A 211,414-nucleotide genomic window follows, 5' to 3' on the forward strand; every position below is an offset into this window, starting at 1 on the left:
CAGTTCCCCAAAATGTTTAACATTCATTTAAGTCACAGGATATAGTGTTGAATTAGCATTATCCTTTGTCATGTTTATTAGGTAGATTAACTGATGCAAAAAGGTGATCATGGCCCATGTAACTGTTTCCTGAAAACAACTGGCCCACTCTCTAACCTACTACAAATGAGCACCGACAGACGAATACACATAAGAAACCGGGGAAATCCTCCTTTGCATCTTTAATCAATTGTTCAACGGGAAGACATGCTAGGGCTTCACTTTTGTTTGCATGGGGGTGGAAGGAGGAGAGGAGGGATGGAAGGAGGGGGTGTTTCTCCTTGACCCCTCCTACTCACCCACTTGCAAGCGTATAGTGAAGAAGAAAAAAAAAAACACTTGACCAGCCCCCTTCTCATTCCCATGGATCGTATTACGGGAGACTCCAGCTCCGAGACATCTGCTCCGCTACTAACAACGGAGCGCGTCCCCGAGACCTGCTGCTGCGACCGATGATCCAGTCTCCCATGGTGCCCGGTGCCTACTCCTCCTCCTCCTCCTTGCCCTCTTCACCACAATTGTGTTAACGCTGCGATCATGAGGAGCCACAGTGCGTGCCCCGTCCACGTTTCCCGGCTGTAGTTCACCACGACAAGGCGCTTTCCCAGCTCCTGTGTATAGCCTACGTCCGTGGGGCGAGCGAGCTCCCGGCAGCTCCCGGTGCCTTCGAGGCAGCACATTTCTTTTTGTCCGTGCGCTCCGCAGGCTGCTGTCCGTGGGCTTTCTGCGGCTTCGCATCCTCTCCGCTGCTGGCTACGTTGCTGTAGGAGAGGACAACGAAGGGCAGAGGAACAAAACAAAGATCCCCCATGTCTGATGTTTGAACGCGGATATTTATTCTGATTTGTTGTCTTTCTACGAGCTTTTTTTTTTTTTTTTTTTGACACCATGGAGTCGGTGGAGAAGGAGTGTGGAGCGCTGGGTGGATTATTCCAGGCCATCGTGAACGACATGAAGGTAACACACACACATATATACACATTAAAGTAGACCGGGATCATATCTGACCTTTGTGGTTGCACGGTGGCTGATCAGACGCATATTTTTACTGCCTTTGTCTCTTATACCGGGGTCCTCCCCCCACTGGAAACACCGCTGCAGGACAAATTGAGAGATGAAACATGTTTCCCTTTGTGTTATTTGCATAATGTGCAGCAGGTCCGCCGGGCACTGGTTATATTCAACAATACTTGAGCCATGACATTCTGGCTGAAGTGTGTGTGTGTGTGTAACTAAATGTTTATTTTGTTAAAAAACTAGAATTGGTGGTGGCTTTATGTCTTTGGTTCAGGGGTCAAAACCTAACCTCATCATGACTAAATGACTAAATGGTTAAATCAGATCAGTCATTTTTTGAATGGCAGAACTCAGGCAAAAGAAGGGGAAAGATCGAGCTATCAAATTTGAGAGATAATTTCAATGTTGTGTAGCTATATCTCAATACAAATGTTCTGGGGTGACATTTGACCCCAGCCCCCAAAAAAAAACAAACAACAACTGTTCCTTCTTCATCCCACCCTCCAAGGATTATTAGATTAAATGTCAGACTCAGAAGGATGCTCTGAAAGAAAATAACCTGCTCCATCACCTGAACCTCCCGGACAGAAACGGGCTTGAAAGGTTATTGATTGTGCTTCCTGATGTTTGGTTTCCTTGTGTCAGGAAATCCATAGCCTACTTGAGCAATATTTAGTTCAATACACATTGGGTCCAGGCCTTAGTAAATGAACTGACTCACGTTGCATGTTATTTGTATATAAAATGACTTATCCACCTCTCAACATAAATGATTTTCTTAAGCAGGAACTGGATGTCTCCCATTATGTATTACACGTGTGTGTGTGCGTGTGTGTTGGGGGAGGGTCAAGTCAAGGAAGTTGAACCAGGGTGGTCTGTTGTTGTTCAGACAACAGATGGAAAGTGTGAACGTATTCGTCGTCAGGCCTGGTGGCAGCTCCCAGTCTTCCCATTGTGGAGGCAGTCATGCTAAAAAAAGTGTCAATAAGAGCGAACAAGTCGAGCATCAGGCAGCACTTTCCACCTAACAGATTTCTTATCGATCACTAGCTCACGGGGCCGTTGTGCCTTCAGACGGACTATTTATGGGCCCTCATTTGTCAGGCTCCAATGACAACAGCTCTCGGCTATTGGCAGCGCTGGTTAGGTTTCATATATTTCCCTTTTGTGGTGCTCATGCCAGGGCCGGAGAGAGACAGGGGCTCTTAGAAAGAGGCAGTCTGTGTATTGATAAGCAGCGCAGATGAATGAGGCCGAAGCCCTTAGTCAGCACAGTGTCCATGTCCACTGTCCTGAGACAGACATCTGACCTCATTCCTGCCGCCTGGCTGGGCCACGCCAGCCTTTCAGACTAGCTCCCCCCCCCCCCCGGGAGCAACGCAGCAGCACAGCTTTTCTGTGCTGATCTCGCTGATTGGGAACAATGTTACAGTATAGTGTACAATTACCTACATGCTACCCATACAGTGCAATTGGAGAACTGTCTGTACAGACAAAATGTCTTGCTATAGGCAGCACCTGTTGGTTATGTAACTGTCTGATGAAGCTACAGGAAAGGAAATAAAAGTGTAGGAGGTGATGGAAGAGGAGGCAGGGTGAAAATGAATACAGTGATTCAGCTGGATTACATCAGAAATCAAGAAATAGGTCAGCAATGGATGCGAATGGGATGCGACTTTAAGCCTGTGTGTGTGTATGTGTGGGAAAGCAACCACTTTTTAAAAAAATGTTGCGCGAACCACCTCCGAGGATGATAGTTCTGACCTCGCCCTCCAGCGAATGACGAGGCATGGGAGGAAGAGCCTGTCTCTCCTTCCATTCCTCCTTCCCCATCCCACTGTTTGTCTCCCCTGGCCTCCCAGGGAGTGGCTTGGTGTAGATGAAGAGAGAGAAATGCGTGTGCCACCCTCCCCTGCTGCTCTGCATGTAGCCCTCTTTGCCCGTTTCTTCACCCTCCTCCCTCAGCTGTCTTGGCAGCGCATCCCTCCCGCTCCTGGGAGTCACAGGCCTCACAAGCTAATTAGACACCTGTTGGAGTCAAGCGCAGACAGCGAGGCTGGGGAGGATCACGATAAACATTTTTGTTAGCGACGACGGCTCCTAAATCACTTCTTCTTTTTTTTTTTTAAGGCAGAGAGAAGCTGGGAGTTGAACGCTGTCATTTCCAGAATGTACGTTAAACCAGGAGTGATGAAGAGCAAGACTGTTTCCAGATTGCAAACTGACTATATATAGTCAGGACGTGCAGCCTCTTTTGGCTGCTCTCCATCAAAAGGGGGACATGGGGGGGGGGGTTATGCCTTTCCTCTCCGTTCTCCTGGGCTCAAGCCCTTGCTCTAATGGGATCTAGCCTTGAATGTGTTTTATGTTTGGTTTCTGCTATTACAGCTCAAGGCTGCATATGATGATCCTGGGGGAAATCTAATCCAGAAATTTCAAAGACCAGCCACACTACCTGCCCGGTGCACATAAACAGTCATGATATGAGAGCTTATTCAGATCATGCATGTATGAAAGACATCTAAACACATGAACACGCATAACAGCCCATAGCAAAGAACGAGGGAAGAGGGCGTCTAGGCTGATCGAGGACAATAATAACCTAAATGTGCGTGTGCACTGAGGAATCACGTTGACCTTTTTAAAGACAAGTCAGAGCACCGAGCATTTACACCACACTGTTTCTAACCCTGGGGTAAGATGTAGAGATGTACCGATACCAGTATCGGTATCGCCTCCGATACTGCCTAAAACGCTGGTATTGGTATCGGGAAGTACTGGAGTTTATGCACCGATCCGATACCACTTAATAAAGCCCTAAAGAAAATCTACGTTAAAGTAGTTTATTTATGTTCTTTTTTCCGTTCTAACTGACTGTCAAACTGGATAATAAAAGAAAGTTCTGTGGTGTTCATAGTTTGTGTTTGTTCGTGTTTCACAAAGAGTTTAACCTGAGCCAGACCGACAACAAAGATAGAAATAATATCACATCCATACAGGGATAGTAGTATACAGTTGTTAAAACATAATAAAATGTATAACACACTGGTATCGGATCAGAACTTGGTATCGGCCGATACGCAAGTTCAGGTATCGGAATCGGTATCGGGAAGCAAAAAAAATTGTATCGCACCATCTCTAGTAAGATGCCAAGCTCCCTTTGAGTACAACCTGAGTGGAACCTTATTTCAACTCGGTACAATCAGTGTAAATTAAAGAGAAAATACAGATTCTGTCATGTTGAAGAGAACATGTACTCTCAAATATGTATGCATACTGTGTGTGTGTGTTTGAGAAGGTATGCCTGTGCACTTTTATGTCCTTGGTGAGATATTTGTTTGACTCATTTCTTTTCCCTTTTCTAATCAGAGCTCTTACCCTGTGTGGGAAGACTTCAGTGCCAAGGCCACAAAACTGCACTCTCAACTCAGGTGAGAAGTGGTTCCAATGAATGGTAAAACCTGGAGGGATGAAAAGTTATTGTGCAGTATTTACAGACTCTTTATGTACTCATGGTGCCAATATATTTACAGGACCACGATTTTGGCAGCGGTGGCCTTTTTAGATGCCTTTCAGAAGGTGGCGGACATGGCTACCAACTCTCGAGGTAAGGGGGGGGGTTTACTAATACAATCTCTCACACCGTTCGGGCTGGGTGTCGGTAACCTTTTTTTTAAGGTATCGACTGAAATAACACAGTACTAAGTAGTATTCAAACATCTACTGTCAAATGATACCTGCATTCGATAATTTTTTAACACGGATCTAGAAAAAATTACTATTTGTATGTTTTTTTTTTTCTTGTAACCAATCACTGCAAGTCGATTTAATGCGACCTGTGATTGGCCCACTACTGCAGCAGATACAACCCATAAAGACTGTGGTGTGGTGAATAACGCGCCCAAACAATACTTCGTTGTACAGTTATATAATAGATATTTTAATAATCTGAACACTTTCAAAACATATTTGTGTATAATTAATTAATAAATAATAAATTAATTGTGTTCAGATAAAATGGTGGTGGTATTTTACACTGACTGCTTTGATTTACATGAATAAAAAAAAAATCAAATAAAGTACACTGGTATTGGTATCACTTCATGGGTATTCGTATCGTAGTATAGTATTTTTTTTTTTTTTTATTTTTTTTATTATTTTTGTCATGCTGTTTCACAGTTTTCACCAGCTAGTGTAACTCTGCATTATGATTGGGCTACACTACTGCAATGTTTTGTGTTGTGCAGTTTAACATTCTTACATTCTTAGGAATACAGTATTATCTGCACTTGCACTTTGTGTGGAGCTAGGGGTTGCAACATCCATTGAATGACACATACACATTTTTATTTTTTATTTTTAACATTCACATCACACATCTTGTACGCCTACTAGCAAATTTGCTGCACAATTAGAATCTAAGAAAACTAGTGAGTGGACAGGCAGTGTAGCTCCCCCAAGACGCAATTCTGCCACTGAGATGGCCAAAGTGGGGGCAACTCTGAGGGGGAGGCAGCTCAGAGAAGTCAAAATCTGAGCTTAGGGCTGGATGATTAATCGAAAATGTATCGACATCGAAATTCTGAAGCTGTTATCTACGTATTTTTCCCAATGACGATAATTTAGATAATTTATTCCTGTTGATAGGCCTACTTTCTCCTTAAAGAAATTCTATCGCGTGTGTAGTCACGTGACTTTGCCCGGACCAGTCAGCCACATGGAAAGCATAATTGAGGATAACTCAAAACAGCGAGTCCGAGTCAACTGAGCAATTTCTGCCCAAAAAACGCTGTGTCCGTCGTCTGGAAACATTTTGGCTTCAGAAAAGATGATTTAGAACAGCGTGTAAAATGTGCAATTAATCAGGATTTTGATTTTAGGCCCTATCTGAGCTTATTGTTTCTTCGGTCTTAATGAGGTCCGCTGATCTGCTTTGTCACTCTGCTAGTGGCAGCGGACAGGCTGGCCACAGATGCAGCTGATTAACACAGATTTTTTTGGAGTTGATCATCGAGAGCATTATGTAGGTCAAAAAAAAGCCTTCAAACCCGGACGAGCGTGCAAAGGCTCCTTAACATACACCCAGATATTTAAAAGAGTGACAGCTGGTAGCCGGCCACCTGACCTCGCAGGTCACATGCCAACGTGCTTTTAAACCGTTTGCACTCGCACAGCCCCCTACTGACCACTTAGTGCTGAAGTGACTAAAGAGGGAATTTCTTTAACAGTGTTCACACATTCTCACCCGTTTTACTCCTATAGCCTGTCCAGTAACAGTAGAGTTTACAGCCATGGCGATACTACATCAACCTTAAATGATTCCTGATGTGAGCGCAAGATGAAGCAAGGTAAACTAGGGTCAACCCGCTAGCAGCTGACAGCCTGCTTCAATAAAACAGAGGTACAGCCCATAGGCAGGGCAGGACTTCAAAAGAAAAGTGTGTCTACTGTAAAAGAAGGTAAAACAGCAGAAAGATAGATGGACCACAAAGAGATGAGAGAGAGATGGGCAGATTGAGTTTTACAGCTATAGATGCATAAAATCCCTCTTAAGTGTGTCACTCATACGCCCACTTACTTTTCTGCTCCTCTCCCAGGGACATTAACTTTAGGATTTAATGTCATCCTTCCCACAGACTGTATGAGTGATGCAGCAGGGAACACTGTGGGATGATGGGAGACTTTGTAACAAGTGATGAGGAACTAAGGAAACATGGTTTAGACTGGTGCTGATGAATTGATGGGCAGAAAATTAAGACATGATATTTTTAGCATGTCAAATATCAAAAATATTGAACATTTGATGAAGGCAGTGTCGGTTTGTTGGTCAGTCAAACTCCACTTGGTCCAGACTGAAATATCTCAACACCTATTTGATGGATTGCCATGAGATTTTGCACAGATATCCAGGGTGCTGCTCTGACAATTAATCCTAAAAACTTTGGTTATACCCGAACTTTTCACCTCACGTCATCTTCAGGTCAGAATGCTATGCTAGTGTTAGCATTTAACTGTCCCAAAGTACAGTCTCACAGTCGCTACCGTGGCTGTACACTCATAGTCTTATTTGACTGTTGGTCATACAAAAAAAGCAATTTAAAGTCACAACTTCGGGCTCTGAGAGTTTGTGATTTGCATTTGATATTGAAAATAACAGTAGATTAAATGATTATGAACTTCTAACTGGACATTGTTTACTATCGACATTATAAAATGGGCCAAGTGCACGGAGAGTTTCTGTGTATTATTTTGCTTGTGGAGTGATGTTTTCAATGTTCAGCCCATATTATTCGACGCAAATTGAATCCATCAGTACAAGCAAAACCCGTTTGCTCTTATCGTTGCTTTTTTTTGAATTCCAACAATTATTCCAATTAATCTAAAAGTGAGTGTGCAGTTTTTATGGGCTCTTAACCAGCGCAACATTTCAATCCCACTTCTCCTGTAGGAGCTGTGTTGGTCTTTGCATGCTCTGAACCCCAGCAATTAATTTGCCAGGAGGAATGTCGATATTTACTGCAGCTAATCCATAGTGGATTGGGATAACCTTTGAACCACAGGCTGCAGGCTCCATGAACATAATTCAGGCAAATGTGCCCTTCTGGCAGCAGCAATGGTAACAGTTATTATCCTAAAATATATTGGCAACCAGATGTTCCACTCTTTCCTCTTGCTTTTACACTGACTAACTCCAGACTGTTCAGGAAACAGTGGTAGATAAATAGAGATTACTTGCTCGCCATTTCGAAAGTCTCTGTTTCTGTGGCTGTTTTTCCCCCTTCGTGTGTGTGTGTGTGGGTCTGTCTGCCTGCAGCGGTCATGTTTATCTCAGCGTCTGCACCGCCATATAGGGCTGATTGCACGGCGGGGGGCAGGCCCTCGGCTATGAACTGTTGGCCGTCATTGCTGTCACCCCGATTCCCCTCTCGTGTTTCGGGGACGAGCTGCAGCTGCTGGCACAGCTGGAGGTTCCATTGCATTCTTTTTCGGCTTCCTTTTTAATCTACCTTTGACACACTAGCCCCGTCACCCCTTTAACTCTCACACACACTCTCCAGACTGGGCACTGTGTTTCCCCTGCCAAGGAAAGCAACATTTGCCCTCATTCAGTGCTTCTTGATTGATCCAGGGAGACAGGACGGTAAATGAAAGAGGATTTTATAAATTTCCTGTCCTGACTTGTTTTGTTGTCTTTTTACTGGGAGGGCAGCTTTTCATACCTACCCCATAATAGCTGCATTATATTTGAGATCACCCCATCCCCCATTTCCACCTCCTACAACTTTCTTCTCTCTGTGTCTGCGTATTCATGTTCAGGCTTCCTCGTGCCCGTGTTGTCGATTTTTAGAGTTTATGGCCACAGCCATGGCGTCGGCGTCAGCCTCTGTGTTTTTATGAAGCTGCTGTAAGAGTCGGCTGCCAGCCGTTTTGGCAATGTGTCTCTCTAGGCTGTGCTGATGGACCTATGTCTAAAGGCATGTCGGTCTCTCGCATCTGGGTGCAATAAAAGTCTATATTAGATCTATGTATTTGGAAAATTCTAGCCTTTTTAAAAATATAAATGTTTCATGTTTCAACACCTGTCTTTTCCTGGGACTTAGTCTGAGGTCAGCCGAATGCCTTGAGGGAGTGTTGTCGTGACCATTTTTGTCGTTCATATTAAATAGTTGGACGATGTATTTCAGAGGACCGGACCTATCTGGAGAATAGCGGGCTCTGTGTTTGGTGTTTTGTTGTTGCTAGGCTGGATGGCATGTGTTTTTAGTGGAAGGTTGACTTCATTTTTTTCCCATTTTTGGACATGGTAGAATAAGATGGAGGTCAGAGAGCCAGTAGTTCAGGGCTAATGGTCCATCAGGGTATGAGATACAGGCTGGGAGAGTGAGGTGACTCTAGTTAGGGGTGGGTTGGCCAGGGGTGGGGGGGGGTTGTGGTTGCAGTGGGATTTCCACAGCTCTGGGTATCCAGGCTAGGCAGAGGCGTTTAGCTAATCCTCTTAGCCCCACTCTGTAACACACAGACACAGACTGCCTTCGCTTCCCTTCCTGATCAGCCACCCCCAGCTTTAAAAATTCACACTCTGGGATCACCGGCCAGACTGCAATGCACTGCAAGTCTGTGCTCAACGCTGTCGAAACCCTTCTCTCTTTCCATCTGTGTGCCAGAGCCTGTAGAGTGTCACACCGTTTCACAGACATAATGTTTCACTGGGTCATTGCAACCTCTCTGTCCGTCTGTCTCTCTTTCTCTGACTTATTCAGTCCATACTCAGTGGAGGAATGGAGCTATGCTAGTAGATCAGTGTCTCAGCGAGGCGGTAATCTTCTTGGCCCCTGTGCTTCTCTGGGTTGGCAGATGGGACGGATATCCCTAACCGCCATCTGGACGGCCTGGCATGGACAAGATGCGGCCGTGGCCTAGTGCGGAGCGAGATCAGGGGATTACTGTCCTCTACGCTGTCCCAGCAGCGCAGCTATTTTTACCAACATGTCAAATAATGAGAGTGTGGCCCATGTGACCAGCACTGACATCCATCAAGCTTGACATTTCATGTTCAAGTCTGATATGAGGCCTGTATTGTACCAGAACAGGGATGTTAGAGCTTATATGTGGATTTGATTTCGTAACAAGAGCTTATGGATCGTGAGTGTTTTGGATTGGACATACATGTACATGCAGTCACTTTAATGAATGATGCATCGTGGTCCGCTGTGCCATTCTGCTGATTGTGAGGGAGGCTCTGCAGGTATTTCGCGACCCTCAGCCATAAAGTTTTGTAAGTATCGACAAGGGCCTCTTATTTCTACCCTCAGCTGTCTACCTTGTTTGTAGGAACAGCTCCCAACACCGCTCTCCATGCTTCTCTCCAATTTATGGGCTTCAACCAACTATGATGTGAGAAACAGATGAAAAAAGGGGGGAATAATAATGTTGTTCTGCATAGCTTTCATTCTGAGGGTGAATACCAAACTAAGAAGACAAACATGAGGCTTGAGGGGAACACTGTGTTCAGCTATATCCTGAACACAAACTTGGTGTGGAAGGGAGCTGGAGAGGGGAGGGAAAATACACATGAGAGAGAGCCTAATGGAGGAATGTAAGGGAGGACATTAAAAGAGGGACTGAAAGGGATACACATAGTTTTAATCTACGGAGGTGGCTGATTGAAAACAGCTGGAGAAATTAGCTGAGAGTAGAGGATCAACGGATCACTTTGCTGATTTCCTGATTTTCCTCTATTGCCACCATGAGGTGGACATTCTTGATTATTAGTGACATGTCTTAAAGGGTAACCGGTATTTTTCAACCTGAACCCTATTTTCAATTTTTACATTTTTGAAATTGGTCCAGTATTAAGCAAGACCGCTGCAGCCGCCAGTGGCGAAACGAGCAACAATGTAACGTTAATCGGCAATTGCGCACCTTCAATTTCCGTCCACTAAAGGGGCCTTTTTACCACCGACATGCTCAAATTATTATTCTAAGTGTCTGACAACAATACGGAAAGGATCCCTACAGAGGTTGACCTTTTTGATAAAAGGGTAAGATTATTTTTGTTTAACATGAAACCAAAACCCAAAATATAGCCATCTTGGATTTGTCTTTCCACTGTTCCAACAATCACCATTCTGGTTTGGTTGAAGTAAACCCTTAATTCACCCTTTTACATGTGAAAACATGTTGGCTCTATACACGCTAAAAGTATTGTTTATTTAAATGGGGTCTGGTGAGTTTGGCGATGGCGATTTCGGGGATGCTTATGTTAAACAAAAAGGATTTTACTAAAAAGGTCTATCTGTGTAGGGATCCTTTCCATAGTGTTGTCAGACACTTATAATAACAATCTGAGTCTGCCAGTAGCAAAAACAGCACTTTTAGTGGATGGAAATTGACAGTTCATATTTGCCGTATAGGATTAGAGGATAGGATAGGATCTAGGTTGAAAGAAATAATAAAGAATTTGCCTTTAACAACTATTGTATGGATTGCCATGACATTTGGTATAGGCATCTATATTCCTTGCAAGATAAATTTAAATAATGTTGTTGATCCCCTGACTTATCATGTTAATCAGTTACAAATGTTATCCCTGCAAAACTAATCGGCGTCAGCTGTACTTGTGTTTGTTGCTTATTAGCATGCTAACACGCGTAACCAAAGTGGTGAACGTGACTGTGAACTTTATATGGGCTAAAAAGCAGCATGTAAGTATGTCATTGTGAGCAAGTTAGCACGCTGACATTAGCAATTAAGCTCTTTTATTTATTTTTTTAGGCAAGCAGGGCTTCCAGTTCCACTACTTCTATTTACAAGCAGTTGAAGGTGATCAGAATCAATCAGCATGAAAAAGAAAAAAATTGGATCGACTTTGGATGGAGTTATGGTGATTTTCATAATTCAGGTGCTGACTCTCATAAAGACTTTATAGGTATATGGTTCCAGGATAATATAATTGTTTTGTAGCAGAGAAGAACATTTCAGTCCAACCACCCACATGAAAAAGTTTTATTATTACTATGTGCATATAAAGTATGCACAGAGGTCATATTTGACATCTAGTCTCCGACTGGCCTCTCTCCCCCCGCAAACGCACGCCAAGCTCAGCACCGAGGAGAATGGGGAGCGACGGTAATAAACTTCCCCTCGGGGTATCTACAACTCAGAGGCTACAGGTGGAGGTGGAGCGGTGTCAGCATCGTTTGGAGGTTTGTTTGCAAATGAGCAACTTAGGCCGAGCAAAAGAGTGGGCAGAACATCGTCAGCTGGGATGAAGACACCCTTATTGCCAAGGTTGTAAAGCCGGCTTTGTTCCATTAAATACTGAGTCATTGCGAATACAATGCCCTGTGGAGTTTCCGTCCTTTCCACTTTATTGATGTTCTTTCCGCTTTATTGCGCGCTACGGTACTTCTCTCCTTTTCTTAGTGTACATTTTTCAGTTTTTTATTTTTCTGTCTCCCCTTTTTCAACTCCAGTGAAAAGCACATCTGGACAAGGGGCGGCATCTATTTTTAGCAGCATTTATGTCCCTGAAAAGGAAGCTCCTCCAACAGAAAAATATCACTTCCTCCTTCTTCTCCTCCTCCTCCTCCTCCTCCTCCTCCTCCTTCAGTCTCGCCCTAATGCACTCCAGAACATGTTTACACCACATCAGAACTGTCCGCTGTCTCTGGTTGTGAGATAAAACTGCCTACGGGCCAGACAACAATGGGATGAGTGTGTGTTTGACTGTATGTGTGTGTGCGTCTGTGTGTGTGACTAAAACAATTGATCCTGAGGCCGTTTCCTCTGCCTTTCATTTGTATTGTTGCTGCTGGCAAGAAGAGACATTCCACATGTAAGGAAGTGACACAAAGGTTTTGAATCCTGCTATATGCACATGTAGCGCATAAGTTCACACTCATATTCACTTAGGGTTAGGGTTATTTCCAGCTTCTCCAATGTGAGGATTTGCTGCTTTTCTTTTTATTATATATTTATTGCAATGTGAATTTAATATCTTTGAGTGTTGGACTGTTGGTCTGACAAAACAAGTCATTTGAAGACGTCACCCTTGAGGCACATTTGTGATATTGGGCGATATAAATAAATTTGACTTGACTTGTCACCCCATATAACATATAAAACATAATATTTCCTTTTCTGCTGTAATAAGAATGCTTTACTTTAATTTCTGTATTTTGTTACTTTCATCAAAAGGCAAAAGGAAGGGTTACCACTTCAATACTGTAATTATAATAATTTCTACATATTAGGTTTTAATCAAAAAATATCTCAAAATAAAATATTATTATTATTATTATTTCTGCACATACAGAAGTGAGGTCTGTGTCTTGGTTGTTAGTCTTATTTTGGACAATGAATACAAACAATCATTTCCCAGTTCTTTCAAACAAAGTAATGGCACCCCTCCCTCAAACACTGTCACCCCACATCAGGCTTTGTTTACAAAGTGAACAAAAAAACTTTTTGCCCCAATCTGTCAGCAGATAAAACATTTACATAAAAAAAAGAAGGTAAAACAGACATTTACTTTGTGTTACAATCATAAACAAAACAATCTTATGAAATGCTTATTTTCACTAGTCTAGCTCTTAAGAACGCGAATATACTCACATTTTAGATCAGAGAGATTCTGGAGAGTTACATTAAAGACTCACACACTGTCTGTGTCTGTCATCCACAATTTATGTAACCTGAGTTAGATCTCCAACTCTCTTGTTACAGGCGTACAGAACTGTACTCTTGTTCTACAATCGATGTCCGCACTTGGTCTTTTATCCGCCTCTTTTCCCACCATCAGAAGCCATTTCTCCCTAACCAGCAGTCGCACGGGATGCGGCTTTATTTTTTTAATACGGACTGCTCCCACCGAGATACGCCAGCTGTGCTTTGAAGCCAACGTTTGATGATGTGAATGTATGATGTTTCGTCAGGTTTTTGAATTCAGAGATCTCAGTTGCGTATTTGCTCAAGTGCTAACTAAACGAGACCAGTGAGGCTGACCGAATCAAAGCAATTCCTTCTCATTCTCTTTTCTTTCTTTTCTTCACTGACAAAAAATGTTTACGTGATGCGCTTCGGTTCTTTAATAAAGGATTTCGATAAACGCACAAACTGCGTGAAGATGTTGATGATGTTGGATATCATTACATAAAGCAATGATCACTTCAATATTTACTGGGCCGAATGTGGGAGACTTTGTCCTGGCAGCGCCTGTTGCACCTGCAGCCAGCTAACACTTCCTCTGCCCCCCATGACTGGCCGAAACCCAGCCGGCACCTCGGCAGCGTGTACCCTCTTTCTCCCCCCCACCCCTTCTCAAACCCATTGGCCCCTTTCATCCATCAGTGGCCTCCGCTGTGTCCCTGCCAGCTCACATTCTGTAGCACTTAAAAGGCGTGAGGGAGGGTAAAAGCGGGAGGCTTAGCTGTCTATGCCAGCCGCAGTCAGGCCAAGGTGCCAGCGTGAGGAATAACTGTTGTCTCACGGATGATGGGATTTCCTTTGCTAAGCAATGACTGTATAAGAACTTCATATTCCTGGAAGTGTAACTGCGAGGATGTTCTGTACTTTTTCACTCTACAGACCATGTAAACATGCTTTATTGACTCAGGAAGCAGAGGAAGAGGGGAGCACCCACTCGATTCAGGAGAACTGGATTCAGCTTAAAAATGCACCGATCTAACTACGGCAGAATCCCACTCCAGCTCGGTAGTCTCGACCGCAAATGAAAACCTGAGCCGAGCGGCAAGGTTTTCAATGCCGAAAGGGAGAGATAGTTAAGCTTAGCTACCATGTTGAAGACATCAGGGAATGAGACCCGTTGTAGTTTAGCTCCTGGCTCCCGGCTCCTGGCAGGAGAGCCCCCTATAAAGAAGACCTATTAAAACGCTCCTCCTACCCCCAGGAATCAGGGGAGTTAATCAGAACCAGAGCTCTGGATGGAACCACTCACTAAACACTGGGACTACACTGAGCCGGTCCTGGGTACTGGAGCTTAAGGTTCCCAATGAAACCCAACAGTTGGGGCTTGACCTTCCCACCAGCAACCCCACGTACTCTTCAACATTGTACAATGTACAGCAGATCTGGTGGCAATTTATAGTTATGTTCGGCATATGTAGTAAACCAGGTACCGTCAGCTTTCGGCGGCACGCACCGCAGTCCCAGTTGTTTGCTCCATGTTTTGAGATACTGTATATGACGTGGATGCATATAACAGCTCTCCTCCACCCTGGTCTGTGTTTTGCTTCATTCATGCATGTGTGGGTGTCTGCTATGAGGTCGGCTCTGCTTTCCCCCGAAGCCACAGGGGTCCAGGTCTGCTAAATAATCACTTTCCCAGCTCGTACGCACTTTTAGCCACGTTTCAAGCTGCTACATAGTCAAGCATCCATAGATATAAATAGAAGATAGTCAAGTCCATTTTATTTAATTAGCCCAAAATCACAAATCACAGAATTTACTCAAAGGGGCTCAGATAAGGATAAACTCCCAAAAAACAAAGAAGAAATAACTTTAGTTGAAAAAAAAAAAGCAGTGGCGGGATCCCTCTTCAGGGATGGATGGATGGATGGATGGATGGATATGCTTTACTTTTTTCAGTTTGAAATCTACAAAATGTCAGTCCAAACCCTCCTCCCAACTTGTATACGTTTGTCACATGCCTGTGTGTGCATGCAGGGTGCTGTGTGTGAGTGAATCTGTCCATCCGGTCGGGGCCAGAGGCCAGCAGGGCTCTTGGACATTGGCAGGAAGCCTCTGGACCTCCCCAGGATGTAGCTGTCAGCTGATCCCCGCCCCTCTGGGAGGGGAAGGAGGCAGGAGGAGACAGGAGAGGAAGAGAAATTGGCAGGTGTGGATGGGACATGAGAGTGGGGGGGGACTCTCACTGGCTGACAGTGACATTGGGAAGGTCTGTTATACAGATAAAGAAGCCCACATTACTCCCTCTCTCTCGCTGCCTCCCTCAGTCTCTCCTTCAGTCTCCCTTCATCCTGCAAGAGCTAATCTGCAGCTGTGGACGCCTCCCCCTAATGCTTTTAAGAGGAGGAGGTCAAAGAGGAGAGATGCATAACCTGCGCACACGTGTCGTGGGCACATTTGCCATATGTCTTTACACTTGGCTTTATGCAGCAAAGAGCCAGTCATTTCATGACAGATACTCAACACCAGTCCTTTTAAAGATGGACACTTCTTTTGCTATTTATAGCAAGAGCTCGACGTACAGGTTCCACATGTTCACTCAATCACTTCCTGCTGTGGTTTTGACGCCTGTGTGTGTGATACAGCTGGATGGTCTTTCACCTCTAACCCTCCCCTCTCCCTCAGTCACCCAGAAAACCAATGCAGGCACAGAACAGCCCTCCCTTCCTCTGCCCCCCCCCCCAACACCCCAACACACTCAAGTTATTCTACATCTGCCTGACAGAAATGTCTCCGTGAGATGGAGTCCATGCTCGGTGACTTTGAACTGAAGTGTTGGAGTGACGTGGTCTTTCAACTGTGACGTGATATCAGCCGGAGACAGTAACCTAGTTTCGTTACTGGACGATAACTAGAAAATGGCACAGATCCCACCGGTGTCTGATTTTGGGCTCGCTATATAAGTAGTGCGTTTCTTTTTGCTTCATTCTGTGTATCACTCTTTCCTTCTGCCTGTTTTTTGCAGTGCAGTGTTAGAGCCAGTTTTTCTTTCTCTCTCTGTCCCCCCTGCATGAATGGTGTTTAGCAAACAGAGAGAACAGGAAAGGCAGAGCAGGCATGGAAGAATAGAGGGATATCCCCTTACAGGGTTCCCTCCTTTTTCCTCCAGGATAGAGGGGGTGAGAACTTCGGGAAGGGTGTGTGTGTGTGTGTGTGTGTGGGGGGTGGTAAATCACACCACCTGTCCACACACACATGCCGAACCTGTGCAAATGCGCTCCAAAAATCATTCAGGAACACAAATGCAACCGTGCATGCCTCCACTCTGGGAGGCATGTCTGATTCTGAGAGATGTCTCTCTCTCTGTGTGTGTGTGTGTGTGTGTGTGTGTGTGTGTGTGTGTGTGTGTGTGTGTGTGTGTGTGTGTGTGTGTGTGTGTGTGTGTGTGTGTGTGTGTGTGTGTGTGTGTGTGTGTGTGTGTGGCGAGAGACCCTCAGATTAGCCCTTGGTGGCCCAGATTACAACCGGATCAGTGCTGCCACATATTACACCGACCTGTGAACCATTCGGGAGACAGTGGGCCAGCCTGGGCTTTAGAGGCTGAAAACCCCATTTAATTACACTTCAGCAGAGAGGAAAAGTACAGTAACCAATTCACACAAGCTGTTGTTTACAGTGTGGTAAGAATCACGCACGCCATCTTGAAGTGTCAAATGGAAAAATGCACTGTTTTTTTGTGAAAAGGGAGGGAGCGAAGGGTTTTATTTTTCTGTGGCACATTTGCTTTCCCAAAACAAATGTGACATTTATGGGCTCTCCTTTTACAATCTGCACTCGTCCACCTGGTGGCTGCAGCTGGAAACGCATCACCAGCAAGGAAAAAAAAAACGCACCCTGATAAATCCATCTGATAGGAGAGAATTAGACCTTTCGAAACACTCTCGTGATGTGTTATGTCTCTTCATAGAAAAACATATTGTTTCTAGGCCAAGAGGCATATCTGTGATTTGTAATGCCAATCTCTTATATCATGGGTGACCATTTGTTTTGGTTTTTCCTATCCAAGGTGCCACCAGGGACGTCGGCTCAGCTCTGACAAGGATGTGTATGCGACACCGCAGCATTGAGACAAAATTACGCCACTTCACCAAGTAAGTGGCACTGGTTTATTTTTTTCCCCTCCACTGTCATATTCTCTCTTCTCTTGCCTTGAGGGGATTATTGTGTTCCCAGGTTTCATCCTATCTCTGTTGACCTCCCTCTCTGCCACTCTTCACTGAGTGTTTTGTGCCATGACAATACAGCATTATGATATGCCTCTCACGCTCTCTTCTCATGTTGTGTCTCCCCTGTCGCTGTAGTGCTCTTATGGAAGGCCTGGTTACACCACTCCAGGACAGGATAGAGGAATGGAAGAAGACCGCTAATCAGCTGGACAAAGACCATGCCAAAGGTGAACAACCTGGAAACACAAACTATAAATAACTCATTTGTGAGCACAGAATATATTGTACAGAAATTGATGCATCTTTTTTGAATCGCTCCTCACAGAATACAAGAGGTCTCGTCAGGAAATCAAAAGGAAGTCGCTAGATACCATAAAGCTCCAGAAAAAAGCAAGAAAAGGTGAGAACATTTCCACAACGACAATAACCTATTCCTTCTAATAACGACTCGCACAACTTTATTGAGATTTTAGGGCTGATATTATTGCTGGTGCTGCCGCCGCTGGTCCCTAGTCTGTACAAATGGTTCAGATTGAACTGGCGCCATCTAGAGTGTAGAATTAGAAATGACAATTTAGTCAAATCCAAATGCCTGGCACAATTTCAAAGGCTCCTTTTCAGCTTTTGGATGATTTGTCAGCTTCTACCTGTAAATCAAAGAAATGATCTTCTTTCCTGGCTGTGCTTGTATTAGCCCCTACTGCTGGTTGTAATTACACTTCAGGCAGGATTGACTGTACACCAGTGGTACGGGCTAGTCATAAACATGCAATGTGCACTGATTTGATACAGCTAACACTGCCTGTTCTTCTGTTTCTCTTCCCCGTGCTTGTCCCTGCAACCCCTCTATTTCTTTCTGGCTATTTCCCCTGGCTGTAGAGCTTCTAGGTATGTCTGCTGTGCTTCGTGACATAGTTTTCAAATGCTTCGTAAACATATTTAGATAAAACTGCCAGTCAAAGAATACCTTGTGCTGTCGTAGCATTTTTGGTTAAAAAGAAGGAACTGTTTAACATTTTGAAAAATACGCTTATTTGCTTTATGCAGAGAGTTAGATGAGATTGATGCCACGTTCCTGTACGCTAGATATGAAGCTACCAACAGTAGCCGTTTAGCTTAGCTTAGCACAAAGGCTGGAAACCGATGGAAACAGCTAGCCTGGCTAGGTAATAAAATCTGCCTACCAGCTTCTCTAAAATTCACTAATAACATAATAAATCTCTTTTGTTTAAAACATACAAAAACGTAAGTGTTAAAACAACACATTGCTATGTTCATTTTTAGCTAGCCAGCTCGCTCTTTTCCCGTGTTTCCAGTCTTTATGCTAAGATAAGCTAACCGGCTACAGGTTGTAGCTTTATGCGTGGCAGAAAGGTATGAGAGGGGTGTCTTCTCATCTAACTCTCAGCAAGAAAGTGAATTTCCCAAAATGTTGAACTATTCCTCAACCCATACTTGAAGCGATGCACTCATTGTAAATAGCCGAACATAAAAGAGTGTAAGTAATACATGGGTGTAGGTGAAACGGCCTAGGTCATAGAAGGAGTAGCACGGGTGTTACAACTGACATGGTCTTGCTTTGCCAGACCTTCCTCCACAGCGCTGCGGAGGAGGGTCTGGTTAGTCCACACAGCATTCCGGGATGGGAGAAAAACGTGCTCTGGTTTATTGGCATTTCTTTAAACCAATCACAATCGTGTTGGTTGGCGCTAAGCACAGGACAGAGCCACGGTGCCGCTGCAAAATAGCCTCAGGAAGGAACTTGTTTCGGTGGGACATGTGTACGTTCAAAAGTTGTAGTTAGTCGTGCAACAGAAAACTCAGATTGGACAGATAGTCTAGCTAGCTGTCTGGATTTACCCTGCAGAGATCTGAGGAGCAGTTAACCATAGTCCTCATAAATCCACCAGCGTTTAAAATTCCAACACAAAGAAATCGAAAGGTAACGGACATCCGTTCGAAAAGAGTGAAATCCGGCGGAGCAATCCTGGAAGTGGAAGGTCGTGGATATAGACTACTACTGACATCACCGACGATTCCGTTCTATTCAAGTGTCCCAGTAAGGCGTGACAGTGAGCCAGCATGCACAATAGCAGGACCGTGAAACCGTGTAGACCGTGAAGCAGCAAAATGGAATTCAGCCATCATTCATTTTATTATTTACACTTGTGCTTTTCTTACTGTGACATGCCAAAATGTTTTCCATGAAAAATGCCTTTTGAGAAATGGCCCATGCCGTGTATTTTTTATTCTTACATTGGTTAGCTCCTTGTAATTTGTTTTTGTTTTTGTCTTTTGCATAAAGATAGTTTGCCAGACCTGTTTCAAATGTAGCACTTCCGCTTTGTAAATGCCTCTTAATAGAGTAAGAAACTGCCCATTTTTTTGGCAACATATCTGATAGACAATCTTTCAGTCCTCTGAGTAATTATAGCTTTTTTTGTCATGAGCTGACACTTGGCTCCGTGATGAGCTAAGTATACTACCGAAGACCTGAACTTCTGTTTTTAAGGAACTTTTAATTGACAAGCTGTTAGATCTGTATGGGACTCTTAATTTTATCACTGTCATATTAACTGCTGGTGCGCTGAAAGATTAGCCAATTAAGCCAATATGTCCTAAACATAAAGACAGTGGAAAATAAAATATACGGGGTGCTGCCTGCCAAAGACAATTAGAGCACTGTTCGAGTGATCCCGATCTAGGTAGTTGCTAACAACATAGCAAGACACAAATCTGAATTCACTCTAAACTATATTACTTACTTATATTTTCAAGTTGTAAGATAGTTCTAGTGAGCGTATTGTTTGAGATTGAACCAAATATGCTAAGATACACTGTAGGGTGTTTTCATCTGGCAGTATATGTCTGTGTAAATCACGCAATCAAAGTGACGGAAAATGGGGATGGTCATCTTCATTGCATCATTTTTATTCTTTTGCCATCCATCATCTAGTGTCATTGCGGTTTCTAGTCTTTCTTGACTCTTTTAGACATTCTGTTTACTGTCGTGTGTCTAATCATCACATCCATTTCAGGACCTACAAGTCACCGCCAGCTGCTTTGCATCGACTCATGATAGATGACATGTTTCAGCGTCCTCTCATTCCATTCCCATGTACATGAACCATTTGAGTGTAATGCTTGTCAGTGCGTTGACCTCCAGCAGTTCATCATTATGTGTTCTAATCATCTCTCATGTTTTACTCTTTCCCTCCTCCCTGAACTGTGTGCACTTTTCTTCCTTCATGTCACTTCCATAATTTTCACCCGCCCCTCATATTCCAAATCTCTCCTCCTCCTCCTATCGTCTATCTTTACTCAACCCCTCTCACCTCTTTCCTCCTTCCATCCATCCACCCTCCCTCCCTCCCCTGCTCTGTGTCCCTGCGCCCTTTGCCTTGCACAGGCCGGGGTAACCTGCGCCCCCAGCTGGACAGTGCCATGCAGGATGTCAGTGACCTGTACCTGCTGATGGAGGAGACGGAGAAGCAGGCGGTGCGCCGAGCCCTCCTGGAAGAGAGAGGGCGTTACTGTACATTCATTAACCTTCTGCAGCCTGTGGTGGTGAGGAACATTTAGCCTTTTATTCACCCTGAAGTTGTAGGTGTAAATAGGTGTAAATAGATGTTTTACTTGCGTTTGATGTGGTAGCTGTTTAATTCGATCCACTGTGTTCTCCCCCTCCAGAATGTAGAGATTGCCATGCTGGGAGAGATAACGCATTTACAGCCCATTGTTGATGACCTCACTATGCTGACCGAAGACCCACACAAGCTGCCACCAGCCAGTGAGCAGGTAACAGAGGTGTAATGCTACTGACTCTACTAATGACATTCGGCCAGAGATGGTCAGGTTATTTGGATCACAACCAAATCTGTTAAATGATGAGTCTGGTCATTCTGTATTTTGTTCTTATCAACAATAAGATAGGGCCGTGCAATTAATTAAATTTTGATCGCGATTTGATTTCGGTTCCCGACGATCACAAAAAAAATGTAATTTGAGAAAAATGATTATTTTGCACATTCCATTTAGCAAGAAACTCTTATTTGATGATCCAACATTCTTCCCGTCTGCTGTAAATACTCCTCAGAGCATTTGTGTATCAATCCGCTAGTGAAACTAGTCCCCAACACATGCACTACTACTCCTGTTTGAGTAACGTTTGTTTAAAATGACAGTGCCCAGCTGTTTAAGGAAAGTATATAGCCCATTTGAAAATGAAACCACATACCTTCCTATTACAATTACACCACAACGTGACTAAACAGATTCATTCAAAACTAATTTATCCCTTCATATGTTCCTCAGCACAGCTTGAGTCATAATTAGCAGTAATTGGTCAGAAACCATTATCTAAACCATTATGTTTGTTTTTTCCTATTTGTGTATAAGCAATTGTTGCCACTGCATCATCACCATATGATTATGTGTCGCCACAGGTGATCCGGGATCTGAAAGGCTCCGACTATAGCTGGTCTTACCAGACCCCTCCTTCCTCCCCCAGCAGCACCGGCTCCAGGAAGAGCAGCATGTGCAGGTATATATAAAATACACACACACACACACACACACACACACACACACACACACACACACACACACACACACACACACACACACACACACACACACACACACACAACCACACACACTTTGTTTGGTTTGTCATTTTATCCTTTCTGCATCTGAGCTGTCATGCTGTTTTGAGTCAACAAACATGCACATTCTTGATTTCAACTCACTTATTAACACACTAGCAAAGGAATGAAATATTAAAGGTTGTCATGAATACACAAGCAGGTGAATCCCCCCCCCCCCCCCCACCACCACACAGCCAGACTATCAGTGACAGTCGACATGCAGTACATGGCGTATCTTGCCAGCTCCTCAGCTTTTGCTCCTGGCAGATTTGCAGTTCTCAAGCTTCTTACAGCCAGATTAGCTCCAAGCTGTGAAACATTACAGCCTGACAGCCATGAGCCTACATGAGAACCAAATTCCACATATTTGTAAGTCTAATGGTGATAGTTTATCTATTAATGTGGGTCAAATGTGCTTTTTTAGGTCAAGAAAGGAGCTTTTCTTTTGATATAAAACCATGTAATGTTAGAGTTAAAGGAACAGCAAGCCTTGCTTTAGTGTTGCAGTTCCTAACAGAACCTACCTGATATTTCTACCAAATTAACACCGTTGCCTATTTGTAGCGTTCTTACATTATTCACATTGCAGCCACTGACTAAATGTTTGACTGGCTACTTTTAACGCAGATTTAGGTTTTAAATCACAGTTAGTGTTAGGTTTTCTAGGGTAGACTAAGACTAGTCTATGAAAAACTTGGAAACAACCTTGGTCTCAATGATACGTACATTTAAAAATAAACTTGTGATCAAGAGACCAAGGTCTTGGTAGCAGGATAGAAGATAAACAAACTCAGCTAGTACTTCCCAAAGGCATGGATTAGAGAGAAAGAGGGCATAGGGATAGTGTCTAGTAACGAATCGTTTAAGGTCATTTTATTTGTGATATTTAATTTGGCATTACTCCTTAAGCCTTATCCTAGAGGATGAAGATTAAAGATAAGTGATAACTTCATATATCTTCCAGAGGGAGAGGAGAGGGGGAGGTGTGGGAGAGCAGTACAGAGGGAAGGTGAGAAGCACAAGTTGCACATTTCCAAATGCGTGGGTGACAAAGAGAAGCAAAGCTGAGTGAGAATGACAGAGCAGGAGACAAAAAGCAGGAAGACAGCTGTTAATGTTCAGAGGGAAAGAAATATCAAAGATAGGATTGCTTTTAAATGCTCTTTGATGCGCCAGTATTAGAAGAATGGCATCATTTAGAATTTCGACATAACACTGCCTTCATGTTCTCAGCTTTTGTAATACATTTTTTATTTAGCTTTATCCTCTCTCTTTTTTGCCATGGTCTACACATAACTCTTCCCATTACAAGTTTCAGAACAAAATTAGGGGGATAGAAATGCTAGAATATTGATTACAATCCCGTTTAACATGCATACTGTATGTTTTTATGGAAGATTTATGATGCCCAAATGAACACAAATCAAGCAAAAAATTGAATATGTATTTCCTTTCATGTATGCATGGGGGGGTCTGTGAGGTAGGAGCAGCATAGACCTGCGTATACTAAATGCAAAGCACTGTCATTAGTTTTCATAAGGAGGAGCGAGGGAGCTTTTTCATTTAAAAAAAGGATGCATGCATCATCCTCAATGCCTAAATGAAATGCAAACAACTGACCAATCACAGCTTGGGAGCCTGACCATGGTTGGACCTTATCATTGCCGACACTAAGTGATGGCAGCCATGACAGACGGCCTTTCACATTGAAAGAGTTCTCTGTGGGACACTACTATTAACTGCACATCTAGTTACATTTCTGAGAATTTTTAAAGCAAATGTGCTGCTATCAAGGACACTAAGCCCCGCCTATGGCCAGGCACCAATGTGTTTGGACAGTTGATTGTATTTTAATTTTGACATGGATGATGCATCTCCTTTTATTTATTTATTTATTTATTTTATTTTTTTTATAAAAAGGAAAAGCTCCCTTGCGCCTCATCATGCATTCAGTATTGGCACGCCTATGCTGCTCCCTGCTGGACAACACGGAAACGCAAATACAGCTCTTCACTTGTTTTCCGTGTTGTCAATTATTTTGAATGTGGCACGGAAAAATCGTGTTTCAATGATTTTAAAAAGAATCATTTAGTTTAAAATAAAAAGGCTAAATAATTGTCATTTAACATATGTTTCATTTAATTGTGACACAGTAAATGCATACATAAAAATTAAATGCAAATGACTTTTTTTCCTTGTCTTGTTCATTTTGGTCAAATCCTCCCATATATGTCGAGGTATATACTGATGTGATATCCTGTCAACAGCATCCTCCAGATGCCCTCTGCAGGAGCGCACCGGCTCAGCAGCGTCTCCTCCCACGACTCGGGCTTTGTGTCCCAGGACGCCAACACCCACTCCAAGCCTCCGTCGCCCATGCCCTCTGACATCACCAGCCAGGTAGCATAACGCCTCAGCCTTGAACACTAAAGTTTATTCTTTGATCAGGAGGAACTTAGGGATTACGTGGCAGGAAACACCAGTCACAAAGCAGACTTGTTGTTGAGATTCCTCAGGCAGTAACACTGCAGGGCAGGAGGAAACAACACCACTTTCTGGCCACAGTAGGTGACAACGATGCTTTTCCATGTGGCACCTTCAATTCTTTTTTTAAAGATTATTTTTTGGGCATTTTTAGGCCTTTATTGACAGGACAGCTGAAGACATGAAAGGGGGGAGAGAGAGGGGGAATGACATTGCAGCAAAGGGCCGCAGGTCTGAGTCGTACCCGGGCCTGCTGCGTCGAGGAATAAACCTCTACACAGTATAGGGGCGCCCGCTCTATCAACTGAGCTGAGCGTGGCACCTTCAATCATGGCGTGTTTGCATGTCAGACAAATCCCCATATGTCTCGATAACCGCTCAATAGCTCGACCACCGTACCCCCACAGAGCTCTGTGTTTTTGCTGAGAAAGATCTGTTGCAAATGTTGAATTTGTATCCTACCGGACTGATAAAGTAGTCAGACTCTCACGGTGTGAAAAGAGTGTAGTGTACAGAACACACTCAACAGCACACCAGCACACCAACTGATGCAATGTTCTTTTCTGAATAAATGATCTTGCAGGCTACTTTATTTTCGATCTAGGCTATGGTCTATATACATCCCCTCAGAGACCGAAATACCTCCCTCCTCCTATAGCTCATCAGTTACTCTTCTCCATCTCACACCCTCTTCCTGTGCATCTCTTATCTCTCACACCTGCCTTTCTTTCTCCATTTCCTCCTCCTCTCCACTGTTCTTTACTTCATCTTCCCTTTCCCAGAAATCAACAAGCTCAGCCTCCTCTGAGGCTTCAGAAACCTGCCAGTCTGTCAGTGAGTGCAACTCCCCTACAGCGGTTAGTACTGCATGCATCACACCAATCAACTTGTATCATTGGACACACACACACACACACACACACACACACACACACACACACACACACACACACACACACACACACACACACACACACACACACACACAATGTGCTGTGCATTTCACTGATTATCTATAGCTTAAAGAGGCCCGTGGGCTCCTCTTGACAGCCGCAGTGCGGTTTGACGTGGACTATTCATGGATGTTGAGCACTCTGACTCAGACTTGTCTGTCCGTTCCGCAGTTTGGCTCATGCTCATCCTTCGGTACCTTCCGCCCTGCTTTCTCTCACACTGGCACCATCAGGCCTCTCTCTGTCATACTTCCTGCGTCCCCCACATTTAACCACTCCACGGTACCCAACACCCCCTCACCCACATCAAAGGTTCCTAGCTGGAAGGTTTGTTTTCATTTGCAATTACTTTATTTACTTTTCTCTTTTTTTTTTTTTTAAACTTTGTTGCTTCTTTGCTTCTTGTGTTTTATTGCCTTCATGCACATGAATGAGCGTAAAGATTAACCTCGCAGTCACCATTTTGCTGTTGCTCATCAAGCTCAGTTTTTGCAATCTTTCCTCAGAAAGATGTGCTAAACTTACATTGACACTTACACTTACATAGCTTAATGTAGTCTGTCCATTCCTACATTGGCATCTAACCAGTTCATGAGCCAAATCGGCAGCGTCCTCGTTTAACTGACTTGCACGACTGTTGGGTGGCAAACACTGGAGACGCACAGTTGTAGGGCAGTCTCATTGTTCCGTCTGCTGATGCAGGACTGGGCTAAATCCTGTGAGCCATCATTGGCCAGCACTCTGCAGCGTAGGAGGGAGTCTGTGGATAAGATGAGAGAACTGGAAGCGCCACCCAGTCCACTCGGGTATTCTGGGATGCAACCAGATGATCCACACCGAGCGAGAATTGTCCCAGGAACCATTGCAGCCAAGGTAAGAAGTCCTCACGGAGTACAAATATAAATGTCAGTGCATACATTTGTATGCCTCGAGAATTGGAGAGTGGTGCATTGCAAAGTGTGCCAATCTTTATGTACTGTGTGTGTGTGTGTGTGTGTGTGTGTGTGTGTGTGTGTGTGTGTGTGTGTGTGTGTGTGTGTGTGTGTGTGTGTGTGTGTGTGTGTGTGTGTGTGTGTGTGTGTGTGTGTGTGTGTGTGTGTCAGCATGGCGAGCCAATCTCTCCGGCAGCCAGTACTCTAGCTATGGTTCTGACCAGAGGCTTGAGTATGGAGCAGCAGAAGAGCAGCAGGGACTCTCTGCAGTACTCCAGCGGCTACAGCACCCAGACCAACACTCCCTCCTGCTCCGAGGACACCATACCCTCACAAGGTAATACTCACCCTTAACAGCCACACACTCCCTCAGGGTAAAGCACACATTACATATATACAGCACAGAATTTCTCTGTTTTTTTTTTCCATGTAACTTTGATGGGAATCTTTGCACTTCTGTAATTTGGAAAGTGCTGTACTGTTTCTCTCCAATTCTAATGTGGTTACTGTAGATTGGTATGCAGTAAAGCTCAACAGCTGCAAAATAACACATCAGTGCATTGTCATTTTCGGTATTCTTTATTATTCAGTGTAACAATAGATGCTCATGACTCACTGTCACTTCCAGGGTCTGATTATGAGTGCTACTCTCTCAATGGGGATGCTGACAGCGAGGGACAGGCAGACTTTGACAAGTCCTCCACCATCCCACGCCACAGTAACATCGCTCAGAGCTACCGCCGCATGATCCAAACCAAGCGGCCTGCCAGCACAGCAGGTCTGCCCGCAGGTAAGACCCTGCAGGGCACTCCAAACGGTGCAGGGGGGAGCAGCTCTGGAGCTATCACGTCAGGGACGGCCACCATTCGCCGGACACCATCCTCCAAAACTGGAGTGAGACGCACGCCGTCCACATCTGGCCCAATTCCCATCCGGCCCCCCATCGTGCCAGTTAAGACCCCCACAGTGCCAGATTCACCGGGGTATGCTAGCCCATCCCAGCATCTTGTGGGCAGCGAGGAGTTTCTATACGGCGATGACCCAACTGCTAGTGACTACATGAGGGCTTCTCCAAAGCGGATGAGCCTCCCTGACACAGCTTGGGGCTGTGGAGGAGGAGGGGCGGACAGGACCGGTTACGCTCAACAGGCCCCTGGCATGGCCGCCCACAGCACTGAGGAGGACCCTATGCTCGCTGCCAACCGCCACAGCCTGGTGGAGAAGATAGGGGAGCTGGCAGCCAGCGCCCACGCCCTCGGTGAGGGTCACTTCCCTTTCCACAGCCCTCTGCCAGGGGATCCGGCTCAGTGTGTACCCCAGGAGCCGTCCTCCACGACCCAGGAGGACATGGATATGCTGGTGTCTATACGCCGGGGGGTGAGGCTCCGCAAGGCAGTGACTGACGACAGATCGGCTCCGAGGATTCTGCGGTAGCTGAGGGAGAAAAGGGCTGTGAAGAAGCAGCTGTGGTGCCCTTATTTACAAACTGAAGCCTTGTAGTGAAATGCCACAGCACTTATGTGATGCATGAACTGAGGTACAAGTAATAGAAAGAATGTACAGTAATGTGTTGAATGAAGGCCAGTTCGCAGAGTAATGAGTGACCATGGAAAATGTCAAGTCATTTCATGTCATGTATGTATTGCGTACATACAAAGTAATCCATTTTTTTGGGGGGATTTTTATTATCGTTTTGTTTTCATATGTGGGCTTCGTGGCTGTGCGTCTCCGCTCCCTGTGTGACCAGTTGTTTCAGCCCAGTTTGTCCCTTTTTGCCCCAGTGATGAAGACGTCACTACTGTAGGGATCGAATGCTCTGTCTTTCTTCTCGCTCTTATGATGATTATATATATTGTGCATTTCTTAATTAACACAGCCACCTGTGAGTGGAAAGTGATAGGCAAAGTGCTCTGTGAGCCTGTCTGTATGTTGTGTTTCTCATCATTACTGTACAAGTACCGTATTACTGTTTTTGTTTGGTTAAGCTGAACAGCAGCTGTGTAAGTCATGTAAAATAGGAGCAATATGGCAGTGTTTTTATTGCTGTACTGTACTGTCAATATATTCTGCAATTAAACAGGCTTTTTACTGTTAAATGGCTTCAGTTGTCCTTGTCAGAAAATGTCAAGTCCTCATTAATAGAAAGACAAATTGCTGACATTCGGTGTACTTGGCAATAGTTGCAGTAGTTATTATTGTAATTACCAACATTTGATAGTTTACAGGTATATTAACATCTAAAATGGGCTTTGACTATTTTCCCCCAGTTCCCCAAGTTTTATTTCTTCTTCACTTTTTTTTTGTTTTGTTAGAATTGTATTTCCTCCGCAGCTTTATCTACTCAACATTTTATACTGCAGTATTTTATGTCTACCACAGTAATTCATTTTCCAGCGGTCTGTGCGCTGTAGTATTATCTAAAACCTAAATATGTCTATAGTTCCAGGTCATTTTCTGCTTATTTCACTATAACTGCCTTCAGTTAGACCATTTACAACACTGCAGTAGGCTACTTAAAAAAATAAAGACAGATGGGGGCGCCAGAGACCCTTCACTGTGACCGAGCTAACTCTGGCGCCAAAAGGAAACAGTAATGGAGGATATCGAAATGACTACTTCAGGAAATTACATTTGGCAGGCTGGAAAGATGAACGATAAGTGAGGATAAGAAGAGAATAATAAGAAGAATAATAAGAGAAAAAGGTAAGGACGTTTCACAGCTCCCAGGAGGAATTTAGCTACATTCATGCTAACGTTAACTTAACACCAGTGACACACCGTGAGAACCAACATACAAGATGCTAACATACTCCGGTTTGGAAAAGAAAAACATGTTTATGTTTACACGGAAATGGCTAAAACTGTAGCTAGGTCAAATGACCAAAATATATCTCTTACATAAACGGTTGAGAGATTATATTTAGAACACATTATAGGCCACCATTGATTGAGCTAAGTAGAATGTATTCAAAGTGTAGTAGATACATTCATTTTGGCCAGTATTTTGGAGCTTTTATTTTGTAAAACAAATCCTCAGGACATATTCAGAAAGAGGCTATGTGGAATTTCTCTATGTTCCAGGGAGCTGGTCAAAACTCCCTCATTATTCCTTTTTAAACGATTGGTTCTGCTGGAAAACAACTCCTAAACTGACTGTGTAAAGGCCCCTCCCCCTGGGCAACAGTGATGATGAACCATAGGGCCCTTTCCCTGGATAAATAGAGGGCACTATTGTATGATATATGAGCATAAAGTCCATTTAGACTTACACTTATTAAGAAGCCACTTAACAGTGTGCCCTGGGGGGAATGAACAATAGAGTTCATTAAGTTAGAAGAAGTGGAAAAATAAGGCAGGGAAGGTGAGGAATATAGATGATCAATTTTAATCTGACACTGACTCATCACTGACAGTTCTAAGTGATTTACAAAGAAAAATGGTAAGCTATAGGAAAGGGGCCAGATAATAAGGATTAGACGGTTGGTTCTAAGTGGTCTAACCATGGATAATGAGGGGAGGCGGTGTCTTGTTTTGGTCCCATGTGTAAATCCTATAGAAGATGCTGCAGAACCAACCACATCTGAAGAAATCATTAAGACTGCTTGGCTCAGGAAGCCTTCAGTATTTTTCATATACTCACCAAATGGGTCCCATAATCCTCTTAGCCTCATAAATAGCACATTATTGAATTTGCACTGTTAGTTCCTAGCCCTGAACTGGTCGAGTAATGGAAACCTGGTTAATGGTTCGGGGCTTGCTGGGATAATTAACTGAGAAAAGAATTGAGGAGGTTTCATTCTGCATCTGAGGTAATGTTCTCACTCTCTAAACTGTGATTTCAAAGAGAACACCATCACTGCCTCTTTCAACAAAAAAAATAAAAATCTCACCCCTTAAGGTGGGAGAGAGGGACACCGCGCTGTGCTAATTTTCATTTTCAATGACTCCTGTGCCTTTTGATGATGTGAGACATCTTTTAATATGCTGATAGAAAGTCACGATTGTTCGTGGCTAGAACGAAACGCTGTTAAATTAAATATACATTTCTTAGTGTGCTAATGGCTCCACTAATCAGATTTCTTTTCATAATAAAAGCGCTCCTCAGACAGGATGTGGCCCTTAAAGTTTGCATGTTTTGTTTGCATCAATGCCATGCATTAATGATTCAAATATTTTGGGCTTTTTTCCTTTTAGAGTGGCTGCTGCTGTCCTCATTTTGTGTTTGTACCTGCTGAGCCTCTCAAAGAACAAACGTCAGCTCTTACGAGGTGTGGCATTCTAAGTGAAAAGGCTAAAAGAGACGCTCAGTAATTAGATGGTTTGGTTTCGTCGCCGTTTTTCGTACAAACTGACGTTTTTAAAACCAGACGGTACCTCCACTGCATTATCATTGGCGAAGGTAAATTCAGAACCTGGTTGCACATGTTCCTCCAAAATGAATACCTCCTATTATTAAACAGTTTGGGGATTCTACATAAAATACTAAAAGTTAAATACTACAGTAGGTGGTAGGAGCCTTAAGGGGATCACAGATCAAATCTAATTAGCCGTATCCAATACATGAGGGAAATGTCTTTATATTTATCCAGCGCCTCTAAATGCTTTTTTTTTTGCCTTCAGGTCGTGATGAAGGAAAATGTCCTAAGGGGCCCATATACACAGGAACACTACAATGAACAGCACTACAGAGCTGCTGCTTCTGTCATGGTGTTTCCAGAAATGGCTCTTTGCAGCTCTTCCAGGGGGGAACATGTGGGGTAAGGTTTCCATAAATGCTCACTATAAATGTACACAGATGAATAGCCAACCAGAGAGGTGGATGCTTTGTCACCCATTTTAACTGTCCTGTCACTCTTTAATAAACCTGCCAGTTTCAGCCAATTATTTCATTGACTTCTGCTGAACATTCTATTTTGAAGACATTTTAAACACTCTACTTATTCTGGCTATTAACTGATGTTAATGCCAAATCCTCTTAACACTACCTTCCATCATTTCCTGTCATCATTTTTTTTTTTTAACCACGCTTTTCCAGGAAGAATGACAGACAACTTGTAACTTATGGAACACACAAGCTACATTATAGGACCTCCACCCTCCCAATCGCATCACCCCCTGTCTCTAAGGAGCACAGAAGCAAAGGTAGAACGTTTTAAATGCTATGAGGCTGCAACCTTTTGCCTTCAGAAGCTACGTCTGCCTCTGTTTGAGTCAAGGGAATGGATTCGGTCAATTATTCATTAAGTAAGCATGAAGCTTTCTAATGTTCGTCCGCTGCTTTCGTCAGTGAGATTTTTTTCCCCCCTTTAATGCCCTGCAGCTCTCAGTTATCTGTTGGAGGAGAGGGATGATGAGACCGTTTCATGATTTTTTTTAATTCATTACAGCTTTGTTGTTTTTGTGTGGTGTATATTTTGGCGTTTAATCTCAGTGGATGGCTGCTGCAACCCTCAAGTAAACTATCCCTCACACTCTGGCCTGGCCCCCGTGATTGAATTAGCCTTTGCTACAGCTATCTCCCGTGCTGGCAGTCACGGTGAATTTTTACCATGTGAGGCAACATGATAAAAGAGAGGATTTGATTTGCATTTATGCAGCACTCGGGGAGTTCAAAGAGAAGTTACAGAGCAGAACGCAGGGTCCTCTCAGACAGTTCAGTCACAATTTCACCTTAAATGTTACTTGCGGTCATTTCCCATCAATAGGCTCCCTGTCATATTTTGGTTGGAGGCTATTTTGGTGCACATATTTTAAAATGCCCTCCCCTCCTCAGGTCAGAGATTGTAAAAACACCGGTGAGTGTGGGATGGCTAATGCGTCGTGGTGAGAAAGCCCACAGCATACACCACGTAAAAGAATACAGCGATCAACTAATATGAGATTTGTGCTCCAGCTGCAGGCTGTGATTCAAAATTGTCTGGGGGCTCACCGCCATTTACCGGAGTTATTGCATGAAAAGAACAGTTTAGTGCAGAGAATGGATTCTGGGGAAAAATTGCAGTGATGGATTGTGGTTGCAAATTGATAAGGATCTTTCAGCTGGAGCTTTGATGAGTTTCCAAACTGAATACAGATGTAGCCTATGTGTGAGTGGAGGTATGGCACTGAACAACATCACTCCTCAACGCACGTGAATATTGATCCATGCATGTCTAAAGTAAAGGTTGACACAAAATGGGAGACAAACTCAATAGAGCGTACAGCCGTGCTCTCTAGCCCTTTATTTCCTTATCTTTTTGACAATTCAGAGCCTTCCAGTCCATGTAATATTTAGTCTTCTGGCTTGTCAGAGAAGAGAGGGGAATTGGAAGCGTGCAGTCTGGGGGAATTAGCAGCAGACACCTACAGATTAGGTTTATAGTGCTCTGGGTGCTCTGGCAGGATAGCTAAGTGCAAAAGGGAATGGAAGAGCATTCAAGGTGACAATGTTAATATCAACTATGGTGCGCATATAACACTGGCTGCAAAGACGTACGCAGCCCAGGCTGCCTTAAATCATCATGTTCACACAGCTTAACAGCGCAGATCCTAGCAATTGCATTTATATCAATGCGTTTTGGAGTTTCTTCGAGCTATACATGGAACGTGATTGCGTGGACATGTGATTGCAGAAATGCAGTGCAATGAAGGAACTGTAGACTACAGTGTCGAGGAGACTTGTGACCAGAAGGTTGTGGGTTCAGTTCCTCAGTCAGTCAGGGAGAAGATGAGTGCAGTGCAGCAGTTAATTCTCCTTAAACAACAACAACAACAACAACAACAACTGTAGAAGTGTTCTTGAGCAAGACAGTCCTAACTGCTTCACTGGAGCCAGTATTGGTTTCCAGACATAGCTCGAAAGGAGGGATATATGTGATTCCTCGACTTTCTCCGGACATGAAGGATGAGTGATCTTCTCTCGAACAACAGTCTTCACGCTGAGAGCGGATTTGCGGCAGGCGGCGTCATACAGCGGGGAAGTCTCCTGCTGCGTGTGCACAGGCTCAGCCGGCGCGGAGAGATTTGAGGCGAGGTGGGGGGAGACCCTCCTGACCAGCACACAGGGTGGGGTTCGCCGAGGAGCTCCGTCCCGCGCGCCGCCACGCCCCCGCGCTTGGCGCTGTCCCGGTGCTGTGGTGCTGAACGCTGGGTACGAATACAGACCGACTCGCCTGCAGCGCTGTGTGGACTGCCTGCACGCAGCCGTGCTGCGTGGAGCCCAAGACTCGGATCTGTCAGGATGAAAAAGCTCTCAAGTTGAGAGGGGTCTCCCGGAAGGATCATATCGCGGATAACTATGAAGGACACGTTTCTTAGGTGTTTCTTTTTTCTTTTTTAAATGCTTTTCTACCAACCTCCCCCGTCCCCCCACCCCCCCTGAGTCGCTCGGACGTACATAACTTTGCCACCAACATGATTTGGAGTGTTTTGTTATGGTGCCTTCTGACGCCGGCTGCTGGATACCAAACGCGGGAACGACTGCCTTTCTTTCACGGCCATGTTTTTGAGAACTCCCCGACGGCTTCTAAAGTGAACGGACTGAGCGTTCCGGTGAGGCGCATCAACGCGCAAAAATGGTGCCCGGTCTCCGGCATGCACTTCAAACTGTACGGAAACGGCAGCGAAGATTTCCGTGCCTTCGCCCACCACAAGCGGGGAAATATGTTGCTAAAAACTTGCAGGGTTTTAGACCGAGAGGCTCGCTCCGAATACCTGCTGAGCGTCGGTCTGTGTTGCCAGACCTGCGCGTCGGAGTCTGTCGTCTTCGAGGTTGCGTCGGTAAAAGTGGACGTTTTGGACACCAACGATCACGAACCGACTTTTCGCAGCGCAGGCACCGTTCACATAACTTTAGACGACACCACTGCCCTCCGCAGCGTGGTTTACAGGCTGGAGGCTGTCGACGCCGACAGCGGCAACAACGCAGAGTTGACATACATTTCGGTCCCCAAAAATGGCAGTTTCTATGTTATCCCGAAAACAGGGGAAGTTCTGCTGGTTGACTCTATCCTCGGTCTCCCCTCTGAAGTCAAATTCCATGTTTTTGCCAGAGACCACGGATGGCCGCCCCGGACCAGTAAAGGTGTAGTGGTTACTATTGCGCCACAGCGGTGGGCGACGCGTCCTGCCGAATTAGCGGGGTCAGGGAGGGGAGGACGGTCGCCGAGGGCGTTACTCGACCCCGGCGCAAAGGTCTCCCTCAACGTGTCCGAAGACGCCAGCGTCGGCTCAGTCATAACGAGCCTGGGTCCCAGCAGGTTTCAGTCAGCCGCCTACGAGCTGGTTTACCCAGAGTCAGAGAGCTCTCCGGTCACCGTGGGCCGCGACAGTGGAGATATCACCATAAGCAGGAGGCTGGATAGGGAGACCGAGCCTTTCCTGGAGCTCACTGTTAAGATTCAGGATAAACGAGGTGTGTAGAATATTCCTCCATTAATAGGCACTTAAGTTAGTTCATGCCGCCCCCTTCCCCTCCCCCTCCTTTCCCCAGGAATAATTTTGCATTGTGGGGACGATGCCCTATTTTAATGGCATGCTGCACATTACATGCACATGGTAAAAGTGGGCTGCCATCTGGACACATCGCCCTTCATCAGTGGAGCCCCTCAGCAGGCCCGACCTATCCATCACATCCATACAGGGCTGTCTGTGTACACAGTAGCTGCAGCACAGGCTCATTCCACAGGTGGGCCTCATTATCATCCATCCAGCCACACACCTGAAGTATGAGCTCCAACAATGCAATCAGTCAGTGCATTTTGTTATGTATTTCAGTATTTTTATTTCTCCAATGTATTATGATGATGCATTTCAATTACGATCAAACACTACAAGCTAATTTGTACCAGAAATAAAATATATATTTTTTATTTTTTATTTTTTTTTTTCAGTTCTTGAACCATTTGAAGTATGTCTTTGATTGACAGAGTTTGCGACTGTGAAGTTGTTTTCAGAGCTAATCCTTGCAGAGTGGCAAGCCACTGCGACCCTCGCTCCCTCTCATCTCCTGGCATTACCCCTCTAATCCTCCTCTCATTCACTCTCTAGTCCCAGGGATTTGATGTAGCACTGCCACAGTCAGGCAACCTCTCAAATTCTCGGAGGAACGCTGAAACTAAAAATGTGTATCAGTTGTTCAAGTTCTGTTTTGCTCCTCTAAAAGTTCGACAAAAAAAAAACAAGAAAGTAAAAACGAGGAATCAAAATGATTTGCTTTGTAATTGAGCTACACAGTGTGCAGGAAACGGTGTGTGTGCTGTTTTTACTTGAATTGCCTGCTGCTGTTACAATGCACAGCATGTTTTAGATTGTAATTGCATGCCTGATTGGGACACATTCTTGCTATGGGGTGTCTAGAGAGAGAGAGAGAGAGAGAAAGAGAAAGCAAAAATAGTGAGAATTCTGACAGGTTTTTTTGTTGCACATGCATAGCACAAATAAGCCACTAGCCTGACAGGTATTCAGATACCTTCCTCCATTTTACCTCTCTCACCTGCAAAACTCTCATCTCCTGATCAAAGACATGGCATGTCCTTTATCCTGTGACTACAGCTTCCCAGACAGAATCCTGACGGGAGTCTGGGAGGACAGGCCTTTCTTCTGCTTGTCTCATTCCCAATCCCTGCATACACATTTCTCTGAAGGGAAGGAGGAGTCAATTTTAGCAGGTTTTTATTTCTTTTTTATTTTAGAGATTTTACCTAATCTCCCATGTGAACTCGCTTTTTACCGTTGGATGTGGGTTTGCTTGGATGTTGCAATAAATTCGTGGTCTGTCTCATAGATAAAGGAGCTTCTGGACAAGAAAGAGAAAAGAATGAGTGAGATGCTTTGTATGTGTATGTGTGATTGTGCGGTCGTACAAAAATTGACCCCAGGTACGATAACAACAGTTTTAATAAGGCCCCATGTGTTGCAGCGTTTCAACTTATTTTCCCACCGTGAACTCTCCGTAGCACAGAGCTGTCCGTGGTGCTGACAGTCACCTGCTGAATGTCAAACAGAAAGCACTGGCAGGCTGCAGTCTGCCTGCCATTCAAAGAATATTCAAGTGGGCAGCATTCAGCGCAATAACAGTCATAGTATTTACTACATTATTCACAAAAACAAAAAACAAACGCAAAACAATCATAGGCACACTCTAACACAAGAGCCACAGCATGACAAACCGTGGCCTCAAAAACAACGCTGCTCAGTGACAGGTACCACCTGTGCCTTTGTAACAGTGCAGGTAGTTTTTATTGCAGCTTTATTGTTGTTGTCATTCACTTGCTGTGTCTTCCTTTCATTTCACGTCACTTTCATTCCCACACAGATGTGCCAATACTGATGAAAAATCTTGCGTCTGGTCCTCTTCTTCAACACCACTACACTACAATTTCTGGTCCCCATACTTTTAGCACAACACTACTATAAGCACCATCACTATAAAGCCATATGTTCTTGCCTGTGTGCAAACATGTACCTTATTGATTCCCTGCTAACAGGCTTCACTTCCTAATGTTTGCTCTCCTGGATGATTCCAAGGATGTTTGTTACACGCTGTTTGTGGGGGGGAAGACTACATGCGCTTATTAACTGGTGAATGTAGATTTACTAAATGTGAAGTGAATGTCTGCATTAGCTGTTTAATGTGGGCATGAAATGCTAATCACACTGGTGCGAGGCTTTCTTATGTTAATAAGGTTGCAGTGGGTACAGCGTTATGATTAGAGCCATCAGTGGAGCGGTTATTTGTGCTGTTCAAATGGAGATTAAAAAGTCTAGTTTGACACTTAGATATCTCAGGTAAATTATTCTGGCACACTGCGGAGAAGGGGGAGATGGGAACAGCAGTACTGGATTACGCTCAGTATGGGGTCCATCGTCATTGGCATACTTACCTAAAAGAAAATTTGCTTACCAAAAACTCACCCCCCCCCACACACACACACACACACACACACACACACACACACACTCATGGCTCTCAGACGTGACTTGTTTGAACACTGAGCCGTCTCTGTAGTCTATTGTATTAATCAAAAAACAATATTAAAAGGTTTTATTTGAATAAATGTTATATAATACGGTTATAATGGGCTTAATATGCCAACACGTTTTACTATCAAAACAGATAGTGTAGTGCTACAGTAGGTTGCACACATTTTCTCCAGGAGATGCAGTTTGTCATCCATTTATAAAAAGAAAAAAATGGACCTACATGCACCAAAATGTGGTTGATTCTCATAGTCATGAATATAATTAAAGCCATTTGCCATATCTCTCACATCTGCTCGTATCTGATGTCCTCACTCATCGTTGTGATTGCCATTTTCTGCAGAAATCGACCATTTAATGTAATCGTGCAACGTATTAGTGTCACACATGACCGCTCCGCGTGAACAGTGACATCGCTTAACCAGTTTGGGATCGTTCTTGACTCTCGCTCACGTCTAAAGTAATATTCTTATATTAGATATTACCATCACGGCGCTGTGATTCATAATTACACCACTTAGTTTTTAATTACACCCACAAAGTTAGGAATGACTTTGTCTTTCGCCAAAACAAAACAAACATTTTCACTTAATTTCTTTTCTTTGAATTATTACTGCGCTCCAAACTTTCTTTAACCTAATAAGGAAATTAGGTTGTGTAAATTATTATCTGAGTTTCCGTATGGAGCGTTATTTTCAGATAGCTGTACTTATTCAGAGATCATAGTGAGACATTTCTGGCGGGTTGGGATTTAATTAGGGCTTTACTGCATGTACAAAGACAGGATCTCAGGACCCCCTGACAACCTTAACACTGTTTTTCTCACTCTGATGCATCAGATTTAGTATACAGTAGTATCACCTTGTTACCTAAGGAGTCTGTTCTTGCTCAGGGCCCCCGTGGAAGTATGCCTCCCTTTCACCTTGACTAGATCCCCTGCTAATGTTGAAGACATATTTACCGTCTACATTTTATTCAGTTCGCCACAAATCCCCAGAGAAAACAATGAAATGATATTTTTCTGACATAGCCCCTGTTTATCAAACCAGCATATAAAAAGAAAAAAAAAGGTATGGAAGTAGGCCATGACTCATGACTCACAGAAACTGGTTATGTTGTTTTTGAGGAGAGGGAGTGAGGGACCTCTACAGCTCTTCCTGTAAAGGATTTTCGCTGGCCCACAGAGGACGTCAGTTTAGATTTGTAGTGGTGGGGATTGTTTTTGTGCTTTTTGGTTGTCCCATCCGCAGAATTTTTTTTTTTTTTTTTTTCGCACCCGAGTAGGAATCTGTTAATGGTATTTGACGGGTTAGGAGGAGTATTGAACTCGTGCTGCAGTCCTTTGTGAGTTGGAGTGGGGAGGATGTTGGAGTGGTTTCTTCCTCTCCTTTAGGCATCTGTGGGCAGGGTGGCATTCAGCTTGTGGTAATCACCTCTTCCCAGCCTGTTTTGTCAGGGAACCTTATTCTGCTCTCTCTCCGTCCTCCTCTCTCTTCCTGTCTCTGTCTCATAGTCAGCATCTCGCCTCATGCTGTCTTTAATCCAATTTCCCCTTTCATACTCGTTTCTTTTCCACACCATATTTGCATATTCCTCTTGTGATGTGAAATTAATTGAGACCCAATCTCATTTTTGTTTGTAATTTGTGACTGTGGGGCTGTTTGTTTAAGTAGAAAACATTTTCACAAAAAGCTGTGTGCATTTATTCAATTTAGTAAAAATGCCCGTGGTGCTGATGCTTTGTTATGCCTGTGTGTTCTGTGAGCATGTGTGTGGTTGCATGTGCATGTACGTGAGGATTTATTTCCCCCCGCGTACATATCTGTGTACATTTGTTTGTGTATCAGTCTGTGCTTGTGTTCAATGTTATGATTGTCCTTTCAGTATCCAGATTCCCCGCAGCAAAGAATCTGAGATTTGTTGCCTGACAACATACTGTGAAGCTGTAACATGCCTGCAGCATTTGATTTCCGCTCTGTGGTTTCTCAGATATCAAATGGATGTGTCTTTGCAACAACCCTGCAGTTCTCTCTTCTCTATAGTCCTAGCATGTATCTGATGCCATATAGCAGGGAAGAGGAGTGCGTGTGTGCCACAGTTTTTTCTCTTTTTAAAAGATGGGATTAAGCTCAGAGAACAAGCAGGGAGAGGAAGGAAAGTAGCTCTCCTGCACATGTAGAAGAGCTATTTAAAGTGGGTACACTGCACTACTATTAGGGGCACAGAAAGGTCGGGACAAGCTGTAATGCCGGGGGCATGGTCACCGAGCGTGACTTTAAGATCAAGAAGGTTAATAAGTCAGGCAAAGGTGAAAAAAAGTATGAGAGAGATAGGGAAGGAAGGAGGCAGAAAAAAGATGGAAGGAGTGTGTAAATGCATGTCTGTGTGAGATTGTTTTTCCCAGCGTGCCTATAAGCTTTACTGAAGATAAGTAAAGGGCAGCCAGATCAGAGGCAGGGAGTTGTATACTGCCGACGAGAGGTCGGCTTGGTGAAACATAATTGTCAGACGGTTACAGGGCAGAAGTGAGAAACTATTGGGGCGGGCAGGAGGGGAATGAGGTGTGCATGTACTCCAGTCCGTAGTAGAGTGGATGGCTACAGGGCACAGGAGGGTGGCAGAGAAAATACAGAGCTGTACAGCTGTGAAAAGGGCATACGTGTGCTAGTATTTGTCTGAAGATTGTTGGGGGGGGCAAGTGAAGGGAAAATGAGGAAAAAAGTATGACCTGCCCTTTGGAATGGCATGAAGAGAGAAAGCAGAAGATGGAGAGATAGACAGAATATTGTGTGTTCTCACCCGAAACAATACCTCAGTTTAGGGTAGCAGCCGATACAGAGTATTTATCCTAGGGCTGTCCCGAATATCATTATGGGGCTTGGAAGCTTCAGTGAAAAGTATTCAAATATATATTCAAAGCTTCTACGGGGGGGTGGAGGCTCCAGCGGGCACTGGCATCTCTTCTCTCTCTCTCTCTCTCTCTCTCTCTTCTCTCTCTCTCTCTCTCTCTCGTTCACTGTTCTCTCACTTGCCTGTCATTTCCCTTCTTAAAAAAACGGGGAAAAAAAAGAAACCCCAAGACTTTGAATTCTGATTAGGACGTCAATAACCATGGCAACAGGCGAAGCTTCGAAGCCCTAATTGATCCAAATTTAAACCTGGAGCTCACCGAGATCATTTTTTATGTAATTTAACGCTGATGCTGTTCTTTTTCTTTGGAGGACACTTTGCAGGGAGTGCTGTGTCACACTCAAAACTGGCCTGCCGTGACTTAATGAATATAACTGATAGCAGAAGCACCTTGACATCATAATGACACTGATAGAAACTGTGTTTGATGTGAATCAGTCACATCCGATCTGCTTGATACCAGATCAAATTGGCGGATCTACCGAAGCACCTGGAGGAGGAAGAAAGATATTTGTGTGTTTATGCTGCTATCAGAGCAGGATATGTTGACTCGAGTTGTCAAAAACATAATTATAGAGCCGGAGATGTGAAATGAGCAATTGCATATATGTCCGTCATTCTGTTTACATGAGCAATGTATATCTTATTACAGCAGAAACCCCAACACTCAAGTAAAAGTACAAATAACCAGAGACATATTTACTTTAGTAAAAGTAGAAGTACCACAATGACAAGCCTACTTACGTAAAAGTAAAAGGTACCTGATTTTAAATGTAATTTAAGTATTAAAAGTAAAAGTACTTGGCCTGGATGCCAGCCGAATTTAGTCCCGCCCACAACATTTGAGGTCGGGAAGTTCGGTCAGGACTTGATCCGTTGTGGAGCAACTATGCTCGAACCAGAGCTGTTCGGACCAATCAAATAATCAGGGCGGGACTTATACGATGATGGACAGATGATCAACCGTAACGTAAAGCCTGCCTTTGACTCGCAGCTTCTGTGACGTCTGTCTTCATTGCTCTGATTGGTTGTAGGTAGGGCTGCTCCCTCTTAGTCGATTAGTCGACTAATCGGTCGTTTTGGTCTTAGTCAACTTAGATTTCTTTAGTTTATTAGTCATGTATTATGCTTTTTTCATGCTGAATGACTTATTTCCAAGAAACGTATGAGCACATCTCTGGTAAACACAAGAATTAAGAACCTACTTTGATTACTTTCATTAAGGCAGTTATTTGTTGTATTACACGTTTTCTGAAATGTGTTTAAATATGCAAAGGAGGCATTATCTTATTCAATATATGCATCCTTTTGCATGACTCGTTGCAGAGAAACTTAGATTTACAGATCTGTCGATTAAATCAACTAATCGATTAGTCGATACAATTGAATTGTTAGTCGACTAAGAATTTCTTAGTTGTAGGTCTATCCAATTGAGTGCAGAGGCATTTTCTTTCCTGGTTCGGGTGAAACACGCCCCAAGGCACCACACCAGAGTATGCGGCCGTTGGAAAGCTAGAATCTTTGGTTAGAAGGATCATACCTGGGCCCCCGGATAGCTCAGTTGGTAGAGGGGGCGCCCATATATAGAGGTTTACTCCTCGACGCAGCGGGCTGGGGTTCGACTCCGACCTGCGGCCCCTTTCATTTCTTCAGCTGTCCTGTCAAAGCTGTCCTAAAAATGCCCAAAAAATAATCACAAAAAAAAAAAAGAAGGATCGTACCTGATTGGGTCCAGAGCCTTAGTAGGGCTCTGATTGGGTCAAAGATTAGCGTTCTAGGATCTTTGGTAGCAACCCATATATATCTATGGCAACCAAACTTCACTGGTGAGACAAACGTGTGACGGTCAGGAAGACGTTTTGGCAGGGGGGGGGGGGGAACCGATCCGAAAATGTAACGGAACGTTGTAGAAATGTAGTGGAACAGAAAGTATAGATGATTGCCTGCAAAATGTAACAATGTAAAAGTCAAAAATATGCACTATTGATTCTACTTAAGTAAAGTACAGATACATGAAAAATGTACTTAAGTACAGTAACGAAGTTACATTCCACCACTGGGTGGGAGATGTGGGAGATGTGGGAGATGTGGGAGATGTGTGAGTGCTGCAGTGCTGCGAGAACAGTCACGGCGACAGGGAGTTTTTATCTGGCTAAGGGTCTGCATTATTGATGCCCATTACCCCAAACATTGTCAACTCCAGACACTGCACGGAGGCAGGCGCTGTCAGGTAAATGTCTTGCTGACCTCCAACGGCACAAATTCCCAGAATGCCCCCACGCAACCTGGTGTCTACCCGTGTGATAAATGAGGACGACTTGCACATTGTACAAGGAACTTATCGCCAACTGAGACGGTTTAGTTTCATTCAATCTAATTCCTGATGGGCTGACGCCAACTTAGTGGGAGACAAAGGTTCGAGGGGTTTTGCTGACGTGATAGAATCTTCTGTTAAATTTTTGTTTGCCAAATTTGGAATCATTTGTAATGAACACAGTAGCAGTTTATGTCACTGGCGGTCCCCTGCACATCTGCCCTTCTCTCCATCCATTTAAAACGCTAGTTTTATTTATTTTTTTGCTCCACCTTTGCATGCTGGATAGCCTCTCTGTGGTTTTCCCCCAAAGAGCCGAATTGATTGTGTGTTATTGATTACCCAGGAGCTGTTTTGCTCCCAGTCACAAGACATCACTTTAAAACAACAATTTATATGTCGCAGAACAAGCTGTGACAGACCGTTGCTGATAGTTTACAAACTCGCGGAGAGGTAGGTGTGCGATTGAGTCCAAGTGCTGATAGAACTATCCCGAAGCACTCTAATGAATCAGCCTTTCAGACAAGACCGCCAGAATGGGCAAGGGGAAATTGAAGCTAGCGCTGGGTTATGTCATGGGAATTCACTGCTTGTGCTTATTTATCTATTTGGTCTTGAATTTCTCAACCTTTTTGTACCCAAAGGTCCAATTAACTGAGCATAACAATGGTTCCAGCTCCGCTGTCTGTGGCTCAAAGAGGCACTGATAAATACACAGGACGCAGGCAACTTTGAAAGCCACATCGGGTTAACTGTGAACGCAGGAAAAAAGATCACATGGCTGGCCAAGTTGCCTAGCGAGATGTTTTGACATGCCATGAACTTTGGTTCGGAGGGAAGCGCACAAATTGCAGAAATTGGCATAATTGCGCGACACCAATTTGCACAGTGTGAGTGCGGCTTTTGTTGAAAAAGATGAAAATGACTGCCATGCAGAAAGATATGTTCGAATGAAGAACAAGACCTTTTAAGTCTGACATGGCGATCAAAAATGCTATGTAGAGGGCAAGGGGATTGCTGCTCAGATTAGAAAATGTGTTTGAAGATGATGCCCCATCTCACGGTTCAGCTATTTAATCAATTCCAGGAAACAGGGAGGCAGTCGACAACTTCATCACAGCCAGAGGATGGCTGATTACAGTAGCAGGTGTTTTTCATGCAGAGACAATGTAGTGCCTCTCGGGGCTGATGAGCATCCACAACAGAGCATGGGCTACATAGGCTGTTATGAGGATATTTTCAAATGTAACTCTGTGTGTGTGTGAGAGATTTGCAGATTTATAGAGAGATGTGCAAACAGAGGATCTAAACACCACAAAGGAGGACACACAAAAGACCATTTTTGTTCATGCTTGATTTGTGATCTGGCTTGGAATGTTGATTGTATGCCTTTGTGTTATGTTCTTCCCATCTCTGTTTGGACATTTCTGTTATGTCTGTTCCAAACTGTGTGTGCATGTGGAGCATGTGTGTGTGTAAGGGTTTCTTCCTTTTTTTCTTTTTAGTTCCAGCTACCAATTTTGTGCCTGTTCTCAGCAGAAAACCAGTGAACATGCACGGCTTTCTTTTTCAATCTTTCTCTCTGCCTCGACAGTGTAGGGCTTAATTCTGTGGACTAATCAGACCATATGGTCCCTACAGTCTTATGATGTGCTGAGAAGGATGGGATAAGGATGCCGCTGTGTCGTTAGTGGTGCCAGCCTTGCCATGGAAACACATATACATGCGCCACTGCCACACATTAATGATCCAGATCTGGAACTGAGTTCGCAGCAGCTCTTAGAACCCTTTTTACTCAAAATGAAAAAGATTTTTAAAATGACGATGTTTAGACTATGTGCATGTCATTTTTCACAAGTTATCGGCTCATAATTACTGCTGCCCTTTCTGCCCTTCTGCACTACAGCTGATATTTAATCAAGTCATTCCAATAATGAATTGTTTGAATGTTGTTAACTTGGTTTTGATGGCTATATCTGACTGAGAAATAGCTGCGTATGTCAAACACTAAATTGAGGAGCTGTCCCTAAATGTTCGTTTAGCCCCATGAATAATCATGCGCTCAAAGTTCCAAATGAGTCACTCAGCCTGTCTTAATATTTTTGATTGAGTGCGAGATCACCATATATTTACAGTAAATCCTACTGATGAAGCATTACTTAAAAAAAAAATAGCAATATAAACATTATCACAGATTTGGGGCATTGGAGTTGATTAATATTGGTATTTGCTACATATTTTAGACATAATCATAGATTTCCGTTGTTAACATAGCAGATATTGTGATAAATTGTGATGAGGTGGGGGAGTTTAACACTTGCTTTCTCCCCCACACAGTGGGTGATAAACATTGATCTTGTTTAATCTTGCTGGCCTGCTGCTAATGACGGGAGATGATGGTCCATATGGGACAGACTGCTCGCTGGATTAGATATCTAAATGAGGACTTTATCCTCATCCTCATCCTCTCTTCCTTTTCCACCATTACCAATAAGCCAGACCGCAGTCACATGCTGAGTTACAGTTTAATGTATTTGACTAGTGCTGTGTGTGTGTGTGTGTGTGTGTGTGTGTGTGTGTGTGTGTGTGTGTGTGTGTGTTGTGTTGTTTTTTTTTGTGTGTGTGTATGTGTGTGTGTGTGTGTGTGTATGTGTGTAATGCAGACAATGGACAACCCGTATGGTTTTATGGAGGAACACTGTCCGAGTCGGCTGCTCCATACTAATCTGCTGTACTTCTGCAGAAATACATTTTCACTAATGCAACACATTATTGTACCTTTTGCACAATACCAGACAGTGATAGGGTGTTCCCAGAATGCCTCCCTCTCTGGTGTGCAAAACAAACCCAGACCCAGGTTCTGGTTTCAGTGATAGATTAATGCTGTCTCCCCCCATACACTGTGGCTTGTTTTTCCCATTAAACCTGTGCGGCTCCCTCTGTTGCTTCTGCCTGGCCCTGGCTAGCTCTGTGTGTGTGTGTGTGTGTGTGTGTGTGTGTGTGTGTGTGTGTGTGTGTGTGTGTGTGTGTGTGTGTGTGTGTGTGTGTGTGTGTGTGTGCGCGTGTGCGCGTGTGCGCGTGTGCGTGTGCGTGCGTGTTGGCATTTCTGACTGTGCCTGGGCTGTGTCTGTGTGTGTTTGTGTTTCTTTGCCTGTATATGTGCTTCTATGGAAAGATATCGAAAAAGGCTCCGAGGACAACCCCCATCAATCACCAGCTCAGAAGGAAATGGATAGAGGGATGGAGGATGGAAAGAGAGATGGAGGTCGCCACAGGGAGCAGCATTTGGAGAAAAGGAGAGGGGGAGACCGAGGAAAAGTGGATGAAGGGATGGAGCAGTCCGGGGCTGGCTCTGATTGAGCTGGGTAGTGTAGTTTATATCCTTTAGAGATAAGGCCGGGGAGCACTGCTCAGCTGCTTTCCCTCCCCTGTAGCTTGAACTGAACGTGATAATAGGAAAGCGTGAATGGGGCAAATTGAATTAATGCCGCGGCACACCATAAAAGCCCTAACTATAATGCATTTTAAAATCCTATAATGAGCAGGGAGCTAAAATAATTTCACACTCCAGTGAAGAAGATGGCCCTCTAACAGATTTTGGGCCTGGCTGACACCGGCAAGGCTTTTGTCACTTAATGTGACTCTAGGTGCTATGTCGAAATGATACTTACTCTTACTTCCTGGGGTACAGCAGCGTGAGGCAAAGTTAGGGAACAAGCGATTCAAATTCCCGCAACACATGCAAAGCTTAATCAGAGCAGGGAGCGGCCGCTTGCCTGCTGATGTCTCGCTTGGGTCAGCTTTACAGTCTCGGGGTAAAAGAGTTGCAGAGAGGGCACATCTGCCATGAAAGGACTCCCTCATTACTCTCCATTAACAGCCCCTTCAGTGATGGGGACAGCGGTAGGAGTTTGGACCCTATCCTGTTTGTGTATTCACACACAGAGGAAATACACAGATGTGTGCTTTCATATGTACACGCACAGGAACACAAAGTATTTTTCCCTGTTACCCACCCTCAGATGATCTCAGCTCTCCCATCCTCATCATTAGAGTCATACCGTCATAAAGCTGAAATTACCTCTCCATCATCAAACCAGGGAGAGAGAGAGAAAGATAGCTCTCTGACACACACTAACACTAACAGACGGGTGCTGATAGAGACTAATGACAAAATGAAAGCCGCTGGTAAGAACAGTGCACTTTCTGGCTGGAATGGAAGAGAGCAACGTGGTATCAATCGCTATTTCCTCTTCCCTTCTCCTGTTTTCTCTTCTCGAACCTTCACAAACATGAACCCCAACCCTGCTCACCATCATTTCTTGAGGATTTTATTTTTATTTTTTTTCTGGAGCTGCTTTGGGCTTCTTGGAACACCTTACACTTCTCACATAACCTCGGGCAAGTTGGAGCCGAGAGGTGCACACACCTACTGTTACACATCAGTACACAAACATCGCACACACACAACGTACGCTGCGGTGAAATCACATACATACATGCACAGAGAATTATTTACTTGTATGGCCTTTACTGTAATTGACAGGACAGCTTGAAGACAGAAAAGGGGAAATAGAGGGGGGACGACATGCAGCAAAGGACCACGGGTCGGGGCTGGGGACATCCATATAATAGTTTTCGAGCCCTGTAAGCTAGCTTAGCTGGTTGAAGGCTTGCTACCATGACGCTGACGTCTGCCCGTAGAATGAAGAAATTGACACAACAGACACATTGCAACAGATGTGTCTGCGGATATTTTTTGTTAATCGGCCTTGTCAATTATCTCAAAATATCATCAATCGGCCCGAATAATCCGTCTATCACTAAATGGTATATATACAAGTTGGGAAAAAGTGATGTTCACTGCTCCAGGCAGGATAAAGAATGCCCAGTAGGAGTTGCAGACAGAGCATGGCAGGCAGAAGCCAAACAGTAATTTATATCTGTATACCTTTTTATACCTCTTTCTGAGAGATTGCACTGGCATATTCCATCTTGCAATGTCATTTAGATTAACTGTCCTTGCCACCTTACAAATGACTGGTCTCTGCTGGGAACTGTGCGACAGGGCTTGCAAGTCTGCATCTGTTGCACTGCATGAAAAGTGGGATTTTCGTCAGTATGCGGCACTGTAGATTGTCGTGGAACTTCAGGTTTACGACTGCACACGGAAATTTACAGGTAACACCGAAAATGGCCGTGAATTGTCGGAAATTGATGTGGGCCTTGCTTGTCAATTGCCCCCCCATGACTCCTCCTCCCTCTAATTTTAGGGGAGGCTTTAACATGTAAATGAAAATGCTGTGAGCTATACAAATGCAAATCAGGGTAGCAGCAGGGGGAGTTTTACCCCAGGTGACATTTTTCTAAAAATGTATTAACTTAATTTTAAGAAAATCTCTTAAAATAGATCAGACTCAGTATAGCCTAATTGTAGACTCTTCAATTTTAGCTTGAATTGATTTATTTAATGAGTTTTTATTTAATGAGATTTATTTAGTTTTAATCAGGCTTTGCCACAAAGGTAAAATGTGCATTCCATGAGTCATTCCCAGTCTCCTATAGAGCTCAACCACTGTGCATAGTGGCATGACTACAGTGACCTTTCTTTGGTCTTGCTCATCCAAGATAGTCTGGTGGAATGGAGACAGAGGCACCACTTTACAGATTTCTAAGAGAAGTCTTTCTGCTGACACCAGAACACTGTGCTTCACATAAAGCATATCAGCTCTGTCATTGCATGACAAGGTCCCAACCATTTGTCTTCTTAAAATACTGGCAAATTCAGCACCATATTCACATGTCCATGGCATATGAAGCTATTGGCTCTGCTGTAATGCCCTCATAATCCAGACTTCAATTGTCCTATTATTAAACTTTCCCAGTATTCCATTATAACTCACTGTAATTCACCTCCACACCAGTGTTTGTGCTGTTCGCGCCCTGCTGGTTAATCTGCTCCTCTTTGTCTTCTCTATCACTCTGCCCCGCCCCCTACCCCCGCCCTCACTGCTTCCATTTGAAAAATAGCGGCGGGAGATGAGTCCGAGAGTTAGAGCAAAAGCTTCCGAAATATGGGAATATTTAATATTTCAGGCCAACTGGTAAAAGAGTTGTCTGTACACTCTGTCAAACTTCACTTGGAAACACACAGGAGTAGTTCAAGACGTTTGGAGAGTTTTCTTTTCTCTCCTCCATATCACCTCCGGGGCTCCAAAGATGCGCTCACAGAAAAGAAAAAGACAACGTAAGTATATGATTATTAATGAAACGGCGAGCTAGTCTATATTGTTTATTAACTCTTGATCGTACAATGACTGCATTTGGATGTTAAACAGGCTACTTAGACTTGGCAGTAATGTTTTAAAAAGTTTAAACGCGAGCAGCACAGCTGAGTACCTGGCTGCTTTCAGCGCCATTCATTACAGAGCTGAGCGGGTGAGTTGCTTTATAAAAAAATAATTTCTTGTCTCGTAATTTACAGAAAGCAGTAGGCCTACGCCGTCTTCACAACTCGGAGATAAATTGTAGCAGGCGCTACGAACCGGAGCAAAGGTAAGATTTAAAGAATATGCTTTCATTGAATGAATTTCATTAATTCTGCTGTATAAGGACATAGATACGTTAATAGAAATACCGATCTTAACCGTACTTTTTTTTTTTTACGGACTAACCTCGCCTCATAACGAGGCCGTGACCAATATTTGCTCGGAGCTATGTCTGCAAGTCCAGATTAATTTTACTGTGACTGTACTTTTTATTTTTATTTATACCACTTTCATATAATTGTTTTCCAGCTGCCTGTAAGACATATTACGAGACAGCACGCAGGAGCTTCAGGTAGACACAACCAGATGTGGCATCGCGGGAAGAACCTGTGAAGAGTTCAGCTCGGAGTCGGTCGAGAAGAAAAGAGGGTAAAATTTGATCCGTTTGGTTAAGGTGAATATTTTTCAGGTGCATTCATAGATATGTTGTGTCCGTAAGCAGTATATCACGCAGTACTGATTGTCTTTATTGATTGATTTTACAGCTGCTGGAAGCGAGACAGAGTGTGCTGGCTGCGGGTGAGGTGGGCATTTGGAAGTGCGCCACCATAGAAATACAGGACAACGCACCACAGACGTCTGCTAAATGGACCGAATTCAGACCGAATGCTGCCGGTTACCTACAGCTCCAAGACGACGGTGGGTTAGGGGTTGACGGTGCTGCATCTCGTGAGCGGGGATATTTGTTGTGTGTGCTGTGTGTGTCTCCGATGCTGATTGTGTTTGTGTTTTGTGTTAATAAAGCTCTATCTTTGAATAAACAGCACGTTCCTGTCATATCATTTTTCTTAGGATAACCATGACATGAATATACAACATAGCATATATGAAATAAATATATATAATACATAAATAAATATATATATTTATATATAATTTTATTATTATAATAATAATGGCTCAGGTTGACCAATAGCCTCACCCATGACAGACCTGCCAACCAATTAGAGAGATATTTCTTAGTAGTGGTTTCATCCAATCCTGAGTTAGGAAATTCAAGCCAGGCCAGACACTCTCTGGCCAGGCGCGGTGTCGCTGCTATTCATATTCTAATTAGATCCATTAACACCTCCGCGGGGGCTCTCCACATACGTCATGGTTCGTTTCCGACAATATGTGGCACAGACGAACGTGACGTTCAAAGGCTGTAAATTGTCGATAACTGCCGAAAATTAGGGGAATTTCCGGGCGTTTACAGGCATTTACGGGGACAGAAATCTAACTTTTCATGCAGTGTTGGGGATTTCCTCCTCTGTGTCAACCCCTTTTGGGACACTGTGTCTGACTCCAAATAAAAGACCTATATATCCATATATACGCATTTGTTAAATTGGAATTACAATGATTCTAAGCAAGAGCCAAAAAAGACGATAAGATAAAGTCAAATACCTCCATTTAATCAGTCAAGCATCGGAGTTTCAAAACACAGGTCTGTGGGATCACAAGGCACGCAGAGACTAAGTTTCCCTAGCAACAGACAAAAAGCCGGAGCCGGTCCACGTATCTCTAGGCTTGTCAGACCTGCATATTGTAAATCCATGTCATTTGTAGTGTAGTGGGTTGGTGGGTGGAAGGGTGGGTGAGTGCACTGTGCTGTACGTTTGCTTGAGTGCGTATTATTTCCAAACTAAAGTGTCTGTTTGGATAGCAGCGACATTCTTCTGCCACAAATTTGAGAATAGAGAGCATACTTCAAAGCCAGATCTAATTATGAATGATATCACAGATAGTTGTGAAGATACAATACTTGACTACTAATGTAGTGCTTATGTAAATGTGGCATAATACCTGTTATGTGAATACAGTTATTTCCCCCGGTTTCATTTGAAAAGAAGCAAGGAATCCCACACACTGTCAATCAATTGTGCTCACTTAAATTGAATTAAAAAAAAAAGCTCCATTTGTATATTTACCTTCACCTGCCCATCAACAGCTGACAGAAAACAGAGCCATATGTCAATTATAGAACTGAGATTTTGGCTTGGTATGTTGCCTTCCAATCCATTTTTAGCCTTATAAGATAATTTCTTCTTACACATCAAATTGGCTGTCTGCAGGCGCTGTTAGTGAGCTTTTAACTCCTAATCTACAGTACAGAATGCGTACAGTTAAAAAGTCTAGATAAGAGATCAAAGACGATCAAGCATTTTCAATCAGGGCCTCGAAACTTTGAAGCCACTTGCCTTAAGAAGCATTGTGTCTTCTTTTAAAACAACTGAAAACCTAATTATCTTGCATTCAACAGTCAACCTGTAACACTGGCCACATCATGCCGTAGGACTAATATTGATTTGTTGGGAGCACTGGGTCCTGTTGGCTTTGATGGCGTATTTAGCATTTACGGAAATGGTGAGTGGACTATTGAGCCTGTTTTTATGTGTGTTGGTGCCACTCCTCTGCTTTGTGGATCTTGATGGGAAAGTGTAAAGTGCACTGTTGGTGTTGCTGATGGTTTGTCAACAGTTGTATTTTCTAACTTGACACAATTAAATGAACACTGCGACAGTTGGGTGGGAAAATTAGTATGCATTGCTGCCTAGAGGCAGAGGCAGATAAGAATATCAATATCAACATGATCTGTGGGAATCTAGTGCAGACTTGCTGAAGGTCAGGGATGTGTTTAGCACGACATTAGCTTAGTGCAAAGGCTGTGGAAAACAGCCTGGCTAGTAATCGTTAGCCCACAGTGGGAAATCTTAGGACTTACAGGATGTTGTAGCTCTAGCAAGTTACTTTGAAGATCAAGATTTTACAGTACATAAGAAGCATGTGATAATCTTTTAAAATATGATGCATTGTTTTAGGTTAAACCAGTGAGTAGTTACCAACCTTTTTAAGTGTGACCCCTTAAAACAAAGCTCTGGGTGTGTCCAAAATCACTCCCTTTTTACTATATAGTGCAGAGTATTTATCAAAGAGTCACTCAATGCAATTAAAAAGTAGTTTCCATGGCGTGAACTAGGGCTGAAACGATTCCTCAAATAATTCGATTACAAAAAAATCCTCGATGCAAAATGACTTTCCTCGAAGCTTCGTTAAATCAATGTTACCAACGTTGTATCGCTGTTGGACGGTGTTTCCACACGGAGCATTATTACTGTCGCATACCAGACGCGGCTCAGTCTGCTGCTGGCGACCAACGGGGTAAGCTTCGCTTCAGAACTCGAACCTCCTATGGCGCCATTTTGTTGCTACCTGGCCATCACCTCCCGTTAGCATTCCACCGACTAGCATTCATTTTGGCGCCACTTGACAGCGAATAACTTTACATCTGAAGCGTTTAAAGACTCTATTTGTCCATTGTTTAGTTCTAAAGAAACATGACAATGTATAAAAGGCTCCATTACCTTGTACCTCACGTTATGGCTCCGTAGCAAACGTTTTTGTAAAAATATGCTAACGATTGTGTCACATAGTAGAGGAATTACCGTATAGTACAGGATAAGCTTGCAGGCAGTTTCGACTTACATGAGCTGTTTAGGATTAATTACTAATGTTAACTAGCATTTTAGTTAGCAATAATTAGCCTGTGCCTAGGTTATCTCCTTACCTACACTCTCCTTCTCTGTAAGATTGGGAATGATTGAGATTTCTCTTGGCACAGCTACCAGAAGACTTACAACTTTCAGACTCGTTGCTCACGTCACATTTACGTTGTCTCTGTCAGTTGGAGGCTGCGCAGTAAAGCTGGCCATCACCGGAAAAGTGTTTCTAATAGCCTTCACTGGTCTCCGTCCAGAGCAACGGGGTCTGTTGTTCCGTTATATACTGTCTATGCTATAGAGCGTAAATAGCGAGGGGCTAACGGTACAGATCCACTTTTGCGACACGACCAGAGCATACCTGTCAAGTATCCCATTTTGGCCGGGAAAGTCACATATTTTACCCTTCTTTCCCGCCGTCCTCCCGTATTAGGATTTTCCCGTAAATCTCCCGTATTTTAACCTGCGTTATTAAAAAATAATACCCCGGGCCCGAGCGGGGTAAAAAAAATCTGAGCGTGCTCTGTCACTAGCCTCGCGATAACTGCCACCTGCAGTAGCCTACTACAGGTACTGTAGGTGGCAGTTGTCGCGAGGTTAGTGTGTGAGGTCAGATGATGAGTGACAACGCGGGGAAAAAAGAAAAAACAGAGACGGATGATGGACGCTACGACAGAGACGTTGCACTGCCAAAACTTATGAAGGCTTTACTATGCATTCCCCATAGCAATGCAAGTTGAGAAAGGGTGTTTAGCATGGTACGAAAGATTGTTACAGAGAATAGGATGACGTTAGACAACAGAACTGTTTGCGCTCTACTCTCATGTAAACCACTCTGTAAACCGCTCTGGCCCAGCCCACAAATACACTCCTTCCAAAACAGTCTTAAAGAATGCAAAGTCTGCAACAAATTTGTACAATAACTCACTAAAAGAGTAAAGAAAAGTTATGTGAAATGAAAAGAAAAACTGTAAAAGAAAAGCAATATGAAATGAAAAGAATGTGTGGAATGAAAATAAAATGTAAATGTAAAGACAAGCAATGTTATAAATTGTAAATGTTTTCAGCATTCTGCATCAAGTGGTGATTTTAGCTTTCTTGTACACCTGTCTTAAAATGTAAGGGATACTGGAGCTTGGTTGGGGTGGTGGGACTGCTTGCGGTGGGCGCCGGAAAATTTCCCTTATTTTCAAATCCAAAACTTGACAGGTATGGACCAGAGACAGGCTGGAGAAAACGACAGAAAGTGTCCAAAGTTTGGAATCAGTTCAAACGTAATTAAAACTAAAACTCTGTAAAGTGTGTCTACTGCAAAATCAAACTAGCTTAGCACGATAATAGCACGACGTCAGTGCTTTAGCATCTCAACAGAAAACACTGAGTCTAACTTAATCATCCATTCCACGAAGCGGACCCAACGATGAAACTACACCAAACACAACAACTACCAAAATCAAAGACAAGAAAATAGGTAGTGGTGACCACGATCTGATCTAAAGAGCTGACGCGTTGACTATCCCTTCGGAAAAACAGCTGATTGTTGCGCATCTCTCTCTCTCTCCACGGAGAAACAGCTGATCAACGATCTAATAGCATAAGTGTAACAGAGCTGTGTGACATTATAATCAAATATATAAATGAAAATAGGTTGAGTATAACTAATATTTACATAGCTACTGTATATACAGATCAGTATCAGGTTGAAACTTGTAGTTCTGAAAATTAAGTTACACAACTTAATGTAATGTTTGTGTATGTTTAATGTATGCCTTAGTTTGAGGTTGATATCATTTGAAAAAAAATTCTTTACAAACAATGTAATATGACACTTAAATGCACTTAATATGTTTAGTTTTTTGAGAGATGATATTGTAAGCAATGTAGGCAATACAAATGTTGCTTTTTTCCGAAAATGTTGCTTTTTTTCCCTGGTTTTGGTTGTTTAAAAACACAAAAAGAATTGATAGCTGCAGCCCTAGCATGAACACTGTTCTTTCTGCCAACAATCCCACAATGCAGTGCAATGTGCCACATTTACTAGGAGCTAGATTTCAGTTGTGTGACACTACACATCTGTCAGTGATGATGCAAAATGACAATGATCCACAAGTATCTCAAATCTGGATTAAGTGATCACTACAAAGGCTACTGTTTTAGTATCTGTCATATATGAAGGAGTGGACGAGAGATTGATTGTGGAGCTTATGTCTATTAAGTACTTCTTCCACCACTGGCTAAAGCAAGCAACAATATCAGTGTATGTACGACTCTTATGTTACATATCTTACAGCTTTTCCCAATAGTAACAATTTATAATGGTTAAATATAATTAACTAGATGGTCTTGGCAGTATTTTTAGTTAGTGTAAAGCAATAGCAAATATGGAATTCTACAGGGTATTGTTTATATTACCTGTGTAAACTGAATTTATCAGCCATCAAGTAAGTGAATCTGCTTCCATTGCTGGCAGGACCAAGCTTGGTCCCTCCATTCATATTCATCCACATATTCTGATTAGTGTTGTTAGATGTAAAACTCACTATATACGCTCGGCCAATCAATGTTCTTTACATTTCCCCGTTGATGCAAAAAGTCTCATACCAGGAGGGTACAATAACTGTTGGCACATACAGTATGTGTTGAATATTGTAATGTGGCAGGCAATGTCATGGACAACTGTAATATTCTCAGTAGTCTCGCATTGCCAGACCTATCTCCACAGCGCTGTGAAGTGAGAGCTGGTTAAAACGTAATTTTCTCTTACCGGTGTATTGCCGTGTGCATTTTGTCCATAGCAAATCCCCCCCCCTCCCCAATCGGTACCAAAACGTCCCAGTTAGAGACTAAACAGGGCTCTAGAGTGCAATTTGTAAGATTTTTCCTAGGTTGCACCGGTGCACCTAATGTACTCGCATCCGCTGCCTCTCCACGAACGAAGCGATGTCATTTATATCGATATGGTTTAATGTTGCGTTACATGACCCATTCCTTCTGTAAAGCCGTGCCTGTGTTTGGATCTCTCCTCCGCGCAGCCCCGCCCCCATTCACACGGCTCCCCTGCAACATGGAGAGACACAGCGCCGCCGGTCCAAACTACTTACATTTGTCTACAGTTTTAATTGTTATTAACACAGCTGTATATTGTTAAGTATGAGAGGGAAACCTGTATTGGTACCAGTGTTTCCGCTGTTAAGTCTTTGTTGTTGCGGCCGCCACGGCGAAAAACACAAATTAGAAGTTATTAAATGCAACTAATGGTGCGTTCTTTTTGTCCACCGAAGTCGTTTTACGAGTTGTTTTCCGGAGTTACGACCCGGAAGTTGCAAAAAGAACGCCCCCTAGGTCGACTCGTCAAGTCGTCTGAACTCAGAGGACCCCGAGCTCACTTTCAAAGATGGCTACGTCGTTGCATACCGCGTAGTAAACATTGTGGTTATCTACAATTTTAAGCACTTTTGTCTTTGTTGTAACCAAATGAAGAAGTCGTACACATAGCGCTGTATACTGCTACCTATAGGCATGTCGCTACAGTCTTATTAGGAGTTAAATACCGCCTAATTAGTTATTTTGTAGCTTGTGCAGCTGAAATTGGCTAGAGACGCTCGGTTGCTATATGACAACAATGGCTTTAAGCCGAGTCTTGAGCAGAAAGCAGAGCAGTAGCCTAACGTTAACGTTAATCAAAACGTAATTTTCATGTATCCAACTGTGAAATATATGTGTGTAATATGTCAATAGCTGGGTGAATAGAATCCTAAATGTTACTAAAAATGTTACAAAAATCCATCTTTTCTCCGACTCGTAGTATTGTGTGACAAAAAGAATGCAACAACCCGCGGTTATTCGTTTTTCGACACGGATGTGACGTCACGCTCGAGCTACTAGTCGCGATTACAAGACAAAAAGAACGCACCATAACTTCAGTTCGTTGAGTAATAGCGTGTAAGACGGAGCATGCTGGATCATAGTTCATAAAAATGCAGCGCAGTGACGATACAGACATTTCATAGCCTACACAAGACGTGTGCAACGCCGCTAATGAGTCAGCCGTCACTCTCTGAGTAGCATATGCTTCAGTCTATTGCACTCCCCCGGTCTTTTGGTCGTTCTTTTTATTTATTTTTTTTTTTATTAAAGATTTCGGCCTTTATTTTGATAGGAAAGCTGAAGACATGAAAGGGGGGACGGGTGGGGAGGATGACATGTAGGGAAGGCCGCAGGTCAGAGTCAAACCTCTACAACTGAGCTATCCGGGCGTCCTCTTTCTTTTTTGATTGTTGTTGAAAACAAGTGAAGGAGCTTTCTCAGATAATATATATATATATATATATATATATATATATATATATATATATGCTATTTATTTCAGATAACTTTCATTTACGTGTTGCAGCTGTATATTTTTAAACTGGAAAAGGAAACCCTGTCTTTGCATTTTATTTTAATCACAATCTGTTTTAATAAAAGAGCTTGTGAAAAGTGGCTTTGACTTAAAACTGAACATTTGGCCCAGTTTGTAAAAAAATACAGAGCTATATATTGTGTATCGCCATTCAGCGTTAACGGCGATGCGAGGAAAAATTTGGGTGCACCTAAATTTTGTGCTGGTGCACCTAAATAAAAAAAGTTAGGCGCACCAGTGCAACCAAGGCAAAAAGTTAGTCTGGAGCCCTGCTAAATGTCATAGACATATTCTTGTAAGTCTTTAGAATCATTCCCCGAAAGAACCAAGTTCGATCCAAATTCCCTTCAAAACTGGCCATTTTCAGCGTGTAACGTTAGCTTTGCTAGTTCAGAGGTTCCGGTTGCTTTTTCTTGATGCGACTTGAGTTTAACATAACACAAAGAAAGACATCTGGCGGGACATCTGGAGGTACTTCCGACGGTGCCGGAACTATCCGGTAAATGAACCATCGTCGATCCAGACTATATTCTCAGTAATATGACACAAATAAATAATTGGATTCTATTTTTAAACATTTGATTCAATTTCTTTGCGCATCCATGAGTAAAAAAACAAACCAAAAAAACACAGTTGTGACCCTGTGGTGTGGAAAAGGCTTTCAACTCTGCAATTAATCATTTCTCTGTATTGCAACAAACTGTGGCCAAGGTAAATGCGGGGTGCAGCAAAGTAATCTTTGTCAAAAGACAAATGTCAAGAGCGTTAGATGACCAAGCATAAATGAAGCTTAGTGTTTGTACCTTGAGGCCTGTGTGTCACTCTAACTGTGATCACTTGTGTGAAAGCAAGGAATGTTTACAGTGGCTTTGATTAACAGACCTTCTACCGTTTGGTAGTATGTGAAGGTCTGAAGAAGTATGTCTTCTATAGCGGCAGTTCGATGCGTAGTGCTTCAGTATTGTTGGGGACCATGATGCTGGTTAAACAGTGATTTGGCTCAGATTGAGTTGACTGCAGAGACAAAGGGATCTTGGCCTACATGTGAATCCCAAAGCCAGTTTCACCAAACTCCTGGAGATAGGATAAAAGCTGTCGGCACTATGTGTTTCTTCACTCTTTCCACGGTGACTCAGGTTACTACAGGAGGCACTCTAGTCCGGGCTAGCTAGCCATCATCACCTCGCTGGTCGAGTTTGAGCTGGGACAATTTTATATCGGTCTGATATACAAAGGGGATCCGAGGAAATACTGGCCGAGTATTCCCTCTATCTGCAGCGGGTTTAATCAGCCTGGATTCAAGAAAAGGACGGCGTTTCTTGCTTGTCGACCTGGATCACGTATCGTCCTCTGCTCTGGACGAAACGGATCGTTAAACTCTGGCGAGAGATTTAACTGACAAACAACGCACACCGTAAGGCTTTACACAGTTCTGGGCAGATGTTAGAACTAGTGCGTTTTGGTTTGTTATTAATGAGCAAAGGGTTCGCTACCGCTTGTACCATTAATGTGATCTGATTGTAATCATGTATTGGCCATATCTGGTTACTAATCTGTTTCTGTGAATAAATTGATCCCTATACGGTTTGATTTTGTTGTGTTAAGTAGCTGGGTTAAAACCGTAAGCGCTACCTGCTAAACCACTCCTTTGACGGAGTTTAGTTACTGTCTGCGAGACAATCGCGGAAATCAGCTGTTAGCCACTGAGCTGGCCGTTATCGATAACTAAGATCAGAGTGTTTCTTTTCTTTTCCTCCTTTATTCTGTTCCTTTTACTAACCCACACACGGACATATAAGCTAGCCACGTAGCTCCCGAGCTAACGCTGCTAACTTAACCACGTGGGGTTTGTATAGAGCTAATAGGTGATTTAGCATATGGTATAAACGTGCGCGTTGCCTAGCAACCCCACCTCGGCTTCTTCAGCCCTTCTCCGTGCACCCAGCACCACTACCGCCCTCTTGAGGCTAAATGGTTTTGTGCAGCTCACAGGAGTAGCCATTTTTGGAGTTGTTTTTGTATTAGAACTACATTTCGACACCGCCCCTCCTCTTTCACTCACTCTCTCTCACACACACTCACACACACGCACGCACGCACACACACACACACACAGACACAGACGTGTCCACAAGACATGCTGCTTTTGTTTTTGCTTTGTTTGGTTGTGATATTGTAAAATGTATATACGTTTTATTATTGAAGGATTATTGATTGGCTACTGATAATTGTGACGTTAATAAATTCGATTATACTTAATTAGCAGTTGCTGGTGATTATTTGTGTATTTGTTGTGATAATTGCTGGTCGAACGGGTCGCGCTCGAAATCACCCCTTCCTTTAATTCCTTTTAAAGGATTTTTACAGAAATGAGACTGTTCCACAGTTTGATTATTGGTCCCTGACAAGCAGGGTGGTGCCCCGTTTTGATTGTTTGTCGATTTGATAAAGTTATTAATAACATTCATAACTTTATTAATATTGATAAAACATATTTGATAATTTGCCAATGATCAAATCTGTACCCTACGTGAATCCTACAGTATCTAGTAGAGGTGTGAATCTTCACTGATCTCCCGATTCGATTACGATTTTCATATCAGCGATTCGATATCACGATGCGTCAAATACATTTTTCTATTAAAGCCATATACGATATTTAATTCATAGCTTTTCAAGCTTCAAAAACAAAACATTCTCCAGTGCTCTAATACTATTATACTATTATTGGATACATAAAACTACAGCATTGAGCACATGGCACTTCCTGAATGTGCAAAACATAACAGAATATGTAAACAGAAATGTTGTTAGGCCTACATTAAATTGTAAACAGAAATAATCGATTATGAGCCTGCCGATTATCGATGCAGCATCGTCCATGATTCGATGCATCGATTATTTTATTAATTTCAACACCTCTAGTATCTAGAGTCAAATAGAAGAATCAATAAGGTGTTCTTTGTCTATGTAGGACATGAGGCAACATATCCATCCATAACAACACACGTAACCATGAATCTTCTCATGACGCTGGGTCCTTTTGTGTGTTGACGATTATAACAACATGACTCAGTATGTAAAAGATCCACAACAGCATGATTCACATTCCTTTTAAGAGCAAGCCAAAGATTTTAGTGAAAATTGGAACTGGCTCCATTGACAGCTATTGACTTCAAAGTAACCCCCCCCCCCATCCCATCCCTCTTATTTGTGTTCAAATTAAGTAGGTGAAGAGTGTATATCAGAAACGTTTTCAAGAGATGGTATGAAATCTTTTTTGCAAAGGTGCAAAATATATGATTTCTCTATATCTGAAGAGGGGTTAGTTGGGTTCCTGATCAATCCTGAAGTCTGGCTGTTAAAACTCCCTTTCAGCGACCCTCTCTACTAACTGATCAGATATACCAAAGGGCTCAAGTCCTAGACTGACACTGCTAAAAAAAAAATACATTACAGTTACTAAAATGTTGCATATGATACAACGTGGGAAAAATAACGGGTCATCCGTTTTTATACTACTACTGTATGTAGAACAACCAATCAGAATCTAATGTTATGTCATGTAGAACAAACAGGCTTTTTTTTTTTAGGGCTGTCAGCATTAATTTTTTTAATCGCATGCCGCCATTTATTAATTTATTTTACACTTCACTCGGCTTTGCCTAACAGGCTACTATTTTGACCCTTTGCCGCACCTTTACTTATCATCAAGCTGCCACACTTCCTCGTAACACATCCTACTGCTGCAGGCATGATGGAGAAAGACAGCAGAAAACACAATTCTGAATGGCGCTTTTTATTTTCCAAAACTCCTGGACAGCTCATTAGACGAAGTCAAAAGCCACATGCACATTGTGTAAAGCCGAATTAAAATATCACCGAAGCACGTCAAGCTTGAGCTACCACTTACAAGCTAATTAACGTGACTCAGGTTGATACAGTGGGCTCAGGTAAAGCACTGTTTTGGAGAGTTCTACTCGCCAACCTGTTGATGAAAGCCATTCCCAAAAAATTACTACAGCTGAATTGCGAAATGGGTGGCAACTAACTGCAGACCTGTCAGCATCGTAGAAGAACCTCGGGTCTTAAAGAAATACTACAATTGGTATGTTCTGAGCCGTCGAGGGGGACAGTAGTTTCATGCATACACAGCCTGTACGACACGGAACTGCTGCAAAGTGCAAACGTTGTCTCATTAACCCGTGATCACTGGACGTCAGTGAGTAATCAAAATTATTTAGAAGTTACTGCACACTATATTGAGTCTGGTAAGGATAGGGATTTTTAGTTAGGTACTTGGAGGAATTGTGCAATAATGACAGATTCACACATTTTTCTTTTGTTTACAGTAAATAAATAATAAACAAATACAGATCTTAAAGTCAAGTTCATAAAGTAACTTTCCTTGCATTCATGCATTCATTTGATTCCCAATCAAGATACACTGGTAAGAATTGCTTTCCACTGTTAACAGTTCTGAAATGCAAAATAATAGGATTTTAATCATGTAATAAAACATGCGATTAATCGCGATTGACTATAGAAATTCAGCGATTAATCGCAATTTAAAAAAAAGCCCTACTTTTTTGGTTTGTTAAGGACAAGTACAGAGAAAAACTGACAGTTTCAAAAGACAGTGTACAATGTACTGTACACATGTATAGCTAAATCTGATTTCTAACACCAGTCAAATGTTCATACAAAATTAAATTTTAAAGTTTAAAATCTTAAAATGCAGTGCATAGAAGTATATTAAAAACAAGACCAAGCATTGATGACAACATATGAACAAATTAAGTCAAACAGACAGATGAAACAAACAAAACAGAATGCAAAACATTTATAGCATTTACTCATGTAAACAAATAATGAGTTGGTGTCATGATGACAGTTCAGGCCAAGTTTTAACCAGGACATAATTGTAAAAAGTTTTTTAAATCCTGAATCTGCTTTGAGCGGGCAGGTAGGGAATTCCAGAGGATTGCACCTTTAATTGAGAATGCATTTTGTCCATGGAGGTCTTACAGTGTCTAATTCTACTATTTCCTTCTGTTAGTGCGTGCTATTTTCCTTCTGTTAGACTACTTTGGGTGTTAGCAGCAGTATAGGGAAGTCTAGTTGTGAAAGTGTTAAAAAATGGGTGAAGCTAGGAGACATTCAAATGTTGAGGTTGAAGTAATTAACCATAACAGTTCTACCTAAACTTGTTTTTTATGTTTGTCAAACCCGTAGACTGTTAATATTAATGGACAGCACATGTGTGACGTCACCTATTGGTTTGTGGAGATCTTCTATTAGTCGTCGAGTTGGCCTCTACGGGCGCAGCCATCCTGGTTGCAGATGTGGCGATTTTAGACAAGAGGGAGGAGTGAGGGAGGAGCTGGTTACACTCTACGTTACATACTTTCACTGGCAATCACATCATAGCCACGCCCTAAAACACCCCCTGCTTTATGGGCGATTTTAAAATCAATGAGCCCATAATTCAAAAAGTTAACATCATTCTGTGTTGCAGAAGACTTAAAACTAGCGATTGAGACCATAAACTCATTATGAAAATGTTTAATAAATCAAGTGAGAAGTGGGTCACTTTCTCATAGACTTCTACAGAAAACAAACTCCTTTTGCAACCACACATGTCGCCCCCTGCTGGAATTCAGATAGAATGCAGATTTAAGGCACTTCCGCATTTGCAGCACTTCGCCGAACCGGATGCGTTGTCCATTAATATTAACAGTCTATGGTCAAACCTTAGCTGAGAGTACAAAACAATTCCAAGTCCTGTACTGACTCTAGTTCTTTATCTTTTATCTGCGCTTTGAAAGTGACTGTCATTGGGAGCTTTCTGATGGAGAGATTGAGAAACGCATGGAGACAGTTGTTTTAATATTCAGTGTTAGGCAGGAAGTGTCAAGTCAAGCCAGTGTGCAACCATGTGTGTGTGTGGTGTGTTACTGGTAATAATAATTTGATCTAACAGTGATACCAGTGATGCTTTGGGCGCATTTTCAAATCATCATGTGTTTTGATTTTATTCTGTCCCACTTGATCATTTACATACTTTTCTTGCAAAATATACATTTTTAAACTAACTCAACGTTTCACTCCGCAGAAAGTAAATTCATATAGACTTAACACCAAGATGACACAACTCTCAGGGCCTAATTTACTAACACTAGTGCAGTTTGCGCTGCGTCTGTTTATGCGAGTTTGGCTATGCTTCCACATTTTGCGTAGTATTTATCAACCCTGACACCCATCAGGCAATCAGCGTCTTTCTCCGCCCACTATACCGTAAATTGCGCTGTAGCAAAGCGGTACTTGTGCTATGATACGGCTGAGTGCAGACTGGGATATTCCCACTGCTGATGCTATGACTGTTTGAAATAATCCTGATGCCAATATTTAATGTAGCGAGGAGTTTAACAACTGCTGGAATGGGATGTGAACGCTGAGAGAGAGATTCAATTTCATCTTTTATTTCTTCCAGTAACTCTAATATTGCATGGCTGCTTGATCTGTAACGCTAAATGATGTTGTGTTCACTGACAAAGTGTGATTCTTGTGTTAAAAATATTTTCAGCATCGCCTATGTCTTCGTCTTGCTCAAATTACTGTTGCCATTTCACCAGCGGCATAAAGGTCTACGAGGAAACTCCATTGCGGCTGGTTTAGACCTGCTTTTAAGAGGCGGAGAATTTCCCCCGCAGAATAGAGGAGTGCTCTTACTGACAGTCTTTGTAAATACCACGGAATATATAATTAGGTGCACTTTGCGCTTATCCTCCCACCTTTTTGGGTGGAACTCCCACTTTCCCCACGACCTTCCCACGAACGCATATTGAAAGCGCAACTTGTCTCTTCTCGCTCATGTGGCAGACAATCTGCGATTTTACCCAAGTGCGCCCTGTTTGTAAATAGCCCGGTTACGTCCGTCTTTGCGACCAATTAGCGCCTGGAAACAGGCGCAAACGGCTTGATAAATCTAGCCCACTGTCTCTATCACTCACCCTCTTTCTCTCTCTGGCTTTCTCTTTCGCTCTCTCTCTCTTGGGTGCGTGCTGCCCAGAGGCAATTTGCAATCACAACTATCCAAACCGATGATTTGAAAAAGTGACAGCCTGAGTAGCGGTGTTGGAAGAAAATCGATTCATGTAAGAATCGTGATTCCTATATTCTAAGATTTTGAATCGATTTGCAACTTCCAAAAAAAGGAATTTAACACATTTAAATGTTTTTTTTTTCTTCCTACAAAATGACTAGGGCTGCACCATATATTGTTTTGTTATCGTCATCACAATATTAACTGGCGCAATACACATCTCGCCGTAGACACTACGAGATGTTTTATCAGTAGAAAACTGCATTTTGAAATGTAATTTTATATTCAATTCAATGTTCAATTTGTACCGTAAAAGAATGTTGGAAATGATTTCTGTTCATTTGTTTTAAATTCAACGAGCAATTGTATTTGAGCAGAATAGTGAAAGCAGCAGAAACACAGAACTGAGTACACTTTAATATAGTTTGTTTAGCGCAAGTAATATCGTTATCGCGACATTCAACACAATATCGCATATTTTTCTCATATCGTGAAGCCCTTAAACTAACCTAGATATTGCCTAATATTAGACTGAATTTGTTATGGTAAAGTAAGGCCGGTTACACACTGCCTGCATGGCGTTTCTGTTGCGTGTCAGCTGCGTGGCGGCTGCGTGAATTTTTCTATGTCTTTACACAGCAGAAACGTGTCTGACGCGGCGCTGCTGCCTTGTCTGGACACATGTATGTTTCCAATCGATAAAATGAAATACCATGTTAAACATAAATATAAACTGATTTGATTACAGCAAAGACAACGTCGGCAGTATTGACGGCAAAATAGGCTACAGAATATTTCGTTCTGTATTGTCAGGTGCAATATTAGAAAATCGATTTTTTTTTTTATTACATTTATATCTACATTTATATGAAAACCTAGAGACTTTCAAACATCAACATGTCATTTATTAATATTTATTCGTGTCTAAATGAGATATAAACATCTTTTCCTATTCTATTTTGCCACGCTTGTGTGTCGCGTGAAAAATGGGCGTTGGTTCTATTTCTAGCAGGCACGCGTTTTCGAGCCGCGCCTGAGACGTGCGTGTCACGCAGGCAGTGTGTAAGCTCTAACCTGTTAACGTGGGAGCCGAAATATAAACGGATACGCCACGCAGCTGACACGCTCGCACGATGCATCCAGTGTGTAATGCTCTAGTTCCAGAAGGTGGCAGCAATGCAACATTGCAGATGCAGGCTGTCGTAAAAACCCCGATGAATAAGAAGACTCGTTTTGAATGAGAGCGGAGGAGAACGTTAGCATCGCTTTAGCACAAATAGCGATATCAGGAACGCCTCTGTTCTTACCATGTTGTTTCAGTGAAAATCATGACTTCCATAATCCATTTATGAGTGGTCATACGCAGCCACAGTTCATCTAATTTATCTAAATAGTTAGCTTTAGCCTTCCGTCTTTGTTTACAGTGTCAACTTCCAAGCAAGCACTTCCGGTCGGATGAGCCGGCTTGATATCCCCGCCGCCAGTGTTGTAGTACTCAGTCTTGTCTCGGTCTCAGAGGAACAGAATTAAGGATTTATCATTAAACTGTCTGTGCGTTCTGAGATTGATTTGCATATTTACATCAACGCTAGCTGAACCTCTCCCTCCTCCTTGGGTGAGAAAGATAGAGAGGTGACAGCAGAGTGGAGACAGCTTCTATGAAAAGAATACATATACGTAGGCTGCTTTGCCTGGCCATAAGCACATGGCATGTTACCTTGAGTGTGCTCATTTTGAGTTTGAAGACACAGTCGCACATCAGATATAACTTTTTTACCTAGTCGATGCAAGTTTAACATGAATAAATATTCCCTATTGTCTTAGATTTGCCTTTACATGTTTACATTATTGCAGTCAGTTTTTAAAACCTTTTCAAATATAAACTCTATATATGGAATGGTATGGAATGGAATGGAATCGCGAAATACCGAAAATACCGAAAATACCGAAATTCCCAGCCCTAACCCCTAAGAGTGTCCATCCGCAGTTACGGTCGCACAATTAATTTGTGCACTGTTGATAAAAATTGTTATTCTTTTAGGCACGCAATCAGTGCCATTAGCGCCGACGCACACCTGTGCCCCGGTGTTGGTGTGGACGAGGTTGGCGTAACGGCGTCTGTCGTGACACCGTGTTGGCTGTCGGGCCATCGCCGATGTACGATGGAAACCTTATTGGCTTTACAACCTCGAACTAATACATCTTTAGTTGTTTACACCTCTAGTGGCAGGGGGGTTTGAGCTTGAGTGTTTTGTTAGACTTCATCTCTGTCTTAACTAAGAGTGTTAAGAGTCCTCTTCAAAATTCTCCTCATCACCTACAAAGCCCTCCACAACCAAGCCTCCTCCTCCTCCTGCCTCACGAAATCCTCTGATCCGCAGACGCCGACCTCCTCACCCCTCGCACACCTGACCTGGGAGGACAGGGCTTCTCTATTGCTGCCTCCTCCTTCTCTGTCCCAACACCTCAGATATTCTCCCTTACTCCACTCTTTGAAAACCGTACTCAAACCCCCATTTTTAAATCCACTTTTCATACTTTATTGCTTTTACGGTTTCTGTTTTTATTATGTAAAGTGCCTTTGAGCACCTTTTAAGGTTCTATACAAATAAAACGTATTATTATTATTGTTATTATTATTGCCACAAAATCCTGTTTGTATGGTATATTCAATTGGATGAGGTTTCTGGGCTAAAAGCTGAAAGGTTTCCACACAATGGAAGGAAGACGCCCTGTTTTTCAGCTCAGAAATGACATTTTGATTACCTCAGTTTGTATCCTCGTCTTTAATGGCCAGCAGGGGTTTTCGATGAGTCATTTTGAACGTGACTAAGGTTCTTGTCATGGATGTACTATTTTTACTTCTCTCTTCTGTCGGTTCACGTTCAAATGATGTCTGGTCAGCATGTTGCTTCAGCATGTTACATAGCGTACAAGCTTTACATGGCACACTCTCAACGTATGCATATAAAGCGACGCTTGTCCTCATGCAAGTGGCTTTTCAAATGCAAATGCTGCAGAATCTATTATTCGAATTACAATTTTAACACAATAGACCCTTTTCACAGCAGACATTTTGTCTTGTCAAAGCATTAGAAGCACAGCTGGAATGAATAGCATTAATGATAGCTGCATACCATTACAGTAGGCCAGGTACAGGGCTTTGGTTATGTGCATGCTCACTCACTGACATGGCTCAGTGGGGCACCTAATGGAAAGAGCCATTGTTAAACAAATAATCTCGAAGATTTTTCATTTAAGTAAATGTCTGTTAGGTCACTATCCATCGCCGAATAAGTTAACACAACGGTGGTTGTGGCCCACTGATGAAATTGATGCATTTGCAGTATGAAGAACTGGGTGTCTGTGGCGAAAAATCACGTGTGGGTGAAGGAATGTGGGTGTGGAATTGCGTTTTCCATCTCCCAGAAGTGGTTGGCCCTTGCTCGCTCCTGAACTGCCAACTGACTGACGTCTGAAGTTAGATCCAAAACACACCCGCAATTACCGCTTATCGTCATAGATAACGGAGATTCGCCACAGCGGAGTGTAACTCTACTGTTATGGTTATCACCTGTGGTTTTCCTCCTTTGACATGTCAAAATGTCTGCCGTGAAAAGGGTCTACGCAGATACAGGTATATACGTAGCCAGTGGCCCAGGTTGAGGTTCAGGTTCAGAAGGATCCTTCTGTTTTAGAGTTCACAGTTGTTTTACTATAAATACATAAATATACGCATAATTATAAAGAACTCAAACGCCTTATAAAAATCTCCAAAATGTGCTTCATGGCCAACCATCATCATCATGACCATATTTGCTAATGCTAGCTACAAGTGTAAAAGCTCACTGTGCGAGCTACTGTCTACAGCTGCAAGATACAAACATATATATATATATATATATATATATATATATATATATATATATATATATATATATATATATATATATATAGTATAAGGTATTCCTTTGTTTTGGCATTTTGCATTCAGTCAATAGTTGACACTAGCGACAGACACGGAGCACAGGGAGACAGGGAGAGAGATGACATGCACTAAAGTTGGTATCAAATAACGTTGCGATTACACTGGGACACTAGAGTTTTCTTTTTAACACTGAATGCTTTTGTTCTTGCTCTTCTTCTTGTGTGTGTGTGTGTGTGTGTGTGTGTGTGTGTGTGTGTGTGTGTGTGTGTGTGTGTGTGTGTGTGTGTGTGTGTGTGTCTGTGTGTGTAGGCAGCGCCTGCAGTCTTATGTGGGTTTAAGCCTCAGATGGAGGATCCCAAAGAGAGAAGAATATATTATAGGCCCTTTCATTGAGAATTCTATAATGTGCGACTGCTTATCTGTGCTTGTCTGTGGCTCTGGAGGCATTAAGTATCACTAAGCAAATGTGGCACTATTTCTTTCTTTTTCCTCTTCTGGGGGTGGTAGTAGCTCAGTTAGTAGGGAGTTGGGTTGGGGAACCGGAGGGTTGCTGGTTCAAGTCCCCATACGGCCCACAGTATGGTGGTGGACTGGTAGCTGGAGAGGTGCCAGTTCACCTCCTGGGCACTGCCGAGGTGCTCTTGAGCAAGGCACTGAACCCCCAACTGCTCGGGGTTCCTTTCCATGGACAGCCCCCTCACTCTGAGCATGTGTGTGTAATTCAGGCCTCTGTATAATAATAACAACAACAGAGTGAAAACATTGTAATTTCCCTTGTGGGAAATTATTATTATTATTATTATTATCAAAAACAACACCTATGTGGTGGGTCATTGATCAGTCATTGGTCAACGTTTGTGTTTTTTTCTTTGGTTGTTTCTCAATAAACAAGCTATTTTCACTTATTGAATGCATAGCTAGCTCAGGATTTACCACAGAGCAAAGTCAGTGCATTCATTATTTAATGTGTATTGCTGTGTATAATGAATTAGATGAAAACATCTCACAGATAGGAAAAGTGGTTTGCAGAATTGAAAATATTTTAAAAAGTAATTTTTCAACTTAGTAAATATTGTGAAGTTATTTGAGAATGCAAAGCCAAATGCAAAGGCCATGCAAATAAATCATAGGCAATAGTAGTTGAAAAATATTTCAGCTAAAGTATATATGTCCCTTCCCTGAAGGCTATACGCAGTGCCAGTGTATCTCCATTGAACACTTGCTCCGCTCTAAATCCTCCTCTATAATGCAAGTCAATAGGAGTGAATAGGGCACATTTTTCTCAAAGCTCAAAGCAATTAAACAAAAGAGAATGAATAACTTTTGTAATTCTTTTGGCTGAACTACAAACAAAAAAATGAGCCCCCAGAAAAGAGACTATAGCTGCCTGCTTCTGATAGGAGACAGCCATCCGTCTATCGGTACATCCATCCATTTAGCCAAAACCATTTCTCCTGTTCACGGTCACGCAATGTTTGAGCCACCCCAGCATCCATCAGTTTAGATCCAAGTTCATGGGACTCGACCAGTCTTAATCTCTGAGTGCAAGGACAATGGATGAATTAGGCAGAGAATACTTAACGTACACAAACGTGCTTTTTAGTGGAGAAGGGTGGATTCAAATTGAGGAAATAAAATTTGGAATCGAGAAGGCAAAAGCTCCTCTTGCCTCCTCGTGGAGTCAGAGCTCTATAGATTAGTGCTGCAAAATTACAAAACAACACCACAGTATTGTTTATTGTGATGCATTACTTCAACACATATTTCTGATTGAGCGCTTATCACTCTGAAGGCCACTTGCTGGCCAATTCTGTTTAAGTGAATTGGAAATGATCTCGCAAAAGTCACACGTTTTTCTGCCACACAAGTTACAATCTTAGTGTCCAGTAATTTGCTTGTTCTCATGTACTGCATCTTTGTGGCCATTTTGAAAATGATTGTTCCTTAAATATCTATAATTTTATTTAAAATGATTGTGAAAGACATGAAGCTTTGAAGTCTTTTTGGGGAGCCTCTAAATGTCTGCCTTATTAAACTCATTCATATTTGTTACGTGTCTATGTTACATTTATGACTTGTTTTTCCATTAACTCCAAATGTAAGCTGTGCCACATTTGGTTCTGCCAATATTGTTGAAAATTGTTTGCAGATGTAGTGGCTAAAAGACACACAGTGCCAAGATTATTTTTTTTTTTTTTGCAGAGATGCAGATTCGGAGTAAAGAAATGTGCGGAATTTGAAGAGTTCTACCATTTGTATTTGTTCTGGGTTGAAAATGGCTGCATGTGTGTTTACATGGTTATTGTGTCAGCCAAATCTGAGCCGCAGAGTCCGGAGTGTGTGGTGTCGGGATACCTGAGTTAATAGATTTCTGTCCCTGGTTGCTTTTTGCGTGTTGATCTCCTGCTGACGGCTTCACACTCTGCTTTAAGCACAGAGATGGGGTTGGGGAAGGGGGCTGGAGGTTGGGGGGTGTGTGGGCGGCTTAGAATAGAGCCTCCTTAACACTGCAAACATTTGGTTAATGTACCTTATTACCCCCCCCATTGAGCTGATTTTCACTTTCCATTCACTCGCTGCCCAAAAAGCACCTCTGAAATTCCATGTCTCATACGGGCCATTGATATTTATGCTTGCAGACGCAATTTGTTTAATTCCACACAGAAATATTCTCTATCTTAATTTCCTCTGACTCTCATTGGATAAAAAAAAAAATCTTCTCGTGCTCCACTATTGCATGGTTTTCTGCAAACATGGATGCTGCCAGCATCTTTTGTTGTGCTACGCTGTTTGTTTTTTGCTTTCCTTGTGCTCTTGTCTCTATAATGTTGTTTTACGTTCTCTGCTAAGCATCACACAGTACTCCATCCTCCATGCTGCCTGCCTCTTCCTCCTCTCTGTCTCTGTAGATATTTTTGTTTCTGTATCTGTGCCCCTCTACTTCACTCTGTTTCCTCTCATCTCCTTCCCACACACACACACACACACACTCAGTGTCCTTGTACTGTGGGCAGTGTACATGTGCACAGAAGCACTTGAGACAACTTCTTTTATTTTTTATTTTTTTCATACCGGCAAGCCACTTAGCAGCTTTATATAGCAACTACCCAAGGAGAGGATTAACGGCAGGAAACATCAACAGACAGGCTTGCAGTGATATATAGAACACACACACTCACGCGCAACTCACGCTCACACACATGTAAACACAGCGCACTTGTTGTAGTCGGCGAGCCTACGCAAAACAAACAGTGCACCCCTGTTGTCACCCCTTTTTTTTTTTTGCGATACATTGTTATGTTAGTCATTCAAGCATTTTCTCTTATCCTTTTTGGGATTGTAGCGTACAGTACATACCGGCTTTTCATCACACTGAGCGAGCACAAAGCATATTTGACTTTGAAAAATCCAGTGGAGCCTGTGCGCCGTGCGCCTCGCCTGGTTATATGATCACATCTTTTGTCTCGGTCAGGTGGGGCAGGTTGTGTCGATTCGGAGCTCATGGGGCATCGCTCACAGCCGCTCCGTACTTAACTCACCAGATCAGAGAGAAATCGCACACCGCTTGCAGCCTCAGAACATGCGGCGTGCACTCTCGCTCGCCCGTGCACACGTGCCGTCTCTCTCCTCACAAACACGAGCACTCACACACTCGTACATTCTTCATTATCATTCCAGAGCTGATAGGCTCTAATTATCTGCCTTGGCTCTGATTAGTCTCTCAGTAACAAGTTAATTAGATGGAGCCTTGTAAAATCATCACCACCATTACCACAGAGACATGGTTTGGAAAGGCACCAACAAGCACAAGGCAAGGAATGTGTCTTGCACTGCTCGCCCCGCAAAGATTTGATAGTCAACTAAATGTTAAGTGCTGGAGCTCTGATTTCGTTTTGATTAAGTGCCTTTTAAACCCCTCTACTTTGCAAAAGAATCTTTATCCTTTTCCCATTATTCATCACGAAAGGATTGTTCCATCTTACAGGGCAGGATGATCTGGCTTAAATTGCATAAATTGCTGCTGTCGACATTTCAGGAGATAGCATCTGAACATTGATTAGTTTCTCTGCCCCCATGATACAATGGCTATTTATCCAAAACGAACTATCGTCAGATCCGAGTCAGAACTTTTCTCTGCGCAGAGCAACTTTAAAGCCTGAGCAGAAAGCTAGATTAATTCTCTCCTCTAGCTTCTTCCTCCCTCTGTTATTATCCCTGGCCTCTAACAATCCATTTTAGGAGCTGTCACACACTATTTAGCTATTGTGTTTCAGTTGCGAACACTCCAGAGCGAGTCTGGAGTGCACATTGTATTTTCCATCAAAACGCATCTTAACTGTAAGCTAGTTAAAAAAAAAGAACTAGGAATTGTGATCTCAGCATCTCTTTTCTTGCTTTACAACTCATTTGAGCAAACATGACTGTAAGTCCTGGAAGAGATTTATTTCCGCAACTCGTACAGTTTGAAGACTTTATACCATTTGCTGTATGCATGTACTGCTCATTACCAGTGTATAGTTTTCTATTATTGGCTATTATCAACTTTGAAGAGAGATTATGTTCAGTCCTTCCAGAAAAATGCGGAGTTTTTTTGTGATTGTTGCGGGCAAAAATCCTTGATTATGCGGCACGTTTTCTTAAGAAATGCGATGGAATATGCGGGATATTTATCCAATTTCATGCTATCAAATCGTCGCGTAATTACGTCACTACGTAATGTTCCCATGGCAACAGGGGAAAATGGCTGCTCTTGTGAAGTAAACGCAACATTTTTCAACTTTCTGCTAAGATATATTATGTGACTTTTTTGCAACGAAAATGTGGGGATTATGAAATAATACAAGCCCCGCATATTTAGCGCGGAAATCTGCAATTTATGCGGCGAAAGTGCGGCGTATTTGAAAAGAAGTGGCCCCTGCATAAATATGCGGACTTTGGCTGATTATGCATTGAATTATGCGATCGCATAATCACGTTTTTCTGGAAGGACTGTATGTTACAGAATATTAGGGAAACCAGCAGAGTAGGACTGTTTTGCACTGCACATCTGTTGTGTCAGCCTCAGCTAGGAAAAGGATGCACGGCAAACTCCTGCTGCTTTTGTCTTGGATTAAAAAGTACATATATAGCCCGTGGTCACACACAGGAGAGCTTTTACATAATGGGATTTGTAATCCATAGTTACTTTTAGCCCTTAGGTAACTCACCGCTGTGCGCACTGGTGTGTGTTTGTGAAAAAGACAGAGAAACAGGAAGAAGGAAAGAGACATGCTACTGTCAGCTACATCAAGTGTGCAAGCATGTGTCTGGGTTTGAAGAGATGACTTGCCTATATGTCAAATCTTTGTGATTGTGTTCATATCTGTGTGTGTGTGTGTGTGTGTGTGTGTGTGTGTGTGTGTGTGTGTGTGTGTGTGTGTGTGTGTGTGTGTGTGTGTGTGTGTGTGTGTGTGTGTGTGTGTGTTTTTTGGTTTGTCCTGGCAGGGGCTTGTTCTTCTCTGGGGTAAGGCAGATTGCCTCTGTGGATCGCAGCCTACTGAACTGCTTGGCAGCTCTTCTGACATTCCTTCATGCCACGTTGACACAAGATCACAGCCAATATTTGTGGAAATAGTGTCTTAGCTCACAGTTCTGTGGCTTGCTCCACTTTCTACACAAAAAAGTGTGACACTGTCAGGAGCTTTTTGTGCACATTGTTTCCAGATTGTGTCATTGTATTTAATGGGGAAAACGATCCCCCTACTATCAGTTCCAGCTAAAAGCACGCTACGCTCCTGTCACAGAGACTGCAACGCAGTTATACACCGCATCTCCTTGGGCGCTGCTGTGCACTCTTGCTGTCTGCAGGCTCATGTCGAGCGAGTTGGTAATTGGTTTCCTGGAATCTTCGTATTCACCCCAGCGAGGCAGTGTGCAGGCGACAAAATGCCTGCAGCCATGAGGCATCATCCCTAAGCCCCTGTGGGAAGATCAAGGTAGCTTTACGCAGACTTGGTAGATGAGACTGTGGCTGAGTCTCTCTCCCGCGGGAACCTGGGTGTCTGGATGCCTGGATTGGAGCACTGATGGAGAATGGATGGGTGACGTCACATCCCCCCCCCCCCCAACCTCCACCATGGGAACAAACAGCTACCCTGACATCCACTTACAGCAATCTCCCAAACCCGGCAGCTGTGGTGAAGCAAAAGGAGTGGAAAGATAGCGGGTAAATTGCCCCAGTAAAGATAGTGTGGTAATTGACTTTGACCACAACTCTGAGCTGAATCAAGACTGTTTTGGCATCAGTTCCACATTGCAGATACAAGAATGATTGAGATTTATTCCAATCCTGCAGCATGATGTTTTGCCATCTACTGTAGATGATTTATATCTCACATACCTGTGCCCTCAGTTGACTCGCTGCTTGTTGGAGCTTTGGATTCCCCTGGCTGCTCGTCTCCCCTCTACACACGCACTTGCATGACAGCTGTCACTTTCAGTAACCACAGCTTCATCACTATCTCTGCTCTATCCCCCAGGCCCAAACTGGTACCTGAACAAGGTGAAGCTTAAGATCACTGATGTCAACGACAACGTCCCTGAGTGGAATATGAAGCCGTACCCATACCTGGCTGTAGTGTCCCCTGAGGCCCCAGCGGGAATGTTTGTCTACCAGCTCCAGGCTCACGATGGGGATGAAGGCAAAAGCGGAGAGGTCGAATACTTTTTGTCAGATGGTAAGCTTTCTGCTGTTTATACACACACACTCACACACACACACACACACACACAAACACGAGATGTATAGGAGGGGAGTGGTATTAAAACAGGCTGTGTTGTTGACAAAATAGGCCTTGGAAATGAAGTCAAACACAACAAGACAGCCACAGGCGCTACCGCATTCATTCATACATTCATACACTCTTTAGGTGTCCATTAGTTTCTCTGTCTCTCTGTCAATCTGTGTCTCTCTGCCTCTGTATCTCTCTCTCTCTCTCTCCAACACACACACAGCCAGAGGCCTTCAACACATTGTTTATGCACTTATCTTGCACTCACTATCTGTCTGCTTCTCTCTGTTTCAAACACACACAGAATCATGCAAGTACTCACACATACAAAAACACACACACACACACACACACACACACACACACACACACACACACACACACACACACACACACACACACACACACACACACACACACACAGTGGGCTGTTGGAAGGCTGCCAGAGTGGTAGACCCCCTGGTGGTTAAGGGGATAGAGGTTTGTTGGCATGTCAAATATGGGGGGGATGTGCTAATCTTGCCAGTGGGGCTTTACAGAAACACTACTGACTTCCCTTTGACTCACATTAGTCCATCGCACAACTCCCTTATGTGCGTTTAACCACAATTAACGCAAGGTACCCATGGTCAATATGATGCTATCATGCTAAAAACTCTTGAAGCAGTGAGGTTTACCTCCAAAACCCTCAGCATACTGAGTAGTTTCCCTTCAAGTTTTAACCTTTCAATGTATTTATTTAACCCTCTTATTCTGCGCTTAACTTTTAAGACCTCGAGGGGATGAGAGTAGCTAGCCTTTTGATGAGCGAGGTCAGTCTGTCTGATCCCGTTCTTTAGTATTTAACAGTAGTGGGAAAATTATTTAAAGGTGCCCTGTGGAATTGACAAACAAAAGTTATGTTTACATTCAGCGTTTCTCACCAAAACACGCTGTGCGTAATAATATGTTGCAAAGTAGGGCTGGGCGATATGGAGAAAATTAAATATCACGATATTTTTGACCAAATACCTCGATATCGATACCGCAACGATATTGTACTATTGGTGCTTTCACAAACTATTTACACAATGAGATTTTTGATAAATAATCATCAGTAATGTGGATATAATGACTAAGTGGGTAAAGGCAAAAAATAGAACAGCTAGAACAGTCTGGTAAGTTCAGAAAATGACATCACTTTACTGTAATGCAGCCTTTAAAACCAGTAAAGACAGCACTTATTATTATGCCATATTACAATATTACGATATCCAAAATCTAAGACGATATTTAGTCTCATATCACGATATCAATATAATATCGATATATTGCCCAGCTCTATTGCAAAGCTTACTTACTTACTTTTTTTACTTACTTTTTATTTTATAAAGGACAACACACATGAATTAACGTTTCTGTAAATGTGCCAGTGTTAGTCAGCCGGCTAATTTTCAACTGTAGTCCTTTGGCCAGATGTTTTTAGACCAGAGCAACAGGAAACAGCAAGACATTGGTACAGGTTAAACTATACAGGCAGAAGTCAACAAGACACCATACAGACAGCTAGAGCAACAAATAACTTTCTCAGTAAGCCATGCAGAGCTACAGGAAGCAGCAATACATTAGCACAGTTACACATCAACAGTATCCCCATTCAGTATAAGGAGCCATGCAAGCATCAAAACACAGCCTAGTTCAGACTGCTTGCGAGCAGTCTTCTTCTTCGCTGCCTTTAGCGCATTGATACATTTGTTGGTGCGTTACACTGTCCATCTGCAGACTAGTATAAAACCAACAGCAGGATGGGAATTCAAATTCAAATTCAAATTAATTAATTAAAATTCTGTTTCTTCTTAGCAGTACTAACTCCACAGGTTTTTGAGTGTTACAACAAGTAAAGGTTCTACAGTCCTGCAAGTACAGAAGTATTATCAGCAAAATGTACTATGCATCAAAAGCAACAGTATTTACTACTTATTATAATGCATACTTCTACTTTATAGAAAAAGCACCTCTAGATTTAACATGAAGTTGATACTTTCTATTTTTAAATTGCCAACACTCCCATTAAATGAGATCCCACTGACAACTATTGTCTGTGTATTCATAGCCAATGCAGAAACTTGCCACAGCCATCGCTGTTGTGCTACACTCCACGCCTCTTTTGCTTCCGGAATGCCGACATGCTGTCTAAAATCACACACTGCCGGAGTAAGCTGAATGTCTGCGTAAAAGAGGCTTATGCTAATTCAATGAGATAAAGTGGAAGATACTTCCAAGTACAAATGTAAGAAAGTACAAATGTGGGTACCAAAATTGAGAAGTTTCATAAAAAAATGTTCTGTGTATCAGTTTCAAATGTATCAGTTTATGATCAGAATATGTCACTCCATTTTGGTATTACTCTCCACTAGCTCCCAGAGGCCATTTGGGTAACATTTCTGAGTTAGTATTCAAGCCAGCAGTACTGGATTGGTTTGGATCCAGCACTAGAAAATGAGTTAATTTTGTTTCCCTGTAGGTGGTGACGGCTGCTTTGCAGTGGACAAGAAGACAGGCCAGGTGGTGAGCACAGGGCTGGTGCTTCAGAGGGACAGAGAGTACTTGTTAAGCGTGGTGGCCCTTGACGGCCTGGGCAGCCGCAGTGCCCCCGCCATGCTCTCTGTGGTGGCAGGAGCCAGAGCGCCGCAGTTCACCAATAATAGCTACGCCATCTCCATACCAGAAAACACGCCTGAAGGACAGCCGTGAGTACCGCATGTCTTAATAAATATATATATGTAACATTCATTCATTCACTCACACATATACATAAGCAGGGCTGTTTGATACAGGCAAACCATCATGAGATATATATATATATATTTTCTTTTGTTATGAAATTACAGTAATGTAATATCTTTTTGAAGTATTTTCTTGTAGTTAAACAGTTATGCTGGGGCTTTTATTCAAATGTAGCCTATTCCCTTGTGGTTATCACCAAACACTCTTTGTCAGATTCTTTGTTGTTGCCTCAATAGGTATAATTGCCTGTTACTGAAGAATACAATATAAGAAAGTGCAATATTAAAATTGTATAGGCAGTGTAGCTCATATCTTTAAATTGCCAAACACTAGGATGAATGCATACATAAAAGCATACTGATTCACATACACAAGGACAGTTTTACATGTGCCTCACTGTTTAATAACCTACGGTTGTAACAATTAAAACTGAAATGCATGCCATGCATACATGTCTCTGCAAAAACAATCAGGAATGCAGACATGCATAAAGACACACACCTGTCTTGGGTGTTGATTTCCAAACACTACCTGTTAAGACATATGCTGATGAATATTCGATTGGTCACACCGGCGCACTCGAGCATGAATTGACATATCATCATCGCACATCATTAGGGAACGCAAACTCTCTTAACCGTGAAAACCAACATTGATATCTGCATAATAGTATTACATTATTACACAAAACTGACAAGTACTGATTGACTGTGTTTATAGCACATAGTCAATGGGCCGTACAGTAATTGATTTCATTACAGCGCAGTGCTGATGTAGGGAAAGAGGATTTCGATTTTAATCCAACACGTGTGCAACTGAAATCAAATGGTAAAGACCTTTTCTATCACGTTCTCTTTGTTCCGCAGCTTCCTGGTGGTGTTTGCCATTTCCTTTCAGAAGCAGCCAATCAGCTACAGCCTGCTGATCAATCCCAGTAGCCTTTTCAGCATCCGGCAGGAGACGGGGGAGATTAGTCTGACCAGGACGCTAGATTACGAGAGTGACCAGCGACGGTACCTGCTGATGGTGCGAGCCAGCGAAGAGCCCGGCAGCCTCAGCACTGCCACAGAGGTTAGTGTCATTACAGAGTGATACAGGAAACAAGCATGAGTCATATAAGAGTTCATGCACTCAGGTCAACTGAGCCCAAAGCTGAGGTCCACTGTGATGTTTTATTATTACATTTGTCACACAAGCATTTACTCTTACTGCTGAATTAAACTGAAATGAAAAAAAAGCTGCTTTTGTTGCTGAGATTTGCTGCATTGTGCTCTACCACTGGAGGTTTTTACAAAGCTTCCAGACAGACCCGTTTTCACCTAAATGTTATGTGGCGAACAAGTCTGCATTAACGGCAATGATCTGACCTCAGCAGTGACCTTTTGAAATCACACTACTTGGCGATAACCACAGAGGAGAAGCAGCAGAGTTTGTGGCTGTCTGTAGGATTGGCATGGCTGAATGGTTTTGAAATGTTAACAAGATTTTTTTGTCTGCGGTTTGTTTTCACCCTTTTGTTTTTGTCTGGAGATGAACTTTTGTAAAATGTAGCACACACTCTGAGCCACTTGGCATAAGAACTCATCCGAAAACTTCATTCACAAACGAATATTTCGAGATAAACTATTCATGAATTCAGGATCATTTGAATTATTAAGCCTAAGATTTTGTTAGCCAATTATCATGTCACCACAGATTCAGCAGGCAAAATCTCCTTCTGCTCAGCTGCATGTTGGGGAGTAAGAGATGGAAAACCTATCGCAGCTATTTCAGGACTATTACTCAGCTGTCACTTCGCACTTTACACACAGTGGTGACAGGGAGCTTGTAGGGCAGGGGCGGGGGGGGGGGCTCAGGGCCTTTGTCAAAAAAACACACATGCTCAGAACATTTCTATTTTTGACTCAGGAAAATCATGAAGTAGAAGATAAAGGATTTGTTGAACTGGCAACTTGAGAAACTATAAAATGCAATTTAGATAAAGTGTTGGGGTCAGCTTTCTGTACAGAGAATTTTGTATGGTTGTCTCCTGGCTGTGAGGGTTATTAAAGAGAGGCTAATTTTGTATACTTCTACTCTGATTTTGTCTCTCCTCTCCTCTCCTCTCCTCTCCTCTCCTCTCCTCTCCTCTCCTCTCCTCTCTTTTCCTCTCCTCTCCTCTCTCCTCTCCTCTCTTCTCCTCTCTTCCTCTTCTCTCTTCCTCTCCTCTTATCCCATCACACTGGCATTAATCAGGTTCAGGTGTTGATAACGGATGAGAATGATTGTGTCCCAGAGTTCCTCCAATCCATCTACAGTGTGGATGGAGTCCCTGAGACTGTAACCACGGCAACATCCCTGCTGCAGGGTGAGACTCCTCTGACCCCATATTTCACATCCATCTGTTTCTTTTTGAATTGGAGAGAGAAACTATCCATGAAGTCACTTTCTCAGCATGAAAACAACAAATGTGTTCTGCCAAAGCGGCAATTCAGACCTTAAGTCAACGTTGCGGCTCATTGTCCCATAATGCTTCCAGTTTTGCACGCAGAAAGAAACTAATAGATCTTTCAGATCTGTGATCACAATCTCAAGTATACTGCTACAAAGACAACGCACATTTGTTTTGATTTATTATGTACTGTATGAATGATGGCATGTCAATTTATCTGTTACTGCATGAGGCTACCTTATAATTATCAATTATAAGGCTGAAGGAGTATGTGTCGCCATCGCCACTGTTTAACTTGAGTGGAAATGTTTCTGTTTAAATTATGTGAGATAACGTGTGTTCCTAACTAAGATGTTTTGCCACTGTCACTTTCACTTTTTTCCCGCTTGAAAAAACAACACTTCTGATTGCTTTTAGATACTGTACCTTTGAGATAGAAAAGTACCTATACCGGATTTGAGAATTTTCCACAGTCACACTCACAAATTAACATGGGCTCAAGGCAAAAAAAAAACTAAGTTTAGGAAAAGCACATTATTCAGGAGTATTCTTTTTACATTTCACCTTGTTGACTGTCTATTTCTCGTCAAATGTTTCTGCACCTGTGGGACTTCAGTCCCCCATGGACTGCCGTTAGTGATTTGTGAGAATTTCTGGCTTGGCGATTGTTTCTAGTGGATTCTGGGTGAGAATAAGCAAACTAATTTAATCTGAAAACATTCAAATACACAGCCTAGAGCGGTAGAAATTGTTTGCACTGCAGAACCAGCGGAAGGAGAAAATGGCACCCAATACAAACCAATGCATCAACAAAAAATTTAACAACCAGTGCGGTAGGAAGAACTCAGCAGAGAAGAGATCAAAGAGAGAGAGAAAGTGTGTGAAGACATGGAGACTTTTAGAAGATCTACCATAGACTGTGGCTGATATATCATGAACTTGTAGGACTTTATATTTGAATAAAACTGCCTCGCCTTACAGAAGCCCAGAATGCCCTAACCAATCAGATCAACGGGGCAAAAAACCTGAAAAAAAAAGAGAAAACGATTTAATTTCTTAATCTGCTGGGCTGCACCGCCAACTAATGAAATGTCAGTTTTGAGGCACCATGGAGTGTAATCCCCATTACCCCATCAGCTTGGGCAAAGACACAGATGAATACTTTACAATGAGGCTATCACTTCAACTTTACCTACTGAGGTTGATGGTGGAGAAGATATACATAATCTTGTTTTTAAAAGCACGAGTGACAGTGAGGTTTAAGGGAAATGTACTACTTCATTATACACACTATGCAAAGGGTGTATAGTAAATTGAACTATTAGGTGAGAATGAAACATTGAGATGCACAGGCTGCTTGTGCTGATGCCTGACACAGAGGAAATAAACACATCAAAAGAATATGCGATATGCAAGTGCTATAAGCCAGAGGGGCTGTGTACGAAACAGTGAGTTTGATTGAAAGTTCACTAAACAGCAAACTTAGACTTAAATTAGCTCTGCAACCAAGGGTGTCGATATTTGTGGCTGTAGTCTCACTGCACATTAGAAACAAATCAATGTGTTTTTTCTGTGTAATTACCTCCAGAATAAAATAATTTCAAAACGTTCTGGAAAAAATACAACTCGTTAATTTCATTTGGGGCCTTTTTGCTGTCTTTAAGCCCCTTTTTTGCAAATGATGGTAATTATTCCGAATGGGCACAGTGCAGTTTGTGTGCTAGTAATTGTAGCTGTCAGAGCTTATGATCTATTATATGTTTAGCAAGGCCATAAAGAGATAATGATCTACACAGATCAGTCAACATCTTCATCAGCTGATGCCATCTCATCAGCTCATTTCGATTAACTGTAAATTGATGGTCCTTGTGTGATGTCTTCCCTCCCGCTAGTGTTGGCCACGGACTGTGACTCGGGGTTAAACGCCGAGCTCACCTATTACACCCTGAGCTCTGACTTCAGCATTTCACCCCATGGGACCGTTTTCCCCGCGGGCCGGCTGGACTATGAGAGGCCTAACCATCTGTATGAATTTGTGGTGATGGCGACCGACAGCGGGGACGAGCCTCACTCCGGCACCGCCACGGTCCGCGTGAGGATGGCAAACATCAACGACGAGGCCCCTGAATTCTCCCAGCCTGTGTGAGGAGCTTTACCACTTCTGCTCACCTGTCCGTTCTTTCCATAAACCCCCCTCCATCATTTGTCCTGTTCATTTTGGCCAAAGTTATTTGCAGTTTATTCTGCCTTTCTGCCAAACAACATTACAATCATGACCCAGATGTGAACTTCAAGGGAAAGCTGATATTGATGTAGCTATCATACACAGAACGCAACATGCTCAAGGTTCCCTTGCTGTGCTGTATGCTTTGGTACTGAAGCCCAAATCATAAAAGTAAAACATTTGAGTCTTATCTGTTGCCGTGGTTCAGCTGGAGAGATCAAAGTTTGTTACTAAAATGATAAGTTTAAATAATGTCCCTGCTGCCTGCACTGCTTTATGGCTGATCCACCAGCTAATCACACTTCATGCATCATCACAGTTGCATCACCGATATGTAGGTTGTTACATCACACACCTGCCTTCCTTCAGGCTATTTGTCTTAATAATATTTGATGATGTGAGTCATGCAAACTCGCCTCTGCAGCGCTGTAGTAAAACCACCACCAGTAAGACAAACTCACTGTATTTTATTTGGTGTGTTAATCACAGCCAACTGCCATCAAAACAATCTTTTACTCACTTTCTTACACTTCTCACTTAACCACAAGTGTGACTTTGTTACTTCCATAGTATGTTCTGGAGGTTTGCTAAGAAATCTCTCTTGTTCAGGATTTTTAGGAAAATCGAGCCTTCACACAGCATTGGCTGGGCTTTAATTTTGGCCTTCTCCAGACGTATGCTGTAAACTGACATTCGGATGCAATCCATTGTGTCCTCGACCGCCTTTTTGGCAAAGCTGTGTGAGTGGGTGGGCAGCAAGCTGTCACTGGGGCTCCGCTGCATTTATTTCCCCCGAAACGAGTAAGCCGCTTGTCCTGTCAGTCATGTTTCAATGACCTTCACAGAAGACTGTTGCATACCTCTGTTACCCGCTCTTGTTGCATTGTCAGGTGTCAGTCTCGGTGGGTGGCTAGAAACCGAGCCAAACAGGCGGGCAGAGAGGTGGAGATGTAGGCAGACAAACATAAAACCGAGGAGGAAAAACACACTGATACATGGTTGCAGGGCAAGCGAGAAGAGAATACCAAAACACGCACGGCGAGTAGACAGGAGACAGCCAGTCAGATATGCAGATAAACAGAGAAGCCTGTCGGCAGTCAGACAAATACTCTTGCCAGACCAGCATTTCTAGTTAGAAATGCGGGCATTTTGCCAGGTAGTGTGTGTTGGACACTTCGTCATACTGAGAGATAAGCGCTGTGGGGGCAGAAGAGGACAGGGTGGAGAGGTGGTGTGATGGATGCCACGGTGTTTATGAAATGAATCTTCAGGTCAGACTAATTGACGTACTCCGACATGTGGACAGCCTAATATTGACAACCCTCGAGTTGTCATCTGAGCGAGTTGTAGCGAGCCAACGAAAATGCAGATAGCCTGACGTGCGGGCCTGCGGTCGGACAGGCGAGCTTCCTCGGCCCTCTGAGTAAACCTTCACAGTTCAGTGAGATGAAGGGAGATGCTTCAGGAAGAGAAGCCAAGTGAGTTTATACGTCTCATCCCACCAGAGCTACGGAGAGGTGGCCTCTGAGCCGGGTGACAGATTACAGGTCACTCATGTTGCCACGGAGACTGCTGCAGCTGGCGGAGATGAATCACCCATCAGCGTTCTTCTGTAAACCATCAATCACCTCTGACTTCTCACTACAGACACTGACACCCTCCCCACAGACACACATACCTACACACACACACACACACACACACACGTTAGAAGAGGATACAGCACCAAATCTCACAGGGGATGAGTTCTGCTGACGAGTCAACTCAAACTCTGTGCGAACACCGCCCCCTCTTATATTCTGCTCTCCCCCTCTCTGTGTCTGTCAGCCTTCCTATTTCCATCCGCTCCCTTCTCTTCTCTCTCTCACTCTCACATATCACTTTACCTGTCATTTCAGTGCCAGCCGTCTTTTTTTTTGTCACCTGCTCCTCTCTCCCCTCTCTCGCCCATGCTCCTTTTTCCATTTCTCTTCACCTCCGCGTCCTCCCCAAGTCACGCAGTTCATCTCCACCCCATCGTGCTTTGTACCACAGTGGTATATCAGTCTCCTGTGTCTCACTGGGCATCTCGCTGCCCAGCACCACAGAGCAAGCAAATCACTGTTGACATTTTAAAAGGCACTGGATCAAATGGCCCACAGTGGGCTGGGTATGTGGAAGCACCATTTGTCCAATGACTTCACCATCCCAGTAGACATTATCATTTGTCTCTAGTCTGGCCAGCTAAGAGGACAGGTTAAATCATAGTGACAAGCAAAAAGCCACAACAGTAAGTCTAATCAGCCTGCTGACTCTTTGGACTGTGTAGATGGTTTTTATCTCCTGTCAGTGTGTGTTTCTATCATTGACTTGTGACTTCCATGTGTGTGTATTCCCGCACTTTAGATATCGAACGTTTGTTTCCGAGGACGCGGGGCCCAACACCCTCGTCGCCACAGTTCTGGCCAAAGACCCAGATGGTGATGGTATAATCTACTCCATAACCGCAGGAAATGAGGAAGGAAACTTCGTCATTGACAGCCAGAAAGGTGATACTTAATACTTCATTTTCCAGCCGGGCTTCACATTTGCAGGTCTCGCTCTAATTGACAGGCTTTCTGTGAAATCACACATTCAATATTCTCCAATATGTTCCCGTTACAGTGGTGTGCAGTGAACGCCCTTTACTTTCAAAGTCAATGCGGGAAGATATTGAAAGTTGATATCACAAGCTGTAATTTCAATACAAGTGCCCATTATTGGGGACATAAATATAAACGATGACCTTTGAGAAATTTCCACACTTGTTTTATTTATTTATTTTTTTTAGAAAGGAAGTTTCTGAGCTTTGTGGCATTGATGACTACGGAGTTTATCTTTTTTATTTGTCCTTTGATCCGAAACCAGTGGCAATCACTGTGACATTTGTCACCCAACCCTTTCAATTCAATTTCACAACAACTGCTCTATCATAGCTCACCATCTTCAGGCTGCGCTCTGTCAGCTTCTCTTTCTTTTTTTGTCATCTTTTTATATTGCTCCTCTCCACCCTTTCTATGTATCCTCAGAGCAAGAAAATGCTAGGGCTGGTATCCTTCGGGTGCAGGAAAACCACTATACGGCTTCCCACTTACTGTATCTCTGCTGGCTCATTGAATAGCTGCTGGAGCTCATGTCGCATTTGCAAACAAGGTTGACATTTAAAGCGGGAGAATTACCATGTACATCCCACACTTCACTTATTTTAATGTAGTGATGCAGTGCTGTCAACGTCACGCATTGTCGTTAGGAGCTAGAGCCCTTTTTGCTCTGTGGGCAGGCAGGATCACAAGTAAATTGGGAGAGAGGAAAGCAAGGCACTCACATCTGTGTGTATCAGCATGCTGTGTTGTCTTTAATCAAGAGCATTGAAAGAGATGAATAGAAACACAACAAGAGAATAAAAAATCTCCCGACGCTCTCACTTCAATGAGTTTCCCCCACATTACAGGCGGCGCGTTCGTCCTGCAACCTCTGAAGTTTTTGTATTGTGACGAGAAAGATGTTGACTCAGATGCAGCATCTTTTATCCCACCTTTTATCTTGACTGTTACATGAAAGCAGACAAAGGGGGGGGGGGGAGTAACAGCTAATAGGCATCCGCTGAGCCTGGTTAACTTCTAACCCGAGTCACTCACTACTTTATGTTTTCGCTCAAGTGCGTGAGCTAGATGGGCATCTTTAGGCGAGAGCATGCAATTATTAGATTAGAAATATGACAAAATCACCACTGTGAAATTGGTTTCTGGATTTAGTCTGCATATCAGATTTTTACCTTTCTGTGGACTTCTGAGGTGCATTTCCAGCACTCGCTATCTCACCCCCCGATTTCTGGAGCAACAACATGCAGTATGCGTCTTCTGCTGTGTTTTTTATTGATAGCACATCCTTCACCATGCAAGGCCACAGTGGCAATAACATCCCGCTTAATGACTAATGGAATGGTTGTACTTAATGTGTTAGGAGGGACCATGCTTTATAATGTTTCATTTAATAGGCCTGTGGTCTTTGTAGGGTTGATTCGTCTCCGCTCCACTCCCCTGCCCAAGCTTCAAGGCCTGGAGTACGTCCTGAATGTAACGGCCACGGATGACAATGCATCAGGCGGGCCACACCCTCTCTTCTCCACCGCACGAGTCATCGTTGGAGTTGATGATGTAAACAACAACAAACCTGTGTTTGAGGAGGTGAGGATCTTTCTTTTTTTTTAAGTGAAACTCTGGTACTTTTTGACCTGGGTCTTATTCTCATAAATCGTCCACTCAGGTCTGCAAAGTTAGCATGAGCCAGAGTCAGAATGGCAACAATTATGAGAATGAGACAAGGGGCTTAAAAAAAAAATATAGGGGAATAGTTTTTGGAAATTCATGTATTAGCTTTCTTGCATGTCTGTATGATATGAAACTGTCACCAGCAGCCACTTAGCTTAGCTTAGGGTAGTAGTAGCCTTTATTTGTCACATAGTCACAAGTACCAGCAAAATTAGCCATCATCCTGACCATACATATACAAACATACAATATGACAATGGGGTAGACAGGGTATTAAGGAAAAAAAGAATACAGCACGACATGAGGAGAGGGGAGGAGAAAAAGGCAACTCCCAGACTATCCCCCTGATAAGAGTACAGTGTGGGAACAGTAAAAAACACCTCAGCAACATAACCACATAACCAGTACAAGAGCACACAAGACTCGCAATGGGGGAGGGGAGTGTCGGGGTGGAGGTAATCCAACACAGGCGCTGGTCACGGCGCCTGACTGGGGGTACAAAGCGCATACCTGTCAAGTTTTGGATTTGAAAATAAGGGAAATTTTCCGGTGCCCACCTCGAGCAGTCCCACCACCCCAACCAAGCTCCAGTATCCCTTACATTTTAAGACAGGTGTACAAGAAAGCTAAAATCACCACTTGATGCAGAATGCTGAAAACATTTACAATTTATAACATTGCTTGTCTTTACATTTACATTTTATTTTCATTCCACACATTCTTTTCATTTCATATTGCTTTCTTTTACAGTTTTTCTTTTAATTTCACATAACGTTTCTTTAGTGAGTTATTGTACAAATTCGTTGCAGACTTTGCATTCTTTAAGATTGTTTTGGAAGGAGTGTATTTGTGGGCTGGGCCAGAGTGGTTAATTTTACATGAGAGTAGAGCGCAAACAGTTCTGTTGTCTAATGTCATCCTATTCTCTGTAACAATCTTTCGTACCATGCTAAACACCCTTTCTCAACTTGCATTGCTATGGGGAATGCATAGTAAAGCCTTCATAAGTTTTGGCAGCGCACTGTCTCTGTCGTAGCGTCCATCATCCGTCTCTGTTTTTTTTTCCCCGCGTTGTCACTCATCATCTGACCTCACACACTAACCTCGCGACAACTGCCACCTACAGTACCTGTAGTAGGCTACTGCAGGTGGCAGTTATCGCGAGGCTAGTGACAGAGCTCAGATTGGGAATGTTTTTTTTCTTTTTTTTACTCCGCTCGGGTCCGGGGTAGGGCTGCACGATTATGGCCAAAATGATAATCACGATTATTTTGATCAATATTGAGATCACGATTAATTATCACGATTATTTGTTGATTTTAGCCAAAACAAATTTTATTGTCACATAATTATATAATTATAACTGCTTTTACATCCATATTGTGCTACATTCCTACTAATACATCCATATTGTGTTACATTCCTCCTTTATTGAAGGATACTGTGAAGGAGTATGCCATTTCAGCTGTTGTGCAACCGCTTTCCACACATGCATGTTTGCCGTGAAAGGCAAGGCAAGGCAGCTTTATTTGTATAGCACATTTCAGCAACAGGGCAATTCAAAGTGCTTTACATAAAACATTAAAGAGCAGTTAAAAACAATTGAAAACAATTTTAAAACATTAATAAACAAATTAAAAACATTAAAAGACAAGAATAAAATTGATAGTGCAGTATAAGAATAAAAGTTACAGTGCAGTATAAGAAATTAAAGTTAATAGATTATTTAAAGAAAAGCAACATCAAAAAGATAGGTCTTTAGCTTAGATTTAAAAGAACTGAGAGTTGCAGCGGACCTGCAGTTTTCTGGGAGTTTGTTCCAAATATGTGGAGCATAAAAACTGAACGCTGCTTCCCCCTGTTTAGTTCTGACTCTGGGGACAACAAGTTGACCTGTCCCAGACGACCTGAGAGGTCTGGGTGGGTCATAATGTAGTAGCAGATCAGAAATGTATTTTGGCCCTAAACCGTTTAGTGATTTATAAACCAGTAAAAGTATATCCATATACAGGCAAGATACAGGCAACGTAATTTTCTGTTCACGTTAACGGCGCATGTGGTGCCTGGTATGCCTGGTATCTACCAGACGAAATAGCTACGCGGATTTCTGTGGCTCATTACACTGACACTTACATGTCTGCGTTGCGCTCTGATGCTCCGAAACCCACATTAGAGGCAACATAAACATCGCTGAATGTCACGCTAGTAAACACTAATAACACGTTACACAGCAGGTAACGTTAGCCTACCGTTAGCCACAGTAGTAACTGGATTAAAACACAGCTAAAATGCTGACTGCTAAACAGTGTAGTGTGTCTGAATTTCAATGTAGGATTCCAACAGCGGGACGTCCAACAGTCTGCTGCTAAAGCTATGAGCTAAAAGACACAAACTAGCACTGGTCACTGCTGTTGTCTGAAAAACAACACAGACGGGACAAAACGTTGCGTTTACTGGTAAACTGGTAAACATCGTGACCGGCTTATGATGACCGACTGCTACCTGTTGTGGAATTTTCCTCACGTTACTCTGTCCTCTGTGACTGTCTACATCTAGAAACTAAGCTGCGCGGTGCAGGCAGGGAACAGCTCTGATTGGCTCATGGAGACATGTGATCAGACAGTGGTTTATGGAGCGCTAGATTGGCTTTGCAAAAACTGTTCTATGAAGAGAATGACGCATTTTAAATATCGCTCGATCACGCAAATTTGATCGTGGGAAGCCAAAATCGTGATAGTGATTAAAATTCGATTAATTGTGCAGCCCTAGTCCGGAGTATTATTATTTTTTAATAACGCAGGTTAAAATACGGGAGATTTACGGGAAAATACTAATACGGGAGGACGGCGGGAAAGAAGGGTAACATACGGGACTTTCCCGGCCAAAACGGGATACTTGACAGGTATGACAAAGCGGCGAAGGCGAGGGACGGGGTGTGGGGGGTGATTGCATATCTGTATATGGGTTCGTGTCTGTGTAGGCCTGAGTAGTCAAACTACGTCTGGCCCCGTAATCTCGTTGTCTCAGTCCGCAAGATTGTCATAGCGATACACAGCCGGTTGCCATGGAGTCAACCTTGAACAGGACCCAGTCCGAGCCAACAATCAGCAGGTGTCTGTGGGAGTCGGGTAAGGAACGCGAGAGTGTGCCTCGTTGCAGTGCTTCCAGGGGGAGGTGTTGTTCAACACCGGCCTTGGCCAAGGCCAGTGCTGGTTCAGGGGAGCCGAAAGATAAGATTGGATTTGTTTTGTCTTAGGGCGAGTAGCCGCATTTCATTTCACACATGTTCTCTAAAATGTCCTCTCTGGTCTCCGAATCGATCAAATTTCCTTTGCAAAGCCGTGAGTTTCTCCAAGATGTTGTCCAGCCTTTCCAAAGCTGTCAGTTTCTCCAAGATGGTATCCATATTGTGGTTCATGGTGTTCATAGTCCCACTCTCTGCCCACAGCTTCCACCATGCTTAATTTCTCGATAAACCAGGGTAATGCCTAAGCCAATCAGCAAAAGACCTGTTATCATGGTTCCGAATAGGTAGATATCTTCAATGTCCTCCACGGAAAGAGCCGCCAGACACACAACCCGCCACCTCTCCCACGCGTCCATCGTGTAGCCAGCTGCGAACGTTCCGGCAGGGCAGTCAGGTTCCCCCGAACCCAGGCTTCTCGTCGAGAAGATGGTGTCAATTGCGCTGAGAGACCAATTGATCAAATCCATAATTCCTGTTTTTTTGGAGCAGTGCAGAGAGAGACTCTCGAAGTACACAGAGACAAAGACTAGACGAGAGAGAGAGCAAAGCAAGGCAGGCTACGGGAGGAGAGGGTGAAAATGCGACCGCCTTCGTTGAGAGCCAGAAGAAGAAGCTTAGCTTATTTTAGCATAAAACACTGGAAACAGGAGGAAACCGTTAGCTTGGTTCTGTTTAAAGGTGACAAAGTCTGCCCATCAACACCAAGGGGGTAAGCTTTGCTTCAGAACTCGAACCTCCTATGGCGCCATTTTGATGATACAACAATATCACCTGCCGTTAGCATTCCATTGACTGCCATTCATTTTGATGTTACTTTGACAGTGAATAACTTTACATCTGAAGCGTTTAAAGACTCTATTTGTCCATTGTTTATTTCTAAAGAAACACGACGATGTAAAAAATAGGCTAAAAATTGTGTCATAACCAAGCGACTTACTGTCGCACAGTAGAGGAATTACCGTATAGTACAGGAGAAGCTTGCAGGCAGTTTCGACTTACATGAGCTTTTTAGCTTTAATTACTAATGTTAACTAGCATTTTAGTTAGCAATAATTAGCCTGTGCCCATGTTATCTGCTTACATATACCTCCGCTCTCTGTCTCTGCAAGATTGGGAATGATTGAGATTTCTCTTGGCACAGCTACCAGAAGACTTACAACTTTCAGACAGGTTGCTCACGTCACATTTACGTTGTCTCTCTCAGTTGGAGGCTGCGCAGTAACGCTCAGCGCTCACCGGAAAAGTGCTTCTAATATCGTTCACTGGTCTCCGTCCAGAGCAGCGGGATCTGTTTGTCCATTCTTATATACTGTCTATGATCAACACCTCTAAATTTCACTATTTTTTTTTTTTTTACATATCCTTACATTGTAAGTGTTATTGTCTGTACTATTTCTTTGCTGGGACCTGTGCTAGGCAACCATTGGCCTTAGGAAGTGACTGGCGGATTACTTTTGGACAGAGCCAGGCTATCTGTTTTCAGTTTTTATGCTAAGCAAAGCTAACCTGCTGCTGGCTGCATTTACATATTGACAGTACAGATGTGGGAGTAGTATCAATCCTCTTCTAACTCTCAGCAAGAAAGCAAATAAAGTGTATTTTCCAAAATGTTGAACAATTCAATTTTGTGTTGCTTTTGTTGTTGTTGTTGTTGTCGTTGTGGCTGTCAACCTGAACCCTTCTTAATAGCCGACAGTCAGTTGTTTTGCCTCGATTCAAAGAATATGCCTGCACAACATTGTTATATTCTTCTCTCCTCCCTGTCTGTATCATCCTCTCGGTGCACTTAAGTTATTTCTCTGTCTATCACTCCTTCCTCCCTCGCCTCATCATTCCACTCTCCAGCTTTTATTTTTTGCCCTGGCGTTCTCATTTCCCTGGCCTCCGTCTCTCCACTCTGTTTTCCCATGAGTTCTGATTAGCCCGCACACCCTCTCTATCTTCAGGCGCTCCATTGGGATTTCAATTAATTTATGAAAAAAAACCTGCAATATCATCACAATATACTATACCTGTTTAATTAACTTCCTCCGTAATTAGGAATGACTTGAACTTCGGCAGAAGGCAGGGCTGGAGCTCCTGAGGTCTTTCGGGTGGGCTCGAAGTCTTGGCACCTTGTGTCTAAATATCAAGTTACACCCAGGACCATCTGGGCTAGAATGACCTTATGTTTGATATTATGTGATTTTTTTATGAACAGGTACCTACAGGTCTTACTGTCTGTGCCATCACGTCCCATGAACCCGTGCATTATTCTTCTCTCCATCGCTCGCTCACTTCCTTTGATCCATCTCCATCCCTCTGTTTCACTCACGCTCCTCCTTGCCTTTTCTTTTTCTTTCTTTTTTCATGGTCATTCTGTTGAAAGAATAGCTAGCATTTATATGTGATTTCAAAAAAGAAAGACTCCAGAGAGTAGCTCTTTATCTGGGGCATATGTTCATTAGGGGGAATGGACTGAATTCCTGGTTTAGACAAAGCTGTTCACTGCTGGCTTTTTCAAAAGAAATCAGCTCAAGTGTTTTTATTTTCATAGATGTGGGCTACTGTATCTATTACTTCTGTATTGTTTATCATGCACAGTATCTCCCTATGTGTGCGTAGTGGCCTTCCACTTAATGAGTTTGTTTTCTTTGATCCTTGTACTCTCATTAACGTAACATATTATCACTATCTATTCTCATATGTATGTGAATTGTTTTTTTTGTATTTGTGTGTCTCTTCTTATCCCCTCCCTCTCTATTTTAGTGCCAGCACTATCGTGAGCAGGCTTCAGTGCTGGAGAACCAGCCAACGGGGACTTTTGTGTTGCAAGTGCACGCGGTGGATGCAGATGAGGGAGCAAATGGAAAAGTCAAATATGGCTTAATGCACAGAGACAGTGCCATGCCTGCCTTCAGAATTCATCCAGACACAGGTAGAGCAGTCGTGGATTGCAAGTAGGTCTCAATTAGACCTACAGTATTACAGCATAGAGTTTACTGTACATAGACAGTGCTGCATTTTAATGGTAATTGACATCTTAAATTTAACAGTCAAGCTGAACTATGATTTGAGAGGAGAGGAAACGGAGAGAAAAAAACACATGCAGCGCCCCCCCCCCCACACACACACACACACACACACACACACACACACATTATACACAGCCAGCTTATCTAACGACTTGAACCCACACAAATATCATATATTCGTAGCAGTGTAAAATGTGCTATTTTGCTATCTAACTTTACACTGCCACCCGATGCAATAATGGTCCGGGCATTTGCGCTGTACGCCGTTAAGTTCAATTAACAGTCAACGCACGTTGAGTCGGAGGTTTTGTAAACAACTCCCGCAAATAAATAATTTTTCTTATTGAATAAACACATCTCTTTGGTTCTATCAGATGCTGTTTTAATTTAAGTAAGCGGCATATAATCTGCAGCGTAAAACCTAAAAGGCATGAAAGAAACTGTGAAACAAATTTTTATTTTTGGCAAGTAAACTAAATTGTAAATATAATCTCAAATGAAGGTGCATATTTTTACATTATCCCATTTTGAACGAAAGAATAACAATATATCCCCCTCAGCATTTGTATTTGTAAAAATAGCGTTCTTTTCGCTGTTAGTCTCGCTTCCTGTTTACAGGTCATTTATGATCATCAGATGAAACGTTATGCAGTTTCAGAAAAGTAGTCGTTTTAAATGGTGTAGGCTATGGCGGTTCTATTGTTAACCTGGTCGAGCTTGGTGTGATAGAAATTGACTACATAATGAAGGGAAAGACTTGGAGCTGTTGTGGAGTCCTAACACGTGAAGTCAACACGTCATTCTCTTTAAGGCTTCTGCTCTATTTTCTTCATCTCAAGATTTAATTACAAAGTCACTGCACTTGAAAAGGATGCTCGCAATAATGTGTAATTGTTTACTTGTTTTTCTGATTCATGGGTTGATGGTTAGATGGATAGATGGACAGTACGATGAATTGATGGATGGATGCATGCATTGATGGGTGGATTGGAGAATTGCTCAATGGGTGGATTAATATATATATATGTATTAATGTGTTTATGTTTGGGTGGGGGTTGGGGTTTTTGTTCTATATTCACAGGAGTGATTGCGACAGCCAGGCGGTTCGACAGGGAGCGGCAGAGAGAGTATTCAATTACAGTAACGGCCACTGATTGGGCAGAGGAGCCACTCATCGGCATCTGTCAGCTCACCATCCAAATACTGGACCAGAATGATAATAGCCCCAAGTTTGAGAATTTGCGCTATGAGTGTAAGTCATAAAAAATGATACATGCTGGTACATCTAACACAATTGTGTATTGTTAAAGCAGAAGCATAACTATAACCTTAAAAATGCTAAGAGGGTGTTTTTTATGCTCCTTTTTTACTTTCATTTATTAATTTAACTGGGGATATGATGTAGTGTCTTGATGCAGTAAGTAATATGTCTCTATATTGGGTTTTGGAAATAAACATAAAAAAATACCCTGGTAATAACCTAAATCATACGTTTTGCATAATAAGCAATGTCTGTAACCTCTCACGCTTGACCTTTACCATCCCGTAATCAGCCTCATACAGTTCTAATCTTTGACCAGCAAACTGAGTGCACTGCACATGCATTATTTCTGTCCCCTGCAGACTTTCTGAGAGAAGACACTTTGGTCGGTACCAGTTTCCTTCGCGTGGCAGCTCACGATGACGACTTTGGAACTAATGCAGCGATCACTTACTCCATGTCCCTGGAGCAGCCTGAGTACCTGCGGGTTAACCCTGTCACTGGATGGGTCTACGTTAACCAGCCCATATCACAGGTCAGTCAGCAGTTATTAGCAGGCTGGCTGGCTGGCTGTCAGCCAGCGCGCACGCACACACACACACACACACACACACACACACACACACATTCTGTATTAGCCCATGGAATAAGCCACCTCAAAGTGCCTCTGTCACATACTACCAATCTGGGGTATGTGTACTCCCACAGGTGCTGCATGTGGAAAGACCACAGAGAAAAAAGATGGAGGGAGACTCATTCAGGCTAAACAAATTATTAAAAATAGATTTTAACAGCTTGGGATTCCTGTGGTTATATTTGACGACTACAGTTCTGTCTATTGCACTGTTACTAAACAATAACCCGTAGCAGTAGCTGTCAAAAAAAGATATGCTGTTTTTTTTAAGTGTATGGCACAGGTTTTTAAGAAGCTAATTATAACAAACCGAGACTCTTTGTCCAGCTTAAATACTCTGATTTTGATATAAGAGATTCAAGGCTTTTTCATCTCTGTTCATCATCTGAGGCTTTGATAAGGAGACTGACAGCATGTAGCACCTTCAGACGAGCGATGTTTTTGAGGCTATCAACTGAAACACTTTGGAGGCTGAAAGATTATGCATGTGATTTAACTTAAAAAAAGCATGATCACCTCCACAGTTCTTTTTAAAAAGATGAATCATTTTAGTCATGTGAATTCTTGTTTTCAAGATGAAAGCTAGCTATAAAGTTTAGCAAGTTGGCCTTTTACTGGTTTGCCATCTTATTGCTGACCGTGTCAGAGTGTCAGTGATTGTGACAAATGTTTTACATTTTTGATGGTTTTGTAGACTTTCATATTTTCTGTAGCCTATCAGCGCTCTTCTTCCTGTTTTTCCTCTTTCACTTATTCAAATGTAAGAGTTGTTCTTTGGCTCGATACTTGCTATAGCACTAAAGAGCTGTTTATTATTTAACATGCTTTTTAGTGCGGTGGTAGTAGAAGTCTCTGGAAATTGTGCCGCCGACTTCATGCAAAATTGAAAGTGTTAAGCCAAGAACCTCGGTTTAACCAAGCTGCATATTTAAAAAGTGGTTTCAGGAGCTATTTGAATCAACCACCAATGTTTTTCTCCCCCCTGTAACTAAGATTGTAAAAGCATTTCATTAAATGTTAAATGTCTCAGCTGGTTTGAGACATTGTTCTGTTTTGATTTTGTCATCATGGTTTCTGATAAGTGAATTAAGGCCAAATCTTCACACCAAACTTCACAGTAAAGTGTGCAGCACAGTTCCCAATTCACCTCAGTGGAATATGAAGGAGCATTGAACCATAGTGGTTATTCCTGGGTCCTGAGACAGTACTGCCAGAGCCAGCCTCAACGTACTGTACAGTAAAGCTCTGCAGATAATTAAGTGGAATTAAGTGGAGAAGATGGCAAAGGTTGCTGTGACCGTGTCCAGACTATTGTATGGATATTTTCTGGTTCAGATCTGACATTATTACTGCAAATTAAATTATAAACCTTGGTTGGATGTTACCATAAAGTCAGTGATTCATTTATTGTAAAAGCAGCAGCTGCTGGGTCCACATTAACAATCACAGATTACAATCTTTGTTCTCTGGTATCAAGCTTTGGAGAAAAAAAAGTTGTACTTGTTCGCAAATACTAATTGGATTGTCCCCGAAATAGAAAATGGAATTTCTATAGTTAAGTGAAATGTCTTTTTATCTGCAGCACAATAGAGTCACTATGCCACGTTTTGCATTGATAAAAAAATGTTAAATGTTAAAATGTTACATCTTAACAATTGAATTATAATTTGAGCAGTTTTTTATTAACGAAATGGTATAACTATGACTTGCATTATCTTTCTTTGTAAGTGGTTAGGATTAAATTTCCTCTTGTGGGCAAAAAAAAGAGGCCCTTTAGAGAATTAGAGGAGGATTTTTTTTTCTCACACTCTGGTAGAAGTGTATTGTTGATGTTACACATTGTGTAATTTAGATAAACAGAATAAAATACTCTAATGACCTCTTAAGTAAAATGTCAGCTTCCCCTGCTGTGTCCACTCTGATGAAATACTGTTCTTTAGTCAGATTTACCCCTTATTTTCTAGTGGTTCAAATTATAGCTATTTACAAAAGTAGAGGAGCTTTTGTGCTGAATTTTATAGCTTAACACATTTTTTTAAGGCTCATACTGCTGCCTCTGTTGTTCCTAACCTAATCAAGTGATTTCCTCAATGGAGTTCATGCAACAAGTTTAGGTACAGGCAGGAACTTGAAGTCATTACTGCCCATCAGCAGCTATCACGATATCAGCTTGTGCAATAAACACATCGCGAATGGCTGTGATATATCGTGAAAGACACTTAAACACGTGAAAGAGTATCAGTAGATAACTAGACATTGAAATGCAGGCATAACTGTTTTTTTGTTTTTTTTAATGGTGCTTTTTATGTTCAATGTTCAATAAAATATAATTTTTTTTATCCAACAAGCAATTTTCGGACTTCTGAAAGCAGCAGTAAGGCAGAACTGAGTACACTTTATTATTTGTTTGTTTATCGCAAATAATATCGTATTCAGCAATGTTATCGCATATTGCATATTTTCCTCATATCGTGCAGCCCTAATCTTTAGTGGTTATTGCTGCAATCTGCTGTCACTGGCCAGTTTCAATCGGCCCACTGCCGCAGAGCAAGCTGACAACACAGCCATGCTACTCAGATTATAGCAAGACGATTTAAGAGCTATTGGATTGTATTACTTTTATTTATAGTTATTACATTATTTCACTATATACTGTATATTTTACACATGTGGTGTTTGTGTTTTGGCAGGGTCAGTCAGTCGGAGCCGCGTATCATTTGATAGTTCATCAAATAGTTGCTTAGCAATTTTATGTTTACCGATTACTTCTTAATCAGCTAATTGTTAATTGTTTCAGCTCTAAATGCCATGAGGATGATTTTAGTGACTGAACTGTTACAGAGAACCTATATCACGCGGGACATCATAGCTACCGACGGGGGAAACCAAAACACTTCTGTGGAGCTGGCAGTCACCATCACCAACGTGAAGAACCAGCCTCCACAGTGGGAGAAGGACAGCTACAGTGTCGTCATCCCTGAAAACACCGCCAGGGACACACCGATAGTGGTACGTGGAACAACACAATCAGAGAACCTTTGTTGATATTAGCACATAGGTTGTTAAGCTGGTTCCTCTGTCTCTTGCCATTTTGAGTTGCTGTAATTGAATGAGCTGAAAGTTTGTTTGCTTACTGCGCTGGATAAGTGCACAGTCTTTGAAGGCTTGTCAGTGTGCTGAAAATCTATAAACATGTTTTTGTTTGATGCTGTAGGAGAACGCTGACATTGTATCGCATGTGCAAAGCAAGTTTTACGACTTCAGGCTTATTAAATCCATTCAAAACGTCTCCTTTGATGTGAGAAATATATAGCTGTCAATCTGGAGCACACACAAATCCCTTTTCTTTTACCAAGGTCTCACAAGGTGGATCACTTTGACATAAGAGGTTATTTCAGGGCTCAGACCATAGGTTTGACTCTCATCCTACTCTGTTTCCTACTCAGATAACCAATCGTCACAATAATTGTGATTCATATTTGACATAACCTATGCTTCTTTCAGAATACAAACCACAAATGCAGTCTGACCTTGTTCTAAATAATAATTGTCACATGTTAACAAATGTTGCCTAGTCTATATCCTTCGCATTCCACTTCCGGGATTTCTCCGATGATGCAGGAAATTCTGCCGGATGCATGTATTTTCCATTGGAATTTTAAATTCGGTCGGACTATTGCTCCTCAGATCTCTGCAGGATAAATTGGGACAGCTAGCTAGGCTATCCAATCTGAGTTTTCTCTCGCAAGACTATTTTGCAGCGGCCCTGTGCGGAGTTTAGCACCGCCCATAATGATTCTGATTGGTTTAAAGAAATGTCATTAAACCAGAGCACGTTTTCCTCCCATCCCGAATGCTATGTGGAGTAGCCAAACCCTCCTTCAACGCGCTTTGGAGGAGGGTCTGGCAAAGCGAGACTAAATGTAACCTGACCTACCTCAAAGAGAATCCTTGTTAAGTGGATACTTCAACATATTAGGAAATACACTTATTTGCTCTTTTGTCAATACTTGGATGAGAAGATTGATCCCACTCACATGTCTGGGCGTTAGTAATGGAGCTTTAGCCTGCAGCCAGTTAGCTGCTAAAATACGCACCAGCAGCTAGAGCTCTCGCGTTTGTATGTTGTGTCTAGTTTGATTTGCCAGACTAACTATTTTCAGTCTTTATGCTAAGCTAAGCTAATCGCCTCCCAGCTTTCGCTCCATACTTAGCTACACAGACATAAGCGTGGCATCATCAAATTCTCGGCAAGAAAGCGAACAAGCACATTTTCCAAAATGTGAAACAATTCCTTTAAGCCCAGAATAAAACCTTTTTTAGTGGGTTAGCAGCTCAAGGCAGTTGGGAATTAAACAAAGCCAAGCTAAAGCCAAGAGACGATTAGCATGGCTAGCATAAAGACTGGAAGCAGTGGGAAACCGCTAGCCTGGCTGTGTTCCAAATTAAAAACATACATACTACTTGCACCTCTAAAGCTAAGTGAAGCTACTAATTAACACGTTATGTTCCCTTTGCTTCTCTGCTGTAGCGGTAATTATTTCTTCTTTTTTGTTTTTTTCATCAATATTTTTTATAGATTTTTTAACATATCAAAACAATCAATGCACATACATACAAAACACGTTCAACATCCAAGGAAAACACAAATGCAAATCACAGAGACACCAAGAATAAAAAAATAAAAATAAAAGGGTAACAATAACTACAAGCTTCTCATCACATCTTACTATATTTGACACAGCTTCTCAATCAGCCATTGGTACGTCATTTCCACCATGTTCAGAAAGAATAAGAAAGGGTTCCAGATTTCCTTGAACCTCCTATATTTACCTTTCACAATGTAAGTTACCGCGGTATAACTATTTCTTGTTGTAACTGTGAGATTACTAGGCAACAGTTTGAGTCTCCGTAGATGGTAGGCAGATTTTTTTTTATTACATTTGGACAGAGCCAGGCTAGCTGTTTTCCCCATGCTTTCAGTCTTTATGCTAAGCTAAGCCAACTACTGTATCTCCTGCTAGCTCGTGGAGTGGTATCATTCTTCTCATCTCACTTACAGCAAGAAATCAAATAAGCGCATTTTCCCAAAAATTTTGAATTGATCCTTTTAAAGCTGACGTTTAGAGTTGACCGGGGTGTGAATGTCTATCTACGACATCATCTGGGCTGAGTCAGTCAACCACACAGGCTTAATCTAGGGAACACCATTTGCTCAGCTCAGGGTTGTTTTCTGCTTTCTACACAAACTTGAATTAAGATCCAGGCTTTCAGCCGGGCAAAATTATGATCCAACTTCTCTTCCTATTCAGACAATTAAGGCGACCTCTCAGCTGGGTGACCCGAGGGTGACCTATAACCTGGAGGATGGGATGGTCCCCGAAACCAACATGCCAGTTCGTTTCTACCTCTCCCCCAACCGCGAAGACGGCTCTGCGTCCATTCTGGTGTCCGAGCCGCTGGACTACGAGACCACACCCGTCTTCTCTCTCCGGGTTCGAGCACAGAACGTGGCCGCGGTGCCTCTTGCAGCTTTCACTACAGTTTATGTCAATGTTACAGGTGGGATTTCTACTTTTCTCACTTGGTTCTCATTTTGCTCTTTGATATTAAATGGAGATCAGTCAGAATTTGTTGTTTCATTAGCAGGTTTTATTAATATTTTTCACCTGTATGTTTAGATTTAATTGTCTTTTACAACTTTCATTATGTATTTAATTAAGTGTAGCGAGTGATATTTAACTGCTGCGTAGAGATGTCAATACTTAACAAAAAATATATATATAATATGCTGTATATAACTACCGGATATATTTATATTTTTCTGAGGTTTGACAAACATGCAGCCAGAGGATGATTTGATTATGTTTTAGCTGTCAAGTATAATGTGGAGTTTCTCTGCGTGTGAAGAAGTCCAACATCCACAATGGTTAAGTCTGTAGCTGCAATAAGCAGTGTTGCACTCGTGTTTTTTTTTTCTTCAGGGAATCAAACCTCTAAATCTTTTGATTTGTGGGGCCGGTTAACTTACTTGGTAGAACTAGCACACATATATTGAGGTTAATTCCTCGATGCAGAAGGTCCAGGGTTTGAGTCCGACCTGTGACGGTTTCCTGCATGTCTTCCCCCTCTCTCTCCCCTTTCATGTCTGAGCTGTCCTATTATTAAAGGCAGAAATGCCCATAAAAATAATCTTAAAAAAACAAAATCTTTGATGTGTGCAGTTACAGAAGCCACAGCTTTCGTTGCTAGAAAATCTATTACGTAATTACTATCTGTAAACAAACACATTATCAATTTGCTACTAAACCTCTCTTCTCTCCTAAGATGTGAATGACAACGTTCCGTTTTTCACCTCCTCCATCTATGAGGCCTCAGTAACAGAAGGGGCCCAGATAGGGACTTTGGTTCTCCAAGTGTCTGCCCATGACAAAGACCTGGGTCTTAATGGAGAGGTTTGTGGTTATCTATTTGTGTTCATGTTGTGCAATGAAGAGATTTTTTTAACCACCTATAGACTGTTTAACCTTGCTTAACAATCATTGTTATGCTAGAAGGAGTATTCTGTAGCATCGCACCAAAATCCCTCTAGCGCAGAAGCTTTTGTTACACAGTTGTCGTGGTGGTATTGGGAACTGTTCCCTCGCAGGTGAGTGAATGACAGTGACAATATCGGTCGGATAGAGTATTGATCTAATTTAGCCTGAGATGAAAAGACAGACTCTTCTTGGGAATATGCTAGAGACCTCCTTACATTTTCAGCTACAAAGCCTTTAATTTCTGCTATTTCTGCAGGTTATTGCTGGAAAGAATACTGTGGCTTAATTTTCAAATTCCCTGTGCTCTACAGATCACTTACTCTCTGCTGAGTGACAGCAGTGGCGACCATCATCTGTTCCGCATAGACCCAAAACTCGGGATCATCTTCACAGAAGCGGTGTTTGATCGTGAGGCCCGTAGCTCCTATTTGCTGGAAGTTCAGTCAGAAGATGGCCAGGAATCAGCGCGACCTGGCAAGAACAAACAGCCCAACTCAGGTTAGAAATTGTGATGATTTTAATGATGACATTAGACTTTTTCATTAAGCAAAAAAACTGCTCATGAGTTTATATTTTGCTTCGTAAAAGAATAGTTTGACATTTTGGGAAATACACCAGTTTGAAGAAGATTTACATCTCACATTTCTGTATGGTTAGCTTAGCTTAACACCAAGACAGGAATCATGTGAAAACAGCTAGTCTGGCTCTGTCAGAAGGTAGAAAAATCACCTCCAGAGCTCACAAAATTAACATGTTATATTTTGTTTGTTCAATTCGTACACAAACCTGTCACTATGCCTGACCAGAAAATAGTCCAGAACATAACCGTCCCTAGCTTAGCATTAGCTTTGCTACTAGTTTAGCCTAGCATTAGTTAGCCTGCTGGCTGTAGCTTCATATTTACCGTACAGACATAAGAATGGTATCAATCTTTATAAGAAAGTGAATAAACATATTTACAAAAAATGTCTAACTATTCCAGAAAAGGTGATTTATATGAAAATAATGTGTTAGTAGTTACTTCAGTATTAGTGTATCCCAACTCTCATAGTCACACAAGTTGTTGGTTTTCTAAGAAACTATGTGAGTCGGCAGAGTTAACTTTGTGACCTCAGGCCTGGTGCAATGTCCCATTCATAAAAAGTAGTATTGTTCTTTCCCTACAAGCCTACAGGGTAATACTGAAAACTATGAGGAGTCCGTCGTCTGTGCACTGTTTTAAACAGACTGCATTGACATGACAATACATTCATTTACACCTTGGGATTTGAAAACTGAATCTTAATTTGATTTAGTCCATTGCCATGACCTCACTTCCATGTGAAAAAAGTTCAGAGATTTCTTTTTTTTTTTTTACTATTACTTTTTTCCTTCCTGTTTTTAATTTTCTTTGCTCAATATTTAACCAGCGTGGCCGTTTTTATTCAGAAGTGGATCTTTTGCAAATGTTTGCAAAGGGGGTGTTAGGGGTAAAGGGTGATGTTTTGAAGCAGTAAAGCCTTCCCACCAGAGTTGCCAGGGCTGCTTAGCATTTGCAATTAGCCTTAGCTGTGTCTTGGGCTATGAATCTCCGACATCCAGAAGGGCTCATCTCCTTTGCAAACATTACCTGTCTCGCTGCGTCACCTCTGGGATACACCATGGAGAGGAGGGAAATGTAAAAACAAGTTGAGAAAATACAGCTACCTTCAACCACCATCATCTCTTACTGCAGCAGCTGCAAATTAACATGTCACCCATGTGTTCTGTGAGCAGATAATTTACTCTTTCCAACTAAAGAAATAAACAGCGTAATGAGGAGGGCACCGATAAGACTTGTCATCTTATAAATATTTAACCTTCCCAGTAGAGAGGTTCTTTATCTACTCTCTGCAACAAAAGCAGCTTGTTGAAGATGTTTGGCCCCATTACTGTTATTCGTTCTGTTTAAAACTGTTACCCCTGTAAAAACAATAAACTCTTGACAAAATGAATAATTTATGCAATTTACGGCACATATTTAGGAGTAATGTTTTTCTGATTTCCGTGTCAATGAAGCACATTGCGTTCGGTTAAGTGCCTCTTCCCCACTAAACAGTGACAATGAATTGTAGAATCAATAAACAGATGGAGGGAGAATACACATATACCGTGTTTGGAAAGTAAGTGTGTGTGTGTGTGTGTGTGTGTGTGTGTGTGTGTGTGTGTGTGTGTGTGTGTGTGTGTGTGTGTGTGTGTGTGTGTGTTTGTGCTTTTAATCTTCTGTCATTCTTGCAGACACAGCATATGTGAGGGTATTCATCAGCGACGTCAACGACAACAAACCAGTCTTTGCTCAGCGACTGTATGAAGTGGGTGTCGACGAGAATGCAGATGTGGGCCTGGCAGTTGTCACCGTTAGTGCTAATGACGAGGATGAAGGTATGCTTGACGAGGCAGCAGCTGAGGGAGGTCCGAAGGAGATTTTACCGATTCCAATTGCGATAATTAAAGGTTAAAAGAATACGCCACCGTTTGTTGAAATAGGGCTTATCACGGACTACCCTGGCTGTAGATAGGTGGGCCATTGCATTTTTTGTCTCAGTGCAAGTAATTAGGTTGTTTTTTTGTCTTTTGTTGGCTCACTTTTACTCACAACATGCTAACCGGCAACATAGGATTCCATTCACTATGCTAAGCTAACAAGCGGCGGCACTGCCGGTGTTGCACCGGACTAAAACAATGCATGCACAAAAAATGCGTTGGCCCACCTATCTACAGCTAGGGGAGACCTAATTTCAACAAACGGTGGCGTATCCCTTTAAAAAAGCAAGCCAACCACAACTTATACAAAAGTTTTTTTTTTGTGAAACACTACACTTTATTTTTTCTCTCTCTTGAAATCGGTCAGTTTTCCAGTGCTGAGTTATGTGCCAAGTACGCACCATTTTCCAAAAATGGCCTGCATTTGTAGCAGAATGCACAGTGACCCTGTAGGCAGTCTTTCCCAATTTGACCTGAGCTCTGCTGAAATCACGCTGCTGAAATCATGCGGTGTGCTAGATTAAGCTGTAGTCATTTGAGTGCTTGGTAATGCACTGTTACACATATGTTCCAAAAAGTGTGACACGCTCCCACACAGTAGGTGGGCGGGATTTAACCAATAAAGCAGTTGCTTATCCTCCATACAGCAGTAGCCTAAGATCCCCTTATCAGACATGTTTAGGTCCGTTAATCAAGTATTTATGGTGAGCGGGGGTGTAGCTTAGGCTGGGCTGCAGCGCTAATGATGAATAGCTGTGGAATAACACCAACCCCCGACATTAAAGTTGCAATACTGTTGCACGTGCGTCTGAGAGGCTCCGCTCAATCTGTCTTGTTTAAAAACCAACACCCTGGGCTCGACTGCTGTAAGCCTGCCAGATCCCTGTGGGAGGCAGGGAGCACTTTGTCAGCTGGGGTTGTGTTAATAGTGCAGATTAGTGTATTTACATGGGATTGTAGCTACTTTAACCCAACAGGATGATTGAAAACGAAGACTGTTCATTCCAGGAGATTATCTTATCTATTCCAATGTTAAACCTGGCAGACTGGATTGTCTCCATGGAGACACACTAGATACTTTCATATATTGACTTCTTCTTTACTAAACCACATCCCCCCACCCACTGTCGGACCATTCCTTAGAGGGCACTATCAAAGTGCATTACTGTATTCTGCTTTTTACTCTCAGGCTCCCTTTTACTTTTTTCAGCACTGTTTTTTTAATTAGTATCTGATTGAAGCCGAGGAGACGAGGAATAAAGTTTCCATTTAATTAAGTAATCAAAACAAGAAAGGGGTACATGAAAACCTACTAATGCTCAGGTCTTGGAGGAAATGAGGTGTAATACTCTTGTGGTTTCGCCGTTGGGTTATTGCTAGAATGATAGTGCTTCTGCTTAAAGTAAGAAAAGGCACAATGCTAAATTATTTAGCGGCAACCTGCTGTAAAGTCTACTACCTTCTTAAAATGTTGCTACATGTATATTTCACCTTTAGATTACTTTAGCTTATTATGAAGCAGTTTATATGCAGAATCGGGACAGTGATTTCACATTCCCAATCATGCATTTTGTAATTCCCGCCACAGGAGCCAATGCCAAGCTGCGCTACCAGATTACCTCTGGCAACAAAGGTGGTGTTTTTGACATTGAGCCAGAGGTGGGGACCATCTTTATTGCACAGCCACTGGACTATGAACAGCAGAAGAGATACAAGCTACTGGTCCTCGCCTCCGACGGGAAGTGGGAAGACTACGCGGCCGTGGTGGTGACTGTGGTTAATAAGAACGACGAGGCGCCGGTGTTCTCCATGAATGAGTACTATGGATCTGTCACAGAGGAGCTTGATGGGTCACCTGTGTTCGTACTACAGGTGAGAGGCTGAGATGAGGTACTGGTCTTATTTCAGTGTACCTACTGTTAGTCTTTTAGTGTTTATACTCTACTGTAGTGTGAAACATCATTCCAATAAGTTAGAGAATGAAAAGTGTATCTAGGGTGGGCAAATTCAGCAGTAAGCCTGTCAGACCCACTCTGAGGAAATGCCTGATCAAAGCCTTTTGCTTTGATTTAGGTGGTCAGGAAAAAGTGCAAACACTTAAATTAGCTGTCTAAAAAATCCCAAAGCAAAGAAGACCTGGGTGACGGCTGAGAAGAGATAAGAGGAAGCAGTAATTTGGGTTTGACTGGATGAATGAATATCCATTTTCTTAAGAAGTTGTCTTTATCTCTGCAGGTGACAGCTACTGACCCAGACAAAGATGCAGACCAGGGCGCCATACGCTATTCCATTCATGGCCAAGGGGCAGAGTCACACTTCATGATCAACGACATCACAGGGGAGATGTATGCCCAGCGCACCGTAGACCGGGAGGAGCGTGCCGTCTGGCGCTTTGTTGTCATGGCAACGGACGAAGAGGGCGAGGGACTTACCGGCTTTACGGATGTTATTATCAACGTGTGGGACATCAATGACAACGCCCCAGCCTTCACGTGTGCGCCTGATAATTGCCACAGCAGCGTGGCGGAGAACTCCCCTCCCGGAACGTTTGTTGTGGAAATGACAGCGGTAGACCGCGACGATGCCGCCGTAGGCCAGAACGCAATTCTCACGTACCGGATTAGTGAGAATGTGCAAAGCGCAAACAATTCAGACCTTTTTACTATTGATTCCAGCACCGGCACTATATCTGTGGCAGCAGAGGGTCTGGACCGGGAGTTTGCTGACAGCCACCGGCTGGTAGTGGAGGCCCGGGACGGCGGGGGTATGACAGGTACAGCTACAGCCACCATAGTGGTAACCGACATCAACGACCATGCGCCAAAGTTTAAAGAGGACCGGTGTGGCGCTCGTGTCCCTGAGAGCACCAATGAAGATGCTCCTATCCTGGAGCTGAGCGCTGTGGACCCTGACGCTGGCACGTATGGACAGCTGGCGTTCAGTGTCATGGCGGGAGACGCGGAGCAACGATTCTACATGGTCAGCCACAGACTGGAGCAGAAGGGCACTCTGAGACTGAAGAAGAAGCTGGACTTTGAGAAGGCAGGGGAGCAGCGGTTTAACCTTACCATCAAGGTGGAGGACTCTGACTTCTCCAGCCTCATCCACTGTCAGGTTCTAGTGGAGGATGAGAATGACAATGCTCCCATGTTCACTCTGAGCTCCCACCTGCTCTCACCTTTGCCTGAGGACGTAACTGTTGGAACCAGCATCATTCAGGTCGCAGCCACAGACTACGACTCGGGCCAGAATGGGGACATTTTGTACAGCATTCTCCCTCAGTCTGACCCATATGGACATTTTACAGTCAGCCGAGCCGGTGTGGTCACAGTTGCCAGGCCATTGGATAGGGAAACGGTGGCGGGTTATGAGCTGGTTGTCATGGCAACAGACCGGGGTACCCCGGCACTGACTGGCAGTGTCACGGTCCACTTGCCGCTGCTAGACATGAATGACAACGGGCCTGAGCTGGAGACAGCCTACACTCCTGTGCTGTGGGAGAACAGTCCAGCACCTCAAGTGGTCTGGCTCAACAGGAGCTCAACTCTGCTTCACGTTGTGGACAGAGACTCCCCAGAGCACGGGCCTCCTTTCTTTCTCTCCCTGCCCTCACTTTACTCTATCGACTTCCACCTGCAGGATTACGGGAACGGCTCGGCCACGCTCACTGCCCTGCGCAGATTCGACAGGGAAAGGCAGAGCGAGTTCCACTTGCCGGTGATTATGATTGACAGCGGCGATCCACCAATGACAGCCACAAACACGCTCACCATCACCATTGGCGACCAGAATGATAACGCCCATCAGGCAGGAGAGAAAGATGTCTATGTGCACAGCCGCAAGGGTGAGTTGCTCGCGTTCCGTCATTGCATTCTCTTGGCCCTTGCTTTCGCTGCAGAGCTTTTCACTGCAGGCAGAGCTTGAGTAATGAGGGGAAACTGACACTAAAGCTGAAGGGTTTTCAGTCCCATACCTGCTCGGTAGTCTGGAATTCATAATTGCACTCTTACTTTTTCATTTTCACAGTGTTTTCTCATGGTAATATCGTTGTCAAATCCTTTTTTCAAGCCCTTAACACATCCAAATCCTCTGCCTAAAGCTCATCTGAGAATCACATTCTTCTTTTTTTGTGTAGTTTTTTTACCCTACAGTTAAGTTGGTTAGGTATGTTGGCTTGTTAGTGTTTTCATCACACACTCCGCTACATGGCAGTTTTGGTAATTGTGGAAAACAGGAATGCCGTGACTCATCCAGGCTGCCATTGTTTACCCAGCTGCAGTACTCTGGCACTGCAGGTCGATAATAACATAATCCATACTGAGATAGCCCTGCTTCCTTAAGCTCCACGCTCTCTGAAGTGGAGCACACTGAGAGCCTATTCATTCCAGCAGTGGGGCTCCACAGTTATGAGCATAATAAGTAGAACAGAACACAAGAATGCAAGATAAGGAGAAGAGAGGGACGAAAAAGATAAGTGTTGGCATCAGCAGATTCTGTCCAGACGAAATCAATGTGCGTATGCGTGCGCGCATGTGTGTGTGCGTGTGTGTGTGTGTATGTGTGTGTGTTTACCGTGAACAGGAAGGATGGCAAATGCGGCACTGGGGAAGGTGTATGCCCCAGATCCTGATGACTGGGACAACAAGACCTACACTCTGGAGACAAGCGCAGCCAAGTAAGAGCTCTCTGTTAAATGCATAGAATTTTTTCTGAAAACATGCTGATCTCCAAATGTGCAGCACAAGTACAAGTGCTAAAGCAATACAGTACCAGCAGAACTGCCAACAGTGTGGAATCTGAAAAATAAAGAGGATGTGGACTCAGCGTTGAGGCTGTATTCCTCTAACAAGGCCTCTTTCAGTGATATCACTTGGCGTGAAACGTGCCTAACAGGTACTTCTCCTAATCTCGGATCCAATTCCCCGGCTTCTAATATAAGATACACTTTCCAAAAGGACTTTAATAATAGCAGTCAACAGTGATTGCCATTCTGGAAAATCAGATTCAAACAAACTAAGTCCACCTGTACGATGTCTAGATGAAACAGCCTGTACAAGCACCATGACTCCATCAGGGACGTATGTGCGGCTCTTCAGAATTCACACCCTCAACATCAGATTAGAAATACCAATTGCATATTTGTTTTATTCATATAGCAAATTCTGACAGTTACCATGACAACTACGAAGCTCTTTTGGAGCCGAATAATTCCATTTTTTTTCTACTCCTTCTTCTTCTACTTGGCGTTTTCTCTTTTTGTTTCTTTGTTGTTTTTTTTCTCAAAATGAATTAGCATTAACTTCCTGCTAGAGTAAACCCAGGTGTACCACTGACCAATTCTCTACTTCTCTGCCTGCCATATTTTGCCTCTGAACAATAGCTCAGGATCAAAAGAAGCCACTTGTCTTTGTTTTTTTTACCTTCCTCTGAAGCCGTCCTCTCCTACTGAACAGCTCCTCTGCTTTTCTCAGATACTTCAGTCTGAACCAGAGCTCAGGAGTGCTGACCGTCCGACAGAACACTCCAGCAGGCAGCTACTGGTTGAGGGTCGGGGTGTCTGATGGCGTGTGGCCTGACGTGTTCTCAGGGGTCAGAGTTCACGTCAGGCAGCTGGAGGAAAAGGCCATCTTGTCATCCGCCTCGCTGCGTTTGACCGGTAAACATTAGCAGAAACACTGACTCACCTGATGGCATAAACACTGTTCCTTTTGAATCATGACTTGATACGTGACACTCCAAAAAAACAAAACAGTCAAGACAATGTTGAGTAAAATGTTTGTTTTTTTCCATTAGATTCCCTGTCTCAGTCTTCCTGCACAAAAAAAGAAAACTTGCTGTTCAGTTCCTTTCTGAAGCTGGTGTTGAAAGAGACAGCATCTGCCAAAGGCATAAATAAATTGGTACTTTCCATTGACTGATTATCAGGTTGTCAATCCAGTTAACACTGAAATAATAGTCTGTCAGAAGAAATTTTTACACTTGCATAATTTAACATTTCTAAGCATTGTGAAGCAACCTTTCACACTGCTTGGTGGTAATAGTTTCCTTCTTCTTCTTTACTCTTTAACACTGAAGTTTATGTTAGAGTGTTCATTTTTCTGTCAGTCTTTCAGAGGGAATCGGAGTTAGAAAGGTCAATTTGGAAGTGTCAGGTAAAGTCCTTGACATTTAAAAAGCCATTCGGCGAACAGAGTCGAAGGCTATTACGGATGCCTCTGACTCCAAGTCATTATCATTTTTGGAGATTAAAGATGACTGCCCACATACGCCAGATATTATTGGAAGGTGGCACCACAAATGTGATTGATTTTCCGGTCATTAAAATATTTTGTACTAGGCCAGCTCTTCAATACCCGAACTTTATCTCAGTGAAGAAATAAGCGATTTCTACTTGACTGCATCACGACTCGTTCACCTTATGGATGAGTCAGTGAGGAAGTGGATCAATAGGGAGATGTTGGGCTACCTCTTGTGCTAATGGAATCAGGAACTCCGTAGACTTTGATCAACTCTGTAGTTGTCATTGACGAGTTAGTAGCTCTCTCTTTGTCTCCTGAAGGCGTAACAGCGAGAGATTTTATCGACTCTCACGTCGAGGGGAAGAGTCGGCTGGAGACGTTCTGGGACTTCCTGTCTGAAACCCTGTCTGTCAGACCGGGGAGCATCAACATTTTCAGCATAGCAGACAGGGAGGAGAAAACCGTGGACATCCATTTCTATGTGCTAACTGATAATGGTTATCTGCGCCCAGAGAAACTGCACGCTGTCCTCACTGCACATAAAAAGAAGGTATATATACCAACGTGTCTGATAGATAGAGATCAATGCTCATATATCAAGTGATACACTTGGGAGCTTGAGGGGAAGAGATAACAGGGCTTTTTATCTGCCCTTTTATTTTCACACCAACTTTCTGTCTGTTTACTGCCTGGCCCTGTCATGTCTCTTTGTCTCTCCCATTAATTTCGTCTCTATGTCTCCTTTCATTTTTTAATCGCTTTCTTTCTTCCATGTTTTGATTGTGCATCATTTGAATTCCTCTGTCATTCCTAATTATATCTCTTGCTCCTTTAAAAACAACCAGTTATAGAAAATTGAAAGCATTTATGTAGATAAGGCTCTTCTTTCCTCTTTTGCGTTGCTTTTGAAGTCTTTTATCCCTCAGAATGTTTATCACTGCGTACCAAACACCACCCACATTGGAGATTTTCACTGACAATTATTGTAATTCCCGTTTTTTGTCTCCCGCATATCTTCTCTTCTTCCCTTCTCTGACTCCCCACAGCTGCAGTCACTGCTGCGTGTGAATGTGAGCCAGGTGCAGGTAGATGAGTGCGTGCGCACAGACTGCAAGGCGTCCGGCGGCTGCTCCACGCGATTAAGCATCAGTGACTCGCCCACCCTGGTAGACTCGGGTGCTTTATCCCTGGTCTCAGTGAAGGTGATGTCCTCGGCTGTGTGTGGCTGCGCTGCCAGGGAAATGACCCACCAACCCTGCTCCTCCTACCCCAGTAACCCCTGCCTTAATGGGGGAACCTGTGTCGACACCCAGAGTGGATACAGGTGAGAGGCATGTCTGCAGTTGTTCAGGAGGACTGGAGTTGGAAGAAGCTCCTAAAAGATAGGAAACAGAAATAGAATTTTTTTTGCTGCAGTCCTCTCTCTAGTCCTGTTAGACTTACTGTAAGAGTGACATCTTGGAAAATGAGCTCAGAATTACTAACAGTGCCCCTTGTGAGAAAAAACTCCTTCACCTGCAACTTGACCTAACTTGCTTGAGCTGCTCTGCGGTGTTGTCAGCCGAATGTAGAGTAGCAGGATTTTTCAAAAGGCTTTGGGCTATTTGCAATAGAAGCAATGTGCATGTATGTGCATATCATTCTGAATTTAGAGTGTATCTTGCCAAGATTATTAAATTAGGTGTCTAGATGTATAGCCTGATATTGAAATTTTAGAATTCTGGTGCGCTGTGTTTAGCAGAACTGAACAGTAAATAATGAACATAGCCTTTGTATCAAGGTCATTTGCCAGTTCTTTGATTATTAACCCCTAAATATTTATAAATGCCTGTAGTCAATATAAAGGCCTTCAACTTCAAGTGTATATAGGTCTCTGTGGGAGTTTACTGCAGGAGAAACAGCACGCTGTTCATTTCATGCACACACTAATGCCCAGATTAAATAAATATAGGGCAAGGGGATTAGTACAACTCTGGCCCCCCTCTATGCTCACAACGTTTCGAAAATCTCATTTAATGCCATTTACATGAACATGCAAGTTCATGTAACAGTGTACAGAACTCTCTTTTACTTTTATCTTTTTAAATTGTCTCTGCTGCAGTTGATCTGCACACTGCTGAGAGAAGCCCTTATTCTGTAAGAAGAATATCTCCCCCATATGTGCCATATGTGCCCTCATGTGAATGCAGCACAACCATAAAGAATCCAATTTTTGGTTCTCTCCTCTGTCGAAGGGGCTTAACAGGCAACCTCAGACGGCAGCTGATCAGATATTGTCAGTCAGAAGTGAGAAAAACATGCCCTGCACTTCTTGATTTGGATCGGCATTGCTCTCATGAGTCACATGAAAGAGCAGTGAAAGAGTGAGGTGCTGTGCACGGCGTGTGCATATGTATGCATAAGGCTACACTCTGTCTAAGCCGTCCCTTTCGCTGCGTATGGATCAGTATTCCTGACATGTGTTACCCCTCTGCAGGATAAACAGCGATGGGGAGAAACAGCTCCTAACGGCCTCAGTACACACAGCCTTTCTCAGACACTGCATGAAAATGGATGGCTTTGACATTATCAGCAAAGCCAGCTTGTCTCACATGCCTGCATTGGAAGGGATAGGATGAGATCAACTGGTCTCTTCCATCCTTGCCATCGCGGTGATGGAATGGGCTGTTTTTAATCACTGCATGCATCTCTTCCTTTATGGTGTTTTTGTATGATTATTAATGTTTACCATTCTAGTCTCATTCACAAACATGTTGGAAGATAGGCATGGAAAACATTTCACTTCCAGTTTCTGCAAGGGCAGTGATCCCTAACACTCAAGCTCTAATCAAAGTAGATGAGTACAAGAAGAGGCAATTGCACAGATATCAACCAAAGCATGTAATACCTTAAGAATAAGAAGGGGGGTTAAGTGAGAAAAAAAAAGTCCAGCAAATCAACGGTGGTACGGCGCATAGAAAAGTGAGAGAAATAGAATTAATTATCTCCCTAACAAAGGAGATGTGATGTGCCGAGCAGGAACAGTCTCCAGAGGGTTTTGGCTCGGGCAGCTGTGACAGATAAAGAATAGACCGGAGTAATGTTGTGTTCATAGCTAATTGATTTAATGTAGAACTGAATATTCAGGGCTTAGTTGCAAACGCAAACAATTGATTCATAAGACGCTGTCTGTGGACAGCAGGCATATTGGAGCAAAGTCAAAACCTCTTCTTGTGTGAATCAACAAGGCTGTCACGTCCAGCAGAGGAAAAAGTCACCACGCTCAGAGATTGGACAGTGTGAAAATTTCACAGAGCACAAAACATAAATGAGCGACACTGATTGTTTCTTTTCCTGCCCTTCGCCTTGATTTTCCTCACTTTTCCTTTTTTTTCTCTCTTGGTGCTACAGGTGCCACTGCCCCCCACAGCTTGAGGGGCCAGACTGTCAGCAGACCAGACTTAGTTTCCTTGGCAACGGCTATGCCTGGTTCCCCCCCATAAAGCCATGCTTTGATAGCCATCTTTCACTGGAGTTCATGACAGAGGAAGAAGATGGTCTGCTACTGTATGCCGGCCCGTTGGCCACTCTGCTGCCTGGGGACACTGAGGACTACATGGCCATCGGTAAAGAATGAGTCTGGATAATTGGATGCGTGCCAAGGGACCTGCAGGCCTTTATTGCTCTAAAACTTGGAACTTAATTTTGTGTGTTTAATTACTGGGTGGTAGCTAATCAGATATATGAGGCACATTTTGTTCGTTAGTGTACTGCTGAGGGATATGAGCATTCACTCTACCGAGTTATAGAGTAAGTACTTAATGTGCTGCTACGCAGGCAACCCAGTTTTACTGTTTAAAGTCTATACTTTGCAGAGATGGGAAGTAACGAAATACTTCGTTACAGTACTCAAGTAGATTTTTCAGATATTTTTACTTTTACTCCTTACATTTTAACAAGAATATCGGTACTTTCTACTCCTTACATTTTAGAAAATTGGCTCGTTACTTTAGTTTTGTACAAAAGGTCGTCTATCAGGAGTGATTGTGAGTGCATGTCGGAAAATAGCGCGGACACGCGTCTTACACCGCGCCACACAGAGAAAAAAGTGAGAGAAAAGAGGATAAATCAGTTGAGATCGTGTGTGTGCGTCCTTGAGAACTGTAAGTCGTATAACTTATGTTGTCAGTTCATTTAAGCCTGTTGTTGTATTGGTCTATATTTCTTGCAAACTTAAAGTAAGTTAGCTGCTAGTGATTTTGTTGTTTGTGTTCTTCACCTGTTAGCTAGGTTGCACGTTGCTTGATCTTATTAAAGCATCAAAAGAGAGAAGTTGTCTCCGTCCGTGTTTTAGACACACCTGGGGCAAAGTTGGAAACCAGAATCAGCTTTAAATACAGTCCTAATCTAGTCCTAACTAACAAGTTTCAAATAATTTCACTGGAGTTACCGTTATTATTTTTCACGTCATCAATACCGAATTCAATCTAATTGGATGGGAATATACTGTACGTTGCACTTGATGCAACGACTCGACAGATTCGGCGGCATTCATTTGCGGCAAATCATTGTGGCTTGATGGTGGTAACGTTAGCACTAGTTAGTTAGTTAGTTAGTTATGTTTTATTTCTGTGTCATGCCAAACATTTTGGCCCATTCCACATGGGAGACACCACAAATTTACTTATTTAACAAACATCTTCCTGTTGCATGTACAAATCATCAAAATCATAAAAAATACATGAATACAAATATATACATATACACATACACACATGTATATACACGTACACACGTACCACACACAAACAACAAATTCTCATCTAGCCTACACTTCATCTCGATAAAGAGCTTTTTTCCTCTAGTAGCTTTTTTTTTACTAGTAGTATGGATGTTTGTTTGTTTGTTGTCTGTTTAGTAATTCATATTGAATCCTTTATTTTCATTCCAGAAGCCATATTTGAGCACACACACGCACACACACACACATGTAGATTCCTTTAAATGTTAAGGGGAAGATAAAAAAAAGAAACTGGATCTGTGAATTCTATCTTACTACTCAGTCAGAATCTTATTAACCTGGAGTCCCAGTCTCTGTCACAATAATCATATATGTCATGTTTTAGGCCTATTGGCAGACATCCATTTAAAATGTAGGCAATGGCATAAAAAGAGTCCACTGAAGTTTCTCAGCTACCACTCTAGTTAGATTTGTGTGGTCCAGGCAGCTATTCATAACATTTTTTATTCATTCGCAAGGCTACTTTTACTTTTATACTTCAAGTAAATTTCCAAGCCTGTACTTTTGTTGCTTTTACTTGAGTAAAGAAGTTAAATCAGTACTTCTACTTTTACCAGAGTATTTTTTAACAAAAATATCTGTACTTCTACTTGAGTACGGGAAGTGAGTACTTTTGCCATCTCTGATACTTTGTCGCGTGCCTCAAGGAATGGTGTTTTTGCTTACCACTTGCTTCAGTGTGACAGCAGCGGTTCACCTCCTGAACAGACTGAACCGCGTCTCCGTCAAGGACACGTCAGCTGAGTTTATTCTTGTTAACACAAAGGCTCAAACCTGAATCTGTTCGGTGAAGGACAGTAGTAAAAAATCTTATCAAACTGAATGATTATTGCGATGGCTGGGTATTATGCTTCATACTTGCAATATATTTATAAATAGTTTTCCGATTGCATTAGACTAATATTTCAGTGCAACCCATTGGCATTATTTGAATGATTTGTGTTACTTATTGATACTATGGCTGGTCATGTCTTTTTAAATAAAGTTAATGGTAGAAGTAACACATTGCTACATTACATACACACTGCTGCTTGTTTTTGAAGTTAGTGGCAAAGGATACGGATGATGATAATAATAATAATAATTAAGGAATGTTGGAAATATTATGTATTGGGATATTATAAATTATTAATATACATTTATTATTTATAAAATATGATACTGCAGCAACCAGTCTAAATCATGAATTTCGTGTCGTACTATAGCTATTCTCTCACGCAATCACACACTTATGGGGTGGCTATGGCTCAGGAGGTAGAGCGCTCCTCTACAAACCAGAAGGTTGTGAATGTTCATCTGATGAGCAGGTGGTACCTTGTATGGTAGCCTGGCCACCTGTGTGTGTGTGTGTGTGTGTGTGTGTGTGTGTGTGTGTGTGTGTGTGTGTGTGTGTGTGTGAATGGGGTAATGGTGCCTGTAGTGTTTGTTTGAGTAGTCATTAAGACTGGAATAGCGCTAAATGCAGTCCATGTACCATTTCACATTGACTTATATACACACATACATACATACATACATACATACAGTACATACAATCTCTAGTTTTCTGTCTCCATAACTTTTCAAATTATACAAAAAAAACAACATATTTTCTCATTTACCACTGTGCTGTCTAGCCATGCAGAAAGTTTTGGTGTTTTGTTTCGAGATATCTGTCTCTTTGATTTATGCCTCCACCCCAATATAATAAAGGTTAATTAAATTTCATTTTTAATGTGGGCCACATTAAAAATTAGATTTGAAAAAAATCTGCGGCAACATCTCATTCCAGAAACAGTGTCTGAATAATTCACAGAGCTCCCTGTGAACAGTAATTTGGGTGAACTGACCCTTTAATTGATTTTGATTTCTTATTGCACTACTAACTACTATAGCTATTATATAACTGTAACTATTTCCAATCACCTTGTTTCTAGTGAGCAGGGGATTTTGCATTCTCATACATTTTATCAGTTTGTTTGTGACCTTGCCAGTACATGTTGTACTGTTGTTCTACAAATCTCTAAGAGCCTTTTTTGAGTTGAAAACGTTTCATTCAGGTATAATAATGATGATCCTGATTTATTTAGCTTGTTTATTAGTAGCTTGTGTTAATTCTGAACGTTCTTTTCCTCAGAGTTGATTGGTGGAACACCCAGTGTGAAAATGAACCATGGTTCGGGGACCCTGGTCCTGCAGTTAACAAATAACGTTGGGGTGACTGACAGACGCTGGCACCGCCTCGATTTGAGGAGCAACAGTAAAGTAAGAGCCTCTACATGTCGTCTTCTCTTTCTCCCTGTGTGTGTATGATATAATGTCGGATTAAAATGTAATGCTGTAATTTGTAGAGAGCGCCTGGCTGGCGACAATATACTCACACATCCACATGTGCAGCAGCGATGACCTTTCTCCCCTCTCCCCCAATTTAAAGGAAGTGCGCTTCACTCTTGATCGATGTTCCAGTGCGATTATCATGGAGACGGAAGGCGTGGACTCATGGGCAATGACAGAGGACCGCTCATCCTGTGAAATCCGCGGGGTCACACCCAACAGGGACAAGTAAGATCAATGATTAAATGGATCGAGTCTGACTAACACAATATAAACACCAAGTGGCTCTTCTGAATCCTAAAGGCAAGGCCAGTAAGTACCAAATCATGGGATACATACATTTTATAATAGATACATGAAGATATAGGTGAATAAATAAATGTGGCTTCATGTTTTTGTTTATGGTTATAGCCAACAATTAGGGTTTAGAAATTCTGCCTCTCCCGCAGGTCCTTCTGGAGTTCCCTGTGGTTGCAAACTATTAATCTTCTAAGGTTTTGTTCTCCTCACTGTTGTTAAATCTAAAAGGATGTTTGGCCCATAGGGACAGTGTCTTAGTGCCCCATGTCCCCACAGGGGTAAACAATTCTGTATAGAGTGCAGCATTAGCAGTCACAGAGGGAGCATTTTGCAAGGTGGTAAAAGTGAAAAATGAAGAATAAGGTCAATATTTCCATATATATGTGGTAACAAGGTATACTGCATATACTGAACACAAAGGATATGTCTGTTCTACCCTAGAGGAATAGTAGCATTTTAAAGATATAGATATTTAATTTTGTTTATTATGTGCTGGCATGCAGAACTTACTGGGTAACATTTGTAATACTGGCGTAAAGATTATATAAATGTATCACCCACACAGTCGTAGCTGAGTTTTATCCATTTGGGATTGAAAGATTGCATGAAGCAGCAGCAGTACTAACAGTAGAGGTAGAACTATGAAATTGAAAAATAACACTTTAATTAAGTCCTAATTTTGATTAGTCTATTGATTTTTTCTTTTTTTTTTCAAATGAACTGATTAACAGTTCATTTCATAAAATGTTCCTACTAGAGCCCGAGGTGGCGTAAGCAGATGTAAGGAGCTGGAGCCAGAGAATCTTAAATGATAAATCAATTCAACTGATTAACAGAAAATCCAAATAGATGCCGATTAATGTTGTGTTAATTAAGACTAATTGACTCTTTAATTGTCTCATTAATTGTTGCAGCTCTAAAGTTGGCCATAACAAATAGCAAAACCTTGTTGGAGCGTCTTCAGTGTCCTATTTAAAATGGCTCATAATCCCTCAACATAAAAAAAGAGTAATGTCCCTACTACCTCTGGTATATCGTACAAACATAGTCTTATAGTTAATGTTCAGTAAATAGTATCTAAAACGGTATTTATGTTCAAGCTGCATGGAATAATTTATCCAAATCAAATCAGATGGTGAGTCAGACTGTTTGAGGCTCCCTCTGTTCCATTTCTGTCCTGTCTGGAGGGAAGAAACTGATGAAATCCTGAGATATAATTCTTAAAATGCCAATTAATCTTTCTGACTATGTTTCTGTACATAGTCACAGCTGAGTTTGCCCCCCCATCGTGGGCTCGGCACTGTGCTCGTTGTTTTGTTTTGTAATTAAGCTGTGAGTTTATGAAGTTTAGCAATGTACATCAGGGCTTTACCACTGCTATTTCTTTTAATAACTTAAAAAAAAAGAAAAGAAAAGACATAAAAGAACCATTTATCCTGATCACTGTATTTGTGTTTCAACTTATAAGGTAATACAAATACTCATGTCATTAAACAGGGAATGTGCGAGTCAACAAGCTGAAATTTGCATTGAAAAACATTCTGTGTTTTATTCCATTTGTTCAGCCAGTTTTGATACCAATAGTTGCTGTGCTGAACCAGTTTGTGTTTTCATCGTTTTAGGCAAACGTAATTTACCCATCATGCATTTATTTTCACAATAAGGGAAAAAAACAAGAATAAAAAAACAAGATGTCATATTTGTTGTCAGAGAGAAGTAACAACGATGACAGCCTCGGCAGGAAAAGAATGAAGCCATGATTTTTAACCTTGACAGCTTATATGGTGTTTGTGTGTTCCTTTTCTTCTGCTGTTGCTGTTTCTTTATAGCGAGAGCTGTGTTTTGAATTTTAACCTTGAGAACCTACATGATGCAGCTTCCTTTTGTTCTTCTCTGTTTACCCATACATACTGTATACTGAGAGTTGTTTTTTCTTTTGCAGGTATCTGAATGGAAGTCATGTATTGCAGCTCGGAGGGGTGAAGGAGAATGTATCCTACGAATACCCACAGCTGCAGCACAAACACTATACTGGATGCATAAGGAACCTTCTCGTGGACAGCAAGGTACTGTGTGGAGTTTAGTAAATACACATTGCGAAATCTGCTGTAGATGAATAGATTGCTATGTAGTATCCATTTGTGCAGTATATACAATCAGCACAATTGTTTAATAAAATGGACCTCCACCTGAAAAAGTGGAAAACCATTGGCAGGAATGCGTATCGTGTGCACATTCCCATGCATGTGCATCCTCATGCGCGCGCACTAGACAAACAAAACAGGGACGCTCTCATAGAAACACTGCTCCACAGCGCTACTAGTGGTGGTCAGACATTCCACAGGGTAAAGTAAAGCTACAGAACCAATATCACCAAAATATACTTGAGTCTCAAAAGCAAAAGTACTCATTAAGCAGCAGAATGGTATCTGCCAATAGTATCTTATGAATGGATTATCATAAGTGATGCATAAATGCATAAGCAGCATTTGAATATTGTTCTGTAGTTGTTTTTTTGTGTCGCTAAATGTAGCTACTTATATACTGTTAGTTTAATCTATAACATATTCTCCATGGCAACGAGACGCGGGGCGCTCCTCTGTTTGAGTGACTTGTGATTGAAGGCTATAGAAAATATATTTAATTATATTATACGTCATTTACCGACACGTGGCAGTGGGTGTAGGAGATACGGACAATTGCAAATCTGCGTTTGCAGATGCTAAAACCCAATCCGCATCAAGTTATGAGAGTTATGATGGAACCATCTCAATCGAAAAATCACCGAGACGCATCCATGCCAGAGCGGACCTTCTGAAGTTACAAGCTTGCCAGCCAATAACAACAGGCCAACTGGATGTTATACCGAACATCCTGTTGAGGAAAAGGATATGGAGGAAACAAGGGTCAAGAGGAGGAATTAGGAACAAGTTAAGAAGATGAGGAAGTAAGCTACCATTACCTGCTTTCACTCTGTCAAATGTGCAATCCCTGCACAATAAGATGGATGAACTTTCTGCACTGGTTAAGCTTGATTCGAAACACAAGTTTATTTTGTTTCACTGAAACGTGGTTGTCTGTGGACATTGCATTACGCCTTAATGGGTTCACATTCATTCGCTGTGATCAGGACACGGACAGAACGGAGAAATCAGTCTTTGCATGGCTGTTAATGACAGGTGGGCAACGAACTACACCGTTCGTGAGGGGCACTGCTCTCGCCACTATGAAATGATGGTGGTGTCGTTTCATCCCCACTATCTACCCCGTGAATTCCAACAAATAACTGTGATCCTTGTTTATGTACCTGGCCCTGACAATCAACTTGCATCGGAGCGTATTTCAGAATGCTACAACAATGCCGTCTCCAGGGCACCTGGTCAGCCCGTGTTTCTGCTTGGGGATTTCAACAGCTGTGACGTCACCCCATTACTCCCCCAATTAGAGCAGTATGTCACATCAGCAACGCCACTGAATAGGACGCTGGATTTATGTTTTGGAAACATTCCAGGTGCATATGTATCCAAGCCCCGTCCTGCCCTTGGTCTGTCAGGTCATAATGTGATATTACTACTTCCTAAATACAGACAGAAATTAAAAACACAGAAGATTCAGACAAAAACCACCCAAGTCTGGAATGTTGAATTTGTAGAAAGGCTGAGGGGACGCTTCGAGCTCACAGACTGGGAAATGTGCTTTGAGGCCTGCAATGGCAACTTCAACACACTTAATGAGTCCATCTGCTCTTATATATCATTCTGTGCAGACAGTGTCATTCCATCTAAACAAGTCAAGATATTTGGGAATAACAAGCCTTGGGTTACAAAAGAGCTAAAACACTGTCTAAATTTGAAGAAATTAGCTTTTATTCAAGGAAACAAACAACGTGTCCAAGATCTCAGAAAAGGGCTTAATTATAAGAACAAAATGGAGGAGAGGTTCACCAGGGGAGATGTGAGGGATGCCTGGAAGTTTCTTAACACCATGATGGGCAGGACTCAGAATGCTGGCACGATCCAATGCCCAGATCCTGCTGCCTTTGGAGAGGAACTGAATACTTTGTATGCCAGGCTCAACAATACAGATCCTGCTGAGGGTTGGATCCCACACAACATGAGCCATTGCTCTGAATCCATCTGTGTGGAGGAGAAGAGGGTTGACTCCATCTTTACCCGTCTCCATACTACCAAAGCTCCTGGCCCGGATCGACCGAAGGGACGCATCTTAAAATTTTTTCCAGCTGTTCCTTGATGCCAGCTTTGTACCCCAGGGCGTGGAACCATCATACCTGTTCCCGAACGACCCGATGTCAAAGCGATGAATGTTATAAAATTGTAGTCAGCAAATTAGTATTAGCTACAGCTGTTAATGAATAAGACGTGGACTAAAAAGTGCAATATTTCCCTCTGAAATGTGGTGGAGTAGAAGTCTACACAATAGCAATACAACTAGCAACTGCTGTGTTAGAATCTTATCTTCGCACTGAAAGGCTTCACACACTTTTGTTTTGCTACTAAAAGTGCACTAACCTCATTGTCATGCTGCTACACTGCACACTGCTGTCTGCAGACACAAGACAACTTACCCACCGGCCCATTCCATTTCTCAAGAGCATTCATATATTGATTACCACTCAAGTACCTTGGGACATTATTTTGATTATTTGTGTTTATAATACACTGTCATACTATATATGTATGGTGTATAGCACTTTTTTTTATTTTTCATGTTCATAATGTGTACAGTAGTCTAGTTTCTTTTCGGTTACATCTCTTATTCTTTACGTCTTTTTGCTGCTGTGTTCCCCTGCGTGTGATCAATTAGATAAATCTAGATGCAGTGTATCATAAGCGATCGGCAATCAGATATCAGTTCATAGTATCTTACATTTAATCATAATATAGAATTTTCTTTCTCAACCTGCAATCCCGTTCCCATTCACTCAACTACTGTTTATTGCGAGGACAGAGACGGACACCTTTTTCATTCACTTCCCGAGTTTTTCACCTCTTCATATTTTTCTCCTGTTGTTTTCCTTCTTCCATCAGCTATATGACCTTGGTTCCCCAGCTGAGTCCTCCAACACTGTGCCAGGCTGCTCTCTTATTGATGATCACTGCGCCAACGTGGAAGAACTGTCCTCCTGCGGCAGGAGGGGTCGCTGTCACGGCGAGTGGGGCTCCTTCAGCTGCCTGTGCGAACCGGGGTTCACGGGGCCTCAGTGTGATCAAGGTGAGCATATACGTTTGCTTTTAATTGAACCATGAGGTTTTCTGGGAAAGAACAGTGAGATCTTAGTGGAGTTGGGGATTTGAAGCCTCACAAAGTGTGCAATTTAAGTGGGACATGTGGGAGATTCTGCGTTCCAAAACATCACTTTGCTGCAGTGGGAAGATAACCTCGCCTTACATGAAGTGCTCTTGCAGAACAGCACAGTCTCGCTGTGATATCTTGGCATATTTCCCAAATGACAGCTCAAATAATTGAACAAGCTTTGTGTGTTTTTGATTGACAAGTGGCTCCGGAGTTCTCCTTTGACGGGCGGAGCCACATTCAGTTCCAGCTCCTGTGGTCGTTGCCTGCGCGACAGACGAGGGTCCAGGTCGGGGTTCGGACACGTGCTGCCGCCGGTGTTATCCTCAGCCTGCTTTCCCAGGAGCAGAACGAATACCTCCGTTTAGAGGTGAGTCACGGCCGGTCACTCCCCTCCACCTTGACAGCTGATTGTCTTGTCTGTGGGCCTTAAGATGATAATTAGAGCCTGGACGATGATTGTTGCAAATGCTTGTCAGGCTGAGAGTGAGTAATATCAGGGTTTGAGACATATGGGTGGATACCGAGGGGGCTGGGTGATTGACATATGCATGTTCACGACAAGGTCTTTCAGTAAGTCTGAAGAATGCTGCCGTTGAGAGGCTGCTGTTTTAGAAATTAGGATTCTTTTATTCAAGGTTATTTCTGTTTCTGGTTAATGTTTCAAGCAATGTTCAATATGCGATAGAGAGTTCAATATGGCAAGAAAGCAACTGAGTGCTCTGTAATTTAGGGGCATAGTGCTCTCAAAGTGAAGGCCAGATCACCTGCTCTGAACTTGAGGGTTTTGAGAGAGCTCGCTTCAAGTGGTGAGCTCAAAGTCATCTCTGCGTGCATGCTGCTAGCTTTGCCACAACTGGGGGTAGAGTGGTGCTCACGCAAGTGTTTCTTTAGGACACAAGTCTCCCTCGCTTTGCCAAACCTCCATAATCGCATGGCTCTTATGCCCGACATATTCCCGAGTGGATATGAAGCCAGTGTTTCATCTCATTGACTGACAGGCCGGGTGTAAACAGCACCTGGAAGTAAATGGCTCTGTTAGGACTGTCACTTTTGGCTAACTCCACAGGTCAGCTGATCGCAGTGAACCTGTCTCCGTTATGGTATGTTCCGCACCACCGGTCTCTCTTTGAAAACATCTCGTCTTTGCACTTGTCGTTAGTTAGACAGCGTTGTTTAAGGCAGCGACCTCATCTCTTGTTCTTCTTTGGGTCTTTACACTTCACGAGGAAAAACCATGTTGTCGTCTTCCCTTGTTGCAGTCCCACTGTGACAGGAAGAGGAAAAGGCCTTTACTGTATGCTTCGCTGTGAAGCCTCTCAGTGAAACCCTCTCTGGAGCTGAATTGGTGAGCTGTATAAAACATCTGATGTCTGTCTGCGGCGGCACGCTGAAGCATTTTCAGCCTGGTTGTCTCAAAGCTCTTAGAAACACTTGAGCTCAAGCCTGGTGTGTTTGCCGACAACAAGCCCTAATTTAAAGGGCTGTCTCTCTCTCCCCTTTTTTTTTTTTTTTCTTCAGGGTAGATATGGGATAGAGTGCACACTGAATAAATAACCACACTTTCACACAAAGGTTACCAAGGGCTAGCTGGGTATAAACAACATGCAGCTCTCCAAGGAGTATGGTGTCTCTGTAAAGAAAACATTTATCTAATGCATTCTGTGAAGGAGTTTTTTTTGGAGCGACTGGCATGCACTACTTTGTCAAAGACCAGTGACCCTTAAGAATAGTAAAACTGTAAAATCATAGCCTTTTCTGTTTTCCTTTTTTTTTTTTTTTATGTGATTTTGAGTTTGAAAAAGTTCTATAAAAAATGCAGACTTCAGAAACACACTTGAACATTTTCTGCTTAATGGTGATTGCTTAGATCTCTGGGGGCGCTGCAGATATTTTATATAATCAGATTTTTTTCCTGAGTATTGATTGAGTCCTTTGTCCTTTCCTCACTTTTGTTGTGGACTTGAGGGCAGGATGAGGCATTGGAGAGAGCATAGTCAGCTTTTAGTGTGTGTGTGTGTGTGTGTGTGTGTGTGTGTGTGTGTGTGTGTGTGTGTGTGTGTGTGTGTGTGTGTGTGTGTGTGTGTGTGTGTGTGTGTGTGTGTGTGTGTGTGTGTGTGTCCAGTCAGGGAGATGCATTTGAGATGCCCATGCTGAGGGAGCAATAGTTAATGCAGGCTGGGCTGAATGTGAATTATCTTGCCCCACTGTTTCCAATTAAGCTTTGGACATGTACAAGCTGCAGTTATGGGAGCTCCTCATTGGTTTGGTCCATTGTGTTCGCTCATCCTTAACTGCTGAAGATAATTGTTGTTTCTTGTATCCCTTCCCTTCGGGATCACTCCGGCTTCTGCCATGCAGCGATGTGTACGGCAGCTCTGCAAAGCATCATAGCTGCAAAATTGCTGAATTAATTTTAACCACTGAAATTTTCATGCCATTTCTTTATTTTTTTTTTAAATGGCAGGTTCACAATCACCACAGAGTCTGTTCTTGGTAGTTAAATCCTCACATTTCTTGTCTGGCCCAACCTTTGCTGCCTTTTCTTTCACCACGGGAGCTGGCCTACTTCTTATGATGTTGTTATGCACAAGATCTTTTTTATTTTTTTTATTTTTTTTGCCCATCAACACAGCACAATATGGCAGGAGTCCAGGTCTGTCATTTTAGAATTTGTGTCACACTGTTTTACATTTGTATTCACACATCCATTCCAAGCCTTGAAATTCTGACAAACACAGATAGTGTTGGATTGATGACATAACAGTCCAGCTTGTTTTGGTTTTATCAATGCAAAAGTCTTATTTATTGCTTCTTAGGTTCTCTTGTCCTGTTTGAATGCCTGCATTTCAAATCAGCAAAGCTCCACTGTGTATCTCAGGTTATTCAGGGTCTGCTGGCTGTCTTCTACAACCTCGGCGACGGAGACTACAACCTGACCCTGCCCTACCATCGCGTCAGTGACGGAGAGTGGCACGAGGCTGAGCTGGATCGGTATGGCAGAGAGTTCACCCTGCGACTGGACGGAGGTGGGGGGCGACGAGAGGTCACGGCGTCCCCTGGGCGGAGTCAGGAGATCATTATTGACCCCTCTGTGGTGATGATCGGAAACTCTTTTCCCTCGGGACACAACCGGAGCTTCCTCGGTAGGTGGCTGCTTACGGGTTTCAGTTTAATTGGACTGAATGAGGAAACGGAATAATTCATGTTTGATTGGAAAGAAAACATGGGATGAGGTGAATTAATGTAATTTGTAAATAGCTTAATTGGAAAACACATACTCAAAGGATTGGACTTCCCGGTTAACTTGGATACCTGTTAAAATCAATGGACATATAAAGAATCCAGTGTTTTTTTTTACCACTCACCAGTGCTTCTACATTTCTCAACCTGGACCAAAGATTCCTTAGTTTCAAGCAGATGAGAGAAAGTGAGTCACTTAAATGATGTGTTAGACCTCATGCTTCCCACAGTGAGCAAACTAACCAGCAGAGAAAATATTCTGCAAAAAAAAAAATGAAGAAGCCCATGCTGACAGCTTAGCCTTGGGCTATTTGTGTGTTTGCATGTGTGAGAGCTCAAGTGTGCGTTGGTCTGCAGGTGTGTCAGCGAGTCTGTTTATGTGTGTCAATGCGTAGGTGCCTGTGTGTTTGAGTTTACACCGCTGCCACGGCGTAAATGCGTGTCCATAAAAGATTTTGCCCGAGGACTGGTGTCTTAGTGTGTCTTTTGGCATTGTAAACTCTTTTTATTTCTCCCCCTCTTTTTTTTTTTTTCACTCCCCACCAGGCTGTTTGCGAGATGTGAGGTTTAACGGCCGCTCCATCCCTCTGGGTCGGGAGCAGCCTTCAAAGGGGCTTCAGGTGGTCACTTTGCAGGGCGTCTCTGCCGGCTGCTCTTCAGACGCCTGCGGGAAACATCACTGCTCCCCTCCTCTGGTCTGTGTGGACCTATGGAGACACCACGAGTGCAGGTGCTGTAAATAAATACAGAATAAATAACGGTGCCTGACAGTATGCAGGCACGTTCTGTACACACTCAATCACACATTCAGAGACAAGAACTGAATACCACAGCCTTGCTTATAATAAAATTTGTAACGCGAGCACTCAACTTGCAAGTTGTAATAAGAAACAACATTAAGACCCACGCACTTGTACAGTATGGATTTCCTACAGCAGGTAAATAGAATAATATAATATTTTGGAATGTAACTTTGACTTGTCCACTTAGGTGTAATGCTATTTATTATAATTTGCCAGCTATAAACAAGGTCTGGGACTCAGCATGTATATGAGCTTTCAAAGCAACTTATAACCGAAACGATCCAAAGAAGACAAATCAGATTGCAGGTGCATTGGTCCAAAACTACAATATAGCAACAGCCTGGAAAATCATGACAGATAAAAAGGGCTTTACATTACAAGTAATGACCTAAAACAATTCAAAAACAGCCGACAAATAAACAGCAACAAATGATTTCACCGTTAATCTTTTTTTTTATTTTTCAAATAAACTTTGGTACAACTTTCTGAGATACTTTCAAGGGACTTTCAAGAGGTAATCTTTAGAAATGATTTATAAGCTGTAACTAATAACTTTATTAATGTTTGGTAAATTATTTACTAATGCTCTACCACTCCCTTTATTTAAAGGTCCCATGACATGGTGCTCTTTGGATGCTTTTATATAGGCCCTAATGGTCCCCTAATACTGTATCTGAAGTCTCTTTCCCGAAATTCAGCCTTAGTGCAGAATTACAGCCACTAGAGCCAGTCCCACAATGAGCTTTCCTTAGTATGTGCCATTTCTGTGTCTGTAGCTATTGAGGGGAGAGAGGGGGTGGCAAGGTGGAGGGTGGGGGTGTGGCCTTGACCAACTTCCACTTTGCTCGTTTGTAAGCCATGATGTCTCTCTCTCATGGGTGGGCCAAATTCTCTGGGCGGGCAAAGCAGAGAAAGGGGAGGTAAGATTCCAGATTCCAGATCGGCCCGTCTGAGCTTTCCTTTTCTCAAAGGCAGAGCAGGATACCCAGGGCTCGGTTTACACCTATCGCCATTCCTAGCCACTGGAGGACCATAGGCAGGCTGGGGGAACCCATATTAATGTTAAAAAACCTCATAAAGTGAAATTTTCATGCCATGGGACCTTTTAATAAGAGCAATGTTTGGGTTGCTGGGTTGTGAATAATCCTTTGTGCTGGTACTTTATACTCCTCCATCATGACTTTGGCAGAGCGTGCGGACTTAAATCCATATATTGACAGTTTATTAACAACTGCACACTGGATGGATTGTTGTATTATTTATTTATTTATTATTGCATATGACTTAATGACCTTTGCTAGAAGGCTGAAGGCTTGAAAGTTGAATTAATTGAGTATTTCTTAATGATAATTCACCTAAATGTATGCAACTAGCAACCCTAAAGTTAGCTCAACAACGGCATATAATTGATCTATGAAACATTAGTAAACCATTTATTAACAGCAATGAAATCATTGGTTACAGTTCATGAAGCCACATGCACATAGAAAAGATCAAACCTACAGTTATCAATACAGGTGATATACTACTTACAGTACATTCCACAGTTTGTGCTTCGGATCAGTTTCACAACACACTAGAAATCAAAGTGTCCACCAGATGGCAGCTTGGCTGAGTTCAGCCCTGTTAGACTGTGTGTGTGTGTGTGTGTGTGTGTGTGTGTGTGTGTGTGTGTGTGTGTGTGTGTGTGTGTGTGTGTGTGTGTGTGTGTGTGTGTGTGTGTGTGTGTGTGTGTGTGTGTGTGTGTGTGTGTGTGTGTGTGTGTGTGTGTGTGTGTGTGTGTCAGCCTGAGGGAACGGTGTATAACAGCAGCAACTTTCACAGTCTCGGCTGCCCCTTTAAACTCTGCAGGACCACTGAGTCTCCTGGCTGTGATTGCAAGACTCCGAAACAGCGTGGAACTTTTTTTTTTACTGCGGGTGGATATCCATATTATGGGATTGCAGCACAGCCCCAGGTTACAAAGGACTGAGAGAAGCAGGGGGCAGGGGTGAATGGTATTCAGGGGATGTTTTGTACAAATATACCGTGGGACTACTACTGCAAAGCCAATCTTACAATTCAGTTTCTTTTCTCTTTTTCTTTATAACCGCGGTCCACACACCTTCAAAGAGCATATCTTTGAATCTGATACAAGAGGTGTAACTCCTGAGGGATTCTTTTTACACTGTCAGCTTAGGTGTCATAGCTCTGTAGAATTCCGTGCTCCTTTTATCTGACTGCCTCCCAAGTGTCTCTTGTCTTTGCTTCACACTACTGTCTCCTCTCCGCACAGGTGCCCTCCAGGTCACATGACCAAAGAGAGCTCCCTGGGCAAAGTGTGTGTCTACACGCTGTGCGCCAGCCGGCCATGCCGCCACGGCACCTGTGTGCCTCACTCGCCGTCCCGCTACTCGTGCCGCTGCAGCGAGGGCTACCGGGGACGCCACTGCGAGGTGGCGCTCGCCATGATCCACAACGAGGACAGCAACAGCCTCAGTCTCAGCTCCATGTTCGCCATCAGTATCTGTGTCATGGCCTTTCTAGGTAGCTATGGCGAATATGTCCTCTTCTACCTGTGGTAACCCTACACTCATGTCATCATCGCTTCGGATGTACTCTGTATGTTTTTGTCCGCCACGTTCTTCCTTTTTCATCTTCAATTCATCGACTTTCATCTCAGGCTGATCTCATGAAGTGGCGTATGTATGACACAGTCAATTCGTATGCCATTATTGGCGTGTTATCAAGACGCATACTCGCTTTTTAACGTGTTTATGAACGCCGTTTGGCCTCCATTGATTTGCAATAATACGCGTAGGGAGGTAACTTCCTGTTAGCATTCCACTGACCGCCATTTTTTTTTTTACGTCACTTGACTGCGAATAACTTTACATCTGAAGCGTTTAAAGACTCTATTTGTCCATTGTTTAGTTCTAAAGAAACACAACAAAGTATAAAAGGCTCCATTACCTTGTAGCTCACGTTATGGCTCCGTACCAGACGTTTTTGTAAAAATAGGCTAACGATTGTGTCATAACCAAGTGACTTACTGTCGCACAGTAGAGGAATTACCGTATAGTACAGGAGAAGCTCGCAGGCAGTTTCGAGTTACATTAGCTGTTTAGGTTTAATTACTAATGTTAACTAGCATGTTAGTTAGCAATAATTAGCCTGTGCTTATGTTATCTCCTTACATATACCTACGCTCTCCGTCTCTGTAAGATTGGGAATGATTGAGATTTCTCTTGGCACAGCTACCAGAAGACTTACAACTTTCAGACACGTTGCTCACGTCACATTTACGTTGTCTCTCTCAGTTGGAGGCTGCACAGTAAAGTAAGAGATCACCGGAAAAGTGCTTCTAATAGCCTTCAATGGTCTCCGTCCAGAGCAACGGGGTCTATTGGTCCATTATATATATGTCAATGGGTAAGACAGTGCTTGCTAGTCATGAGATGCTTGTCACAAAGCTTCGGTCCGTGCACTCTGTCATACGAGTATGTTACCGGCAACGACCGCTACCGTTAAGACTGCGACTGCGCCTTTACTGACCGACCGTGATACAAACAATACGTGTGTACGTTCATAGCGGAACATGATTTGTAAAAGCTATCTGAAGCCCAAACTACCTTGACAAAGCTGTCTGTTTGGAATCAACATGGCAGGTATTTAAACATAACGACTTTGTCCCAGAGTTTAGACGTCTAGCTATTATGAAAAGATAAACAATGCGACGTTTTTAATAAATAAAGCAGCTAATATCAACATGGACAAAATCTTGAATGTACTAATTCGCTTTTTTTTATGATTACCTGGCCAAAGTCTTACATTTTAGTTGTCACAATGATTCATTGTAGGATTATGATATTATTGCAATATGTAAATTCACATTGACTCTTTATTTAACATATGGTTGGAAGAAGTAAAAATTTTGTCTTTAAAAATTATGACTTTTATTATTGTTTTGCCAGTCAAATTAACTTTAATGAGTGCATATTGAAATATTACACTGTTGGTTGGCAAAAAATCCATCTCAAAATTCATCAGATTGATGCTTTAAAATATGGAATATTTAAAATTTTCTTCCAGGGGAACATGCCCCCAACCTCCCCTAGAGGGGTAATATCCTTCTCACCTTTTTCACCCCTGACCCGTTTTCATGCCTGATGTTTACACGATAACACGCCACTGGCGTGTATGATTACGTCCGCTGTATACAGCGTAGACATACACGCGGATAGCTCAAAATGCATACAGATAACACGCCACTTGGCTTAAGAAAGTGGTTGTGTATGTTTACGCGAAGTCATGATGTCACGTTGTTCATCTTGTATATTTTTTTTTTTTTACTTTGCTTAGTTCTCATCTTTATGGTACACTCCTTGCATTATGTTTGGTTTTTATCTGTAACATCCACTGTTTTATTTGTTTTCCACTCGTTTGGTTCTGTGAAATCTACATACAGTACACATATCTTGTAGCCGTATTGATCTCTTGAGTTGTACCAGAATGTGATTTGTGCATGGGAGGTTGGTGGAAACATGAAACAAAACTGAAAGAGAAGCAGGAAGGAAAACATTGTATGGCTTAATTTGTGATTCACTGGGAAGCTGTAAAAGTCCCCGGAGAATCGGGGAGTTTCTTTATGTGTTTTTCTATATTTCTCATCACCTCTTTGTCCCTTGTCTTTTCCAATGTTACGCTCTGACTTCAGAAGTCAATTTCCCTCTCAGCCTTACTTTTTATCTGTCCGACATATTTTATTTTCCACCATCCACTCATTTTATTGCCTTGATGGGTTTTTTCTTGCCTTTCCTTCCGCATTTCTGTGTACATTTCTGTTTTCCCAAGTCCCCCTAAATGTGCACTTTGGTGCTATGTACACTGTTTGAAGCTTTAATCAGGGATCACTGTACATCAACAAAAACTGCCAAACTAAGGACAGCTTTTGAATGTCTCCTACTTTAATTAAGTTCATTCCAGGGTAACTCTAGGCTAGTATACTGTAGGTTAAGGTCTGCCTCATTGTGATATTACATGGACACTCATGGGGTAAGATTCCTGTGGTCAGAGATTTGTCAGCGAGCGGCCTGCAAGAAAAAAAGAACATTAGCAAACAGGGTAATCTACGAAAACATTTAGTGCCAAAATGCAAAAACATTTTAGCCATTAACAACAGCAAATGGCATATTTGTGTCTCCTCTCAAAACTTTCAATTTGGACAAACAATTTTGTTAAAATGCATGCTAGTTGGAGGATATTGTACCAGCTTGCTCTTTACATCCTATGATTAAAAAACACCCACTACTAGTTGCCCACAGAGGACTTTGTCTTCTAAATTAACTATTGTATGTGGTAATGTAGTTTTGAGCCCTGGTCAGACATTTAAAGGGGTGATAGAATGCAAAACCGATTTTGCCTTGTCATAGTTGAATAATGACAGTTTAGTGGGTAACTAGGACATACATAGAACCTCAAAATCCCATTGACACCTCTTTCCTCTGCAAATCTCACAATTTTGAAACTGCATCAGCCAACAGCAAATCTCAATGAGCCGCCGAGTTGACGTCAACTCGGCGGCTCCTCCTCATTTGGCTCTAGTCTCTCTCTTTGCCACGCCCCAACATTTACATAGGCTACACAACTGACCTGAGGTCAGGTAGTCTTCTGAATCTAGGTCGTGCAGATCTCAGAAATTGTATACATTGTTCATCTGCTATTTTACCATTAAATTCACTTCTGATAGTTTTTTATGCGAGAAATCAACTATGTAGAGGTCAAATATGGGCCGATTTACGAAAATTGATGTCTAATTGCAAATTTTGTCCGACTGTGTGTCGGAGTTCAGCGGCCGGTGCTGCCTGTGTTGCTGCCTCGCCGCCTGGCCTGCCTTCCTTCACAGACCCCGGCCTGCTGTGAGGTAGATTGAGCTCCGTCACGGCTGGCAGCCCACGGCACTCCATACCCGCGCAAAGTCACCGTTTATTGGGTTAATGGACTACCAAACGCCGCTGCCTGGACAGAGCTCCAGGGCCTGCAGCTCCCCTCTTCCTGCTAAATGGCCGGTGTGTGTGAGTGAGAGCGCGGTCAGCGAGCTTGTTACGGCAGCACTTTGTTACCACAGGTTCCAGTTAATCTTATAATGTGTGTAATTATAATATGTTGAGTTATTTAAACAAACGATCGGTGAAATAAATGCCTCTTGTCCGCGAGTCTCATTGATAGAGCCTGCGGCTGGATGGAGCTCTATCAATCAATCAGAGCTAGCTAGCCTCCTCTTAGAATTCCTCTGAAATTCACAAAAATTTATAAAATTGAAATCGGACACCATTGTTAGCTTTATAAGACCTTGGGGTAGAGGTTATATAAGTGGCGTGACGAAATTCAAACTGTAAATATACTATAGTTATGCCGAAAATGTAGCTAGCTAGCCGCGATATTTTCCCATTGTATTGAATGGGACACATAGCTAGCTAGCTGCTCCTCCTAACAAGACCCCTCACATTCATAAAAATTCCTTTAAATTCAAATCAGACTGTTAGCTTTTGTTAGCTTTATAAGACCTTGGGATAGATGTTATATAAGTGCCGTGACGAAATTCTAAATATATTATAGTTATGCCGGCCGCGGAGCCCTGGTAGTGCAGTAATCCACAAAGGGTGACTTTGCCCTGGGTATGGAGCCCAGCAGGCTGCCGCTTTCTCGTCAGACTGTGTGGAGCTTCTAAAGTCCAACATGTCTTACAAAATTTGCAATTAGCCATCAATTTTCGTAAAACGGCCCATATTTCAGCTTTATACAGTTGATTTCTCGCATTAAAAAAGTCTCAGAAGTGAATTTGGTAACGAAACATTGCAGTGTCTGGAATATGAGATTTTGTCACGTCTCTAATGTGTTTGTATGGGGATTCGCTCAACCAATCAGTGCGCCTCTCTAATGTGTGTGTATGGGGATTCACTCAACCAATCAGCGCGCAGCTCATCTAAATATTCATGAGCATACCATATTTGGAAGAAAAGCTCTTGTTACAAATAAGGCCAAAACACAGGGATGCATAAGGGCCAATAAAATATCAACCAGGCCATTTTCAGCCCAACCATTGTTACATACCCCATTAGGAGACCTTAAGGAACAGTGTGAAATACCCTATATAATCATTCTATCACCCCTTTAATGTTTGAGGTTTTTTGAAAGAATTACAACAATAATAATTTATGACATATCTTTTGACTGAATGTAAAACCAACCACAGCACATTCCCAGCTATAATGCAGCGTGTAGTCTGCACAGCACAGAGTCAAGTGGAGGGGTTGTAAGTGTGGCCTTTGATTGACACATTGGCTAGTGCACATTATAAATGATAGATGCTCCCACCAGTGAAAATATTAAATCAAAGCCTCAGTGTGTCTGAATAACAGGTATGGTTATGAAAACAAACTTGATTCTGTTTTGTTTTTTTATCAGATATTGTCTATTTATCAAATCAAAAAAAGAAGGGCAAATTAATTTATTCACTTTATGCAACCATTGTTGGCAACAACAACAAAAAAGCTGGCATTAAACAATTCAAACTGTAAAAAAAATAAGATTAAACAAAAGCACCAGATTAAGGCAGAAATATAAATATAAAGTTCAGTTCATAAGATGTTATGATGTTATGTGCAGTAAAGAATCAAGTGAGAGTGAAAGTTTTTACGAAATATTTCAAAGTAAAATCTGAAATGGCAAGCCATGGGTGTGGGAGTTTGAGAGCCTTCACTGAAAAAGAAACAACCTCCCTTTGAAGACTGACTTATAGGATGATCTAAGGCTGCTTTCTGACATAAAAGTGGTCATAGTTTCAGAAATGTATGCCAGAGCCCGATCACCGACTGCTTTATAGGTAAGGAGTAGAATCTTGAAATCAATAGGTATAAGCTGAGGGTTATGTGGTCTCTTCGTAGTGCCTGTTGAGAGCATAGCTGCTGAATTATGAAGTTTTGAGTTTTAGGACTGATGCCTGAGTAGTGTTTTTTTTAAGCGAGAAGGTATGAATACATGGATGACCTTTTCCAGTTCTGTAGTACTTCAAAAATAATTTCGAAAATATATTTCTGAATAGCTGAATAAAGCATGTCGAACCCGCTTTATATTTCTTTGCATTGTAGCAACTCATAATGTAATAATTCTGCATAATATAATAATTTAAATGTAATGAAAGCTTATAATTTAATATTATAAACCATATAAGATAACAATCTAACGATAACTGTGTCTCACTTTGGCCTCTAGATGGCTGCTGTCAGTAGTGATACATTTCATCTTTCTCAGATTATGGGAGGTATGTTAAAATTTTCACATTTAATGCACAATCAAAGTCCTCAACGACTTCCTCACCTCTGCTGACACCGGTTCCCTCAACATCCTTATCCTCCTCGACCTGAGTGCAGCCTTCGATACCGTGAGCCATAACATCCTGCTCACCAGACTCCAAGACCTTGGTATTGAAAGTACTGCACTCAGCTGGCTCCGCTCCTACCTTTCCAACAGATCCCACTTCATCTCTCTCCATAAACACACCTCTGCCACAGCCACAGTCACTCAAGGTGTTCCCCAAGGCTCTCTACTCGGCCCCCTCCTCTTCATCATCTACATCCTACCCCTTGGTCAGATACTCCGCCACTTCAACCTGGACTTCCACTGCTACGCCGATGACACCCAGATCTACCTCAGCACGAAATCCCCCCACAATCCTCCCCTCTCCAACATGAACTCTTGTCTGTCAGCTATTAAAACCTGGATGTAATACAACTTCCTCAAAATCAACAGCGATAAAACAGAATTTCTCCTCATAGGCTCCAAATCCACACTCGGCAAAATAAATAACCCCACTCTCACCATCAACGGCACCATTATCTCCCCAGGCACGCAACCTTTGATTCCACCCTCTCCCTTGAGCCCCCCGCTGCTGAAAGACTCATTCACGCCTTCATCTCCTCCCGACTGGACTACTGTAACTCACTTCTCCTTTGCATCAGCTCTACCTACATCAAACGACTCCAACTGGTCCAGAATGCAGCCACCAGACTCATCACCCGCGCCAAATCCTGGCACCATATCACTCCAGTCCTAAAACAACTCCACTGGCTTCCTATCTCCCACCGGATCACCTACAAAATCCTGGTCCTCACTTACAAAGCCCTCCACCATCTGGCCCCCTCATACCTCACTGACCTCCTCTCCCCGTACCAACCCTCACGGGCCCTCAGATCCACCTCAGCAGGTCTCCTCTGCATCCACAAGTCCAACCTCCGCAGTTTTGGAGACAGAGCCTTCTCCAGGGCACCTCCCAGGCTCTGGAACTCCCTCCCCCAAGAGAGCCTCACCTCTGAGTCCCTCACTATCCAGTCCTGCCTCAAGACTCATCTCTTCACCTCTGCCTATCCATAGCCCCACGCCCCCCTGTCTTTTCATCTGTGCCTGAAGTTTGTTTTGTTTTGTTTTGCATTGTTTTTATTATCTACCTGCCCTGTAAAGCGACTTTGAGTTCATGAAAAGCGCTATATAAATTCAATTTATTATTATTATTATTATTATTATTATAATTTAGAGAGAGAGAGAGAGAGAGAGAGAGAGAAGTAGTTGTAAAGTGAGCTAGAGAATGAATGAAGAGAGGTAGTGGCATTAGCGAGAACAAAGCAGAGGACTAAAATGTTATTTTCTGATTGTTTCATGGCTGTTACGTTCTAAAGCACAAGTAAACATACTGAAGCACATAAAAACACTATGTAACAACCCGTTCTCATCATCAAACACAGCACCTTGAATCATAAAGAAGGGTTGGGTGCCCTGTGCGTCAGTATTGGATACACGTGGGATCCAGAGGCTCTTTGCTAACACCCCAAATCACCGTACACACTGCAAAATACGAGGAAAATAAAATACAGGCAGAAGGCAGGGTCTCTGCAGATACAGACACCGCCACACACTTCTAGTGGATTATAACTGATGATTGACAGGGACTACTTTTGTATGTATGTATAAAAGTATATACATAATTTTTTAGGAAAATGCTGCATATTATACCTTTGAATGAAATTATCAGTGAATCAGAGGAATACAATGTATTTTTCTGATTGTTTCACAGCAGTTATGTTCCAAAGCACAAATAAACACACACACCTCCGTAGGAAGGTGCATTGTCGGATTATGAGTGAATGCAGAGCTTCATCCTGTCTGTTTCTCTGTGTGTGTCATAAAACTTGTGCGTCGGTATGAGAGACTGTGGGACAAAGCGGCGGTTGGAAATGAGAATGAGCAGCACAACCTGCACGCTAAACCTGTTTGAGTCGTGATTCCCTCGGATCTCTAACCCGACTCTTTAAATGAACTCACAAGTCGCAAGTCTCTAGTATCATTAACTCGGATCAGTTGAGTCCTACTACAGTTCAATCTAAAATGATAACAGCGCCACACACAAACCTCTTGCAGCATTAGCTACTACTAGTCCTAGCCATCTTAGCTGCCAAAAGCTTTATAACTTGCAATTTCGTAAGCAACCACAACTCCACAAGTCAACTCAAGCGACTGAGTGAGCAGAGAGCCAGTCCGGAACACAAATTCCCGACCTGCAGACTCTGAGCCGGAAACATTGGAAGCTCGCAGACCACTCGAGAACTCACGAGTCCTCGATGACCGGTGATCTCCCGCACGAATCAGCCGGCTACGCTGTCATGAGTGGATTATTCTCTAGCAGCGACTGAACTTCACTCGAGCTCAGGGTAAAGCAAATCAACAACAAAAGCCATTCTTTCACTTCTGAAATAACATACAATGTTCTGCATGTAGCCTAGCTAGGCCTACTGTAGGTTTTGGTGTAAAATGTAGTATGTTAAAATGCAATTAGGTCGAGCAGACAGTTGGAAACATTGCAAGCTCGCCTCGGCTCGCCTATAGATCAATACTGACTCAAGTGACTCGCGCAACCCAGATTAGTTTAGTGAATGACTCTGAATAACCCGAATCCTTAAAAGGAATCGAGTTTGCCGGGCCTACTGCCCGCTGTTATTGGCCTGCCTTTGCTAACGGACATAAACGTCCCACATACATCCCGCAAAAAAAAAGAAGAAAAGAGAAACTACGGGCAGAGGGCAGGGTCTGATTGAGAGGGATTATTTGTGTATTATTCTATACATTGATTTTAGGATAGCACTGCACTTCGGTGATACATCCTATATTTATTCTCTTGACCTCTTCGATCTTCCAGAGCCTTAGGCGACATCTTCAAAAAAAAAAATCAAAAGTCCAAAACCCAAAGATATTCAATTCACAATGTTTCAAAAGAAATTGAAAAGAGCTGATCTGAACCAGGGACTGTTCAACGTTTTGCTTGTAAAATGACTGAAATGATTAATCGGTTATCAAAAAAGTTACTTATTCATTTTCTGTTGACTGACTAATCAATGAACTGGCTAATGCCTCAGCGCTAGACTCAAACCAGTTAAGTGCTGATGACCCACTTGTGTAAACAGTCTAATAAAATTGCACGGTTGATGGTGTCATAAGCTGTGGTATGATCTAATAGGATGAAAATTTAATATCTGCCCACATCTGCTGCCAGCAGGGCCTTTTTAAATGTACTGTATATGCATTGATATCTCTACAGGAAAGATGAAGTGTCCCTTTAAGTCATCGTTAAGGCTGAGGACAGAGATGAGCTAATTGTGTTAGTTTTAGGCATTATCACTAAGGACATTTTTGTTGGTTCTTACAAAGATAGAAGGACAAGTGTGTGAGTGGCCTGCATGTTGTGGCACTACCGTCTGTAGGGCCACATTGCTGTTTATGAGTCTTTCTGTCAGAGACAGGCTTATAAAACGCTTGGGCAATTCAATACACTGTCCCTGCCTCTATAACTGACTCAACGTTCCCTCCAGGGCATGTGGCTAGTATTGGGACATCAGTTATTCTGACACTTGAGAGTGAAACGCATAAAGCGGTCTTCAATATTTGATAATTAATTCAAAGACGATAAAGTGTGGCCTTGGCATCGTTCATGAAAATTCATGTGTTGCTTGCATGCTAACTAAAGAAAGGCACAGTCCATTTATAGCAGCTCGCCCGCTGTCGGCTGCTCGCTGACTTTTCACCTCACAAAGAATCACCGTCTGTTCTATAATATACTTGAGATTGGAAAGCGCTGTCTTTGATGACTGTAATTACATTTTCACACCTTGGAAAAAGTGAATTAAATAAGCTAAACAATTCTTTTTCTCAACCTGAAAGCAAAAAGAAGAGCAAGTTTTACCTCATGATCAACGGTCCTGAACGTGGCAATAAGATTAATCCAGTGGTTTATTAAACAGGTTGTTATACAATATGTAGCTGTTTAATGATGACCCTCATCACCACAGGAACCACTACCATAAATACACACTCGCACTCGCTGCACTAAGCGAGGCTGCTAGCTGGGTGCTAAATTAAAGGGGGACTCCTTCTCTGCCTCAACGTGCATTAAAAGTTAAAATGATCATCCATTATTAAGTTTTACATAAGCCATAACAGACTGACCAGAATATGAGTTGAGCGTGTGCTATTGACAGAGCCAGATGAGGTGATGTCTGACCAAGCCACATTAGTCCAGCATTAAATCTGACATTCTGGGTTTTATTTTTTAATTTTTTTCTGCAGAATAGAATAAATTATCTTCCCATATGGGCTCTGGATGCCAAGCGATCATGTAAAGTGCCTGCACAATTTATTCCGTGAAAGACTTATAAATAAATGATTTTCTCAACTCTTTCCCATCTCTCATCTGTCTCATTTCCCCCTGCTCATTCGTCAGTTTTCTTTCCCCCCCTAAACTCCCATTGATGTTCACCCCTCGCAGCTCATTTTTGTCTCATTAACCTCAGACTGGAGCTACAGTGAAAGGGTTAAGTGTTTTTATCAAGCTGCCTTGTAGTTGTTTACTGGTCATTTATTCATAATGCACAGTCCGGGTAATACCCTGCTCATAGTAACGGTTAGAGGGCAGAGAGGTAGAAGCATTATGGAATGATGAATGACTGCGATGTTTGTTCTCCACCCTGAGTGATATTGATCTCACAGAAATGTAGCTGCACACACACACACACAACTCTGGGCAGTACAGTAGTGGCTGCCGGCATAAGGGCAAAGTTTTTCAGAAGGCAACTAGTGTGTGTGTGTTTGTTTACCTGGGCCTAATTGTGTGTGTGTATGTGTTTGTGTGTGTGTGTGCTTCAGCCCCTATGTTGTGTGTATTGAACTCCCTCCCTCTATGTGTAGAATATCAGCCCATGCGGTGTTGAGGGTTTAGGTGAGTGCAGGCCTATAGGCAGCACCTCTGACCCAGTAATTCGGAGGGTGAAACAGACGGCCCGGCGGTCGGCGCCGGGCCTCATCGAGATTCTGGTGTTTTCTGCGAGGGCGCTCCGGCACAGCGGTGAATGAGCCGGATCAGCTGATCAATACAGCTGTGTCCCCCACGCCATACTGAGGATGGCCAGCTGAGGAGCAAGTGGGGACGCTTACAAATCTCTCTTTTTCTATCTAACATTTAAAAAAAAAAAAAAACAGCATAGAAAAGTGCAAGTAGCTGAGGTGTTGGAAGTTGTTCCAGGAGGTGAATAAATAGAGATGATGATTTTTAATTGCGATAGCATTTTTATTTAGCAGAGATTAGCTCCCGGGGATATTTTTTTTTTTTTGTCTTTGTCTTTGTTTATGAATACCTGCCTGTTAGTGTGACTCCAAAGAGCCATTGGTGCATTATATCTTTCAAAGCAATTACTTTAAAAATCCAGACTAATGTGATTACTTTGCATTTCTCAGAAGATTTCCAATTAAACCGATACTTAGCACGCACCATATAAACCATTCTAGTTGAAATGGATCCCGTCTAGTGTGAGAGATAAAAGCTGAGGCAAGACAGAGGCCAGAGAGGGACTGAAAAAAACAGGAACCGTGAGAGACTTAATGAGCGGGGAAGAGAAGAGGGAAGACTGAGGGAAGCTCCTATACAAAGAGACAAATAAAAGAATGACAGAGATAAAAAAGGAAGAGTGAACTAGTAAAAATAGATAGCGAGGAAGGGCAAAAGAGAAAGAGGGATGGGAGAAAAATATTGGTTGAGATTAATGGACTTTAAAGGTCAGTCCAGCATGCTGTATAATTCAGCACACAATAGCTGTGATTGATGCGTATGCTTCAGGACCTTTTCTGCTCGCCTCCCGCAGCATTCCTCTCCACGTTCAGCAGAGCCTCCGAGGCTCTGAGTTTAAACTGGGAGAACAAATCCAGTTAATAGGTTTCCAAGTAACTGTGGTCTTTGATAAGACGGGAAACAGAGATGCACCAACAATGGGAGAAGGTGCAAAGGTGGTGCCTCTCTTTGTATGTTCAATTAGTATGCCTCAACTGTACAGGCAGTGCATCTGATTGTTCTTACAGGACATGGTGGAAAATCCATTTAGTCTGGACTACCTATTCATTAAGAAGGATGGTGTTATTTTACATTTGATGAAAAAAACAACAACAAAAAAAAACATCAAATAGTACAGCCAGTGCCAAGTATTTCAGTGTTGATATCACTTTCCGCTCACGTTGTCAATTTCATTTACACCCATATATGTTTTATCTGCTCAGTATGTCCTTTTAATGATGTGTGAGTGTACTCCTGCTGTGCTAACCTGCTCTCTGGCACCCCTCAGTGTTGATGCTGGGCCTGTTCCTCTACTCCTGCTGGAGGAGACACAAGGGCCTGAAGGAGGGTGTGTACCATGTGTCTGCACACCACGGCGAGTGGGAGGACATCCGGGAAAATGTGCTAAACTACGACGAGGAAGGTGGAGGGGAGCAGGACCAGGTAAACAAACACACATGCACACAATCTCACACACACACACACACACACACACACAAAATGGTATTTAAGAGAAAGGCATGGAGAGTAAATAGAGCACTAAACAAAAAACATTGCACTGCTTTCAGTTCTCATTTGCATTTTTTAAACGTGTTTTAAATGTCATCCTGCTATATTTCAGGACTTTTTAAAAAGTGATAAGAATACACAGAAGCTAAACCAGCAAACAGGGGGCATTTGATAGAGAATGGCAGTTGTTGGTGCTGAAATGAAAACCAAATATCAGCTCCCTGGAGATCTAGGAATGTGAGTCAATTAGCCTGAAACTAAGCAAGTAGACCCAATAGCTGTTAATGCCTCTGTTTTAATAGTGCTGGTAATAGCAGTTTTCAACCCCCCCTCTGCAATCAGATAATGAATTACTTGGCTGATCAATGTGCTGTTGATGCCAACATCTCATCCTACATAGTAGAGCTTAGTCCTAGTCTGAGGAACAGGTTAATTTGCGAGCAGAGGCACTGACTTAGCTACACTGCTATGAGCACAGATTGGTGTCATGTGGCAATGGTGTTGTTCGTTATCTCTTAAAATACCCCAAAAAAGATTACACAGGAGGATGAAACCCATCTCTTTTCTTCTCTTCTGTGCTTCCTTCATTCCCTGCTTTTCTCTCCGTTGGTCTCTCAGAATGCCTTTAATATGGTGGAGTTGCAGCGCTCCCTCCAGCCCAGCCCGGCACAGTCCCTCCGCTACAGCTACCCGCAAAGCATCATCTCCTACCCGCAGACTAAAGTTCCCCAGGACAGCAACAAGAAGGGGGTGTCTAATGGGAGTGGCAGCGCAGCCATAGCCCTGCGTCTGGCCATCCCCCCCTCAGAGACAGAAACCCTGACGTCCCCTCTGACCTTCCGTCGTTCCCAGAAAACCCTCTCCTTCTCCAGCCAGGACTTGGCCCGCTACCTGTGTGAGGTCATCAGGGACATGGAGCAGCCGGGGGAGCTCGGCACCATGACCACACCGCGCCGTCCGTCGGGAAAGGAGCGTGGCCTGGCGGCGGTGCGCTCCCTCAGCTCCCTCAGCGCATCTCAGGGTTCAGAAGTCAGGCTTCAGGCAGCCCAGAGCACCCGGCTGGACAGGTTCAAAACCCTCCGAGCCGTAGTTAGCGATTTGAGAGGAGACTCCAAAACTCCGGAGGGCCAGAAAGACAAACTGAAGGAGAGCAGAGGGCAGCTGAACTGTGAGAAGAGCGGGTGAGGCAGCACTCGGAGAAACAGAACTGAAGGTTGCAGAAAAGCAACACTTAATCAGTAGGCGCGGCTGGTGGAATTCCAAAGGGAGATAATTAAATGTGAAATACTCTGAGACTGGGAGGTTGCCCAGGGTCTATGTGAAGTCTGCTATAAATGTACTGTATTGATGAAACTTTGAACATTTAAGTTCTTCGATAAAAAAAAAAAAAAAAGATGTTTACCAATGAATGATGTGATGTATTGTTAACTTTGCACTGTACATTATTTACTCCGCAGAAAGCACTTCTCGGAAGCGCCCTGTGTCAAAGCTATTCATGTTGTCATAAAACTCATAAGGGTAATGTCTGTGAGTAAGACACAGTAATGAGTTTCCTGGGAGAGGACTGAATTCTTGTTGCCGTTTAATGACTCATGAAATCATTTGTGTTTACAAAAAAAAAAAATGTTTTTCTTTCATTTGTATTATCTATTTCCTTTAAAATAAATAATTATCTTTGATAATATTTCTAGCTTGATCTTGTCCAAACACCAGTTCACATTAGTGAGCGTCAAATCTCTCCTTTTTTGAAGTTCAAGCCAACTTTCATCATCAGATGTTGGCTAGGCTGTTTTTTTTTCTTCTTCTTCTTCTTCTTCTTTTTTCAAACTCAGCAGACACAAAGTAAAGCAAGATGTCTTTCTTATCAGCTGCACATGAATAATCCTATGTATCTCCAGCGTATCTGCCTTTATTCCTGGTGATTAGGATGACTGAGAAATAGGACTGGAACAGATCTTCTTATTTTACACACACACACACACACTATTTGCTCACTGTTACCAGCAACAAGAGTCTCTGGAGAGAAGAGCAAAGTCTATGTTCAGGATGAATAATTTATGTCCAGAGCCTTTAGCTTTCTGACCTGAGCTTCTGGGAGTCTCCATGAACTCAATAGCGTGGGGGCCCCAGCAAGTCGCCCTACACCATAAGCAGATGATGGTCTTGATGACTGTATTCGGTCCATCTACACACCAACATAATGCATCATAAGAGATATGCAGGCAAAGAGGATGCTTTCGACTCCCTGTAGGTTTTTGTTATATTTTTTTTTTATTCATGAGTCTTGCTGTATGAAGTAGCAGACCTCGCTGCGTGAGCTCTAAGACCATCGCTACATTAATGCCGCAGTACATCTTCTTTCTCTATGTGGTTATTCATATTATTACTCAATTATCCATGTGATTCAGTCTTGTTTTATCATTTGCTCTGAGATAAATGTGTGTTGCGTGAATGCACACTGCCACCTATTGGCGAGCTACTGGCACCACATCTGACAGCAGCTCATTACTTCAGTTTTACAGTACACGCACAAGTGTGATTTCCCAAAGCGGGGTCTAAGGATCCTTGGACGAGTTCATTACAATTTATTCAAAGTTGCTCAAGTACCGTACGCATTATGAGTGGTCATTTAAAATGCAGATTCCACTTACTGCAGTATATTACCAGTGTAAGCAGTTACATAATAGAGTCTAAAATTTGAATTCAAAACAAAATTGTAAATGGGGCTTCGGTGCTGCATGCATACCTGTTTCCAGGTCTTTGGCTTCATTAGTTTTGATAAGCTACAGTTTGAAATTCTCAGGCTTCAAGACTGAACCCCCAACTGATCCAGCTCAGTAGCCAACAGATCAGCCTGTGGTTATACTGGGCAGCTTCCAGGTGTGACTGTGAGCAGGATGCTCTTTGAAAAAAGTACCCTAAGTAAATAAGGGGTAACGTGATAACCATTATTTATCAATTAAAATAGATGTTATTGACTGTTCAGCCTTTAGAGGACACTGTGAGTCCATAAGCAGCAGCAGCAGCATCATGGTGGACACCAGCAAACTGCAACGGTACCTGAGGGACAGAGTACAGAGGCCAAACCTGAATGAGTCGAGAGACTTGACATGGTTTGATTAGTACAGAATTGATGTGTTACATAAGCTATAGCTTTCACAGTCACCAGATCTCAACCCAACTGAACACCTATGGCAGATCTTGGACCAACATGTTAAACACCATGATCCAAACACCACTGGAGGAAGTGCTTACATATTTCAACGTACAAATACCACAATGTAGAAAATGTGTTGCATTGACATCCAGTACGCATACAAAAGTGTTATTGCAAAAAAAAAAAAAAATTTAAAAGGGTAACACTTGTTACCTTTTTACATTTTATATTTTAAGGTACACAGCATTGTGAGTAGTTACCAGGGAACAAATGAGGAACTGTTAGTTAACCCTTAGTTAAAGGTGCAATATGTAATACTGACAGCTAGTGTTTAAAATAGTTACTGCAGTACAAATTCAGACTTGAATTTGAAGTTCACGGAGGTTGCCAGGCTGAGACTGCAGCATCCACAACAACGTTGCTAGACGCTTGTCTCACATAGCCAGACATTACTTCACAGCACAGCGGACTAGCTAACGTTAGATGTCGGCTATATTGACAGTCATAGAAGCCCGTGCTCACGCGGAGCTCTGTACCCAACTGACAGACCCACTTTTTCAGCTTAGAATTACAGTAGGAACCGCTAAAAACACAACAGCCTCACCGTCCTCTCCACCCGACTGAACACAATTCATTGGCTTAGAATTACGGCAACAATCGCTAAACACACTGCAAACTCACGGTCCTCTCTTCCCGATTTACAGCCCCCCTCTCTTGGCTTAAAATAACTCACCGTTGTCGGCTCCAGCCGCTGAACAGGCTACACGTTGTGAACAGCCGTGGCCCGCTTGCCTGGTCCTCCGGTAACGTTAGCAGTTAGCAGGGTTAGCAGGGTTAGCATGGCAGCGTTATCCAGGACCAGTCGGGATCACTTTACTGGCTGTTTCTCAATTGTTTTTGCGTGTAACCAAATTGGGTACTCTAGCTATATAATTCAATGGGAGTACACAAATGTTGAAATCACATAAAATGCCCGTCCCTTGTAGTCGTGATAAATAAGCCTGAAGCTAATGCTTACCTGTTCACGAGGAAATTAGCCAACTTGCCGTCCTTTTGGGCTCTAAGCTGTCTCCATCTTTCAAATACATCTCCAATATTTACCTGGGGTTAGAAACATGCCATGTTATTTTAGGTTGTTTAGAATCTATCTCTGTTGATCCTGTTTGTGTGTTTGCTGCTAACATAGCGTGTAGCGTGTAGCTGTAGCATGCTGGGTTCACGTTTTACAGGTATTTCTGGCAACCTGGCCTGGCTGTCAAACTGGGCAGTTGATAACAACACAGAAATTCCGTCACAGAACGTAAATTTCAAAAGGAGAAAATACTGACATTAGCATTGTTGTTAGAAAAGATAGTATTTCAACTTAGCATGTTTCCTTAATATCTGATGACACATTGGGGTACAATAGGAACAAATCAGGAACATTTTGAAAATTGATGAATCGTTAGTAAGTTTTAATAATAGAGGATTTTGTAGTAGATAATGATTAGTTACTAGAGAACAGACTGGGAGATCCTGTACCCATGAATGAAGTAATGATCAGCTCATGAATATCTGTGAATCAATCATACTGACCACGTTCTTCACAAATTGTAACTCAGAACCAGCTGCTGCGCGGCACAAAACTAGCAACTACTTTAATTACTAATTACCTAAACATTAGTTACTGTTTTTGTGTACGTAAAGTAATACATAATACTGAATAGTAACTAAGTAGTCCCTCATTACTTCATCATTATCTTATGATTACTTACACTTTTTGTGTCCCTTCATCATTATCTACTATAAAATCCTCTATTAAGAATTATAAAGTAAAGTGGCCAGGATAGCTCAGTCGGTAGAGTGGGCGCACATATACCTAGGTTCATTCCTTGACGCAGAAGGTCCAGGGTTCAAGTCTGACCTGGGATGATTTCTTGCATGTCTTCCCCCTCTCTCTCCCCTTTTCATTGCTTTCCTATCATTAAAGGCAGAAATGCCCAAAAAGTAAGCTTTAAAAAATATATAATAAAAAGAAGTATTAAGTAAGTGCATATTAATGATAAATTTTCTTCAGGAGATTTATGCTTGTATTAGTTTTTATTCTTGCATGTTTCAGTGATGTTAACATAATTTGGTAACGTATTACAATTTATAATGGCAGTCTATGTGATTAAAAGTCTCAACAAAATCTCTACAACTAAGCTTACAGGTGCTAAAGTAGGCTATTCATAGCTTACTTTATGGACAGCTGCCCCATCTGGAAATGCTTAACATTTTAAAACATCATAATAATAAAAATAACTCATGAACGGTGAGGTGACGTAGCAAAACAGAATTTGCACAATGTGTTCATTGGATGATGTCGATTTGATTAATCGATTTGATTAATGTCACGCACATTTCCACCTATATAATATTACCGACATTTGGGATTTTTTGGTTCACACATTTTTTGCTTCTCTTGGCATATATTTCATGTAATCTTCACCAGACCTGTTACATATCGTATTTAGATGACCCCTAATAGAACTTATGAGTTTGTTTTGGGGTATTTCCTAATATTTGGCCTGATGCACTTAACTGCTGCAGTATGACTCTTCAATGCTAGATTGCAACCAAATTTGGGAAAGTTGCACATACAGCCACATTGCACAAGTGTGCAATATCTCAAACAATTCTACCCACAAGGGGGCACTACACTAACAATAAAACATTATATTCCTGCAATTCTGTTGACTTTAATAAAATAAAACTTGGTAAACAAGTTCTCCATGAGCATGTGCATGACATTTTTAAGCATGGCACCAATAGCCCCACCTTGTGGCTATTAATGAAACCACCTTACAACTTATTTAATGAGGTATCTGTTTACAGTTTTTTACGATCGCTATGACAATTTTTTCAATACTTTTAACAACTTTCCTAAACTCTTAACGCACCAACACACCTACAACACACGATTGGCAAAACAGTTAATTTCATGCTCAAAATCACACATTGTAAACTAAACTCCAAAACTGATTTTCAAAATACAATAATTCACTAACACAATACACTATGTTTACCAAAACAATGCAATCATGTCTCAAAATCAAATACTTCTTCCACAACACTAACACATGTTCTCTCCCAACAGGAACATTTAGTCAATCATAGCACAATGTCATACAAAACACTAACATCCCATGGAATTACAGAAACTGCATTATTTTGTGTGTCAGTCAGGTCTGCCCTTATACAACAGACACAAGTGATTGTATTGATCATATTGCACTGTAGTTTCTGTTGAAGCCTCTCTACATTTTTGTTTTGTTGGGTTTAGTACATTTTTTTTGAAGATTCTTTTTGGGCTTTTCCGCCCTTTATTTGACAGGACAGCTAGTTGAGAAAGGGAGAGAGAGGGGAAGACATGCAGGAAATCGTCACAAGTCAGATTTGAACCCTGGACCTCTGCGCGCGAGGCACAAACCTCCAAGTATATGTCGGCTCGCTCTACCCGGCTCACCAATTTGTTTCTTTTGCTGCAGAGATTCAATACAAAAAATGATTGACCCATCTCAGAGTAGCTTTATAGAATGTACGGTTTATGAAAAAAGGAGACAGAGGCAGAATTGTCCTGGTACTCCTCTTCCTCTCCCTTGTGAAGGCATTTTTCTTATTTTCTGTGTTCATCTACAGTATATTGTTCAAATAGGTCCTCTTTTACTGTACTACCATATGATCATGTGATTGAAAGAACCTCAACTCCTGAGTGTGTTTCCTAGAAGGGAATCAGCTGTGATTGATCTATAACTTCAATCAGCTGTTTCTCAATAAATGCATGTATAAAATGCAGGGGATATATTTGTGTTTCAATTTACAATATGATCAGCTGTTCACTTTGACTTTAGCCTATAAGTTAGGTTTAGAACATGATGTTATCTGTTCTGACATACAGTGTGAAAGCATTTGTAAATTTGGCAGTAAAGATCCATTGTTTTGGTTTTGGTGGAGCTTGTGTGTAAAAGAAGTTCACGCATTTTAAATTTGTGTTAACTGTATGCATTTTGTGTCAAAGCAACAACAAATGTGTTAATTGTATAGCCTACACAGACGGATGTTGTGCTAACTGTGTTAAGAGTTTAGGAAAGTTGTTAAAAGTATTGAAAAAAGTGTCATAGTGATCGTAAAAAACTGTAATGTAATATTCCATGATATTCAAAAAAAATATTCTAATTGTAGAATAATGTTACCTACTTATGCACTGATGCATAAGTAGAATGTTACTGATGGAGCTGGTTGAGCTGTAACTATTTTAGCAACTTTATATACAGTTTGGTAATTTAGTTCAGTGGTTCCCACATAGGGGTCAGGCCCCTCCAAAGAGTCCCAATATAAGTCTGAGGGGTCATGAGATGATTAATGGGGAGGATACAAGGGAAAACAAAGTTGTGCTACAGAACGTTTTATTTATTTTTGTACTATTTTTGTGAAATATAACTTCAACTCTTTGGCTCTGAACAGTTATTTAAATGAAACCATCTAAAAAGTTTAGAGGGGAAATCACTCTTTGGTGGAACTGCTAACAACCCATAGACATCTGAAACATGACAAGGGGCCCCAACATGACAAACGTTTCCGTAAAGGTTTAGTACATAACAATGCATTCTGCTTGATAAGCTCATCATATGTTTTTTTATGGAAGATTTTATAAACTAGTTTTATTATTATTATAGCTTTCCGATTAATATAGTGGAAAGAAAATGTATTTGAAGAGGAGAACTATGACGTAACATGAGCTAGAAACTAAGTAAAGTGCAAGTACTTCACAATTGGACTCAAAAAGAAATACTTCAGTAAATGTACCTATGTAGTTAGCCACATACAGTAGATATAGAACATTGTTTTATATCTCTGGTTAGCCATCACTGCTGAACACTCCATTACAGTGGAGTTCAGAGATTTGGATAATCTATGAAGCTATTGCGGAGGCCCATGGTGACCCAACATCTTACAAAGACACTGTGTTGGTTTTTGTCACCCATCTTTAGGTAAACGTGTAATGGGATACATCGGATTGTATAGGCGTTTACTGCTGTTCCCGCAAACTAAAAACCTTGAAATGAGCAAAGTCTTCCCATGAAGTTCTAAAAGAATGACAAAAGCATGAGGCAATATTTACTCAGGGCCTACAGTATCAGGATGGGCGATACACTGTGCCTGCATCCTCTTGCACTACAGGATACATATCTGAGGAGATCTCAGAAGAAGGGCGAAGGTGGTGGGGCTAAGTCTGGAGGCGGAGCAACATGGGAGCAGAGTGTTTGATGTGACAGCTGGAGATTGTAAGAATGAGGGGTGACACAGTCACTCTCTGAGATTCCAGCTCTGTTTACTCTTGTGTTATTAACGTGTGTGTGTGTGTGTGTGTGTGTGTGTGTGTGTGTGTGTGTGTGTGTGTGTGTGTGTGTGTGTGTGTGTGTGTGTGCGTGTGCGTGTGTGTCCGTGTTTATCCTCAGGCAATAGATCTGGGAGAAGTGACAGTGTGGCGTGGCCCTCTGTCAGTCGCCCAGTAAAGTGGCATGCGTGTCAGCTCTCCTGACAGACGCTCTCATCCTGCTGGCCAACGATGGCGGCTGCAAATGTGGGACATGTCTTGTGACAGAGCGACACAGCCTACACGACAACTCGGCGTGCAGACAGGACACGAGCAGTCAAGTTTGATGTGAGGGGGTCACCGCTGAGGGGCCGGGCTCTCAGAGGGTGAGTGAAAGCTGCAGTGATCCCTGCACAGCTGGAGACGCAGCGACTATGCTGCACCTCACTTACAGTCTTTTGTTCCTAAATGGATGTAAGAGAAACCTGTTTTTGTGTCAGAGATGGGCTGACATTGTTTCCCACATGTAGCATGTGAACATCAATAAATCATTACCAAACTCATTCTGGGGCATTGTTAACAAGCAAGACAATCACAGAGAAGAGTGGCAGCATTGTCATGCCTCCATACTGCATTTAATGCTGTGCAGAATCTTGGATTGCTTTATGGTACAATATTTAATTTATGGCACACAACAGGAGAAGGGCTGCTGTTTTTACGGGCAATGGGAATCCATATCATCAGAGATTCTCACAAGGGCAGATGACAGATGGCAGAGAAATGAAAATCCATTCCAACATTGTCTTTGGAAAAGGAAGCAGATGTTTGTGTGTGGTCATTATTTTTGGATAGACTTGCACTAACTGGTTAGAGATAGAATAGATAGGTAGTCATTCTCTTGAAAAAAATTATAGATATGCTATATGAGATGATATACTAAAAGACGTAGACCAAAGTTTAAATAAAAAATGTCCCCCTCAATGTGGATAACTGGGAGGTTAAAAAAAATCACTATTTAGGGACTGTCCATAAATTATAAAAGGGGGAGGAGAGATTACAAAAGGGGAAGATTATTTTGCATTTTGCTTAAGAGAGGTTAGCCAGATTTTTTCGGAGCGTACAGAAAGTCCTTTTTGTTTTCCATAAAACCAGCCAATCTGCCACTTAATTGACCTTTTTTTTCTAAATTTCTCAATAATGGAATTTGATCTCAGCTTTTAAGCCAACATGGAAAAGTGCTCAGAAAAAAAATGGAAATTTTAACATCTACAATTCAAAGACAACAGGGCTAATCCCATTTACTGACAATGATTGTGTGATATATTGAACTATGATGAAATATAGAAAAGCAACTACATGTACCTCTCAACTACTGTTTCCAAGGTCAATAATGACGTTTGCAACCTCAGAGATAGATGTAGTCTTTGGATGTCCAAACTATCAGGAGTCTGACTTGTTTCACACCATCCCATCATGCAGTTCTTGTCCTCTGCCCCCAGATGGCACTCTTTGCTACACCTGAGCTTTGACTCACACCACTGATCTGTGCTCACATCAAGATCCTCAGGTTTCTTTTCAAACTCTGACAGATAGATACTTCATTCCCTCCCTGTGTGGTTGAGTGCTCGGCACTCTGCTCTGCACGGATGCACCACACCACCTCCCAGAAATGCTCTGGCCGCAGTTTATCATTGACCGTATTGGGAGCATTTAATGGCACATTCCTGATGGATTCTGAGAGCAGTTGATTTATTGATCCCTGTCCTCAGCTAAGCTGTGAATACTCAAATAGTTACCAATCACCTCCAGAAATCACCTCCCCACACATCCTTTCTTTTCTAAAGTTGTAAATGTTTTTTGTTCTGCGCCACAGGTGACTTTGAGACAATAATTGATTGACGATTCGTGGGGGATTACATAACAACAACTGAAACTGTGCGGTGTTCTTGTGTTGAATGTGGCCATTTGTGGCTGTCAAGTTCTTTATGCATTCATCATTGAGGAAGAGGAGGGCTGAGCAGAACGGCAGTGGTGGAGAGGAAGAGGGGAGAAGCAGAGGGCGCCTGACAGATGGGCTTAGTGAGTGAATCATTGACAGGGGCCTGCTAACCGATGCTGGCTCCATCAATAGCTCAAAGCCTGTGTGATGAATTACTGCAGACACATGCTGACTAGGCAAATGTGTTTTAAACAAAGCCAGGTGAAAATATTACTGCTTCTTTTCAGAGCTTCAGACATCAAAATAGAAGCTGTAATCATGTGTGGATCATTTTTGGGGGTACATAGAATGAGAGAACACTGCTAAGCAACGGCAAAGCATAAGGCATACCATTTTTATACTTATATCACATATATTTATATTTTTATTTCATATTATACATATATCTTTTTTTCTAATTTTAATTTTACTCTTATTTGTAATATTTTTTCTTTATTGCACACTACACTTTTCAGCCCCGCTTCAAAGGTATGTCACCTTAAATTTTTAACTGCACATTTTGTATGAGCGTGTGAAAAATAAAACATTTGAATCTTGAGCTTTTTAAAAAAAATGATTTTAGAGGTTTAAGGTTGTAGTTTACCTACTTTTTGTTATCGACGTCGACATTATGTAACTAATTATAGTTATAATACCTACAATTTTAACGAAATTACTAAGACTATAATAAAAAAATTAAATAATAAATACTATTTTCCATCGTTGTGGCCCTGGATTCAAAGTGCCTACTTATGCATACCTACCGTGTGTGTTTGTTTGGTTACACTTTAAGCAGATTCACTACTTAATCTGTTGTATTCCTGATAAAGCCGCTGCTCAATGAGTGTTTGTTGCCCTCAGGATTGTGGGACATGTAGTATTAAAGCAAACTTGCACCACCAGTAACCACAGGTGTTGCCAAACCAGCTATCACAGACTAACAGAAAAAAACATGTATTGGAAATACAACAACAGATAACTAATATCAAAATTCAAACTAAAGTTTTGTTCCAAATTCAGTGCTGCTCAAAAAGAGTAGCCTAGAAAATGTTGACACCTCCCTTTCCAAACTAATCCTCTCCCCTCTCTGTGCGTCTCCTCCTCCCCATTACTGCAGACTGAACTCCACCAGGTGCTGCTGGAAACAATGGCTGGCCCATACAGGGATCAATGCCAGGCCACTGATGGGCTCTCATTCCTTCACCAGCAGACGTGATAAATGACAGGGCACATATGTTTCAGCAGCCTAGACTCTAGCCGCCAGCCTCCTTTGTCTCCACATCTAAAGGGAGTTGTGCTGTGAAAAATGTAATGCTCACACACGCTAAAACAATGCACACTTGGAAACACACACTTTTTTGCTGCATTAACTGTATTGTGTATCTGTGTTTAGACAAGAACTGATGACAAAGACTCACTAATTGGAGGCAAATCCCCATTGTTTATAATAATAGATTTTTTTTTACCAACTTCAGTGTGTGATCCTTTTGAAAGAATTGTGTATGCTCTCCTCCTCCTCCACACTTCTTTCTTCTCCTTGGCAGCAGTAAATCCTGATGTCTATACAGGTAGCAGTGCTCTGGCCCCTGCCTGCCGTGTCCCAGGTGTCTTGTCAGCTGTCAAAGACGTCCGACAGCAGACAGGGATGGCATGACCAGCGGGCCGGGCCATGTTGGACGGGTCAGCTGTCAGCGCTGTGGACAGACAGGCATGTGGCAGTGATCTCCCTGTGACAGGCTGTCAGAGCCACCGGAGAGCCACCAACCAGCACTCGCCCCCCTGTCATCCCACCTGACTACAGACAGAGGGGAAGCTCTGAATTCTCAACTTGGCACCCAGACTCCGCTGCTTGCTTCCTCCCCCTCGCTGCTGTACAGTGCATCCATTGTGGCTTCTGATATTCACTAGACTTCTTTATCTTTGTGAAATGCATTGGTGTTGTGGATGGCTCAAGTAATAGTGTTGCCCTGTATTAGAAATTCCAATTGTATGTTGTGAAAGGGTGACTCAGTTCAAGGGCTTTTACCTGCTTCACCTCTTGAAAATGTATAGCTGCAGGGCAGACATAGTGAAGCAGACAAGTCCTACAAGAGGAGGAGATGCAAACCTGTCAAATGACATAATTGCCATTTCATAACAAGACACGTCTCTTCAGCTGGTGATCCTTTACCCGTGATAGTATTTGCTTTAGTGTGTGTGTGTGTGTGTGTGTGTGTGTTTTTACTCCAAACCACTCTCTGCCCCCCATTCTCTATGTCCCTTTCTGACAGATGACATTTGGAGCAGTTCAGGAGATGTATGTGCCATTTGTATCCATGGCAGGGTCAGAGCACGTTACATGACCTGCAGGACAGAGAGCTGGGGAAAAGATACTAATCTCGCCCAGGGAATCAATACGTGCACAGAGAGGCACTGATAATTGACCACTGTCAATCAATCAGCGCTGTGTTTGTGCAGCCATTAAACTTCTCTTTGTGAGAGGAGAAAGTACTGTAGGCAGACCAAGATAGAGGAAAAAAGAAAAGCTTGGAATGTTTCTCTCACCAGTTTTGTGTTAAAATCTGTAGTGGCAGAATGAGTATTTAGATCCTTTATGTAGGTTAAAGTAGCGGTACTGCAATATAGGAATACTCCATCATGAGAAAAAGTAGAGCAGTGGGGGAAAGTACATTTATCTTTATTTTTTAGGTACTTTTACTTTATTTGAGTAATTCAATTGTATGCTACAGTATTTTATACTTTGATTCACTATATTTGTTGTTAAGCTTTAGTAACTAGTTACATAATCATATTATTAATACAAAATATAATCAACAAATGAAATATGATGTATTATTATAGCAGTATACAACGTAGTTAAAATTAGTCCCACCTTTACCAGATGCAACATTTAAGTGATCATCAGTAGTTGTAATCCAATAATGAGAGTACTTTTACTTTTGGTACTTTAAGTATATTTTGATGCCGATACCTATACTTTAACTCATGTATGCTACTTTGACTTAAATAAAAGATCTGAGTACTTCTTCCACCACTGCACACTAAAAATACGTACGAATTATTAGCTAAATGTACTCAAAGTATCAGAAGTAGTCATAATGTGTATTTATATATTATATAGTATCTATCTATCATTTATTAAATCATCAGATTATTATTACTGATGCATTAATGTGTAAGCAGCATTTTACTGTAGCAGTTGGAGCTAATTTTAACAATGTCCTTTACTGTTGGGTAGTTTCATTTATAACAATGCATCATATCTTAACAGCTGACTACATGTTTTGTTTATCAATATCTTAATCTGTAAACTAACTAGTAACTATAGATATCAAATAAATGTAGTGGAGTAAAAAGAACGATATTTGCCACTAAAATGAAGTGGAGAAGAAGTATAAAGTAGCTTACAGTTTTTTTCGACAGCGGGCACAACTGGAGCTACATGTGCAAAACTCTAACTACAGTCTGCCCAGCAGCAGCTCATGTGGACCAGACTCTAGTTCGTTTTTCATTGCTTGAACACAGTTTTCAAAACTCAACACACTTATCCCATCGCTTTAACCACCAACTGCACACCACTGTGGATCTACAGCGCTTTGTTCAAATGCTAACACACTGCTGTCAAAACTGTTAACCACACATTCAAAAATAGAATGGGTTTCAGCCTAGCGCATTTCAAACCCTGCTGATTGCAATTTTAGCTGAAAGCCTAAGCAGGTGTCTTGTTTTAGACTAGTTAGTGAATATGGTATTTATATAGAGAAAGCTCAGAAAGCCTTTTTTTGTATACAAACACAAAATAAGAATGAAACAATTATACACTATACCATTTGAGAGAAACAGGTAAAAGAGCAAAGATACCTGTTTGATGCTAGTGTTTTTACTCTCAGTGTGTTCTGAGTGACAGTGTGTGTTATCTCAGTGAGGATTGTTCATAGTGTTTGGCTGCACTGAGCCTGTTTTGAGACGTGTGTTAAGAGTTGCGTTGCTTGGAATGAGTTTTGCAGGTTATGTGAACTGTTTAGCTCAGGTTGACTGTTGGTAGTGCAGACTGTAGTTAGAGTTTTGCACATGTGGCTTCAGTTGGGCCCGCTGTCGTTTAGCAATCGAAAAAAAAACTGTAAAACGGAAGAACAATTAGCTCAAAAGTGTACTTAAGTCCAGTACTATGACTAAATGTACATGGTTTCTCACTGTCGGGTTTGTGTAGTACTGAACCTCCGTCGGGGGTTTTCGTCACTAATTATCTGAGGAAAAGATGTGCTACAGTATACATTTGTACTGTTCCAGCTAGAATGTCTGACTGAGTTAATGGGTGGCGTAGCTAGCTATGGCTGCAGTGTTGGTGCACCACAGAGGATACACAAATGTAGACCTGCACAAACAAAAATGCAAACACACTTGAACATGCAAACACACACACACACACACACACACACACAGTACACCAGAGGCGTAGTTAATGCATGTGATGTTTGGAGAAGAGGTGACATCAGAATATGCAAAAAAGACTTTGCCGCAGGCCAGAGATTTTTAATGACGAATCCATTCATTATAGAATAAGGTCATTATGCTTTTGTTGTCATGAAATGTACACATTCATCATCAGTCCACCCAGGACCGAGTCCATTGTCCCTCTTCTACGGACGACCTTGAATGGAAAATTTATAAAGCGAAAAAATAGCAAACACACGCAAATACAAACACAGACGCAGCGCAAACATGAATGCTATCGCACGCATCAACATCCCCAAGGACAACAAACATACACACCACGAAATATTTCACTAAACCACGTTCATTTCATCAGACCGTTTATGCAGCGAGAGAGGAAATGCAACAAAAGGACGCTTTTTTTGTGTGTGTTGTTCAGCTGTTTCATATCCTTACCAGAGACTAAACCAGATCTATGAGCCTGTAATGAAACATTTTATGCTAATTGTATTTGTTTATGAGCAAATTAATGGCAGCCGTGCAAAACGGATGATGATGTGAGCACATACACAACATGATAGGATTCCTGAGGAATTCATTAGCTGTTTGCAGGTAATTAGAGGAAATAATTAAGGTGATTACAGTGCGTCACGTGCACATATATACACACACACACACACACACACACACACACACACACACACACATACATTCACACACACTTGTACAGTATACATCAAAAGATCTCCCCTACCACCCCTCCCTGGTTTTCTGCAACTCTTTGTGGAAAGTGCTGACAGTGCTGTCTAGAATAACCCAATCACTGAATACAGAGAGATTTTGATCCCTCTTTTTCCCTTCATCTCCTCCTTCCTCGTAGGTCTCCTGTTTGCAAGGTTCCCCTCCAGTCACAAATCCCTCATACCGGGCCTGGCCACAATCTGACACATGCAGAGGTGGCATATTGGTGCACCAAAGATACAACTGAGTGGAGAGCTCCGGCAACACAATGCAGGAGTGATAAATCAACAAGCTGGAGCTCCCCAATATAGACAGCACAGCATCACAGACAATAGTCCGCTGTCCATCTGAATAGCAGGGCGGTAATACACACACACACACACACACACACACACACATATATATATATATATATATATATATATATATATATATATATATATATATATATATATATATATATATATAAATGCAGCACTCAGCTATGCACGTCCTGCAAAAATCAAATGTTCATGTGTGTAGCAGGAGCTCTAACATGGAGGCTAAAACCCGCTGATTATCTGAGTGTAATAAGCAAGCAGCCTCTTCTCCAGTGTAATTGGTCTGCAGTGGATCTGCAGCCGAAGCTCGTTAGTGTCACAGCAGAAATAATCACGCAGTAAAAACCCCTCCTGTGACTGATCACCATATATCATACACATACACACTTACAGATGCATGAATGATTCTCTCTCTCTCTCTCTCTCACGCACACACACACGCACACGCACACGCACACACACAGGCTCTTGATAGGTGGAGCTTTAGTGTTATAATGCAGATTGGTGCATTAATGCAGGATCTAGAGAGCGAGCGTAATAGTTGTTGAGTTGGAGGCGAATACATTTATTTGGATACATCTTTGTTCGCTTTTTTGTGTTGCAAAATTGTTTAAAATGCCATTTTCCTTTTGAAGCTCAAGCCTGAAACACAGCAGAAGTGCCCGTGCAAATGCAATTTTAAGTTTAATCTTTTTCCCCACAGAAAAATCTCCTAGTGACGTACAGTGTATATGATTCCCTGAAACTGACACAGTCAAATATCTTCTGTCATTCAAATCCTTCAAGTTCAAGAATATGAGTTGTTTTTTTTTGATGTATGTACTTCTTTCATATTCTTATTCTGAGAGGAAAAAAGTGAATGTCATTTATATCTGTAAGGATGAAATTTGATGTCAGTTCCTGATTGCGTTTGCAGAAATTCATGCCAATAAATTGAGGTAAATTCTTTCTTTTCTTTCTTTTCAAATGTACCCTCCTACATGTTAACGACAAGTCATATGCTCTATCTGGTTTGACTGCTTCAGAAACACCTCTGCATGTATCTGCATGATGTTCTACATATGGGAACAATAACAAAAACCTGCTCCTGATTCCAGCCTTACAAATGCAGAAAATATCACGGAAGCCACTGATGTGCCTTAGAGAGAAATAGCTCTACGCGAGCGCTCCTATGAGAAGAAATACTGAGTAGACGCCACTGGAGCTATTACAGTTAAAAGAGTGTGGACCTTTTCATTGTTTAAGATGAAGGTGAAAGGCAGCATGTGTGTGGGCGGTGACTGATGATCATGATTCAGAAAGGGGACCTACACACCGTCTGAAACAGAATCAAACTCTGACACCCCGGTATACACCACCTGCAACAGAAGTCATTTAAATTTCCTCCTGGGCCATCGTAGCATCAGGAAAATTCAATCACCCTGTCTGCTGTTGGAGGGGGGACAACGTTCTCTGAGATTACTTGCAAAGAAACTTAATAGCTAAGAGCATTAAATGCTGGTTGTTGCTAGCACTGCTGCCAATAGCGAATAAATGATTTTGGCAGTGTGTACAGACAGGGAAATCAATACCAGAGGGTTTTCTGTGGCGTTGGGCTTCTGTATTCATGTAAACATGGGAAGTGGTTTTCTTCACACCTCAGAGCGAGATTACCTCTCACCACTGGAGGCTTGCCCGAGTGCAGAGGAAGATGCAGCTCTCAGCTTGAGTCTGCTACCGGCAGGAATAAGATATTTGAACATCACCTATTCCAATACGATGTATGCAAATATCAGGCAATATTTTTTTTTTTTTCTGGTTGCCCACGCATGTCAATGTTGGGGGAAGGAGTGTTCTGCTTTGATAAGTGAGTTTTCAAGCAGAATAACTGTTGCACGTTAAGTGACAGCTGCCTAGAAGGCTTGAAAATGTGTGATCATCAGTGATAAGCTAAAGCAATATTTCATGAAGTGTCTCTGTTATGTCAATGTTTAGTCTAAGCTGCTGGCTCTTTTGCTCTTTTGCTGTCCCTTCCTCTGTTGTGACCCCTTTCTCCTTATCGCCATCCAGACTTCAGTTAGGGGGCAAATGCAGGAACGGACAAGGGAGGCTGAGAAGAGGAGTAGAAAGAGGAGGAGGAGGAGGAGGAGGAGGAGGAGAAGGAGGAGGAGGAGTAGGTGGTGGTGTGAGGGGGCTACTGCTCAGCCATAGTGACCGGGTGAAAAGGCAGTGCAGATGTAATTTGTCCTCAATGGCTGTTTGGGAAGAGTAATTGTGGTGACATTGGCGGGTCGATAGTATGGATTTTTTGTTTGGAGTGCCCTGTGTGTGTGGTGCTAAGGGGAGGCCAGGAAATATAACACTGCTGCTCAAATACAATAAAAATGGATCGAGGGTGTGGTGGTTGTTTGCAGAGCTGGTAGCCATCGTTTGGCTGTGGATGTCATACTGTAGCTGCTGTGGTTATCGAATACACCCCTGCCGTTCTGCCCTATTAACACCAAATGTTGGAGGCTTCAAACCGGTCTTTCACACAGGTTTAAACGCTGGAACAAAACCATCACTTAAGACGTGTTTTACCGGAGCAAACGTGTGTCCAAATAAACTATACAAAAAGGCAGTTGTGCGCTGAAACAAATACCGATTTGTTAAGCACTTTTAAATGTACATCCCGGGAAATCACGACACATTCATTAAGACACATAGCATTCAAAAAGTCTGTAGCAGAAGTGTCCGGATGTCAACGCTACAGTGTGTTGCTAATGTACAAAATGTGAGGTTTTGGCTTAATCAAGGGGGTTGGTTGGTTGGTTGACCCTTGTTCCAGTAAATGTACAGTAGCAGTGGGGGGTAAGGAAGAAGCCTCAGGGGAGGCCAGTGGATGCCAGCTCTGGTGTCCCAGTCATCTCTAACCTGATCAGGCAATTGTGTGTAAGCACCATGTGTTTTGTCCACCCTAAGAAATGTAATGAGGGAGAAGAAAAGGGGTTATGACACAGTGGAGAGACATACACTGTCTGTCTGGCATTAGGTGAAGCCTCTTGGGGGGTGTAAGGTCAGCATGTACACTATTGTGCATTTAGAAATGCTCCCATAAACATGCACATGAAACAAAACAAAATAAATTGAGGAATGAAACTTCCTTTAACCATATGCATTTATTGACCAGCTTTCTCTTGGAAAACAGATTTTGTTCTTAAAGAGATCTGGCCAAAAAATGCATATGCATGCTAACTCTCACAACAATCTGTGACCCTGACTGTACTTCTGCAGGGTGATTCTGTGTTAGATCTGTTAATATGACTGTACCTCCTTGCTGCCTCCTCAGTGCCCTCTGCTAATCTCGAGGTGTCAGCTACACATACGCACACCTACAAATAGATCATTTCTTTGGCATACATCCTGGTTAATGCGCTCCATCCCTTTGATAATGAACAATGTGTGTCCTGTCTTGATAGGGCACTTCCCACCGAGACAGGGCCACCTCGTCGAACGCAGCCATGCCAGGCCCGTCTGTGTCACCCCTGTCATCTCTCATCAGATCCTGTTTCACTCCATAGCAGTGCTCTTTGGGTAAAACCATTAACGGAGTCAACAGACACAAACAAGACCACATTTTGACACTCAGCCGCCGCCCTGACGTAACCGAGCACGACACCTGACGTGGGGAAAAGGTCACACGACTCACCAAAGAGACAGGGGTGCCTCAGATGGAGGATGCAAGGACTCAAAAACGGACGCCTCCCGACGGTGATGATGGACACATGGCTGAAGCATGGCCTTCTGGGAGCGGTGGGAGGAGTGGACGTCCTGCCAGGAACTGTCCCTTCCGCTTCCTCCGGCCCGCTGACGAGTGGTGTCCTCGCTTATCTCACATGATGAGGCTCATGCTAAGAAGGCAAATCAAATGTGGTTAAGTGTGGACAGTTTCACATGTAATCAGAGCGGCCATGACTGTTGTCAGTGCTTGCAAAAGTTTGGAAGATATTACATGGTTGCTAATCAACCTTACCAAACGGTGCTTTACACTAAAATGTTAGATAATAAACATGAAAAAGTTGCATTTATTGCTGTAATCATTCCATTGTTGCAGCTTGTGTAAAATATATGATATCCCACTGACCTGCAGCAGCTATAGCTAAGCTAAGTTTTTGGATGATTTTTGAAAGTAATACTCACATACCTGAATGTGCATGTATGTAAAATAGATGTTGTTTGTGCAGTTTTCTCAGTTTGTTTATTTTTTTGTCTTCTTGGGCAGATCTCTCTTGAAAATGAGATTTGTATCTTCATGAGACTTTTAACTGGTTAAAAAAAGACAAGAAGAAGAAGATATAAGATTATATGAAAGGGGAAAGTGTGAAAAGTCCTTATCAAATATTTCCAATCATATTTACATTTTGTCGAGAGTTAAATGAGAAGACCGATACCACTGTCTGTTATATGATTCTAGAGTTAAAGCTGGTTAGCTTAGCGTAAATACTGGAAACAGCTAACAGGTAACAAAAGCTGCTATACCAGCACCTCTAAAGATCACTAATTAACACATTATGTCTCGTTTGTTCAATCATTGCAAAACTGAAGGGTAAGAACATCACGTTGCAATGTTACAGGTCATTTTGTTACTGTAATGCTAGTTATTGTTAGCGTTAACTATTAACTCATCGTTATTACATATAAGTACTTTCGGGCTGTGGGTAGAGTAAGAGCATGGAGACAGCTTTGACTGTGTAACTTGGTCCACTTTAATGACACTCTTCAAGCGTAGGAAAACTCAAGACTCAACAAAACGTGATTCATCATCTCAACATCATATCCCTCCACCAACATAACTGTTACTGAATTACAGGCAGTGTATAACATGTTAGATAGCTCCCTTGTTAACTCAAGGAACAGAATACAATAAGCTACAATTAATGGAAATATGTGACTTATTTCAGTAACCCTAAAAAAAATTAATCTGTTAGCTAAATAGTCACAAAATAAATCTTATCTTACATTCTTCCCTTTTTTCAGATGAAATGTCCCCATTTCCATAAATCTCATCTTACATTACTGGAGAGCCAGGCTAGCTGTTTCCCCTTTTATAAGTTTTTGGGCTATAGCTGTCTCCCGACTGGTAGTAGTATGGTAGTGGTAGCAATCTACTCATCTAACTCTAAGCAAGAAAGAAAATAAGGGTATTTTCTATTGCTCTTTAAACATGTGGTGAAAAAAACAGCATTCACTTTATGGCACCTTTGATCGTGGACTTTGCATTGCATAGTAGATTCATCTATAGTTTTGTAATTTACTCATGTAACGGTAGATTCACAAAGTGTAAAAGGAGTGGCGGGGCAGATGACACAGAGAGACTGGCCATAAAGAGCTAGTGAGGCAGGGAGAGAAAGAGAAAGAGGGTGAAAGAGAGACAGAAAGTCCCTGGGGCCCCATTAGAGGCAGTTCTGAGGGCCTGTGACATCTGACTGGATCAGTGTTCTTCAGTCAGAAGCTCTCCTCTTATCCACTCCTCTACTGGAGTCAATAAACACATCACCTACGCACAAACACATACACGCACAACAACTGAGCCTCTAGGGTGAACACCAGATTAGTTCATTTAGAGAGGGTTGGATTCTTTCTCCTTGAAGGTGCACAGCTTACTAAGGACTTAATGAGAATATCAGTGCTATTGCATATATGTGCTGCACCTGGAATTGGATTTTCGTTTAAAGGCTTAGTCATTTTGGAAATTGTTTTTTCTTTTTTGCCTGTAACTAAAAATCGGTTTGTGTGCTGCATAGGATGTAAATGTTTGGGTGAAACTTTTTTGTTTGGGTAAAGAAGAGGCAGTTAGAACGGCTCGGCTAACTTGACAGAAAAACCAACTGACGAGCCGTAAACACTTTTCTCTCCGCGCTGACAGTGCGGTGGCACCAAGCAGGGTGAAACTTTGAAAGTCAAGCGGTCCTTTATCCATCCCTGCTCTGACCTTTCTGCTAGGCTGCCCTGTATTCACTGGCTGTCAGTGTGAGTTTGTCAGGAGCCATCCGTCTCTGTCCACCTCCACCCCCCTCCCTAAATCCCTGCTGACCCATTAGCCGCTAGGATCCGGGGGAGCGGCGGCATGGCCGGCCTATGGGGGCCTCTCCTCTATCCCTCCCTCCTCCCCCTCAGTCCTGGTATCCACGTAGCACACAGCTCATCCAGGTACCCCAGAGAGGCAGAGCTAGCTGGCTATATATATATATATACAGTATGTAACAAAAGCATCAACACAGCACTACTGTCTGACGTGTGGCCCATGGGAGCTGCAGTGAGGCTGATAGCTGCTGGGACAGAGAGAGAGCTGGTGGCATCACTGCAGGGGTAATGCTGCTGCTCCACACTGATCTGTAGTGTCTCAACTTCTAACAGTCCACATCTTTACGGACCAGAAGCCAGTGGCAACAGCTCTTTGTAAGTTCAAACTTAGCCTAGATATAATGGACGTGTTTACAAAGAGGAGATTTACTCACCGCACAAACCTGTTCTTAGGCAGAGTTTAGTTCTCATTAAATATTTAGAGTTAGTAGTAACTGCCAGGTGTAACGTAAACTGCTGTGTAATCTCTATAAACAGATGTCTGCATATGGATGTAGAATCTGTAGGCAACAGGACAAGATTTTAATATCAGAAGTCTTCTGGTTTGTAGTCCATTTGTAGTCCAAGAAGTATTGACCAATCATGTGTGAGCAGGCTTTGGTTGCATGCTGGTAAACAGTCCATGTGGTGTGCAAAAGAGTCGGAACGCATTGGCCAAAATGCAATCTCAGTGTCCTGCTATCGTCTGATGATGATTTAGCTTTTTATTAGCTTTTTTATTTATTTATCTGCATTCATGGGCAGATTTATAAAGTTTAGCCAAAATGTTGTCTCCATGGAAGAGGAAATCTTGGTTCAGATTTCTGCTGGTTACACCGGAACCCCCGAAATATTGTCCGTTGACCCCACAGGCTAAATCGTCGTCAGACCGATAGCCGATGGGTTCTGAGATTGACTGTTGTGTAGCTAACTGAACTAGTTAACTGACAAAGCTAATGTTAGCTAATATTGAGGAGTAAGGCCGGTATTATGAATTATGGTCCAAATATTGACACTTGATCAAAATGCTATTTAATAAGGATGTCACAATTATATATTTTACACTCATTCTAAACTGCATAAATATTACTAACTATGAAACAAATATGTATCCATGCATACAGTAGATATATAAATAAAACAAAGTAATACTTACATTTAGAAATGTAGACATTGGCTGTTACGTAAGTTGAATATATCGCTGGACCTCCTAAAACTAATTTCAGATAGTTGGGTTACAGCTTGTGACTTCCTGTTTATGTAGCTGGATGCTTTTGATTGGACGGTGGTACATATGTTTCTTTTACTAGTAAGACATTCTTTTACTAGTAAGACATTCGTTCAATTGTAATGGTGAAACCCAATTTAATAAAGTTTGAAAGTTGGTAGTAGTCGATAAGAACTCAGGAAAGTAATGAAATCACAAAAAGGTTGTGCAATCCAATCCAGCAGAAGAGTATTTTCTTATTTACGCTGAAATAGAATGTGATATTAAAAGTGAATTCTTCTTACATAATGCCATAGGCCTCAAGATTAGGGAGGAAGCAGCAAACGAGAGACAGTCAGGACTTAATAGGATGATAGAAAAGGGGTGTGAGGAAGAGAGGAAAGTGAGAGTTTGTAAAAAAAAGTGATGCAATTGTGAACGATAGAAGGATAGATGGATAGCTGGAGTGATGGAGGAGGAGTAGAAAGGTGGAGGAAGGAGAAATAGACAGTGAGAGAGGGAGGGAGGAGGCAGTAACATGTGATTAATGGATGGGTGGTAGTGGGGAAGTTGAGGCAGACTGGGAGAGAGCAGAGTGACAGTAATAAAGTGAACCTGCCTCCCATTCATCTCCCTCAACCCATCTCCCCTCTGACTGGTAGGGCTTTACACACTCTGACTAATGCCACGCTACGCATGCGGGCACGGACAGGAGTGCCTCACACTGCTATATGCCGCCACATAAATGAACACATACCTTTTCATGGCCTCCCATCGTCAGCTTCAAGCCCGTCCCGAGCTCAATCATTCATCAGCGGTGATAGCTGTCTGAGAGATCAACACTACCTCATCGCTTTTTATGGCTTCTAAATCATATTGTGTATCAGACTCATCTGGCGTAAAACAATTGCTATCGTCACTTTAACAACAGGTCAAACATGGCGGCCGTGATCGCGGTGGGACACGCGCCCATGACCTTTCCCAAATGGAACGTGAGCTTCGGTGCTTTTTGTATCCGAGTCATACCATGACAGCGTGATGATTTGCTGGTGTTCTGGTACATTTCGCCCTGCTTTTCAAGAATGAGTCTGTTAAGCAGTGGGCTAAGGTAAACAGTGGTGTTTAGTGACCTTCCCTCTGGCTGCGGTAATGAGATGCATATCCCAAATGTAGCCTCATTAACCTGTCCTGAGCTGCTTTCAGGTCCCGTGTTTTACATTGATTCTGCACTGGGGGAACATAACCCCACGGTAATAGGGTTATGTTAGGGTTGTTACCTCTGCTCATAACACACTGCCTTCACTTAGACTTTCTGTAATTATAATGAATTAGACATGGCTCACAGTGGAGAAGATGAACCTAAATATTCTTCCCCCTGGGATTGTGCATTGCATTTAAAGTGAACCTTCCTTGACCTTGCTAGTGAGTCGAGAGCCTGCACCCAAATCCCCCAACCCTCCCTGCCTGCACAAATGAATATAATACTATAGTCGTTCCTGCATATGTGCAGGTGAACGCAATGCTGAAATAACTTGTAGATGAGTAATCATTCATCTTTCAGTCTACTTCCACCACGCAGCAGTAAATCACAATGTTTGAAACCCTGAAGCCTCCAGCGAAAATAAAATGTATGACTAAATTGGCTTAAATTACTTTGGCACTGACTTGATAAAAGACCCTCTATGTTATTTCAATCATTAGTGGTTTTAATTGCTCCAAGGTATAATGAACACATTACTAATTGATAAGGAAACCAGTAACAGTAAAAATCCCTCCAATGGGCCCCACCTGCATGGGGTAAATCTGTCTTCATATCAGCCACATGACTTTTGCCCGGGCAGACAATAGATTAAACAATGAATGAATGATTTATTAGCTGTCGTTGTCATGCTATTTAGATGGATGGGTGTACATGCGGCATGACCTCACTTCCTTGTTCTCTGCCTTGTATTCGAGGGTATGAAGAGAGGAGGGGGGTGGACGGGGAGATGTTGGCAAGGCGGGGCGGGTCAGGCACACCACTGGCCACTGACAGGACCCAGCCACTTGATCAATGATCCCTGGATTCGATATTGTGCCGGGGTGTAAGGCAGCTGCGTCTGAACTTCAAATACATATGGAGGGACAAAGGTGTGTGTCTGTAAACTGCATCTGTCTTTGTGTGTGTGTGTGTGTGTGTGTGTGTGTGTGTGTGTATGCGGTGTGTGTGTGTGTGTGTGTGTGTGTTGATGGGGTGGGGGGGGGGGGGTGGGGGGGGGGGGGGGGGGTGGGGGGGTGGGGGGGGGGGGGGGGGGGGTACATGTGAGTGCAAAGCCAGAAAAGTAACTACCTTTACTCTCTCCAACCTTACCTCCCCTCTCTTCCTCTTTCTCCCTCTCTCAAATGGGTTATTCTGGCGATGGCCCTGACAGGCCATGGTTTGGATTTTGATTTATGTTCCTGTGAAGCTCAAATCAAAGATTCCATCTACTGCTGCTTTATGGCAGCTGGGATGATGAATGGTGCAGTCTCTCGGTCAAACCAAGCCTCTGTGTCTTTGCCCCACATTTTAATTGCTAAAGTAGCCAGTCATCGCTCAGCCCTCCTACCCTCTCCCTGCCTCCCAACCTCATCCTTTCTCTGCTTTTCAGCCCATTGTCTCTCACCCTCTCTCATTCATGCTCAATAATGTACCTTTATTCCTTCAAAATGTCTGGACGGCATAACTTTCCTTAATAAAACTTCACATTTGCCCCTAAAGAGTAACCATGTGAAAAGAATTAAAGTCAACCCAGTTCATTCAGATATTTAAGCAGTCAAGTCTAACAGATATCCCTTAATATTAAGAAACAGTATCTGTCTTTTAATCTCGCCTACATTATTTTACACCGCCAGCGTTAGTACATGATATACAGCAAACAAGTCTGATGAGGGGGAAAATTCATTCCTGCATCAACATAAAAGCCACTTTATTTGGAAGGAAGAATGCGCAGATGTCAAGCTCTGATAGAGTTTATGTTTTCTCACTATTTTTCAAAAGTAAACACATTCTGCGGTACATGACATTACTAAGTAGGTTAAGTATAGCCCCGGGCCATCATCCATCAGTACAGAATGAAGCGAGCATATTCTGCTCGATGAGAGGTGAAAGTTTTCCACTGTGCCACGATGACATTTAATTTTTCACATCTCCTGCGTGTTCCTGGGATGAATTTTGGCAGACCTGGTGCAATTTAACTGCTTGGCAGTTTGAAATTGGGCGATGAATCACAACGTGGATTCAATGGGAGCCAGTCAGCGTACAATATTTTCTCTGTGTCAGAATGGAAAGAGAGAGAGAGTGAGATACAGAGAAAAACAGAGGCAGAGAGAGAGCTGCCGAGGCTTTAGATTGTGTTCTCCAATCATCTTCCGCTCACACAGCCTATCATCCCTTCCTCCCCCTTCAAAAAAACAAAGTGCAGGAGTCGACCATTAGAAGAGGAGCGGCGTGTGGCTGCAGATGTCGAGCAATGGCGGAGGTCTTTAAGGTCTGCAGTTGGATATTTTGACAAAGAGCAGTGAAGAAAGAAATCAATAAAGTCAGGACTTTGCCAGTCACTGAGCAGAGCGGTGGAGAATGCAAAGCTCCACTCCAACCCCGAGACAAACTCAAAATGAGCAACCAATAGACTGACACTGCCTCTGACACAAGCCATTTATTAGCCTGGCAGCAGAATATGGTGGATTGCACAACTGATGGTCTGTATCTGGGAGGACCACACCTGAGGAGGAGACGTGGTGGAGAGGACAGCTTGTGTTCACTGTGTGATAATGGACTAAAAGTGTACACTGTAGTAACCAGTACAAATACCATCCTACAACCTAATCCGTATATCACAATGCGCTGTAGTCTGACCTAAAGGACTGTGTTTAAGCCCCACGTTTGCATCATCTGCTCCACTGAGCACTGAAAAATGATCACCTCCAGTGGTGCTGTTGTGCGTGGGACTGTGCACTTTGACCTGCCTGTGGAAAGGGGAAGAAAAAGCAGCAGACCTTTTCTCCAGTGATCACACACATTTTAATGCTTTTTTTGTCATGTGTGAAAGGATATGGAGAGAGAAATAATTACAAATAGCAATAACCGTGCAAGTAAAATAAAAGTCAGTAATTAAAAAGACGCACTGAACAAGCAAGAAGAGTAACATATGGATTGAATCAGAATGCGTAATTTAGTACAATGAGCATAAACTAGGTGAACGAATTAAAGTTTGAATCAGTTACACTGATTATTTAGTCTAAACTCCACATGTATAGCATCTCGAAAGCCTGAGCAAATGAGTAGAGTAGTCTTAAGTCTATACTGTTTCTTTACTGCCTGCTAAAGAACTTAGGAAGAAATTTGTCCTCATCACATAATATTCATTTACTTTCAATGTATTCATCTAAATCTTTATATTATTCTTCACTTTGTCAAAAATTGAAAATAAGTAAAAATAAATTATATTATTATTATTATTATTATTATATACACATAACATTTGTATACATTGTATATTTGTATGTTGTATATTCAATTTAACTTTATTACAGACACACAAGTCCATATCAATAATAACAATATGTAAAACACAACAACACAGACAAAACAATCGCTTTTTATGTGACGAATATATTACCCGCATATAGGCTACCTTTATTCTCAATCAGCTTCTAACTACAAGCGATGGTCCTATATGAACACAACATTTTTCCATGTGACAACAGTTTTGGTTATTTCATATGAGAGATTTCTGTGTTTGTATTTTTATCTCTGTGTTCTTTTCACTGGTTTAAAGTGGGCTACATTTGACACAGAATCAATTCAGATGCTGGTGGGTTGTTGCTGATCAAAGTCCTGATGTGAAGAGATGGTGTGGAGTTTTTCCAGTGTTTAGCTGTTATTGAATACCTAAGGATGTATTCTACAAAACTTTAACTTTAACTTGTTGCTTATCTGGTCGTGAATATTTAATTTTCTAGAGAAAAACCGAAGAGTTGAAACAAAGTTTTGAGGCCCTTTAATTTAAAAGCTGCAACAGTGTCTTAGACCTCTGTGGAAGGGTACAAGCTGGCGACATAAACCACACAGTCATCATCCTGAATAAATGTTCAGAATTAAATGCCACGTTGACGTAGACAGCAAACATAGCATTCAGATTACTAAAAAAGGAATTTTTGGTCTTCTCACGTTTGAACATTACACAGAGAAACTTTCTCAACTTCTCCTGAGGCTGAACTGTGCATTATGCGGCTCTGAGAACAGGAGCCACCACATCGTCTGTTATTTCTTGTACGCCTCTCAACGTGTTAGCCACATCTGGCCTGTCCACTCAGCTGAGTGGTCCCTGATCCCCCTGATCCCCCGGTCCTGGATGTGCGAGAGCCTCCACTACCACTGTGTAAAATCACATTTACCTAAAGGGGAAGCCAAATGAAAGGATAGTGCTGTGGAATGGCCATAGACCAGTGAGTTGTCAAAGCCATTTATGTTTGGGCTAGAAAGACAGAAAGGGTAAGCGAAGATGGAGAGAGGAGGGAAATAAGAAGTGAGCGATGTTTTCCCGTTCTACAGATCTTTCTAATTCTAACTAAGACTCCAACACCTGCATTTATGTCTCTCCTTTGAGTGCTTGTATATCGATTGACAAACAAGGCGTACCGCCTCCTACAAAGTGACCCTGTGTCTCCTCCCCACCTCTTGTACTTGCATACTTTATATGACATCGGGCTGGAAAATGTGAAGTGAAATCTCTTTGTGCGTGCTTGTGTGTTTGGATGTGTTTGTGCGTGTCATTGTGCGTATACACGTCTGGGACGGGAAGATGATTCAAAGTGCCATTTGGTTGTGTGAGGACAGCCTTCACAAACACACTCGTCATGCAGAAGATGTTGTCATCCTCCGTCTCATTGTTTGTGTAAGTGATGTCTCCAATCACAAGCAAACACGTGCAGGTTTCACCCTCCCTCTGTCACTCTCCTTCTCTGCCTTCTCCTCCGATTGTACAAATTGTCCCATCGTCCTTCTGCTCCTGCAACCTCACATCCCTTCTATCGCTCTCTGCTCAAGAGGTTTGACTTAATGGGACTCATAACCGAAACAATGGTGTACAGTATAAGGAATGAGGTTAAAATAAGACTTCTTTATTGACCACTGTGCATCACTGTACTGAGAGGCCTACTTGGGCCATGATGGCCGGTATGTGCACTATGACAGAAAATCATATTCATACCTGCAGTCCAGTTCACATGTCTTTGGACTACGGGATGAAACCCAGGTGAGCAAATTTCACACAGAAACAAACTCTTTATCCTGAGGAGGAGAAACTGCTAAGCAACATCACCGTCAGACTGCACAATAGCATCCTATGTACGTTCACCTCTTGTGAAAACATGCATATATTTTCATATGTACAATATCAACTGTGTACATGTGTTGCATGTAAGACCACATGGGCTGACATATACAAAACCTATTGCATGTATGCACATATACACACCATATATGGTACTCCTTGCATGCGATATACTGTATATTGCAGTTATACTATACAGTATATTACTCATGACATATGTGAGTAATAATAAAATAAACAGATTACAAATTAACAGAATAAAAATATATATAATATATATAATGTAATTAATGTATAGCCTATATATAGTATATTGTTGCTGTCTAAAGAAAACCATGCATCTCAAGGTATGGTCATTTGGGATTTTTCAGATAAACTGAAGGATTAGGATGTTTCTTTATGATTTGAGAAAATTATCCTATTCCTTAAATAAAGCATTGAAAAACCTAGTGGGTTAGTTGCATTTTTATTGTACTTCATGCTTCTACTCCTCTACAGTTGTACTCATTGAAATATTGTACTTTGTACTCCACTACGTGTCAGATATACAGTATATAGCTACTGTACTTTGCAGTTTAGATTTTACATATACACATGAATGTCATATAAATTCAATAATATGATATATAATAATGTAACACTGAGATCCCTCTCATTCTGCTGCATGGTGAGAATATAAACACACATATATTATGTTGCAGCGTAAGTGGACAATCCTTTCTATGTTAAACTGAAATGAACACATTTCGTCCTTCATGGATTCTATAAAAACCTCAGTCTGGTCCTGTTTTGTGGATGAGAAAACCTAAATGCAATTGAAAAGGCTCATGTATGATTGTCATATGATCTATTGTTGATAGTCTTTCTGGCACAGGCACACTCCTCCCCATGCTTGTTACATGACATTTAAAAAAGGGGGGAAGGCAGAAATTGACTAAAGCTTTTTGTTCAAGTTGCCAGTGTGTGCCCAACAGCAAAGATTCAAACATTGGTCTGATGTGTTGACATTTTCATGTGGATAGCAGAATTCTAGATTGCAATTTGAAAATGCAGGTGGCCACAGACACATGAACCGTGTTTACAAATGCGTCCCGTTATGGGCGGACAGCGCGGCTTTGAATAGGTCTAAGCTTAATTGGTAATTGGTTCGCGGAAACATTTGCAGCAAAAAGGTGAAACATTCCAGCCGTATGCTGTTGATTTCACTGTAGCTGTTTGTATCTCTGTATAGGTGAGTACTCCATTAGCGCTGTCTCTAGTCGTTTTAATGGAGCCAGTGAAGGCTTTTGGCAGGCCCATTACAGCACCAGTCCCCCCCCCCCACTACACACCCACCCACCCACCCAAATATCTCTTTTCATTACCTGATCGACTTGTTAGCATTCGTTACCAAAAGCTGTAGCCGCTCCCCGCAGAGTACTTCAGATAGATTTCCCATTTTAGATCAAAGGAAAGTGGAGTCAGCTTCGATTGGAGCCGACGTCGAAGGAGTTCTTCAGGGCAAACCAGCTGTGACTGGCCTGATGTGTAGCTGTCACTGTGTCCTGACATGATATAATATGAAATTATATTGAACAACGCTGGTTTGGCACTAAATTGTTAGCAGGGCTTCAGGTCTGACAGCAGCCAGTTTATGGCTTTAATCCCAAGGTCCTTTAAACCTTGTTTGACATAAATTGAGTTTGGCTTCTTGACGGAGGGAAAAAAGAGCAATGACAGAAAAAAACACTTTCCGTTCTTCTGTCCTGTTTGGTTCAAATGGAAAGTTTTTCTGTCTGTGAAGTTTCATTTACTCACTGAGCCACAGTGAATGTAGATGTTAACGTCAAAGTAGGGCAGTGGAATTCGTTATTGTCTCTATCTGTGAAACCACAATTTTGACTTTAAACTGACACCGTCTCCCAGACCACACACCTATATCCACATACTGCATCATCCAGAACTTAAATTATAATACTGAAGCTGAACAGCTTTTGACGGTCATCTCATCTCATTGTTAGGACGCTGACATCAGCTAGTGATCTGTGATAAATCTGCTATGTAAAGCTCAATGAAAACCCCGAACACAGTTCTGAGGGACCCGTTACCATGACTAATGCCCCGACTGACAGCGAAAGATAAGACTCATCCTTCACCTTAGCCGAGCCCATTTCTCAGCAATAATGGTCATAATGGAGTGCTCCGGTGTCGTTATTGTGTGAATAATTTAAATGGTGGTTTAGGTTATTGGGCACCGAGGTCGCAGCCACAACACCTACCGAGCCTTATCCAGATGAGATACAGCTTTACTGTACAGTATGTTGAGACACCTCTGAGAGGGACTTTCTCATATACAGAAGCAAAATGGTTGGATATGACCGAGAGGCAATGATTTGGTGTGTCGCTTAATTAGATGTTCCAGCGACATCTGTTTTTAAGGGGAAACTGCAACTCTGGCACATTAATTCACTTTGTAATGAATGACTGAATGTCAATGCAGGCCGTGAAATCACCAAGAGGGAAGTATGTGTGTCTCTGTGTGTGTGTGCAACACAGTAATGCTTTTCCATCTGTTTGGCAAAAACATTCCCCCTCCAACACTGGCACCATCGCTGCGCAGTAGCCAGAACGAGGAGGGATTCAAGATGGCCTAATGCTGATTGGAATGCCTTTTGAATGGGAATAATGAAACAAAGATGGAGTGGACATTATGCCGCTGAATCTTAGTTAAGGACGCTTCACAAGTGTGTGACAGTGTCATTAATCTCGTGAAATTACAGACAGAGAAACCAATACAGAATCAGAGGCTGCTAATAAAAAAATGTACATAGAAAGATTTTTAGAAAGAATGTTGCTGTACTGAAATCCTTTGAAAATGCATACAAAAGGATGCTCATACTCATGCTCACATGAATGATGACAAATTACCATAAAAGTCATTTTTATACCAAAGCAGAACTTTTTTTTTTTGTCATAAAATCTATATAACGTAACTAAATAACGTTTTCTGCGTTCCAGTTGGAACTAACAGAACTAGACATGTTCCTCTCTCCAGCAGGATAAAAATGGGACGCTGTTTCCTCCCTGGGTGACTGACTGCAGTCCAGGGAGACCACTTGGCACCTGGAGTGACAGGCTGCCATCAGCATGTAAAGATGCTAATATGAATTCTGATCACTCACTCATATAGGCAAGGGAATTACTGCCCATCACCAGCGTCTAGTGATTCTCCACACATGGCAAAGTCAAGGGGCACGCTGTAAAACCCAGGTAAATGGAGTTGGCACGACAGTCAAAGCCAGATTCTGCTTGACACTTCCTTTCTAAGTGATAGCGCTACAAGATGTGCTCTATAATGTAATAAATTGGGAGCTCTGCCCTCAAGATTTCAGGCTGATGAGAAATTTCGATGACAAATCCATCGCTTAGACTATCTCTGTCCTTCAGTCTTCACGCCTGCGTGAGCCCAGGAGGGTCAAAGGCTAATTACCAAACAGGATAAGAGGTAGAGGAGGAGATAGACAGAAGCTGCACATGTTTAAAAGGTGTAAATTTATGCAGATTAGACTGGAATGTCTTTCGACCGTAATTGAAGACGAACAGGCACCTCACCAAAAAATGTACACAGACATGAGCCATGTAAAGTCTAATGTCTGTTTTGTAGCTTACCTTTGTTTTATCCCAAGTTAGGGATGAATAAAACAAGGACAAATTATAGCCAAAGTATTACTGTATCATACCACCTCACCTGTTGTTATATTCTCAAAGCAATAGTCTCAATCTACTCATTTCATTCTCAGGAAGAAAGCTGATAAAGCTATTTCCCAACATGTTTAACTTTCCCTTTAACAGCACTTCATATGCATCGGTATCAGTTTGATGTATCAGTTGGGTATTTTACTCTGTTTTTTACAGATAGAAACAGTGTTGTTGTTGTACACAAATGGTAAGATTACATGTGGAATTGCCTAACACTAATATTTGCATGCAAACATATAGTTCCAGAACTATAATATGAGCAAAGTCTCAAAGAACAAGAAAAAGTGCAGGACAACAAAGAAAAAAGCCCAACCTGACTCAAAAGTTAGGGCCAACATTGCAGAGACGACGCCCGCTCTGCACCACTGTCCCTCCACTTCTCTCCTCCCTTGTGAATTCTTGCTTCACTCGGGAGAGTGATGATACTGTCTACTCTGCTAAGACTCCCCCTGCTTGACATCTCGACACGAGGAGAAGGATGTTCCTGTCTGTCTCGTCACATCACAGCCGTCCTGATTCGGATCCCTCCCATCCAACACCCTGTGATGCTTCTCTTTAAAAAGCTGCCCGTCCATCATAAACATCCTCCCTTTTATGTTCCCCGCCTGAGAGGGAAGGGGGAAAGAGAGAAATCAGCCTCTCTCTCAAACACAAGCTGACAGCACTAAGCAGACTGACGTGACATCAGAGGAGCGGTGTGCCAGACGTAGCTTTGAATTTCCATAACAAGGTAACACCACAATTATTAGTCACTCAGTGAGACCATAGCTTCTAAAACTTATTGAAATATTCCTGAATTTGCTCAGAATTGAAAATACCAGCAAAACGCAGCAGAGCCATACTGGAGTTACATCTGATCCCTAAACTTTTTTCTTTTGTCTGAAAAGTGTTAATCATATAAATCACTGTTCCTTAATCAGTCTTCTAAATATTCTCAGCAGTTCTGCAAGAGTCTTAAATTAAATCCCTCACCTTGACTCCATATAAATGTAATACTGTCAATAAAGGAGATATAAATAGATAGGGGTGTAACCATTCATAATCTACCTGAATATTTTAAAAGGGTCTTTTGGGCAATGAGGCAGGGAAAGAGAAGAAGAGAGAGAGAGAGAGACTTGATCAATCTTCTGAGTTCTGCCTCTACAATCAGAAGTGCGCTAATTGAAACGGTGTGGAGTCATCTCCCTAAAGGATGAACCTTATCAGATTTCTCATGATAATTTACCACAAAATTATTATAAAAAAAAAAACTCTTTCGTCTCACACGTTGCCTCTCCTCTCCCGTCTGGACAATGATTGAGAAAGAGTTGCTTATCGGCCGTCTGGGAAGAAGCAGGGAGAAATGTTAAGGAGACCTTTTCAATGCCCGACCCATTCAGTTTGTGAATGTTAATGTTTTCTAATGAAGACATGAACTGAAAACTGAACTATACGGCTTGATAACGGGGATGGTTAAAAACCAAGAATGACAACATTATAGTTTTTTATAGCGAGCAGTTCATGCTTAAGGACACAAATGGCCTAAAAGAGAAATATGTAGCATGTCAAAGGCTTAAAGAAAGATCATGAGTGTTTAAGGTGGATTGGTGGACATATTTTAAAGACGCTTACTCTGAGCTTTCACCACATGTCCACCTTTCCCTGAGCTTTTTCTATTTTCAGTGTGAAGCTAATAAATTGGGACCTGGAAAAGGTTTCTCTGCAGGCTTACAATGAGAAATGATAAGAGATTATTTTAGAATGAAGATCAATGACAAAGTGCAAACGGTATGAGGAGCAGCAGCAGGAAGAGGAGGAGGAGGAGAAGCATGTGCCCTAATGTAAGACGATTGTAATGTGCAACCCAAGGCCAAAGGCAAGAGCTTCATCTCACCAATTCTCTTTACAGGAGTGGAAATTACTCGATGCCATACATAGTTGATTTATACAAATTAATGACCTGGGTTATTAATAGTCAGAGATGCATATATTAAACACTATGAGTAAAGGTAGCTTTAATTATGCATCCTTTATAAAACCTGTTTGACTTCAGCGCCTGGTGTGTAGGTGTATTTTCAAAATTAATCAGATTTGTGAAAAATGAGAGCTAATATAGCAATTGTGACTCTCTCTCTCTCCTTTTGAATCACACATTGCCACTAATATATCTATTCTATACACTTTAAACAGTGACAATAAATTATGAAAATTTTTCTTAACAGATAATAGAAAAAGGCTGTTCTTTATTTTTATGGCTTGGTTTAGCTGCACTGTCAGCCAAAGTACTTGCAATAGAGTTTTCTGCATATTATTTATAGTGCAGTTATTGTTTGAGCTTTACTATGGATACAGCATTTTTACACGAACGCTGTTCACATATCACTGGACACTTTGGGGCCACCGTATAAGCGAGAGTTCCTGCCCTGCCCCTTCTGTTGTCCGAGGGGACCGCTGCACTGACAATGGTGTCACCACCTCTCCCGAGGGGGGACACCTCCGAGTGATTTGTGGTCGGGGAAGACTGATGAACTGCTATTGCCACCCTGTTTCTTTGCAAGATCAATTCTACATGTAGGAGTGGGCTTTATGAATGATGGAGACCTCCTCAAGCCATCCATACAGCTGCCCAAAGACACAGCCCTGGCCCCCATAGCACCTACATGGCAGGAATAAAGCAATCACTCTTCTCAACAGGGCCATGCATTACGCACACACACCCACACATGAACCTACAGGCATGAATACACAGATGATACACAAAGCACGTGCACAGAAAAACACTTGTATGTGTTTGCAGGAAATCGATGGAAACCCTATTCAGTGTCATTTTGCTGCCTTTTAAGTTTATTCAGAAGCATTTTCAAGGGCGAAACTTTGCCACATTATAGAAGATCGTTCCTTCGTTTGGACAAAGCGCTGCTGAATGGGACTCATGAGAACAGAACTGTCAGTTTGCGCTCTGACACTGCACCGCGCCTGCCTTTCTGGACAGGCCCATAACTGGGTGCCTGCCAATAAGAGCGATCTGATGGTATTGAGGGATCATTTGCAGCACATCTGAAGGCTGAATAGCATTGTGAATAGGAGCAGCATACATAGATGTCATGAGTCCTGCCTCCCGCAGAGAGGTTGAAAGCGAAAAGTAGAGCGCAATGAATACTTGAGTGTTCTGGAGGCTATGAAATTGAAAGGCCTCTCCCATTTTTTGCCAAAAGATTTCAATAGAAAAATAAAAAGGCAGCTCGTGCTTTTTAATCGCAACTTTGAGATTGATTGGGCGAAGTTGTGTGCAAATCAGTGCAGGTTTGACAGATGTTCCTCTTTTATAATAAACCTGGTGTCAAGCACAAGAAAAGGGGAATAATGCAGCAGGGCCTGATATATACCTCATATAAGAGAGTATCACACAGTCCTGAAAAAAAGGAATATTTCTTTAAATATCCACACTTTTGTATCAAATTGCATTTTCAAAAACAATGGAGTAATCCACACTGTGAGAATTGTTGCTTTCCTTTTTTCCTTTAATTTGAACACATTCTGTTTCACACTTTCATCAGCACAAAGCACTAAAAGCATCCAAGATACAATTTGCATTTCACAAATTATATGCATATGCTCTTGTTCATGATGTGCTAAACACCCAACCAGGTTGCAGTCTCTTGATATCAGAGCAAAGCAAGACAGATGCACAGCTGAGATAACTTCCATTTACAGTGTAAGCCTGGGAGAGCCATAGTGTAGAGGCTGTGTATAGTATTTATGGGTTAATCAATACAGTAGCTGGATGACACCATGTCCCCGCTACTTTCTGTCATGATGATGGCTCACTAATTTTGGAAGGGCTGCTTTCTCCTCCTGCCTTCAGCAGCCTGCAAGACGGTTTAATTTGGCTGTAAAAATGCCAATCACCGGGCTACTTCTTGTTCCTGGGGGAGGTCATGATGGGGGCACGTCCATATGAGGAAATATATTCACATAGTTCTCTTAGAGACACTGCTAACCCCTGACATCCCATTTGGGTTGTAATTTCATGTTGTTAAAGTGACAGGGACCCAGTCCCTGTGCTCTTAGAGACGGAGAGGCGGGGGCGAGTCCTGATCAGAGAGGTCTTTAATTCTTGTTCTCTGAGTGAGGATGTGTGTGTGTGTGTGTGTGTGTGTGTGTGTGTGTGTGTGTGTGTGTGTGTGTGTGTGTGTGTGTGTGTGTGTGTGTGTGTGTGTGTGTGTGTGTGTGTGTGTGTGTGTGTGTGTGTGTGTGTGTGAGAGAGAAAGACAGAGAGAAAGATAGAGATAGAAAGAGAGAAAGAGAGAGGGGGGGAGAAAGGGGGAGTGTGTGTGATGCCATTTGTGTGTGCATGTTTTAGATTTGTATCTGAAAGACTTGACTCTGAGCAATCTCTACTTCATGTGTGTGTGTGTGTGTGTGTGTGTGTGTGTGTGTGTGTGTGTGTGTGTGTGTGTGTGTGTGTGTGTGTGTGTGTGTGTGTGTGTGTGTGTGTGTAATATGTGTGCAGCACCGAGCACCCACACGCAGCATGTTTTGGTATTTGTATGTGTCTTCTTGCTGGCAGGGGTCAGAACACATCAGAGGCACAGAGGGAGACCCGGGACCATCCCACTCTGCAGAGATACTGCTGGCTCAAGAAAAAAGCAATACGAGTGGTGAAAAAAAAACTCATTACCTTGGCACTAAGACTTAACGCTTCTTCCTTGAACTGGCTTTGATCTCTACCTAATGTGGATATATGGGAGAAGTGATGCTTTTACTGTGATGAAAGCTAACATTTAACTGCTCACATTAAATTAGCCAGGAAAGGGCCTCAGGCATGTTTGCATTTTGGAACAGTGGTGAGGGGGGTGCTCAACAAATTTTTGCACCAGGATATACAGACTATGTGAGCATGTTTGTTTTTGGGTTTTTTTTTACCAATAAATACAATTACAAAAATGACTTACAGTAAGCAACATAAAGGCCATTCCACAAGGGCTCATTGCCTTCTGTATTAGCATTTCCTGTTACTGTATATTAAACTAATTGCATTTAACTCTATTTTTAACATTACATTTTGTCTTTTTTTTTTAAATGGTTCATGTCATCCATCATTAGAAAACATTAACCTGCTATAGCTGTTAATAACACTCATTCTACTCTATATAGTATTTTTGGTTTCTGCCTGTAATAGTGACATAACTGACATTTCAAAGCTTCCTACTACACTTTTTGCATGTTATTATATTATATCAAAGTGCATCCCATCTTACACACACCACCCCACTGGTTTATTGTTCATTCTGTAGGCTACATTTGATTATCTTGAAATAGCATATGCACTTATGCTACTGTTCACACTGTCTGGTTGGATGCTAAACTACAGTTTAATGTGTGCAATGATATTGCACACATTAAGTACGCACTATCTAGTCAAATCAATCAAATTTAATTATTATCACGAACCTGAACAAAAGCTTTGAAAATGTGTGACATTTAATAAAATAGTAGCCTATTAGTGGCTGAGCGTGTTTTGCATATTGATGCAACGCCTGTAACAAATGGGATTTTATAATCAATTAAAATACCTTTAAACGGCCAATTATAATAATTAGAAAGAAATACAGCGAAGTCATATATTTCTGTAGAAACATTACGTGACCGATTAAAACGAAACATGTGACGATGGATGACGGTGACACATTGCCTATGTGGGGACGTCATTTGAATATTATTCCGATTGTTTGTGGTTTGGTCGGTGATTATCAGCCTGCTGTGTTGTAACAAACAGCTCATATAAGCTGTGATTCCCATGGAAAGCAGAGGTAGGAGGACACTCGTGCCTGGTGTCCGCCCCTTTCTGAGAAGTAAAGAGTTAACGGAGCGGTGGGTTCGCCCATTCTCCTGCTGTGAGTGACGCGATCATCTCCCTTATCCCTCAACTTTGCCTGTTGCCAGACCAGGCAGCCGAGGCGGACGCTGGCTATCGCTGCTGACATTCTGAACGCGATCACCCCAAAACGTAAATTATTTCCCCTCCCACCTCGTTTATTTATTTATTTTTTCCGCTGACTTTTCCCGCAGGCTGCTATTTCCGTAACGATGATTTTTAGTTTTTCTTTCCATCGGACTCCCCGATGTTGTGCAGTCTACTACACGAAGGCGTGAATCTTTTTTTGAGTAGAGGTGGATCTTCCCGGATACGGCGAGGGGGCATATTAAATTAGGGAAGAAAAAAAAAGAAGAGTTTCACGGAAATCCCCACAAATAAACATGCCGCGGAGGAAACAAGACGCGCCCAAGCGCGCAGCAGGTATGTGTATCAAATTATAATGTGCGTAGAAAAATAAGGTTTACTATCATAAAGCTGCGGATGTTACCTTTTGTTTTGTAGAGCTCACTTTACAGTCACTGCATTTCCGTTACCACTTTGTGTGTGTGTTTTTTTTTTTATTTATTTTTGCTCTCTAACGATCCGCTTTATCACTCTTGGCTACTCTTGTGAGACATCATAGAAACTGTTCCCTGTATTAAAGCGGATGTACAGTTTGTATACAACAATCTGTGATCCTGCGTTTTCGCACTCCACGCTGTGCGAATACTGTAGTCCCATCGGATGAGTTGCCTGCTGTAAACTTTCGCTTCCTATTGTTCCCAACTTGAATCCCTGACAGTTTACCGATCCTAACAGCCATCTACCTTTGATCTGTGGGAGTAAACCCTGTGGAAAAAAAACAGTGTTTTCGTGATGGTGAGTGCTCGAGGCGTGCCATAAGGGGGACATAAGGGCTTTGTGCGCATTTGATCCGAGCGCATAACTTCTTTGCACAAGCTGGGGTGGAAAAAAGCCCTACCTCTGAGCTTTTTTTCTTTTCTTGGGATAAGATAAACAATTTGAAAGCAGACAATGGGGTTTCGTGGGCTGGAAGGAGCCATAATCGACAGTTGCCATGTCTCATTTGACGGTTGATTGATTGGCTGTCATGCGGCTTTGATCTGATCCTTCCCGATTTGCATCAGAAAATCACTTCCCACCATGTGCTGCAGGCCCCTGACGTCACGTTTAAACCACTTTGAAAGGCCCTGTGTACTTTTTTACGCTCTCTCTCTCTCTCTCCCTCTCTCTTTCTCTCTCTTTCTCTTTCTTTCTCTCTCTCTCTCTTTCTGATGGCCAACTGACTACGAAAAAGTAAGAGGGGGGGACAAAGTGGTTTCACAGTAAGACATCACACAAGTACATACACACACACACACACACACACACACACACACACTTACACATACATACATACACACTTCCAGCAGAGAACATCACACTCCCATGTGCACATGCTCACTTGTTCACTTTGAACACACACACACACACACAACACACACACACACACACACACACACACACACACACACACACACAGACACAGTGGGTAGAGGAGGCGGGAGGAGTGGGTTAGAGGTTGTAAAAGGAGCCGTGTGCTATGTAATGGAGGGGAGGAATGGGTTTGCTCTGTCAGACCGGGCCGTCACAACGGCTTTGTTTCATGTTTGATTTAATTGTCTCTCCCCTGACAGGCCCATTCATCAATGGCTTTAATGGTCAATCAGAGACAGGCTGAGTGAGTGCTCCCATTCTGTTTAGCCATAAGCTGGCCTGGGCTTTTATTTCATCAAAATGCCCCAGCCTAATGTACATGCTCACTGGCTCAGAGTGGCCGCGGGGAGCACATAAAGAATGACTGAAAGCTTTCTGATTTCAGATCAGTGAGGATGTTTTTTTTTTTTTTTTTCCTCATCTCCTCCTCTCCTCTCTCCTCCCTGCTACACTGCTGTTTCTCTGTTGACAAAAGGGAATAAAAGGCTGTAATATAGATCGTTTTGTGTTTTTAGAAAACAACTTTTTCTCCCTGAAACCACGCTTCTTTGTTCATTCATTCATCTATTCATTTCTTCATTTTTTCATGCTCCCCTTCCACCCCTGTCAGTCAGCCCGTGCAGCTGCAAGTTATAAAGTTGTCAACTGTTCAGTGGCACACAAAGGGTGATGATGAATTGATTGCAGCACAGAGCATGGTGATAGAGAGAGCAAAGAAAAGGATGACAGATGATGGGCCTTGATTAGGGACTTAGGGGGAGAGTCAGCCCACTGCAACCTTGAGACTTGCATGAAAAATCTACGCCGGTACACACACACACACACACACACACACACACACACATACACTCTGGTTTGCTCTCTCATTGTCTCTCCAACACACACTCTCTCAGCTTCTCCCTGTCTTTCCTTCCTCTGTCTGAGAGGGTTTCTCTCTCCACAGTACAAAACTTGTTTTGCCTGCTTCATTAGCGTTGGTCCAATTAGCCGTGAGGCTGATGGAGTCCTGACAGCCCCTGTGATTGGAGATGACAAGCTCGGGGTGCCCAGCCCAATGAGGTTTGCCACCACTTTGATGTAATCAACTTGATATTACACAGAGCCGCTCGCCTTTGGTTGTGCTGTAACTCAATTTTCCGCTGCAGGTGACAAATGGGCCTGCCTACCTGGGTCAGGTCTGAGTGCTCTTAACAACCGAGGGCAGCTGGCCATGTAAACAGCCGAGCAAACATGAGAAAGGTACTCCCCCAGCTGTGGAAATACAGACCTACTTCCTTCATGGCTGGCGATTAGCTTCACCGCAAGCCCGATGCCTGAAGCTGTTGAAATGGCTGCAGAAAGTTGAAATGCTACGCCGACTTAACATGAAGTCGACTTTACACTTATCGTGTGGGCAAAGACGTGCGGCTATTTCACATAAATGTCTAACCTTTACAGTATGTCTGCAGAATGGTGTCAGTGTGCTTACAGTATCCAGAGTGTTGCATGTGTTAGTACACTGTTAGGCCATGTTATAACAGCGATCTGGTCTTGTGTGTGTGTGTGTATATAAGAGAGAGTCCGACACAGGAGGGGTGGGGGTTTAGTCTGATTTGGACCAGGCTCCACAGCAACAGTCTCTTCTTTCAGCAGGGTCAGGACTATAGGTGCCAGACTGGCAGCCATCACTCATGTCTGTCTGTGTGCGTGCGCTCAAATCAGTGGGCATGCACTTTCTGATTTGTTAGGTTTGAATTTGTGTGTGTGTGTGTGTGTGTGTGTGTGTGTGTGTGTGTGTGTGTGTGTGCGGTTTGGCTTGTGATAGTGATGAAAGGAATTGTAACTGTAGACCACCTGCTGGGGTCAGGCCATAATTCTCTGAGCTCTTTAGGCCCGTCTATGTTGCTCAGTTTCGTCCTTCTCTTCCCTTCTCTCGGTCTTTGCACACCACCTATGCAGCATATTCCAACTAAGAAACCCAAGACAAAGCACACAAACATGCAGTCTTGATGCCAGTAATGATAGGAGCATTAACAGCACACATTGCAGTCACATGCGCACATGTTTTGACTGGGTTGTAAAAAGCAGCAAGTGAGAAATGAAGTAAGCTGTTTTTATATCTGTCTGCCTTCCTGTTGTTTATGTGTGAAAAGCATGCCCTTATGGAAGCAGCAGGGGAGCACGATTTGGGACTTAATTGTTTGGCCGACATACGGGCTGACAGTGTTAGCGAGATTTAACAACAGTACGCCTCCGCCGGCGTTGTTTGCAGGTGTGAGCGCAGCAAATGTTTTGGCCTTGCAGGCCCTGTTGCTAATGAAAGTCCTGTGGCTGGATTCCGGCGAGGTTGAGTCACGTCTGTGATCTATGTGTCTGATAAGTGCATATCTAATGAGGCTGTGAGCAGCAGTGGAAGGAGGAGGAGGAAGGCTGACAGAGTGTTTCCCACAGGTATTGACAGATGCCTTTTTGTTTTTGCCATAGGCCCTGACTCCATAAATCCTGCCTGTGTAATGATAACAGTGCCACCCTGCCAGCAAGTGAGTGAAAGAGAGAAGTGTAGGAGAAGAGAGAAAAGAGGGCAGAGGTGGGAGGAAGAGGAGGAGGTGCTGGTGGTTGGGACGATGAGGAGGAGGAGGAGGAGGAGGAGGAGGAGAAGAAGAGCGAGGGGGGCGGTGAAATGGGCCTTCTCTGCTTTTTAACACACACTTGGCAGATGTCAAGCCATAGGGTTGGGCTTCGGGAGAGAAAGAGGAGTATAAGTACTGTTGTAGTGTCACAAATAGAAAACCGTTAGCCATCCACACACTTCCCTTTCAGCTTTCAGTGTGCTCTCAGCCGAGGTTTTCAGCCAGGACTGCTGTCTGGGCACTGAGTCGGAGGCTTTGTAAAAATAGTCCCACCGCTGTTGTGATAGATGCAGCTGTACCGTAGCGACAATTGGGACAGGCTGGATCCCTCCAACCCCAGCTCCCACCCACCCTCTCTCTCTGTCTCCCACCCCTCCTCGAGGTAGAGAGCGTCAGAGCCTGGTGGGATGTGTGCTCTTTTCGGGGAAACTGAGCTGTCTTCAGGGGTCCTGAAACCCAATCCAGGAGGAGAATAGCCCGGCCATGCCAGAGAGCCGATTTCCTTTTCAACAGAGTCATTTATCACTGACCCACCCTTCGCTTCTGACACAGTGACGTGTGTCATTTATCAAACAGGCTTTACCAGACACACAGAGAAGGGAGGTGGATAGGGGGCAGAGAGGAAGAGAAAGAGAGAGTGAAAGAGGGGAAAACAAGACAGAGAGTGGACTGAGAGAAACAAAGAGAAGGAGAGGAATGGAGAATGAGCTGCAGAGGCAGTGGAGAGAGAGAGAGGAATGGAGAGCCGGGAAAAGAGACTTACGTTGTGTGTGTGTGTGTGTGTGTGTGTGTGAGTTTTTCCAGGGAAGAGTGAGTTTTCCTGAAACCCTTTAGCAGAAGCATTTGGTAGGTGAGATTTTTTTCGAGATGACAGGGAGGATTGAGTTACACTGAGTTGTGTTTTGACGAGACAGAATGACAGAATGTTCTTCCATGACACGTCTCTAGATGTCTTAATGAAGGGGAGAAATATGTTTTGTGAGTACACAAAGTCCGACAAGTGTGATGGTTACGAACGCACCTAGGAGCGCCGCAGAGTTGTCTGTGTGTGTGCGTGCACGCATGGCCATATGGTGTCAATGTTTAATGCCATGTGTGTGTGTGTGTGTTGCTCCCTGATGAGCAGGGCTGACAGGTATCACTCATGCAGCAGCCTGGCCTTTAAATGAACCCGAGCTGCTCTGCTCCCCCGTGGCCCTAACAGGCTCTCTCCAAGATGGATGCTTCTTTAAAAATCAGATTAATGATGGATACCAGGCTTATAGTGCCATTTATCATGAAGAATATTATTTAGGCCGGCCGTGTATGGCTGTAACTGGAGAGCCAGGACGAGAAGAAGCAGGGTGGAAAGCCTTAGACAGACACTCACTGCATGATGGATGGCTGAGCGCTCTCTCTGAGTGTTACTAGACACCAGTGCCGCAGCAGTAGGCCATAATCAGATAGCCCAGGGATGTTTATCCCGCAACTACACTACCCAGATTGCCTTGCCTGGAGGGTTGCTTTATAAAAGGTATCATCTATCATTATTATCATCTTTAAAAAAAGTTAGTGGAATCATGAGAAAACTCTGGACACTGAAGGGCACGTCGACGCCTCAATGGAGTTTATTGCAATTGTACATTATAAAATGATCCATTGGATCCAATCTAACTGACTGTAATGATTACCTAGAAGTTTCCATTAAGCTTTGCCCAGAAGAGTCCCCTTCCCCGTGTCATTCCCCAACCATCATGAATAAAAGAGTACAGTGAGAGGTCAAGGCAAGGCCAGCTCTGCTGCTGCTACAGAAAAGGGAGAAAAAAAAAAATCTGTTGTTTTGTTTTTCGTCCTCTTCTTGTTCCCTCTCTCTGTCTCCTACCTCCTCCTCCTTCCACTCACTACTGTGATTTATGGTGGCCATCCATCTTCAGGCTGCGTCCATCACCTCCTCGTTGCTAGGCGATCATGGCAGCAGCTGTGTGTTGTGAGAGGGGTTTGGGCGTCCCACTCCCAAGCCCGACTTTATTCCCTTCACCCCCGATTCAACTTTACACACAGTCCCAGTTTTTGTCCCAGCTACAAGCTACAAACCTAATCCCAGTTTCAGACCTGAACCAATCCTTTATTCTCAACTGTATCCCAAGTTTGAGCTCCTGATGGTGTGTCAGCTCTTTACTCTAGGCTTTTACAATAGGCCTGGTTTTAGACCTGAATTGTAGAACTACAGTAACCCTTGTTTTAACCCCAGCCTTAAGGTGTTAGCACAAATTTCTAGGACTTTTTTTTTTTTAGCTCCTATCTTCACAGTTTTAGCCATCAATCCAGTATGGCATAATAACATTTTACTTAACCTACTTTTTAAAAAGGCAATGCAACGACTTCGAAACATGTACACCCTGGCTTGACACAGTAATGATTAACTAAGACAGTTTGGGTTCATGGGACAAAGAAAACATGAGTAGATCAGACAGCTTTTAATAGATTCAGTTTTAAGCTGTTATGAAAACATTCCGTTGAACTTTCCATTAACTAAACTGGTCATTGTAAACTATTGTGTGACTTTGACCCACTGTACTTACCGTAGTTTGAGCACGTGCTGTTTCGCAATGCAGTTGACAACAATAACACACACTTCAGGTACATTAAGTTCCACTGTCAAATAGTTTAGATTATTGGCTTTATTATGGTTTATGGTTCTACTAAACTAGTGTTTGTAAGTGTGTTGTGAAGCTGAAAGTTAAATAGCTGAAGCGTGAATTCACACAGACTGATGACATTTTTTAACAACATTTTTATATGAGGCCTAAACAGGTTGAGGAGTTCTGCTTCGTGGAGCTTTGGTTAACAACTGGCTGAGTAAGGCCGGTTACACACTGCCTGCGTGGCGTGAGCGTGGCGTTTCTGTTGTGTGTCAGCTGTGTGGCGGTTGCGTGGATTTTTCTGTCTTTACACATCAGAAAAGTGTCAGACGCGGTGCTGCTGCCCTGTCTAGACACATGTATGTTTCCCATTGATAAAATGAAATACCATGTTAAACATAAATATATACTGATTTGATTACAGGAAAGACAACGTTGGCAGTAATGACGGCAAAATAGGCTACAGAATATTTCGTTCTGTATTGACAGGTGCAATATTATTTTTATATTATTATTATTTTTTTTTATTACATTTATATCTGCATTTATATCAAAACCTAGAGACTTTCAAACATCAACATGTCATTTATTAATATGTATTTGTGTCTAAATGACATATAAACATCTTTTCCTATTATATTTTGCCTGGAAATGCTTCCAACACGCTTGCGTGTCGCGTGAAAAATAGTCGTCGGTTCTATTTCTAGCAGGCACGCGTTTTTGGTGCGTTTTCCCACGCCTTAGACGTAACCTAACCTGGTAACATGGGAACCGGAATAAAAACGGACACGCCACGCAGCTGACACGCTCGCGCGACGCATCCAGTCTGTAACCGGACTAAGGCTCAAAGAAAAGAGTGCGAGATAGAGAAGGAGGCAGAGATGTGGGATAGTTCTAGGAAGTTCGCCTGACTGCGTATCCTCAGACGAGGCAGGCTCTGTGTGTGTGCATGTCGGACTGAAACACCGCCTTCCCGTGGCATCTCGATCCTTACTGCCCTTGGTTTCTGCACCTGTGGAAGCTGTTTGTGTTTTTTTTCTTCCTTTTTTTATCGCTTATTGTGACTGCATCAAGTTTAAAACTGGGACTGGAACTATGAGTCACCTCGTTCTCTTGTACATTAGAGTTAGTAACGGGAGGTCTTTATGTGTCTGTGGCTCGTCTCATGTCAGATAAACAAGATGAATTTTCAGGTCTTGAAGGTCTGTATGTGCAGCTGGCAGCTTTGAGGTCCACTCATAACAAAACAATCAGCAGAGGGTTGAATCTATTCAGTCTCTCTCTCTCTTTCTTTCTCTCTCTCCTCTTACTCTGTGCATTGACAAGGTTCAGCCCTAAGCTTTGCCTGGGGCCAGAATGATCTCTCTGTTTTTCCCATCTCCCATATCGCACATCCTGCACTACAATTGGCGGACACAATGTATTCACAATGCCATCAGGGGGTAGAGAACACACAAAAATAAAAAAAACAACAACTGACAAAGACATCCACGGTTGCTTGTAACATGATAGCCTGTGTAAGCATAATGTACTGTAGCAGCAGAGTTATGTATAATAAAAAATAAAAGAACTCAAAAAAATGAATAGCACAAGATGGCCTGGTCATATCTGGAAAAGCGAATTATGTCAGGACTTATTAATATTTCAAATGGCCGCAGATCACCTGTTACATATTTTCTCGTGGGACTTTCAACCAGCCTGTAAGGATCAAAGGGAAAGGAGGGAGAGAACTAAGTTTGATTGAGTGTGTTGCTTTGACAAATGTGTGCAACAGAAAGGCATTTTAGGTATGTTTCTGATCTGCTGCTATTTTGACAGAATGGGGCTGTTTTAGACTAAATTATTCTAATCTATTTAAAGAGTTTTAGGCTGCTGGGAAACTTGAGAGAGCGAGTGGAAGTCGGTGGTTTGTGGGTTTTTTGATTGAGACTAAGGTGACTTCCTGTCCTGTAGCGCTCTGGAGCTGTTTCCTGTCAGTAAGAGACCCCCCCCCTGCTGAGGGGCCGTGAAGGTTTAAGGGCGTCAAGGTCCGGTTAAAGTACATGTCAAGAAACACTCGTCATGTTGTGATACACAGTTTGACTCTCTCCTCTCAGAGCCCCCCCCCGATCTGATCACAGACTGACTTCAAATATCTCATACAGCATGTGATCAAAGATCTTGGCAACTAGGCCTAACCTCCTTTCCTCTGTTACTCAACTGGATAATAGTAATAATAAATTACTTTATTTACTGTATATGTTATCTTTCATACAAGAAATGCAGCTCAATGTATATAGGACAACATTCAATTATCATGCATGTTTGTATAGTTTAAATTTAAATCTTAAACCGTAAACAATAGCCTGCAATCGCTGTGCTTTCTTTTTTCCTGTTGCTTGATTCTTTTGTTGTCTTTGAACAACACCATAAAGCTTTTGTTGTAATCTTAACAGTAAGCTATAAGGGACCACCCATGTAGACAATTTCCTCTCCCCTCCCTGTATCCCTGTAGTTGCGTCTTTGTGCACGGTACAGTTTTCTATGCGTCGATCATTATGAATATAAATAAAGAGGTAATCAAGCTATGGAACCTATATAAACAATGCTTTTGCGATAGCATTAGTTTCTGTTTTATTTTCTTAAAGATCCCTGTAGGATGTTAATTAAGCGTTCTTATTCCTCGCTTCTATCGGTGTAATGCACAAAAATGTACACGTTGAATTGACATTATACATGGCATTTCTTTATGAAGTAGGCAGTTATTGCACATAGTAGTAGCATTGTGTGAATTTCTTTTTTTATAACAAAGAAACAGCAACAAAAAACAAAGAAACAGCAACAAAAAAAACAAAGACAAAAACACAACAACAGTGAGGTTCAATGTAAATCTCTGAAAACAGCTGATGTTCAAATTACATTGTAGACAAATAGGTGCAGAAATTTTCCCATTGTTCCTTCATGGTTTCATTCGTACAATGTAGTCTTCCCAGCATCTTTTCGCACGCATCATTCTCAGTCATTCTTTCTTTCCACATTCTAAGTGTTGGGGCATGAGAGTTCTTCCAAAATTTCAAAATGAGTCGGGAGCATGTTACCAAAGTGTTTATTTAACATTGGCACTTCTCTTTTGTCTCCGAGTAAACATAGTCTAGGTGATTTGGGCAGATTATAGGATAACCAACCCTGCATGTAACTTAAAACACTGCTCCGAAAAACTGGACATTCCCAAAGGGCATGCATCAAAGTACCTTTAGCTATTTGACATTTCCAACAAAGATCGTTCCTGCCAATACCCATTTTAAAAGCCAAGAAGGGGTATAATAATATCTATTAAGAATTTTGTATTGAATAAACTTACCTCTAGCTCCTCTAATGTGCAACCCACTGTTTGACAGAAGCATTGTGTGAATTTAAACAGATCCTCTTTTCACCATATCTTTGCGAAAACAATTTCAGAAAAAGAAATACTTTTTTCTACGTACATCTGTCGTCTATGCTATTTTTAGCGTAAAGACCACAGATGAAATACTGTACTACACTGATGACCGCTCAAAAGGCCTCACCTTTTTTTTTTTTTTTCATACCACGATGCCTGTGGCAAGGTTTTCCCTTTTCATTTTTTTCAGAGACCAAGCAGTCATTTGAGTATGAGGGTCAGAAACAGGTAGAGTTTTTAATGACACATCCTGTTTACCCCACTGCTGTTGGGTGTGAGCTGGCTCCCAGACTGTTTTCCCAGCTGTGCAGGCCAGACCAGGAATATACACTGTGGTCATCAATTAAAGACAGATTGAAGAAAAGGGACAGGACTTTGTAGTAGCTTAATGAAGAGGTATAGGATTGTGCTTTTCACAAAGATATTCAAATGCATTTGCTGATTTGAGCTGAGATAATCTGGCAAATAAAGAATAGCATAGATTTCTACTTGAGAAACACATGATTGATTTTTTTTTTTTTTTTTTCATATTATCACTCGTGCATACAAGGCCTATTTAAAATGCAGCATCAAAAACAGACAGCACTCAGCAGCACTCGAGGAGAAATAACCCATGGGACAGAGGGAAGGAGACAGAGAGAGACACACACTGAGAGGCTCTGCTTTAGAGGCAGCCACAGCACCTTCCTGCTTAATCACGCCCTGTCCCTGCCCTGTCTGTTGTTCCTGATCGTCAGAGCAGCACTGCAGTATTTCTATCAGATGATTTCTCCCTCCTCGTCTGCGGCCCTTATGTTTATGAAAATGATACTCCACAGGAATGCCTCCTGCATGCCAACATGTCACTGTCTTTCCTCATCGCTTGCATCTACGTGCGTGTACGAGTGTGTTTGAGAAGGGGAGCGGGGGTGCTTGTGTCATAACTGACTGACTAGCTTTATTTATAATTACGTGGGGGTGTATTTGGCGTTGCGTATCTTAAAGTGAAGTGTGTGTTTCTGCATGTGAGACTTATTTTCTGCAGCTTTTGTGTTTGTGTGAAATGTGTTATTGCTATTTCTGTGTGAGCCGTGACTGAGATGTTGATTGTGTAAAAGTGCATCGCCTACCCTTCTACCCCACCCCAAGGAATCAATCATGGAACCTAATGATTCTTGTCTTTCTCCCACATGGCATCAGCTCACTTTACCATAACATGAGCACACACTCTCTTTCTCATTTACACATACACACACACACACACACACACACACACACACGCACACACACTAGGAACATTCATACATTGGCCCTACACCATATGCTTAGATATTAGTTAAGACTGCAATCCAAGAGTATTGTTGTATTCATAATCCTCTTTTATTTTTTATTCTAAGGGAGCCTCAATACTCCCATCACCTTTTATTAGCTTGATAAATCACCTCTGTTGTCAGTCAAGCCAGGGAGAATAATTGGATGTGGTTGTCGCCCTGTGTGATGGATTATCAGTCATTGGGGATTAAATTAACAGATAGTGCTCAGACATAATGGTTTTTGTTTTGCATTTTAAATTGCCTGGAAGCATGGCTAGACTCTGTAGGTTTATATCAGGTCCTTTTGGACTTCTCTCCCCCTCTCAGTGCTATCTAGGTTTAATGACAAATGAACAATAACATATAAGGGTCGCAGTTCTATTAGTATGAAATGTAAAACATTTACTGCCAAGTTATGTCACAGAGAGAGCCCTGGGAGAAGGTTAACGAATGTGATAACATGACATGAAATTGGATATGGCAATAGTTTGATGAAATAGCTAGACAATGTGAAGAAATATGTGGAATAAGAGAAAGGTGACCTGACAACTTGGTCAAGCGGTGTGTCAGGCTTGCCTGATGCAAGCTGACATCCGTGACCAGCTAGTCAGGACACAAACACATTAACTACCTCATCCTGGCTGGATTTCCTCTTTCAAATGAGAGTCTGACACGAATGCCTTCCAGAGGAGAAGCGGAAGAGAAAGTAAAGAGGGTGTGGGCAGTCGCTTGAGCGCTGGTAGCAGTGAGATATCTCCCTTGCGTGTTTGCCTGAGCGTGAGCGATTTACCTCCTCGACCCATTCTCCATCCTACCAGACCCCTCCCTCCCCTCCAAATCCACATTATCATAATTGTGTCCAGAACATGAGGGGCCGGGGAAGTGATCATGTCATTTTATTTACACCCTGCTTGGCCTTTTTTACAAACGACATGCCACTGACTGCCAAGCGGACTGGGGCCCGACGACATCTTTTGATCAGGGCTGTCGGGGCCTATCAGCGGAGAATGGCAGGTAATGGATACCCAGTGACAAACCAAATCTCCGGGAGGACGGAGAGTGGGCTGCACCTGCCAGGTCTCCATTAGGCTGGCCTCTCAGTGGGGCTGCCTGCTGACTGTGCCCCCAGGGCCCAAATCAGACCAGCGCCAGCCGCATGGCTGCCTAGAGATTGGCTGTTAGCACTGGAAATGAGAGTTATTTCAGCTATGACATTTTTGTTTAGACTGGACGTGAGTGCGTGGGGCGGGTGGGGGGAATGAAGGATTTAGTCACTGTGTGTGTGTGTGTGTGTGTGTGTGTGTGTGTGTGTGTGTGTGTGTTTTTTTTTTTTTTTTTTGTGTGTGTGTGTGTGTGTGTGTGTGTGTGTGTTTGCCTGTTTGCCTGTTTACCTCCACATGCCCAAGCTCGACTGTATGAGTGCAGAAACTATTAAAGCGTATACCTACCGCTTTCTTCGGGCATTTGTCTTAGTTTACAATATTGTCCAAATGGCCGCGGACCTGTCCACAGGCTATTCACTATTTTCAGAGATTATTTGTTTTTCCTTTTAAGTTGAGCAGTTTTGTGAGTGAGGTGGACAGAAAGTGAGGGAGGGGGCATGGTGACACTGTGGGAGAAGGGGGTGAGTGGTGGGTGAGTCGTCGTTACTCTTTGTGGGTGGACACAGAAGTTTGTGTGCATTTGTGTGTGCGGGGCCCAGCGGTACATGTACACACAAACAAATGCACGCACACACACTTATCATCTCTCTCCATGTAAGCAGTGGGCACCAACATGCAAAGTAACAGATCGCTTACGTATTGCCGTCATGTTGACGCTCATTCTCACCTCGTCCCCTCGTCCACCTCGTCCTCGTCTCTCTTTTCCCTCGGCCTCATTTTCTCCCACCCTTTATTTTGTTCATTTCTTTTTTTTATGATCAGTGAAGTGTATTTGTATTATGTTTGCCTGACATTCAACACCTGTTTAGACTGGCTGAGATTTGCTTTTAAGAATGCAGCTTGAATCCAGAGTATTGACTGTTAAGTATTGACTATTAAGGAACTAATGAACTCACTTCCGTCTAGTTGACACTTTAGAATGTCTATTTCACATGTCAAACAAAATTCTGACATCCCTTCCCTGAAATTCCTCAAGCTGTGTGTGTGTGTGTGTGAGTGTGTCTGCGTGTGTGTGTGTATATATGTGTGTGTAATCAGAGAAGAGGCAGATGAAGAGGCGTCAGACATATTAACTGACAGATGGAGGTTGATCCAACTCATTTATTACCCCAGAGGAGAATGCCACAGTGAGATTGGGCTTCATTAATTTCAGATTTAGTTTTCATTTCAAGCTGTTGCGCCCTGAGATAAATAAAATGGCGCATTATGTTTTTGCCAAGATATTTCTTTTTTGTTTTTCTCCAATAGAAAGAGTGAAAAGAGGGGAGGCATAAGTTCTGTGTGGCTGGGGTAGTATATAAATACAGGCTCGCCTAGAGGAAAATAACACCTCAACGGTTGATGAGGTGAAATGGGATGACTGTAATTTCTCAGCTCAGCTTTAAAGGCTCCCACACAGATGGCTCATTTATCCCTGGGAGTCCTCGGGCACACATAGCAGGGAAACTTTTTTCTCCAGTTATTCTAACATAGCGTGCTCACTCCCTGCAATTTAACTCATCTCTTTCTTTCTCTCTTTGTCTCCATTCTCCTTGCAGCCTATTCTCCCGAGGAGCTGACAGAGCACACTATGGAGGATGAGGAGGCGGAGGCAGACGACCTGCCCTCAGCCCCTCAGGATGACCCCCCCATGAAAGATGAGTTTGTGGAGCAAAGTCTCGGTCCGGCCAAGGAGCAGGCATGTGACCAGGAATCAGCTGGTGCCGCGGAGCTCTCAGGACAAGAGATGGACAGTGAGTCACATATGAGCGAGACAAGTGACCGTCTCTCAGATTTCGAGAGCCCCTCCAGAAAAGCCGAGGGCAACTTGGTCACAGCACCTCTGAATGGTGGCACTAAAACCCCTCCCATAGGCATGGACACCTTAGAACAAATGAAGGTTATCTACTCCAGCTTCCTGACCGGCCCCTTGTGGTCACCCCTTAACTTTAATTCCACACCGCCACAGGCGCAGGCGTCGGCTTCTACGGAGAAGCCAGCTCGCAGCAACAGCACCAGTAGCAGTAGTAGCTGCAGCAGCGGTAGCTATGACTGGCACCAGTCTGCAGTGGCAAAGACACTACAACAGCATCCTCCCCAGAGCCGTCACCCTGCTCACTCTGAGCCCAGCCTCTTTAGTACAGTCCAGCTCCACAGGCAAAACCCAAAGCTGTTTGGCTCAATCTTCACTGGGGCCAGTAAATTCCGCTGTAAGGGCTGTAGTGCTGCTTATGACACCCTGGTGGAGCTGACAGTTCACATGAATGATACAGGCCACTACCGCGATGACAACCAGGACAGGGCAGGCAGCGGCGCAAAGCGCTGGTCTAAACCACGTAAGCGATCCCTGATGGAGATGGAAGGGAAGGAGGATGCCCAGAAAGTTTTGAAGTGCATGTATTGTGGCCACTCCTTTGAATCGCTCCAGGACCTCAGTGTCCACATGATCAAGACCAAACACTACCAGAAAGTGCCTCTGAAGGAGCCCATGGCCCCTGTGGCAGCCAAAATCATGTCTTCTAAGAAAAGGGGACTCGTGGGGTTGGACCTCATTACCTCACCACGTTCGAGAGAAGGAACCCCCAAAGCTAAGCACCCACAGGCAGACCTGAGTGAACACTCACAGAAGCCCTCCTCCAGCCCCTACACTACCCCTAATAACCGCTACGGCCACCAGAACGGTGCTAGCTATACTTGGCAGTTTGAATCCAACAAATTTCAGATCCTCAAGTGTATGGAGTGTGGGAGTTCCCATAATACACTGCAAGAGCTGAGAACCCACATGATGGTGACAGGACACTTCCTGAGGGTGACCAGCTCTGTGGGGAAAAGAATCAAAACACTTCCTGAGGCCACCTCCCCCAACCCTAGGAGGGTTAGCACACCTACTGAACAGAGGGTCCAGTCTGTCCCACTCGCACCCTCCACCTTCTCTCCTCCACCTCTTCAAACTACGACAACTTCCCCGGCTACCTCCCCTCCTCTTAAAGAAATCAAAAAGGAGGAGGTAGAGGAGGAGTGCACTAAGCAAGAGGCTGTTGGGAACGAGAAGCAAGTTTCTGCTTCAGTTGGGAAGGAGGAGGATGCTGAGAAGGAGGAAAAATATGACATCTCAAAGTATAGCTACCTTACTGAAGAGGACCTGAAGGAGAGTCCTAAAGGGGGCTTTGATATTCTCAAATCACTGGAAAACACTGTGACGTCAGCCATCAACAAGGCACAGAGTGGGAATCCAAGCTGGGGTGGCTATCCTAGCATCCATGCAGCCTACCAGTTCCCCAGTGCCCTCAAGCTCCAACAGGGCAGCATGGAAAAGAATTCCCCACTGAAGTTCTTGTTCAACGGAGGGGATGGAGCATTGTCCTCCCTTTCCAAGAACCTGCCCCTCATTTCCCCACCTCTTAGTCAGTCCTCCCCCTTCCCCAGCAACAACTTCCAGGCAATGGAGGATTTAGTGAAAAAAGTGACTGAGAAAGTAGCAAAAGTAGAACAAAGGGTGAAGCAGTTGTCTCCTAAGATGGAGAACCACCTCTCTCCCTGTAGCAGTGAGGCTGGAGAATCTCTTAAGGGAGGAGAGGCTGACTCACCTCGGGAATGGAGGGCAGTCACCCCAGCCAATAGCGACCGGGGAAGCCATAGCGACAGAGCATCCCCGGCAACAGAACCCAAGAGAGAGACAGCAGTCAAATCCCAGCTCGCCTCTACGTTGAGATGCAGTTCTGCCATTATCACTGGCCATACTCCTCCAGAGCAGCCCTTTGTCAACCCTCTAAGTGCTCTTCAGTCAGTAATGAACATTCATTTGGGGAAAGCAGCCAAGCCCTCCTTGCCAAACCAAGATCCCCTGAGCCTGCTCTCCAGACTTAGCCAGAGCATGGCTGAGAGGGCTGCTGTGGCCGCTCCTCCCTCACAGACCAAAAAGCCGGAAAGTGTAGTTGATAATAGCTTTTGCCAGCCCAGTGATGACCAGCCTATGGACCTCACAAAAGGGAAAAGCGATAGAGGAGGTTCTTTAGGCTCAGCTCCCCTAACCCCTTCATCCACAGCCTCCTCTATCTCCCCCTCCTCCCTTATCACTCCTGCAAAGCTAACAGTGGTCTCTCCCTACACATCCAGCAGCCCTCTGCATGAAAACGCATTGTCAGACATCTCAGACATGCTGAGGAACCTGACACAGTCCCACCATGTCCCAAAGGCTCCCTCGCGGTCCCGGGTCACAGACAAAGCCGAGATCGTGGGCTCTACTCACGACGACGACGACGTGTCCCTGCACGGCCACAAACGCAAAGGCCGTCACTCCAACTGGAACCCCCAGCACCTCCTCCTCCTGCAGGCCCACTTTGCCTCGAGCCTGAGGCAGACATCAGAGGGGAAGTACATCATCAACGACCTCAGCCCACAGGAGAGAATGCATGTGTCTCGTTTCACAGGCCTCTCCATGACCACCATCAGCCACTGGCTGGCTAACGTCAAGTACCAGCTAAGGAGAACTGGCAGAACCAAGTTCCTCAAGAACCTGGACTCCGGTCAACCTATATTCTTCTGTAGTGACTGTGCCTCACAGGTCCGCGCCCCAGCAGCGTATGTATGCCACCTGGAAGCCCACCTTGGGTTCAGAATCAGGGACCTGGCCAAGCTGTCCCCCAAACAGACTGTCAGGGACTCCCACACTCTCACAGAGAAACTAGTGCCCCTGGAGTCCTTGCTATCTCCACAATCACAAGATGAGTGCAGTGGAAATGGGGCAGTGTACCGCTGCCAGCTCTGCGTCCGTAAATTTGCCACTAAGCACGCCATCAAACTTCACCTCAGCAAGAGCCATGGGAAGTCTCCAGAGGACCATCTGCTATATGTGAGCGAAGTAGAGAAACACTAAATTACTCTCAGCAGTAGACATACTGTAAAAAAACATGTGTAGAATGGGTGGTAAGCGAGAAAAAAAAAAATCTAAACAGAATATTTGAAAGTGTGGTAATGCACAAGGATGGCATGGACTACTGTTAAAAATGTCAGCACAATGTGTTTACATCGATTCAGTCTATAAACATTTCTAATTTCTCTGTATTTCAAAAGACATTTATTTCACATCAAAATATACTGTAGGTCAAAGATATTCAGCCTGATTTGTTGTTAGCTTTGTTGTCTTCCTCACTCTATGTACACCTTTTGGTAATGTGAGACAACAGAGGACCGATTATTTCATGATTATGGTGAATCTCTTGACTAGAAGGTCAGCTAATAACTTGAAATGTATTAACTTTATTGTATTTATTTTGTATTTTTGTGAGTTTGGTTTTGATTTGCTGGTAGACTGCATGTTCAACAAGTGTTACTGTTACATTTGTACAGTCCTGTCCTGTCCAGATTTTAAAATGCTCTTTCAAACTGGTCATTTTTTAACACATATAACAGCCAAATGCCTGGGAAAGCTACTTAAAAGAATCTGCGAAACAGCAAAAGTTCATTGCTTGTTTTTTATAGTTTTCTCTGTACAGCCTATTGATTTCCTTGCTGATTGTAAAAGTTGCCTTGTTCTTTATCATTGAGTAAGGGGCACTTAAAATCCAGGTCTGTGTAAAAATGTATATATAGTGTATAAGCTTACAACTTTGCTGTTTAAATTATGCATACTTGTTATATTTCCTAATTTAAGAGGACTATGACTATCCACTGGTGCAGAGCCTTTGAAGAAGATTAAAAGGACATTGTTTTGCACAATAGTTTTATAAATGTTATTTGATTAAAAAAACAACAATACAAATATGTTAATGCCTTGTGCTTCTATGATTAAATTGAATTAACTGCTGCATAAAACATTAGTTTTCTTTCATGTTTACCAATCAGAGAAATGTGTAGATCAGGGTGCATTATGAATCTCTAATTTGAAAAAAAAACTATATTTCAACAAGTGACGTTTCAGAGTTCGTCAGAGAGACAACTGACAGTATTGTCCAAAATGTCGCTTACATGCTGTTATCTGATTTTTCACCTGGCTTGCAGGAAAACAATACATCTTAGAGGAAAAACTCACCCCTCCCAAATTGTTGTCCCACATTGTGATGACTAAGCATTTACAAATCAGCTGACAGATTGCTCACAAGGCTACATGCATCTGCAGAAACACTGAGCAGAACTTAAAAACCCTCAGCATTTTTAGCTGCACTTATCTTTGCGACTACAATTTGCCTAGATGTTCCTGGTGATTTTCTGTGTCGTCGCCTTTTTGGGGGGTTGACTCGGGAGGTGCGAGCAGTGCCACTGCCTGCGAGGCGTCTGGCAGGTGGTGTGTGCTGCATGTAAACCACCAGATGTTTCTGAAACGAGCCACTGGAGGAGGAGGAGGCAGGCGGGCTGCAACAGCAGGCAGAGTGGGCTGATTACCACGGGGGCTTGGATGCCATCAGGAGCCCTGGGCACAGACAGCAGATCTGGCACACACCTGGACTCCACGACTGTCCCTTGGAAAAAATAAAGCGGATCCTATATACGCGCGCTGAGACAAGCTGACAGTGGTGCAGAATGCACAGACAGGTGCTATTCCCACAAAGCAGGCTTTTGGATCTAACAATATTACTGGCAGGTGTTGATGCTATCAAAGCAGTCACAATTCAGGCTCATTGCCATGTAATGATAAAAACATTTTTTTTTTAATGTTTTTCAGTATGCATGATAAAGAAACACACACACACATTGACTTCTCGGTTTTTCTCCCATCTACCTTTGTCTTATTTGAAGATGCCTGGGGACACCATGTTCTTTCTGTTTGATGTTCCCAGGCCTCGCTTGTCATGATTGACTGACTGAGTGACTTGGGGCCGGGGAAGTTATCTGGTTACTATGGTGACGGCCATTTGCCCAGCCTCTAACCCTGCTCGCTCACTCAACAGAGGACAGCTCGAGTGCAGCACACCCATTTACTCTCTTAAATCTCATCATCTCGCTTCAGTTCCTCCCACCCGGGAACAGATTAATTAACACACACACACTGTGTCCTGACCCCGTCTTCTCACACAAACTCATTACCGCCTCAGACTTGCTCCCGGCCCTCCGACGTTTAGGATACATTGGTCTAACGTTATGGGAGAACCCAGTGATGACTCACATCTGACAAGCAGAATAAAGCCCTTAACAAAGGATGATAATTGAAAGATGGGATTCAGACCGGTAGCCATTGATAATGCAAATGAAAAAGGCCGGGCTGCCTTATTGAATATCTGTTGAGTTTTTGAAAGCTTACTGAGTCCTTGCAGATATCCCTTAGACATGATCACATTTTTTTTTTTTTTTACAACACTGTATGTGTTGTTGATGAATGCTTTAGTGATGGACTCTGGGTGACGATGGTTGGGGGAGTTAATGAGATAGTTGACACTTTGGGGGTTAATGAGGGGCTGGAGGGAGAGGGCTAAATGATTGGACTTCTGCTTGGATGAGCATTATAGTGGCTGCTGGAGGAGAGCAATGTAGACACTGTGGATCTGCTGTAGCCAATTATTTAACATGAAAGACACAAAACTCCTCTCAATTGTATTTTTTCCACAATAATAAAGAGGAGATTAGATGTGTTATCCATTGTTCTTTTGTCTTGACTATCCTTTAGGGCTGGGTAGTTATAGACGCTGATGCGCCTCAATGCTCCTAAAACAAAGTCAGCAGTGAAGGGGGAAGGAAGGAGGCGGACAGGACAAGGATAGGATAGGAGGAGAATGAGTCCCCCCCCACTCCTCCACTCCACAGATCTCCCATCAGCTCTTGTCATCCCTCTAATGAATATCAGTTAAATTGCTCTGTGGATCTGAGGAGTTTGGATGTCAATGTGATTTGTGTGAGTGTGGCGGATGGAGGGGCCCAGACTAATGAAAGGCGAGCCTAGCCTGACAGAGTGATGAGCATCAAGCCCATCAGACCAATCACACAAGAGTGGCTGACAGCACCGACAGACAGACAGCTGAGGAGGAGAGGCAAAGTATTTAGGAAAACAAAATGGCTGCCAAAATGATTGTGGATGTCTTTAGAGCACGTTGATATATATCACTTCTGCCTCAGAGTGCTTGTGCAGTTGTGTAAACCGCTACAGGCAGCCGTGTCACACGCAGATATGTGATTCCGAAAAAAAACCCCACATAAATTGTGATTTCAGATTAAGATTTATAGAAGCCAGCTCTCTCTCTCTCTCTCTCTCTCGTGTGTTTTAATGCTTTGCGTTAATCAGAGAAAGTCTTAAAAATATCAACAGGTTAAGAGGATGAAATGGGTAAACTGCTATTAACAACAAATCCAATGTTCCTCTAAGTGTCTCTGGCCTGACATTGTAATTTGATAAACAACCGTGTTGTTGGCTACAAATAAGCTTTCGAGCCTCCCTAAAACCCTTGCATGCCAAGATGGAAGACAGTGTAAGAAGTGTTTTCCCTTCATGCAGCCTCCATAGGAAAGGTGACATGATGTCTTCTGACAGCAGCGGAGGAGTCGTGGGTAGAGCCAAGTTAGCTTCACCTTGGACCTCTGACCTCTGTCTCTAATGTATGGGAGGAGTCACACGCATCGATGACAACCAATATAAAGGTCATTGGCCTGTTTCCATTTAGAAAGAAAGTATCACCTTCACTTGCCACCAAATTAAAGAAATCGCCTTTCAATATAATGTACGTAATTGCCACACAGGATTTAAGCCAACAATAACACGCAGAGATTTGTGAGAGAGCAAGTGGAAAAGAGTTTGAGACAGAGACGCAGAGAGAAAGAGACAGAGAGGTGAGTTTCCAAAAAGTGCGTTCGCTAGTGAGTGCAGGTTTTTCGTGCTGCTGTGTTGCAGTGTGCTGCCGCTGCCTGAGATAGCTGTCAGAGGCATTTTGGTGTGATATCTGACAGATTTGCTAAAGACACTCGTCTCAGGGCACTACTCTATATATCGTTAGTTTAATGCACAATGACATGACCAATTATAGCGAGCTCCATGCTCAAATAGCATGTCAAAACCTGTGTATCAATCCATTAGATCCTGTCTCCCATCACATTAAGTGGTACCTTTAGCTATCTGTTCGGCACGTAAAGGAAAATGCTGACGGAATGGAAAATCTGCCTGTGCTGTTCACAGAGCTGATGTCTTTTGGAGAAGGAGTTTGCCTCTCTCTCTTCTCTCTGCTTCTTCGTCTTTCTGTCTCCCTCTTTGCCGCTCACTTGCTCATCCCAGCCATGGAGCGAAAAGAAAGAGAGAAAAAAGCATAAACAGTACATCTAGAATAGATAATGGCCTGAATTGTTTACTTAGCTCTGAAAATGTATTGTGCAAAACTCTAAAATGCATTTAGGAGGAATCATTCACTCAGTGTAAAGCCTTGTTGACATTGGGGTGCTCTCAAAAGCAGGGGAAGTGTCATAACAACATCATATATCACTGTACCAATTGGAATAAGAGGATGTGATGTGTATTACTTGGAACAAACCAGTCGATTCGACCAGTGATCCGCCTCCCCCAGTATTTCTGCATCAACCTGCTTTGTCGGCCATGACAGTGGGTGGGAGGAGGTATGTGATTTAGTGCAGTTGGTCCTAACAACCTCTCTGTCCTTGTGACGAGGACACACAGCCTCGGGGCGCTGGCATGGAGGATGTGCCTTGGACCGCCTGGCACCTCGCCTGGCACCACGCGTGGCAACACGTCCACAGTCTGCCGCCGTTCTGATGGATTGGCCTGTCTCTGGTGCCACCTTCATGAAATCACTATTTGATTTGTTGTCATGTTTTTGTCCTTTTTTTTCCCTGCTACTTGGGTTTTTTTTCACGGGTAAGAACACCCTCTGGTCAGGTATTACAAGAGTGATTAAATTAACCTTCAATAAATCAGCATAATAGAGCATTACCTGTGAGCGTGTGTGTGTGTGTGCCTAACGGTATGAAGGTGTGCGATCAGGAGGTCAACATCAAATGTCCATCCATGACTACTGCACGAAACACAGTTGCCCCATGGCTGAAGCTGCTCTTTCCAAAGTGCCATTTCACAGGAAACACATCAATAAGGCGCGATTACAAGGCTGACAAAATTAATCTCAACTGTCATTTCATAGAGCTCCGGTTTGAGAGTGCTCTGATCAAGTTACATTAGTGGGAAGCTACTGAATGATTTGGATAGAAATCAAAAACCATTTGACTTCCCTTCTGTTTGCCAAGGGCTTATTATCATCAAGAAGCATTTCTTATCAGAAACAAATGACATTTATGAGCATTTTAATCTAGGTTCCCAAATTTAATACATAAAATGCTATAACTGTGCAGCTTTGTTTTATCAGCTGGTAACTGACATTTGAAACAGAGAACAAGTAGCATGACTTTTCCAGTGTGGGTGTAAATTGTCACCTGTGTCACCGTGGGTTGTTATAGGATAAGCAGTGGTGGAAGAGATATTTTACATACGTAAAAGTAAAAGTATACACACAGTTAGATTATTAATTACATGTAAAGTCCTGCATTCACAATGTTCTCTAAAGTTCTAATCCTTAACATCATAATTAAACCAAACCCTGTTTGGGATACTGTTCATGATCTGTTTTGTTTTTTTCAGCAATAGCCTTTCAAGATGTTTTATATTCTGTTATTACTACTTATAGTTTTCATTGTTAGTGGCAGACCCCGTTATTCCCACACTTTATTAAAATTTACTTAGGAGGCTTTCACAGGAAACTAGGTATGTACGTATTTCAGCGTTACTATTGTATTTCTGACAAAGAAGTTGCTCAAGGAGTGTTTTATGTTGGATTAAACTGCATTTGTTGTTGCCATCAGTAACCATGAGTGTCACCAAATCAACCAGGATTACAACTTTAAGTAAATATACATAAATATTACCAGCAAAAAAGGACCAAAAAAGTAAAAAAGTACTCATTATTCAAAATGGCACCATTCAATTGTTATAATACATATTAGTGAAATATTAACACTGATGCCTTTAAGTACAAGCGGCATCTTTATGTTGTCAAGATGAAGAGCAACTGTTTTAATCAGTAACAATATATCAAATTCCATAAGCTGATCATATATTTACATGTTAAAGCTCATGTCACATGAAAGTAAAGTACAATTACCTTAAAAAAGTACTGTTCCTGAGTAGGGTTGGGTACTGAAATGCGGTGCTAATAGGGCACCGGTTCCGACGTAAACAGTAGTAACAAGACGAAAATTTCGGTGCCTCATTTCGATGCCTGACTCTTTTTTTTCTTCAGAAGCATCGCTGCACGGGACGCTACTTTACCGTTAGCTAGTAGCTGGATTAAACAGTGGTTTAAATGACTATGTTAAGCGGTGTAAAGTGTGACTGTATTTCCCTGTAGAGGACGAACCGGGACGTAACAGTCTGACTGCAGCTGTCGTCGTAAAAAACAACACAGACGGTGCGTTTACTCGAAACTCGCCAGCTTTGTGGTGCATTTTAAGTTATTGTAAAATACCGTTTTCCCATGTGGTGCTTTTTTTTGTCATTTACCAGCAATTTACTGGTGAAATAAGTCATTGTTATAAGTTATTGTTATTACATTATTAATCAATCATTTAATTTTGACCATATGGCCTTAGCAATAAACCGTTGTTTAATGTCAGCCAACTGTCGCTTTGTGCTCCTTTTAAATATTTTATATTATATACATTATAAATATATTATGTATTCCGGTTCAGGCACTGGTTCAGGCACCGGTTTAGGCACCGTTTAGGCACCAGCGCTGTTTTAAAAGTATTATTTTAGCACCAGTATCGGAAAAAACCCAAACGATACCTAACCCTATTCCTTAGTAAATGTACCGCTGCCTTTTACTGTCATATATGTTTTTTGGTAAACGTTCACATTTCAGGGGTTTCTGTCATTGGGTGGGTAATAGATTATGTAACTTTATTTGATTAAGGTATGTAACTTAATTTGTATATATAAAAAAGTGATGCCTAATACAAAGCAGTTCTCAAAACAAGCTGAGTTGCCAAACCTGTTTTACTGGAAAAGGAATATTGGGATTTGTTAAGATGAATAAATCCTGTTGCAGGAAAATCCAACACCATTTTCAACACAGAGCTTACTGTTTCTCATCGTAGAACTCATTCTTGACAGAGAAACAAGCTAAGCCTCAAACAACTCATTCTTTCCATCTGCGCTGTCTTCGGTGTCCTTCACGAGCAAATCTTGACAGCTCTGTCCAGAGGAGGAAGGCAAACTCAGGACATCTGGTTCTCTGCTTCACGGAGACATGGCAGGGATTTTGACACAGTGTGTCAGGGTAATCTGACAAGACAAAATGTGCCGCCGTCGCTCTGGCTCGTGTCTTCCGTACATCATTCTTTCTTCTCCTTGACTGTTATGCGTTGCGTAGGTGGCATTCAAATGGAATGTCCTGTAAAACAGATGAAAGAGGGGATTGGAGGAAAGAGAGAGAGAGAGAGAGAGAGAGAGAGAGAGAGAGAGAGAGAGAGGAGTCAGACCCGTGACCTCTTCGGCCGTGCGATGTGTCTGGAGCTGGCAGGGGACGCAATTGAGAGTGACACTCCTGGTTGGAGCTGCCAAACTGCCACTTCCTGTCCTCTTTATTCACACATAGCAGGAGTTTAAGCTGGACGTTTGAAGAGCAGAGAACAGACATGTGTCTCCTTGTACAGCATCGCTTCTGACTGTCATTATTGTGGTTCATGACTACTCCATCAACGTCACAGTCCAACACCCATCTGTCAAACAAGAACGGGGAAATGGGGGAAATGGAAGGAAAGCAGTGTCAAGATATATGTTTGTGGGTTGTTTTTTTTCTCCTTGTAATTGACTGAAATATAAAACTTTCTCTGTCATCATTGCTCCCTTTCTTCAACTCTTTATGCCTCCTCTGATGTATCATTGGATTTGGGAGTCCTCAGTGGCTCAGCACGATCAAATTGCTGTAGAATTGGAGAAATTGAAATCATAATTTTGATGTTTTGTGTTGAATAACCCTTTAACTTTGTTAGGATCAAGTTTGTCACCCTCCCTCTTCTGCTCTCTCCTTTAATGGCTTTGTTTTTCTCCTTCCCAGCATCCCTAATAATGCTTTCGCCTGAGATGGGTCACTTTCACCAATACAAATAAGATTCAAAGTCACGTGGCCAGCTCCAGGTTTTCATTGAATTCTGTCCCCTTAGGTCAAGTTTGTTTTATTTCCCTGATATTCTCGTCTTTCCTGCCTTTGTCTTACCACTATATCCGTCTTTGTTTCTGCTCTTTTCTCTTTTTTATTCGATCTCTCTCTCCGCACAGGCACACACTCTCTCACTTGGACACACGCATACACGCACACATTATCCTTGGGCTATTACCAGGATAAGTCAATTTGATCCATCCAAGGCAGTGGATGTCATTTTATTCATATATTTTCAAGCCTAGTGACTTTATTAAAGGCTACTGCTTCAATCTATCCTGAATGGATGAATGCACCCACTGATGAAACACAAGAAAAAAAATGAGGCCCACATAGCCTGAAATGACCACAGCCAATCAGCCTGTCATTTCCAAACATGTTCTCAAATTCTGTGTTTTATATGCAATCGAAAACAGCTTGGTGATTCCGAAGCTTTTGGCACAATGTTTTCTATTCATCTGTGAGTGTAGAGACAGAGAGATGCCTGCCCGCCTTCCAATGACAAGAGAATGGCCGTTGAGACTTCCAGCTTGGGGGAAAAAATGAGATGTTACAGTCAGTGGAGGCACGGAGCAGAGAAAGTTGGAGACGAGACAAAAATGTGTCTATTCATGCCAACTGGTGTCCTGACCCTCCTCCAGGCTGCCTTTGCCTTCTGTCAAGAGAGAGAATTAAAGGGCCATTCACCAGACATGAAGACTTCCACTTCTTTCTGCTGAAGCCTCATCCCTTCCCTCTCACCCTGCTCTTATTCCTTTTAGGTCAGCTCTGATACCTAATAGGTGCTGAAAGAGGAAACTTCCAATTGAGGTTCCTTCAGGGGGAAAACAGCAGTTTCTGTCTCTTTAAGGTGAGTATGGAGATGCCAGAGTGCACACAGCCAACTAGTCTTCCAGAGCAGAGGGGAAGGTCATAAAGAGTTCAGTGATGACTGATGGCTGTAGAGGGACTCTGGTGTCTGCTGCTGCACCTCAAAGACCAGGCTACACTGTGAACAGGCCAGGTTGAGCTGGGACTGGACAGCAAGGGCTGAACTCAAGTCATAGTGCATTCAGACTGCCACTAACTGGATCAGTATCTCATGGAGAGTTTGTTCTTTCTCTGCTGATAAATCAACACGAAAAAGTACTGGCCATCGGCGAGCTTGTCAGCTGTAAAAAGTTGAACTTTCACGTTCTAATATTTCCAGCTGAAGAGGAAACAATTTTCTAAACTAAAGACCAGTCCGACCTTTTTTGTATTGTTATTTGTCTCTTGTGAGTCGGCTGAAAAATGACAAGAAGTTTAGGACTAAATCAGTGGAGTGCCGCTTTAAAGCGAAATCTTGGTATTTGTCAAATTAGGTTCATATTTGTCCAAAACATTTTATTTTATGCCTATCTATGTTGCAGAGATGTGGTAAACCCTGACTCTGACAAGAACGTCAAACAGTGCAAGCCTCCTACTTCAAAATACTTCAATTTAATAGAAATCTTGGCCTAACTGAAATAAGGCCTGTAGAAATACCTGCACCTGTTGTAGTAGGCTGCATAGCAAATCCACTTTATGTCAAGGAGTTGATTTATGACAAATGGCTACACAGTTTTATTCAGCAGAAGGGCTCTGATCTTTGATGGAGCTCTCAAAGAATTCAAGCAGCAACAAAGATTCTAATGGGGGAAGTACACCTCTGAACACTTAATGGTACACAATCAAAAAATAGCTGTAAGTGTACATGAACATTAGATTGTGGTGCAGCAGCACATTGGTCAATAATCGAATATAATACTTAAATGATTATAGGGGCTTTCACACCTACCTCGTTTAGTCCGGACTTTCGGACTTTTCAGTTTGATCCAAACCAAATTACAGGTGTGAAACCTCCCCGAGACCACGGTCCGGACCAAACAGCCGAAATTTAGTCCAACCAAACGAGGTAGAACTATGGTGTGAAAGCATTTTTTGGATGGTTCGGACTTACGGACCATTTACAGGAAGTTCCGGTGTTCCGAAGTAAACAAATGAGAGAAGAAGATGCAGCAGAACAAAATGAGCTGCAGTAGCGCATGGGGACAGGAGGAGACAGTTTTTTAATTGAAATATGGTCTGACAACATAATTAAAAGTCAACTTGAAAAAACGCACAAGAATGACAACACTTTCTGAATATTTTCAGAGAGGATGAGAGAGATAGGGTATGAGAGGACAGGAGAACAATGCCACCTGAAGATAAAGAAACTCAAGTGTAAAAATCCTCGAGTGTAGTAGTGCTGCAGGTAGTAGTGGCATAATAATAAAAATATAGTGGCAACAATATGCATATGTTCATTCATTCTTGTTAAGGCTAAAGGGTACTAGCATGTATAGTTCTTTAGTTCGCTCTCATAATTGCAGGTGAAACCAAACCAAAACTAATCAAAACATGAACTTTGGTTCGGACCTTGATGCGACTTTCAGGTGTGAAAGCCCTCTGAGCATTACATCAGCTGTAATACTGTAGCCTAGAAATCTAGACGCACCCTAGCGGCAGCAAATTACAATTGCTGCCGCTAGGGTGCGTCTAGGGTCAGTCTAGCAACTCTCTGTTGGCTTGCGAGCTGGAAAAACCAAATTCTGGTCAGGCCAATCACATAAGGATGGCAGAGTTGCGACGGTTCCGCGTGAATTCCCTGCTACTTGAAAACAAAGAAGATGGCTGCTGCTGCTGCTGCTGCTGCTGCTGCTGCTGCTGCTGCTGCTGGCGAACAGCGGACTTTCAAATCGGCTTTAGCCGCGACTCTGGAAGACTTGGAGTTAAGCACTGAAGTAATTCTTAAAGCTACTGTACATTGTGTAAGAATTTCACCCATCTAGCGGTGAGATCATATATGCCAATCAACTCTCTATCGCCACGCACTTCAAAGTACGTATTGCAGCTATGGTAGCCTTCACGCTTCAAAAAGCGAAGGTGTACAAAAGGCCGTCTATCAGCCGTGGTTTTTGGAGTGCATGTTGGAAAGTGGCGCGGACGCGCGCTTCACACCATGAGCGCCACATGCTAGATATGTAGTAGTGAACACAGGAATATGGTTTGTGTCTGCAAGTGTCCAAATAGCAAAACATTACAGACAAGGCAGATACACGTGGTGCAGTTTTGATCTACTGTGACTATTTGCTAAAGTGAGAATCCAGTTGTTGCTATGACTCTACAAATTAAACAAAATATGAATAAGACTATTGTGTTTGTAGCAAATCTTTCGAAAGGGTTGATAACCTACACTATGTCAGATTAAAAACACCTCAACCTGATATATACAGCTGTTTCTGGAGTCGGGAGCTCCAGTGCAGGAGGTATACCAGGCAGTGTGCTTTAACAGTTAGGGATATCCAGAGGACTGCTTTCTGTGTTTATCTGTGGTTGGACTCAAAGACAACAGTTTGGGATGATTTCCAATAAGGTTCTGACTTAGTCTGTATTTCACAAATCTTTAGGTAGTGGTGAGACAATGTTTGGAGGAAAATATTTGAAAAAAAAGACGAATCGGAATTTAGATAAGATAGTAATAAATACTTGATGATATGTAGAAATTATAAAGCTGATTAGTACACTGCTTTTAGTGTGCTCCTTTACTATATTGTTTGTAAGTTAAAGCAGCTACAAGGACTTTTTTTAACTGGTCAAATGGCTATTTGGATATTGTTATTATAAATGCCTGTTGCTGGGTCCAATTCCCCGCCCGGAAGAGCCTATGCTTTTCGCAACAGGTAGTGGGTTAGCCAGGTAAAAGCAGGAGGAGATTTTTCTTTAGAGATTTTTGTTTTTTACGTTATATTTTGTAGTTATGTCTGATACTGGGGAAGGATCAGAAAAGAGAAATAGAAAATAGTTGACAGAAGAACAAAAAAGGCTAAAAGGAGAGTAATAGAGCACTGGCAAAACATGAGTCAACTTTGGTCGGTCACTCAACTGATTTGCGGGATATAAAAGGATTTAAAACGGATCCTGAATTGTCCATCTTCCTCCCAGACAGGTATGTAATATGTCTGCTTTACATTAATACATGGATTTACCTTGGTGGCATTGTCATATTACAGTTATCAATCTTACATAGCCACACATAGTGAGTTACCTCATTGCTGTGCTTTTTTTTTACTCACTTCCAAAACAAATGCACATGCTAGCCAGCCACATGCCAGCCCTTTACGAAATGAGGCAACCATAAAACAGAGGCAACGGTGCTAATGAAAACAATAGACAGGGGCCGCCAAACTCAGCACGCAATGAAAGTTCCTTGTAGTTGTTTTAAGATTTTGTTGCTATGAGGTAAATTGGGAAGTTCAGCACCACCCACAAAAACTACAGTAAGTGGATACACAGACAAGAAGTGGAGGGAGATCACCAGGGGCGATTCTAGGATCCCTAATGAGAATGTGACACGGATACAGTGCAGGCCCGGCGCCAGGGTAAAATGACTGAGGGGGCAGGTAGAAGTCGCGAGGGGGCAATTATTTTTCATAAAGTAGGCTAAAATGAACTAATTTACCCAGGCTTTACCCGCGCTGCCGCAACAGGGTCAGCACTCGCAAATATGGCATTTCTTGAAGCAGTTAAGTTGTCAATTTTTGTCTATTTTTTAAATAATAAGTACTTGACAAAGTAACAATTTAAAAGTCAGTTTATGAGCTTTAGGCTTTCATTAACGTTACAGATCGAACACACACGCACACACACACACACACATACACACGGCTGTGACTGCGCTCTCCCAGTGCGTGCTACCTGTAGACATTTCCGTCCAGTAATGGTTGAGCCGACACTTAAGAATGCAATATTTCTAATAAATTTAGCTAGTGCAATAACATTAACGTTAGA

General features: G+C 42.5%; 3 protein-coding genes and 1 long non-coding RNA gene across 11 annotated transcripts; all 4 read left to right on the top strand.

Moving 5' to 3' along the window:
- Positions 1 to 371: 371 nt before the first annotated feature.
- mtss1la (MTSS I-BAR domain containing 2a) lies at positions 372 to 28,543 on the top strand. Of its 6 annotated transcripts, XM_039809039.1 has the most exons (16): positions 373 to 996; positions 4,426 to 4,487; positions 4,590 to 4,663; positions 17,273 to 17,357; positions 17,568 to 17,659; positions 17,758 to 17,832; positions 18,312 to 18,320; positions 20,842 to 20,999; positions 21,123 to 21,230; positions 21,878 to 21,975; positions 24,346 to 24,478; positions 25,345 to 25,419; positions 25,687 to 25,842; positions 26,218 to 26,388; positions 26,619 to 26,784; positions 27,076 to 28,543. In XM_039809039.1, exons 1-16 carry the CDS (start codon positions 928 to 930, stop codon positions 27,879 to 27,881), a joined length of 2,337 nt encoding a protein of 778 aa, XP_039664973.1. In that variant the 5' UTR covers positions 373 to 927; the 3' UTR covers positions 27,882 to 28,543. The 6 variants fall into 6 exon arrangements, with proteins under 6 accessions (XP_039664974.1, XP_039664978.1, XP_039664973.1 ...); XM_039809040.1 differs by lacking the exon at positions 18,312 to 18,320 and having other exon boundaries at positions 372 to 996; positions 27,076 to 27,881; XM_039809042.1 differs by lacking the exon at positions 25,687 to 25,842 and having other exon boundaries at positions 27,076 to 27,881.
- A 497-nt stretch (positions 28,544 to 29,040) lies between these two features.
- LOC120564192 (neural-cadherin-like) lies at positions 29,041 to 143,079 on the top strand. 2 transcript variants are annotated; one of them, XM_039808986.1, is made up of 34 exons: positions 29,041 to 29,150; positions 31,068 to 31,204; positions 74,614 to 74,811; positions 77,369 to 77,594; positions 78,498 to 78,702; positions 79,867 to 79,978; positions 81,955 to 82,204; positions 84,672 to 84,814; positions 86,319 to 86,491; positions 92,571 to 92,739; positions 93,918 to 94,088; positions 94,460 to 94,632; positions 97,573 to 97,740; positions 100,044 to 100,293; positions 101,059 to 101,186; positions 101,582 to 101,768; positions 103,527 to 103,670; positions 105,361 to 105,644; positions 106,008 to 107,616; positions 108,354 to 108,447; positions 109,244 to 109,428; positions 110,332 to 110,561; positions 111,058 to 111,335; positions 113,402 to 113,616; positions 116,908 to 117,035; positions 117,205 to 117,332; positions 119,347 to 119,470; positions 122,453 to 122,636; positions 122,921 to 123,087; positions 125,599 to 125,863; positions 126,507 to 126,690; positions 129,039 to 129,289; positions 141,457 to 141,611; positions 142,296 to 143,079. In XM_039808986.1, exons 2-34 carry the CDS (start codon positions 31,120 to 31,122, stop codon positions 142,860 to 142,862), a joined length of 7,830 nt encoding a protein of 2,609 aa, XP_039664920.1. In that variant the 5' UTR covers positions 29,041 to 29,150; positions 31,068 to 31,119; the 3' UTR covers positions 142,863 to 143,079. The 2 variants fall into 2 exon arrangements, with proteins under 2 accessions (XP_039664920.1, XP_039664919.1); XM_039808985.1 differs by lacking the exons at positions 29,041 to 29,150; positions 31,068 to 31,204 and adding an exon at positions 33,765 to 34,839.
- Positions 48,630 to 49,894, top strand: LOC120564193. 2 transcript variants are annotated; one of them, XR_005640071.1, is made up of 4 exons: positions 48,630 to 48,877; positions 49,115 to 49,185; positions 49,428 to 49,572; positions 49,664 to 49,894. It is a non-coding gene; the product is annotated as an uncharacterized LOC120564193 (long non-coding RNA). The 2 variants fall into 2 exon arrangements; XR_005640070.1 differs by lacking the exon at positions 48,630 to 48,877 and having other exon boundaries at positions 49,000 to 49,185.
- Positions 143,080 to 180,870: 37,791 nt separating the features above from the next.
- On the top strand, positions 180,871 to 199,259 carry tshz3a (teashirt zinc finger homeobox 3a). The gene is made up of 2 exons (XM_039809672.1): positions 180,871 to 181,307; positions 195,005 to 199,259. Exons 1-2 carry the CDS (start codon positions 181,268 to 181,270, stop codon positions 198,319 to 198,321), a joined length of 3,357 nt encoding a protein of 1,118 aa, XP_039665606.1. The 5' UTR covers positions 180,871 to 181,267; the 3' UTR covers positions 198,322 to 199,259.
- Positions 199,260 to 211,414: the final 12,155 nt, after the last annotated feature.

Source organism: Perca fluviatilis, chromosome 8 (genome assembly GCF_010015445.1).
Source record: "Perca fluviatilis chromosome 8, GENO_Pfluv_1.0, whole genome shotgun sequence".
Taxonomy (NCBI): Eukaryota; Metazoa; Chordata; class Actinopteri; order Perciformes; family Percidae; genus Perca; species Perca fluviatilis.

Excerpts from the sequence above, each read along its gene's own strand:
- mtss1la (XM_039809039.1), top strand. The coding sequence starts at position 928 with ATGGAGTCGGTGGAGAAGGAGTGTGGAGCGCTGGGTGGATTATTCCAG. Across the intron at positions 17,660-17,757 it reads GGACAAAGACCATGCCAAAG|AATACAAGAGGTCTCGTCAG; the intron begins GTGAACAACCTG and ends CGCTCCTCACAG. Across the intron at positions 26,389-26,618 it reads CAGGAACCATTGCAGCCAAG|CATGGCGAGCCAATCTCTCC; the intron begins GTAAGAAGTCCT and ends TGTGTGTGTCAG.
- LOC120564192 (XM_039808985.1), top strand. The coding sequence starts at position 33,840 with ATGATTTGGAGTGTTTTGTTATGGTGCCTTCTGACGCCGGCTGCTGGA. Across the intron at positions 74,812-77,368 it reads CGAATACTTTTTGTCAGATG|GTGGTGACGGCTGCTTTGCA; the intron begins GTAAGCTTTCTG and ends GTTTCCCTGTAG. Across the intron at positions 82,205-84,671 it reads CCTGAATTCTCCCAGCCTGT|ATATCGAACGTTTGTTTCCG; the intron begins GTGAGGAGCTTT and ends CCCGCACTTTAG.
- tshz3a (XM_039809672.1), top strand. The coding sequence starts at position 181,268 with ATGCCGCGGAGGAAACAAGACGCGCCCAAGCGCGCAGCAG. Across the intron at positions 181,308-195,004 it reads CGCGCCCAAGCGCGCAGCAG|CCTATTCTCCCGAGGAGCTG; the intron begins GTATGTGTATCA and ends TTCTCCTTGCAG.